Source organism: Aristolochia californica, unplaced genomic scaffold, assembly GCF_029961685.1.
Source record: "Aristolochia californica isolate CCGP_79_NKW_82.1479 unplaced genomic scaffold, dmAriCali1.0.hap1 SCAF_3, whole genome shotgun sequence".
NCBI classification, from domain to species: domain Eukaryota; kingdom Viridiplantae; phylum Streptophyta; class Magnoliopsida; order Piperales; family Aristolochiaceae; genus Aristolochia; species Aristolochia californica.
The window spans coordinates 47,441,592-47,699,937 of NW_027181992.1; the positions used below are offsets into that span (position 1 = coordinate 47,441,592).

The 258,346-nt window shown below is 37.7% G+C and overlaps 30 protein-coding genes, 1 long non-coding RNA gene, 2 other non-coding genes and 1 pseudogene across 60 annotated transcripts; 19 read left to right on the forward strand and 15 right to left on the reverse strand.

Annotated features, from left to right (window-relative positions):
• The first annotated feature begins 560 nt into the window (after window positions 1-560).
• LOC137959108 (peroxidase 5-like) lies at window positions 561-2,051 on the forward strand. Its single transcript, XM_068806410.1, has 2 exons — window positions 561-852; window positions 1,056-2,051. The coding sequence occupies exons 1-2, from the start codon at window positions 643-645 to the stop codon at window positions 1,863-1,865; spliced, it is 1,020 nt and encodes a 339-aa protein (XP_068662511.1). The 5' UTR covers window positions 561-642; the 3' UTR covers window positions 1,866-2,051.
• A 460-nt stretch (window positions 2,052-2,511) lies between these two features.
• Window positions 2,512-3,601, forward strand: LOC137959109 (peroxidase 5-like). Its single transcript, XM_068806411.1, has 2 exons — window positions 2,512-2,732; window positions 2,822-3,601. The coding sequence occupies exons 1-2, from the start codon at window positions 2,514-2,516 to the stop codon at window positions 3,599-3,601; spliced, it is 999 nt and encodes a 332-aa protein (XP_068662512.1). The 5' UTR covers window positions 2,512-2,513.
• Window positions 3,602-5,474: 1,873 nt separating this feature from the next.
• LOC137958806 (uncharacterized) lies at window positions 5,475-10,322 on the forward strand. Its single transcript, XM_068805949.1, has 9 exons — window positions 5,475-5,595; window positions 5,744-5,809; window positions 6,335-6,691; window positions 7,247-7,514; window positions 8,066-8,123; window positions 8,790-8,873; window positions 8,986-9,120; window positions 9,775-9,913; window positions 10,051-10,322. The coding sequence occupies exons 1-9, from the start codon at window positions 5,522-5,524 to the stop codon at window positions 10,280-10,282; spliced, it is 1,413 nt and encodes a 470-aa protein (XP_068662050.1). The 5' UTR covers window positions 5,475-5,521; the 3' UTR covers window positions 10,283-10,322.
• Window positions 10,323-10,536: 214 nt separating this feature from the next.
• Window positions 10,537-23,154, reverse strand: LOC137958804 (importin beta-like SAD2 homolog). 4 transcript variants are annotated; one of them, XM_068805946.1, is made up of 21 exons: window positions 22,878-23,154; window positions 21,652-21,824; window positions 20,922-21,089; window positions 20,584-20,694; window positions 20,429-20,506; window positions 19,714-19,901; window positions 19,578-19,638; window positions 18,582-18,656; window positions 18,127-18,204; window positions 17,128-17,190; window positions 16,942-17,025; window positions 16,694-16,863; window positions 16,400-16,439; window positions 16,131-16,274; window positions 15,648-15,767; window positions 14,545-14,763; window positions 14,126-14,302; window positions 13,307-13,991; window positions 13,015-13,217; window positions 12,726-12,858; window positions 10,537-10,995 (listed from the first exon to the last, which is right to left on the reverse strand). In XM_068805946.1, the coding sequence occupies exons 1-21, from the start codon at window positions 23,020-23,022 to the stop codon at window positions 10,841-10,843; spliced, it is 3,270 nt and encodes a 1,089-aa protein (XP_068662047.1). In that variant the 5' UTR covers window positions 23,023-23,154; the 3' UTR covers window positions 10,537-10,840. The 4 variants fall into 4 exon arrangements, with proteins under 4 accessions (XP_068662047.1, XP_068662046.1, XP_068662048.1 ...); XM_068805945.1 differs by having other exon boundaries at window positions 10,537-10,998; XM_068805947.1 differs by having other exon boundaries at window positions 10,906-10,995; window positions 12,726-12,851.
• An 837-nt stretch (window positions 23,155-23,991) lies between these two features.
• Window positions 23,992-29,286, reverse strand: LOC137959260 (telomere repeat-binding factor 1-like). Of its 2 annotated transcripts, none has more exons than XM_068806645.1 (7): window positions 29,064-29,286; window positions 27,674-27,853; window positions 27,033-27,253; window positions 26,640-26,724; window positions 25,618-25,701; window positions 24,930-25,283; window positions 23,992-24,537 (listed from the first exon to the last, which is right to left on the reverse strand). In XM_068806645.1, exons 2-7 carry the CDS (start codon window positions 27,821-27,823, stop codon window positions 24,523-24,525), a joined length of 909 nt encoding a protein of 302 aa, XP_068662746.1. In that variant the 5' UTR covers window positions 27,824-27,853; window positions 29,064-29,286; the 3' UTR covers window positions 23,992-24,522. The 2 variants fall into 2 exon arrangements, with proteins under 2 accessions (XP_068662746.1, XP_068662745.1); XM_068806644.1 differs by having other exon boundaries at window positions 24,927-25,283.
• Window positions 29,287-31,615: 2,329 nt separating this feature from the next.
• LOC137959679 (uncharacterized) lies at window positions 31,616-32,821 on the forward strand. The gene is made up of 2 exons (XM_068807012.1): window positions 31,616-32,365; window positions 32,486-32,821. Exons 1-2 carry the CDS (start codon window positions 31,616-31,618, stop codon window positions 32,819-32,821), a joined length of 1,086 nt encoding a protein of 361 aa, XP_068663113.1.
• Window positions 32,822-38,637: 5,816 nt separating this feature from the next.
• On the forward strand, window positions 38,638-45,051 carry LOC137959680 (uncharacterized; annotated as a pseudogene).
• Window positions 45,052-46,829: 1,778 nt separating this feature from the next.
• On the forward strand, window positions 46,830-48,050 carry LOC137960536 (uncharacterized). Of its 2 annotated transcripts, none has more exons than XM_068808182.1 (2): window positions 46,830-47,649; window positions 47,734-48,050. In XM_068808182.1, exons 1-2 carry the CDS (start codon window positions 46,854-46,856, stop codon window positions 47,826-47,828), a joined length of 891 nt encoding a protein of 296 aa, XP_068664283.1. In that variant the 5' UTR covers window positions 46,830-46,853; the 3' UTR covers window positions 47,829-48,050. The 2 variants fall into 2 exon arrangements, with proteins under 2 accessions (XP_068664283.1, XP_068664284.1); XM_068808183.1 differs by having other exon boundaries at window positions 47,737-48,050.
• A 1,467-nt stretch (window positions 48,051-49,517) lies between these two features.
• On the forward strand, window positions 49,518-68,324 carry LOC137958616 (kinesin-like protein KIN-12C). Of its 5 annotated transcripts, none has more exons than XM_068805691.1 (35): window positions 49,518-50,485; window positions 50,966-51,121; window positions 51,232-51,315; window positions 51,636-51,755; window positions 51,850-51,963; window positions 52,052-52,144; window positions 52,251-52,411; window positions 52,493-52,567; window positions 52,872-52,959; window positions 53,046-53,104; window positions 53,188-53,251; window positions 53,361-53,426; window positions 53,511-53,672; window positions 53,758-53,862; window positions 54,019-54,254; window positions 54,335-54,404; window positions 54,493-54,552; window positions 54,650-54,715; window positions 55,411-55,490; window positions 55,633-55,690; window positions 56,067-56,963; window positions 57,120-57,491; window positions 57,744-58,634; window positions 58,734-58,841; window positions 59,259-59,425; window positions 59,534-59,621; window positions 59,736-59,810; window positions 60,486-60,725; window positions 61,016-61,114; window positions 61,198-61,272; window positions 64,264-64,322; window positions 64,520-64,631; window positions 64,729-64,836; window positions 64,914-65,084; window positions 68,079-68,324. In XM_068805691.1, the coding sequence occupies exons 1-34, from the start codon at window positions 49,925-49,927 to the stop codon at window positions 65,052-65,054; spliced, it is 5,910 nt and encodes a 1,969-aa protein (XP_068661792.1). In that variant the 5' UTR covers window positions 49,518-49,924; the 3' UTR covers window positions 65,055-65,084; window positions 68,079-68,324. The 5 variants fall into 5 exon arrangements, with proteins under 5 accessions (XP_068661792.1, XP_068661791.1, XP_068661789.1 ...); XM_068805690.1 differs by having other exon boundaries at window positions 49,518-50,240; window positions 50,358-50,485; window positions 57,120-58,634; XM_068805688.1 differs by having other exon boundaries at window positions 49,518-49,742; window positions 49,918-50,485; window positions 57,120-58,634.
• A 411-nt stretch (window positions 68,325-68,735) lies between these two features.
• LOC137958749 (calmodulin-binding transcription activator 3-like) lies at window positions 68,736-79,404 on the reverse strand. Of its 2 annotated transcripts, XR_011114010.1 has the most exons (13): window positions 79,084-79,404; window positions 78,499-78,618; window positions 77,156-77,271; window positions 76,457-76,545; window positions 76,273-76,318; window positions 74,870-75,338; window positions 74,018-74,265; window positions 72,618-73,124; window positions 71,857-72,539; window positions 70,549-71,131; window positions 69,648-69,947; window positions 68,992-69,120; window positions 68,736-68,915 (listed from the first exon to the last, which is right to left on the reverse strand). XR_011114010.1 is itself a non-coding variant. In XM_068805856.1 (12 exons), the coding sequence occupies exons 1-12, from the start codon at window positions 79,121-79,123 to the stop codon at window positions 69,097-69,099; spliced, it is 3,225 nt and encodes a 1,074-aa protein (XP_068661957.1). In that variant the 5' UTR covers window positions 79,124-79,404; the 3' UTR covers window positions 68,736-69,096. The 2 variants fall into 2 exon arrangements, 1 of the variants encoding a protein (XP_068661957.1); XM_068805856.1 differs by having other exon boundaries at window positions 68,736-69,120.
• Window positions 79,405-82,782: 3,378 nt separating this feature from the next.
• LOC137959989 (uncharacterized) lies at window positions 82,783-89,080 on the reverse strand. 2 transcript variants are annotated; one of them, XM_068807427.1, is made up of 10 exons: window positions 88,782-89,080; window positions 86,318-86,431; window positions 86,148-86,216; window positions 85,487-85,506; window positions 85,352-85,404; window positions 85,221-85,251; window positions 85,062-85,140; window positions 83,563-83,696; window positions 83,077-83,146; window positions 82,783-82,832 (listed from the first exon to the last, which is right to left on the reverse strand). In XM_068807427.1, exons 1-9 carry the CDS (start codon window positions 88,954-88,956, stop codon window positions 83,111-83,113), a joined length of 711 nt encoding a protein of 236 aa, XP_068663528.1. In that variant the 5' UTR covers window positions 88,957-89,080; the 3' UTR covers window positions 82,783-82,832; window positions 83,077-83,110. The 2 variants fall into 2 exon arrangements, with proteins under 2 accessions (XP_068663528.1, XP_068663527.1); XM_068807426.1 differs by having other exon boundaries at window positions 82,783-83,146.
• A 2,016-nt stretch (window positions 89,081-91,096) lies between these two features.
• On the forward strand, window positions 91,097-95,286 carry LOC137959724 (ATP-citrate synthase alpha chain protein 3). Its single transcript, XM_068807059.1, has 12 exons — window positions 91,097-91,352; window positions 92,198-92,374; window positions 92,454-92,615; window positions 92,700-92,780; window positions 92,918-92,969; window positions 93,340-93,454; window positions 93,581-93,662; window positions 93,894-93,989; window positions 94,182-94,283; window positions 94,367-94,483; window positions 94,565-94,681; window positions 94,834-95,286. The coding sequence occupies exons 1-12, from the start codon at window positions 91,254-91,256 to the stop codon at window positions 94,903-94,905; spliced, it is 1,272 nt and encodes a 423-aa protein (XP_068663160.1). The 5' UTR covers window positions 91,097-91,253; the 3' UTR covers window positions 94,906-95,286.
• Window positions 95,287-95,985: 699 nt separating this feature from the next.
• On the forward strand, window positions 95,986-106,396 carry LOC137959192 (protein GFS12). 2 transcript variants are annotated; one of them, XR_011114046.1, is made up of 18 exons: window positions 95,986-96,222; window positions 97,148-97,179; window positions 97,487-97,558; window positions 97,636-99,789; window positions 99,927-100,254; window positions 100,399-100,614; window positions 100,723-100,795; window positions 100,926-101,131; window positions 101,230-101,292; window positions 101,383-101,591; window positions 101,839-101,950; window positions 102,782-103,303; window positions 103,490-103,791; window positions 103,880-104,123; window positions 105,051-105,124; window positions 105,316-105,451; window positions 105,534-105,855; window positions 106,065-106,396. XR_011114046.1 is itself a non-coding variant. In XM_068806551.1 (17 exons), exons 1-17 carry the CDS (start codon window positions 96,097-96,099, stop codon window positions 105,684-105,686), a joined length of 5,022 nt encoding a protein of 1,673 aa, XP_068662652.1. In that variant the 5' UTR covers window positions 95,986-96,096; the 3' UTR covers window positions 105,687-105,976. The 2 variants fall into 2 exon arrangements, 1 of the variants encoding a protein (XP_068662652.1); XM_068806551.1 differs by lacking the exon at window positions 106,065-106,396 and having other exon boundaries at window positions 105,534-105,976.
• A 1,708-nt stretch (window positions 106,397-108,104) lies between these two features.
• LOC137959238 (uncharacterized) lies at window positions 108,105-111,288 on the reverse strand. 2 transcript variants are annotated; one of them, XM_068806616.1, is made up of 6 exons: window positions 110,853-111,288; window positions 110,003-110,198; window positions 108,868-108,936; window positions 108,714-108,789; window positions 108,561-108,625; window positions 108,105-108,382 (listed from the first exon to the last, which is right to left on the reverse strand). In XM_068806616.1, exons 1-6 carry the CDS (start codon window positions 110,876-110,878, stop codon window positions 108,284-108,286), a joined length of 531 nt encoding a protein of 176 aa, XP_068662717.1. In that variant the 5' UTR covers window positions 110,879-111,288; the 3' UTR covers window positions 108,105-108,283. The 2 variants fall into 2 exon arrangements, with proteins under 2 accessions (XP_068662717.1, XP_068662716.1); XM_068806615.1 differs by having other exon boundaries at window positions 110,003-110,210.
• A 2,069-nt stretch (window positions 111,289-113,357) lies between these two features.
• On the forward strand, window positions 113,358-118,534 carry LOC137958779 (E3 ubiquitin-protein ligase hel2-like). Its single transcript, XM_068805908.1, has 7 exons — window positions 113,358-113,661; window positions 114,353-114,658; window positions 115,648-115,856; window positions 115,935-115,983; window positions 116,141-116,230; window positions 116,337-116,399; window positions 116,636-118,534. Exons 1-7 carry the CDS (start codon window positions 113,494-113,496, stop codon window positions 118,262-118,264), a joined length of 2,514 nt encoding a protein of 837 aa, XP_068662009.1. The 5' UTR covers window positions 113,358-113,493; the 3' UTR covers window positions 118,265-118,534.
• Window positions 118,535-119,580: 1,046 nt separating this feature from the next.
• LOC137958780 (autophagy-related protein 8i-like) lies at window positions 119,581-122,708 on the reverse strand. The gene is made up of 5 exons (XM_068805909.1): window positions 122,557-122,708; window positions 122,407-122,462; window positions 120,249-120,301; window positions 119,906-120,024; window positions 119,581-119,819 (listed from the first exon to the last, which is right to left on the reverse strand). The coding sequence occupies exons 1-5, from the start codon at window positions 122,594-122,596 to the stop codon at window positions 119,731-119,733; spliced, it is 357 nt and encodes a 118-aa protein (XP_068662010.1). The 5' UTR covers window positions 122,597-122,708; the 3' UTR covers window positions 119,581-119,730.
• A 2,404-nt stretch (window positions 122,709-125,112) lies between these two features.
• On the forward strand, window positions 125,113-125,784 carry LOC137958507 (uncharacterized). The gene is made up of 3 exons (XR_011113993.1): window positions 125,113-125,143; window positions 125,282-125,306; window positions 125,456-125,784. It is a non-coding gene; the product is annotated as an uncharacterized lncRNA (long non-coding RNA).
• A 6,881-nt stretch (window positions 125,785-132,665) lies between these two features.
• Window positions 132,666-136,501, forward strand: LOC137959308 (serine--tRNA ligase-like). Of its 2 annotated transcripts, none has more exons than XM_068806713.1 (10): window positions 132,666-132,861; window positions 132,938-133,008; window positions 133,124-133,285; window positions 133,368-133,473; window positions 134,265-134,458; window positions 135,002-135,105; window positions 135,212-135,395; window positions 135,527-135,706; window positions 135,834-136,040; window positions 136,135-136,501. In XM_068806713.1, the coding sequence occupies exons 1-10, from the start codon at window positions 132,729-132,731 to the stop codon at window positions 136,276-136,278; spliced, it is 1,485 nt and encodes a 494-aa protein (XP_068662814.1). In that variant the 5' UTR covers window positions 132,666-132,728; the 3' UTR covers window positions 136,279-136,501. The 2 variants fall into 2 exon arrangements, with proteins under 2 accessions (XP_068662814.1, XP_068662815.1); XM_068806714.1 differs by having other exon boundaries at window positions 136,140-136,270.
• A 2,967-nt stretch (window positions 136,502-139,468) lies between these two features.
• Window positions 139,469-141,053, forward strand: LOC137959309 (peroxidase 5-like). Its single transcript, XM_068806715.1, has 2 exons — window positions 139,469-139,683; window positions 140,115-141,053. Exons 1-2 carry the CDS (start codon window positions 139,471-139,473, stop codon window positions 140,955-140,957), a joined length of 1,056 nt encoding a protein of 351 aa, XP_068662816.1. The 5' UTR covers window positions 139,469-139,470; the 3' UTR covers window positions 140,958-141,053.
• A 348-nt stretch (window positions 141,054-141,401) lies between these two features.
• Window positions 141,402-141,474, reverse strand: TRNAF-GAA (transfer RNA phenylalanine (anticodon GAA)). Its single transcript has one exon. It is a non-coding gene; the product is annotated as a tRNA-Phe (tRNA).
• Window positions 141,475-147,237: 5,763 nt separating this feature from the next.
• On the forward strand, window positions 147,238-149,715 carry LOC137958470 (S-adenosylmethionine synthase 5-like). Its single transcript, XM_068805509.1, has 2 exons — window positions 147,238-147,343; window positions 148,323-149,715. Exon 2 carries the CDS (start codon window positions 148,337-148,339, stop codon window positions 149,516-149,518), a length of 1,182 nt encoding a protein of 393 aa, XP_068661610.1. The 5' UTR covers window positions 147,238-147,343; window positions 148,323-148,336; the 3' UTR covers window positions 149,519-149,715.
• Window positions 149,716-150,889: 1,174 nt separating this feature from the next.
• Window positions 150,890-152,654, forward strand: LOC137959797 (peroxidase 5-like). Its single transcript, XM_068807152.1, has 2 exons — window positions 150,890-151,159; window positions 151,609-152,654. The coding sequence occupies exons 1-2, from the start codon at window positions 150,947-150,949 to the stop codon at window positions 152,449-152,451; spliced, it is 1,056 nt and encodes a 351-aa protein (XP_068663253.1). The 5' UTR covers window positions 150,890-150,946; the 3' UTR covers window positions 152,452-152,654.
• Window positions 152,655-152,731: 77 nt separating this feature from the next.
• TRNAF-GAA (transfer RNA phenylalanine (anticodon GAA)) lies at window positions 152,732-152,804 on the reverse strand. The gene has a single exon. It is a non-coding gene; the product is annotated as a tRNA-Phe (tRNA).
• Window positions 152,805-154,379: 1,575 nt separating this feature from the next.
• LOC137959294 (CRS2-associated factor 2, chloroplastic) lies at window positions 154,380-158,475 on the reverse strand. Its single transcript, XM_068806696.1, has 7 exons — window positions 157,766-158,475; window positions 157,481-157,608; window positions 156,280-156,505; window positions 156,028-156,155; window positions 155,269-155,419; window positions 155,100-155,180; window positions 154,380-155,015 (listed from the first exon to the last, which is right to left on the reverse strand). The coding sequence occupies exons 1-7, from the start codon at window positions 158,394-158,396 to the stop codon at window positions 154,633-154,635; spliced, it is 1,728 nt and encodes a 575-aa protein (XP_068662797.1). The 5' UTR covers window positions 158,397-158,475; the 3' UTR covers window positions 154,380-154,632.
• A 936-nt stretch (window positions 158,476-159,411) lies between these two features.
• Window positions 159,412-172,906, reverse strand: LOC137959816 (pleiotropic drug resistance protein 3-like). 2 transcript variants are annotated; one of them, XM_068807182.1, is made up of 24 exons: window positions 172,469-172,906; window positions 169,026-169,149; window positions 168,404-168,489; window positions 167,382-167,466; window positions 166,876-167,035; window positions 166,693-166,769; window positions 166,411-166,464; window positions 166,205-166,295; window positions 165,805-166,106; window positions 165,276-165,557; window positions 164,845-165,158; window positions 164,572-164,732; window positions 164,388-164,491; window positions 164,107-164,260; window positions 163,861-164,001; window positions 163,692-163,765; window positions 163,273-163,605; window positions 162,894-163,184; window positions 162,476-162,559; window positions 162,147-162,280; window positions 161,710-161,937; window positions 161,351-161,522; window positions 160,978-161,232; window positions 159,412-159,930 (listed from the first exon to the last, which is right to left on the reverse strand). In XM_068807182.1, exons 1-24 carry the CDS (start codon window positions 172,801-172,803, stop codon window positions 159,664-159,666), a joined length of 4,308 nt encoding a protein of 1,435 aa, XP_068663283.1. In that variant the 5' UTR covers window positions 172,804-172,906; the 3' UTR covers window positions 159,412-159,663. The 2 variants fall into 2 exon arrangements, with proteins under 2 accessions (XP_068663283.1, XP_068663284.1); XM_068807183.1 differs by having other exon boundaries at window positions 159,760-159,930; window positions 161,153-161,232.
• Window positions 172,907-179,377: 6,471 nt separating this feature from the next.
• On the reverse strand, window positions 179,378-189,573 carry LOC137959681 (pleiotropic drug resistance protein 3-like). The gene is made up of 24 exons (XM_068807013.1): window positions 189,269-189,573; window positions 188,976-189,099; window positions 188,555-188,640; window positions 188,177-188,261; window positions 187,688-187,847; window positions 187,513-187,589; window positions 187,067-187,120; window positions 186,833-186,923; window positions 185,594-185,895; window positions 185,222-185,503; window positions 184,805-185,118; window positions 184,562-184,722; window positions 184,384-184,487; window positions 184,118-184,271; window positions 183,877-184,017; window positions 183,706-183,779; window positions 183,272-183,604; window positions 182,902-183,192; window positions 182,429-182,512; window positions 181,308-181,441; window positions 180,889-181,116; window positions 180,275-180,446; window positions 179,921-180,175; window positions 179,378-179,715 (listed from the first exon to the last, which is right to left on the reverse strand). Exons 1-24 carry the CDS (start codon window positions 189,571-189,573, stop codon window positions 179,449-179,451), a joined length of 4,278 nt encoding a protein of 1,425 aa, XP_068663114.1. The 3' UTR covers window positions 179,378-179,448.
• Window positions 189,574-191,751: 2,178 nt separating this feature from the next.
• Window positions 191,752-198,099, reverse strand: LOC137958784 (squamosa promoter-binding-like protein 1). Its single transcript, XM_068805915.1, has 10 exons — window positions 196,853-198,099; window positions 196,242-196,423; window positions 194,880-195,487; window positions 194,669-194,743; window positions 194,456-194,563; window positions 194,255-194,372; window positions 193,967-194,108; window positions 193,747-193,885; window positions 192,984-193,625; window positions 191,752-192,396 (listed from the first exon to the last, which is right to left on the reverse strand). Exons 1-10 carry the CDS (start codon window positions 197,419-197,421, stop codon window positions 191,950-191,952), a joined length of 3,030 nt encoding a protein of 1,009 aa, XP_068662016.1. The 5' UTR covers window positions 197,422-198,099; the 3' UTR covers window positions 191,752-191,949.
• A 3,334-nt stretch (window positions 198,100-201,433) lies between these two features.
• LOC137958949 (glutamine--fructose-6-phosphate aminotransferase [isomerizing] 1-like) lies at window positions 201,434-206,695 on the forward strand. Of its 4 annotated transcripts, none has more exons than XR_011114025.1 (12): window positions 201,434-201,889; window positions 202,507-202,679; window positions 202,925-203,036; window positions 203,223-203,368; window positions 203,484-203,651; window positions 204,220-204,580; window positions 204,658-204,908; window positions 205,160-205,274; window positions 205,382-205,637; window positions 205,720-205,888; window positions 205,992-206,242; window positions 206,420-206,695. XR_011114025.1 is itself a non-coding variant. In XM_068806172.1 (11 exons), the coding sequence occupies exons 1-11, from the start codon at window positions 201,667-201,669 to the stop codon at window positions 206,073-206,075; spliced, it is 2,058 nt and encodes a 685-aa protein (XP_068662273.1). In that variant the 5' UTR covers window positions 201,434-201,666; the 3' UTR covers window positions 206,076-206,350. The 4 variants fall into 4 exon arrangements, 1 of the variants encoding a protein (XP_068662273.1); XR_011114026.1 differs by having other exon boundaries at window positions 206,358-206,436; XR_011114027.1 differs by lacking the exon at window positions 206,420-206,695 and adding an exon at window positions 206,336-206,358.
• A 1,203-nt stretch (window positions 206,696-207,898) lies between these two features.
• Window positions 207,899-213,302, forward strand: LOC137958852 (pto-interacting protein 1-like). 4 transcript variants are annotated; one of them, XM_068806031.1, is made up of 9 exons: window positions 207,899-208,051; window positions 208,126-208,209; window positions 208,992-209,126; window positions 209,974-210,224; window positions 210,320-210,446; window positions 211,291-211,564; window positions 211,770-211,902; window positions 212,036-212,122; window positions 212,901-213,302. In XM_068806031.1, the coding sequence occupies exons 3-9, from the start codon at window positions 209,042-209,044 to the stop codon at window positions 213,030-213,032; spliced, it is 1,089 nt and encodes a 362-aa protein (XP_068662132.1). In that variant the 5' UTR covers window positions 207,899-208,051; window positions 208,126-208,209; window positions 208,992-209,041; the 3' UTR covers window positions 213,033-213,302. The 4 variants fall into 4 exon arrangements, with proteins under 4 accessions (XP_068662132.1, XP_068662131.1, XP_068662135.1 ...); XM_068806030.1 differs by lacking the exon at window positions 208,126-208,209 and having other exon boundaries at window positions 207,899-208,073; XM_068806034.1 differs by lacking the exon at window positions 208,126-208,209 and having other exon boundaries at window positions 207,899-208,061.
• A 1,340-nt stretch (window positions 213,303-214,642) lies between these two features.
• On the reverse strand, window positions 214,643-219,987 carry LOC137958756 (probable receptor-like protein kinase At5g18500). Of its 5 annotated transcripts, XM_068805872.1 has the most exons (10): window positions 219,354-219,987; window positions 219,111-219,254; window positions 218,978-219,030; window positions 217,623-218,309; window positions 217,399-217,503; window positions 217,141-217,263; window positions 216,810-216,980; window positions 216,539-216,668; window positions 215,678-215,890; window positions 214,643-215,095 (listed from the first exon to the last, which is right to left on the reverse strand). In XM_068805872.1, exons 3-10 carry the CDS (start codon window positions 219,025-219,027, stop codon window positions 214,961-214,963), a joined length of 1,614 nt encoding a protein of 537 aa, XP_068661973.1. In that variant the 5' UTR covers window positions 219,028-219,030; window positions 219,111-219,254; window positions 219,354-219,987; the 3' UTR covers window positions 214,643-214,960. The 5 variants fall into 5 exon arrangements, with proteins under 5 accessions (XP_068661973.1, XP_068661974.1, XP_068661975.1 ...); XM_068805873.1 differs by lacking the exon at window positions 219,111-219,254; XM_068805874.1 differs by lacking the exons at window positions 219,111-219,254; window positions 219,354-219,987 and adding an exon at window positions 219,320-219,334.
• Window positions 219,988-230,300: 10,313 nt separating this feature from the next.
• LOC137958359 (serine/threonine-protein kinase haspin homolog) lies at window positions 230,301-236,506 on the forward strand. Its single transcript, XM_068805328.1, has 16 exons — window positions 230,301-230,384; window positions 230,474-230,515; window positions 230,606-230,708; window positions 230,858-230,935; window positions 231,606-231,702; window positions 231,903-232,456; window positions 232,578-232,701; window positions 232,784-232,899; window positions 233,050-233,161; window positions 233,249-233,341; window positions 233,419-233,480; window positions 233,571-233,701; window positions 233,784-233,854; window positions 233,937-233,989; window positions 234,653-234,719; window positions 234,817-236,506. The coding sequence occupies exons 2-16, from the start codon at window positions 230,500-230,502 to the stop codon at window positions 234,940-234,942; spliced, it is 1,803 nt and encodes a 600-aa protein (XP_068661429.1). The 5' UTR covers window positions 230,301-230,384; window positions 230,474-230,499; the 3' UTR covers window positions 234,943-236,506.
• A 12-nt stretch (window positions 236,507-236,518) lies between these two features.
• LOC137958358 (glucan endo-1,3-beta-glucosidase 3-like) lies at window positions 236,519-239,550 on the forward strand. Its single transcript, XM_068805327.1, has 5 exons — window positions 236,519-236,692; window positions 236,899-238,398; window positions 238,860-238,890; window positions 238,974-239,214; window positions 239,465-239,550. Exons 1-4 carry the CDS (start codon window positions 236,626-236,628, stop codon window positions 239,170-239,172), a joined length of 1,797 nt encoding a protein of 598 aa, XP_068661428.1. The 5' UTR covers window positions 236,519-236,625; the 3' UTR covers window positions 239,173-239,214; window positions 239,465-239,550.
• A 155-nt stretch (window positions 239,551-239,705) lies between these two features.
• Window positions 239,706-244,411, reverse strand: LOC137958360 (nuclear envelope-associated protein 2-like). 3 transcript variants are annotated; one of them, XM_068805330.1, is made up of 6 exons: window positions 243,560-244,411; window positions 242,856-243,221; window positions 242,657-242,764; window positions 241,512-241,973; window positions 240,493-240,594; window positions 239,706-239,883 (listed from the first exon to the last, which is right to left on the reverse strand). In XM_068805330.1, exons 2-6 carry the CDS (start codon window positions 243,024-243,026, stop codon window positions 239,713-239,715), a joined length of 1,014 nt encoding a protein of 337 aa, XP_068661431.1. In that variant the 5' UTR covers window positions 243,027-243,221; window positions 243,560-244,411; the 3' UTR covers window positions 239,706-239,712. The 3 variants fall into 3 exon arrangements, with proteins under 3 accessions (XP_068661431.1, XP_068661432.1, XP_068661430.1); XM_068805331.1 differs by having other exon boundaries at window positions 241,512-241,892; window positions 242,856-243,305; XM_068805329.1 differs by having other exon boundaries at window positions 242,856-243,305.
• Window positions 244,412-247,008: 2,597 nt separating this feature from the next.
• LOC137958733 (novel plant SNARE 12-like) lies at window positions 247,009-253,932 on the reverse strand. Its single transcript, XM_068805831.1, has 10 exons — window positions 253,543-253,932; window positions 252,420-252,512; window positions 252,033-252,126; window positions 251,898-251,935; window positions 248,480-248,577; window positions 248,163-248,242; window positions 247,990-248,046; window positions 247,699-247,791; window positions 247,546-247,620; window positions 247,009-247,452 (listed from the first exon to the last, which is right to left on the reverse strand). Exons 1-10 carry the CDS (start codon window positions 253,617-253,619, stop codon window positions 247,345-247,347), a joined length of 813 nt encoding a protein of 270 aa, XP_068661932.1. The 5' UTR covers window positions 253,620-253,932; the 3' UTR covers window positions 247,009-247,344.
• Between the last annotated feature and the right edge of the window lie 4,414 nt (window positions 253,933-258,346).

A 258,346-nucleotide genomic window follows, 5' to 3' on the forward strand; every position in this document is an offset into this window, starting at 1 on the left:
CGATGATATGTTATGATGAGATGGTGTACACATGTCAGATGATGTAGTGATGTGATGATGTGTTGGGTGACATGACATTATTGTCGTTGACGTGGTGTAAAGATGTAAAGAGTCAAAGCTGACATGTCATCTTGGATTATACACATACGCAATTAACCTATCAAAGTTGGATATTTTTGTTAGTGTTTTGAAAAAAAAGGTAATTTAGTAAAATCCCATTTTAAAGGTATTCAAGTTTAACGGATGAACACCATGTCACCAACCAGGTAACATTGACAAATCACGAATTGCCACATCGATTACATGCCACATCAGCCCTAGTTAAACGTTTTGTAGTTTTGAGATTAGTAGGTCTAGGAGTGGCATCGAGTCGAAGATTCTTGTTGATGGAAAACAGCAACTTGCTCAAACAAGAAAAAGTCAATCGCCATTGATGATCGATAGTGTTGTACACGTTCTGGTTTAGGAATTAAACTCAACCGGCTATCATCATTTTCTCCAAGATTATAAATACCCATTCGGAGATGAAGCAGAGATGTGCAGCTCTTCTTTTTCGTACTAATCAGTAAACCAAGCAGCCATCTTCTCCTGCAGTTTGATAAGCTTTTTCTCTGATGACGACTGAAAAGCAGCAGAGCTCAAATGTTGAAGGGGGGATTTTGTGTGATCGTCCTTCTTTCAGTGTCCGCCTTTGCACCGGCCTCGGCGTCGCCGCTGAGAGTTGGTTTTTATAGATCAACGTGCCCGTCTGCAGAATATCTTGTCAGGCAAACAGTTAGCAAAGCGCTAGCTAAGAATCCTGGACTCGGAGCTGGTCTCATTAGGATGCATTTCCATGACTGTTTCGTTCGAGTAAGCTTCTTCTTCTTCTTCCCATTTTTTTCTTTTAATTGGCATTAATAACAGTTACAGAAGTCGAAAACCTGGAGCTGGAACAGTCATCTCTATGTTGTTTCTGGGTTGGGTGACTTATAGACAAATGATCGCAAATTATGTAGAAATGGTCGTGTTAGTCGAAATCTGCGGGTCTCATGCAGTCTTGAAATCTGTTTCAGGGATGTGACGCTTCGGTGCTGCTGGATACGGTTCCAGGACAACAGGGCGAGAAGGACCACCCGGCAAACAGCCCAAGCCTACGAGGCTTCGAGGTGATCGATGAAGCCAAGGCTCTCATCGAAGCTCGATGCCCAGAGAAAGTCTCCTGCGCGGACATCCTCACCTTCGCAGCTCGCGACAGCGCCTACATCCTTGGAGGCATCAACTTTGCCGTTCCCGCCGGGCGCCGTGACGGTAGAGTCTCCATCTTCAACGAGGTGACGCAGAACCTCCCTCCCCCTGGTTTCAACGCCCAGCAGCTCAGAGACAACTTCGCCAGAAAAGGGCTGTCTATCGACGAAATGGTGATACTCTCTGGAGCCCACTCCATCGGAGTCTCCCACTGCTCTTCTTTCTCCACCCGCCTCTACTCCTTCAACGCCACCCACCCTCAAGACCCTTCCATGGACAGATCCTTCGCTTCTTACCTGCAGAGAAGATGCCCCCCTCCCGGAAGCTCCCGCGATTCGACCGTCGCTCTCGACGTCGTCACTCCGAACTGTTTAGATAACAGGTACTACGAGAATCTGAAGAACCATAGAGGCTTGTTGACATCAGATCAGACACTGTACGACAGCCCCCTGACAGCTTCATTCGTCAAGAAAAACGCTAATTTTGGATCGAATTGGGCTGCAAAATTCGGGTACGCCACGCTGAAAATGGGATCAATCGAAGTGCTCACTGGTAACCAAGGCGAGATCAGGACGAACTGCAGGGTTGTGAAGAGGAACCGCCCTCTTCCTTCTCTACTTCCGGCAGTCAACGTCTGAAAATTCCGCTTTATTTGATTCTTTTCGTGTTCGTCTGCCGCTTTCTTCGATTTTTCTACCCAAGTGTGAATTACTGTACAGTGGGAGACGAGATTCAGATTAATAATCGTCACTCACGTCTTATAAAATTTTCGTTTGGAGATTGTGTTTGGCTTTAACAGTTCATTTCAATTACAATAAAGCAAATCAAAGGGAGGGACAAGCGAGTCTCTCCATTAAAAAAATTCAGTTTCTCTCCATGGGTTCCAGAGCACTGAAGTAGTAGACCACGCCAGCATCATCTTCTTCTACCTCACGTCAGATTGGTTCATATTTCTGTCGACGCTCATACACCCAAGCGAGGTTTCATGGATGCTTCTGCTGTCCCTTTTCATTGTAATTCATGGTTTTGTGTGGTTTGCTTACTTTCTCTGAATCCCACACTGGCTCCTCGACTGAAACTTGACGCGCAATGGACTTGAAAGAGTCAATTTGGTTTCGTGCGGCATTCGCTACCTTGTGAAAGTTACCCATCAACAAATCCAGAGTTTCTTTTTCGGTGGAGAAGATTATAAATGTCTGCGTTAACGCAAAAGATCCAAATCCAGCCTGAAACTCGAAATAAGTTCAAGCTCAGTTCGATTCTTCCCAGTCTCTGAGAAGAAAATCATGCAAGAGAAGATGAAATTGCATTTCTGGTTTTTCTTCTTCATCGCTGTCTTGGCTGTTATTCCTCAATCTTTAGCCTCCCTGAAAGTGGGTTTCTATCAATCCTCCTGCCCATCTGCGGAGACGATCGTCCGACGAACAGTGAACAAAGCAGTAACTAGAAATCCTGGATTAGCCGCTGGTTTGATCAGAATGCACTTTCATGACTGCTTCGTGCGGGTAATCAAATTTACACAGTTTCAATTCATCAATGGATTTACTGTCGTTTATTCTGAATTCTCATAGAGCTTCCACTGTTTATGTTTCAGGGCTGCGATGGGTCTGTGCTCCTCGATTCGACGGAGGGGAAGCGGGCAGAGAAGGATCACCGTGCAAACAACCCGAGCTTAAGAGGCTTCGAAGTGATCGACGAAGCAAAGACCATTCTCGAAGCTCGCTGTCCAAACAGAGTCTCCTGCTCCGACATTCTCGCCTTCGCCGCTCGCGACAGTTCTTTCAAGCTCGGCGGCATCGACTACGACGTTCCCGCCGGCCGTCGCGACGGAAGAGTCTCCATCGAAGACGAAGCCGGACAAAACCTCCCGCCGCCTTCGTTCAACGCCCAGCAACTCCAACAGAGTTTCCAGCGTAAAGGGCTATCCCTCGATGAAATGGTGACGCTCTCCGGAGCCCATTCCGTCGGCGTCTCGCACTGTTCTTCCTTCTCAGACCGTCTCTTCTCCTTCAACGAGACTCACAATCAGGACCCATGGATGCACTCGGGGCTTGCCTTTCACCTGAAAACCAAGTGCCCGCGAACTGAACAGGGAGGTGGAAGAACCAGAAACCCAACCGTGAATCTCGATGTTGTCACCCCCAATCGCCTGGATAACAGATATTACCAGAACTTGATGAAGCAGAAGGGAGTACTAACGTCCGATCAGACACTGTTCAACAGCCCTTCCACGGCGAAGCTCGTCAGGTACAACGCCAAGCACAAGTCGGCCTGGGCAGCAAAGTATGCGGCGGCCATGGTCCGTATGGGTTCCATCAATGTGCTTACAGGGAACCAAGGGGAGATCAGGAAGAACTGCAGAGCTGTTAATTGATCCATCTCTGATGAGTTTAAATTTCAATAAGAAATTTCGCTCGACTGTTCCTGACTTTCTTCCAATTTCCATCACTCTCTTCTTCTCCAGAAAGCTATCGATTAATCTTCAGTCAGTAGTACCAGTACAGGATGATCAAAACACGCAGATCAAGATCAAACAGACAAAACAAAAAAGCCATGAATCAAGTGATCTGGTTGCAGAAACTAGTTATAATCTACAATACCTGTTAATAATATTCAGAAATCATTGCTGAGACACGAGTAAAGAAGTTGAATTGAAATTATTATGGAATGTGAAAAAATAATATTAAAATCACAAACTATTGAGCAGTCAAATCATAAGCAACATGGAAATGAAAATTGAAGAGACATACCCAACCAAATATTTTTGTGGATTTGAGGGCAAGTGGTGTATACTTCAAGGCACGATAGAGAGGTTGATATCTACCAGTTAGGTTTTGAAAACAAAATGGGTCTCCACTCACGTTACCTGAATTAATATCATTTATAACATCATTTGTACTCTAGGGTTTTCTTGGCCACAAGTATTTAAATGAAATGAAGACATCTATTCATATAGAAGTTTCATCGATCGATCGATGAGTAGAATGATTTAGGGTTTATTAGTATGTACTTCTGAACTGGCTTGTCATTTTGGGATATACCATGGACTCAAATTTCATACTGAGATGTGGCTAAAAATATAAGGGGACATTCTTTGGAGGCTTAAAAAGTTTGTTGTGATCTCTTCCTCTCTCTAGTTCCATTTCTTATCATTCAAAACACGAGTTCTAGTAGCTTGTGTATCTTCATTAAGATATCAAGAGTATATTTCGTTCGTGTTTCACTATGAGAGAGAGACCCTTTTCTCTTTTGCTTGAATCGTATTATCATAAGCTCTGGTACTATGTGAAAATTTAATCTAAACAAATTGCTTTGTCACCTTAATTGAATCAATGACTGATATGTTACAATATTTATACAATATTTAGTTTCACTGGATTTTGTTAGTTAAATTTAATAATGATATAAAATAAAAAATTTGTTAAATGGAAAAAAAAAAAGTCATTTGTATGGTATATGACACATAGGGGCACAAATTCTAAGATTAATATTAAAAATTTTACATGACATTATAGGGTTGATATTATTTGAAACTAATCCTTTTGAAAAAAAATTAGTACATTTGGTAGATTCACTAAGGGACCGTTTGTGTCGTCTTAGAAAAATAAAGTGACAGGAAAATTCCTTTGAATAATTTTATTATGAAAAAAATTTCTATCAGAAAAGATTTTCTTTAACCGATTTTTTGGCATTTGTATCACCCTAGTATCTATGTTTACACTGGAAATAAATTAGTCCTATAAATAATAAAATAAATATAATAATAAATATAATATTTTTAATTTATTTTTCCTGTAATTACTGTAGGAAAATCATTTTTTCTATATTATTTTCATTTTTTAAAGGTAAAAGAAATTAAGAAAAATCAAACAAAAGTTTTCGACGTAAACACCGACCATGTAATTTTTCCATACTTTGGGATTTTCGCAAATGCACCTTTAAAACATGCAAGCAATTAGAATAGTTGAACGAAAACAATCAGTTTGACTTTTAATTCTAAATTTCTAAACTCCAATGATGGGCCTCGATGAGAGGCCCATCTGGTTGTCCCCACACCTTTGAAGCATGCAACTAGAATAGTTGAACGAAAAGAATGGGTTTGAATATTTAATTTTAAATATATAAACTTCAGTGATGGGCCTAGATGAGTGGCCCCTTTGGCTATCCTTTCAAATTATGAAATTCTTGGAGGCCCTGTGTTGAGGTCCGTATACTCTTTTTTTCCTTGCAGCAGTGGCGCCGCAGTCTGTCTGGACTCGGGAGTTCTGTACGGTGAAGCCCGCCGGTGACAGCTATGGAGAACCGGTGCAGGTTTTGGCTCCCGAAGAAGAAGCGCTTCTGTGCAAATGCGCCACTGCAAGGATCACAGTAATTTCTCTCTCTTTGTTTCTCAAGTGCTCGAAAATCTGATCCTGCTATGTGGTTTCTGATGCTCAAACCTCTACTTGTTTCTCATGAGGTCCTGTAAACATTGAATGGTCTCTGTTTGATATACGTACTGCTGTACTATGAACAGGTTTTGCGGAAACCACAGGCCTGAGTCTGAAGAAATCCGGGTGCCATGTCCAGTTGACCCTTCTCAGTGAGTTTTTAGCCCCTTGAGCTTGCAATCGTCTTAGTGAATTATCCTTTTTTTTTACTCGATTCGAAAGCGTATTTTTACTGATTTTAGTTTTCAGTTTCGAAAAAATAATTTCTTTGAGAAATCTCAGGTGAAGCTGCCCTTCACTGGGATGGTGTACCAATGTCGAATTGAATCTATTATCGAGTATCCATTAGTCAGATTTGTTGTAGCTATATGTTATCTAGTATTTAATCGAATTTACTATTGGTTATCTGTTATTCAGTTCAGTTTATTACTACATATGTTCTCACATTTGGAATTTACTATTTACTTGTCCAATGGTGAGTTATAATGTACTACTGGATACATATCCTTCCACTCAATTTACTAATACATGCGTTCTGACCCCTTAACAGTCTGTAAGGATGCAAACTCACCATACAAAGGCCATTTCTTTGGATTTTGGAGTTATTTTCGAATAAGAGTAGTTTTCAGCTGCTTAACTCTGTTATTGATATTTTCCCTGTTTTCTCTTATTCCAAGCTCTATATTGCAAGAAAATCTTGTAGCCCATGTCAGGAGATGCCCATTTGTAAAGCAAACCCAAGCACTGCAAACGCAACCATTCTACAAGAAGGGAGTTAATAGTGGTATGGATGAGGCTCGTGAAGTTAAAGAAAGACTTGCTGGGTCAAATATTTCTTTTAACAAGCCACTTTTGGAATCCTCTGATATGAGCTCCAGCGAAAAGAGGGATGCAATATATAAAATGAGTGTAGTGGAACTCTCCCAGCTATTTGGAAAGATTAAATCCATTCACAGCACATTTGCTTCTACTGTACTTGAATCTTATGCAATACCTGAAGCTTGTAGAAGATGGCTCAGCCAGCAAGTAGAGAGGTACTCAATTTACTCTTGTGATGAAATTGTCTCAAAAAACTATATTATGTCTCCATCAATTGCATTTGCTATTTTTAAGGGGCTCTGTGCATCATTAAAGAAAATGTTTTTTAATGTAACAGGGAATATGTGAAATTAGTCTGATGGCAATTAACTTCATTGGAGTTAATCATTTACTAGAAGTGCTTTATGTTTATCCATCTTGATAGTTTGTAGTGTAAAAAAAGCAAATCTTAATGTTTTTTTCTCTTGTATTTTTTGCAAATAATGTTTCAGATATATTCGCTGCATAGGTTCTCTCTAGACCTTCTACTCGAGACTCATCGGAGACTCCTTCCCCGTTGTAGATTAATCTTTTATTCTCTTGTAGTTTTGTGAAAGTAATAAAAATTTTCCACCATCTAAAACTAATAATAAAGCAAAGATTTGAACTATAGTGGAGAATACAAAACTTGATGTTGCTTTATCCTTTCATGAGTCTTTTATAGTTATTTTATATCCCCCAGGAGGAAAAGCACTGAGCTTCTTAGTGGTAATATCATTCTTTGTTTACAGGAAATTACCATTTCAAGAAAAACATGCCTTACAGCAAGCTTCCATTCTTGGTAACATGGAAGCAATAGGAATATTGCAGAAGCCTGTTAATTTGGATGACGTTGGAGCCTTCAAGACGTCATGCAGTGAAGGGTCATCTGATGACAAAATTAGTAGTCCCTCAGTGGTTGAATTTGGAGCTGGGAGAGGCTATTTAACTCATATGCTGACGAACTGTTATGGGATCAAGAAAGTAATTTTAGTAGAACGCAAGTCTTACAAGCTGAAGGTTTGTTTCATAAGATGTAATGGTTTCATTGACATGCTTTAGAAAAAAGATAGGGCTCTGTGTTCTCTCTTTTTCTAGCTCCATTCATCCTCTTACAGGGTATTAATTAGTTTGATTTACTTCCAACTGAACTTCTCCAGAACTACATTCTTTTGGTAGGGTAACAATGATAATGGGAAACTGCATATAATGCATCATATTTTTAGTTTTTTTTGTGCGGGTTGTAATATTCTGGAACCATTTGTGTATTCTCAGAGGACGACTGGGAAAAAGATCCTGTCATCAGTTTTTTTTTTTTTTTTTTTTTAGAGAAACCATATGGCTTGAAACTTAAGTTTTTCAGTGTAATATATCTGATTTTTTAAACCGATTCTTTTCATACAATGCTCTATTACTGAGGACATCATGGTGTTTCTTGTAACCAACTGTACATTGGGAGTATACAGCCTCTGGGGAAATGATTCTGTCAACAGACTTATTTCTTAGATTCTGTCAATTTGTTTAATCTGACTAGGTTTAATTGTTGTGTGATGTATTAATGCTATGCATAGGCTGATCGGAGCTTGCGGCAGGAAAAGGGGATGACAATTCAGCGATTGAGAATTGACAGTAAGGCAATCAGATTTGTCTCAATATGTTAAGATGATTTTCTGCTTCTTGCTCTCTTTGTTTCTTGCAATGTAAATAGAATCTTTTATAGCGATGTCTTGTTTAGGTTAGAATGGAAATCCATCTCTCTGTTGTAGGTCTTTTATGTTAATGTTATTTATAAATCGTTATTCCCATTATTTAAGTCCTAACAGATTGATCTCCTTATGTACATGCATCATAAGGTTATCTTAAATAAAAGCCATTTTCCAGTTTTAAATTTGTTAAGACATCTGAAGCTAGAAAGCATCCTTAAGTATTTCCTGACCTGTGTTTCCATGACACATGGAATCATTGATGTCTGAGTTTCTTTTTGAAAACTTAGTCAAGGTAACCCTGATGGTAGCTGACCACCCTTGGGTTGCTTTGTCGTTGTGTGTCTGTTGACATTGAAGTTGCCAGGCCTTCTGTTTTGTCATAAAGAAAGTCGAAATGCAAAATTGTAACTATTGAATATGCTTAAGATCCAATAAATGCAAAATCAAGCTGAATCTGTTAACATGGCAATATGAGCTGAAGATGTTGTCATACATCTTAACATTTTTGGTGCTTTGTCTTTTTCTTAGGCAAGTTTCCATCCCTGAATCCAGTTTAACGTTCTTAGTTAAAGATTTGTAATTGTTGCAGTTGAAGATTTAGACTTGCATGCCATTGAGTCCTTGAGGGGTCCTTACTTGGCAATTGGAAAACATCTTTGTGGACCTGCAACAGGTACTCCTGAGAGAATTAGTCACAAGTATTAGTAAAATTTGAATTCAGTTTCTAAATGCCTTTAGAATATACAAAGACTTGAAAGTCTCCTGTTGCCCAACTATGCCTACAGATTTGACTCTAAGGTGTTGTCTTTCTGAACAACATAGCCAGAATGGGGAAGCCCGTCAAGATCTTGATAGTAACATGAAAGGCCTTGCCCTTGCAACATGCTGCCATCATCTTTGCCAATGGAAGCACTACATAAGTAATTTCTTCTCCCCCTGGACCTTTCTGCTGAAGTTTGCTTTCAGATACTTTTTAAATATTGCAAATATTGATAACTTTTTTCTCAAAAATTAGCTTTGTATGTGATCTTCTGAACATTTATTGTTATCTAATTTGTAACCAAAAGCTTACCTCACTGTCAACAATCTTTATCAGCATTTGACCTAAGTCTTTCATGATAAATAAGTTTTTATGTAGCTCTTTGGGAAAAAAACTAATGTGCTGGATTATATTTCTTGAGAATAACTACAAGAAATAGTATAAGGTCAAGCTCCTCGTGGTACGAGGAGACCGCAGTTCTCTCTAGTTGCCCTTAACAAGGTAATGGACCAACCATGTATGAACATGACGCAAATATGCCTCTTATTTTGTAATTTGGAACCAGGAGATAGCTTGATCATTGCAAGGAAAAGTTGTACTCTTAGGATCAATGAGCTGCATTATCTGTCTCGGGTTGGAACAGCGGCAAAAAGTGTTACCCTTTTGTCTTTGCAGTCGCTCCCAGTTTGATGGTAGAATGAGAAACTGGAATTAGAGGCCTACGATTGGCTTATACCTCCATTATTTTGTAATTTTTACATTTTATGCTCATATTTTTTTGTGCACCAAATCTTTTATGATACCGTTACAACAGATAAAAAGTTTATGTCAAGCCTGGGGATCTATAAAGAAGAGTTCCATGCTATTACATGGTTCACCAGCTGGGCTGTAGATGCGGAGCATGGATCTGAACTTTTTGATGCTCTCTATCATGGGTTGCATTTGAACTCCATGTATGTATTCATTTTAGAAACCTGCAATGTTTTTTCTTCAATTATCAAACTAAGCATACCTTGAAGAAGACCAGGAACTGGATTGTGTTCAAGCCATTGTATCTTCTAACTGTGGTCGTTTGCCTGGTCTGAGACAGTAGTGAAGTGCAAGACTCTGCTGCTGGTATTGGAGGAGCGGAAGAGGTTATCAGGAATATGAAAGCACTGGACAGGGCTGTCCTGGGATTTATATGCAAAGAAATAATTGACATCGGGAGACTCATATGGATCAAAGAGAACGGCCTGGAAGCCAAACTTGTGAAATATGTGCCATACAGCATTTCCCCTGAAAACCATTTACTCGTTGCGAAGTGTAGTAATCACATCTGAATCTCGATCTCAAAGGAAGAGACGCACCCCATTTTTTTCATCCCCCGCCATGTTTCTTTTGCACGTATCCAGCTACTGAACAACTAGAGAATGTGCGGTCTATGACAATCCATGTGTCAGCTCTGTTTTAAAGCTGAGTGCCTGAGAAGCACTTACAAATTATATAAATTGAAAGAGGAACGCTCATCAATCCGACATCCAAGTAAGCCTACCACGGACGAGGGATCGGCATCAAATATTTTATCTGCCTCCATTCTATGTGCCTTACATCGAAGGCACTGGTTTTTGCTGTTTCAATTTGGAAAATGGGAGCTCAGTAGAACCGAAGAATTGTATCTGGTTTGTCATTTACAAATTGCCATAGTGCCAAGATGATGATACAAAACTTGAGAGTTTCTCTCTTATAGTGAACATGCTTTGCTCTGAAGTTACCTAAAAATTCAAGGCCATCATAGTTTACAACAAGACGCATGGATGCGTTCAGCAATAATTTGAATCAACTCGTTTACAAAATTTTGAAAGCCAATCGAGCACAGGAGCCACTTGCATTGAGCGATATCATGACATTGTCTGGAAGAATGAGGCGAATTGTGGGAAGGTGTCCACGAATGTTGCAACAAGCTGACGTGGTAATATCAGGGTTTGCAGAGCTTGGTGATATCTCTCCATCAAATAGAAAACAGCTCTTAGGTGGTCTACTTCACATAGGGCACCTGCTTTTCAGTATCAATAATAAAAATAAAGGTGATGACAGGTAATAAATTAAATACAGCAGCAAATAGAGAACTGATAATGGTAACACTTTAGTGTACAAAAAAGAAAATGGACCAGGATACGGTGAGACGCCACCTTACCTTGAGCTGGCAACTATAGGGTGGGTTTTACAAACTGACAACATCAGTGCCCCCCTAATTCGTTAGATACCTTAGTAAGGTAACAATCTCCTTTTAATTCCAAACAAATCTCTTCTGTAACTTGCTCTAAGTTAAAAATACTCGATATGTAATTGTCGATTGAGTTAATTAATAGAATCTCATTGGTCAACCAATATTTTTAACCACTGTCTCTAACGGTTAATTCAATTAACTATTGGATTATTATATGCAAGTTCACTTAATTGATGACAATCATCTACAAATTTAATGTTCATTAGTCAATTGAGTTAACATATAACGGTCATATTCATCTTTTTTTTTACTACGAGTCCGATGGTCATATTTGAATAACCTATTAAACTATTATCAAACAATTCGATAATTAATTGATAACACTATTTTTTAATTCACCTTTAATAGGTAACTAAGTTAACAAATAGAGTTCCAAAAGTCAATCACACATTATTTCCCTATTTGACTCTTATCAAACAGTTCGATTAATTGATTTCAGCGTATTTGTAAATTCACGTAAAAAAAGTATTTGATTTAACAGATGGAATCCTATTGAGCAATTACAGATAACTTGACTTCTGGGCGTCCAATCATCCGTTGAATTAACTAGTAACAAGTTTGGATTATCAGAATTACTTGATTAATAGCCTTATCAGTACAAAATTTTCACAAATGTACATATTTTTGGGCAAAAAAAACTTCATATGGTCCAATTGCAATTTTTTATATACTTTTGAATTATCAAAATACTCTTATTCAGTAAAATTACATTAAATAGCCTTATTCAGAATTACTTTTGAAATTTTCCTCCAATATATATGTTTTTTAACTAATAAATACTTCATATGGACCAATTGCAGAAACTACAAAAATAATCTTAAAAAGAGAACAAACCAAACTTTGGCCTATTACTATACTATCTATAGAAGAAATATCCAAGAAACACATCTATAATAAGCTCAAGCGGGACATTAGCATTTGGCATGAACAGAGCGACAAAGACAATTTCTGAAGTGGAGAAGAAACTCTTGTTCATCTGTGGCTAGAAACAATGATAGAGGAGAAACTCACAAGCTAAGGGTATATTCAGTAATAAAATACAAGTTGAAAGCCTCACAAAACCCGTTAATTTCTAACCTTTCTGAGTTTTCCATATTAGAGGGTGAAAAGGTGGGCTCACTCTGTTAATGTTTTCAGTTTTAGGTGCACTATATAGTAAAAAACCAAGATGCATGCTGCAGATGTTGCCTCCCATGTATATTCCTAGTTTTTTATTTTGAGACTAAAGTTACATGTCTTCATAATAGGCAAAAGCAGCAAAATTTGTGAAAGCGAGTGGCTATGAAACCATTAACATTTCAAGGGGTTCTCTAAGGGGAAAAGAAGGTCACCACGAGAGGTTTTCTTTCTGTAAATACTATTTGGCTATGGAATGGGAGGAGGGGGGTGGGTGGGGGTATTCGTGTGCTATTGATAAAACAACAGTGCAAAACTATCAAACCTAGAATGTAAACTATCAACAAAAAGACAAAGATCTCCAAAGATGGGTGACTTACCCAGTTCAAGCTGCTGCACTTGGTCTTCTAGATCCCCTTCTTCAGTAACCATCCCCTCCTCCAACTCAGCAGCAACTTTAGCATATCTCTGCAAGAACTCTTCCTCTGTTTCTTCATGCTCATCCTCTGAATCCTACATCGGACCTCAAAGGTTTCAAGTACTTTTCAGAATATTTCTTCTTTAAAAACAGAACATAAGAGGATGCCACTGGAGCATAGATGCTTACGGCAGGAAATGAACACAGAAACAACTGATTGTTGCACACTAAAAAGAGTAGCTCTTGATTACCTCATCCTCCTCGATTTCTTCATCTGCATCATCATCATTATCAAGGTCTTCTGGACCATCATCATCATCCTCCTCTTTGTCTTGAACTTCCTTCATATGTATGACTGCCTTCATTAGAGACACAAAGCAGTCATTCAGGGTCTCACCCATCTGTTGGAATGATGAGGTCACCATCCTTTCAACTACTTTGGTTAATGCCATTACTGCCAGACCAAGCACACCATAAAAATGACATCCTTCAAACAAGAAGAGTGCTGAAATGTAAAAAAATAGAACTAGTGGGGAAGCTCACCAGCTAACTTCACCTCTGACTCTGATGAGAAACCTGAACCAAATGAGTTGTTATAGATATATCCCAGCGCATGTGCCCAAACAGTAAAACCATTCTTCTCCTCCTTTTCCAATATCCTCTCAACAACATCAGGATAACACATATAACATGTCGAAATAACAAGCAGCAAAGGCTTCCACAATGCGACAGGCTTGCTTTCAATCATTTTGAAGCGAGAAAAAGCTGCCTTGCTAAAAGCTATTGCTAGCGACTGCTTAATTCCCTCTGTTTCAAATGAGAACTTTGGAGCATTAAGTAGCAAATGAGCACTTGAACAAGCCCTCCATGTTGCCGATTGATAAGTTGAAAGACCCCCAACAACAAATGCACCCATACCTTCGATAATGGAACGAGGTGTAACAGGAGCTGCAGGTGGGGGTGGGACCTGTCTTACCAAGAAATTCTTCAGCACATATTTACTGTGTAGATTGACCACATCAAGAATTAAATCAAAGATTGATAAGTCCTCCATTTCTTCCCAAGCATGCCAGTCTGCAATCAAGTCAGCCCAAACTACCAAGAGGTCTGAAATTCTCGAATCTAAAGCTGCAGCAGTTCGTACAGTATATCTTAAAACAGATCCAAGCAACACTGAAGCATCATCTATGCCTGATGGAGTAGGCAATGTAGCAGAACCTTGTCCTTCCTGGCCAATATAATGGTGACAAGAAATTGGATGAGCAAAGATATCTTTTTCCTTAGTAAGAAGAAAAAGCAATGAATCACAAGCACAATGGAAAAAATGTCATCTCAATTTGTATATGCTTAGCACAAGTGTACCACTGGCACCATTGTTGTAAACCAAGCTTGTTGCAAGAGTTCAGTAAAGATTTTAGTAATCATTTCCCAACTAGATCTCCAATCTTGGCTTGGATCATTCTCCTCCATTTCGTCTGGTAAAGACCCCTCCCAAGTTTTAGCCATCGTTGCCAACGCCCCAAACCCTTTCTCAACCACCTGATGTATCAAGAACTGTCAGTTTATCTTTAACCTATAATTGCAAAACTTTTTTTTTTTAGAGAACTATAATGGCAAAACATGCATGAATAAAAACCCAAAAAAAATTAAAAAATTCCTTTTTGAAATGTTATAGACTATTTAAAATCGCAGAGAAATGTGAAATTTAAAATGAATGGACCAACTGCGAACAAAAACTTTTAAGACTAAGCCACCACATATGTACTGAACACTAAGTATACCTGAGGCCAGGGCTCTGGTATAGGGGGTATATGCTTTGAAATTACACCTGCCAAATTCTCAACAATTGTAGGGATATGAACTACAAGGTTTTCACTGCCTGCTTCTACTGCATTAGTAAGAAGCTGAAATAGAAGAGCCGACTCATTTTCATCTTCACAGTCCATTCCTCTAACCAGGAGTTGCAAGAGAGGGAGCCATTCACTTGGCAGATAGTCATTCTGCAAAAGGAAAAAAGGGTTAAAACCAAAACATTTTGAAAGAGGACTTTTTTTTCAAATAAGTGAAGAATTTTGCATTAAAGACAATAATACAACATCCAAGGAGACAGATGGAAGATCCCCAGGAAATAAAAACAACTGTATTTTTAGCAATAATAGACTGACAAGAGACATCCTCTTTAGCTACATATCAGAGATGCTATTGGTAGACCTCAGAGTGCTGCAAAGAAACCTCAAGAGGGGAAATCCACTGAAATAAAATTCACTATTAAAATTCCATAATCAGATTTCCTTTTTTCTTTTTTGAATGATAAATAACTGACTGTCAATCTTCTTTTGATCATCTGTGAGAACAGTCAAATGATGAGGATATGCTGCTTATGATGATTGGTAAGTGTTGAGGTAAGTAACTTCCTCATTTTCTTTTCTTTTTTGCTAAAAATGTTGGTTGAGTTTTACAATGGAGAAATAACCCTCAAATTACAATTGGAAAGGAGGTATGTAATTTCCTCTTAAAGGGCTTTTTCTGTACTTGTATAGTTCATTACTTAAAACAGCATTGTATCAAGTATGGTCTGTATCTAGAGGAGTATTTTTGTCTTATAAATTATGTTACTTAAGTGAGTGGATGTCAGGGGGTCCTATGGTCAGTTTGTAATATTTTTACGAGGTATTTAATGAAAGAAGAGAAGAGGGGCCAAAGCTTGACCTATTCTCCCGCTCACACTTTCTGCAACAGACATATAGTTCTCTGTTTCTCTTAAACTCAATTATCTTCTTGATTACTGCTTATTCAGTAATTGTTATAGTACATTCCAAATAATAACGAATAATAATAATAGTTGCTAAGTAACAGTAACAACATCAAATGAGACCGGCCTTACTTCAAGAAGTGCTGCAATAGCTCCACCAGCAGAAGCACGGACAGGATAACAAGAATGAAGCCCTACATCATGCATGGTCAACGAATGCAGCAATGCAAAATATATATCTGCACTCATCTCCTGATAATAAAAATCATGAGCAATCAGATGAAAATTGACATAGTAAACTGTTAAAAATAGACAAAATGATGCTTCCTAAGCTTAAAGTGAAAAAGGTAAGTTGCCTAGACAACTGTAGTGTTAGGCACCCTTGGAGTCCTAGGGCAGTTCATGCAAGTTCTAAATCTCTTATACTTAATGTCAACTTTCTTAAGACAATTAATAGAGAGAAAAAAAACACAGAAAATTTAGAGAAAAAGGAAAAATACTGGTTTATTATGACTGGCACATGACCTGGTAGGAGACGCCAACCCTATTCTCTATCAAGCAGATGGAATTTTTTGGAAGAAAGGAACATCGAAAGGACAACACATGAGGTCTTACATCAGGGAGACACGGTGCAAGTTCACCAATTATCCAATTGGCTGTTGCAACCAGATAACGCAGAGATGAAGATGTTGTGTACAGGGGTAGCACCCGAGTCCGAACTAAAGTAGCTGTGAGTTCAGGATCCTTCTCCCTTAAGAACTGCATGAGCCAACATTCATGCAAAAAACAAGTCAACCTTCCTGGTATTACTCAAAGAATCTAAGTGAACAAAGAAAAAAAAAACTGTCCGCATTCCAAAAAAGAAAATTTTGTTGACTACTTACATCTTGGAGACTTCCATACGCCATCAGAACACCATAGTAACTGCCATGATTAAAGTATTACTGAGTAAAGCTAAAAACAATGAAAAATTCATACACCATAAGAATAATAAATAAATGGAAGAGCACATACAATAACTAAAAATAGAGGTTTTTTAGGGGAAAAAATGTCCAGATGAGCCAGAAGTTCCAGAATAAATGAACTTCAAAAGCATAAATATTAGTCTCAATTGATAACTAATTTTCAAGTCACAGTTCCAGTTAATTCTCATAGTTGACATTATCATGCACACTTACTTATTTGAAGTTTCAGACAGGGTGACAGCATCTGAAGGGATGGGGAATTTGGATAGGAATGGCATCACTAAAGCATCCCCAGCAGAAACGAATCGGTTTTTTAATTTATTTTTCTCTCCTTTTTTACGTTTGGCTGAAGAAGTACTACCAGACGTTACTGTTGGTGGGCCCTGCAAATTCCTGAAGAATTACTGAATGTATAAGTTCATGAGCTACTGATTGTTTTGATAATTGTACAAAAGGCTAACCTTGGACATTGAAATAATGCCAAGTAAGTTTATTGCACTTTTCCTTGCTGTAAACAAGTCCTCCTTCCATCCAGAAAATTCTTCCTGCAAGGGAAGATGACCTCTAAGAAGAGTATCAGAGAAGAACAAAATGCAAGCCCAAATGAGTAACTTATAGAATATTATTTAGGAAAGCATATTCCTCACAAGCTCGGACGGAAGATTCTTTCTTATGTACTCATCTGCATCCGTCTCCCATTCTAATATATCCTTTCAAAAAAGTGAAGAAAAAAGCACAGGTTAGTACATGAAGCAACTACACACCTACATCTGCAATCAGAGTGAAGTTTCAATTGTTCATAGGCTACCAAGTTATTGGCTTTCTAGGCTCTAGTTGCTGTCAAGCCTGTAATTTCATGGGACTGATCCTTGCACGTGCACCTGTTGTTATTTATCCCAGGGCTTTTTTCTTTTTCTGAAAAAGGTGGTAGGCTTTTATTGATTGGAAAACTGCATATAAGCTACAATAATAAGATACAACAAAGTACATAGATATCCAGGGCTTTGATGAGGATGACACTAACCCAGGGCTTTGATGCTCCTATTGAAAGTGTATTTTAGAGTTGAAGCATTTAATGCAAAAGAGATGTCATTCTCATGGAGGAATGAGATTCTAATTTATCCAACCAACTCCTTTGATGCCCCTTCGGAAAATGTATTCTAGAGTTGAGGCACAAATTCCTGTTCTTTTGGGATGTTTTCAAAAGAGAAGTCATTCTCATGGTAAAGTTCTGATCTCTAGATTGAAAAGTAAGAACTCGCATTCCAGTCAAAACAAGGTAAGCAACCAATACTTTTCAAAAGTGTTTCAAGTGCACAACTGGAAGAAAGCATCTATGGATGGTACTTCCTTACATGGAATGACATTCAGCCTGTCTAATTGTATGTTTATCCTCTCTGACTATTCCATAAGAACCACATATCAATGGAAAATACATAAGTTTAAATATATACACACACACACGTGTACCCAATGGCACAAGTAAGTCTAAATTTCTCTACTACCTTCCCTTTCTTCTCCTTCAAAGATAACAATTGCTTAAGAAACCAAAAAAAAAAAATGCTCATAGGTAATATTGATGCATTAGCTTCACCATCCTCATCAAACCATAAACAGAAAAGATAAAACTAAATAAAATAACTCACTTTTGGATTCATTACTAACGCAGGGAAGATCGCACACTCCAGCAGAAATGGAAAATGAGGTGATACTAATCGCCATCCCTGAAAGTATTTCAGATAAAAGAAATTTAAAAAAAGAAAAAGAAAGATGAATGAATTCTCAACAAAGATTGTAATGGGAGGCTGGACTTCAATGGCATCTGATTGAAATGAAAAATAATATAGCAATACATACAAGATTTTAGCTTACAGATTAAAAGGTTATTTGTCAATTAGACTATAACCATCATACATCTTAATTAAGGATATGTTTTGCCATCAAATACTGATGTGCTTACTGAGATGTTTCTCCATTTCCAAACAACAACAAAAAAGGCACAAGAATCAGTCTTGCAGCATAAGATTTGACAAGAAGAAATGAGATGTTCCTAAAGAGAACTCCATATATAGAAAATGACAAAAGAATAGTCTAAACTTACGGGTCCTGTCTCCAGAGTGTGTGAAATAAAATCAAAAGCCAGTGAAATGACCCTTTCTGACAAGAAATCCAGGTTCTGCAAGGATACCAATCACTTAAAATGTTAGCTTAGTCCCAAAACTTCATGATTGACACAAAAAAAAGGTGTAGAAAACTAAATATCGACATTAAAGATACAGAAATATGCAGTAATATCTTCATGTGAACAGGAATTAACATTGGTAAATGTGATCGTGGAAGGCATTCGCAATGCTTCTGCCTTAACTTCCATAATTGGCTGGGACAAGTAGATCCAAAGGATTCTATGAAAACTATTTCCATTGTAGGTATTTTAGGCCCTAGAATCATAGAGTGAATGAAGCAGGCAAGCGAGATTTGTTTTACAAAATCATTTGTTATCATCCTTACACGTGATCAGTTTAAAACCACTGAACCAAGATAGGAACGTCATATTGTTCAGAGTTTATAATGTAACCAAGTAAGGTAGAACACCAACTGAAAAGTAACAATCCACATTACAATTCCAAGTAGCATGCTATCAAACTACCATGGAGAGCTAAACTTGGCATTCAAAGAAACCCCAGACTACTGTAGACTGCTAATGCTACAAAGACTATTGTAGGCTGCAAGAAACATGTGGATGATACATCAGAAGAAGTTAAGAGCTAATAAGATTTCTAAACGAATTATTTTCAATGAAGTCAAGTGTTTCAGGTCCTAAAAAGACTCTAATAGTAATGAAAATTGATTATACATTGGTTCTGATATATGCAAAAAACATAACAATCAACAAACCTCCTTTGTTTTCATTATTTTTTTGAGAAATTCCTTTGTTTTCGTTATAAGCCTGCATATACATAATCTACGAACAAGTGTCTAAAGAACAAGCTCTTTCACATCAAAACTTCTACAGCCGCTTTCTAAACAGTATCATCAGAGAAGTTAATTCCCAAAATGCTAACCAGTAGGCTACAGAATAAGGATACCTAGCACTTACGGGGACATAAGGGCTTTGCTTGACTATTCTTAAAGCACAGTTGATTAGGTTTGGCATCAACCTGATTGATATAAAGAAGATCAGCTCGATACTCAAAAAGAAAAGGACTACAAAATACTGTTTGAACATGCAATACCTGTCAAGGTTCTTTCTGTGTCTAGTGACCAAAGCACAAAAAATGAGCAAGCTTCTCTTGCCTGCCTTTAACAAGATGCTGTCTTGTGGGCTTGGAGCTTCCAACTTCAAAGAGTCCAGAATTCTAATAAGATCCTGACAGAAGGGAATCAGAAGAGGGACCAGTGCAGAAGGCATGTGCGATCTCACCTACAAAAAGAAACTACTAATAAATTCTCAAAAGCCACTCTTAAAAGAACAGAGAAAGGGGTATAAAAATAACCAAGAAACATGCTCAAGCTATACTCTCTGCATATCATCTGCTCATTGAACTTGCTTCTAGAAAGATAAAACAGCACTATATGCACATTGGCAAGTAGTAACAGTATGTGCTCGCGAACTGTTTATGTAAAACTAATAGTTGACAGGCAAATAGACCAATATGTTTAAGAAACTAATGACTCATCTTTAGAAAAAAGAATGGATAGACATATGAAAGAACTATTTTAAGCATGTTCAGCAAGAGTAAAACAAATACAAGTTGGGGAAACACGGTGAGAAACTGTACAAACTTTGCAGTGAGCCGCAAATATTATGCAAGAGACGTTTTAAATTTATTAGCGTCACTAACATTGCAACCTAACACATGGCCTCTCATAGAATTAGCTATTGCACATTCAAGTAAAATCACCACTTCAGGAAAGCAATTCTCCAAGAGATAAGAAGCCAAAACTTACGGCAAAATAGATACACTTGCAAATGACATAGAGTGTTCTCTCAATTTCTGGGTCTGTTTTGCTTTGAGTAGATAAAGCCTGTCAAACTCATCAAAAGTAAGTGAAGAATGTCACCAAACCAATTAAAATTTTAAAAAGACCATGCTTAAGTTTACCTTGTCAACCAGATGACTGAATGCAGCTAATAATGGTACAAGAATGTCTTGTGCTATTAGATCCAACAGAGGTGGGACTGGCTCCTTTGCCACTTTTGGATTCAAAAAGTACTGAAAATGCTCAGAGGAACCAAGAGTATATCTATATCAGAGTAGACTAAAAACAATTGCAAGTACCATTTATTCAATACTATTTACTACAACTGCCAATAACAGATTGTTCATTACCTCTTCAAAAATAAATTATGAAATGAAGGTCATTCTTTTCATTCTAAATTATTTTCATAAGCTGACTCAATTAAATATGCATCACAAGCAACAGAAAAATGAACACATACCTGGAAAGGTTTAAGAACTGTCTGAAGAATTGTAAGGGCATTAACCGTTTTCCAATGATGTGCACTTTCACTGAAAATGTTACTATTTTGTATAGCCGACCGCAATTCTGGCACAAGTTCAGGCCATGAATTCTCCTTTACAAAATCACTAGCAACAACCATGCGGAACTGAACAAGTATAGATGCATACAAAAGGATTAGACAATTTAGCACAAGTACAGACACTACATCTTTATAACATCTGACCTGACATGATTGGGAGAAACTCCAATGATGATGATCATGAGAGTTACTTAAACAGTATCTACAAAATAGCATAAAAACATAACCAACTGCCCAAGAAAATAAAGCAACCACTGACCTTTTTGTCAAAAGGTAAAACCCTATACATGAATCCAATCTTTCCTTGGCATGTTATTTTTTATGGAAAGTGAAAATTAAGTTCAAATCACCAGCTCTCACTACAGAACAGAATTTTGGATGAAGCAAATGTCCTTTGGAAAATAATGAAGCAACGGTCAGTGTGCATCATACCAAAGGCCTCATTTTATAACAAATAAAATTGTGTCTAATAGAATCAAACAAGGAAATCACAGTAAACATTTGTCTGTTTGAAAACATGCTGGATTATCTAGCTTTCTAGTATCAAATTTCAAAATCTTTGAATCTAATTAAATGACATCTGATTTTTCATAAGGAAAAAGAAATAGAGACAAGATCCCAAACTTACAGCTTCAACTAAAATTTTGAGGACAGTGGGTTCAACTTCTAGTAAAGCTTGTGCAAGCTGATTCCTGTACGCACGATGAACTTTCAGGAAAGATAAGTCACCCTCATAATGGTGTTTAGTAAAATTCTTTAGATATGTAGCAGCAGCTATTTTTTCCCCTTGGTTATTGCCCCCTTCACAAGGAAAAAAAAAAAACAATGTTGAAATAGAAAAACTCCTAATAACATAACAAGTATCACAGAGAAGTCTGAGTAAATGAAGGAAGTCTAACAAATAACCAAGATTTTATCATGTGAATTGAAGGACCTGCAAAGAAGTAGATGAAAGCCAAACACAACACAGGCTGGAGTTTTTCTATAAAGATTGGAAAAAATGCTAAATTGAATCTGGGATATAATAAATAAATTGGAGGAAATGGATACATGTAGCTAACTCAAACACAGTTGAGATGGCTTACAAAATAATGATGATTGATGATGAATCTTGAAAGAAACGAACAAAAATTAAACTGATGATACAAGGAATGTGTGGAAGCCGTTGCATTACATCAAGAGACATCAATCACAAACTGGCAAGAATTTCTTATAGTTCCCGAAGCAGCCATTCGAGATGAACTGCTGTACCTTTAAGTTTCTAGACAATATCAACTGATCCAGTTCCGCTATCAACAACAGTAGCTAATTGAGACTTCTGAACAGAACTTGACAAGCCATCTCGCTCCTTTTCACGGCCAAATTATAAAACACGATCTCATAATAGAAACGCAAATGGCATCATCTATTTTTCAAGTTGAAGCCATCGATTGACTGGTAAGGATTCAGAATTTAAAAATAAAAATAATAATAATAATAATAGAAGAAGTAGTCATGAAAACAGCACGATAACCACCAACCAAAGATCCAAGATAGTCACGGATAATATAAGAAAAAATCTAAAAAAATCATTTAAAAAATACTGGATCGCTTAGTCAGACAGTGTTACAGAACACTTTTCAAGTCATTCAAAAATCCATAAACGCAAATGACGCAGAAAAGACCACACTAAGTGAGACAGTAACAATTGAAACCACCACGAAGAGAGCATCAACGTAAAATCAGCATTAGACAAACATCACCACCGAGAATCCTCCGCAAGTTTTTCAGGATAGCATTTCCAGAAGAACAAAGTGACACGAAATGAAGGAAGCACGAACTTAACAACCAGCATTTCGGCAGACAGGACCAAACCTTTGGCAATGAAGATAAGAGCAAGAGGGAAATCAGGGAGTCTCGACAGCCGATCGAGTTCTTCCGTTGCAGATGTCACGAGAGCTTTATCAGAGCTCAGTGTACAGTTCAACTGCCTTGCTATGTCCGGAATCAGCGCTTCCATCTCTCGTGTGCAGCGGCTCGTTACAAACCCTAACTCCTGATCCCAGTGAGTGCCGATGAGAAAAGAGGAGAAGAGAAAAATGGCGGGAGAAAACAAGAACTTGGGAAAGGGAAGGCGCCCCGGAATAAATTAGGAATTAGAACCCTCCAACGAAAATGTGGCGAGCCGAAGTATTGGGGTCAAAAGACGGATCGAGACTATAGTAAGTGGAGGAAGAGCCAAGGATTGCACGTGTGGTCGTATATTGCACTTCACTTAAATCAACATTAAATTAAAGATGTTTTCTGAATAGTTTTCATAATTTTATACCAATTGTCTTTCTATTGTCACATTATACATGATGTGCAACATATAATAATAGAGTGAAAATAGCTATTGGTATCGGGTTAGGTTTGGTTTTATGGGGAATCTAACCCGATTCAACACAAAAACCTCCGGTTTGGGTTGGGTTTCTTATTTGACCCTCAAGACGGGGATGGGATAAAAAAAAAAAATCGATAATAAAACAAGGATATAAAACAAAGTTTGATTCGGGTTTTTTTAATTCAAATTTCAGAGTCAGAAATCAAAGTCAGATTAGGGTTTTGGAAAACTCGACCCACCACAAAGGGTTTCAGAAAATAAGAATTAAATCATTATTATTTTCAAAAATAATTAGTGATAATCTCATTTTACTAACTATTTTTTAAAATAATAAAAATCCAATTCTTATTTTATTTTCTAAGGTTCCAAACAGACCTAAGTTTAAGTGAATTATAACAGATCGTTACACGTGTTAGAAGACCGCAGCAGGCCCGATGTGGCTACGCCCATGACACGCATTTCACGATATGAGAGCATCGCTTGGATTACACGTTCAGAAATCAAAACTTGTGCCAACGTGCTCTGAAGAGTCGGCCTGCAGACCAATCGTAAATGATACAGAAAGAATCAGCATTCGATATTTGCTCATCAAGATCAGTAAAATACTCTGCAACGAGAACAAGATTAGAAAACTATCAAGATGGGTAAACATACTGTGTTTCCGCCTTTTAACTCATCGGATTCCAAATTTATAACTCAAAACATAACAGATGGTGAAGAGGTGCAGCAAGGGCTGCACTAACAACTTCCCTAGGACACATACTCCATTTCTTTTCCCTTTCAACTTCAGAGGGATACAATTCAGAACACACCAGGTGGTGAAGAGGTGCAATGGATCACCAACCTAAAAAAAGCTACAATAACTCCGATAATCTGCGGTTGCTTCCTGGACAATATTGTAAACAATGAAAACCACTTGTTTCATAGAGAGATGACACCATATTCAGTGGCTTCTGCGATAAACTCTACAAAAAACTCCTTGTCATACTGAGTTTGGCGGAATCTAAACTGTTTTTGCGGTGGCTATACAAGGTTCCAATATCTACAGCCAAGATGAGGCAAAATCATAGCCTTTTACCTTCATTGAGCGTCAAGGAAATGGTCCAAATGGTACCACTTGACCGAAAATGAAGGTGCTCAACCTGGAACCATCTGCATCAGTGACCAAAAAAATCAGAAACCAACCAAAAATCAAGGAAGAAGAAAGAAAAAAACAGAATGCAGTACAGAGACCTTCTCATGACAACATGCCACCAAGCTCCAAGAATACCAAAACAATTATTTTTGTACCAGCAGAATATTCAAACATACCATAAAAAGCCATGCACAAGTCTAACATCTAAAGATTAAGTCACACTAGACCAAAATCACAACACACAACTTGTCATATAAATGTCATAATGAGTCAAAAAAGAGCTCTAATGTATCTTGTCACATATCTAAAGAAACAAGGATAAGGAGAGACATCCTGTGCGGAATATTTCAAAGATTGGTGCTATGATGGGAAGAGAGAAAAATAACAGCACACTGAAAGAACTTACTACCAGCTTCGAGGCAGCTCTGCTTTTCAAAGTCATCAATGCAGCTTCTGCAAATGCTTGGGCTGCATCTGCATCAGCCTCTGCTTCCTCTGCCTCCCTCATTGCTTCTTCAGCTGCTAACATGGCTGCTTCTGCCTCGGCAACAGCTTGAGCAGCAGATGCAGCAGCTTCTGCCGCTGTCATGTTTCTCAATTTTGCAAGGTCGGCATCAATCTGAGATTTAGTGAGAGGCCTGAACTCGTCTTTCTCGGTTGCTCTAGAAAGGTCTCTGTGCCTTCCTCCATCCATTAAGATACCAGAGCTTCTCGCTTCCAAAAATGTCGAAGGACTTGGAGCAATCCGATATTTACGCTTTACCTAAAAATTTCCTATCAAAATACTTCAGGATTTTGAAGGCCGGAAGAACATGCAGTCAAAAACTATTGTCAAGATGGTACCATGTACTTGAGTGGAGAAGAAGTAAACTACCATAAGATGTCTCTTTTGGTAAAAAGACAAAGGCATCACAGCAGGCAAAGAAGAAGATAGAAAACAACCAACGTCAACAACTAATATAAGCCTGATAAACACATATGCTTGTTCGCTACTTTCGCGTGCTTTCTTAATGAATCTCTTAGGAGTCCAGAAGCATCTACTTGTCCAACTGTACCAACCTAAAAGACTCACCATGTAAAATTTTAAGTAACATCACCTTAATTAATTTTCCACTTGCTGTCAAAGCTTTTAGTTTAGATGACAACAGGCTCTTGAAATTAGGAGGTGCGCCATACTGTTCCTGCAATAACCCAGGCATAGAAGATCTTAAACAACAACCTCTTACTAGGGGAAAGTGGAATCTCATGTATATTTTAGCTTGCTTTTGTGTAATTGGGAAGAGAGAGAAAGAGAGAGAGGCTTTAAAATAGTAGTTTCCACTTATAATAAATAAAAACAAGGTAAATTAGAGTCAACATTTTGCCTAAATATGTTTTGCCCTGATCAAATTCACAGAACTTTCAAACCAGTTGGATAAGTAGAGAATTGGGTATTTCTTTGAAAGATGTTATTAAGCTTTTCTTCTAAACTTTCATAAGTTGTTTTATACAACAAGGGGGAAGAGGCCAAGCCTCAGCCCACTGGTGGGAGGCAGAGAGATTCCCCCACTGACTGCATGCTGAGAGATGCACCCTTTTTTGCAACAGAGTCTGAAATGCTATTAACAGATTTAAATTTTTTTCCATTTGACCAGATCTTTTGTTTCCTGATTCAGCTTCCAATAAGACACAAAAATCACATTGATTCCCATAACTGGGAGGAAGGGAAAAGATAATTTTTCTTATTTCAACTATACAAAATAGTGAGAAAAAATAACTTCATTTTACCCTGACAAAAACCTTAGGGCATTAATTTACTTATCATTTTTTTCTGAAAAAAAATGAGAATTCCATTAAAGAAGTGGGAAATACAAGAAGATAAGATGAAAAAGTTTTCATTTTATGCTAAATATTTAAATATATATATATATTGTCCAATTCCACAATAAGAACAAAAAAGCAACTTTTACTTCCATAGGTCAAAGCACTAATTGCTAGAAAACCAGAAGAAGAGAAAAAAAAGAAACTTTTTGCAATAGAAAATTATGTCAAAAGTTATTTAGTTTACCAGAGAATAGTTTTTTCTCACTGTGGCATTAACTACTCTTAATGAGAAGGAAAACTAGAAAATAACAAATACCTCAATATACACTGCAATGGCAGTTTTATTAGATCCAGTGGGCTCCTTCAAACTGGTTATAGCTTCCAATATCAGATTGTCAAGCCTATAACATGAAAAGGAAATCCAATACAATACACAATAAATCAGTCATCTTAAATGCAAATGATGTAATTGACAGTAACAGTAAAAACAAGCACATTTCCGATTTTTATTGCCTTTTTAGAAAAAGAATAAAATAAAAACCAATGAACTGATACTAACGCCAGAATCCTAGCTTGATGGTAATCCTTGCTTTCCTTCACCAACTGATCTTATAACGTTTTGGAAAAAAACTAACAGAGAGAGAGAGAGAGAGAGAGAGACAGACAGACAGACAGAGGCTTATGGGTACTAGATAATATAACACTTAACCTTGAAATAGATTTCTTTGAGCCTGTGATTTGCAACATCCCACTGGAGACTGCCAGCGGCTTAGCATCAACAATGTCATCATCGTATCTCTCTACTGCAGTAATGATAGCCATTGGATTGTCATCATGATTGGGAATCTGCTGGCTCCTTTTCATTGCCAATCTAGCCCTCTCCCGAGATCCCCCTCCATTTGCAACAACAGTCATGTTCCGCCACTTGTCCTGAACAGAGAGGAATCTACTATATAATGCATATTCCAGCACCTAACATGGTTGAAACAAAATGGCTTCTGAAGTACTACGGATGGGTACAATCAAGTCCCATGATAAGATCAAATGCATCCTTCAATTAGTTCAACAGACCAACCATTGAAGGGCCCAAAATATGGATTACCTACTTACTAAAATATGAAATAAAAGCAACAAATAATTCAAATCCAACTTGCACATAACCTCTTATTAAGGAGCCTAGCTTTCCCGCAAGTGAATTATGAAAGAACCCAAATTTGAGGAGGAATCTAACATGTTCTAGATATTCATGTCATCTCACTATTTTGTTAAATTTTGTTCTTCAAGAGTATAATAACTTGCAACTACTGCAACGAAGAATTCAACCTACAAAATAGAGAGAGAAATGCATACCTTCAGATCCACATTCGAACGCAATGATAAGACATTACTGAACTCAGGATCTTTCAAGATAGTGCGCCACTTCCCTGGGCCATGCTTGACCACCCCAGCCTTCAGGGCAGCTTCTTCTTCTGCTGTCCACTTCTGCTTAGGAGCACCCATGAATTTGCAACCCAAGTACTTCCCAAAAACCTAAGCCAGCACAAGAATACTAAAAAACAAGTTACATAATGAAGATTTCTCCAAGAAGTACATGATTTAATGAGAACAGAGAAATTGTGCAAAAAATAGTGACTAAATCATTCAAAAATTACAGAAAATTATTGTCACCTGCATCAAGGATTACATAGAGACTCCCTCATACACTGAGAAACTAATTCTCCCATCTAGGAGGGCACTGAAATCCCAATAACATGAAAGACTACTAGTGAAACGATACATACTAACCCAATGAACCGATACAACTGTATCATTTGCAAAGAGAAAATCACTAGAAAGTTATTCTAGAAATCATAATTGACTTCCGGACTCCACTACTAGTATTTTCAAAGAGCACTCGAAAAGATGATGACCAGAAAAGACAGAGTAACCAGAAATGAGAATCCATGAGAAAATACCAAGAACAAAGTGTAAATCATCTCCTAATTTTTCAGAAATTCATAAAATACACCTGAAAGTGAAAGATAGCTCTCAAACGACATTGGCATGTCAGTCAACACTTTGTCAAATCTAGTTTCAGAAAAAAAAGTCACTCGATGAAAAGGGAAAACAAACAAAGAAAACGAAAACAAATTAGTTTGTTTCTTTACAAGTTAGGCTTAAATGAAATTCAAATTTGGCACAATATATTGACTAAAAAATATTACCATGGGTAACTGATATTTCAAAGCCTTGCGGGTCCATGAGAAGCATATATCGCCAAAATCTTCCATGTTATCGTAAGTTGATAAAAGGAAAAGAAAAACAAAAGCCGAAAAATGAAATATGCTTCAACAATAGCTAATAATTGAAAAAGCTAAAGAAACCCTAGTTCTCTAGAGAATCCGAAAACAACACTAAAACCAATAAATAATCCAAAATTTTGCGATAGGAGTAATTAAAACAAAAATGAATGAATGCCAATCAAACCGGTACAAGCAAAGACAACTTCCCCCTGAAAAACCCTAATTTTCGCATAGTCACGTTAACTCTAAAAAAACCCATCATTGACAACCATGACCGCACCAACACAATCCGAAATACAACTAAAAAAAAAATTAAAAAAAAAAATCATCAAACAAGATTGAAACAGAATTGATTTAACCACGCCAATCGACGAAATTTTCATAAGAAATAAATAAACAATCAGATAATCGACGTGGACTAATAAAGTCATATCCCAGGCAAGATCAAAATTATTTACCAAGCTTTCCGAGGAGAATTTTTAATTTGAAACCGTCTTTCTTCCTAATGCAGAGACGATACTGTTTCCGCTTTTTTATATGAACATGCTCACGTTCCCATTTTTTTCCAGTAATACGTAATTCCGAGTCACGGCTCTTATGTTCGCAGACAACGTGGGAACAGCGCAGAAAAAGGGGGGCTGTGCTGCCGCTTGTATGCGATTCTGAACTCTCTAAGCCAGAAGAAACCGCAGGGCTGAGAGGTCTGACGATGGATGTCTGAAGTCTATTGGAAATTTGATTCTGGGCCACGGTTTTCAGTATGTCCACTGAGTTCGGTGGATCAGCCAAATATGGGCCTAACTGTCTGGACAGAAATGAAAACAGAAAATTGGTTTTTTATTTTAATTTATTTAATATTTTTAAATTTTCTACTTCATTTATACTTCATGATTTAATATTTATTATATTAAATTATTTGGATTAAAATATTTTATCCCCCATAACTCCCACAAAAAATTGCCTATAATTTCTTCTTTCAAGGAGTAAATATAATATAGGTTTTTATTTTTTGTATTTTATCTATCTGAATTAATGATATTTAACTTTTGATAGTTGATAAATATAAGAATTAATAATTTAACATTAGGTTTTATAATGAATAAGTTGGTTTAGAGAGGAATATGAAGAGTTTCAGGCGAAAGATATAGTCTAAAATAAAATATTAAAATAAAATAACAAGTACCATGTGATCGCTTTATATCAAAGCCAGTAAAATAAGTAGGCCTAAAGCTTCTATGGAGAAAGATAATAACATTTGAATCTGAGTATATTGGTGCAACTTCTTCTGCCTGTCATGCAATTTGGTTTAGAAGACTATCAAAGTAACTCCATTTGGAACAAAGTGAAGCAACCAAAATTATCATAGACAACAAATCAACACTTGCTCTAACAAAGAATCCAGTGTTTCATGATCGATCCAAGTATATTGATACAAGATATCGTTTCATTCAAGATTGTGTTGAAAAAATGGAAGTTGATATGAAGTATGCAAAGTCACTTGATCAAACTCCTGAGAAATTCACAAAGTCTCCCAAATATAAAAGTTTTCAAAAGTTGAAAATGTTGATCGGTGTTCCAAATATATCAAGTGGGGTGTTAGATATTAAAATTGATTGAAATCAAATAATCAGTTGAGGGGGTTATTGTCATTTAAATGGTGCAAATAACATATCATTAGAAAGATATGCCTCTCTAGGTTCCAATTAATCAAACCATTCATTAATAGAATTTTTCTAAAATAAATTATTGCCAATTTACTACGGACAATATACTACCTATAGAGACATCTTTCAAATTTTGAAACATTTTAAACAAATTTTGCTAAGTGCAACGCTAGTACGTCTACTAACTGTATTATGAATCGTGGTATGCCGGTCTTATACTGAGCATAACTCTAATATGGCCCAAATTTCGGTGAACAGTTATTGCAAATATACTTATTACATATGTTACATAACATATTTGCGAGTGTCATAGACCGTATAACAAAGCATTATAGGTTTATAGGTGTTATATGATATAGAGGTATAAGTTTTTCGATACCTACAAACACCCTAAAATCCAATACAAAGTGACCATATCGATCGATACACGCTCCCTTATTGGCCGATACAATCTTTATATCTATAAAATCTAATACATACCACTTGTATATAATATGTATCGATGATATGCCCAGCCCTCTATATATAAAATGCATATTATTAAAAATCATGCCTATATATACTTTGAGACAAATTAAACCCTTGTGATACATATAAAATAATTTATGACTGAATTGTTAGAAGTTATAAAAAAATAAATTAATAGGTATATATCTAAAAATAAATATATTTTAATATCAGGAAATAATTTAAAATCAGATTAATTATTAATACGTAATTTGAACTTTGATTAAATGTGGAATATATTAAAAGCTATTTTTATTAGGTATTAATTGCACTTGATTTGGATCTCATGTTAACGCTTGGTCCACTTTTACAGATGTCGTCTTCCCCCACGGGCACGAGCAGCTCTTAGGAGCCTCTCATTCTCGTTAAGTCTCACAAGTAGCATTGAGGTGCCTATAAAATGCTCACAATCATAAGCATCTTTGATCCAAGACTTGAAACCTCGAATCACTATGGCACCCACTGGAACCGTCTTCTACTCCGCAGTTGGCCGCACCTGCTACGGCTTCGACATCTTTTCCGTCAACATCCCCGAGAAATTTGAAGGCGAACTGGAGAAATTCACCGAGCGGCGTCTTACCGACGGCGTCTCCGTGAACTTCAACAGTCAGTTCATCAACGAAGACGGGAGCCTCGTCTTCGTGTCTGAGCGAAGCGGCCGTGGGTTTGTGTACGTGTATCGCACGGAGAATCCCGAGCCTGAGCAGCTTCCTGCTATTCCCGGAAGTCTCTTCCATGACCGCCCTGTGCTGGGGAACGGTCGGCTGTACCTGGTGTCTAATCACGAACCGGCGGAGAATGTGCCTAGTTGCTGAACTGCTGTTTATTCTGCTGCTTTGATGGGGGAGAATAAGACGTTCCGGAGGTTGACACAGTACGGTACGGCCGATTTCAGTCCGGCGGTGTCGAGATCCGGCAAGTATATCGCCGTCGCGTCGTACTTTACGAAGAATTGGCAGCCATGGGACCCCAGGGATCAAAAAGAAAACCCTACGGATATTGTCGTTTACAGAGAATCTGATCCCTCACGACGCACTGTTATATGCGCTAACGGCGGTTGGCCATCGTGGTTGGGCGATTCAACGATCTTATTCCACCGGAAAGCGGAGGATGGGTGGTTTAGCGTCTTCAGAGTTGATTTGCCGGAGAAATTACCGGCCGACGGTGAATTCCTCGAACCAGAGAGAATCACTCCGCCGGGAGTCCATGCATTGACGCCTTCAGTGTCGCACAATGGCCAAAAGGTAACTCTTGTTACTCGGCGGCATGGGAGCTACTTAAGACACGTCGAGCTCTTCGACCCCGAAACCAAGTCGTTCCAGCAGGTGACGGAGCTGATCAATCCTACATCGAACCACTACAATCCCTTCTTCTCTCCCGACTCGGGAATCCTGGGTTACCACCGGTGCCGAGGCGACTGCGAGTCCGGCGAGCTAATAATACCGCATCTGGAGGAGATTGACTCCCCGGTGAAGGACCTTCGCATGATTCGAATCAACGGCGACTGCCCGTCTTTATCTCCGGACGACCGTTATGTCGCCACTAACCCCGACTTCGACATGGACTTCGATCGCGCTATGGGCATTCGGGTGATCAGAACATACGGGACGAAGAGATGATCGGTGCTGAACAACCAGATCGCGTTTTCTTTGGCGTGGAGCCCGACGGAGAAAGGGGTGTTGTACACATCCGTGGGGATGATCTTCCAGGGTTCAGATTACGGAGTCCACATAGCACGGGTGAAGTTCAACGAAGCTGATCTGACAGATGACAAAGTCGAGGTCCCTTCAGAGATGAATATCCTCACCGAAGAGAATACCAGCAATAACGCCTTTACCTCCGTCTCTCCGGACGGTAAATACGTGGTATTCCGGTCGGGAAGAACCGACAACAAGAACTTGTACATCATGGATGCCGTAGAAGGGGAGCACAACGGCGGCATCCGACAGCTGACTGACGGGGAATGGACCGACACGATGCCGAGCTGGTCGCCGGACGGAAAATACATAGCCTTCTCCACCAACCGGCACAACCCTTCGGAGTAGTTCTACAGCATTTATCTCATCCACCCCGACGGCACGGGGCTCCGCCGCGTCGAGACGCAGTGGCTACAGGGCTCCATCGACCGAACCATAGAGAAAGCCAACCACATGATCTTCGCTAACGATTCGCAGTGGGTAGTCTTCGCCGGCAACTACTGCGGAATATCGGCGGAGAACCTGTCGATGCCGTACCAGTTCCAGGCCTACGGCGACATCTACACCTGCAAGATCGACGGCACGGGACTCCAGAGGCTAACATGACAAATGTACGAGAATGGACCCTCCACTTGGCATCCACACGGCGAGAAGGAGTTGGGCTCCCTGTTGAAGAAGCCTGCCGATGGCGACAAGCTGGAAGGACAGTTCGAAGAAATCAAATGGCTGAACGTCGGCTTGCTGGAAAGATTCTAGAAGCCGAAAAGCTCCACTGGAACAGGGCTTCCCCCTGTGGATACTACAGGAAGTAGTAAAGCTTCCGCTTCTCCAAGACGCTATTGGGTATCTACCCATTGTGTGGCTCCATTTCTTTTAAATGTCACATTTATTTCCTCACTCATGGAGCTCGTCTTTCCCGTTCCTGCTTTGAAAAGATTTTTGTCTTTTTCTCTTCTGGCACTTGCTGGATGCTCTGTGGGTCTGGCCTCAGTAAAATCATCTCTAACTCTTGCTTTCATAACGACAAATCTTGTCATGCAATATCTATCAGCTGATGAGTCGTCTCGGTGTCCCTCTCACGACTTCTGATTTGTGTATCGTCGTTCCTGGGGGTTTAGTAAACAATAAACTCTGAGTTCACTCATATTATATAGTTCATTTTGATTAAGTTATAGTGGTGAATGACGCTCACGCTCGTTTCAAAGTAGCCGATCATCTACTCACGCGTATGTGCCTCCCCAGAAAAATATTTTCTGTTATTTACATTGTTCTCCCTCTTGGCATTCCTCTCATCGTCTTAAGTTAGAATTATGAGTGGTGAATTGTACCATACCAATACCCTTATGAAATGTGACATGAAACTTTCTAAAATGGAGGATGGAGTTAGAGTAGACCCGATTTTATTCAACAACCTTGTGGGAAGTTTGAGGTACTTGATTTGTACCAAGCCCGATATTTTGTTTTAAGTTAGAATTGTGAGTCGATTCATGGAAGATCCCTTTGGAATGTATAGGAAGGCAACGTGGAGGATTCTTCATTATCTTATAGGTACTTTTGACTATAAAATTTTTTATTCATCTTCAAATGAATTTGAATTGATGGAATATTGTGATAATTATTATGTTGGAGATATTGATGATAGAAAAAAACACTATTGGGTTTGTTTTTTGTTTGGAAAATAGAGTAATATTTTTGTGTTCCAATAAGCAATCCATAGTCACACTCTCAACATGTGAATCTGAATTTGAGTATGTTGATGCTGTCTAGAGGTTGGCCAATGCAACCTAAAAAATTAGTCGTTTAAGTACAGAAAGCCAACGTACTTAAGAGAGGTGGACTGAAATCTCCTCTGACACCCACCCCGCCCTTACCGCTCCCCACGGGATTCGAAGGAGGGACGTGGCGTGCCTAGCTCTGATACTATATCAAGAGGCTGACTAATACAACCTAAAAGACTAGTCGTTTAAGTGCGGAAAGTCAACCTACTCAAGAGAGGTGGACTGGAACCACCTTTGACAACTGCAACTTCTTTTGCATGTCATACAATTTGGTTAAGAACACAATTAAAGCAACTCCATTTAGAACAAAGTGAAACAACCAAGACTATGATAGACAACGAATCAACACTTACTCTTACAAAAAATCCAGTGTTTCGTGATCGATCAAGGCATATTGATACCAGATATCATTTCATTTGGGAGTGTGTTAAAAAAATGGAAGTTGAGATAAAATATGTAAAGTCATTTGATCAAACTGTTGGCAAATTCACAAAGCCTCTCAGATATGGAAGTTTTCAGAAGCTGAAAATGTTGATCGTTATTGCAAAGATATCAAGTTTTAGAGGGGGTGATGGATATTAAATTTGATTAGTATTAGAGAATCAATTGAAGAGGTTATTCTCATTTAAATGGTGGAAATAATATATCATTGGAAATATATGCATGTCTAGGTTCTAATGAATTAAACCATTTATGAATTGAAATATTTTAGAATAAGTTATTTCAAATTTACTATAGGTTGTTCAATAAAACCGAAAATGTATGCATCCATTGATTAATGTCTTTTGGTGTAATATGATGCATCTATTAATTAATTTTTTTTGTGTGATAAAATGCATCTATTGATTAGTGTATTTTGGTCTGATAAGATTCATATAGAAAAAATAATTTGTTACAAGTCATTAAATGTTGAAGTGTCTTTTGAGTAGTATAAATACCCATGTACTCAAGTTTTGAATAAGCAATCAATTGTAACAAGAGTTATTTTTATCTTTTGTATCTCCTTGTCTTTCTTTGAGTTGTTTGCCCACCTTTGTTTCCAATACTTCCTTTGTGAATATAAAGATACACGAAGTTTGAGGAGAGGCAAGTGAGAACAATGAAGTCCACACGGTGGGTTCTCTTCACAGTTCCTTCTGTTGGTCATTCAAATAGGAAAAAACAAAGAGGTCACTTCACATATTTACTCTTTATCGGAGCTGATCACCATACTTGACTCAGCAAGAGATCTAATTATGTGCTCGTCGATATTTGACACAGTAGAGCGATTCAAACTCTTTAGTTTAGTGGAAGAATCTCATTATCTACGAAGTTGGATAGTGACACATGGGTAATTTAATTTTCATTACTAATTATTGGTTAATCCATGGTAACTCGATATTGAAACAGTTGAGACTAAAGCATATAAAAAAATCTTTTTTGGGTTTCTTAATTTGATAAATATTCTTTAATTTTTTTAGTTCTTTGATTTAGTTTAGACTTTCGAGAATATTATCAAAACCAACGAGACCTGATGATTGACTTGGGTGAACTCGGAGGTGACTCGGTTCAATTACATAATTCAAATCTTAGATGAGTTTTTACTATATAAAGTTGAGTTGGGTCAATGCGAGTTCAGCTTAATCATTTGTATGGTCCCCGTTAGCTACCCATTTTTCCTTTGATCTTCGCTCTACTTTTCTCATTCTCCATGTTATCTTTTCTGCATGGGCCCGAGTCTTGTCTCGACGAAATCAGAAATCTTGGGTTTCATGTCTGCATCGAGCAAGAGTTTCTAGCTTTCAGGTCTCGGTGAAGCCACATCAGTTTAAGATCCAAAAAAAAAAAATCTTTCACGAGGAAAGAAATAAGTTAAAGAGGAAAAAGGAGAAGAGCCATAAATGCAGGAGCAATGGTTACGGTAACCAGCACGACTGCGAATTCGTGCATCTCGACTTGAAAAGTCACCACCGACGTTGGTGCTCTGAACTACGAGTTCAGCTCCATGGCCCATTCAGCTTAGATTTTGCAGCAGAGAAAGACCCATTAAACAGACGGATAACTAGAGCCTCCAGTTTGCTACAGTAAACAAGAGTCCCAGAGTCAAAGTGGGACGATGATGATTTAACATGAAAAGCCATCAAAATCTACATTCCCGCCACTCTACAGAGTATAAGCAGCACTTGTTATTTGAATGAAAATTCGAGAAAGGAAAATCTCACGGGAGAAGCCATTATTGATTCATGGGAAGTAACTTTAAAAAAAAAAAAGCAAAGAAAAGCAGTTTCTAAAAGAAATATCATGTACGTTTTCCTTTCCGATTAACGTAGCCATGGATAACTTACCGAAAAGTACTCTTTTCCTTCATCTTGATCAAGTATGCGCTCAAGGCTGAGATTAGAGTTGTCCGAGCTCTATTGCTCTTACCTCCTGCTCCAGAAATCAAGAACAATTAAACTAAAAAAAATAGACCAGATTTTTCAGTAGTAACAATAACTCTTTCAATCTATGAAAAGCTTACCTTCTGTCGGCGGAGAAGGTGGTGAAGGTTGACAAAAACGGTAAAGCTCGAACATCAAATTACAGCTCGATCGCAGAACCCTTCCTCCTTTCCCAAAACAACAGTAGAAGAGATCAGAAATAGTTCCATTGAGACGGCTATAACAGTTATCAAGCCATAGATCTCTGGTGCACTGTACAAGCACGTATAACTTGCCTGTTAAATGTGCCTAATTACCAATTTATACTTTCTCTTTTAAACTTCTAATTAAAGTAGACAAAGGAGTCAATAGGTGGGATCGAGCCAAGGTCTGTTAGAATCCGTAATAGTAAATTCTAATCCAGAATTTACAACATGTTAGAATATTAGGATTGAAAACATACCTGGATCCATTCCGTGACTTTGGTCTTCTAATGCGGAATTTACTGTGACGAACGATAAGAACGGATATTGATGTTGTGGTCTTCCTCAACTAAATCGCCTTATTCCTCAATGGGACCTTCGTCTCTCTTTCAGATAGGGAGAAGGGAAACTGTGTCTGATTTAGTATATTGGGGACCATAGCCATGTTGTGTCTCCTTATATAGGGTTTCCATAATTCCCTATGGTATCTACTCAATTGGCCCATATTCATGGCCCATTTCTTAATGGACTTAACAAAATTAGATCACTCAATTTCAACCCATTCCATTAAAAATAGAAAATATAATTGCATAATAAATATGTTATCCAAATTAGAATAGGAAATGTGAATTTCCTAACAAGGTCGAGATCAAGTTCCAGCCTGGTTCGACCGCTAAGACCTAGATTGGTGCTCGAGTTCAAGCCTCTACTATTCTCAAGCTCAATTTTAAACATTTTTTATGAACCTAAACCCCTCGTCGTTCCCTTCTAAGTAGAAGTTTGATGACGGTGGAGGACACCACACCCTTGTCTCTTAGTTTCACCTAAACCCCTCTTGATTCTCAGTACCATGCCCTTGTCTCTTAGTTCCACCTTAAAATACAAGGTTGATGATAGTGGAGGGCACCACTCCCTTGTCTCTTTGTTCCACCTAAACCCCTCTTCATTCCTTATCTCTTAGTTCCACCTTTAAACCTTGTCATTAACTTCTAAGTAGAAGGTTAATGACGACGGAGGCACCACACCATGTCTCTTAGTTCCACCTAAACCCCTCGTCATTCTCGACACCACACCCATGTCTCTTAGTGCCACCTTTCGTTTTAAATGACAAGGAGGGTAGGGGATTCTTCATGTTCCTCTCCCTTGGCCTGTTTAACTCTTTAATTACAGCTCACCCCACCCTAATTAAAATCAATCTATCGAGTAACTTGTACAACTTGTTCCATATATTAATTTGTTTTTTCTCTAGTATCCCTAAACCCTATTACAGTCAAAGAGTTGACAACTCCGCAAATTGAGGATCATAGCACGGAGTATTAGAGTAACCAATAAAATAATGCCACGTTATTTATAAATTATTTTTGAAATTTAAACACATTAATTTCATACGTTATATATAAACTACATGGCATAATTTTTTATTGGCCAGTCCTTGTTAATGAGAATCATGAACATGCATTCGGACTAGAATACTCACCCGATCGTGTCGCCTGGCACGCGGCTCATGTGCAGATTAAATATTTTATTAAAACTGGCCATTTTAATATTTATATTTATACTCAATCTTGAAAGTTCGTCTTATATCGATTATGAAGTTGGCTTTCCAGTAGTCTTCCTTTATTTAGTCTTCACCAACCCAATTTTCAGATCAGGAATGCGATCTCTGCAATAAAATAGCAATTTTTATACATTCTATATGACGCCAACTGGTTCCGGAGGGATTCTACAAAGCCAGTGCAAGGGAAACGGAGGTTGTCACTCCACTCAAATCTCTCATAAAGCCAATGGGTCTCACCGGAACTGTTGTCTTCTCCACCGTCGGCCGGCCTTTCTTCGGCTTTGACATATTTTCTGTAGAAATACCGTCAACGTTTGGTGCTCACACCACAGTGGAGCTTGTGGAACGTCGAATAACAGACGGGACGTCTGTAAACTTCAACGGTTACTTCGTTGATGAGAGGGGCACAGTGGTGTTCATTTCAGAACGCACTGGTTCGCCCCTGGTGTACGTGAGCCGGCCGGGAAGTCTGGTCCCCGAGCCGCTCCCCTCCATCGACGAAAGCTTCTTTCATGATCGCCCCGTGATGAAAAACGGACGTTTGTACTTGGTTTCTAATCACGAACGTCCGGAGGAGCTGCCGAATTGCTGGACGGCGGTTTACTCGACCAGTTTAGCTGATGGAAATACGAATTTCCGGCGGCTGACGCCATTCGGCGTAGCCGATTTCAGTCCGGCTGTCTCGAAATCAGGGGAGTTTGTTGCAGTTGCTTCTTATGGTTACAATCGGTGGAGTACTAGTGATTACACCGATCATAAGACTGATATTGTTGTGTTTGAGGAATCTGAACCTACTCGGAGGACGATAATTTGCAGAAAGGGCGGGTGGCCGACGTGGTTCGGAGATTCGACGATCTTCTTCCACCGCCAGGGCGACGATGGATGGTGGAGCATTTACAGAGTGGACCTGCCGGAGAACTTCCAAGATCTCGGCGATGTTTTGGAAGCACGTAGGGTTACACCTCCGGGAGTCCATGCATTCACTCCTTCAGTCTCGCACGACGGAAAGCGAATCGCTGTCGCCACTCGCCGGGCGGGCAGTAAGCATCGACACATCGAGATTTTCGACGTGGAAACGGAGTCGCTTCACCGTGTAACGGAGACCATAAACCCCACCATCAACCATTACAACCCGTTCTTCTCCCCCGAGTCAGGGTTACTGGGTTACCATCGTTTCAGAGGAGTGAGCGATTCCGGCGAGCGGACTATGGTTCCGCATCTTGAACAAGTAAAGTCGCCGGAGAAAAACCTTAGACTGCTACGAATTAATGGAAACTGCGCCTTGTTCTCTCCAGACGGCCACTTCATCGTATTCAATCCCGATTTCGATACCGGCTTCGATCGCAACTCCGGAATTCGTATAATAAAAACCGATGGATCGAAGCGTTGGACTGTTCTGAAGGACCGGATCGTGTTCTCCACGGCTTGGAGCCCGAGCGAGAAAGGAGTGATATTCACGTCAGCCGGAATGGTCTTCGACTCCATCAAATCCTCTGTTCAGATCGCTCGAATCGAGTTCAAGGAAGCAGACTTAACCGACGACAGGGACGAAGTCCCCGCCGTAGTGAAGATCCTTACCCGAGAAGAAACCGGGAACAACGCGTTCCCATCGGTGTCGCCAGACGGAAAGTACGTCGTCTTCCGCTCTGGCCGATCCGGCCACAAGAACCTGTACATCATGGACGCTGTGGATGGCGAATTTCACGATGGCGGAGTCCGACAACTGACGGACGGCGCGTGGACGGACACGATGCCCAGCTGGTCCGCGGACGGTGAACTCATAGTCTTCTCCTCGAACCGCCAAAACACCGCTGACGCGGAGTCTTACGCTATTTACCTCATCCGTCCGGACGGTACGGGCCTCAGGCGTGTATACGTGGCGGGTCCAGAGGGATCTGCCAAAGCCGACAACGAGAAAATCAATCACGTAGTGTTTTCGGCTGACGGCGAGTGGCTCATCTTCACGGCCAATCTCGCCGGAGTGTCAGCGGAGTCGGTATCGATGCCGCAGTTGTTTCAGCCATTTGGGGACATATTCGCGTGTAAGATAGACGGGACCCATTTGATGAGGCTGACGTGGACGGCATTTGAGAATGGGACCCCTGCTTATCATCCAATAGGAGAGAACGACGTGGGAAGCGTGGCGCCTTGGGCCGCCGACTTCGATGAGGTGGAAGGACAGTTCGAAGAGCTGAAATGGTTACAACATATCTAACCGTTAACTTTGTTAAACAAGGGCCAAAACGAGATCAGATATTTATGCTAAATTGCAATCGAATGATTAGCGTGCTTAATATCTTACCATGCTGCAATTTTACGACTTGTATGGATTTTTATCATTTTCATGTAGGGTCGGGGATCGGGATCAGGTTCGGGTTTACCATAACATCAGATATTTATATTAAATTACAATCAAATGACGAGTCTGCTTAATATCATATGATGCTGAAATTTTACAAATTATATGGATTTTTATCATTTTCATTCAGGGTGGGAACGGGTCTAGTTTACCACAATTCAAACTCGTACCCGATCCCCGAACCTAAAATCTGAACACAAAAAAACTCGATCTATCAAACCCAAACCTGACCCAATTACCATCCTTTTAACCATATCCCCTCTCTGTCCCCATAAAATCGACTTAAACCCAATCCATATCTTTGTCTCATATGTGGGTTGAGTTACAGTCGGGTGTGGGTCAGATTTGGAAAACCTGTCATTGACCTAAAACCCATAAGGTTTTCTTTTCCCTGCCCCACAAGTAAAATAACAAACTTGAACCGGGGTTTTTCAGGTCAGGTCAGGTCAAGTTTCCCATAAAACCTGACCTATTGCCGACCCTATTTTCATTGGATTTGAATCAAGTTCTATGGAGTTCCCCCCTCCCCCATCTGATATTGTAGGGATAGACATACCTCAAAATGAAAAAAAAAAAAAAGAGAGAGTTCCTAGAGGCTTCCTATGCAAGGGGATCCCATTCTTCTTCCGTGAAGAGCAGGGTCTACGCTTCCCATTGAGTAATAGAGAAAGGGAAAGAGGGCCCCTCCCTCTTTTCTTTCGACTAAAAGTTTGAGACATGGAGAATAGTTCAGCGTTCCCCCAACCCCAATTGCTCCATACTAAAAATAAGAAGGGGAATAGAAGACTACCTGAAATGGCTCCTAAAGTCAATGAAGTAGCTTCAACAAGAATTCATTTTGATCTAACTTAACTAGAAGAGTGTTGGATCATAAACTTGATCCAGAATTCAAACCCAACTTAATGAAACTTCAAGATTAAGAGATAAGTCTATAGCTAAGTCGGTGTTCAAAAGATAAGGTTGTAGTGCTGGCAAGAAACTTGGAGAAGATTCAAGATAAACAATAACGTGTGTGGCAATAAATTTGTCATATAATAGAGTTTTATGTGGTGATTATTCACCTTTGATATCTATAAATACTACTGTAAGCTATGTAAAATGATAAGAAGAAGATAGAAGAATACAAAAAGAGTTATAGTAACCCTTCTTTTCTTCTGTTTATGTTTCTAAAATTTCAGAATGTAACAAAGACATTAAAAAAAACCAGAGAGCAAAAATGTCATTTAATTTTCAACAGTGGTATCAGAGCCATAAACCTAGTTTCAAAGATTCCTGAGACGTGTCTCAGCATGGAGTGTAGTCAAGGTCGTCCATTTATGTCTAGCATACTTGAATGAACAACTATAATAACTCTAAATGTTATGGATTACTTCATATATTTGCCATTTTTCTCAACAAAGGAAACTTCTGAAATTTGTTTCAAAGTTTATACCTTATCAAATCGAATTTAAGTAACAAGAATACGAAATTTTTATTTCACACTAAGACTATGGAAAAGAAATCCTGAAAAAGTTTTAGATGGAGAATTGCAAGCCAACAAACACATCGATGGAATACGGAATTAAAATGTCCAAGCATGAAGAAGGAAAAAACGTAGATCCAACATTTTTTAAAAGTTCGGTTGGAAGTTTACGTTATCTAGCCTATACAAGGCCTGATATCCTTTAGCAGTTGGATTGGTCAGCCGTTACATGGAATTTTCAACATCCATCCATTTTAAAGCATCAAAGAGAATTCTTCGCTATTTGAAAGGTATTATTGACTTAGGCTTGTTCTATTCAGTTTCTAAAAATTACAAGTTTATTGGATATAGCGATAGCAATTGGGGTGGAGACATAGGTAACCGAAGTGTACTACTAGATTCGTATTTTTTATAGGAAATACTATTTTCACATGGATGTCAAAGAAATAACAGAATTTCACATTGTCCACCTGTGTAGCAGAATATGGTGCAACTATTTCATGTGTTTGTCATGTAATTTGGCTCAGAAATCTATTGAAAGAGAAAGGATTAACACAAGAAGAGCCGACCAAAATCTATATCGACAATAAGTCAGCCATTGCTCTAGAAAAGAATCCAGTATTCCATGACCGAAGCAAACACATCGATATTCGCTACCACTATATAAAAGAGTGCATTGCAAAAAAGGATGTGCAAGTTGAATATGTGAAGTCACAAGATCAAGTTGGTGATATTTTTACCAAACCACTGATAAGCGAAGACTTCACAAGATTAATAAATTTACTTAGAGTCACAGGATCAAGTTTAAGAGAGGGTGTTGGATCATAAATTTGATTCATGATCCATAATCCATAATCAGAACCCAATTTAAGAAAACTTCAAGATAAAGAGATAAGTCAATAGCTAAGTCGGTGCTCAAAAGATAAAATTGTTGTGATGGCAAGAAACTTGGAGAAAAATCAAGATAAACAATAATGTGTGTGGCAATAAATTTGTCATATAATAGAGATTTTTGTAGTGATTATTCACCCTTGATGTCTAAAAATACCACTGTAAGCTATATAAAATGAGAAAAAGAAGATAGAGAATAATACAGAGAGTTATAGTCACCCTTCTTTTTCCGTTTATGTTTTTGAAATTTCAAAATGTAACAGATATGTTAGGGAGAACTAGAAAGCAAAAGTGTCATTTTAATTTCCACCAGAGAGTTAGGTTTCAATAAACTAAACTCCAACACTCGCCTAACTTATTGTCATTCTTAGTGGAGAGTCGAGAGGAAGTAGAAGAAGAGAGCCCGTGTATTGAAGGTGGAGACAACCCATGGAAGAATCAAGCTGCACGATTTCGTTCGAAACTCTTGGATGATTGTCTTTTCCCATCCAAGTACTTGGAGTATTCTGTTTTCTATGCTCTCAGTGTGACAGATTTCCCTTCTGTGACTTCTAGGCAGATTTTTTCGCCATTTTTGGTTAGAGTGATCTTCTGGGTTTTTCTTGTTTGCTTTCTCATTCAATTTTGTATGCGATGGTGCAGGAAACTTCAGTCTTGTGTGCACGACGGGGTAGGGGAGAAAGGCGGCCTACGATCTATAATTCGAAGGACAGGAAGTGAAGCTTCTTGGTCTCTCTTGTGATGATGTTAATTCTCAGAAAGAGTGGATCAAGGATATTGAAGCTTATATTGTAAGAACAAACAACAGTTAGTTCTCTCTGTTTATGGGCTTTTAACCAAATTACCCATTTTAAAAAACTTATTTCGATAAATGACGTCACTTTGAACTTATTTTGAAAAATACCCAACTTTGACTGGTCTACTGTATGTACAGTCAAATGTGACACGGAAGCTCTATTTGATTACGTCTTGCCATGTCATAAGTACTGTGTAAGTAGATAGACACATTGACTACCACATCACCATTCCGACCTATTAGCAACCAAATAAGATGCCACATCATTAAATGACAAAAAAATTGAATAAAAATATTTTTTATTTTAAAAATCAAATTTATAAACACACATTTTTATGAATAAAAAAATTGATTTTAAAAATTTGGTAATAAAAAGTGTATTCATAAATTTGATTTTTAAAAACAACAAAATTTATTCAATTTTTTTGTCATTTAACGGCATGGCGTCTTACCTGGTAGATGATGTGTCGAAATAGTGATGTGGCATCGATGTGTCTATTTACTCACATAGTATTGATGACATGGCAACACGTAATCAGTCAAACCTTACGTGTCACATTTGACAATACACATGTACATTGGACCGGTCAAAATTGGGTATTTTTGAAAATAAATTCAAAGTATTTTTCAATAACTTCAAAGTTGGGTCTTTTTGAAAATACATTCAAAGTGACGTCTCTATAAATTTTTATAAATGGGTAATTTGGTAAAAAGCCCTTAATTCTTCCGTATTTGCTTCCTTCTAAACCACCTCTTCCTTTGCTTATTTCCGATTCGTGATGGTACTTTTGTCTTCAAATTTGATTACTGTATTTACTTGCGTGCAGCAGGGGAGCAAGCTGAGCTAACCCATCACAGCCGATCCCAACAGAGAGGTTATCAAGCAGCTGAACATGGTCGACCCGGACGAGAAAGATGCAGCGGGAACTCAGCTTCCCTCGCGCGCCCTTGACGTTGTCGGACCAGACAAGAAGATAAAGCTGAGTGTTCTTTACTCGGCGACGACTGGGAGAAACATGGATGAAGTGATGGGGGTTCTGGATTCACTCCAGAAGAATACCAAATACAAGGTCGCCAGTCCTAGAAATCCGGCGAGCCCGTCGTCATCTCTGTTATGAAACGAAGACAATAAAGAGAATAAAGAGACAGTAAATACGAAAGAGACAAGGATTTTACGTGGTTCGGCAAATTTCCTTTGTCCACGGGAGCTGCAGAGATTTTATTATAATGGAGGAATCACAATACAATGTGGGGGAAGAGTTCAGACTCTTCTCTCTTTTTTTCCGTAGCGACAAGTTCAGACCCGAGAACCTGCACTCTGCTGGCCACGGCGTCGAGCAGCAGCACCGTCCCGAGCCTCTGTTCTTCCGGCAGCAGCGTCGACAACGAGAGAGAGATGCCCTATTTTGTTTTCCACTATCATTCTGTAAGTCCCGAAGAAAGTGATAAATCAACGAAAAAATCAGTGTGAGGGAGATTTCATTTTCCCTTAGAGGGCTTCGAGACATCTAATCTGCGTTATCAGAAAGTATATCTGCGCTTCACTGATTCCGTCGCTCGTCTTCTCCGACTACGTACAGCTGAACTGCATGTTCATAGTCCATAGTCCATACTCTCCTCGTACTTTTTATATTTTGGGCTGCTATACTCTTCTCGTATTTTGTTCTTCTGGGCTGGAATATTTTGAGATTGAATATCTTCTTGGATGATTTGTTGTTTCTCCCCTCTTCAATTTCTGGCCGTGTTTACTGCGCATCGTGTCTGAATATTTTCCGCCGTGATCGACACAAAAGCAAATCCCAGCAATGAAGGGTTGACGCTAAAGCCTGAAAATTTTCCACCATGATCGAAACGTTGTGGAACTAAAAGCAAATTCCAGTAATAAAATGACGCTAAGGTCACCTCATGGTTAGTTAACATTGAAAAAGGCCCGCGGTAGAAGCCATTAAAAATGAGTACTATATTTTTCTGGTCATGGTCACGCCATCACATTCCACCAGCGAAATGTCAATTGGAAACGCTTCGCTGGTATAATTCACGATTTTATGGTTAAATGGATAAATTTTCCAGATGATCCGCGTTTTCCCCATTTCTTCTAGATGAGAACCGGATGATGAGATTCTGCAATCACGAACTGTGGAAATTCCTTTCCAGACGGGTGGGAGACAAAGAAGGGTAAGGAAGAGCTTTTGAGAAAGTGAAAGGAGAAAGAGAGGAAATATGAAACCAAATCTGCAAATATGGATTTCTGCTGGCGAAGAGGACGACGCATTGCTGGAATCTGGTCTCGCTGGGTCTGAAACTTTGACAATTGAAATTTCTTCGAGTTGATTTGTCGGATTTGTCTGATATGCAAGGAACAGTTTCGATTGTGTAACGAATAAGTGCAATTATTATAAATGACAAATAAGAAAAGTCATTTGATGCAAAACATGTAAAATGGTTATCTTAGTTGTTCGAATCATAATCAACAACCACCTTAGTTGTCCGATACATGGAAGTTTGAATAAAATGGTTGATCTAATAAGAAAAATCATTTGATGCGAAACTTGTAAAATGGTTCTCTCGATTATAATCAATAGTTACCTCAGTAGTTCGATCATGATCGAACTATTGAGATAACCTTTTTGTACTAAATGATTTTTCGTATTGGATTGATAGACATATATAAAGGGTGTAGATATCAAGATAACCGAGTTAATAGGTTTTAGTAGTAATTTTGAATGTTTTAGTGTAAAAATATATAGTTAAAAAAATATGATATTGATTTTATTTATTTATTTTTAATATTATTTATAATCTTATTATAATTTATTAATTTCCACCGAATCCTTTTTGGACAAACCTGTATTATTTCTGGACTCTTTTCTTAGTCACTCGTGTCGATTGTTCCATTTTACAGTTCACAGCCCGAGGAAGAAAGAAGGGAAGAGAATGGCGAATCCTTGCACCCTGCTTCTTCTCCTTCTGGTCTCGACGATGGCACTTAACCTCCTCGACGCCCTCCCTCTCTCCGTCTGCCGAAACACCTGCGGCGCCATCTCCATCAACTACCCCTTCGGCCTCGACGACGGCTGCGGCTCCCCGGAGTACCGCCGTATGCTTAACTGCTCTGCCAGCGACCTGCTCTTCGTCACCCCTTCCGGCTCCTACAAGGTCCGCTCCATCGATTACGACAAGCAGACCATGGTCATCTACGACCCCGGCATGTCCACCTGCAACGCGTTGCAGCCCCGCCACGACTTCGCCATGTCCGATCTCCAGTCTGTCGTCACCCCGCCTTCCCCTGACACCGTCTTCGCTCTCCTCAACTGCTCCATCGACTCTCCAGTACTCAACCACTACCGCTCCCTCTGCTTCAACTTTTCCGGACACTCCTGCGACGAGCTTTACCGCGCCTGCACCGCATTTCAGTTATTTAACGCCACGACGGGGACGGGGAGGTTCCCTCCGTGCTGTTTCACCGATTTCAACACCCTCAAGTTCATGAGCATGAATATTCTGGATTGTACCCATTATACGACTGTTTACAACATCGATGATCTCAAGGGCGTTGAACCGATGGATTGGTTGTACGGGATCCAGCTATCGTATACTGCGCCGAATACCGGGTGTGAGCACTGTGCGAAAACAGGGGGGACGTGCGGGTACAATACGGAGACGGAAGGGATGATCTGCCTTTGCTCCTCGTTCGTGAACTCCAGTCGAGAGTGCGCCGGCGGCAGCTCAGGTAACAACGGTTTAATGTTATGGGATTAGGCAGCTTCCATGAAATCAGAGATCAAGTTTTTTCTTTTTCTTTTATATTTTATAGCAGGTGAGTTAGCGACCGGAGGTGGAGACGCCATGGCGGTAGTAACCATTTTTTCGCTTCTGTTCTGGGTTCTGAGGTTGTTGTTGCTGGTGTAAACTGTGAAGTGTGAACGCCCTCCCTTTCCTGCATCGGATGCGCAATCACTGGATGTTCTTGACTTCCTGTCTGGCTCTCTGCAACTTTTTTTCATCTTCTTTTGTTTGAAAGGCGAATTAACAGTGGAAGGCGCGTTGTGGGATTCGAGCCAAAACACAATTGAGCGCTTGAAAATTGAAATTTGTGTTCTCAAAAGATGATTACTGTGATCATGCTGAACATTCTTGAGATTTTGATTTGTCGTTTAAAGTAGCTTTTTGCCGCGCCGTTTCATTAAGGGATGCACTATTACCGTGTGGCCTAGTTCTATTTAAATTCGATTAGAGGGTTCGGCCTTGCTTACTACAGTTGCCACCAATAGGTTAATTCATGTTCAATCATGAGTCTCATTAATACTATTTGGTATCATTAGAAAAAACTAACCAAATGCTAATAAATGTTTACCCTAAACCCTAAACCCTAAACCCAAAGAGTACTACTATCATGTGGCCTAGTTCTATTCAAATTCGATTAGGGGGTTCGGCCTTGCTTACTACATTTGCCACCAATAGGTTAATTCATGTTGAATAGTGAGTCTCCTCTGTCATTAGAAAGACTAACCAAATGCTAATAAATCTTAAACCCTAAACCCTAAACCCAAAGAGTATTAATAAAATCGACTAGGCTATTTGTAATGATTAAATGGCAAGGTCGGATTAGCTACTACATATATATTAACAATGGCTGATTACGTGAAGATAACAAATGAACTCAGTCAAATCGAACATGTGTCTCGTTTTATCCTCTCCTTATGATTGAATTCGATTGGACCACAGTCTAAACTAAAAAAATACGAGACTCACTGAACCCAACCCATTTATTTGATTCGAACCCATTTTATTCACTTGTTTTGATTAATAATAGCTAAAAATTTATATAAAAATATCTCATTAAATATATTTAATTGGACATATGCTTTTTCGCTACTAGAAAATTAAATCTAATAAAAATCAGTTATAATTTTGTTTACATTATATATTTTAAATAATTACATACATTGTGTATATTGTATATATTTATTTATTTATTTATTTAATGTTTAAGTGGTTTAACCGTACTCGAATGAGTTTAGTTTGGGTTTACATTTTACGCTTGTTTAATGAACAACGTGTAGGGTGCAAATCGGCCAATTCAACAACATATTTAAGTTGATTTGATCCATTATCGACCTAATTGAAGTTGATTTGATCCATTATCGACCTAATTGAGTTGTATGTCGACTTGTTTGGTTCATTGTTCATATGGTATTGCTTGCATTTTTTTTTTTCTCTCATGGGGTGTGAAATATAGTTTAGCACTTCAAATTAATATCACTAACACCATTTTATATCCAATAATTTTATCATGTCTTTCTAATTTTGAAACATTGGTGACTTAGACTCGGACTAGACTCGGAGCTAGTGAAATCCAAGTTGGGCCACTCGGATTGGATTAGGTCACACCAAGGTTGGGTTCGAGGAACAGGTTCACCGCCTCACCCGATTCGTTCTCTCCCAAATTTGAGTTAACCCAATTGAGTTATAAGTCGACTCGAAGAGTCGGAAAACGATGATAAAATCTTCTGGATATCTGCTTTAACCAGGTGATTGGCTGAAGGATACACTGACCAACTTTTATCTCTGTCATCTCGAGTGACCGGAAAGGGCGAAATTGCGATTTTTCAGTATACCCACAGTGGCAAAAGGGGTAATAGGCTCTGCAAATGGATTATTTATCCGTGCAAATTTGATTTGAAAATGAGCGGGCTCTATGCGCACTCTCCGCTTTCCAAAAGGCGTTGTGGTCTGAGAAGGAGCGAGAGGCGCTGGGCTGAGTCAGCTGACACTGCACGATAAAAGCATCCGAGAGCTTTGGTCCTTTGGTTATCTCTTTCAGTTAAATTCGCGTCGATTTCATCTTATAAGAGCGCGTTCAGTCTTTTCCTTTTTGATCGAGATTTTTCCTGTGTTATCGGTCTTCGATTTTCCTTTTTAAATTTTTTTTTCCGTTCATTTATATGGCATTATAATTCCAGGTCTGTGGTTTATTGTCAAATTAACCATTCCTCAGACCAAACATGTCAGGGCAAATTTCTTCTCTTCGATTTCTGAAAAAAAAGAGTTCGAGAAACACTCAATCGGAAGGAAACGAGAACGAATTCAACGACCCCGTCAATGCAGTTCCATGTTCCCTTCCAAGAACCCCACTGAACACTATTCAAGATCCGTTGCTTAGCCCAAGAGAATTTCCAGGGAGCGAACCGAATTCCGCGATTAAACTTGGTGGATATTTGGAAAAAAAATCAGAAGCTACAGATGTGGGCACACAGGTTTTGGATCTCAGAGGGGATGGAGGTGGTGGTTCGGAGTACGGAACTCCAAGGGGTGTTCCTGGTATGGCTTATTCTGAGTCAAATTCAGCTCAGAGTACACCGACTAGAATTGCCTCTAGGGTATCTAGCATTGGTTGTTCAGGAGCTCAAAGTGCCAGCCGGTCTATTCCTTACGCAGGACCAAGAGGAGGGGTCGTCTGTAAGGTTGCCAGAGGAGGAGCGGGCGCCACTCACTGCCCATCCGTTGAAGTTCCACATTTTGAGCTTGACGAAGATTCTTCGTTTTGGATGGACCACAACGTGCAGGTTAGCTGGGCTTACTTTTTCATTTGATAGCGATCAAACAGTTCAATAAACTTGGCTAATACACTGTTGCATATTATGAGACAACGGAAGCCGATGTACTTCAATTGCGATGCTTAACGGAGATAGCTCTGCGTTCCCTTTCAGTTGTTAACTGAAAATCCATAATATTACTTGAGCACATCGACCCTTCCATTATTATTATTTTTTTTTAAATTTTATGATAGTGGTTCAATACTATTATGGACGTCATATAATTTTTTGTTTGAATAATAGGGGAAATATATTCAATTTACTTAGCAAATTGTTCTGTATTGGAATTGAAGACTCTCTGCCTGTCTGCAGAACTAGAAAAGTACTTAGAGAGGTCCGCATCCATGTTCTTATCGTAGAAAGTAAAAATGGTCTGTATTGACTAGCTTACAGTACTTGAACTATGGTGATTCATGAGAGACACAAACTAAGATTTTTGGCCTTCTTTAGGTCTTGATAAGGATTCGACCAGTCAGTAGTTCTGAGAGGGCTTCACAAGGCTATATCCAATGTTTGAGACAGGAGAGTGCTCGGACTTTAACATGGTTGGGACCTCCAGAGACCAGATTTACCTTTGATCACATAGCTTGTGAAACCATTTCACAGGTATGGTTAATCAAATGCCTAAACAGTTTCTTGTTTTTCTTCTTCCTTTTTTTGGAAGCTATTAAAATGTTGTTTGAGTGGGCAAACATTTGAACTGCGGTGTTTTGTAGGAGAAACTCTTCAGAGTGGCAGGTGTACCTATGGTGGATAATTGCATGTCTGGCTATAATAGTTGTATGTTTGCCTACGGTCAGGTAGTTCCTTCCCCGGCTTCCTGTTGCCTAAATGGGAATTTACAGCAAGCGGTGGGTGTGTCGGAACTTCAATATGTATGGGATTGCTCAAAACCCACTACGTCTTGGATGTTGCATGTTATGTCTCCGAGACACCCTACCATAACTCTTGTTACATGCATGTATTAAACATTATATGTAATATTATCAATTGTCATGTTAAGAGGAACATTACAGGGGGGGATATTGTTATATCTCCCCAGAAATCTGAGACATCTTGTGCGAGATGTGAGACTTCCTCCACTGTATAGAACTCTAATGTTTTGGTCATTTTGTTGCAGACAGGAAGTGGGAAGACATATACAATGATGGGTGAGATAAATGAGATTAAAGATCAGTTTAATAATGATTGTGGGATAACCCCACGTATTTTTCAGTACCTATTTACACGGATAAGATTGGTAGGGTACTCGTACCTCTTATTTATAACTATTTTAAGATGCTTTCTTGGACATTCATGTTCTCCTTCTCCACTCAAGAGTTTCATTTGGACAGGAGGAAGAGAAGCGGAGGGAAGAAAAACTAAAATACAGCTGCAAGTGTTCTTTTTTGGAGATATATAATGAGCAGATCACCGATCTTCTGGAGCCTTCCTCAACTAATCTGCAAGTATTGTAAAACTATGTCCTTCAGCAATTCAAAAGCTATTCTACATCTCCAATTTGATATTATGACCGACTTTTTTTCTGTCTTGTAGCTGAGAGAAGACCTAAAGAAAGGTGTGCATGTTGAAAACCTCAAGGAATTTGAAGTAACTACTGTCCAGGAAGTTGTTAAACTTCTTCTACAGGTACTTAGTTTCTGTAGCATGCCCATGACAGACTCGACCAAAGCTTGACATTGTTTAATGCCCATAAAAACTGTCGTATTAATTATTAATGAGCATTGTATCGCAGGGTGCTGCAAACAGAAAAATGGCAGCGACATGTATGAACAGCGAGAGCAGTCGTTCCCACAGTGTCTTCACTTGTGTCATTGAGAGTCAATGGGAGAAAGATTCCATGATGCACTTCCGCTTTGGAAGGTTAAATCTAGTAGATCTTGCTGGTTCAGAGAGGTGAATACAATGCCTAATGCTCTGTTAATTGGTTATGGTAGAATGCTTTTTAATGTTTAACTTTCCTTTTGACTGAATTAGGCAGAAAAGCTCTGGTGCGGAAGGGGAGCGACTGAAAGAAGCTGCAAATATCAACAAATCTTTATCAACTCTTGGGTAGCTTCACCTACAGAATTTTTTAAGTTGATTCTTTTTCCAACTGCTTGGACTGTCAGTCCATCACTTTTTCATGTGTTCTTTGTCCATATATAATCTGTTTTTCCAAATAAAGAAAGTCTTTGTCCTCGTGAATGTGCTTTCTTTACCTTGCCAAATCATCTGCTGTTCTTACATTTCAAGCAGACAATGCATGACGTATTACATCTTTAGTGTGGCAGTTCTGATTAAGAGAGTTGTTTTTTTTACTACCCAAAATGCATATTGTTGTCTACTCTCTGACATTACTTTCTGGGGCTTTTAGCTTGGTGATCATGACTTTGGTAGATGTGGCACACGGTAGACACCGGCATGTTCCCTACAGAGATTCAAGGCTGACCTTTCTCCTTCAGGTTGAAACTTGAAGTGATCTGGTATTTGCTTTACACTCTAACACTAAATATTCAGTTTCAGCTCAGTAGTATGCATTTGCTTGCAGGATTCCTTGGGTGGAAATTCTAAAACCACAATTATTGCAAATATCAGTCCTTCTATCTGGTCTGTCTTCTTACTGGTCTCCCTTATTTTTCTAATCGTCACATATGCGAAATTCTTAACTGTGTTGACTTTCTGTCATGCAGTAGTGCTAGTGAGACATTAAGCACTCTGAAGTTTGCCCAGCGTGCCAAACTCATTCAGAACAATGTACTAACATGATGTGTTTGTGTCTAACCTACATATTTTATTCTCATTCTTATTATAATGATATAGGGAATCACAAAGGATTTCATTTTACCTGTTTTGGTTTTGCAAGGCCAAGGTGAATGAAGATGCTTCAGGTGATGTCATGGCATTACAACGACAAATACAACAGTTAAAGGTCTGAAATAGTTGTTTTTATCTGCATAGCTCTCAGTAAAAACTTAATAATGGTATACTTGACTGAATATGCTGTATCTCACAGGATGAGGTTAAGTTTCTCCTCACACATCAAAATACTGTGAACCCTCGATCATTGGATGTGCCATCTTGTGATCCAAGTGGTGACATCTGTGAGGCCCGTGAGTCTTCCCAGGTAGGAGCTGTCCTCAATGCTAAGAACTGTAAGAGTGGAGTATATAAAAAGGTATTGTCCAGACACAATGGGAGGTATCTTTTTCTTCTTGTAATTTTATTGAAAGGCCATCAATCACCAGTGAGTCAATATTCAGATGAAATGTCTGGAAGCTACACTATTTGGTGCCCTGAGGAGGGAGAAAATGGCAGAAACTGTTGTGAAAAAGCTAGAAGCTGAAATTGAACACTTGAACCGTTTGGTATGGCTAGTCTCTTAACATTGCCATTAATATTTGACATTAATGTTCTTTTGGAGGCAATAACACAATGATAATGGTTTAGTTTGATATTATGAAGCTTGAGAGTTTTCTGGACAACTTTTAGACTAAAATTTGTATAACTATTACTGATCATAGGTTCGCCAAAGAGAAGAGGATGCCCAGCGAAATAAAATGATGCTGAGATTCCAAGAAGCAAAACTTAGAAGACAGGAGCTAATTCAAGATGGATTTTTGTCTGCTGACGAGTACATTATGGAAGAAAATACAGTTTTATCTGAAGAGATTGAGCTGCTCAAATCAAGACTGGATAAAAACCCTGAACTAACTCAATTTGCACTTGAGAATGTAAGACTACTGGAGCAGCTTAGAATGTAAGTATTATGTCAGTCACAAATTTCATGTTCAATTGGGTCAAAAAAGGTCCATTCCTTACATGTCTTCCATATGTTAGGTTTCAGGATTTCTATCAGCAAGGGGAGCGAGAAGCATTGTTAGCTGAAGTTTCAGACCTACGCAATCAGGTTCTCTCAGATGCATCTTTTGTAATGGAAAATTTTGCATAGTCCATTCATTGATACTTTTCTGCTATCTGGAGCGTTGCACTTGCAGCTTTTGGAAGTCTTCAAGGGGAATTATCAGCAGTCTGAATCGCCATCAACACCTTCCCAGGTTTTGGTCAAAATGTGCAGTTCAAATCAGTAATTCAACCCAGTAGATTCAACAGATTGGAAGTTTTATAATCAACTTTGCCATGTCTCTTATACAGAGGGAACAGGAAGCAAGCCAATGTTTATCTTCTAATGTTCAAAGCAAAAATTTACTGCATAGTGAGGTGAATCCTCATATAACATGTTATTTATTTTTAATCTATATAAGGAACGGAAATAAACACACAAGTTAGTTTTCCTATTGTTCTTAGAATTTGTCTAAACTTTTACCATATTGACCAGGGCTGCCCAAATCAGTATTGGGTATTTTAGAAAGAGGTTTTTGTCCCATATTCTCCACATTACATTTTTCTCTTATAGTGTGGCTATTAGATAGAGATTGTCTTCTTTTATCTCTAGTTAAATTTCATTCAACTTAGATATGTATTTTAAGAGATATGTAATTTTGAGTATTAAGGGGCATTTTTTTGTAATTTTCACTTGAACCCTGATTATAAAGGACAAACCTTTCTGGCCCATATCCCAAGGCAGCAAAACTGCTCCTCTTCCAAAACCCTTTTTCCTCTTCTATTTTCTCCCCAAATCACATATTTTTCAGCCTTACACTGATATGTTTCATGTATTGGTGGTGTATCTAGCCTCCCTTGGGTAAAAAGATAATAAAAGAAAGCTGATGCATAACTGTATTGGCTATTGTGTTGCTCATCTTCGAGTCCAATTATGTGTTGTATGATATTTGACGTGTGTCAGGGAGCTGGGCAACGCTGATGTCTTTGTCCCGTCAATACATTATCAAGTGTATTTCTTGTTGCTTTCTGGTTTTATTTAAATTTTAACCACAAATTTATATTCACACAAGGTTGACAGCATTTGGAGAGATTTGGAAGCTTGCAGAAAGAAGCTTAGGGATTGCATGGCAACCAATGCAAGACTGACTAGGTCAGATTGTAGCTTCTTTTATGTGTCCTTTATTTCTTCTGGCTCTATTAGGGATCTTGTGGCTTCTGCCACTGCTCTAGTTTTTTAACCTTACAGGAGAATTTCTCTCAGAAATCTGTATTTTACTTCATTAATTGTGCAGGGAAACTGATCATTTACGTTACCAAATGAAAGAGTATGCTGTTTACAGTGGATCGGCAGTAAGTATGGAGCTAAACTACCGGAAGTATGACCTTTGGATGTTCAAATGTGTTAGAGGCATTAATTTTTAGGTTTAACCAGATTTAGCATTTATAAGTTCAGTCTATGAATCCTAAACAAACTTTTCTTTCCATAACAGTTTAGTATCAGATTGCCAAACTCTTTATTGCATTTTTGGCATCGTTTTGATGGGAATTGATGTTCTTTTTTGTTTTCTTGGGGAACTCCTGTAAATAAACCAACTGGTTAGGTATCCGGCTAGAACAGAAGGCAATACTAGATTGTGCTTATAGATGTTTCAATGCTATGTTGGCATTACAATAGCTCCTATCTTTTTTCTTTCTGAATTGGTATTAATCAGTTCTTCTGGCTCAGGGATATTTATCAGAGAATGTAGTCAGACCAAAAGAAAGAAGTGAAGAATGTGATGATAACCAATTTCCACATCAACTTGAATCTCATCATGAACTGTCAAATGTTGAAAAGGTGTGCGAGGAGGTTGACGAGGAAATGGCTAACAGAATTGTATTCTTACAAGGGGAGCTTTCCACACTTCAGCAAGAGGCAGAGACCATGACCGCAAGTGAATCATCAGCTACAAAACAGTTTCTGCTATTAAGAACTGAGAATCAACAGCTTAAGGAGATGTTATATGCTATAGAGCAGGAAAATATCAGACTCGAAAATGCTTTAGCTGCTAGAGACAGTGACATAAATGCATTAAGTAAAGAGTGGGAGAAGGCAACTTTGGATCTAACAAACTTCCTCTCAGATGGATCTAAATCTCTTGAAAATGCATTTGACCAGGTTGACAGTATTGTGACTTCATTTGCTCAACAAAATTTTTTGATAGGTGAACAAGCTGAGACAGCAGTAAAGGTCTTCCTTGAGAAGGAAAAGTTAATTGGCCACCTACAAAAGAGGTTAGAAGAAACACAAAATTTGGTAGTAGAAATGGAAGAAAAGTTGAGCACCTTGAAGGGAGCAACACTTGCTATAACAGAAGTTCATGAGCTCGAAAATACTGAAAATCTCAATGAAATAATCCAATTGAGAAAAATGCTGAATGAAAAGATATCTGAGATAGGAGAGCTGGAGAGTAGATTAAGTGATAAGGATGAGCACATTATTAGAGCAGAAAAATGTGCTAGTGCTGCATTGATATCCATTAAAAGGTTATGTCAGATGAATTGTGCAGTACCAACATGTACAAGGCTTTTTGAATCACAGGAAAATGAATTCTGCTGCAACCACCAAGGAATTGAGGAGCAGGTGACAGCAAAAATTTTCGATCATTTAGATATGTTATAAAGTTATATATGTTAGTTTGTATAACTTAGCATGTGTTTTTTCTTTGAAATGTGTATGAGTAGCATGGATCACCATTCCCAAGGATAAAAACTAAAGCTCTGTATATAATTCTTTCAGATATTTGATTGCGATCCCCATTTACTAGCAGAAGAGAAGTTGAGGCAAGCAAATCATTTGCTTGTGAAATTTGAGGAGGCTCAAGAAACCATGAAAGAGGCTGATGTTATGTTAAATGCACTGCTGAAGGTAAATGAAGATGTGAAGCAGGAAGCTGAGGGATGGAAACAGACAAGTGAAGTGTTGAGGACAGAGAGACTTGCTTTGGTTAAAGAAAATGAACAGCTTGAGGCTTCTATTATTTTGAATGAAGAACAATATCTATCATACCAGGAACAAATTAATGCGGATTTGACAGATGTTATGGAGTCCATTTCCTCACTTCAAACCTATTTTCTGCAAACGCAGAGGAGTTTTAGTGATGAATTTGAGGTAATGTACGCTGATATCTTGTCATTCATGCAAGAGTTGAGGAATTGTGCAAGAACAGCAAGATCAGTCCTGGAGGATATATGGTCTAACATAATGGAGAGTAGTTTTGTCTCATTTGTTTCATACCAATGTCACTTGCAAACCCTTCATGAGAAACTTTTGCACATTCATGTTGATACTTGTTTTCCTGCTAGTTTTAGATCATTTTCTGAAACAGATAATGTAAATTATAAGAGCTTGGGTTTACTCCAGGAGTTCAGAAGCTCTGTCGACCAAGTAGCAAATTTGGAGAATAACAAGTTGAACCTCGAATTGGACTCTCAATCCATTAAAGAAGCCAATGCCTACCACCCTACTTATCTGAGACAATCCTCTATTGACGTTCCAGTTGATGTCATTTTGGGGCCATTGTTTCAAGATAAGGACTCTTTATCACCTGATACCTCTCCTTCTAGAATCTCCAGGGAGCTTGGCCTGTTATCATGCAAAATTGAGAATCATATATCTTCAAAAAAAGAGATGGGATCAGCTGTATCAATTTCTGAGAATCTGTCACTTCAGAGGGAGTTGGCTCGGAAAAATGTTCTTTTGGAAGGGCTTCTCTTTGATCTGAGATTGTTACAGGAGTCCACTTCCGAAACCAGGGACATAAGAGAGGAAGCTGAAATGACTGTGGCTTCTCTAAACCAAGTCCAGCGCGACTTAGATATTAAAACAAATCTGCTTGATCATACCTTGGTTCAACTCAGTGAGCTCAAATCTCATCTTTCTGAAAGTCAAGCTGCTTTGTCTATTTCAAAATCTGAACTCAAACAAGCAAATGAAGCAATAGAAGTGCTTTTGAGTGAAAATGCTGATTTGAGAGGCCGGTTGGATGATATGAATACAAAAAAGACATACACTCAGGAGCAATTAGAAGAAAAACAGAAGGTCATTGAAGGTTTGGAGAGGGAAGTTTTAGAAATGGGTACTTCAGCTAAGGAGAGGATTCTAACATCAGTTGAAGATATTGAGAATGAACTGAGAACTGTCAGAAATGAGAGAGATCAGCTCCATGTAGAGGTTGCTTCCTTGAGTGATAAGCTTGAAATGTCAAATGCTTTAGCTGATGAAAATGAAGCTATTGCCATTGAAGCTCGTCAGGTTATATTTATGATGGACACCCTTTTATTTGTTAACTTAGGAAATTCTGGTTGCACTCACTTGAACATGAATCTGGGCATTTTTATTTTATTTTTTCAGTTGTCAGATGCAAGCAACGTCTATGCTGAACAGAAGGAAGAGGAGGTTAAAATTCTAGAACATTCAGTTGAGGAGCTTGAATTTACCATAAATGTGCTAGAGAAAAAGGTACTTAAATAACAAACTTGATTTTCTTATACTGTGATCCTCGGTTCCTTTCTCTGTGCTGCAAATAACAGTTTGGATGTATAGGCTAAGGAAGGTGTTTCCAGGCCTTCCTTACTGGTCGGGGATTCCTTCCCCCTAGTACCCTAGTTTTCTCTTCCTTTTTTTTTTTTTAAATAAAAGCTCTCCATCACTTACAAAAAAATCTAAGTGCCTGTCTCAGTGAAAGTAAGTGTTGTCCCTTGCTATGAAAATTTAGCTTTATATCAAATCAAATAGTCATGTTTTGAAGGGATTAAAGTATCTATTTGCGGTGTAGCTTAGTTTGGCCAGGCCCAGTTTGACCAGTCCAATTTGCTTGAAGCAAGACCCTGTTACCTATTTAAACCACCATCTTAAATTTTTGTACTTTCCTATCAGGTGTATGAGATGGGACGGGAGGTAGAGCAAAATCGCATATTAAGAGAAGCTATGGAAGTGGAAGTCCAAGCTCTGAGACACAGACTGTTGGCAGTCAATAAAGAAACAAAGAATTTGAACCAGGAATATTCCAGTACTGAAGATAGAAGAGAGCATGCATTGTTCAGGTAAGATATGTATGCTTCTCAAGGTTATATCGTCTTTATGAATCTTCTGGTATTTAGAGCAACTTACTCAGCAATGAAGAACTTCACATATTTGTGTCCTATATGCAGACAACTTGATGATAGAATAATGGAACTTTGTGAGGCAAAAAGACGTGTAATGGTTCTGGAAAAGGAAAGAGCCAATCAGGCAAAAGAGGTGGAGAATGGATTGTGTTTCTCTATAATTCTATTTTTGTCTTTATTCTCCTAGTTGTTCTTACTAAAAGAATCCAACTTTTATCTTCGATGATGCAATGGATGTGGAGTGAAGATCAAACAATGTAAAGAGTACATCTCAGAGCTGGTTTTGCACGCTGAGGCTCAAGCATCACAGTATCAAGAAAAGGTATGAATATACCTTTTTTTTGGAGTGAAAAGGTATGAATATACCTTATTAGAGGAGCTTATCACAATTTTCTATGGTTTGAATGGCCTATACCTGATCTTGGCCTACCCAAATTAGAATTTACTGAAATCTTATAAAGATGTCTGCATCACATCTAAGGTAGTAGTAAGATTAAAGGAAATAATAAGCTTTTACAAAACAAAGATGGAGTAAGAGTGCATTTTCTCACATAATGATTAATAGGTTGTTTTTTACACTTTCAAACACTCAATTGTCCAACTAAGCACAAAAGGAGCCAATTCTGGGCTCTGAGCAGGGTCAATCTAAATGAAATGTTTCACTGGTTTGACCAATCAATGAGCATATGTAAGCGCAGACTTCAACATTCAAGTTGTGAACCAAATGCAATAGGTCAAGTAGAGGATGATTATTCCTACCAACCGGCAGCAGGAACCACCATGATCATACTGAAGAAATTCACCCTTTTCAGTGTCCATGACCTTTGCATAGCATTTGTCATGGATGTATCTCCCATGCTTGCAATACTCAAGCTGGTGGCCAAAGCATTAACAGAATTAAGCTTATCATATGAAATGAGTACTTTGAAACTATGCTTTCCTAGAAATGTAGGTACAAGATTTACTTTTCTTTTTTTATTTCTCATCTTTGAAACAGTACAAGATGCTGGAAGCCATGGTTCATGAAGTGAAAACGGATACAGTTACGACAAAAACTACATCATCAGCAGTAAATAAGACAGATAGAAGTTCAATAAGGACCAGGGGGTCAAGCTCCCCATTTAGGTGTATTGCAGGTCTGGTTCAACAGATGAACACTGAAAAGGATCAGGAACTCTCAATTGCCAGGCTTAGGGTAGAAGAACTAGAGGATCTTACGGTTAGTTTGCAGAGAGAGGTAAACATCTTCTCATGCGTATCTTTCTAAAATTTTTTGCTATTTCACTGTTCTAATACTATTGGCATTCCATTTCTTCTAGTTAATTATAATACTTATTATTTCTTAAATGCAAGGGCTGGCAGCATTTGGTATATTCTGTTGTAGTGAATTTCATGTTTTGGTGCTTGTTATTTTATGCATTTGCCAATAATATTCACATGCTTCAGATTTGGTAAGAATATTTGGTTGTTTCTATTCATACATAATAATTTTCATGCTACTAATTCAGTAATGCAAAACGCTCCTAGGTTTGTATGCTAAGAGCAAGACTTGCAGCAGCAGAAAGCATGGCCCATGATGTGATCAGGGATTTACTAGGAGTAAAATTGGACATCTCTAACTATGTGGTAAGTTGTTATCAGCACTAATGAGATCCGAATGGTCTTGGATATATTTTTATTTCTAAATTATTGTGTGCTTCTTTGGCAAGACCTTGGTGGATCAGCAACAGATTCTGAAATTAGCAGAGAAAGTTCAGCTGCAAATGGAGGAGCTAAGCTCAAAAGTATATCTCTTGACTTACTGATTTTATTTTTGAAAAAGCATCACTTGACATATTCTTTGTTGAATTTTTGAAAAGGAGAAATAATTCCTTGACTTATTGTAATTTGAGTATACTGGGCCTCTATTTATAATATAGGACATACATAGAATCATAATGAAATTAAACTACCTAAGTCACAATTACATTCATAATATAATTACCTAATCATTATCAAAGTAAACAATTACTTAAAGATAAATCCTAGAACAATTAAATATCTCTTAACAAAGTAAAATTTTTGAAAATACTAAACTTCCTCTTTGGTTACAGCTCTTTCCTGTGAGACACCTTTCCATGAGAGTCATGTATGTTAAGTTGTGGAGCCTAATTAATGCCTTATGCTGAGTTGGTCGAGGATTGACCTTCGCAGTAAGGTCGTCGTGGGGGTTGGAAGGCTTCCTCCCGGGGGTGTGGGGGCAGAGCCCTTGTTCGATCCATGATATATTGACTGTTGTTTCATTAAGGGTAGTTTGGAAATTTCACTCTTGCAATGCAGTTGCCCTAACTATCTCTTTAAATTGGGGGCGCCGTTATTTGTGTTTTATGATCTTAATCAGAAGAGCATCTCGAGTTGCAGTCCAAGAGTTTAGAGAGAAACACCTGTAAGTGTGTGATTTTTCTTGTAAACTATTTCATCTTTATGGTGGATTACTACAGTGGCGGAAGACAGGATGTAGTCTCACCTTGAGGCGAACCTCTATAAATCTCGTTGTGCTTTTCTGTGCTTGCTTTTCCTTTCTTCCACTTTTATTATTATTGCTCTCGTTAGTTTGGAATTAGGCCGTCTAATTCCTAACAATGGAAGACTTTTCCATATTTATTCTTTAACACTCCTTCAAGTTGGAGTTTGTAACTTTAGCTTGCAAAGAAAAATGATCTTGGTCTTCAATCTTTATTGGTTGATTTTTTTTTCATAGATGCCAATCCTTCATCTTTTGTTCTCTCTCTTACTTAGATATTCTACTTCCATAAAATTTGATAACTAAGGCATATGAAATTCTTCATTGTAGGTTGCCTCTTACTTGTACTTCTTCTTCGACTTCTCCCCTCAAGTTGTGATCACTCTTTTCTTTGTCAAGAGGCCTGGTTTGCACAAAATAAATGTGGGAGAAGAAAAATCACCCTTAACCTAACGACAAGCCTCCAAACACCAATCTGAAAAGGCAATTCAAATTTTAAGGCGGACTAACCCAATTTTAGGGCAATAAAAAGAGTATACTCACTTTGCAAGGGTAACTCAAAAATATATACTCACTTTGCAAGGGTAACTCAAAAATATCACTTGGGTAAAAAAATAAAAGAATCGATTTAAGTTGGATGTTGTGCGCAATCCTGTTCTTTGTAGGTAACGGATCTATATGCATTGCTTTGAAATTATTAAAATAAAAGATGATAAATAGAAGAAACCCTACAAAAACACAAAGAGAGTAGCATTTATACTTCAAATGGAAGGAGGTAGCAATACAACATTCATATATCCAAAAAGGAGGCACCCATTAAATCAACAAATTAATGAAAGTGACTAGTTTTGACAAAAAAAAAAAAGATTTCTATCATTTTTATTTTTTTTAAAGGAATGAAGTAACATTAAGTGGAGCAAAAAGATTACCACAATTGAACAAAAAAACAGAAACTTTTGAAAAAAACCCAATGATGCATAAAGGCAATAAAGGGAGTTGAGTAAGAGAACTTTCTTAGTCTAAGAATCAATGACAACAAGTAAAATAAAATAGCAATCTCTAATAAAAAAACATGACAAATGTACCCTTCTTCTCCCTTGTTTCTCTTTTGAGACAACCTTAAACCCTAAATCTAATTTAGGGTTTCATGTGGTAGACAAGTTAATGGCATAGAAATTGAAGGTAATGGCTGGAGAGAAAAAAAGAGAATTTTGGTGATCATTGTAGCTAATGGTACATGTAAAACAAAATTTTGATAGAGAAAAAATGACTATGATGTGGATGTTTGTAAACTAATGAAGCATCTTAAAAAAACAAACTTTAGAGCCCAAAATTTATGTACTCAAAAGGAAAAAAAACAAGAATTAAAAGACAAACTTATCTTTGAGTTAGGAGCTTAAAATTCTGATTTTCGCATGTAACATACTTCCAACATAACCTTTGAGTTGAGAAGTGGTTTGTTGGGTTAGAAACTAGATTTACAGAGCTTTCTTTTGAGATATAACTTTTCATATAAGATATCATTCTTGATAGAATAAAACGTCTCATAAAATGAAGTCCTTTGCTGTCACTCGAAACTTTTTTTCAGACTTACTTTTGCTGTTTCAGATGCTGATTTCCCTTTGTAGAAAACTTTGATTGCCAAAATTCATTTTGGTTAGAAAAGAGACTCAAAAACCTTTTTGTTAATATATAATTTGTACTATGGAAAGTGAATTATGGAGGTATGAACTCTACAAGAAAAAATGGGTACTAGGTCAGGAAAACATGAATAAGGAAGAAAAAATAAGACACAAAGCTAAACCAAACAAGATAAAAGATAAGAAAATGATCACATTGTCTTTGTGGATTGACCAAATCAACTCACAGGACTTGCTCTGATACCATGTTGAATTTGTAGAAAAGAGAATTTATTCATTGATTCATTGTAATTTGAGTACATTGAGCCTCTATTTATAATAAAGAAAATACATAGAATTGTAGTCAAATTAAACTATCCAAGTCCTAGTTACACCCATTGAATTCTTAATTATAATCAAAGTAAACAACTACTTAAAAATAAATCCTAAAACAATTAAACAACTCTTGACACCAAGTAGAAATTTGAAAATACTAAACTTCCTCCTTGACTGCAACTCTTTTGTATGAGACACCTTTCTATGAGAGCCATCCATATCAGACCCTTTTATATTTATTCTTCAACATTTTTGAAAACATCAGTAGGAGACTTTTGATGATATTACATTTCCCATTTTTTGACCATGTTAAGCAGGATCAGGAAATACTTGGGTTGAGAAAACATGTTGATGGTTTCAATCAAGAAAGAAAGAGGTAATTGCATCAAACATTTTTGTTTCATGCTCAGATTCTTGGACTTGGCAAGCCATCTGTTTAAAATTATATCAAATATCTTGCAAGATTTCCCTTGGAACTTACTTGTTCAATCCCTCATAAATACTTTATGTATCTTGTTCTTTCGATCCTTTAAAATATTAGTTTTGATTCATATGTGCTTTCTGTTTCTATAGCCTGTTTGACGATATCAACCATCAGGAAGCACATATACTGCATTCCCAAGTCATGTTTGAACAACTCCAGCAAAGAGATCAATTGCTAACAGCACAAAATGAGATGTTGAAGGTAAGGAATTTTTTTAGATTCATTATCCTGTAGTAAAGTGTTCCTTGACTTTTAATCTTCAAGTGATTATTGTTTTTTGGTGCCGTCTACTGAATAGATGGATAAAAGCAACCTCAAGAGAAAGCTAGGAGAACTGGAGGTGATTATAGAGAATCTTTTGGGATCACAAAGTAACCGGCAAGTTCATCAGCCCATGAAGACCAAGGCATGTTCCCAAATGAATCAACTTTTCCCTGTTGATTATCCTATCTCCTATATTTCAACTTCTTATCTGCTGTGCAGGAGAATGATTTATTGGGCATTGGTAATGAACAATTCCGCAAAAGGTTGGCACATTCAGAGAAGCTCCTTTCTCGTGTCAACAGTGAGCTTGCACACTACTGCAAATCCAAGGACAAGGATCCTTGTATTGATCTCAATTAAGAAGTGATGACTAAAAAACGTAACTGACAGGCAAGTTCTCAAAGATGCTTAACCTTACAATATTATTTTGAGATTTTTTTTTTTAATTTTTAATTTTTATTATTTGTGCTGGTGAAGGAAATTTTATATTAAGCAGCAAAGCAAAAAAGGTTAAAAAACGGTTACATGTTCGACCCTGTCAGTCTTAATACAGTTCATAAAGTAGACAATTAACCACACAAAATCTGTTGTCCATTAAACCAAACCTTAACTTGAAGGGTCATATATAAATATGCTTAATTTAAAAAAACTCGAGGCCCCTGAGCAAAGAGGCACAATTAAAATTTTCATTTCTGATTTTCCAAGGGGTGGCATCATTCCTCCTGGCACACTCAACAATCACCTGAGAGTTCCCCTGAATTTCCACCCTGCAGCTGCATGTAGTGAATCAAATAGCATTGTTGAAAAACAAGAAGATGCACATTTTGGTCATTTTATTTTGTTGTTATTTATATTTCTTGTTGTAATCTTATTCTACGTGTCAAACTATGTCTATGGACCAAATTTCATGTAAAAGGGACATATAAAATAGGAGATATAGATAATTAGGGTTTTTCACTTAAAGTAGGGGCAATGTTGTAAATTGCACTCAACCTACTCAACCCTAAGCTATAAATAGAGGCTGGGGGATGTCCAGGTCCCCATCTCAGTTTCATTTCTCAATTGCTCTTCTCCACGTTCTCTCCCTCTCATTCTCTCTCTTCAACCTTTCTTCTTCTTACTTTTTCAAGCATAGATGTTTTAGTGCTAGGACCTCAGCAGCAGTGTTAGAAACAGACAAAAAGAGGCAGAGAGGCAGCAGGTGATGTGGTCATCTGGTGTGATAATACACCCTCCCCAACCACCAAAAGAATAAGAAGCTAGAGCAATCCTGTCAGTATAGCACTCATGCTCACTAGTCTCCCAGAAGGGTTCATCATGCTTTGGTGCCACATGAGTTATGTGCGCATGAATGAGATGCTTCACAGAAATTCTTGCACTGTGGGATTAGTAACAGCATTTGGGATAGTTGTAACAAAGGTCCCTGGCTAAAGAAAAAAACTGTGAAAAAGCATAAAGTTGAAGTAATAAAGAAGAGAATAGATAAAAGAGAAAGAGAGAAGAAGGGAGAATTAAAGCAGCATAATGGAGGCCGCTCATTAGGGGAGAGAAGAAGGGAGAATTAAAGCAGCATAAGGGAGGCAGCTCATTAGGGGTTGGACTCACCCTTAATATCTCTTATATCACTTTAAGTTAAAAAAAACAGAGAAAAGGACAAAATGCCCCTATAAAAAGAAAAAAACTACATATTTGACTTAGTAACTGACTTCCTAACACGTTGTCTGACCACTATGATAATAACACATAGGTAGAATTACCAAAATATTCCTAAAACATATTTTCTAACAAAATACTCCTTACAATAGAGGACATGCTACCAAAGATCTGAGTATTTCTTTCCCCCCATATTGCTCTTATAGGAAAAGCAAATAAAGCAAGCCAAAACATATAGACGCTTTTAGTTGAACTTTTCCGATTGAGCCAGCAGGTAAATAGACTGAAATGAATGGAAAGGAGGCAGGAGAACTGACACATGGACAATAACATTTGAACAGATCTGTTTAGAGAAGGCAGTAAAGAGACAAGGACATGATTGATAGTTTAAGGATGGGCACTACAAAGGAACAGCTGACCACAGGAATTGGGATTACCTATTTGAGAAGCTGAAACCTGTTTCTACTTTTTTCTACATGCAACCAATATGGTGCAGAACAGATAGTATTTACGAAGCCAAATACTTTTGTATGGAAAGGAAGCTGAAGGTTAAGCAAATTGTGTAAGTGTTGATTGGCTGCTGCATTATTTGCTTTCAAACAAAACAAGCATTGGTAACTCCGATTACAAGTAAAATATTTTAATCTCATTAACACCTTATTTGTTGGAAGGCACATTAGCTTAAGTAGAAATAGAAGAGAGTAATGTAATATGAGAAAATCAAAGAGAGAAATAACATCTAATCGTAGGTTTAGACATCCTTCAAATAATAAAATTTATTTTTGAAGGTACTCTTAGAGTGGGGCATGTTTTTCCTAAGATAATTGGCTGAAATTACAAGATTTTCTTCCACTAATAATTATCGAAAATTTTCAATCCAAACTAATCCTTTCTCCTAACAATTCTCATTCTCAGATAACAACCCTCAAACTAACTCTTTCCCCTAACTTAGGTTTGTTTACCCTCTGTTGTATCCAAGCCTGTACACTAGCTTAACTCATAGTGAACATATACACCCAAGTCATAGAAAGCAATTACAAAAGCCACACAGGATACAAACTTGGGATTGGGGTTCATGTGGAGTACAAACATGGGATGGTATTGGCTCTACCATATACAACTTTGAGGCAAAAAAAGCCCTCCACGTAGTTTGCTTATTAGTTTGGTTAGTTCCTTCCAAATGATTAACTGAAGTTGAGATACTAAACATAAAATCTTTCCAAGTGCGAATTAGTATGAGTTTTTCTCTCATATACTACAAATCTTACTCTTAAACAGCATATATAAACTGGAGGATTTTTTACACACCAGTAGCTACAAATAGAATTTGCATTTTCCTGGTGATTTTGCTCATGAATCTCTTGAAACTCCTTGAGTTATCCAGAGTAAGTATGGTGTACAGCTTGAAAACTATGTCTAATTTATGATCAGCTCAGGAACAGAAGCTTTCACTTATTTTTTCCCTTTACAATTTAGAGGCAAAAAATGTCCTTCATTAAGCAGTTTTTGTTAAATTTGAGAGGGTCATATTTAACATTGGACTACATATGGTAATATTCTATCTACTTGATCATATTCAGAAATATGGCATCTAAAAGGGTCAGAATGCAGGACCAGAAGTAGTTCGTTTTGTCATCTTATAACTCTATCACAGCTAGTAATTTGGGAATGTTACATCTGTTAAAAATTGTTTCACTCAGGCATTCTCTCAAATCCAACTAATTGCTGCAGGTAAGCATTTCCCAAGGAGGGCCAAAAAGGGCTCGGTTTATGATTTTGGAGAATTTCCTGTACAATATTGATGATCTTCGTGTGCGCCCACCGCTGTCCATACTCGAGACGGTGCTGCCGATATTGTGATCTTCGTGGAAATTATTGTTTTTTTTTTCTAATTGTGGTTTTCCAATTCTGTATAGGCCCAGACCATATGTACTGCAACAAGTGATTTTATTATGGATCTAGTAGAACATCTGCCTACCCTGATTGTCCTATTACCTTCACTATGCACCAACTCAAGAGATCATTTGATTTTAGACAGTTTACTTTATTATCTACTCGTTAAAGACCCCCTAACTCCATAGAACAGTCGTATTAAGCCAAAGTGCAGTTATAATGTCACATCTGCTCATCACAAAATGGCCATATGTGATTAAACGAGAGACCTGAGCTTTAACATTATGGATTAAGCGAAAGGGTAGGCCAAAAAACCCCCAGAAAAGTAAGGGCCTGTTTAGAACTCCTAAAAAAGAGAATTTGACCATTATTGTTCTAAAAAACAATAAATAAAGATCAAATTCTTATTTTTATTAATTATTTTCGAAATAATAACTTATTTTCTTTTCTTTTCCGTAGGGTTCCAAACAGACCCTAATGGACACTTGGAAAATCTTGTGAAAACAGTCGGTCATCTGCCATTTACAACGTCACCTCTAACCGTTGTAAGTGCTGTTTTTACAATTTTAATAAAAGTAAAAAAGAACGTCTGTTTTTACAAGGAAACTGATGCCACAAATTTATTATACATATATTTGATCTTTCCTTTTTCACATCTAACAAAACCAGTTACATCTACAGAATGGTAAAACAAAACCCGTCAGTTAGACTAGCAGCTACAATAAAATAATGTGAAAGCTGAGGACCATACCAAAAGATAATCAGTCCTCGACCGTATGATTGTTAATACTCTAACCCGTCATAGGTGCATGGTGATGTTTAACACTTAAGAAACCTGCAGAGCTGAAGGTCCACTTTACGCAGCAGCTCCCTCCCTCGTCTGAAATTAATTAGACAATAGTTATTACTCAACAAATCTTCATAAAAACAGTTTTACAAGTATCTTAACAAAGCACATCTGAAACAGAGAGAGAGAGAGTGGTTTTAAAGGTTTTCTGTGAATGATGTATGCATTCAAAACACAAATAAACAAATAATGAGGATTCTTGTTCAACCTTTTGAACTGATTGCATGTACAGCAAATGACCAAAACAAGGTGTCTTGAAATTTATACTGATGACCAAGTGGACTCACTGAAATCCAGTTGGCCAGGAAATAGTAAACAGAAAAAAAAAAGAAAAATTAACATCGCCTTAAGAAAACAGATCATGCTGGAATTAATTCCACTTTCCATTTGGCAGTAACTCTCCACAATGATAACTTGACAAGGCCCATTAAATAAAGTTTGGCAAGGGATAAAATAGGAACTAAAGTAAAACTTCTTCCATAGCCTTTCACCAGCAAACAGATATCAGTCTCACAAAACATACCTAGCCAGAACAGGAAATTAGAGGAGTTGCAAATCACCTTAGCTTTCTGAACCAGCCTCATATACTGGTCACGTGCCTCAGGGTACCGAACCATTGATTGAACTCTTGCAAGAGCTTTCTCCACACCAGCCTCTTTCTTTTTCCGGCCAGCCCGCAGAAAATCATATTCGTCAGTTTTACCTGACTCGGGACCCAAGTGGCCAATTGCTTTGTCAACCCGAAAGCCACGCAACCCCGTTCCTTTCCGTCTCCAACGAAGTATTGCCTTTTCAACAATGCTGACAGACCATACAACTTTCTTATACTGCTTACGAACTTGATGCCCCCTTACATGTGCCTAAAACAAGCATCATCACAGAAATATCACCACAAAAGTAAAATAACATTCACACAATAATTGTCATAGTGAGTATGTCTACTGTATTAAACTATCCTACAGTAAGAATAACCACCACAGATGGGAATCGATTCCCACCAAATAACATTCACCAGGTGAGTACCAACCTGGGAGTACAATCAATGTCATAAGAGAAGTATAGATAACTATGTTCACACCTCCAAGAGGAAATCCAACTAAAAAGCATAATAGTTAAGCAAATTGAAACTACATTCACATACATACTGAAAACTATCGTACAAAAGGACCAAATAATAGAATTTCTCAGAAAGAAAACTGGTAATCTATCAGTAGTTTAAAAACTTATGATTCTTTATAATAACACAACAATTCAAATCCCATCCATTCAAGTTCCAAGAGGAAGCAATTGCAATAATCATAGTATGCCACATTCAACTTATGACGCAACAAATGGCCAGAACAGGAAATATAGAAGTCCAACTCAATCTGGAAAATCTTGAGATAAACATTTAGACTGTTACATGCTACCCAGTAATTCAGAATGAGAAAATGGAACACAAAAACCATATGTTACACATACCTGAATTTTCACTATACGATGGCGAATCTTTAAAAACTCCTTTCTTCCTTTCCAACCACGAAACTTCTGTTGGATTCTCACAGCAGCAGCATGCAAAGAATCACTAAAGTGACCAACCTTCTGGGACTTGTTCCAATAAGCAAGTGCAATTAATTCATTTGAAACTTCAGAATGCTCATCGCTAGCCTGTGTTGACTGCCTCTGAATGAAAGAATGAACCCGGAAGGCAGCTTGAATTCGAGCTGCAGCTTGAGCAGAATTCCTCACAGCTGCAAGGGATTCTCTTAGAGATAATTGCTGCTCTTTGATTCCTTCAAAAGGAGAAATTCTTTGCTCCTCAGTCTGAATAGAATCCTCAGACAGATCAGGATTGCCAGAAACACTATTCAAGCCACTCTGCTTAAGTGTCAATGCAGAAAGGTGACTAGTTAGATCAGCTTCTGCCAAATACCCAGCAATTCCTTTGTGTCCCCTACTTGAAGATAGATCAGCAGCTGTCTGTCCTTCAGGAAATTTTGATGTTGGATCCTCCACTGCACCAGGAGCAGCACCCAGTCCAACAAGTGTAACCACCGTCTCCTCCCTATACAACAACATGATTAACACCGTGTTAATGCATTCAAACAGAACCGTATGAAAGAATGCATTCAATGGTAAAATTGGATGGCCAGCTGTTGAACTGGAAATCTGGAACAAGTTAGCATGTTCTAACGTTTTCTTTTTAAATGTTGATTATACACATCCACTAACCTTCATACCCCTGTGAAACTTATACCCAAGACACCCTTGTTACCCCCCATGTGGCCATTGAACCAATGACCCAATCCACATGGCCTTATGGTTTCAACCAAAACAAAGGTTTAAATCCACAAAATGAACCAGCTAGTTTAGACTGTTCAATTTAGTCAGACGGCTTTTAAAATTTCCTTTTGAGGATGGTTCCACTGGCTTTTATTGAAAGTTATAGTTCCATTTTTTTTCTTTTTTTATAGGAATGTCCTATGTTGTCTTTTTTTTTTTTTTTTTTAACATATTGGTTGGCTTTATTGCTTTAATATCAAATGCAAGAGGGAACTAGCCCTCAAATTACAGAAAGGTTTACTGGTGAAAAAGGAGACAATAACTTTACATAAATTTAGAATTTGCACGGTAGCAACCATTTTTCCATATATTTGATACACTATAAACTTTTTTTTATTTTTTTACTACTTTTCACCAGTATATATGAATTTATTATGTTTTATCTTATAGAAAACATGTCATATAGGATACAAATAACCAGTTTGATGGATAGTCCAGCTAGCTAACCTTCCAAAATATGCAGCCCAATGAAGGCCTGTCCTCCCACGAGCATCTCTGAAGCTAGGACTGACACCAGCCGCTACTATGGGCCGCATTGCCCACTCGTAACCAAGAGCAGCAGCTAAATGGATAACCCCTTGGCCTCTTTCATCCAAAACATTTGGCCCTTTTCCTTCTTCATGAATTTTGTGAAGCAACCAGTCAAACAATCTGTCCTTCAGAAGTCTCTGGATCAGTGCTTCTCTAGGATTTTGTTGAGATGCTCTGCCAATCTGATGCCACTCATTTTCAGGATTTTCTGAAAACATATTTACCATCAGCAAGCATGTATTACATTTCCCCTTAGAGCAACCAATCTGTTGCATTCTGTCCACTCCTAGAAACAACATCTTTGCAAAACGTATTTGAAGTTGCAACTCCTCTTCAGACTCTATTTTGACAGCATTTGACAGGCCCAGCCCAGATGCCTTTTCCCGGAACTCAAATTCCCGAACTTCACTGCAGGCCAACCTATTACTACAGGTGATGTATAATGGAACCAAGCCTGGAACATGAGCTGGAGCCCGACACCGAAGGGCATTAGTAGTCAAAACTTCTGCTGGGACCTCCACTTCACCAAACATGCAACTCCACTTCATATTGGGAGGATATTGCTTCAAATTTTTCATAAATGTACCAGAGATTAAAACCTGATATGTTAAAGAAAATCAGTATTTTTCACCAAAAATCCAGAGTTGCGTATAGAGCTGTATGAAACTGTTGCATACCTTTGTTTCTTCACCAGAAAAAGCCCAATCTGGTGAGAAATCGATAATGCTGAAAAGCTGATCTTTAGAAAGAGACGGACCCAGGGAATCAACATCCAATTGCATGTGACTAGATAAGCTGGACACATCTTTGTTACTTTCGGAATCAAGAGAACACCAGTACAGCGGTGAGTTGGACGTCATCAAAGAGTCATCACAATCCCTACCAATTTCACGATTCATCCATCTCCCAAAGCTGTCAAGCTTCTTGAGCTCCTCCTGCCGCTCACCATTGCACACACCACTTTTTGGGTCATTCTTTTGAGCCTGGCCATCTTCAGTTAATAAATCCAATGATGAATCATTTGCAGCGACATTCATCGGGGACCCAATGTTATTTTCTTTTAATAAATTCACTGAATAGAAATTTTGCTTCTGTGTAGACTCATAAATCTTGGGCAAATCATTGATCGTAGAATTGTCGCTAGGAAAACCTGCAGTTACAGCATTTACCTCTGTTCTTCGCTCCTGTATATAATTAAACAACAGCAACAAAAATAAGTATGCTGATCAGCTGTTTGACAACTACGCATAATTCTGATAGTTGACACTTTCCTTCTAAAATAGTCTGATTCCAATAGTTTGATATTCACTTTAAGATGGCACATTAAAATCTTTATGCTCTCTCACGTTAAAACTTTCTTCCACCATATCTAATGTTTATTCATATTCCCAAGAACAACCTAGTGTTTTGCAACACAACAAACCTGTTAGTGTTGTTATTTTGTTGTGTTGCCCATTTTCTTCTTCAACAACATTCTAGTGAAGCCTTGTCTCCATCATGCAGATTGACAACCAAAAGAGAATCCTTTCATTTGCTACGTACCATCACCAAAAGAAGAAATATAGAAAGATGAAATTATGCCTGCCGGCCCGTGGAATGAAATTTTGCCTGCAGGCCCTTGGAATGAAATTTTGCTTTCCTCAAGAAATAAGAGATAAAGGAGGAACCTTTTTTTTTATATATAATGAGAATGTAACCAGGGGTGAGGGATACAGCTGATATGTGGGATACATATCGTCGATACTTATCGTATTTTGTCCTCGAGGATAGAGCAAATATGGGGGAGTGTATCAGCGTATTTCAGGGAGTCCTATATGTATTAGAAAACAAACAAATACACCCGCCCCTGGATGTAACTATTTGGAAAAATGACTGGTGACCAAAGATGCATTCAAACAAATGATGAAACAATCTCTGAATTAGCAGTCAGACTAGATATGTTATATCCTACATAATATTACACAACAATATAAAAGATCAGAATAGACTCAAAGAACTCATGTTAAAACAGTACCAAAGGCATGGGACAACTGAAATTAAAACAACTAATTTCAAGCAGTATTCAGTGCAAACTTACCTCAATTGATTCATGAGTATTTGTTCTTAATAATTTTAAATGAGCATCAGAAAATGCTCCACACTCCCCATCTAATCCGTGCTTGTTAATACTGTAAGGATCTAATGTCAATTCGGGTGATTTTTCATATACAGGAGCATGGCCAATTCTTTGCACGCATATAGTGGTCCTGTCTTTGTTCGAGCTGTGAGCCTCTGGCCAAGTGGATGAACTAGTAGCAAGTCCACAACTTATTCCACCTAAAAGCCCTGCATCAAAGATGTCACCACTACTAACCAAAACAAAAGAGAAGTACATTCTGCTATACCCAAAGAATACTAGAATTTTTTTTTATGACAATGAGAAGAGACGATTCATTTAAGAAAGAAGCTCCCGAAAGAGAAACTAAAAAGCAAACCTTGCATGCAAGGTAAAGAAAGCTCCAAAATACATAAAAGTAAAGACTAAATGAGGAAGGAGGTGCCGACGACAAGGTGTTGCTCAGTGACTCCTAAAAGTTTTACCGTGTAAGTTTCAACTTATTATCCAGATACTGTTGTTTTTGCAAAACTTTTAAATGCAAAACAAGGAATAAATTTTAACAAACAGTTACAGGATCTAACAGTTATATGCCACAATTATGACACTAAAGTCTGCATATCACAAAAGCAACTCAGTTCTCTTCCTTTTTTCCCAACATTCCAAAATACAAGCAGCTATTCCTTTTTTTTTTTTTTTCCTTTTTTGAATGAACACATACCCTGGTAAGACTTGACACCAATACCTCACACTAGAAACACCCCATGTTGCCACTAAGAGAAAGGCCCTATCCACTACCATGTTCAACATACATAACTATTAATTTGTACATACCAGCTTCCCTTGAGACTCCATAATCTGTTTGAAGAACACTGTCTGAAATTAGATTTGAATGGTCCACTTGGTTCATATAGAAAGGATTACTTGGTCCATCTTTCAACCCTATGAGGTCATTCAACCCCCTACTCTCATAAGGAAGGTGCACAGGACCTGTACCCACTGTGTTCTTTTCTGCAGTATCAGTAGGGTGCAAAGTGCCAACCCCAAAGCCAGCTGTGGTGGGTTCTCCAAGGGAAGAGACTCCAAAATCATCTCCAGAATCCCCATCATCAAACTCTGAAGATGGTGCCTGTCCATTCCAATGGGCTGTACTAGGACTTGATGCGTATGAAGCATGAGCGGCAAGAACAGGAGAATTCACTTGTGCAGAAGAAGTGTGAACCAAACTAGTAGAAGCACTACCACTGTCATTCTGCATTCCCCCATCTGCATTTAACAAGCGAGGGATACCCGACCTGCTCCCCTGGAGATTAGTCAGTTAGTCTATAATACACAACAAGTAGTCAATCCAAGAAAAAAAAAATTGCAAGAAAACTAGCAAGATAAATTTCCTTATTCATGACCAATATCTGAACAGAGAAAAGGCCATGGGGAATTGGACAAACAAGATCTCATCAAGAAGATATTGAAGTTCAGTAACCTTCCAATGGTATAGATCAAAACACCTCTGATACTATCTCAGTGGAGGGTTGATTTTTATTACTGACAGATACAAGAATAGCCGCAATGATTAAAAAACTAGCAGCAAAGAGAGCACCATAGGTCATTCTCATAACTTTTTCATCATCAGAAGATGTAAAGGATCTCACTTATTTTTTTATGAAAATGAGAAAAAACACTTCAATAAGAAAGATTTCAAAGGGGAAAAATAAAAATCGCAGGGGAGAAGAATACCAAATATGTATATAAAAAATTATCAGTGGAAGGTCAATGAAAAAAAGGACTTCCAGATCGTAAGTAGAAGCTAACTCCCTAGCTCACACTTCCAGACTTACAACATCAAGTAAACATTAATGAGTTATAAATGTCCTCAGTTTCTTCAAAGTACAGAAACAAAACAACCAGATTAGGGAAGAGGCATTTTCCCCAAGGGACATATTTAGGAACATGAATCCTCAAATTTTCCGCACACTTGAGCCATATAAAATACTTAAAGTCAAAATAAAAAAAATAAAAATAAAGAATCTCTTTTCTGCTACAAATATATCATGAGAAGTTGGTGAGAAGCTGAATTGGGAAGGTTCTGGATTACACTTCTACTTATTCTCTTATGAGAAGCTGAATTGAGGAGGTTCTGGATTACCCATCTACTTATTCTCATTGGATTCAGTAAATGATAGTTTATTAATTTGAAAAGCAAAGAGGATAAATTAAGAAAATCAAGCGCAAATTTTTACCTCATTCACCTCCCTATAATGCACAAGTACAATATGCTGCAACTGCCTGGAAACAAGACCAAGAGAAAAAGATGAAGATAACTAAATACAAATACATGAGTTTAAGCAATGAATGTCAATATCAAGTTGATAAAAATTGTGTGATTTCAGAGGAAATGAATCTATAGATAAATTAAGCACTTACCCATCAAGCATCCAGTAACTTCGTCTTTGAAAATTCTCATTTTCTTCACCATGAGCATAGTAGCAATGGAGAACATCCACACTCCCAGCCTGGAGAAAGGAGCAGAGGGTAAATTTTTTGCACATATGCTAAATTTGGTTACGAGGTGGGAAGTACTTTGAGTAACAGCATGCTAAGTGTTTGGACCAAAATGGAATGATAAGGCGAGCCTACTCAGGTCCTGCTAGCCATTACGATTCAGTAAAAGGCGAGCTATCATCAGTCCTAACTAGAATAAAATTGTTCATGTAGGGGTGCTCAGCTCAGGAGATCATAGAAGGGGACTCATCCTTTATTTTATATGTGGGACCCATGCATTTTCATCAGTTAGTAATAAAAGCTTGCTCTGCTTCCTTGGAGATTAAGACATATCTTTAATGAAATTGTAACAGTGAGATCTATTTTGTAAGTAGTTTAGCAGCAAACTTTGAGGACTGCAAATAGTGTATCAGATCCTCTTGCAAAGCAGGCATGTCATGTAATAAAGTGTCAGTGAATTCATCTTTCCCACTCCCTACTGTGAGCCTGGCCTTTCTTCCTTGCCGTAATACTCTTTTATCTTTTTCAATGGAAAACTCAATAAGTAAAAACTAGCAAGCTAAAGTAGTCAAATACCACTATAATCTATGACACTCTAGAATATGAGAAATCATAATGCACCTTTAGTTTTTCATGAGCCTCTCTGACTGTTTTACCGTCTTTCTTCTTTCTCCAATTATGCCCATCCTTGCGGAAATACCGAAGTGTCTTGCGATCAAATAAGAAGAGAGAACCCCCTAAAAATAATTGAAGTTAATTCCTAGTGGCAGAATTAATAGGTAAAGAAAAGCTCTCTATCGAACAAAAGAGAAATAACACCAGCACTGAGTAGCATTCAGCTTCAACCAAAACATCTGCAGTTTCCATAGTAGTAAATCCCACATGAAGGACAACTTGACACCTAAAAACTTTTTCCATAGGCAGAATCAACTTTAGTGGTTTTTTCTACAAGCAAAATCACAGTGATGATAATGATGATGCCAATGATAATTAATAGAAAACAAAACAATACAGACATCTCTGTGTATAAAAAAGAAGAAGAAGAAGAAGAAGAAGAAAAATAAAAGTTGATAAAAAAAGAACAAAAAATGATACATATATACATGCAAAATTTTGTGGTGGGAAACTCCTCTCCTATTGTTATTTTTTAAGGATTATTCCCTTTTTAATTTGTAATTCTGTTAGCCTTAAGGAATAAATCAAATAAAAATTTAATTTCTCTCTCTCTCTCTCTCTCTCTCTCTCTCTCTCTCTCTCTCTCTCTCTCTCTCTCTCTCTCTCTATATATATATATATATATATATATATATATATATATATATACAAACATGCAAAATTACTTCAGAATTCCTTTATTTTCCAAAGGCGTATGTTACTAAACACCCTTTTCCATTCTCATCAGTATGTTAGTAAACATGTTCTATTCAAAGATAGTGGCTATAGAAGAGCAAAAGAAAAAACACTGGGGCTAATCCTTTGGCAGAGAATATCCCACAATAAGATATCAACAGGGGTCATCTACTATTAGCAAGGAGTCAGCAAGCTAATAAAAACTTCTCTTAGGGTATGACTTCTAGAGATAGCTAGAAGCGTGCATAAATCCCTTGATCTAGTCATGACCCTAAAGGAAGCATCTAATGGAAGTTGCATTCCTTGACCCAGTGATTACGAGTGCTGAATCACTGTCGATGCCAAAGGCTCAGTGAAATGGTCATTGCCAGATGCTCTTTCCACCTTGGTAGAATCTGTTTTATGTTGGATTCTTGGGTAAAAACTTGCATTAGTAACAATGAATAAAACACCCTCTTCCCATGTGTTTCGTTGATATTGGATCTAGTTAATATTGCTTAAAAGGTTAAGTGGTGATCTAACTAAAATTTTACAATAATTAAACAATCAACTGAGAAATTTGAAGTATAAAAACTAACCACTTTAATTGTGCAAGAGACTATGCATATACATACCAAGAGGCTTATAAGGTGGATCCGATGTCAAACGAAACCTTTGGTGGTTACGAAGAATTTCACAAATTTCACCTGGCCGGAGCCAACGATGTTGTGCTTCTGCTAAAATTTGGCCAATGGCTGTTTACAAAAGTCAATCAACATGGTTAAAAATATGGGAAGTACCTTCTAGTAGAATCTGAAAAAAAAGGAACTCAAAAGCACGCCATTTAGTGAAATCAGACCCATTAAGCATAAGTTACAGGATATGATGGGTTTTTAAAACAATATATTGCTAAGGTCTCAATTTTGTTTATCAACAATGTCAAATCCGTTAGTGTATAAAGTTCAAACAGACAAACCATCCCGCGTGAAGTTACCAGCAAAAGTCATAAACCAATAGAGCATTCGCTGTTCCCTCAGAAGTACCTTGTCGGTCATCATACGTTCACAGTCGTTCAACAAACAATCGAAAGACAGCGCAACCCATACCGAAACGTGATAATTCCCACCCACAGCCGGTTTCAAAAACTAAAAAAACAAATTCTGCACGCACCAGCTCAAAACAGAACCACTAACGACCCAGAAAAAAAACGATGAACATACCTATCGGCTGATTTAATCCATATCTCCGGCTATCTGCCATCCGCGACCAAAGCTGCAACCCTATCACCTATTCTCATCAGCGAACACCCGAATTCCCGTCAACAAATGACACTACCAAGGAGCTTCAATTCCCTAAGCTCGATATCAAACGCGTAAGCCAGAATCCGAGGCGAGTAAGACGCGTAAAGCGGAAGATGATGTCCGAAAACGACGACAGATTAATACAAGAGGATTCCGGTATTTCCGCATTATCAAAACCCTAGAGTACGTTCATGTGATGCGGCCCGAAGAGAGAGAAAAAAAGCACGAAAGCGAGAGGGAGAGAAGTGAGCAGTTTTCTAATTTCCAACGAAGACAAGCAAAACCACTAAATATTAAGACGAAAAAAAAAAAAAAAAAGGTTCAGGGAGAGAGAGAAAGTCAAAGGTCTCGGTTCAGTTTTCACACCATGTGCTTATTCTCCATTGGGTTAGGCCTGTGACTTCCGCCGTTTCGGCTTTTTACAGTATCTTTTTCGCCGCTGAAGCTGATGGCTTACGTCACAAACTACGCGCACTTCTGATCTGGGGCTTAATTGGATGGCCAGGATTCGAGCATCCCGGTAGCTTCGTTTCTTCCTAGTAGGCTCCACATGTACGAATTTTTTTAATCGATGTACGGCATCCTTAGTTGAAGCAGGATTTGACAGTGTTGAAAGTTGATCCACGGAAAAGAGAGGGCTTGTGCAGTTCTTCTTTCTCTGCTATTGACAAATTGCAGGAGCTGGGGCAGTAACCCAACAAAAAATATATCTGGTTTTCTTATCAATTCCGAAAATAGATTTTTGAGTTTAGGGTTTAAGGTTTAAGAATTCGGAATGCTTAATGGTTGTAGCTTTTAAGAAATGGATTTGGTCGTCGTGGCTGTTGTTGTTGTTTTTGTTTGTAGTGAGGCAGGGTAAGTAAAAGCTGGATTGCTTGGAAATGGAAAATTACTACTCCGTTTGGGATAAGAAGACTTGAGGTATGAAGCATGAAATATATAGTCTGAGATTGAATTATTGAGGGAAGTAACGACAATAATTGAGTAAATATTGTACTACCACCAATAATTGAGCAAAAAAGGTATCAAGACACAATATGAAGATCCAACTCGGCCACAATAATATCCAAGTCGGATTTGCCTATGTTAAATTAGTCTTTTTTTCTAAATTAAGTGAGTATGAACACAAAGCAAGCGAAGGAAAACTGGCAAAAAAAAATAAAAAAAAATAGAATCGACAAATTTAATCCCCTAAAATGACCATCCCCTCCGAGTCGAGGTTTGAACTTGACCACAATGATATCTAAATCGGATTTGCCCAAACCCAATTTAAACTAGTTTTTCCAAATATTTAAGTCGGATTTGCCTAAGTTAAACTAGTTTTTCCAAATATCTAAGTCGGGTTTGCCCAAATTAAATTGGTTTTTTCAAATATCCAAGTCGGGTTTGCCCAAGTTAAACTAGTTTTTCCAAATATCTAAGTCGGGTTTGCCCAAATTAAATTGGTTTTTTCAATTATCCAAGTCGGGTTTGCCCAAATTAAATTGGTTTTTTCAAATATCCAAGTCGGGTTTGCCAAGGTTAAACTAGTTTTTCCAAATATCTTAGTCAAGTTTGCCGAGTTAAACTAGTTTTTACAAATATCTAAGTCGGGTTTACCGAGTTAAATTGGTTTTTCCACATATCTAAGTAGGGTTTGCCCAAGTTAAACTAGTGTTTCCAAATATCTAAGTCAGGTTTGCCGGAGAGAACTTGGTTTTTCTAAATCAAGAGTCTGAACCCAGGTCAAGTCAAGGAAAACTTGAAAAAAAATAGAATAAACAAATTTAAACCTTGACCTGAACCGTGCCCTTAGCTTATCTAAACCATCAGATACAAATGTGAGATCGACGGTGAATTGCTAAACACTGCCATGAGTTGTCTCCTCTTTTCTTTTTTCTTTTATGGCAAAGGGTACACCATTCAAATAGGAGATAACATCTCATTGAGCACTATCCCTTTCAATGGGTGGGTAATGATGAGTAATGACCATAAGCTGACATCTTTCATCAAGCACGTCTCCTTAGAAATGTTTACAAGAAAGACATTAACTTTTCTATACAAGAACCGTTCAAATAGGAGATAACAACTCCTTGGCCCTTTTACCTCAACTCATGCAACGCATTTAAAAAATGCAAACTTGGTAGAGTAGACTCTAATGATAACCCTTCTTCAGACCAACCACCGGAATTTATAAAAAAACAAAGGGACTTCCTTTCTGCTTTTAAGATAAGCTCAAGAAGCAAGAAAAGCTTATAATAAATGCTATAAAGCTTCAGTGGTTCTCCTGCTGATAGCGAGAGATGGGTCCTTCAACTCGCATATTCAATTTGCCAACAGCTCTAGAAGACTAAAATGAAGAAATGTTTGAAGAGAAGACACAGACAAGTGATAAGGTGGGCCAAGCAGCCCCACGACCAAGTGTTAAGGCTGCTTTGCTTCAAAGATGCCCTTTCATTTATTCGGTTGACTACATACCTGTCAACATATTTGACCAGTGCCAGAGGAGTAAATTTTGTATGCTCTCTTGTTTTTGGTCCCGCTACCTGCCATCTGCACAACAGCGACATAGGTCACGTCCTCCCAGGGTGAGTGGGGATTAAGATAAAACTTGAAATTTTTTTACAGAAGAAAATCAGAATGCTAACGATCCTACAAATAGACCTCCTTTAATGGGACTACAATACAAGTATTTGAGTAGAGACCAATACCTCAGAGCTGGGTTTGAGCGGAGGTCACTGAGACTGTTATATGCCGGGGTCGATGGGATTTTGCTGGGTAGAACTCCCCAGGCAACTCATTCTGGAACGAAATAGAGCTTTTCTGTGTATCTTGAAGCATGATTCCATTTACATAAACCATAAATGAAATTCTATAGGAAAAAATTGCAGAGAAGTTTCTGCAATTTAATTCAAGAGTCACTAGTTTGAAGGATTAGTTCAGGTCAGAGTGCGCCAACGTAAAGACTTGCCATCTTTAACTATTGACATATATGCTTAAATCATGTCTGCTAGACATGGGATGATGCTAGTAAATGATGTCTGGAACCATATAAACTTAATGCAAGCCTCAGTATATGGAAGTGGTTTAGAATTGGATCACCAGTAGCTGCCAGAGGTCCAAAACCTCATTGACAACATGATTTTAATGGAGTTAAAACTTCAAACAGGTTGGACTTTAAGGTCCAATTGGAACTGAAATTCTAAAGAAACCCTGTCTATAATACAATCTGTGATCGGAGCTAGATATAGTATGCAAATACAAATGATAATGAAAGTTTGCACGATAGCAATAAAAAAATAACAATAATAAAAGTTAATTAGTAGCATACCCCTAAAATATGATGAGGTCACTGACTTTCGAACCAATACTTAATAGTGGTGCAAATTTCCTGGTGAATTTCATATGTTATTGATGGTCCACATTGATGCATGATACGGCAAGTTCACATTTTATGCATCATTTCCTATAAAGAAACATAATTTTCCTTCATTTACAATGAAAGTTTACAAACAGAATGTAACTTGTGGACGTGTAAGTATTCTTACAACATTGCAAGTTTAAGTAATGAACCCAAGAAATTGCCTCATCCAAAAAGATAAGCATCTAGTGCTTGGCAAGAATGTGTACAATCATCAATAAATACCACCATATCGCCATGGCACACAAATTGACATCACGAATAGCAGCTACACGCTCCAACAACGGTTCATTATGCGGGAACAAATTGCCCATAGCAGAAGAACAGGGGCCAAAAGACACACAGACAGAATCATCAGTAAAACATAAAGAAGAGAATAAGAAGCAGATGTTCACCCATTATCCCTGACTAATAATTTTTCAATGCCAGATTGAATCAAATTCTGAGAGGATGAATGTTCTCCATGGAAATTTCATATTCTGTGTATTTGTGCAACTGGGATTAGAACTCACAGGAGGGATATTCGGGATTCTTCTTTATCAGTGTTCAAGCTTCTTTTGATTCCAGTCTTAAAGATTCATCCTGCAAATATCCAACAACCATTTCACAATGCAACAAGGCCCCCTGTCACAGATGGTCCAGAAAGATGATGAACAGACCTCAACTAATGTAGCTTCAGGACTTCAAGAAGGTGAATATGCAAACTTCCTAATGCTTAAGAAAAAGTAATGCACATATTTAAAGGTGAAAATTACAACCCAGAAAATATTGTAACAACAAATGCAAGGACAAGTCTCAACAGGAAGAAAATGAAGGAAAAGAAACAGTATGTTTAACTGCAGAAATAAGGCTTTCTACTCTTTTGAAGCCCTTTGTCAATTTTCTCACTTATTCTGCACTAATAATCAAAGAGAAGTAAACAGGCTGAAGAATTTTTCGTCCCTTCTGCATCTCTTTCCATAAGAATTTTTTGGGGAAAAGAAGTGCCCAATACTAACCTTGATGCAAACATATATGTAGTGAACGTCAGGATTTTCTCCCAGAATTGCAGTGACAGAACTACTGTCCTCATTTAGTGGGATAGGAACTGTCAGCTCCCATTTTTGAGGCTCCATCTGCGAACCCAGCTTTCCTGCATGAAAAACAAGTTAGCCAATCACAACCTATGTAACTAAGCACAAGCTTTTCAATCTTCCTTTGTAGTTCACAGTCAACAGGGCAATCTTATACATAAAAGGGGAGGGTCATCAAGATCTCAATTATAAGGTTTTGCTAAATAAAAATGCGTCTGACAGATCACAGGTGAAATATACTTGTAGCATATCATCATCATAATAAAGTAATGCAAGTCACTAGATGGTGGGTGTTAATGTCGGGTCCACGTCCATCCAAATGACTAGCTGAAAGTAATAAGCATAAGACCTTTTTAACTTTCTGCCGTAAGTGTGGCCCCACTTTTTATGGCTTTAAACATGGACATATTTGGGTGGAAGCCCACATACATGAATCAGCCCTGATACAATATTAAAGTTGAGTCCAAGTACGAGCCAAAATGACTAATCAAAATCACGAGGTCTTTTCCCAGCCAAAAACCACTGAAGTTTTCATGGACAATGGATCTAAGATATGAACAACATTAGGGAGGTAGGAACTAAAATGGGCACGAATTGGGACAAATAGAACAGACACTTTGCTCTGATGTCATGTTAAAGTTGAATCCAAAGTCCGTCCCAAAATGAGTAATTGAAGTTAAGAAACCTCTTCCGAGTAATAAGCACAGACTCTTTTTAATCATGGGACTATTGTACCAACAGGCATTAGCATCATGGTGTTTCAATTTCTGAGAAGATCACTTCTTCATTTGAAAGAAGATTTACTGGCTATACAACTCTAGTTCCATTGGGTACAAGACCTTTGATATAGACAACTTGAAATTGTCTAACCATGAAAAATACAACAAAGATAACAAATAAGTATTGTCTGCCTCAATATGCAAGAAGTTTCACTCTCTTCTTGTATGCAGCTGCTTGAAACCATAACAAGAACACAGTGATTATGCACAGTTGGGCCAGCAATAAGATACACTTTCAAAGGTTCAAAAATGAACTCCAATAGCATAACTAGCAAATAAAGCAGGTAAGCTTTAATTTTTTTACGCAAATTTTCTTTTCAGAATCCAAAAAAGCTTTCTAGAACAACTTTAACTTGTGTCAACCTTAAGGGTAAGGCAAGAATAAAAGCAACATCACATAAGCCATCAGTATTGGCAATAGATTGACAATTGAAAAGGAGGCAAACATAAATTACAGGAACCAAAAAAAATGATTGGTCCCAAATGCTGTTTCAGTGTAAAACAAGAATTCCTTTACTGCAAAGGATGCATACGGGCAGCCATTAGACTAATCTCTTCACAGAAAATTGAAACATTAAGTAAATGAAGACAATTACTACGTAAAAAAATCAACACAAATTATTAAGTAAACCAAGACCCACTAACCAACTACATGAAGCTTAATTTCCCATAGGCATGGTTCCCTCAATAAAGAAAGCCGATAATTTGGAGCTCCATATGAGATCTGTATTAGGTAAAACCAGTAGCGGAATGTCTCAAGAACTTCAGTTAAAGAAAACAATGACCAGAATGAGGAAATGGTACCAGCATGAATATTCCTCCACTCCTGAGTATCCTGATAGTTTGTTTAAACTGGTTCAATATATCATTTAACAAATCAAAAACAAAATCATAAGTGAATAGTTATTCATAGGGGCACTAAAAATTTCTTGTACCTCCCTATCTCCTCAAGCATTTTGTTGGCATTTTGACTGGCATTAGGTCCACACTACAATTCAGGAACTGCTATGAGTAAATATCTTTTTGGCAAAGGATGATAAGTGGCTAGGTGCTCAAGTACACACACTCACCATGAGAGAGTCAAGAGTTCCTGAGTAAAAAGTAACACCCACAAAAAAAAAAAAAAAAAAAAAAGATAATTCAGTGTCTGGTTTCAAAGAATATTACCCTACAACATGCACTGGAGCGCATATTTCAATATAAAATTTCTCAAAGAAAAATATAAAGTCGAATTATAGTTGACTGGGTCATCATTAACAATAGCAATCAATCTCAAACTTTGTTTTGTAATAAATAATCTATCAGGATGATCAGTGTTTCACACATTGGGCAACATATTTCGGAACCAACGGATATATCTAAGATTTTTGGGAACCTGGTACCAGTTTATATCCCTTGAATACCCCAATAATTATCTCTAAAACCAAATATTTCTCTGATGTTTGTGCACTCAGTACAATACCAGATACTGGTATGAGAAACCCTTAGCCAGAAACCAAAGATACCAAGAGAGTGAAACTCCAGTCTGATCAGTGAATAATTCATTGGAGTATGATAAGTCTGATCAGTGAATAAGTCTGATGTTGGCTACTTGACCCATTAAGTCAACTCAACAAGTATGGCACAATTTTCATCCAGTTGCAAGTTCTAATAGCTACAGTTGAACATCTGCAACAAAAAGCATTTAAAATACACAAATACAGAAGCATGTTCCTTTATGAAACCAAGTACCTTTATCAATTACAGCATCAAAGGAATCAGATTCAAAGGCACTCATATCTCGAACATCCATTTCAATATCTATGAAATATTAAGGAGATGACACAAGGAGCAAGGAAACTCAGATCTTGGTGCAAGCAGATTAAGGATGGATCTGAAACTCACAGACAACATTAGGATACATTTCAATTGTGGATAATCCTTGTATTTCTTCCCCATGGCCTCAATCACCACAGAGGAAATGTCAATGTTAACAACATCTTGGTAACCATCCTTGACCATGTCTTCCCCAAGAGCTGTCAAAAAATATAAGTCAGCCTTGAAACAGAAGCCCAAATGTGATGATTTGTTTATAGTCAAGATAAAGAAACATGTTAAGCAGCGACATCTTTCTTCTTAAATATAAAATAAATACAGATTGGAACAAGAGATATGTCAGAAAGAAAAGCAAGATACATGAAAGAAGAAACAAATCAAAGTGGGAGGGCAGTGCCGACAGTGAGTTGCTACCGAAGCACACCTTCCCTTGCCAATGCATCGGTTATGCTATAGGTACTGCAAGAGGTATGAAAACAAATGACATTTTAAGCTTTTACAAGTGTTTTCGTTTTCATAAAAAAAGACTAAGAAATGTCCAGGAGGGCATTTTCCCCTCTTGATTCAACAAATAAACCATTGCAGTGTCCCCTTCCACAATAATTGGGGCCTGGAAAAACCAACTGTAGAGCTGCAAACCCCGGAAGAGGGCTACCATGCCACCACAGCATCACACTAACCAAAGGGCACAAAGTAAATAAAAAAGATCATACCTAATGAGTCCTAATGGCTCTGCCACCTCGAGCTGGGCCAAGGTCACCTATTTGCTGTCATTAAAGTTAAACTTTAACCAACCCACAAGAGGAGGCGACCAAACTACAAGGTCAGGAATGGTGTGATCAATTGAGTAGATGGCATCCTTCCTGCCCTCCTTATAATTGAACTAGGGAGATGGGATGCCCCTTGAAGTTTGAATGCCCAAAACAAAGCACAATGGATTGTTGCTTCAATAATGCCCATAATGGACTTCTGTTTACCCTCAAAAGTCCATCAGTTTTTTTCCTTTCCAGATATTCCAAATTATGGCCTCGAAAGATAGCATCTAAAAGTTCTTTCCAATTGTTTTCCAAAAGCATTGAAATTATTTGTTCAAGGAGGCCAGACAAGGAGGAGGGAAAACATGATAGCAAACAAAACTTGAGATGAAAAACACTCCAAATTTGCCCTAAGAGTCGAAAATGGAGAAAGAGATGGTCTACACTCTTAGTGTGCATTGGTTTGTGCTAAACTCAGTTCTCTAGGGAGGGGAAGGAGTGACTTAGTAAGTCATGCAGAAGTTACAAAAATTTCTTCTAATAAAAGTAGTAGAGTGCATAAACCTCTGATTTTCTTGGTCTAACTACTTCAAACAGGTTTCACAATTTATGACAATAGATATAACTGTCACAGATTCACCAGTCATAAACTATAGGTATTTTTCATTTGGAACTGTTCGGATGAGAAGTCACCAGAAATATTGCATTTTATTGCAAATTCAAATCAATGAGAATGAGTTGAGAGTCATTATATAGGACCTTAGGTTGCATAAGGACCCCTTCTCCTCCCCTCTGATTGTGGAAGGCGATTTAAAGGTTGTCATCTCGTGGGCCTCGGGAAAGAAATCCCCCTCTCGCCAGGGAGATTTATTATGTATTTGATGAGATAGAAGATACATGTAGACAGTTGAGTATCTCCTGACAGCACATGCCTGGGTCTGCCAATAGTGTCACTGACACTCTAGCGAGAGATGGAGCAGCTAAAGAACACCTCCCTTTCAACAGCTCATTCCTATTGTGATATTTGTATTAGCTACCTTGTTTTTCTGTTGGCTTTTGGCTTTAATTTCACATATTTTATGTATTCTCAAACCCCTTCCTCTTTCTTGAGCCTTCTTAATGAATTCTTTTACTAATACCTCTCAGTATATATATATGTTGAGAGAGAGAAAAGAGGGAGAGCAGAACAACTTTCAAAATCACTGACCATGTCCATAAAAGACACGAATAACAAGATACAGCTCTTAACTTTTTCTTTACCTTTTGAACAACATTGGTAAGATTGGAAAACTATTTTAACTATTTAAAAACATTCCCAGTACAGTGGTCAACCTTCCTTTTAAATATCTTCAACTATTCTACAAACGTTGACAAATGAATACGTTTCTGCCTTCATTTTTTCTTTAAGGCTATTTATCGAATACGCCTTTTTAAGAACACAGACATGCACCAGAATATCCAAAATGCACTTACAAGAAACGCAACACACAGAGTAAAGCGCTACTCCAATCTACTTCTTTCAACAGTTGTCGTTTTAAGTCGTTTCTTCACTACAAGCCTAGTTTTATGAGTAAACATCAGCTACGTAAACAGTAATTAGCTCGAACTTGAACATTACCAGTCAGACTGCGAACAAAAATCCTAACCAGACAAAAAAGACACTAGTACCTTATCTTCCAATCTAATCCAGACAGATCCAGCAGAAGGTAATGAAGAGATCCTCATCGAACGAATAAACATAACAAGTCTTTGAGATGACAAGCATGTGACATTGATATTAAAAAAGATAACCTACTCGAATTGCCACAACCAACAAGCAGGACGCGGTGGCGGTGGAGGAGATAGAGCTGGAAAAGTGGAGCAAGGGCAGGATACTTCTGGTACCAATCGAAGGGTGTCGAGTCTTTGCTGTACCTCTTGTCCCAGTAAGACGGTTCCCCATACGCTTGTGTCGACGTCCCGAGAGTCATCTCTAAGATTCGTCTAGCAAATCTGAGCTGAGAAGTAAGATCGTATCGCCCAGGGTCCGGGAAGAAAGTGGTGTTGACTAGTCGTGGGCGAGGAAGAAGGCTAGAAATGGTAAGGATATTCTGGTCATTTAACTTAAACAGCTCGAGGATATGAGCAGGTAAAAGAGGTTGCTTGTCGAAAAGGGAAGAGCAGTTGAAAAGGAGTGGAGTTGGGCCTTAGTTGGGCGATTCATGGGCCCTATTGGGCTGAACCTCTTTCCAGATTTTGTTCTAATTCGATTGGAATTTGAACTCCCCATATGCAACTTCATTTTGGTCAGGTTTCGACGTCTATCGGAGCACCTTGTCTTCCACAATTTAATCAGGCAGGCTCGAATTCGATCTCTCCATTAGTCAGTAAAAGCATGATTACCAGAAAGAAAAGCAAAGCAACAATCACCCAGAAATGCTTGCAGAACACCCTTCCAATAAGTCAGGCAGAATGCACTTCGAAGTTGGAGCTTCGACCCCTTGTCAAGGTCTCCAGTGGAGAACGACGACAAGCTCTGCGAGATGCATGCATTCTCCAGCTTAACATATTTTCATTTCGCCATTACAGTTTCAGCTTCCTCGGGTCGCAGCCATCTATTAAAAAAAAAAAATCCGCCGTCTCCGATGTTTCAGCTTTCTAGTTTGAAGCCGCCGGGAATTTTGAAGAAGACGTGCCGAGATCCGGAAATATACACCGTAAACCCGGAAATATAGACCATTTGGTTCAGGTAGAACCCGATGGGTAGGTTAAATGCATGGTTCTCTGTTTCGGATTAAGGGTTGGTGGGTATGGATCGAGCTAAACCGGTAATTTGACCCAACTTGACCCGATTTTAATGGTGCGAGATAAAAAAAAAACATGCAGGTAAGAGGCAAGGAGCATCTAACCCGTATTGATATAAAATGTCATATGTAATGTGTAATTTTATAATTTAATATATTATCTTTATTTAATAAATTTAACCTAAAATCTGTCGAAAACCCGTGAGAGGTAGGGATACAATTAGAATTTCAACCTTGTGACTAATTTTCATAAGGACAAATTTTAGGTCAGATTTACAAGGTGGGGATAGATTTTTAAAAACCCGACCTGTATCTACTCCTAATTCTAATTGGAGAACTAATTAAGGCATCTAAAGATTAGAATAAAAGGTATGAAAATGTAAGTACAACCTCCAACCCCATTCACAAACCTGTCCCGATCTCAAATTTGAGTCATCATGGTTCAACTAGTTCAATGTAGGGATAGGTCAGCCCTTGTCCTTGACTCACTCGAGACAAACCCAACCCAGGTTTCTACTCTTACCCTTACCCTTACCTAACCGGTTCTCAGTTTCTCATGTAAAGACTTACAGCTAACTAGGAGGGTGGTGAACCGGTGGTTGCACCGAGTGCCCAGCGCGCCGCGATCATCCTGCGTTAAGCACGTGCGGCAACTCGCTTGAACCATTTTGGTACTGCCCACCAAACAACAAATAGTGTGCCCCTGGAACCCAAAGATTGGTACAAGGTCAAAATATATAGTTTTGTTTTACCACTCCAAGCTCATCAAACTGAACTAATAAAATTGCCAAAGGAAATATTTGATCAATTAAAGGGTCCCACCAAATAGTAATTAGATATTGGCCTACTTGTACTAAACCTTACACAATAAGTCTGATTATCAATGATAATCGTGTATGTGACGTGACAAAGGTTAAATATGGCATAAGTGTATTACTGTCACGTCTAGACCACCCACTAAATTTTAATAATTTAGTTTTGTCACGTGAAATTTATAAACCCTTATGTAACAAAAAAAAGCTATAATTATTTAATATAAATATGATTTACATAATATACATCCGAAGAGTAATTTAAACTAATAATACCATTAACATATAATACCATTAGGAGACATTCGTAATTAACTTACAAAAATTACCATAAAAGTAATTCCATTCGGTAGCGGCCCCATGCTTCCCCTGCTGTCAAGTCCGGCTGTTTCGTTTGAGAGGCTTTGGTGACCTGTACATTTCCGCTCCCATTTTCTCTCTCCTCCCGCTCGGAATTTCAATACATGCTTTTTTAATCAAAACAAGCGGACTGGCAGCTAATCTTACCGAACTCGGCTCCCCAGTCTTTCTCACTCGAACCACTCCCCAACGGTGTTGGTTGGCCCGATCCTCTGCAATAAAAGCCGTCTCGTCATCTGGGATTTCTGTCCGTGTTCTCGTCTCTGGAGCTCTCCTCCCGACAGAGCTTGATCGAGATCTGGTGTGAGGAAAATGGCGAGGAAGAAGATCAGAGAGTATGACTCAAAGCGGCTCTTGAAGGAGCATTTGAAGAGGGTCGCTGGGATCAATCTGGAGATTTGTTCTGCGCAGGTGTTTTTCTGGTTTATTGGTTTGAGTGAAGGAATGTTTGTCGTGGATCATTGGACTTTTTGTTGTTTGGTTGGGACAAAGATGGGTTGCTCGTGGAGGTGTTTTAGTCTGTAAAATTTGTTGTTTTGGCATTTGTTTACTTGGTTTTGCTTTTTTGCATCAGTCCGTGCTTCAGTTCTTTGCTAGACAATTGGGTTTTCTGATAGAAATTTTGATCGATGTGTGGTTTGCTGCATTTATCACTTGCTCTTTTATTTTGTTTAAGTTTCTTGCCTCCGGAGATTAGTTACTCAAGAGATAGATTGCAATTGTTAATTTCAACAGTGGGCTTCTGTTTCACCGTTCAGGAACTTTGTTTAAGTTAGCCAATCTAATCGTCGTTGTTTTGGAATGCGGTTGGAGCTTAATTGCTTCAGGAAAATTGTAATCGATTCCATTTTTTCTCTGAAAAAATGGCCGACTTTTTAGATCCATTATCCAAGTTTGTGATTCGCATTTGCTTCGATTCCTTATTTTGTGCTCCTTGTAGTCTTGTGGGTGTATTGCTATTCAGAAGAATTGATATGAGTAACTTTGTTTTGAGTTAGCCAATCTAATCGTCGTTGTTTTAGAATGCAGTTGAAGCTTAATTGTTTCAGGAAAATTGTAAATGATTCCATTTTTTCTCTGGAAAAATGGCCCACTTTTTAGATCCAATATCCAAGTTTGTGATTCACATTTGCTTTGATTCCTTCTTTTGTGCTTCTTGTAGTCATGTGGTTGTATTGTTATTCAGAAGAATTGATAGCTGTGTTGCTCATTTCGAGAAGCTGATGAATTTTGTTGAATTGTTTCTATCAACTTAGGTGACGGAATCAACAGACTTCACTGAATTAGCAAACCAAGAACCATGGCTTTCTTCCAACAGATTGGTGATCAAGCCGGACATGTTGTTTGGTAAGCGTGGGAAGAGTGGCTTGGTTGCTCTGAATCTGGATCTAGCACAGGTTGCTCAGTTTGTGAAAGAAAGGCTTGGTGTAGAGGTAACTTGTCACCCTCTATTATCGTTACTAATTCTTCAACAAATTCTTTCACGTGGCTGATGGACGTTGATCTTTTCAGGTTGAGATGGGTGGTTGCAAGGCACCTATTACCACTTTCATCATTGAGCCATTTGTCCCTCATGACCAAGAATATTACCTTTCAATTGTCTCCGAGAGGCTGGGTTCCACCATAAGCTTTTCCGAATGTGGTGGCATTGAGATAGAAGAGAACTGGGACAAGGTATGATAGTTGTTAGTCTGCACGTTTAAATAATTTTTTCCCTGTTCAATTGCGTGGGCATTTATTTTATCCTTTATCATGCAGGTTAAAACTATCTTTCTGCCAACTGAGAAGTCTATGACTTCTGAGGCATGTGCTCCTCTGATTGCTACACTCCCCTTAGAGGTAAATCCTCTTTGTTAGATTGTCATTTTTTTTCTTTTTTATTCTGCCAAAATAAGCATTCTTCTACTTTTTTCTTTACAATAATGTGGACTATTTGGTGCTTCCTTATGTGCTTATTATAAATTCTATCTGTTTAGGTGAGAGAAAAAATTGGCGACTTCATCAAAGGAGTTTTTTCTGTATTTCAAGGTACGTCTATGTTTGAAGAAAAAGAATAATGTTTTCATGTTACTAAAACATGTTATAAGGAGTTTTTTTCTTTATTTCAAGGTACGTCTATGTTTGAAGTAAAAGAATAATGTTTTCTTGTTACTAAAACATGTTATATCTCACTAAAAATTCAAGCATGACCATGTCTAGCTTAGTCTTGTGTACTTATAAACCTAAAAATTTGTATGATTAAATAAACCTAAAAATTTGTAAGAGCTATTTCTTTTCATTGTTTGATGTTACATTGCTGTAACGTATGGGAAACACAGCCTAGCATGCACTTCTTGAGTACTCTCCTCTCTTGTTCTTGAACTTGATTATTTGAACTAACTTAGTTTCTCCACCATAGACCTTGATTTCTCTTTCCTAGAGATGAATCCTTTTACATTGGTGAAAGGGGAACCATACCCATTGGACATGCGAGCAGAGTTGGATGACACTGCTGCATTTAAAAACTTCAAGAAGTAAGCACCTACATCCATTAGTTACAATGTCTTGTGAAAGATGATTCTTTTCATGATCGCATATTTTGGATTTTCTTTTAAAAATATTAAAAAAACTGGGGTTAATGTTCTCTTTGCAATGTTCAGTTGGGGGAATATCGAGTTTCCATTGCCTTTTGGAAGAGTCCTGAGCCCTTCAGAAAACTTCATTCATACCTTGGATGAAAAGGTAAGCTACCTCATTTGCTGACTAGTTATGGATAGGAAGAGCAAAAGGAAATTGTTCTTACACAGATTATTTGCATCGTTTGCTGACCATTTAGTTAGCTGCAAGAATACTGTTTAAGTTAATGTAATATGCCATTCAAGGAGATGGTCTCAGATGCCTGTTTTAATATCTTTTAAACATGAAACCGCTATAGGTATTTGAGGTATGCTGATTCTTTCATCTTCACTGCAGACTAGTGCCTCATTGAAATTCACTGTTCTAAATCCTAAAGGGCGCATCTGGACTATGGTTGCTGGAGGCGGTGCTAGTGTCATTTATGCTGACACTGTAAGTGTAACTTTACTATTGTACACGTCCTGAGTTGATCATACATTATAATGTTGGGAATAAACGTCAACTCTCTGTTGACCTTTTCAAAACAAACAAACAAAAAAATGTAAACTCTTAAAGGGGACTGATATCCAATTTAATGGACGTTTCATTAACTGATTACTGATACAAGTGGTTTTTTTATTTTAGGTTGGGGACTTGGGATATGCCTCAGAGCTTGGGAATTATGCTGAATACAGTGGAGCTCCAAATGAGGAGGAAGTTTTGCAGTATGCCAGAGTTGTTATTGACGTAAGAGCTCATCTAATTCGTCGGTTGAACACTATCAGTATTTTTCTTGGAGTTCTGTTTTTCTCATAATTATTCTGTTGCAGTGTGCTACTGCTAATCCTGATGGCCGTAAGAGAGGCCTCCTTATTGGAGGAGGAATAGCTAACTTCACTGATGTGGCTGCCACTTTTAATGGTATTATTCGGGCTCTAAGGGAGAAGGTGAGCTTCACTTAAACTTATTTAGAAGCATTTACTCTTCTCTCAAGAATCCATTATATCAAAGGTTACCTGATTTTACAGGAGTCCAAGCTGAAGGCTGCAAGAATGCACATTTACGTTCGTCGAGGTGGTCCAAACTATCAAACCGGTTTGGCTAAAATGAGGGCTCTCGGAGATGAACTCAGGGTTCCCTTGGAGGTGAGAATGAATAACTCCTACCACCCTACTATTAGATTTATTTTTGCTGATTTCTGAACCTTACTGGTGAAATTCATCAAAATGGATTTGATTTTTCTTTGCTCCCATTTTTTATCTGTCAGATTACCAACTGCCTTTTCCTCAATTTACAGGTTTATGGACCGGAGGCCACAATGACTGGCATTTGCAAGCAAGCTATTGATTGCATCATTTCTGCTGACTAAATCTATTCTGTTGCATTCCTTTTTGTTCTGTCCCTCAATCCCCAAATCAAAAGTTTCATGGGAGACATTGACAGAAGAATGTAGGCAAGAGATCTTGTAGAGACTGCAGCATGTATTGTCATTTGTGTGTGCCCTTCATATTCCCTTATTACTATTATTCTTTCTTGTCATAGAACATTAAGGAGGTCCAATTGATCCTCTTGATTCCATGCAGGCTTCTATAAACTTCCTATATTTTACTTCAAATCCATAAACCCTATTAACAAAGCACTGGAGCCATTAGTAAACCAGTTCCACCTACCCTTCATGTAATGCTATCAATTCTGTAAATGTTTAAAAATTCAGATCCTTGTTGCAATGGCAGATCTTAAATTTGATACATATCAAGTGTATCGACTTATTTGTTACCCTTGTATCGGATAAGAAAAAATCTGATACATATCGGACTGATACACAGAACACCAATTTTTTGTTTCTAGAGATAATGCATTTTGGAACTGGAATTGGTAAAAAAATATAATTATAAATAATTATAATTTACAACATTTTTTTTCTTATAGTTTTGGAAATGAATTTTTATTTATATTATTTTTCTTTTTTTTATAGTGAAAAATAATTTAATAGGTTATTTCATTTTCTTCTTTTATGATTATTTAAAATGATATAAATGTTTTTGTAATTTACATTTTTAACCTTATTTTATAAAATGTTGAAAATATCTTTAAAGCCTTTTTTCATTTTTTGATAGCGAGTATTTTTTTCATTTGTTCATTTTCTTATTTTATTTAATGAATAAAATTATATTATATCAGATTATATTTCTTTCTAAAATATCTATTTCAATAATAAAAATGAAAATCCAATAATATATATAGAGATGGGACAATGTTTGGGTAGCGGTTGGGCCACCAATTTGCATGGGCCTTTTTCAGCAACTCGTGTGGACATATTAAGACCCAAGCAGTTCGAGAGGAGCGAAGTCCAGTTATAACAGCTGTCCCTTGGATTCCCAGAGCCTGAATTTCGCGGCAGTTTTTATGCTTTTTGTTTGCGAAGAGTCGCCGAGATCCTGTTGAGAGGTTCTTCTCGATCTGCTTTTTCAGTGATCGAAGACTCCTCCGTTGCCTTCTTTTGACTACGGAGACAGTCCCGCGGGAATGAAGCGAGATTGAAACCTGAAATTCTTCCGGAATGGAGGAGAGGATCTGCTTCGGTTGTCTGCAAAAACTCGTTCAGGAGGATTTCTCGGAGAAGCTTGTTTTCTGCTACGGAATCTCCGATTCGGCTATTCCTTTCGGTTCTCGGGCAGTGATTCAGGTATAAAGGTCAAATGGCTTTGGCCTCCTGTTTCCATTCTGTTTTACGTTTTTGAAGTCTTTTGGTTGGATTTTACTGTGGAGTGGTTGGAGCAAGGTTTGTCTGAGTATTGATGGATGGAAAAGAGGTCTGATTGTCCATCGTGTTTTGGTGAATTGAAATTTAGAGTTCCTTTCTTCATTTGTGAACAAGTACCTGTTTCGCAAGGCAGTGACTGTAGTTTTTAAGGTATTTACTGCCGCAAAATAAGGTGGAAGGCGTGTGGCTGCATGCGAGACGATGGAGAGAGTGGAAATTTTATTGTTGAGAAGTAGGCAATTTACTTTTGCGAATCTTCTCTACCTCAAACAGCAGAAAGTGCCGAAATCCTGAGAGTTGAGAACATCAATGTAATCGGAGAGTATAAATAAGTTGTCTCATCAGTAGACATCGTGGAAGCAATTAAGAATGGCGAAATTTTTAGAGCACGTAATTGTCTTTTTAGTGGTTCTAAATATTCACCTACTTAAAACAGTCGGGAAAGGATCGAAAGAGCATTCGAGCTACTAGCTTTTAGCTGACTTCTGAAAAAAATTAGTTACTTTTCAGCTGCGTCGTCATTACTTACGGAGGGTCTGTGAAACTGATTTCCACATTGTATCTGGATTTTTGCTTCCATGCAACTGTAGTAACCTTTATTTTTCAGATCTTCATAATCTAGTTCTATACATCTGTGCTGGACTTCTAAAGTTCCCCCTCCCTTTCTTCATCTTGTTCTTTTATCCAAACCTGTCTAATTATATATAAAACAGAAGATTATCTTCATGCTTGTTTTGCTTTCAATTGCTATCCTTCTGTTTGTGATGCAGTTTACTTTTGTCAATTAAATTTTTTATAGTGAATTTGTTAATTGATTACATCATCTTTTTGCTCTTCTGCATTGCAGGTTGACTTGGCTGGAACAGACAAAGCAGTCTGGTAATGGCCCTTTGTTATTATTATTAAGGTGGATAAAAAAATATTGAAGCAGATCCTTTTGATTATGGTTTCATTTTTTGGTTCTCTGTTAATGCTCTTTGTTATTATTATTGATGCGAATAACAAAAATATAAGGAGCAGATCCTTCTGATTATGTTTTCATTTCTTTTTGGTACCGGTTACTGTGTCTTTGTGAAAGAGAAGTTGAAATAAGAAAGTGTACCATGTAATCACTTGTTATTTGAAACTGTTTTCTTATGTAACTTTTTTTTCTGTTTCTCCTTTCCAAATTTATGATGAATTTCAGTGAGGAAGTTTCGCCCCAGTTTATATTGGCTGCTGTTGCAAAATCCCAAGATGAGTGCCTATCAAGATATATGTAAGTTGGTGGCTGTCTGTCATGAACTGCTTGTATTAAGAATAAAATGAGTTTTATATGCTGCTTGTTACTTGCAGAGATGGGTACTTGGATGAAAAGGATTCTGAGGGTGGCAAAATACATGACAAGGAGAAAGCTTCTTCATCTGACACGGGGCAATGTCTTCATGATGGGAGTGTCTCACCTGCTTCAAAAAATGGGTGTCACTATTTCATGGTTGGCAGTGGAAAAAAATTGGGAGAGGTATCCTCTGGAAGTTTTTGCCTTAACTACAGCAGCAGATTCTTGTGCTCAAGAACCATAACAGCATTAGCTCCTATTGCTTTTGTTGGCACTGGCTCCTTCACTGTTATCAAGGACCTTGTGCATAACTTCATATTAGGTACATTGGAAGATCACTTAATGTCATCTATTAATCTCCTTGTTGAAGGAAAACCCACATGTAGAGATGGGACCAATTTTCTCAGCTTAGTGGGAATGCCAAAATTTTCGGAGAATTATATACCTGGCTGTGTGAGGCATCCTAACCTTGTACCTGTTATAGGTATGCTAAAGACTAAGGGATATACTTATTTGTTGTATCCGAAGAACCCTTATACTCTGGAAAACATTCTGTTATATAGCCCCAAGGTCTTGAACTCAGATTGGTGTATTAAATTTTTAATCTACCAAATACTTTCTGCCTTAGCTTACATCCATGGTTTAAGGGTTTCTCATGGTAATGTATGCCCTGCCAGTGTAATGCTAACAGATTCTTGTTGGGCTTTGTTAATATTGTTTAACAAGCCTCAAGCAAATAGAAAGATGACAACAATGAGTGAAGACCAGCTGCCTACTGCTCCTCCAAGTGTAAGTTGCTGCAGGGATACTTGTTCTAGTCATAGCCTTTATGTTGATTTGAAGCTATCAACAACTATGGATTGGCGATCTGATTTTAAGCGTTGGTGGAAAGGTGAATTGAGTAATTATGAGTACCTCCTTGTCCTAAACAGATTAGCTGGTAGAAGGTGGGGTGACCATACTTTTCATACTGTTATGCCTTGGGTTATAGATTTTAGTGCAAAACCTGATGAAAATTCTGATGCTGGTTGGCGGGACCTCCAAAAGAGCAAATGGAGACTGGCCAAAGGAGATGAACAGTTGGATTTTACTTATTCAACTTCAGAGATTCCCCACCATGTTTCTGATGAGTGCTTGTCTGAATTGGCAGTTTGCAGTTATAAAGCAAGAAGATTACCTCTAAGCGTGTTGCGTTCTGCTGTGCGTTCAGTTTATGAGCCCAATGAGTACCCATCAAACATGCAAAGGCTTTACCAGTGGACCCCTGATGAATGCATTCCTGAATTTTACAGTGATCCTCAGGTTTTTGTTTCTCTTCATTCTGGGATGACTGATCTGGCTATCCCTGCTTGGGCTACCAGTCCTGAGGAGTTTATTTCCATGCACCGGGCTGCTCTAGAAAGCCCTCGTGTATCACGTGAAATTCATAATTGGATCGATATAACTTTTGGGTATAAAATGTCAGGTAAGTCAGCAATCGCAGCTAAAAATGTGATGCTTCCTACCTCTGACCACATGATGCCTAAGTCAATGGGTCGTCACCAACTCTTTACCCGACCACATCCAGTGAGGCGAGGCTGTACACAAGATTTTAATAATTGTTCAAAAAAACATACAAGTGGTAGCAATATAAAACCCGGTGCTTTTACAAATGATGCTTCAGGTTCCACCCAGGTTGGTCGGGAGGAAATTGCTTTTTTGAAAATTTCTGAATTGGAAGAATTGGAAGGAGCTATTTCTTTCTCTGAATATGGTCGGGATTTGGATCCCCTTTATGCATTCCATCCACAAGATTCTGTTGAAAGCATTTCAGTATTGAAAGAGCAAGCAAAGGAGCATATAGGTGACTCAGGGGAATCCTTGGAGTCATCAAATGCAGATTTAGGCACCCTGCTTGAATATTTGGAGAATGATGACAGTGCTTTTATGGGCTTTCAAGAGCTACTGCTTTGGAGACAGAGATCATCTATCCAGCTCTGTTCAGAATATGTGGCTGCAGATATATTTTCTATTGGCTGCATTCTTGCAGAATTGTATTTAAAAAGGCCACTTTTCAATCCAATTTCATTAGCTGCGTATAAGGAGAGTGGCATCTTACCTGTGTTGGTCCATGAACTTCCTCCTCAAGCTCAGCTACTTGTTGAAGCTTGCATTCAGAAGGACTGGAGGAGGTGAGCACATTCTTGCATTTTTTTCTATTTGTCGCTGTCTTTTGTTTCATTTGGAACTAAGTTATTTGATCTCATTTTCTATTCAGCTTTATTCATGTTTCTCATTGCATTTATCAAACTTTTCATTTCCTTATCAGGCGGCCATCAGCAAAATCACTCCTAGAATCACCGTATTTTTTGCCAACAATCAGATCTGCATATTTGTTTCTTGCTCCAATTCAACTTCTTGTGAGCAGTGGTTCTCGTCTCCATTATGCCTCAAAGCTAGCAAGGGCGGGGGCCCTGAGATCAATGGGACAGTTTGCTGCAGAAATGTGTGCTCCCTACTGTCTGCCTCTCATCACTATGTCTTTGACTGAGATTGAGGCTGAGTCAGCTTTATACCTACTGATGGAGTTCTTGAAGTGCTTGAAATCTCGAGCAGTTCAGACCCTGATCTTACCCGTCATACAGAAGATTTTACAGGCTAGTCATGAAATCAATGGAATAAGTTAGAATACTGTAAACCTCCCTTTTGATTTCTCTCTTGTGGTTTGATCTTTTGATGTTTAAACATTGAGGGCAATAGGATCTACAGCTTTCTTAACGTTGCAAATAAATTTATTACAGGCAACCGATTATTCTCATCTGAAGGTTTTGCTCCTTCAAAACTCATTTGTACGTGAGATCTGGAGGCAATTGGGTAAACAAGTATATCTGGAAAAGATACATCCATTGGTCATTGCAAATTTGTATATTTCTCCTCATAAGAATTCGGCAACTGCTGCTTCTGTGCTACTAATAGGTTCCTGTGAGGAGCTTGGGGTACCTGTGACAGTTCATCAGGTTAAATTCGGACCATGGTGTTCAGAATTTTTGTGTATGTTATTGTTTTCGTTGCAAATTGGTTTGATGTCATTTATTGTTTTAACCATTGTTTTTATCTTCTCTCAGACGATCTTGCCCCTTATCCAGTGTTTTGGGAAAGGATTATGTACAGATGGAATTGATTGCCTGGTTAGAATTGGTATCTTCTGGTCACTGGTTTGTGCTATTTTTATTTGTTGCAAATAACAGTTTTTTTTTAATCTTTCTTCTATTTATTTTTTTGTCTGTTTTGGTAGCTGCTAAAAAGACTGCTCTTATGATCTTTCCAGGGGGTCTTTTTGGAGTAACTTTCATTGTGCAGCAACTTCTACCTTTGCTAAGGAATGTCATTCTGTCTTGCATTGATGTCTTATGTTTGGATAAGCCAGAGCCATTGCAGAGTTGGAATGCTTTAGCTTTGACTGATGCTCTTGTTACTTTAGATGGTCTGGTTTTAATCCTGTCAATTGAGGTGATTGTTAAAGAGCTGATTCAGGTATGGTTTTTAAGCTTTGTTTTTCAATCTGAGCATGGATTTAGAAGGAAACGAAAATTAACTCCTGTTTGTACTGGCAAATTGCATGACTTTTACAGGATCAAATCTGCCTCCATGTTAAAGTTCTTTTGCAGACAAATCTGGACCTTCCGGTGCTTCAGGTAATTTGCCTTGTCATTTCAGCAAAGTCTGCCTGGTTAGGAAACCTGTATGTTGTTTTAAGTTAAAAAATAAATTGCTTGTTCTGCTAGATTGCTGCAACAGCCCTCCTTTCAGTCTGTCAGAGGATTGGACCTGAGTTTACTGCCTTGCATGTCCTTCCACAACTCAAAGAGCTATTTGATGAACTTGCCTTCTCTCCAGAGAAGAGCACAGAGACTGGCTCCTCGGGTAGAATTGGAAGGGCCCCAAAGTCAAAAACAGCTGAAGGGACTCAATTTCAAAGTCGTATGGATCTAGTGTAGGTGCCATTTTTAATTAAAACATGTCACAATTAATTGTTTTTCCCTCTTTATTGATCTCTTTAAGTGCCTTTTTAAAAAAAAACTTGCAAACTTTTATTAAACAAATAAAGTATTTAGCATTTGATCAGAGGAAAAGGGAAGATCAACCCTTATTGAAGTCCCTGTTTTACTGTAGAATGAATGAGAAAAAAAGATTATATGGTCTGTGATTTAAAATCTTTGGGTCTCATTGGATTTTTGCAGGCTTATATTATATCCATCATTTGCGTCACTTCTTGGCATTGAGAAACTTCGTCAGGGTTGCGCCACATGGTTGCTTCTTGAACAGTATCTTCAACGGTTTTACAACTGGAAGGTATTTTATATTAATCGATATGGATGAACTAAAGAGTGTTAATATCGTCTCTAGGTTGTATGATTTTTATTTTGCAGTTAATGAATGTTAGACATGTGATAATGCAAACTACCTGTTTGGAAGTCCCAAAGTTTATAGCCTATATTCAAGAATCTCATGTGATGGACCAGTCTAGCTGTTATGGCACTGGAATATAGATGACTACAAAGTTAATTGTGAAGTTGGGTCTAAGGCCCATCCCAAAATAACTAGCCAACTTAGGGAGCCTCTTTTCCAACTAATAAACTCAAGATTTTTTTACTCACTAATCTATGTGGGACTATTCCTTAACACTCCCCCTCATATGTAGGCCCTCTTTTTGTGGCTCGACAAGTACATAATTTGGGTAGAGGCCCACATATGAATACCTGCTTTTGATACCATGTGAAGTTGGGTCCAAGGCCCATTCCAAAATGACTAGCCAACTTAGGAAACCTCTTTCCCAACTAATAAACTCAAGATTTTTGTACTCATTAATCTATATGAGACTGTTCCATAACATTAATAAAGACAATGCCTGTGCTTCACATTCAATAAATAGAAATTAAGATGGATGGCAAACAGTATTCATTTGAGGTTTTCGTTAGTTGAGAAACAAGTCCTAGTTGTAGCCCTATTTCTCCTGTATGTGCCAATTGTGGCTGTAAGCAAGTCAAAGTTACTGAAATTATGTTACACCGGATTTTTTTATTAATGATCCATTCACTTTACTTATGTTGTTCTTATTTATTTATTTATTATTTATTTCTTTTTTTCTGTGAGGTCTTTCTTTCTAAGTCTATCGTGGTTCAGTGGGACTGTACAGGTGAAACATCCAGGGTAGGGGCTGATGCTATCAATAATAATAGATCCCTTATCACCAAGCTTCCAACCTCTGAATACAATCCAGCTAAGCTCTTGCTTAATGGGGTTGGGTGGTCAGTACCACAGACACAAGGTATCAGAGGAGGCAAGAGCTTAGTGAGTCAGAAGCAGTTTGTTGATCTCGAGCAGAACCCAGCTGTCAAATATGCAACAGCGAAAACTCCAGAGAGACATGAGCCCTGGTTCTGGTTCCATGGCCCTGCAACTAGTTGGGATGGGCCCGACTTTCTTTCTCGAGCTGGCAACGTGAAAGATGAACTTCCTTGGAAGATTAAAGCAGCGGTTTTGCACTCGGTTCGTGCTCATCCTGGTTCCTTGAGAACCTTAGCTGTTGGAAATGATGAATGTACAGTTTTCACTGGAGGAGCTGGTCCTAGTTTTAGGGGCACTGTTCAGAAGTGGGAATTATCCAAAATGGACTGCTTATTTGGTTATTATGGTCATGAGGAGGTTTGTATCTTAAATTTTTCAATGCCCAATTCATTAATACACTTTCTTGCCTTTCTTGGTGGAATTTCTTTTTCGGGCTTGGGTTTCTTGTGTTACTAAAGTAATTCCTTTTGTACTAGCACAAAAGATGCTGACTGTATGTTATTTCATCCTATCAATTTTTTGAAATGCTCTTTGTGATTTCAGGTAGTGAATGACATATGCATTTTATCTTCTAGCGGAAGGGTTGCTTCTTGTGATGGGACCATACATGTGTGGAATGGTGGCACTGGAAAGCTGATTTCTGCCTATTCTGAACCATCAACAAACTCATCGCATTCTCTGCTGACTGCATCAAAGGTGCATGCTGACCAGTCCAGTATGCTGAATCCTGGTGCTTTGTCAGGGGGTATATTGTCTGCCCCTTTCAGTGGTGGCTTGTATACGTGCATGCATCACATAGAATTTCAAGATAAGCTTGTAGCTGGCATTGGAAATGGGTCGCTTAGGTAAACTGCACTTTTATCCTGTCACTTCCTCTGCTTTATACTTCCCTATAGAATTTACTTAAGATTTGAATATTATCATCTTTTGCAGATTCGTAGATGTTGCTGAAGAGCGCCAGTTGCATCTATGGAAGAGTGACCCACTTGATTATAATTTTTCTTCTCTTGTCTCCACCATTTGTTCTTGTGGCTCTGGGAAGCTGAAGATGGACAGAGGCATAGCTTCTTCTGCTTGGATTGCGGTTGGGCTAAGCTCAGGTCATTGTAGGCTGCTTGATGCAAGGAGTGGGAATGTTATTGCTTTTTGGCGAGCCCATGATGGTTTTATTACTAAGGTATGATTAACAATCGTATGACTTTCGGATTATCCCAGCATCTCACATCTTAGCTGGGTTATCTCGGATATGACCTCTGAGATAATTCAGGGGATTTTACTCAGATGTAAGGCAACTTGCTCTCAACATAGAACTGGAGTTTGTACTTAAGGTGAAACTCATATTAAACACTTAGTATTTGGAATTTTGTGCATTTTAAACAACTTGAGAAATTAAATGATGCTGTCAGGAATTTTTCTTACCCAAGTGAACTAAAACTAAGGTACTTGTGTGCTTCTGACTATAAGCATATGTATTCATAAACCCTCTTTTTTTTTAAATGATATTCATAAACCCTCTTATAACGTAAGATTACAAAAAGCATCAATAATTCCATTGAAAGGATGCTCTCAAGTAATCTGAACTATTAACATCCATGAACTTATCTGCAATTAGATGATCCAAGGTTTGGATATCAGAATAATTTAACACTTCTAAGCTAAGGGCCAAAACAATTAATATTGATGACCAAAAGTGATCCATTAAGTAATCATAGCTGGTAGCTTATTTTGTTACTATCTAAATCAGACAGTAAAGTGTTTTTGGATTGAAGAATGAAATTGATTCAATAAAAAAACTATGTGTTTCTTAACTTGTCAAGTATTTGTGTTTTACATGTTATTAGAATGCCACTAGAATATTAGATTAAAGTAGGACAACTTTATAACAAAAATCAATTTTTTTCCCCAAAGATCTTACAATGTTTAAAGATATTTTGGATCAGATGAGACATCCATTTTTGTTTTGGCCAAAACATAGCATCTCAGCCAAGATGTCTTAATTTCTGGTATCCCCAATCTGTTACCTGAGACTGGTTCGTTAGACTGAATATTATGTATCTTTTAAGTTTTCGATGTTCTCTCTCTCTATTGATTCTTTCTGTTCCAGTTGGCTTCACCACAGGATCATTTACTCATCTCCAGCTCTCTTGATAAAACTTTGCGAGTTTGGGACCTGAGGAGGTACTGACATAAATCTAAATGTCCTGTCAATTTTTTTCTAGAAAATAATAACCTGTCAAATTTACGTTACTAATGTTTTATCATCTTGAGGAACTTTATGGATTCTGGTTTTCATCACCAGTTCTGGCTGTCGTATTGTCCAGAAGTTATTAAAGGTTTTCTGGTTCTAATGGAAGTGTGGGTGTCAACAGGGATTATCCATCTCAACCAATTGTTTTTAGGGGTCATTCAGACAGCATAAGTGGTTTCTCTTTCTGGGGTCAGGACATAATTTCAGTTTCGAGGAACAAGATTGGCCTATGCTCTCTTTCTAGATCCGTTGATGAGGTAAGAAAAACAACCTTTTTCTTTGATCCTGGAAGCACATCTGTCTTTAGGAAGATTTTTTAAATATTTGGCCTTTGTGCAGCATGATGGACAACAGATGCTTTCACCTCAAAAACTTTATTCAGCTGATCGTGGGGCTAGAAATCTGTCTATTTTATCAAGCATAAGTATTTTGCCCTTTTCACGATTATTTTTGGTTGGAACCGAAGATGGTTATTTGAAGATTTGCTGCTAATCTCTCGTTTCATGGTGGCCTTCATCTTTGCCTTTATCTGAGGATGTGGTGATATAAAAGGCGGTGGTTATAGTTTGCAATCTGGGAAAGCTATTTTGACTGCCACTTCGCCAATTCCATGGTTGAAACCTGATACTGCCCACGTAAATATTTCCAAAGAAGACCACGTGTAAGATTTTCACTGGGCAATGCTTCTCATTGTTCGTTAAACACTTATTGTTATTCTTTATGCATGAACATAATGTTGTTAATTCTCCAAATGATAACTAAATGCATCTTGAGTAATCTTAGGATCTTGTGGCCATGGAATTTTTTTTTGAGAGAGTGCCAGTATGTTGTTTTGAGCAGCTGAAGTGCTGATACATGTATTTCATTCAGTGATACAAGACCCAGATAGAGGCTTGGCTTTTCGTCTCATGTAATCTAAAGCCATATTTTTGTCAAAGAAACGGAGAGCGGCCATGTCAAGTACGTTTTCCGGTTTTCACCGACCTGCTGAGATGATTGATTTGGATTTTATTATTATTTTGTTTTATGTTACTTATTTATTTTGAGAGATGATCTGAACTTGCTCTCATTAGTACGTAAAATACTTGTACACTCTCTAGTCCCTTAACTTGTTAGGTGGTTATCGATTTGAGGCCATTCTGTCGAAACCAAGTCGAGGAGAAATAGGATCTGCTACATCGTTTGGTTTAGTAAAATCATGGACCCAGTTCATTATAGGAGTAATGAATTCCTTTGCCCAAGAGCGGGTTTGAGTTGACCTTGTGATTTGTCTGTTGCCTGGTTTTGTTAGACCAACTAGGCCAACAAATCCGAACTCAGTTTATGATTAGGTTAAGTTGCCACATGTAATTCCATGTCTGAGCCACTTATGTAAAGTCTAAAAGACCTTCAGAACCGAGCTTAACAAATACTAGGGATTTGTCTGCTTTGTCTCCTTTGTAAAAAAAATGTTTTATTCATTTTTTCTTAATGATTGGACGAGTTTACACTTGTAGTAGCTTGGGGGAGGGAGGGGATACAAGTAGGTTGGAGGTGGGGGAGTGACGGTGGGACAGCGCCACCCACGCTTAGGCAACGCAGGCTTCTCACCACTTTTTCCCTCGAAAGGAAGAATTCCGCCACCAATTACACATTCAGTTGATTTTTTACCATGCCCCTTGTTTCTTCCTTCCTGCTACTAAACGGGCCTATCCAGTATCCACAACACTCTTGGGCTTTTGGTTCTAGCCTAGCCCAGTCCCAACATCTCTCTTTACTTTTGGTAGATCGAGTCACTGAAGTGTAGTTGTCATGGTGGTCACCCGCTAGTTACGAAACCATGTTAAACTTCTTGGCCGCGTCAGCAACGGCAACTCCGGCTCCGGCTCATTGCCGTGGAAATCTTCCGCATCGAAGGGATTCTGAAGTCTTCGAGTTCTGCAACAGCCCTGCGTTACTCCCAAGCTTCATGCTCCTATCAGTCTCTCTTCATCGAGTGATTGGATGTGCGATTTTATCATTAAAAACCGCTCAAACGGCTCCAAGCCTGAGGAGGTTCCTCATCCTATTACTATTTTCACCCAAATTCGCTTGACTTTAAAATTTTGAGTTAGATACTTAACCAATACAATCCAAAAGACCAAACTTGCTTAACTTCAGAGTTTTGAGTTAAACTCATAACTAATATAATCCAAAAGACCGATCTGTTAGGTACGAAAAACAGAGACTCTAATAAGAGTGGACAGATCCACTCTGATTTTGGGCAAACCTATTTTCGTTAATAGGGTTTGGATTCTTTTGTACGCAGAACTGGGCAAATGTGAGGACGCGTCAAGAATTTTTCATCGCCATGCCCAGCTACACATTGTTTCAAAGAATGATATAATCAGTGGAACGTGAAAAGTGGAGAGCTGGAATTTGCGAAACTGGTTTTTCATGTAATGGTTGAAAAGAATGTGATGGTGGATGCAAATGTTAAACATGGGCAGGTGGAGATTGCTCGAGATGTGTTTGATGAAATGCCAGAAAGGAATGCCTTTTAATGCAATGCTATGTTTATCTGGGTTTATGAAATGTGCGCTAGTATTAGAAGCTCAGAAGCTTTTCAATTGGCGATCTCAGGCTACGCCCAGAATTGCTTGTTTAAGGAAGCTATGGAAATGTTTCTGTTATTGAGAAGTACAAGAGTTGAACCAAATGTAGTAACTCATGGGAAGTGGGTTCATGCTTATGTTGAAACAGAAGGAATGGACGTGGATGGAGTTTTAAGTTCAGCTCTTGTGGATATGTACCGTAAATGTGGATGTGTGTAGGATGCACTCGGGGTTTTCAACAAACTCCATAATCAGGAGTTATCAGCCTGGAATTCAGTTATTTCAGGCCTTGCATCTCATGGGCTTGAGAAAAAAGCCTTTCACATTTTCACTATCATGAAAGAGGAATCTTCTGTTGAGAGAATTCATTGAAAAGATGCCTATCGAACCCAATATTGTTATAAGGAAGACTTTACTCGGTCCTGTAGGACGCATAGGATTTTGTGCTTGTGATTTCAAGTCACCGGAGGAAATGTTTCTCTACTTCATATTCCAATTCGTATATAAACTGGACCTTCAATTTACTTGAGAAGAAGGATGTGACGGCCCATCACAAACGGTTCCGATGTATCCTAGAGTCCTTAGCTTTCCCATCAGAATTTTTTCTGCTCGTACCTAAGAGAGACCAACATTGTAGCACTAAATTTTAGATGATCATACAAAAGCAAGATGAGATGAAAAAGTCCATAAGAAGTATGGAGTTACTCCGAAAAGTAACCTGTAAGTAGGAAATAATCAAAGCTCCATATGTACTACGAATAATAAACAGAAACAGATGTGTCGAAGAGATCACCTCAAGCGAGGGAGCATTTTTGGGAAGATTGCATGCCAGTATTATACTGAGACCTGTCTTCTTAACTGCAAAGATGGTAAGTGCAACAGCAGCGGAATCAAGGAATTGGCTTACATCCATGCATCTTTAGATCAGTTTTGTGGCATTACTTACCTAAGCGACCAGCCATGGTTGAACCAGTATTATCAGCAGAACCTCCTCGTAAGGAGGTAACAGTTGGGGCATTGTTCTGACAATCATGATATTTATTGTTAACAAGAGAAAGAGAAAATCCAACAGTTTTTATAGCCAAAATTTTGAAGCTTACAGGTCGAGTTGTTGTAGCTGCATACAAGTGGCCAAGCTTTGCCGAATTGCAACCAATCCACACATAAATCTGCATACAAGTTAGTACAAAGAACATGTGTCACTTGTTTTGAAAAGCATTTGAAACATAAACTAGTTGACCCATCAAGCAACCAATGGTAGTTATAGATGATATCATCAATAGAATTATTCCATTTTTTTATTTTAATTACACATGCACATTACTCCTAATACCCCGGTAAGACTTGAGCCTAAGGCCCTACACTAGAACCCTACCCCGTGGATATTAAGCCAATGCCTTAATCAACAATGGAATTAATCTAAAACTCGTTGCAATTAATTTTACTGGACTACAATGCACAGAAAGATTGATGCTTTATATGAAACATGGCATGCAATTACAGAAGCTACTCCATATGCTAAAACAAAATTATGCTTCTTACAGTTTTATAAACTAGATCTCATAGCAACCCTCAATCTTCCCTGTCATATATCTATCATACTCCTGTCAAGAATTCCTGTGCCGTTGACTCCATTGAGACTTTCGATGATGTTTCTGCCACTGGTCACTATTGCATTCTCAGCACAAAGAGATAAAGACCCTAGGTTCCCAGAAGAGTCTGTAATATCTACAAGGATAGCAAAGAACCAACTAAAGTGGGGAATTTGCATTCAACAGGCCACTTCCACAGGACAGCTTAAGATTAGTCCAAGCAGGTTACAGTCAAAATTAAGGAAATCCTCACAATATTTCCTATTGAAAAAAGCTCATATTTTTCCTTTTCGTTTTTTCTTCTGAACAACCTCATAGAAAACTTAATAAAAGGTCTGAAGCAACTTGGCTAATATTTTATTTCCTGACCATCAAGAAGTTTCCTGTGTGGGAACTTTTACTTTCAAACTTTTCCCAGAATAAGCTTAGCAGTACTTTGCAAGCACCAAATGCAGTGAATCGGATCGGAGAAAGTATCCAAGACAATCATCATCAGAACCTTACAACTATTGCATATATTAACAGTCCATTCCGCTCTATCACAGGCTAGCTCCATTCTTGCTCTATCTAAACAGTATATGTTACAAAACCAGAGAAAAAGCACATAGCATTATTTATTAAAAAAAATAAGGATAAAAGTCACCTGTTTCGGGAGGCGTATGATCTGATAATTAAGGACACCATCATGTATATCCTCTGAGAAACAGGTGATCTCCATGTCACCATCAACTACAGGATTACTTGTCATAGTGCTTGGTAGAGTTGTTTCAAAAGGCTGGAGATGATTGCCCTGCATGCAGCTATCAGCTTCCCCAGACACCATTCCTTGGGGTTGATCTCTGATGGGTTTTCTGAATACTATATTAGAAAGACCAATGCAAACAAATGCTTCCACATAGCAATAGAGAAGGTATAATTTGAAGAAACTACTTAGACACTTATTTCTTTGTATCTTTAGGAATGAGACACCCAGGAAGCAACCCAAAATTTTGGCATTAATATGATGTCCCAGCCTTGCTTCACAAAGGCATGCAAAAGGAAAAAGGTCTTCTTGCGTTTCTTCAGATGAGTGAAATTTTAATTCTTATGAAGTTCTACTATCAAGTGTGTGGCTGCATAAAAGAGAGCAAAATGGGTAAAATTTCAGTCCCATTTAGCTATTCAGTGCAAGAATTCCAGTAAAAGTTCAACTACCCAGTTCACTGTAGTGAAAAGTGGCATTAACTAGAGTCCATTCATATAAAACCAAGTTCCACAATTTAATGCCCTTAGCTTCACCAATTCAGAAGTTAATCCCAACGAAGCAATAGAAAACAACAAAAAGGAATCAACAACCCTCTTTCTCCATATCCATCTATTCCAGGAATTAACTACTTTAATCCAACTCAGGTCACTAATTTCATCAATCATAGAAAACGAATAGAAAGGTAAATCGAGTAAATCAACGGAAAAAAAAAGAGAAATCCGGAAGGTGATTTCGGATTCGAACTTACCCTTCCTCTTTTCCTCCCTTCCTCATTCCTCGTCGCTTCCTCTTCCTCCGCTTTTCTTCCTCCTTGCCGTCTCCTCTTCCTTTCTTCCTTCTTGTCGCCTCCTCTTCCTTTCCCTCTCTCCTCTTCTTCTTCCCTCTTTTCTTCCCCTCCGACGTCTCTCCCCTCTGTTTTTTTTTTTTTTTTTTTCTCTCGAAACTTCTTCCTCTCCTCTATTCGTTTAGTTTTTTTACTAAAACACCCCTATTCATTTTATCTACTCCTGCTGTATCCTATGAGTTATAACAACTAGAAGAAATAGGGGGAAATAGAGAGCTGGAAACGGAGGGTCTCGCAGATCTCGACGATGGGAGGAAGGTTTTGCAAAGGAGACTGTTTCGCACGGCGAAGCACGAGGTTTCACAGAAAAACAAAAATGAAGATGAGGGTTCAGAATTTAGAAAGGGATGGGTTAGCGAAACCGGAGAGAGGAGAGGGTGGGTATAGAGGAAACGATATTTTCGTAAAAATATAAGAATGACATTAAGGTAAAACTAATCTGTCAAAAAATTTATCATTTTAGTTCTCTTACAGCCATAGTCATTTAAATTATATTTTTTATTTTATTTTAATTTTAATGAATTTTAATTTTTAGTAGTTATTTGTAGTTCTTTAAGTTATATTTATTTTATTTTATTTCTAATTTCTATTTTTTCTCTTCTTATCTTCTCTTTTGTCTTTTAATTATTTAACTATCTAAATTAATAATAATGTATTCTTAAATATTTTCTTATTAAATATAATTTACATTTATTTTATATACTTCTTAATTTTTTTTAATCTTTTTTCCTTTTTTTATTAATGTCCACTTCTTATTTTCTGTTTTTATGTAATTTTTGTTTAATATATATTTTATGTTTGTCCTTTCTTTTATCTTTATTTTTTCAAAACAATACTAATTTAATTTTACCACAATCTTAATAGTAAGATAGTAAGTTTTGGATATGAAACCCTTCAAATCCTTATTTGGATATTTGAATCCGAAATAAAAGGTTTCTGCCTTTCAAATTTCCTCCTTTCCTGGCCCACCCTATTTCATTTCAATTTTCCTTAAATACTTGGTTTTATGTATTTAATAGATTGATTTTTTGGGTTGTCTTGACTAGGCGTCTGACTCAGAACTCTCAAGTTAAACGTGTTTGGGTAAGAATAGTACTAAGATGGGTTCACTCCTAGGAAGTCCTATTGGTTAGGCGTTTAAATGATATCAAAGCTAGGCATGGGTTGTATTGGTTAGGCATTTGACACAAACCCTAGCATGTGATCTCGACTCTCCTTAGCCTTGATCACTCCACCCCTTTTTTTCTCATTCAATTACCCCTTTCCATGGGAGGGGGGTTTCTTCTTGGTGGTGTCTAAGAAGACAACTATACCTATTTGAAATTATTGATTTATTAATAAAATATAATTATAAAAATTAACCGCTTTAAGATTTATAATATTTATGTTATAAATCATATTTTCAAATATATTATATACACTATAAAAAATCCTCATAATTATTTATTATTTATTTTATATTTTTGTTTATATATATTATAATAAAATTTGTATTGTACTAAAATGCATACAGTTTATAAAACATATAATTTTATAATATAATTCTTATTTTAAAAGGTAAATTATTATATTTTATATGGTTATACTATATCATATTATAAGTTCAAACAAGAATTTACCCTTATTGTTGCCATCCAACATTAGAATTTAAAATTTCCTATTGTGTAAGCAAAAAAAAATCGATTAACCTGGCTAGGGTTTAGGGTATAAGGTTTAATGTTTAATATTTATCTTATCCCACACATTAAAAAAAAATCAAAATTGATGTAGATAATTACAATTTAGATGGATAAGATAAGATTAATATAAAATTAAAAAATTATAAGTAATTTAAATACATAACTTATAAATAAAATTCACATTTTAAATTGTTTAAAATATAAAATAATAAAATGAAGAGATATATGTATTTGAAATTCTCATCTCTTAAGTGGGTACTTATAAGTTATTGTGACATATAAAAAAGAAAAATATCATATTACAACGAAATTATTCGATAATTAGGATTCCCAAGCCTACTCATCCATGTTACACTTTTTTTGGTGTGGGAGACCACTAACCCATAGCCCAAGTCTCATGCCCTTAGTTGGAAGAGATCACCGATCCAAAGCCCAAGTATTTTCCCAATATTATATAATCGATTTTGTTATCAATCGTAAACACCAGCCAACTAATTTTGACCATCGATTGACTTATTAGGACCTCATCATGATGTCAAATAACAAAAAATAAAGACGGGGCAAGCTTTTATTCTTCCCATGGCCCATGGTGGGGGTCCCTTATTCTGGCTACAAAGGAGGGCAGGGGAAGGCCCCCCTACCCTCCTTTCTCGATCGATGTACTCCCTCACGTCGGTTGACACTACATTTCCTGTATTCTGATATAATCTAAAAATCCCTTTCGCCTGTCGGAAACTCGGTCTTCCATCTTGTCTCCTTCCTTTCCCGTTGCTGCACCTCCGCACCCTTTCGCAACCCTAGATCTCTTCAGATCTCATCATCGTCTCCTTCGTTGAACTTTTTCGGATCTTTTTCATCGAATTCTCATGGAGGATTGTTGTGCCGTCTGTGCTGAGCCGCTTGAGTGGGTCGCCTACGGACCGTGTGGTCACCGTGAGGTGTGTTCCACCTGCGTTGTCCGGTTGAGGTTTGTTCTCGATGATCGGCGTTGTTGCCTGTGCAAGACCGAATCGGCCGTCGTCTTTGTGACGAAGGTAGGGTATCTTTGGAAATTTGGATGTTTAGAGATTAGTGAACGTGTTGTTTGTTTCTCGACAGGTTTCTTACGCGGTGGCGACGTGTTATTTGTAATTGTTGTTTTTTTTTTTTTTTTTTCTGATGGTTTGATTGTATGCGCCAATCTGTTGCTGCGTTTCTGAACCGTGTTGTTATGGATTTATCTTTGTTGCTACGGTTTCTGAATTGGGAGTTTTGTTTTTTATGATTGTTGCATTTTCAGCGGTAAAGAGGATTTGGTTATAAGATTTTCTGGGATATTTGTCTCCTGTAATCTCTTTGTTATGTTTCCTGGGTTTTGCATTTCTCTTGGATCTTTTTTTTCCTCGTTCCTGCATTAATTATGGCATTGCATTTCTTACGAAGTTGTCTTGTCGCTTTATCTTTTGATTGTCCGAAAAGGTAGGTGCTGTTTGTTTAAAATTGTTAATATCATCTTTCTTATAAAGCTTGTTAGATTTTGTTGCTGGTGATAGTTTAGTTGATTTATTGGGCAAAAACCAGGTGATTTAGAAACTTGAGCTTCATGAGTTCTGTTCATTTTTCTAAATGCTCTCATGCAGTACAATTAGCTTTTTGCTTATCCAAGATTGGCTTGGAATAGTTGGGGTACTAATGTTCCATTATCTTATATAACATTATATTGATTTATTTTGTTCGATTTTGCAGGCATTAGGAGATTATACAACGCCAATAAGTGACTTCTCCATTTTTAGGACTGATGCTGCTGAGGGTCGAGTTGGAAAGTATTGGTACCATGAGGATACTCAATCATTTTTTGACGACACTGATCACTACCAGATGATCAAAGCAATGTGCAGATTGTCCTGTAGAGTCTGTGACAAATTGGCAGAGGAAGAAGGAAATGAAGGCTTGAAAAGAAGGGCCAAGTATAGGAATATTGAACAATTGAAAGGCCACTTATTCCATAAGCACAAATTGTTCATGTGCAGCTTGTGTCTGGAGGGAAGGAAGGTGAGTTTCTAATCATCTGAAGTTTTTATTTGACGCAGATAAATCTAAGAGCCTTTATTTAGATGCAAAAGGCTCATTGAGAATAAAAAAGGTTTAAGGACAAGAAGCTGATAGTACTACTATATTTGATTATCTTTTTTTAGTTTTTATCTAATGTTTTAGAATCTGTTTATACAAAATTTAATAATTTAGGTTTGGACACCACCATTTCAGAAGAAATAAAAAGGGATGAGAAGGAATTGAAAATGAGAGCTGAAGTTGAAGCAGAACCACCTTAATCTTCATTGTTATCATATCTTTGTTGCCATTATAGTGTGAAAGTGAAATTCGTCAATGATCATTTGATAAAGAGTTGAAGCATTGATACTTCTTTAGCTGATTGTTGGATCTAATTATATTTAGTTGAACACTCTCAAATTGTTTTGGCTTGAAACATGTCTCTAATGAATGAGAAATATTATTGGCTGTCTGGTGTATTGCTGAAGAAAGAGGATTCCTCATTGGGTTATTTATGCCTAGAAAACTTTGTTTGATGAAACTATTAGATGTTTATGAGTGTGGTATATCCATGACCAGGCTTTGACTGTATTCGGTCAGTATCGATAGCTACTGGAGCTTTTGCTGTCTATTTGCTCAAAGAGTAGTCATGTGACAGTCTTTATCTCAACCAACTCTTTTATTGCACTTGTCATGTCTTAAAATGCATCTGTTTGATACAATTGTAAACTTAGGATATTGCACCATCAATGTGGTTTACTGAAATGGTTTATGAAGGACAACATGCTTTCCAACTCATGCATAACTTGTGATTCTTCCAGAACACTTGTGCTACTTTTCCTCTTTAGCAAATGTAATAAGTTATTCTCATAAGAAGCTTAGAAACCGGCAACAAAGACATGTTTTCTCTCCCCACCACCACAACCACAACACACACACACACTCATGCAGCAGCAATCATTCAAGTGACTTTTCTCATGGTGTTGGAGCAGGTATTTATTTGTGAGCAGAAGCTTTATACAAGGGCACAATTAAGTCAACATATTAGCACAGGTGATTCTGTGGTGGATGGCAGTGAGGAGGATCGGGGTGGTTTCATGGGGCATCCAATGTGCGAGTTCTGCCGAAATCCGTTTTATGGGGATAATGAGCTGTATATGCACATGTCTACCGAACATTATACTTGTCACATATGCCAAAGGTACAGCAATATTCTTTAATAAGATGGCTTTGTTTTGGTTTTGATGTCATGGTGACTCACTTGTTTTGGCATTAACAGGCAGAATCCTGGACAGTATGAGTACTACAAAAATTATAATGATCTAGAGGTGAGTTATTTCTTTTGGTGTAACATATTTGTTTACACTTCAACATTCAAGAAAAAATAAAAAAGTTTACACTTATATGCAATCAGAGAATAACTTTTATTGTACAACCTGCTCAGGTTTGAGATCCAATTATATGTTGTGTTAATTTCCTGTACAGATTCATTTCCGCAATGAGCATTTTCTGTGTGAGAATGAGGCCTGTCTTGCAAAAAAGTTTCTTGTGTTCCAATCCGAAGCTGAAATGAAGGTAACTGCTTGATCGCATTGACTTTGTTTCCTTCATGTTGATTTTCTCAAATATCTTATTTTCTTTGTGTTGTAAGAAACTTATTTGTTTGTTTCTCGTTGTTTAGAGGCATACTGCTTTAGAGCATGGAGGGCACATGTCACGATCTAAGCGCAATGCTGCACTTCAGGTGTGTATGACCTATGTATCTGATTCCTCCTCTTAGAAACATGGGTAGCCATCAATGGACTTCGTTATGCGAGAGTGAGAAGTAATTCAACCTTCGAGGAAATTTTTCTTGATTAGCAAATTGAATGGATAATACCTCTACATTTCATAATCAAGCTTCAAGAACATGTTCTGCATCAGAGTGTAGTATTATGATCTTACCCCTAAGACCATCTTTCTGTGGTTTTGTTTGTTTAGATACCAATTAGCTTCAGATGTCGGCGTAGTAATGAACAAGATCAGCGCCGCAGTCGAGGACGGGGTATTCGTCGTGACTCAGCTGATAACCAGCTCTCATTGGCAATTCAATCAAGTTTGGAGACTGCAAATGCAGAGGATGCAGCTCGTGATTCTTCATCAAATGCTCAGATAGGTTCCATTCCTGGAGTTCCAACTGATGTTGATGATGTCTTGAACCCCTTTGAGTTGTTAACTGTTACCTCTGATGTGGAGCCTTCTGCAAGGTATCTTCAAGCAGTTAGCCAAAGCTCAAGAAACTCACGCCTTGAAGAATCATCATTTCCTCCACTACCCATGGTCCCAAGCAGCGGTACACCCAAACCTGCACCAGATTCGGAAGCACCAGGAAAGGATACAATGGCTGCTCGACTCCGTCAACGCAACAAGGGAACTGTAAGAGTCCTCAATTCTGCTCAATCAAGTCCATGGTCAAACAATGTCTCATCGAGCAATTATCCCCCAATAGGGTGTTCACAAAATCCTGGACTTGTTTCATCTAGTTCAGCTAGTCCAACTATATCTTGGCCAGCAATAAATCAACTCTCATCCTCTTCCAGTTCCCAGGCTAAGCCTGTTTATGAGCAGGGCCATTTGGGATCAAATTTGGTGAGCTTGTCAAGGAAATCAAAGAGCATGAAAAAGGGAGTTAGTCATTCCTTTTCAGCTCCTAACCTTGTTGAAAGAGGAGGATCTTCAAGCAATCAAAGTAGTGAGCCTTCTCTGAAGGTGGAAGAAATTCATTCTGCAAACAGATCTTTGGTAGAGAGGATCCGTGCTGGTTTGGGAATGGATGAGAACAAGTACACAGCTTTCAAAGAAATGTCGGCTGAGTTTCGTCGTGGTGAAATTGGTACCTTTGAGTATCTTGCATATGTTGAGCAGTTTGGTCTCTCACACCTGGTTCTTGAGCTTGCTCGACTCTGCCCTGATCCTCATAAACAAAGGGAGCTCATTGAGACCTATAATGCTAATTTTCTAATTCTTGAGAATGGCAGCGGTAGTAACTCGAGAGAAATAATCAAGTTTTCTAAGAGTAAAGGCAAGGCAGTTGAGAACAATGCAGGGAGTGGGAAAGGTAAAACTGAGAATGGTCCTAGCAAAGACAAAGGTAATTCTGATAGTGGTGCAAACAGTTCCAAGGACACGTTGGCAGACACTTTCCTGGATTCAATAAGGAAACTGCAGTCAAATTATAAGCCAACAGAGGAGGTTGAGGTACTGCCGAAAGATGGTTATCGAACAGCTAAAGGAAAGCTGAAGGCGCGAGATCAAGCCGAAGTTAATTCTTTAAACAGACAGCTGGTCGAGTCTGGTAATGATAACAAGTTGAGTTCCAATAAGGAGCACCTAAGCCAAAATTTGGGTGATGGTGTCAACAGTAAACAGCGGCGGAAGACGTCGAAGTTTCACAGGGTCCGATTAGGTGATGGCTCACCTGCAGCTCTTTTTGATCTGGGACAATCAGATATGAGCCCTGAGCATGAAGAACCCACAAGCGGGACGCCTCCTGATGGTTTGCCAGTTCGTGGGGTTTGGCGGAATGGTGGTGGGCAGAAATTAAAGGCAATACAACAAAGGGATTCTTGATATGGAGGTGTTGGTGCGAGTGGCTACTTTTTTGAATCTAAAGTTCATCTGGCAGATGGCTAATTTTGCGTCCGATCATCACTGCTCCATATTTCCCTCGTGTCATCTGTTGGATTGAAGAAAAGGTAACGTTTCATGCTTTATTTTGGGTTGACTCAGAAGGTAGGTAGATATAATTGATAAGGTTGGGTATATATATGGCACGCATGCGGACCCGGACTAATATTTCGGGAGACCTTAAAAAAGAAAAGGAGAGCGTCTCTTCATTTTTTTGCACGTCGCTTCTCTTTTTACTCTTTTTCGCTTGTGTCATTCATAGAAATCTTGTACGTATTAAAGCTTGGTGTTGTATAGAAAATACCATGGGCAGAAATTTCTTTTTGAAAATGTGATTAATTGGCACCAAGTTTACCCTGTGCCAAAGATTGTGTTACTGCAGATTTGTGAATTATGATCGTTTTGTAATTGCCTCGCGAACCCTTTCGTCTCTAGAAGAAATCATGCTCTTAACTTGCCGAAGGATTTGGATTCAGGATACAATTTCCTTGTGTAGGTTCGTTCTATTTGGAAGTTTGAGCGTCTGTTCCTGCCCAGCAATTTTTCACTCCCGTAAACGCTTTGGTTAATAAAGTAGTGATTTTTCAAAGTTGCTTCGAAGAGACCGGAACAAAATAGTGAACTCGTCCGCTGGTGTCATGGTGAATTCGAACAGGTCCCGCTCATGGTGCTCCTGGGAAGAATTGGCAGAAAGGATGCACCCATGAAACGCTACGACTGAGGTTGAGGTCTTAGGTCGTAAGAGTTGATAGCACATGATTATCACATATAAGAGATGGTGAAAAGGACTCAAAGCAGGGATCCAACGTGGTAGAACTCATGTTAGAACAATTTGGCTTGATGGGAATATGCATTATAGAATCAGAGTGATGGGCATATATAGTTTTGCAAGCAAAGGCTGGTATAGCAAACCATGTACTTGAAAAATTTTCTATGAGAATTTCAGTCATTTATTTGATAAGGTTTCCGATTTCTTCCTGAGACATACCCTATAGGCAAAAGAATAAATGAACTCCCTGTGCTGCTTCTACAGAATCAATGTGCATCTCATGGTCGGCTGTCTGGAACTACATCATTCATTGCTTATCATGGAATAATTGTTTCTCCCAAAGGCGTCGCAGGTGTTGTAGCAGTAGGATGCTTAACCTCACGTTTTTCCTTTTATTTGTTTTTGGGTTAAACAGATGCATGAATTAAACAAGTACCGATGCTGTGCAGGAAGAATATAAAAGGTCTATCTTAACTCTTACGATATCTACTATAAGAATACAGAATTTAGTTAAGTTTATCATATCTCCTATAAGAATACAGAATTTAGTTAAGTTTATCATATCTACATTCACAGAGAAATCACAATTTACATTGAGACATATATACCAGACACTTGCAAGACAACCAGGAAAAATAACTTACCCAAACGTTTTCTCACTACTGTAACACATGTATAAAAACCCATCATCATCTTTGAAAGATTCGTAGATAGTATCCATGAGACTGGCTGCAGTTCATAAACAAGAGCAGAATATAATTAGTTTCTGCTCCACCACTGTTTTATCAAAGGAGATTTGAATGTGAAATACGTACATGTTTGAGGTAAGGTGTTTTTCACAAAAACGAATAGAGCTTTCCCAGGAGCAAGATGCAGCCTGTTGCTTAAGATGTGGATAAATTGCCCCACAGACATGTCACGTGGAACCAAGTACCTGCATAAAATACGTGAACACTATGACAGTCATACAGAAATCAGTGATGGTTATCCGCCCGAACATTCAGAGGGTAGAAAAAACAAGCACAATGTTACTTAAACTTGCATTTAAGTTTAAAAAGCAAGAATTTATGTAGCAGAAAGGAGGACTATTTCAGTACATATTTGATGAGAATTGTTCACGATGCAAAAACATTATGGTAACAGAAAATTTGGGCTTACTTTTTCTTTTCCATCACAGGAAGGTCAGTCTTTGAGAATCTTTCAACGACCACCTAGTAGCACAAACACAGAAGTGAGTATTAAAAAATGAAGGGTCCAGTATTCATAAAAGAAAAAACAAGTGTTCATTTTTATGCGATTTTTGCAATTATTAGGGTTTATTAGCAACTTTTTTTGTATTATGGAGGGGATGGCCCAATCTCTGATGGTGTCACAAACTGTTTCTACACCTTTTCTTTTCTGATATAAGTTTGCTTACCTAGTCATAAAACCAAAGGACTCCGACAAGTCATCAAGAAGGTCAACAGGTTAAATGTACAGCAATTAGGAGAAAACATAACCATAATTTGACAAATTCAGCATGTAATGGGCCTTATGAGTAAGAGGTTCAACTTGGAACAATCTTTTAGGCGCACAGCGTGGAGCTACAATATTCAAGGTTGTTTGAAAATACAAAACAAAAAGAGTAGGAAATTTGTTGGCAGCTAATCAATGAAAGCACTTAGATAAATACATGTCCTCTTCAGGATGGTTTTCATGACATAATACTCATCATGAAGACATTTTGCAAGGCTCTCGGGCTGCAGCAGGAGCTTTCATGATGCCTTATCCATTGGCCTCCTCCACTGATTTTTTAGAAGCTATTTCTTTAGCTTTGCTTGTTTCAAAATCTTCATGTATTGTATTGATTTCAATCCCTTGGTCTCAGCTGAAAGAAACATTACTATCTAGTGCATCTAAGCTCCAAATAAGCATCAGCCAACATAAACTAAAAACACCACAATCTATTAATACTGTATCGTAGCACAAAGACCTCCAGTTACTGATATGAACATTATCTCACATACTTTATGTTGCCTGAGGAGGGTGCCCCACAGGGAGATCTATAAAGTCCTCCAGATGCCTTCTCAACTAGATCTGTGTGGTAGAAAAGCTTCAAATGGCCCACATCAAATAGGAGATGCATAGGTATACAGTCAAGGATTTATGACTTTCAAAGAGTTGGCTGAAATATCATCTTGTTTGGAAGAAGTTAATGTTGATTTCCTCAAATGTCTATTTATAAAACCTTTAATCAACAGAAAAACATGATGAAGACATTTAGCTCTTCCAAATGAGGTTTCCACAAGTAAATTTTGCATGGACAGTTGAATATCTACATACCCTGCTTCTATATGGAACTCTTGGTTTCAGCTTCATAAAAGTTAAGATACGTGGGATGTCTCATAAGCATATGAAAATAATTTGTGCACATAGAGAAATGTCAATGTGCTGGATACCAGTTCAACTAAATTGGATCCCACCTTCAATAATCAGGTGTGGTTACACTTGGGTATCTGGATTGGTTAGTCAGAGTTATGCTCCATGCTATTCTGATAAGAACGTCTATATGGGAGTGGGTGCAGTGACCAACTAAATCTAGATGTATAAGTGGTTCATAACAAATGTTGAGTGTACCGAAAAATGATATTTCTCCTGCTGCAAACTAATAGCCGTCAATCTTATGCAAGTTACCAATGTCAAAGCAAGGCATCATAGCTTTGGATTATGATAGAAGGGCTAGGATAACCAGATACTGAGCAACATAAGAACTGCATTACTAAATTATTGTAATACGTGCAGAGCCTTGTATTACTAAATTATGCAAGAAAGAAAGAACCTACTTTTGCTGTCTACCTTGCAAAAGTTTTCATCAAACACATGAACTGATTCCTATTGTCATAACTCCGGTAAATATTTTAAGATCATAATCAGATCTCATCTGAAAAATAAAACCTAGAAACTCAGACGCCACTACGACTCCTGTTCATTATTTCCAAGTACAACTGTAACAGTGTTGCCAAATGAAGGTAGGTGCTGAAACGCACCGACAGATTGAGATTGAGATTGAAGAACCGTAAGCTGATGTTATTTATAGCATAAAATTCAGAAAATATATAACTGTTGGTCAAACATCACTGAACGTAAATATTCTTAAATCACACGCAAAGTTTCCAGAGCTGATCCTGTTCCTCAATTTCAAGCTCAAATTCAACAAATCATGCGAAAGATAAACCAGATAATGAAATACAAGGAGACGACACTTCATCACGACAAAGTCAGCAACTCGCTCAGAAAGAATGAGATCGGACAAACCGAGGTTGCTCGGGAATCTTACCGGCACCCGATCGGGGTATTTGGAGCGTATATCTCGCGATTCATCCAATCGCTCCTCTGAAACAACCATGCAGCGAAATCACGATCGGGTAACAAAAAAAAAGAAAAGACTATTATCATAGAGTCAGAAGAAAAATAGATAATGACATACCGAAGGAGAATTCCTCTTTGAAAGAAGTCACAGCCTTCATGGTAGGTGCAGATTGCAGAGAGATCGAAGTTAGGTTTAAGGGAAGGAGGAGCAGTCGTCAAATGTTCTTCTTTTTTCTTTCTTTCCTACTACGCTGGAAAGGATAGAAAAGCAATTCCGTAGGCATCACCTTCTCCTACGGAATCAAAAGGGTGTGGGGCTGAGGCCCTTGTCTATCATGCGCCCTATGCACTGTTAGTATACTCAGCGAGCCCACTTCTGTTGGCCATTAGAACGAATATGCGTACACTGGTTGTACACTGGCAGTCTCTCCATGAATAGAAATCAGGCTCGGGTCAGGTTTGGAATTAGTGAAGTCCGACTCCGTCCCAAACACCCATGTCACGTCCATATCTACCATGGAGGTATAAATGGTAGGGAATTTTACCAAAATACCTATTTAAATTAACTTATTTATAATAATAACGAAGACCAGAAAATATTTACAAAACTACCGAACTTTGACCGGTCCACTGTATATGTGGACAGTCAAAGTCGACACGTAAGCAGTCAAAGCTTACGTGTCGCCCCGTCATCAAAGTAAAAATTCAGAGTCTGCCACATCATCATTATTGACACATAATCTGCCACGTAGTTTACCAAGTCATTTTTATTATTTTCTTTTAGCCATGTCATCAATGGCCACGTAAGCATGCGCCACGTCAGCCCTCAAAATTTTTCATTCTAAACTCTTCCGCGCTGTCTCCTCGCCTATCGTCTCGGCTGCTCTGCTGCCGCTCGCTCCCCTGCTGCTGCTGCTGCCTCGGCCTTGCCCTCGACGACGCCCCCCTCTCAACCGCTCTCTCTTCGCCTCAACCTAGACTCTCATTCTTCTTCTCCGTTCCCCTTTGTTCATCCTCTCACCACCCCTCTCTCAAAACCGAAAACTATCATTTCTATATCTTCGTCGCCCCCTCTCTCAAAACCGAAAACTATCATTTCATCTCTTCGTCGCCCCCTCTCTCAAAACCGAACCCTATAATTTCCTCTCTGCGTCCCCTCTCTTAATACCCTATTATTTCACTCTCTCGCCACCCCTTCTCTCGAGACCGAAGACCCGAATTTGAATTTCAGAAGCCGAATCAGGGTGATTTTTTAGGGCGTTTTTTAATTGAATCTAATTACTGTGTTTAATTATAATGTTGATTTGAATTTAGGTGTTTAATTACAATATTTTTTTTTGTGATTTATTGTTTAATTTTTGATTTTATATTAATGAAATTTCTGTCAATTGCAGATAAATTAAAATTATTGCAAACTTTAATTTTAGTTTATGGATTTTCTGTATAATTTGTTGTATTTTTTGAAGTTGCTAGTTTAATTTTAGTTAATTTCATTTAATTTTCTAATTTATGAAGTTGCATTTTACTCTATTGAGATAAGATTTGCAGGATTTTTAGTTGCTAGTTGTTAAATAAATTTGAAGTGTCATGGAATGATCATACCATGTGGTGAGGAGCTTTGGGTGTTATAAATATCCACCACATGGGTTTTTTTATTTTGTTTTTGTTTTATTATGTTTGCCCTAGTTACTAGGATGGGTAATGGAAAGTGGGTTGTCTATGTTTTATTGAGTTTCCATGTGTTCCTAGGGATGGGTAGAGAATCTAAGTAAGAGTAGGTTGGGTCCAGTTCAAACTAGGCTGAGTTGCCTGCACGGGCGTCCATTAGCCAACGAAGCCCGACCCCCATCACTGACGAGGTACGGTTCGTAGTGACTGCGAAGTCATATGGGGCTCTACCAGGGGTGTTCAGTGAATTTGGACTTAGGTGTGTTTTTGCATTGTTAGGACTAGTCATCTGTTATAGAATTAGTTCGATTGATTTTTAAATGTTGTAGAATGTTGTTGAATAATTTTGAAGTGTTATGGAATGATTTTGCCATGTGGTGAGGAGATTCGGGTGTTATACATAACCACCACATGGTATTTTTTTTGTCTATGTTTTATTTAGTTTCCACGTGTCCCTAGGGATGGGTAGAGAATCTGATTAAGAGTAGGTTGGGTCCAGTTCAAACTAGGCTGAGTTGCTTGCATGGGAATCCATTAGCCAACGAAGCTCGACCCCCATCACTGACGAGGTACGGTTCGTAGTGACTGCGAAGTCATATGGGGTTCTACCAGGGGTGGCAATCCAAGGTGAACATTTACATTACTCATGAAATTTAAGTATTACTATTGATAACTGTCGTTTATATTGTGGTATTCTATATGTATTAATCAGTCATTTTAAAATTTTATATTTTGTAGCCATTCTTAGTGTGTGGAAGTTGTGGTTAGTGCCCATTTGGTAACCCTCGTTTGAAGATGAGGGCACGTCAGTGGTTGAGTTTCTTGATGATTCACCATTCGTGTAAAGACTGGTAATAATTCTATCGTTTCCATTGTATTTTTTGTTTCATTTCAATATATAGAGTACTTAGTTGAATGCATTAAGGTTTATTTTTCCTCGTTTTATGTAGGTTCAAGATTTGATCTTCCCATCTAGAAATAATCAATCAAAAACTTGGATGGGTCCTCCGGATTTGTTTGTAGAACTTGTCCAGCAGGTAAGAACTTGTCAACTTTTGAGATAATTCACTTTTAAACAGCTACATCCAATGTCTTTTCAAATCAGGTCAAACTGTTTCTTGAAATGCTTATAAAGAAATGTGGTCTTAATGCTTGTAAGGTTTGTCTTGTTTCAGGAAATGTGGTCTTAATGCTTGAAAGGTTTGTCTTTTAAACAACTACATCCAATGTCTTTTCAACCCTTTTGGTTTCTATTGTAATTATAGGTCCAAATTATTTAATTCTCCATGTTGGAACTAACTTGTCCTTTTATCCTTGTTTGTGTCTTTTGGCTTTTATTATTTACATAGGCATCCATTTGATTTCACGAAATGGGGTCGCATATGTCAATTTCTCATGGAATATGGTGTCTTCGACAAGAAGAAGATAGTGGAACTAGTAGAAGCTTTAGAGGAGGAGGATCTTCTAGTGGTAACTACAATACGTACTGACCTTTTGGGCCACTGGGTGTAGGATTGCACATGTTATGGTTGTGAATATTATTCCCTTGATCTGTAAAGTACTTTTGAATAATGCTAGCTTTTGTACCTTTTGTTTTAATTTTGGTGAATATGCCATGAATGATCTGAGAGAAGGTTACTAGAATAGGTTTGTAGATATAAGAGACTAGGATTACTATTTGGAAGCTTGATCAGATGACTTAGAACTCTTTTAATATTATTTAACAAGCTCAGTTTGTTGTTGAGTTGTGTAAAATCATTTCATCCTTGCTCTTGTTGAATGCTGATCCATTTTTCTATGGCTGCCCACATAGGAACGTGGGCAGCCATAAATGCTGGTGGAGGGTTTCATCTCTTCTCTGCAGAAAGGGGAGGATTCTGTGTATGCAGATGTCTCACTTTGTTCGCCAAATTGTTTTTGCTGTATATGAATTATGCAGGGTGTTGATGCTCATCAAGGAGATGGGCATGAAAGGAATTTCTCAAATGACAATTAAGTCTCAACATGCCGATGAGTTTCATTGCGATAACACTGTAAAAGGTGAGTACTCTCTCTCCCTCTTTAACTTTTTTTGTAATGAAAGTCGCGCTAGTTTCATGGTCCATCACTTTCATGCCTCAATGTGCTTTTCTTTGTTCAGAACAGAGAAGGAAGTTGTTTTGACAAAGACCGATATGTTTATCTAAATGAAGAAATTTCAGGCAAGGCCCTTTCAGGCAAGGCCCTCTTATTGATGAAACTACTTGGCAGAAGGATGACTCTGATGATGAGGAAAAGGAGCATTATGATGATGAATGAACAGCTTGAGTCTATTTAGTTCGTCCTCTATGAAGTTTGTTAGAAAAATTGGGTGTATTATAACTTGGTTCAAGAAATGTAATTTGAGTCTTTTGAAACTATGTCAAATATGTTGGGACGCCATGGCTCCCATTAACAATCTCTTATACCTTGACCACAATTTAACATTTTTTGTTTCAATGTTTCTATCATATTTTTAAATATTCATATTTTTTTAGTTAATAAATATTTTAAATTAATAATAAAAGGTGTTGTAAAATTTTTAATTAACTAATGTATTTTTTAATAATTTATTATTTAGTAAATAAGGTCATAAAAAGTATACAAATTAATTGTATTTTTAAACTTTAAAATATATTTTTTGTAAGTTTTTTTATTTTTAAATATTTTAAATCCAGTGGATAAGAGTTAGATTTTTTCTATTTATAAATATTTTAAATTTCTAAATATTATTATTTTTAAATAAGGTGATAAAAGTATACAAATAAATTGTATTTGTTAACTCTAAAATAATTTTTTTGTATATTTTTTTAGTTTATAAATATTTTAAATCGATAATATATGGGTAAAACTTAAGAGTAAGATTTTTTAAATTTATAAATATTTTAAATCCATAATAAATGGGTAAGAGGTAGATTTTTTCTATTTATAAATATTTAAATTTATAAATATTGTTATTTTTTAAATAAGGTAATAAAAGTATACAAATAAATTGTATTTTTAAACTCTAAAATAATTTTTTTGTATATTTTTTTAGTTTATAAATATTTTAAATCGATAATATATGGGTAAAACTTAAGAGTAAGATTTTTTAAATTTATAAATATTTTAAATCCATAATAAATGGGTAAGAGGTAGATTTTTTCTATTTATAAATATTTAAATTTATAAATATTATTATTTTTTAAATAAGGTAATAAAAGTATACAAATAAATTGTATTTTTTAACTCTAAAATAATTTTTTTGTATATTTTTTTTAATTTATAAATATTTTAAATCGATAATATATGGGTAAAACTTCAGAGTAATATTTTTTAAATTTATAAATATTTTAAATTCATAATAAATGGGTAAGAGCTAGATTTTTTCTATTTATAAATATTTAAATTTGTAAACATTATTATTTTTTAAATAAGGTGATAAAAAGTATACAAATAAATTGTATTTTTAAACTCTAAAATAACTTTTTGTATATTTTTTTAATTTATAAATATTTTATATCAATAATATGTGGTAAGACTTAAGAGTAAGATTTTTTTCTTTATAAATATTTTAAATCTAATATTTTACTTATTTTATTTTATTTTTTAAAATATAAAGTAATAAAAAGTATAACGATAATTTTTTTAATTAATAAATATTTTTATTGATATTAAATGGTGTTAAATAAGTAAGAGTTATTTTTTTAATTGTTTATTTAAAAAATTAATTTTTTATTTCAGATATTAGGTAATAAAAAGTGTATTTGATTTTTTAATTTTTTTAAAATTTATTCAAAATTTTATCATGACGTTGCGGATGACATGTCAATAATAATGACGTGGCAGCCTATGTGTTCATGTATGTTGCCGCTCTGATGACGGGGCGACTCGTAAGCAATCAAAGCTTACGTGTCGACTTTGACTGTCCACATATACAGTGGACCGGTCAAAGTTCGGTAGTTTTGTAAATATTTTCTGGTCTTCGTTATTATTATAAATAAGTTCATTTAAATAGGTATTTTGGTAAAATTCCCTAAATGGTATATAAACAAAATAAAATTAACTATTTCTTATATCGTTCTATTTATTTCTGTCTATATATTATTTATTTATCTAAAAACTGAAAATTAAAATTAATAAATCCAAAAAATTTATAATAAGATTAATAAAATAAAAAAATAATTTAAAATTTTATAATTTATAAAAAAATATTACAAATTATGAGAAGTCTACGAATAATGCCATTTCAATATAAATATTTATTTGATTATTTTTTATCTTTATAAAAAGGGATAATTGATTAATTGGGTTTAGAATAATTTCTAAACAGTTTTTAAATTTAATAAATAATAAATAGGTAATTAGTTAAATTTACTCAGATATCTCATCCTCTAGAAATATTTATTTTATTTTCTCTCTATTTAATAAATATTAAAAAAATTGGTAAACGGATAAAAAAAATTACCCCTAATTTATGAACCCCTTAAAAGTCCTCGGGAACCCCACCGTATTATTTACGTTATAATGTCATTTAAGTAAATTGAAAGGTATTTATAGGAAAATATCTATTTTTATCAATGAAAAAAACAGTATTTCCTTCACTCAGGCGATGTCGGAACTCGGCAACCAGTTTCGAATAGTTACATACAGGGCAACGAGTCTTGAGTCGACGGGATTAGTTGCCGTAAAAGAAAACCACTATAGCCGCGCCAATAGATCGATTCAACTAATTCTCGGGTTAGTTATGTTAAAGAGGCTGACAGGTACGGAGCGGGTCCACTCGGCTGAAATAGTATTGACCGGGTCAGCTCAATCTTCACTCGGATAGATTAGTTACCACTACGAAGGGAAAACCCGTTACATTTCTGTTACAAATAGTTTGTAACGGCCGGAATGACGTTATAAATGGTTTGTAACGGCCGATATTAGAGTCGTAACTGCAACTTTACTGCCGATGAAGGCCGAAACGAACGTTTATTTTATCTGATATATCGGAGAAAATAAATGTCGTGTATCGTATTATATCGCTTATCGTGTCATATCGTCCGGTATATCGGATTAATTGTTTTTTGACATTTTTCCTTCATTTTTGCCCGAAACTCTCGCGTTCGTCAACTCCAATCCTAGTTTCCGGTCACCTGCAACCGCATAATGTTCTCCGTTTCGAGGATTACGGCTAGAAAATCACATTCTGATGTTTCTTCAATCGAAAATCGTGATTGAAAAACGTTGAGGTGAAGTTTTCGCGTAATTCTGGTGACGAATCGGTATATTTGGTCCCCTCTTCTGAATAGCGGGCGGCATCGGCAAGAAGACGACGGGTATACGAAATTATTAGAATGTTTTTAAAGTTGAACTTTGTGGTTGGAAGCCGTTACGGTCGAGATGTAGTCATCTTCTTCTAGAGTAGTTGGCAATGTGTGCAGCAAGACGATGCGTATGCAAAATCATTCTCTTTCATTTGGGTATCTAACTATTTTTCTGGTTTCGTCTAGAGACCGACTCGTCGATCTCTTCTTTGTCACTAGCAGTTAAGCACTAAAGCGAGAGTACGCCAGATGTTCGATGATATGCTGGGTGACGAGGAAATTTGCAATACGGAAATGATGCAGGAGACAAGTGATAAATTTGATGGGTCTTCGCCATTATGATTTAATCAAGCAGCAAAGTTCAGATAAACGCATCAAGCAGCTGTAGATTACAGGATTCTAAGGTGAGAAAAGAAGAACTAAATGATAAAGAATTTAAGATGAAGAGAAGAAGATGGAGAAGTTTGTTGCACCTAATGTCTGAAGTAGTGGTTAAACAACTCGAACACCAGTTGGTTTCATGAAATGCTTTGGTAACTTTGTCATTTTGGGTTTAGAGAAATGCACCAAGCAGAAGTAGCATTGGGGAAATTGAAGGTGAGGAAAGAAGCACATGATGATAATCGATAAAGAAATCAAGATGATAGAGAAATGCACCAGTCACTCCAAATCTCCTCAAAGCACTAAAATCAAACTTTGGAGTTTTCCTTTAATAAGATTATTATGCAAGATCTGATTAACGGAACCCTTTGTTAGTGAGATCACAAATCGGGCTTGACCTGGCCGCATCAAAGAGAGACACAAGCAAGATCTAACGTGAAAACACGAGAAATTAATCACCTGGTTTTATTTCTTACAAAGAAGAGGGGACGGAACGGAGGCGAACAAAGAAGATTGAACAGAAAGGCTAATCTTCAGAGTGGAGCAGCTTACACTGGGATTTTAAACAAACTATGAAACAAACCCATGAAATCGTTCGCGGCATGGAAGCGATTCACGAGCATTTTGGGGCTGGAGTGATGTTGCACTTTTCGGGAAGTTGCAGGGCCAGGGTGGGATCTATACCCATGAAAGGCAGCAGGAAGGAGCTTTTGTAAGTGCAGAGGCAGGGGAAGTCCGCATTTTCGAGGGCCGAACAGCACTTGGGCGAGGGTGGATCCACCAGATTGCTACCACTAACCGACGGCTTGCAGGCCATCAGATCCTCTTCGGTCATGTTGCATATCTCTGAGCTCCCAAGCACTGCCAGCGCCAACAACATCATCAAGACCGCCGTTACTACTGCTCTTCTCTCCATCTTCCTCCCACCCTGCTACCTTCTTCTGCTTTTGCTGCTGCTGGAATGATTCTGCGTTATTTCCTTCTGAGTTCAGGACTTTTTATAATGGAAAGAGAGGAAGAGGGAGAAAGGGACATTCATTCATTGTAAATAATGGTACACCGCCTCTACAGGAAACAGACAGAGCTTGGAGCATCAGCCACGGATTATACTGTTAATGGGCAACAGTTTCTGACGAATTTGAATGAGTTGGGTGCTCGTGAGTGTCAATTGACAGCATTGTGTTTCTGTACACAGGCGTGGAAATGGCAACGGAGGCACAGAAAAATGAAGGGGTGTGCGGACAGGATGACATTTTAGTCTTGATCCAGCTTCCTCTAAACACGTAAGCAGATTCTGAAAACTCCATTATGACAGAATTCATTAATGAAGATGCAGATTCAGGATGGTCGCTGTCTCTTGATATCTATGAAGAATGAAATGTTACGACAGGAGGAGATTTGTTCAGGGATCGGATTATTCGAGTACATGGTATGTTGTCTCGTGGATTGGAACCGTTTACTGGAAAACAGATTTCTCGCACTTTTCATCCAATGCCGAATACACGACCAATGGATAAAAGAAGATAAATTTTTTGATCTGTTGAAACAGAAGAAAAAAAAAACGTCTTTAAAAGAGAAACGACTAATCGGTAATGTGAATCAAGCCTATTCGCCTGAAGCAAGTTTTCATTTTTCCTCAAAATACTGGGATTACTTGACAGAGAATGAACTGAAACCTTTTTATATGCATTAAGGCTTCAGAACTCAGAAGTAGAAAGATCCCCTCCTGTCTTTACTTCATGACATTTCTTTTTTTCTGTTAAAATGGCTTCATCCCCGAAGAGGAAAGCTTTTCAAGGAGATTGTCTGTATTGGTCACGAAGGAGATGTTTCTAGAGTCAAGTGGTGATCGCCTTAGCTGTTGTCGATCGGCCGGCGTTCACGGCTGTTTTTATATAAGCGAACGGGGTAGGAAAGAGGTCACGCCGCGACCGCCTCGAAGTCTATAGAGGAGGGAGACGGTGGCTGTAGTCAAGAGCGCAATGAAGATCGCCGTATTCGAGTCGCAGATATTACCGTCGCCTCTCTCTCCTTCTCTCCGGCAATGTCTGAACTCGGCAATCAGTTTCGAATCGTTCCTTACCGGGTCAACGCACTCCTGACTCGATAGGGTTAGTTGCCCCAAAAGAAAGCCACTTGCCGAGTCGACTCGGCTCAAATAGGCATAGATCAATTATTTCACAGAGGAAGTAAATTCGTTAAAAAATAAAATAAAACCTTAAAAAACATTTTGGATTGATCGTTCAAATAGAGAATATTCATAATGGGAAAAGTGTTCTATTCAGTTCAGGGTTGGGTTTCAGGTCAGGATTGGGTCAGAAATAAGTTGGGGGTGGGTGGGGTGGAGGATTGGGTTGAGGTGGTGTTTTTTTTAGGTTTGGGTTTTGGGTTTAGGGATCGGGATCAAATTTGGATTTTGAGAAACCTGACTCGAACCGACCCATGTCCCTCTAATTCAGTTTTTTTAAAAGGTTTAATCAATTTAGGGTTTAGGGTCATGTTCAAATTAGGGTTTAGAGTTCAGGGTTTAGGGTTTAGGGTCATAATTATTTTACCATGTTTTTTTGTTTCAACAAATTTCACCTGGTGTTATGACTGAAAATCAATCTCTAAATATATGAACTGAGTTTTGAGAAGACTCAGTGTGGGTAAGAGGATTTGGCCGGATTAGGAAGAGCAAGTCCAACCACCCTTTTCTTAAAACTCAGTTAACCGAGTCATCGATCCGACTCTCCACCACGCTTCGAACCCGCTCCATTTCATCAATTATCTCTATCATGCGCCGTATGCACTGTTCGCTCAATCAGAAGGAGCATACTTTTGGTAGGCTTTTGGGCCGATCTCCATAGGGTTTTTGTCGATTTTCTTTCGCAGGATTATTTCCATTTTCCTCGCTTTCTTTCCTTCCCCCGCAGAACGCCGGCAGCTCAAGATGCTAGACATCAATCTCTTCAGGGTGGACAAGGACAATGATCCGGAACGCGTACGGGAGTCTCAGCGCCGCCGGTTCGCCGACCTCCAAGTCGTCGACGATATCATTCGCCTGGACAAGGAATGGCGCGAACGTAAGAATCTCATTCACTTACTCTCACTTTAAATAACTGCCCCTAACTCTTCCATGTCTCCTCCTGCTTTCTCCAGGTCAATTCGAGCTCGACAATCTCCGCAAAGATTTCAATCGCATCAACAAGGAAATTGCTCGACTCAAAATCGTGAGTTATGCAACATTCTTTTATGTCGATTTTTTTTTATCTGGTATCTGTTTCAATATGTCTTTTTCTAAAATATTATGCATTGCGGTGCTGTTCGTGCATATGCTATGGTTAGTCTGGCAGCGATGCTTCGGAGATGGTAAAGAGCACTGAAGAGAACAAGCAACTGATTGCTAACAAAGAAGCGGAAGTGAATGAGGCAAGGCTTGCATTGTATGCGAAGTTGGAGATTGTCGGAAATCTTGTTAATGATACTGTTCCTATCAGTAACGATGAGGTGATTTCTCTATGTGCTCTCTTTGGTTGTTGAAATTATGAGTTAAAGTGTTCACCAACGAATGCAATTTCTTTCACATCAGGCAAACAACGAAGTGGTTCGTTCTTGGGGGAGTAGAAGGACAGGAGAACAGCTCAGGAATCATGTTGAGCTGGTTCAGCTTCTTGGAATTGCAGATCTTGTGAAAGGTAAAGTACTGCTGTGGCAGCGTTATCACGATTTTGTTGTTTCTACAAATGCATCATTCTTAGAATCCTATATACAGAGTAAAATTTGGAACTTTGAGTATCTAGCACGGGAAAGGATTTTTTGGAACTCCCATCCATAGGATTCAGCAGATCTTGGTACCCTGATCATTGCATGTCTGAAATTAATGTTTTCCATTATTTTCCGCACCAGTTGATCTAAGTCATATCCACTTAGAGATAGATCAACTAGACTCAACTAGACTAGGAACCAGTGCGTGTTTACTGAAAAATATATTGAGAATATAACTAGAGTTGCTTGGAGCTGCAGAAGATAAAAAGTATATAATTTTATGATGCTTCCCATCTTTATTTCAAGCATTATAGTCCAGTTACATTTTCATTTATTTGAAAGCAAAAAGAGACTCCAGTTACATCTTTATGTTTTTTACTGAAAGCAAAAAGAGACTCCAGTTACATCTTCATGTTTTATACTGAAAGCAAAAAGAGACTCCAGTTACATCTTAATGTTAAGCGAAGATTCTAGCCCTTGTGGCTTGTGCTGTGATTCCTGAAACTTCTTCTTATTTTAAATTATGCCCTTTTGTATCATATTCCTGTTTGCTCTAAAAGCTGCGGAACAGAAATCTCTATTGTTATTGTATTGTGGTTGTGACTGGGCAGTCCTATTTTGTTGCTCTCAGCCGCCAGTCCTGAATTAACTTGTCTGCTTTGCTCCTTGACTTTTTGGGCATGGGCTTTGCTTATACTGAATAATTTATTGTTATGTACAGGTGCTGATGTTGCTGGAGGAAGGGGTTTTTATTTGAAGGGTGCTGGGGTGCTTCTTAATCAAGCTTTAATAAACTTTGGGCTTGCATTTTTGGCAAAACGAGGCTATGAACCATTGCAGACTCCATTCTTCATGAGAAAAGATATCATGGCGAAATGTGCCCAACTTGCTCAATTTGATGAAGAACTTTACAAGGTTGTTTTCTTATTTGTTGACCACTTCTTAACCATACCAGATACATAACTTCCTAAAGGATTTCATAGTCTCAAGTTTGGCATGCACCCTGCATCTATTAGTAAAGATGTTGTACTTTATGAGTAGGCATGGCCTTGTGAGGCTTTTTTATTTGAGATTTTATCGAATCTTTGTCTAATGTCAGCCAACCAGTAGGTAGACTTTCTCATGAGGAATGGGGCTCTTCAACGGCGGTTTGCTGTTGGAGTTTGCTTTCTTCTTTATCATGCAATGTGATGCTCTTGCTTTTATTTATTTTGTGCTTTCTTTTCTCTTTTCTGATTAGTTTCTCTAGGGGGTCCATTGTGCTCTACTTTCTTAATTTTGTCACTTCTTACTGTTTTATAAGAAAAACAAAACAATATATGCACAATGTATGAGGGTTATGGAATTAAGAGTTCCAATTACAAGTTTAAGGTTCAAAGAGAGTGCTTGTTTTATTTGATGGAGATTAAGTCAAGGAGGAAACAGGCTCTGCCGTTATTAATGGGGAAGCTCAAACAGGTTACTGGCGAGGGGGATGACAAATATCTAATTGCCACAGCTGAACAGCCCTTATGTGCTTATCATCTTGGAGAATGGATACATCCTTCACAATTGCCAATGAGGTTTGTATTTTTCTGCTGCTCTCATCTCTCTTTCTCTAGTGTCAGGAGAGACGGAGTGGTTTATTCAGATGCAAGATGATAAATTGGTAACATGAAATTTATACAGGTACGCTGGGTATTCGACCTGTTTCCGCAAAGAAGCTGGTTCCCACGGTAGAGATACTCTGGGAATTTTCAGAGTTCATCAATTTGAAAAAGTAGAACAGTTCTGCATAACCAGTCCAAATGGTAATGACTCCTGGGATATGCACGAGGAAATGATAAAGAACTCAGAGGATTTCTACAAGGAGGTCATTCTCTTCCCTTAAGCTTACACTTACATGTTTCTATGTTATGATGCCTATAATGTTTATAACCTTTATCACTGTCAAAACTAATATGTTTTTGTTATTGACATTTGATGTAAGCTTTGTTATTACAGCTGAACATTCCTTATCAACTCGTATCTATTGTCTCTGGAGCACTGAATGATGCTGCTGCAAAGAAGTACGATTTGGAAGGATGGTTTCCTGCATCTAAGACATTTAGGGAGCTCGTTTCATGCTCAAATTGTACAGACTATCAGGCGAGAAGACTTGAAATACGATATGGACAAAAAAAGGTAAAATGATTTCAGTATTTATTTTGTTCTTGCTACAAAATCTTCAAATAATTGGATAAACTGGGTGTTGGATTCTTCCAATGTCAATTGTTGTATTTTCACACATTGTTGGCTGCTTAATTTACAGGGAAACGAGCAAGTGAAGCAGTATGTGCACCTCTTGAACTCTACCCTCACGGCAACTGAGAGGACAATCTGCTGTATACTTGAGAATTACCAGAAGGAGGATGGTGTAGAGGTTCCACCACCGCTGCAACCCTTCATGGGCACCTACTTTCTTCCTTTCCAAAACAAACCAGTAGCTGAAGCAAAGGGCAAAAAGTCTAAAGCTAAGGTCTAGATCATCCCTTTCCTCTGTTGATGTAATGCTTCTTTTGCTGTAAGCTTAATTAACTAAACTTAGAAAGGTCAAATTTTCTTCTGACTAGGACAGGCAACGACCACCACAGGAGGGATTGGAAATGGGCAAACGTGAGATTTCCTATCCAACAGAGATGTTCCGAAGATCATTATGCCGGAATCTTACACAAGCAAAGAACATTTTTGGTAAATTATTGTTGAGAAGGGGTTGAAATACACCTATGCAGTGCGAAGAGTTGATTAAATTATCTATAAATCTCTTTTAAAGAAGTTTTCTTGCAGCTATTTAAAAAAAAAAAATCCTGTAAGATCATGGACACGTTCTTTGTTGAGGAACGGGAATTTTTTTCTTTGTTCTTTGCTTATGCTAGCAGAGTTCTCTGTCTGAACGAAAGAGTATTATTACCTTGAGAAGGAACTTATTCCTACCTGCTAGCTGTTTTTCTGTCTAACAAGAAACCAAGACTATAAGTTCGGTCGCTCAATGCACAAAAGTCAGACAAAACTAAAGCTTGTACATACAAGAGTGGAGTCAAAAGGACGTGAGCAGCGTAATAGTTAAATTTTCTGATCCTTTTTCTTTTGCATTACCTGACGGGAGCTATTAGCATCAGGTATTATGATGAATGAAGTTCTCATTAAAGTTGGATTGAATGGATCTCATTAGAGTTATGATGAATGGATCTTTGCCATTGAGTTTGATTGAATGGATCTCATTAACATAATTGATGAGAATATTTTATTTCAGAGGCTCTCATTAGAGTTTTGATTAGCCAGAAACAAAAAAGATCCATGCACAATTTGGAGAGGAAATCAAATCATGTCGACCCACCAATATAAGTTGTATTTTTTGTTTGTGGTTGATCTGACTATTAAATAATAGTCTTACATGGATTAACAAAAAAAAAATATGTTGAGTTTATTAATTGGAATTTTTTTTTTTAGATAATTAATCATTTTGGGATAGGTTTTGGACCTAATTTTACATGGTATTAGAGCATGTGTTTGTATGTGGGTTTTCACCCAAATTATTAGTCTCACATGAATTAGTAAATACAAAGATCTTGATCATTTTGGGATAGGTTCTGGACCGAAATTGACACTGACACTATTTATTGTACTGATTAGCAGCAGCCATATTTGAAACTTCCGTTACTCGAATGCAATTTTTCTTCCAGCAAATACTTGCAAGTAAGATCGTTGATGCCACACGCAGCTGCATAGTCACATCTAATATCTTTCCGAGGAAGCTCACCTACTCTTTTTGAAAAAATTAACAATGACAGCAGAAAAGCTTACAGATAACCAACATGGCAGCTTCTCCAAACTGCAAAAAAGGTTAGTAATTCCGCAAGTAGCAGCAAGTCCATTTATCAACTCACAGGTCCCTTTCTTCTTTTCTGGGTCTCTGTAAAATCGGTGGCTTCGGTCAATAGATCTAACTGCAGTACATGATTTGGCTTCCTAGTGTTCAGACAGTTGCTCAGTTTTTCTTTAAATTAAGCTTCATCATCCATTGAATTAGGGTTTAGGAAGCGTTGCTTGAACGGTAGTAGAAATGTGCTTCATGCATGGTTTTCCCGATAAGAAAGTCTACTGCATGGGTGGGTATTTAAAAATCAGAGATAGTTCGATCACAAGATGCACACTCTGTGATCAAGTTGGATCCACGTTCCAACTTCTAAGTTTAGTAAACATAAAATGATTTTTTATAGTATTATAAAATTCATAAATGGAATTTAACGAAACCGTGAATGAACGCTTGTTTTCAGCCATGACGATCAAATTCCAATTAAATTCCAATTGCAGAAGATAGTTTCGTCTATTAAAAAACTCTTGGATAGAGAGGTCACAAACTACATCTGTTAGACTGGATCCGTAGTTCATAAAACCTTCATTTTCCAAGAGGAGTGAGTTGTTATAACTGCCCTCTATTTCCATTGTTAATGGACTTGAGCTTCTTGAGCAGTGTCTCAGAGTGAAACAAAATCGAGAATATTAGTCATAATTCCTTCTCATGCTAAGATTCAACTTAAGAAATCTCAAGAACTGCATCAAACTCGTTAAACTCCTATATTCAGCAGATCCCAGCTTCAGAATAAGAAATCATGAAAGGTCCAAGACGCGGCTCAAGAAATCTCAGCCTGCAGCAACCGATCCAGTCTGCTCAACGCGTCTAAAACCAGTTTCAGCAGACCGATCCGAGCTTCAACAATAAAGCAATCGTGGAAGATATTAAAAACCGGGATTTGTTGGAGATGTTATCTCAGCAAAGATTTCTTCCATTCTCGACTGCCATTACGTGCAGTGGCTTTTCTGTTCTTCCGTCACGACTTAGCTTCTTCCCTAATTGATTTTTCACAAAATCACAAGCTGTTCTTGCAGGATATAATTATTTACTAGGAACGTTTTCGTCAGAGACGATTATTTTTCTCCATTAACAATTAGCACGTTAGAAGAGAACAGATTGCACCTACTTGATGTTTAACAGTCATTCTTATCAACCAAGCCAAGAACTGTTAAGTCTCGTATATTTACATTAAAATATGGCAATTCAAGAGTACTCTCTACTTGTTGAAATTCACGCTCAGCCCGGTCTTAGGTCCATGTTACGCCCTCACTAACGCCTCGAGGTTTTGGCGCACATGGTTCAACATTGTATCAGAACTGGGTTTGCCCCTCGTTCGAATCCTCCTGAGCACGGGGTGGTGTTGGTCCCCGCGCCCGCGCCTCTCGTGATGGGGCGTGTTGAGATTCACGCTTAGCCTGGTCTTAGGTCCATGTTGCTCCCTCACTAACGCCTCAAGGTTTTGGCGCACATGGTTCAACACCACTTAGAATATAGTCTATATCCTGGTCTATAACCTGAATCAAAGATGGGCGTATCGCTTATACGTAACATGTACCACCTGATATTTGACCGATAATTAATTTCTATTGATCGATAGATTCCATATGGACTGATATAAATTGATGTAACGAGAATGTATCTACCGATATGTCGAATATGTATCAGATTTTGAAGTCCCTAATATGTATCGAGAATCTGATACGCCCATTAGGGTTAATAGAAGTCTAAGATTATGTATAGGGCACATTGGCCAGGTTTAGTAATTTAGGGAGTTGAGCAGTCAGAACGATCTTACCGTTTTAATTGAGCTAATTTCCCAAATCATTGAAGTAGGTATGAACAGACCACCTTAATTCCACTTTCATGTGAATGGAAAATCTCAAAGGACATAAAGATTAAGATTCTTCAGTGAAGATTTCAAGTAATGACTCAAAAACGCTTTTTTTCAAAGGGGTGAACTATTCAACTCTTAACATCTTCTTCCCTCCCTTCTCCTATAAATTAATCATCCCTGCTCGCAACATTTCACCACACTTCTTCTGTTTAAATCGCCATGGCCAATCCCCAGAAGCAAATGCTCTTGCTGCCCCTCGTCATATTGTCCATGGCTGTTGCTGTCTCTTCCCAGCTCAGTGTTGGTTTCTACGCCCAGTCATGTCCCAATGCCGAGCAGATTGTGCTGAACGCTGTAGTCAATGCTTATAGCAACAATTCAGGCATTGCGCCAGGGCTCATTCGCATGCATTTCCATGATTGTTTCGTCAGAGTAAGCCTCCGTTTCTTCTCTTACGATCGATTATTCTTTCAGGGTTTCACTGAATTTCGCTCAGTTTTCATATTTAGAGAAATTTTCTCTCTTTCTGCACTCCGGTGGCATTGGGTTGAGATGGGTGTGTTTGTAGTTTTCTTCATTCTTTAGCTTCTGGGTTTCATTTAAATTGGATTGCTACAGTAGGGAGTATTTTTTCTTCCTGGATTTAGGAAATATTTTCTTTCTGTCTCTGCATTCCAGTGCTGGGTTGAGATGGGTTTGTTTGTATTTTCCCCATTCTTTCTTCTTACTTGAGTTTCTCTTCCTCGGTTTAACTGAATATTGCTCGGTGTTCATATTAAGAAAAGGCCTTCATCAAGAAATAAGAATAAATATTTTTGTAATCGAATATACTCAACAACTGTTTTTCTTCACTATCTTTGCAGGGTTGTGAGGGATCAGTGTTGCTGGACTCCACAACCGGCAACCGATCAGAAAAGGAAGCGATCCCCAATAACCCCAGCCTCCGGGGATTCGAGGTGATCGATGCAGCCAAGGCCGCGCTGGAAGCCGCTTGCCCGCGAACAGTCTCCTGCGCAGACGTCCTGGCATTCGCCGCCAGGGACAGTGCAACCGTCTCAGGCGGCATATTCTACCCTGTCCCAGCCGGTCGGCGAGACGGCCGAGTCTCCATCGAGAACGAAGCCCTCACCCAACTACCCGCCCCGAACTTCAACGCCACCCAACTCGTCAACAACTTTGCCCTCAAGAACCTTACCGCCGAAGACATGGTCACCCTCTCCGGCGCCCACTCCCTCGGAAGATCCCACTGCGGTGCCTTTGTCACTAGACTCTACAACTTCAACAACGTTACCAACGCCACCGATCCCACCCTCGACCCCGCCTACGCCGCCCTGCTGAAAACCAAGTGCCCCGCCAACAGCACCCTGAGCGATCCCTTCGTCGTCCCGCTCGACGCGCTGACGCCCAACGTGCTCGACAATATGTACTACGCGGGGCTCAAGAGCAACCTGGGGCTCCTCACCTCGGACCACGCGCTCGTGACGAACTCCACTCTGGCCGGCATGGTGGACAGCAACGTCCTCTTCCCGAGCCCCTGGCCGGGTAAGTTCGCAGCGGCGATGGTGAAGATGGGGGGCATCCAGGTTCTGACCGGGACGCAAGGGGAGATCAGGACCAACTGCAGGGTTGTGAATCCGACGTCGACCAGCAGCATCAAAAAGTCCATCCGCGAGACCATGTTCATCTCTGAGCTGGCCATCTTTTGAGCTTCTGCTGATGAGGGAGAACGCCGATCGATCATGGAGATGAAGTAGTACTGTGAGGAGGTAAAAAATATAAAAGATTGCACGTAGATTGTGTAGTTGGAAACGAAAATCAGAATCAACACAAAATAAGACTCCCCAGTCGGTATTTTATCTTCGTAGTATATTACTAATTGCCATGTAACCTATACGTGGACTTTTGTACACGTGTCCACATAAAATAAAATTTTCTTATTGTTGAAGTCAACGGTCAATCATTTTAATTATTTGACTTTTCAATCAATAGTAAAAATAAAAATAAATAAATTTTATCCTCTTTAAAATAATTATATTAAAATTATTTCAGTTAAAAGGGAATCGGTCAAAACGGAAGAGTTAAGTCTCGCCGATTCTAAATCTGATCTGACTCGGTGAATCCGAAATATGAACAAAAGTGAAAATCGATGTTGCAGTGAGCGTGGATCGAACACGCGACCTTCAGATCTTCAGTCTGACGCTCTCCCAACTGAGCTATCCCCGCTATTTCTATAACATGAGTTAACAAAATAAATAGATAATTAATTAATAAAATGTTCTGAAACTTAAGACGAGATAATCATAATTTGTGTTAATTTAACTCTAATACCGTTAAATCGTGTTGAGATCATGAATGAGGCTTCAGAATAGGTTTGTCCACGTTCGTTCTCTGTATGTGATTGAAAAATACCAACTGAATGCTTATTCAATTCAATTAACAATCAATTAAAGCTTATGTTATTTGATTTTACTTCGAGTTTTTTTAAGATGGTATTGGATAAAGCCTGATTTCAACTAATTTTTTTTAATTCAAACAATGTCCACTTAATCTGCTTGAATTCATTAGGCCAGCTTTCGTCCTGTTTTTTAATTCCGGAGTGAGCTCCATTTGACATCTGCAGATGGGTTAGTCTCCATTCAGTCTCGTCTTCGTTTGCTTTTGTCGAGTGGGAGTCACTTTGTTTCTTGTGGTGATCGGTTTTCTTGTGATGATGAGCTCTGAAATTGTTGATTTGGGTTCTTGAGCTCCCATGATCAGTTGCAGGTTCGTGGTTTTCTATCTTGGTTAGTTTGGATGAGAAATGATGATGCAGGCCTTACTGGGCGGAAGATCATTATTGACACCCACTATGGCGGCATGAATTTCTCAGTAATCTTCCGATGGCTTCTCGTGTCCCAGCTTTGTTCTTCATTTTTTTTCGTGGTAATCGTCCGTGTCGCTCTGCGATTTTGAGAGAACAGACATTGTTGCAGGTTTTGAACCAGAACCAGTTTCTCAGTGTACCGGACGAGCGAAATGAGCAGCAGATTATTATCGGCTAAAATAATGGCAAATGAAGTTTTGAACAAGTGATAACAAAATCCAAACAAATAGAAAAAAAATTTCCCAGCGAAACTTGTTACAAATTTAATTCAACATCGGCGAGGAGATGTTCTGTAGTTCAGTCGAAATCATTTCTAACATAAATAATTCACATTGAAATTGAAATTGAAATTGAGCAAAGGTAAAACAAAAGTAACAGAAATATTTAATTTGATTCAGTAAAATCTTCATCGCAAGAGATCTGTTTTACAAGAGCTAATTCGACTTTTATATAGATAAATATGCCAAATCCACCATTAATGCCAATCACCTAAGATTGATTTGAAAGAATCAAACTCATTCTATGAATTCTTCAACCAGCCAAAGATCGGAACCGCATTCGAATTGTACATAAAGCACACAGAGAAGATAATAAATAGAAAAGCGGCTTACGACATCAAAACGGGCTCCTCCGCTTCGGCGCTTCCAAAACACTCAGAAGAAAATCAAGCATCACAGAGTCGATAATCGAAAGCTCCTCCACCCGTACGATTAATCTCTTTGCACTCGTTGAATTCAAGAACTTGGTTCGTCGCTCTCGTCTTAAGTCAAGACGGATAAGTGACAAGTGACGACCCTCTGCAGCACGTCTTCGCGGCGGCGCCGGCAACTCCGGTCCTCGAAACTACAGTGAGTGGATGCTCACCTCACGCACGTTGTCGACCGGAGAGTCTTCTTCACCGAGAAACCCGACGCACTTCTTGACCTCAATTGAGCGTTTGAGACGAAGAGTCCCCACGTGAGACACGGCCTGGTAACTCATTTCAGCCGCCGATCCCACGCGAAGGTAGTCTTCCTGTCCGATGCACGTCTGTTACGTGTACGTGGAGGCATGATTCATTTCATCTAATGAAATTCGTCTCATAAAAAATCTGCCCTTCTGCTAACAGGCTATTTAGTTTTTAACATATCTAAGCCTGAAATTAGACTTAAAACAAAAAAAATTCAAATTAGATGGAGTTGTCAAAAATCTTGATTAGGGTGGAAGGTTGAAAGTTTTGCTTTCTTCGAATATTCAATTCGATTAAATAATTATTTTTATTTATTAAATACTTTTATTAGTTTCCGATCGATAATCTAGTCCTTATCATGGATTCACCACATGAGACGATATAACTTAAACTTTGAATCTATCATATATCATAAATGAGAGTTATTCACGTTCAATATGTATTATAAATGAGATATATTCACATATTTAGATTTACGTATTTTAATCACTTGTATAAACTTTTTAACTAAAATTTAATGTCTTTTTTATAAAATTTATATTTTTTTTATTAAAAATTATTGGGCTCTTATTTCAGAAGGTTTTCCAAGTAAGATGGTGACGGTATATTAAATCGTATATGACTCCGGTTTTCTTGAGCTATGTCATATTATAAGATAGAATCAAAGTCATCGATTTGAATGTGTTATTTTATCTTGAATGAAGGTCATGATAGAGATAAAGATAACAATAACTAGTGATTGAATTAGAGATAGACTCAAATTGTAGAGTCCTAATCACCTACAATTTATCTGTGTAATTTTTTAAATAGTTTACACCTGATCAATAATAATTACGACAATATTATTCATCTTTTCTAAATTCTATATTATATTTAAGTTGAGTTTTCTTGAGCTATATCACATTATAAGATAGAACCCAAGTCATCCGTTTGAATATGTTATTTTATCTAATGCTAAAATATGTCTTAAAAATCTAAAAAAATCCATAATCTTAAAGATCAAAGTCGATAACTTCCACTAATTAATAATTAATTAACATTAATGACTTTGGTAGATAGTGGTATAAAGTTGTTGAATCCGCCACGAAGCCTAAAGCTTTTTAGAACAAATAAATAAATAAATAAATAAATAAAAAGATTCTTGACGGTCCTTGAATCACCAACCCACGAAGTAGTTCGGATTGAATTGAACCGGTCCTCCGGTCACCAACCCAACTCGATCGGCACGTGGGCGGTCCCCAACTTTTTCGGAGTTGATCGCATAAACCTCGTCGAAACCACACACCCCCGCGAGCCCACCGAAGAAGCAACTGCCGCACTACCAAATCTGCCAATGGTTGTCCGCCACGTCTGAACAGAACACGGCTCGTTGGTCTCGGCTCAGCGCCATAGCGGCGAGTCGGCGACGCAGGAAGGGAAAGAAGTGGACGTTGACCGGCCATCAAGCTGATGTTGCTCTTGTCGCAAGACGTGTATAGCATTTGTTCGTTAAAAAATATTTTTTTATTAATTATGAAAAATAATTTCAGAAAATAGGGTATATCTATAATTTATTAAAATATATTTATAATAAATTAGATATAATAAAATATAAATATTATTATTAAAAGAGATAGATTGTCGATGTTAGATAAAGTTTCAATTGTTTTATTTTTAATTTAAAATTAAATTAATATTATTAAACAATTATACAAATTTAACACGTAAATTATGGTTAAACTGTGGATAAGATTTAGTAAGGGGGGTAAATTGGACACAAAAAATTTCATGATAAAACCGCCTATATGAACATTTCTAAGGTTCATCAGATATTAAAATAAATAAATAATATATGACCATTAAATCTCTTTTACATTCTCTACTCCTCAACTTGCCCAAAACCAGAACAATGGCAGCAGGGAGGGCAGTCCCAGCCCTCAATTGGATAATCAGAAAATTTCCAGAAGCTTTACTGGAAGCACAGATAGGCGTCTGGGAACTCCAGTTTCTCTTCTCGGTTTGGTGCCAGAAATGAACCTGGGAACTCAGATTCTCCTCAAATTAAATCAAATCAATCTCCACTTGTGCCGACATCCAATCAACATACTTGCGAAGAGAAATTTTCGAATACAGCGGCAAGCTTCAACTGTTGAATCAAATTCAGCGACGAAGCAGCTCCAATTTCAGCACAGATCTGGTGAAGAGAGTAAGTTTTTTAGCTTTAAATCTCAGCCCGAAATGTGCAGGAAAAGACTAAAACCAAACGCGTTCGCCGACGACATTGCACATGGCCAGATCCAACCAACCATCTTGTGAAGAAATATTTTCTAATACCAGCGGTAAGCTTCAACTGTTGAGTCAAATTCGGGGACGAAGCAGCTCCAATTCCTGCAAAGATCGGGGAAAGAGATTAAGTTTTTTAACATTAAATCTCCGCCCGAAATGTGCAGGAAAAGACTGAAACCAAACGCGTCTGCCGACGAAATTGCAGACGGCCAGATCTGGGACGGCACGGCAGCCTCTGGTGAACTGTGAACGGATTGGCCGCCTCGGTGTGACCTCATGCGCCTCTTTTCTTAAGCGCTCATTATAATACATACCTAAAAAAGTTAGTGTCTTCCAAAGTTTATTATTTATTTTTAAATATTTATTTAATATTTAATATTTAATATTTATTCTTTAACTATCAAATCAAGCCTTTTTTCAATTAATTTTGTGTTCCATCAGACTTCCAGAATTTTTGTTTGATTATTTTTTATTCCTTTTACCTTTAATTAATTTATTTATAGTATAAACTAAAATTTTACATTCCTAGACCCCGAGTTTGTCTAATGTGGGTTGATTGGTCAAGTCAAGCAAGCTTAGTACGAGTGGAGGATTTGGACAGGCGTAGGTCCAAGGAGACTTGTACAAAATAGAAGAGCAAGTTTGACCTCTAACTTGTTTGGACCGGTAAAAATCTGAGTCAACCTGGAGAGTTATGGATTTAAGCTCGTGAGATTCGTTTACTCGTGACAAGGGAGAAAAATTAAAAACTTTGTCCAATGTGATTTGCAATTAAATTTAGGTAAAAGGCCCTATACCAAAATTATTAGCCATTTAAGAATTTTTTTTTTGCAGTTAATAAATATAAGATTTTTATACTCACTAATGTATGTGGGACTATCCTTTTAATACTCTTTCTCCCGTGTAGGTACGTGGATAATTTAGATAGAGACCCTTACGTGGTGGTACGTGGATAATTTGGGTGAATGTTCACATATGAGAATCTTGGTATGATACCATGTTAAATTTGGGTCAAAGGCCCTATCCCAAAATGACTAGCCACTTAAGAAACTTTCTTCCCAGCTAATAAATACAAGATCTTTATACTCACTAATATATGTGGGACTATCATTTTAACAATTGCGACCTAATTAGTGACATAAATTCGTTAAATTGTATCTTGAAATGAATAATACAAGCAATAATATGATTTTGGTGGTATCCTAATTTGGAAAGTGTACACATACATATTAGTCTGATGGTATTATCTTAATATTTATATTTTTCATAAATTTGAAAAAACATCATTGCTTCGAAACCGGGTCAGCTCTCTCACTTGGCCACAAACACGGTCGGATACATTCAACAGCTAATTAATACACGCGACGCTTCCTCCGTATTTAATGTTTAATCTGGAAATTTACCGTTTTACCATCACAAATTCCTACGTGACTTTTCATTTTATTTATTCAGATTTTTCTTTCCTGTTTTAAACTTCGAGGTCCCTGTCAGGGTGCGTCATAAAAGATATCATTGGAAAAGACTGAAACGCCATTGATTTGTAAAGGATTGTGGTCTCCATTTATTAGGGTAATTAAGTCATTTTAGTTGAAGCCGATGAGAGAGTCCGGCTTAGCTGAAGGGAGGGGATCAGCGGAGCCGGTGACCGGTCGGGGTTGGTGGACGATCGCTGACAGCCGGTGCTCCTTTCTCTCCCGCATCGAGCGCGGTCGTTCGAAGACGGTCGCTCTCCTCCACCGACTCCTGATGATCATGGCCGCACAAAAGTTTGTTTCATCGGACGGCTGGCGTTTGACGGTGAAGACGATTGAAGCCGTTGAATCTGGGACGCAGGCATGCGATTCCAAGTCGCCTCTTTAGGACATTTGGTGGGCCGAGGTCTGTCTATAAATAGAGGCGCTGGAAATGAGGTCGAACTCGAAGTGAACAGCCAGAGGGAAGCAGCAGAGACTCGAGAGGCCTCGCTTTCTTACACTTTGGTACCAGATCTGCTGCGGCGGCGGCCAGTTTTCTAGGTTCGATTTTTTCTGCCTCGTGGAAGCTCTTTTGTTGGTTTTGTATCGCTTTTTGTAGATCTTGTGTGGATCTTTGCGCAAATGTGAGGGATTAGTTAGCTTCTGTAGGGGTTAGGAAGGTGTTGTGAGGTATTTTGCTTTGGATCTGGGTGGATTTGTTCGTTTTTTGTGGTTCTTTGTGGAAGTATTAGCGAGATTTGCTTTTCATTTTTCGTGTTAGGATTGTGAAGTTGCTCTGCTCTTGTAGGATTTTGGCTTGCGGTTTTGAAGTTAATGTTTTTGGTATATCTATGTTTCGAGGTAATTGAAGCTTTGGAACGGGTTTTCGCGTGAGAAAGCTTGGAAACGCTTAGATCTATGTGCTTAAGGGAGTTCCACAGCTATAGAGAGATTTCTTTCTACTTGTTTTCAGCATATATTTAATGAGCTTTGAATCTAGTCTAGTTTGATCTGTTTTTGCTTGATATGTTACGGATTTGTTTGAAAAATTATCGAGCTTTCATGTAGTATTGCTATCTTCTAAGCGGAGTTGTAAGTTTGTTTTATTTAGTTTCTTTTATCTGTATTATTTTTATGGATGTCATCGGGTTACTTTGGATTCCAAGGATCTGTTTATGCCCTATTCGCTCGAGTTTGATCGGGTTGTATCTGTTTACTTTGTGCTGTTTGTCCCTATTCGCTCGTTCGCCCTCTTTTTTATTTGATCGATTATGAAGTAAAAAGCAGAATATGCACAATGTTTATATTTTATTCACTCATCGTGGCTGTCCTCTTTAATGATTGGCTTATATTAATCTTATTCTTGTGCATCCTGTTATCCACCAGATTGTTCAGCTCGTTACTGTTGGGTGATTATACTGTTTTATTTGCAATTTTGAAATGATATGTACTATTAGGGATGCTGTTTAATCGCTCTACTTGCAGTTGGATTCTGTGGTGATTGCGTCTCATTAATTTTGGTATAATTTTTTGACTGCAGCTTGAGTAAGAGAAATGGAGAGCTTCCTATTCACATCTGAATCCGTGAACGAGGGTCACCCCGACAAGCTCTGCGACCAGATCTCTGATGCAGTCCTCGACGCCTGTCTCGCCCAGGACCCAGACAGTAAGGTCGCTTGTGAGACCTGCACCAAGACCAACATGGTCATGGTCTTCGGTGAGATCACCACAAAGGCTAATGTTGATTACGAGAAGATAGTCCGTGACACCTGCCGCACCATTGGTTTCGTTTCCGATGATGTTGGCCTCGACGCTGATAAGTGCAAGGTCCTCGTTAACATCGAGCAACAGAGTCCTGACATTGCCCAGGGTGTTCACGGCCACTTCACTAAGCGCCCCGAGGACATTGGTGCTGGTGATCAAGGACACATGTTTGGGTACGCTACCGATGAGACCCCTGAACTGATGCCCCTCAGCCACGTCCTTGCCACCAAGCTTGGTGCTCGCTTGACGGATGTCCGCAAGAACGGTACCTGCTCCTGGCTTCGTCCCGATGGCAAGACCCAGGTGACTGTGGAATACCACAACGACAAAGGGGCCATGGTACCCATCAGAGTCCACACTGTCCTAATCTCCACCCAGCATGATGAAACTGTCACAAACGACGAGATTGCTGCTGACCTCAAGGAGCACGTTATCAAGCCCGTCATCCCGGAGAAATATTTGGACGAGAAGACCATCTTCCACCTTAACCCGTCTGGCAGATTCGTCATCGGTGGACCTCACGGTGATGCCGGTCTCACTGGACGCAAGATCATCATTGACACCTACGGTGGGTGGGGCGCCCACGGAGGTGGTGCCTTCTCCGGAAAGGACCCAACCAAGGTGGACAGAAGTGGTGCTTATATCGTGAGGCAGGCTGCCAAGAGCATTGTTGCCAACGGGTTGGCTCGCCGCTGCATTGTGCAGGTCTCCTACGCCATTGGGGTGCCAGAACCCCTCTCCGTCTTCGTCGATACCTACGGCACCGGTAAAATTTCAGACAAGGAGATTTTGAAGATCGTGAAGGAGCACTTCGACTTCAGGCCGGGAATGATCACCATCAACCTGGACCTCAAGAGAGGCGGCAACGGCAGGTTCTTGAAGACCGCAGCCTATGGCCACTTTGGCAGAGACGACCCCGACTTCACATGGGAAGTAGTGAAGCCCCTCAAGTGGGAGAAGCCTGTTGCTTAGAGATAGCTGCGGGGATGGTTTTGGCGTCTTTCCATCATTTCGAATCTCGCTCTTCCTATGCGGTATTTTTTCTCTTTTATGTTTTATCATTTCCGTTCTATGTTCGTTGTCTTGTGCGTAGTGGCATTAGAAAAAGTCGATATTCTTAAACAGAAGAAAATAAAAAGAAAGTTGTACGATGCGAGATTTTTAGTATGCTTGAGGTATGTCTGTGTGAAACAAGTGGGAAAAAAAGGGTGCTGTTATGCTGCTTCTCTTCGGGAATATGTCTGCCTGTAGCATATCGCATCATATGCTTTAGTAAGATTAAAAAAAAAAAAAAAGGTTTTTTATTGTCTTTACAGCAATAAAAATCATGGCATCCATGTTGTATACACCTTGTGACAAATTCGATCTGTTCTTACTTTTTAGTGACAGAATGATCTGAAAAGTACCCGGCGAAATAGTAGATCTACGTGACCAAATTTTCCTGCTCAAAAGACTTCTCTCTTTTCTTCTTCATTCTCAACAGGAATGCATCAATAAAACTGCCTTTCCATATAGATCGTCGTGGCATGAACTTTCTCCTCTTCCTATTAATCTTGATCCGCGTTGTTTTGTTGAGAGTTATCTTTCTGGACCGGACCTGTTTTCGTCTCCTGAAAGACCTGCGTACGCGTACGCCCCCAAACAAAGGGAACTCATCAGTTGTCACTAGCAACATCACCCGTTCGATCAATAAATAAATAAACGGTAAATAAAATAACTTATTTATACCGAATAAAAAGAGAACTAGCTTATTGACTGACTGGTAAGACGTATGAGTCTGATACGTATATCCCTGCCGACACTTGGTGGCTGTTGGCGCCTGATAATCATCTCCCTGACCGACATCGAAACGAATGGTAATGGCGAAAACAGGAATCTCATTCTCAGTGATCGCGCGCGGGGTCCTTAGTTGTAAGACGACAGCTGGTCGACTGATACGTGATGCAACATTGTCTGGTTGCCGGTTTACATCCTGGCTTTGACGCCTTAAATAATGCATCATCTGGTGTTCGGTCTGAATGAGACATGTCTTGATCGAGTGTGGGTTCGGCAAAAGCCGGGTGAAGTGGGCCATTTGCTGTTACGTCTTCGACCTTGACTCCGAAGTGCTTGTGCCATGACCAGTAGCTTGTATCAGTGTTAATGGTGGGTGTGATTCTGGGCAAACCTCACATAGAAGCCACATATGTATCTGAATCTGATAATTTGAAATCATTGAACTAGGTATGAACAGACCACCTTAAGTCCACGTGAATGGAAAATCTGAAAGGACATAAACATTAAGTTTCTTCAGCTAAGATTTCAAATAATGACTCTGTTTTTTCAAAGGGTTGAACTATTCAACTCTTAACTCTCTTCTCCTATAAATTAATTATCCACACCTCTTCTGTTCAAATCGCCATGGCCAATCCCCAGAAGCAAGTGCTCTTGCTGCCCTTCGTCATTTTGTCCATGGCCGTTGCTGTCTCTTCCCAGCTCAGTGTTGGTTTCTACGCCCAGTCATGTCCCAATGCCGAGCAGATTGTGCTGAACGCCGTAGTCAATGCTTATAGCAACGATTCAGGCATTGCGCCAGGGCTCATTCGCATGCATTTCCATGATTGTTTCGTCAGAGTAAGCCTCCGTTTCTTCTCTTACGATCGATTATTTTTTCAGGGTTTCACTGAATTTTGCTCTGTTTTCATATTAAGAGAAATTTTCACTCTTTCTGCACTCCGGTAGCACTGGGTTGAGATGGGTGTGTTTGTAGTTTTCTTCATTCTTTAGCTTCTGGGTTTTATTAAAATTGGATTGCTACAGTAGGGAGTATTTTTTCTTCCTGGATTTAGGAAATATTTTCTTTCTGTCTCTGCATTCCAGTGCTGGGTTGAGAAGGGTTTGTTTGTATTTTCCTCATTCTTTCTTCTTCTTGAGTCTTGGTTTGCCTGAATATTTCTCGGTGTTCAAATTAAGCAAATCTCTCTGTTGTTCAAACTTTATAAAAGGCCTTCATCAAGAAATAAGAATAAATATTTTTGTAATCGAATATCCTCAACAACTGTTTTTCTTCACTGTCTTTGCAGGGTTGTGAGGGATCAGTGTTGCTGGACTCCACAACCGGCAACCGATCAGAAAAGGAAGCGATCCCCAATAACCCCAGCCTCCGGGGATTCGAGGTGATCGATGCAGCCAAGGCCGCGCTGGAAGCCGCTTGCCCGCGAACAGTCTCCTGCGCAGACGTCCTGGCATTCGCCGCCAGGGACAGTGCAACCGTCTCAGGCGGCATATTCTATCCTGTCCCAGCCGGCCGGCGAGACGGCCGAGTCTCCATCGAGAACGAAGCCCTCACCCAACTACCCGCCCCGAACTTCAACGCCACCCAACTCGTCAACAACTTTGCCCTCAAGAACCTTACCGCCGAAGACATGGTCACCCTCTCCGGCGCCCACTCCCTCGGAAGATCCCACTGCGGTGCCTTTGTCACCAGACTCTACAACTTCAACAACGTTACCAACGCCACCGATCCCACCCTCGACCCCGCCTACGCAGCCCTGCTGAAAACCAGGTGCCCCGCCAACAGCACCCTGAGCGATCCCTTCGTCGTCGCGCTCGACGCGCTGACGCCCAACGTGCTCGACAATATGTACTACGCGGGGCTCAAGAGCAACCTAGGGCTCCTCACCTCGGACCACGCGCTCGTGACGAACTCCACTCTGGCCGGCATGGTGGACAGCAACATCTTCTTCCCGAGCCCCTGGCCAGGTAAGTTCGCGGCGGCGATGGTGAAGATGGGGGGCATCCAGGTTCTGACCGGGACGCAAGGGGAGATCAGGACCAACTGCAGGGTTGTGAATCCGACGTCATCCAACAGCATAAAAAAGTCCGTCCGCGAGACCATGTTCATCCCTGAACTGGCCATCATCTGAGTTTCTGCTGCTGAGGGAGAACGCCGATCGATCATGGTGACGAAGTAGTACTCTGGGGAGGTTAAAAATATAAAAGACTGCACGTAGATTGTAAAGTAGGAAACGAAAATCAGAATCAACAAAATAAGATTCACCAGTCGGTCTTTTATCTTCGTAGTATATTGCTAATTGTTATGTAACCTACTTTAATTAAAATAAAAATGTTATTTTCTTATTGTTGAAGTCAACGGTCAATTCCTTTTAATTCTTTGACTTTTCAATCAATAGTTAAAATCGATGATGCGGTGAGCGTGGATCGAACACGCGACCTTCAGATCTTCAGTCTGACGCTCTCCCAACTGAGCTATCCCCGCTTGCTTTATACAACGAGTTAAAATACTAAATAAAGAAGGTATTACGAAAATGTTCTGAACTTTTCTCCTTCTAATGCGAGATAATCATAATTTGTGTTGATTCAATTCTAATACCATTAAATCATGTTGAAATCATGAATGAGGGTTCAGATATTACTTCCCTCATTTGTCTTAAACCTTCGGTAGTTTTATTTGATTGGAAAAGACGAGTTCAATGCTTATGCAATTTAAATAACAATCAAATAAAGCTTATATTATTTGATTTTACTTAAAGAATGTTTTTAGATGGTATTGGATAAAGCCTGATTACAGCAAATCATTTGGTCTCGTCTTCGTTTGATTTGGTCGAGTGGGAGTCACTTTGTTTCTAGTGGAGATCGTTTTTCTTGTGATGATGATCTCTGAAATTGTTTAGGGTTTAGGGTCTTGAGCTCCCATGATCAGTTGCAGGTTCGCCACCTCAACCCATCTGGTCGTTTTGTGATCGGTGGACCAGACGATGATTCAGGCCTCACTGCGCGGAAGATCATTATTGACACCCACTATGGCGGCATGAATTTCTTCCGACGGCTTCTCGTGTCCCTGCTTTGTTCTTCTTTGTTTCCGTGTAATCGTCCGTGTCGCTCTGCGATTTTGAGAGAACCGCATTCGAATTGTACAGAAAGTCCACATAGAAGACAATAAATAGAAAAAGGGGCTTACGACATCAAAACGGGCTCGTCCACTTCGCTGCTTATCTTCCAATACACTCAGAAGAAAATCAAGCATCACAGAGTCGATAACCGAAAGCTCCTCCACCCGTACGATTAATCTCTTTCCACACGTTGAATTCAAGTTGAATTCAAGAACTTGGTTCGTCGCTCTCGTCTTAAGTCAAGACGGATAAGTGACGACCCTCTGCGGCGGCGCCGGCAACTTCGGTCCGTGAAACTACAGTGAGTCAGTGCTCACCTGACGCACGTTTTCGACCGGAGAGTCTTCTGCACCGAGAAACCCGACGCGCTTCTTGACCTCGTTTGAGCGTTTGAGACTAAGAGTCCCCGCGTGACACACGGCCTGGTAATTCATTTCAGCCGCAGATCCCACGCGAAGGTAGTCCTTCCTGTCCGAGAAATTTGCAGAAACATTCGATAAAGAACTGTTACGTGGAGGCATGTTTCATGAAATTCGTCTCATTTATTACAAAAATCTGCCCTTTTGCAAAAAGACTATTTAATTTTAACATATCTAAGCATATCCGTAGTGATCCAACTCATGGTGGCCTGTGTCATGTCCAGTAGCTTGTATCAGTGTTAATGGTGGGTGTGATTCTGGGCAAACCTCACATAGAAGCCACATATGTCAAAAGCCAGTGAGACATATCGGAGATGATCTCTCTTGTTCAGACGTCGCTAGTTTGGTATTCAATCAGAGAAGAGTCAGTTCGGGTTTAGACAAAGACACCCTCGAAGGTTTGAAGTTTCAAGTAGACCATTTACTGCTACGTGTTGGCGTTGGTTCAGAAACTGTGTCAAAGTGTCATGGCCTACACCTCGTCGGGTTGCTTGACAATGAACCAACAGAACAAGCAAAGCATCAGAAATCTCTTCTTCCCATTTATTCACCCTTTTGGCGACAACAGACTAGCCAATCTTTCATTTCCATATGAGAAAAAAAATCTTTAATCATCCTGTAGAAATACATTTTTTACAGATGTTCTTCCTCAACATGTACCAACAAACCACGGAAAATATTGCATATGATTCACCTTGTAGTTGCAGAAACAATGAGGGTTAGTGGAGGTTATGGAATGACTGAGGGGGATTGCGAGCAATTGCTGTCAATAGATTCATTCCAGATAGAGGTGCTTCACTACAGAATCCAAGGGTAAGGAGCCTGGAGGAGCAGAAGTGTCTAGCACATCGTGGATGTCAGCATCGCCAAATTCATCAAATTCATCATCATCCTCAAACGCAGATTCATCTTTTTGTTCTTCCAGTTCTGTAGAATCAATCCCACTTGGTACAAGTAATGCTGGATAAGAGTGCTCGGTTGCTTGTGACAGACCTTCAAACGCCTCGACCTTTTCTAGGAGAGCATCTGGACCGAGATTCATCTCTTCCAGCAACAATGCTTTGTTGGAGTCTATGGCACGTTGCCACAATGCTGTCATTTTAGGGCTGGAGAGTGATGTTTTGGTGATTGGTTTTATACATGGCTCACTTGATTGACCTGTTGGAGCATGCAACAGAAGGTGTTTTTGTAGTTGGTCCATGTTGATACTAACGCAATTGTGCAAAAAAACGCAATTCGCACCTGAATCTGGTTTCTGAGAAAGGTCGCTCTGATGCAATAAAGTTGCAGCTTCCCCAGCAGAAGCTACAATGCTTTCTGAATCTGTAATATCAAGGTCCAGATAGGGTTTTAGCTGTCGATCATTTGTAATTGCTAACAACACAAACACCGGCTATGCACTAATGAATACCTGAAGTGGTGGTAGGCAGCGAGATGCCACTGTCAGCGGAAAAGGGGGACACCAAAGAGAGAGGTTCTTCATGCATGGATTTCCAACTTCTTCCTCTCCACAGTAGTATCTGCTCCTGCTCAAAAGAGAGTAGAACACAAGGAACCAGTTCCTGCAAATGAAAAAGATACATAAATACGGGGAAGTTAATTGATCGGTAACAGAGGTGATTTCTTGTTACATGCGTCTCACGAAAAAGAGATTCTGTTTCACAGTTTGAGAAAATAGCATAGTGTACAAAAACTGACAAGATTCCATATGAGAATATACATCTGTGCATGGATAAGAAAAAAATGAAAGATGAGACACAATATGAAGTGAAACGATACAAACAACAGTTACGAAAAAAGAGGCATTAGCTTGTCAAGTGAAACCTTCAATTTTGGCAACGGTCACAACATGAGATTGACACAAAAGGAAGGAGAAAATTTTGCAGTCCATTGTCTCTAGAACTAACATTGAGTTGAGAACCACGACACCCGATTAAGGAGGCACCATCTCTTCAATCTCAAAAAAGTTGTTACCCCTATTTCTGCTGTTCTTTTTGTTAAACAAGCTAATAGCTGTATTAGTGGAGAAACTTGCCTTGACAATCATGTTTCATAATCTCTTACTGCCAGAATTAGTTTTTCTTCATTTAGCTTAGCCCCTATTTTTTTGTAGTCAGTAAGTTTCCAGAAATCAATAGTTTTTATGTAATGGAAATAAAGCTATACAAACCTTTAGCTTAGCCCCTAGTTTTTTGTAGTCACTGGGTTCCAATCCTTGGCAATTAATCTTCACCAAAGGACTTCCTTCAAAAGCATCTTTAACATCCTTCACAAGGGTAATGTATATGCCATTTTTTGCTGCATAGAATACATTATATGAGTGATAAAAACACTCTAAAAGACTTTAAAAGGATGGTGCATCGAAAATACAAAATAAAGACTAAGACGAAAAAAGAAAAAGAAAAAAGAAAACGAGATTTACCTAATTTACAAATTGGCAGTAGATTTTGTCCTTTCCTTCTTAATTCATCTGCTTCTTCTTTTGTCAATCCTTCAGGAGCTTCTTGAATGAGTTTTGGATAAACAGGAGCTGCTGGCTTCCATAACATCAGTGGGTACTGAGGACGAGTTCTATAGTTATAGTTTCTTCCACGGAACAGATAAATCACACCGCCAACTCTATAGATGATTTTGCCCCCTGTTTTTTCCTGATAAATTTGTGACAAAAAATGTGAAACAAAGCAGAGATGATGTCTTCTGTAGTCTTGCATAACAGCAATTACTTCTTTGTATTTAAAACCTATCTATAACTGGAAAGTCAGCAAGACAAAGCCTAAAAATATGAACTTAACTATGACAAGTAAGAGGCCATGAACAATCCAAAACAGTACAAATCACCCAAAAATAAATAAATAAATAAATAAAACCTTGGACACCTTTATCAACTTATTCGAGCACAAAAAAGGAATCGTAAGAAAATTTTATACAAGATAAAGTAATATTTGCTCGTTAAACTTATTCACAGTCAAATGAAGGTCATAGCCATGCAACTTGATAAAACTACCCAGGAACAAAAAGAAATTTTTTAGAGGCAAGGAATCTTTCACTTTCTAAAATAATTTTGACATAAAGCCTCTCTGTGCTAGCTTCAATTCTTTGTAAGGCCTCCAAAAAAATTCGTGGCTAACATATCATTCACTGACCCATATTTTTTACGACGCTTGACAGTCCCTTAGTGGCAGTAATACACCAAAACTTGACACCAACAAATGCAGCAGCATTTTGAGATAATGTGATTAAGTTCAACCATACTACAGATTTTACATGATAATATGATCCACCATTTTGATCTTGCATCACTATTGCAAATTAGCAAGCAAATCAGAACAAACTCTGTTCAAACAACTCCCACATTTTCTCATTTGAATACCAAGATGAAGATATGGAGACCATGGAATAAAACAGCAAATATCTCAAGAATCTATCATTACCACTTTAGAAAATTTTGAAGTAAATGAACATGCAGGAACCTAGGCGAAATTACATTCTAATAAAAAAAAGAAGCAATTTGGGTACAGTTAGAAATAACAGCGCATTTTAGTAAAAATGAATTTCAACTTCTGTACAGCAAGAAATATCAGCTGCCAAAGCTGCAGGCGAGTAAGAAGAACCAAAATTACAACCTCGAGATGATGACAGACATTCTTCATATCAACCGTTGGAAGACCTCTGCATCGGACCTTACAGATCCTTCGTCGCTTCCAATGCTGATGGATCATCTCCAACATGTTGTGAGTCAATCCATCCCTCCCTACCCATTTAAGCCAAAACAAATCTGAGGGTAATTTGCAAGACAAAAAGAGTCTTTACACTGAAAACAGCATTTTCTTAATCTCAGTCCTTCGAACAACGTCGGCCAAACGAGAACAGAAACGTAAACTGTAATATTCACTATCAGCAGCACTTACCGAGATTAACCTGACGATTAGACGACAAATGAGGCTTCACGAGCTCCCTTATCTCCTTCCTGGTAAGCGGCTCTCCCAGTATCTCCTCCCTCGTCTTCCCTTCCTTGGGAAACTTCCCGAACGGTAAGGGTCCAGGCATCTCGACTCGTTTCACTCCCTTCATCCCCGGTGGCGGCGGATTGAACGAATCGAACAAAGGGATTTTCTTCTTCGACTTCTTCAAGGGAGCCTTCCCCGTCCACGGCCTCGGCAATGTCGGCGGCGCAAAGGGCAAGTACGCGGGCTCTCGAATTGCAATGGGTTTAACATTAGGGGTCTCCGAGTAACTGAACTGGAATTCGAAGGGGGCCTCGGGAAGGAGATAAGAGACACCATTCTCGCCCAGTATGACTGACCGGCCGTCCGCTTCGGATGATATCACGCCGTCAGAGATGCGTTTGTGATACTTCGTCCGGTTGTGGAAAGACTTGAGAGCCGGCGGCTTTGGAGGTGACTTGGGAGGTTTTGGCGGGTACTTCGGAATGGGAATTGGCGGGGGAAGAGGCTTCTTTGGGGGGAAATCGTTGATTTTCGGGGTTGGAGGAGCAGAAGTAAAGAGATTGGGTTTTGGTAGTGTTGCCAGAATTGGCATATTGAAGCAAGAGGAAGAGTGTCTTCTTTCTTCAACTCGACCCTGGCAGTAGTAATCTGCTCATCCTCGTCTCCGGCTCTTGTTCAGTTACACTCGCTGTCTTGAGTCGCTCTTTCGGTGTCTTCTGTAAGATATTTTAAAGTGGGCCGGGCTACTATTGTAATGGGCGTATTTGACTGAAGAGCCCGTATCTGCTATAAATAAAATTTATATTCTAAATATTTTAAAATATAAATAAAATAAAAAACCAAATTCCATCGATGTCCATCTTGAATCCCTTATGGCCTGATTTGAACTTTTAGAGAGACAGAGAGGCATCAGCAAGAACCTGAAGCTACTGCCTAACAGAAGACAATGGCCAAGGCCAGAAAAACAGAAGCTAAGCTCAGCCTTGCCATGGCTTTTTTTTTTTTTTCCGATCAAAGAGGTGGGTTTCAGAGCTCGAACGTGGCAACATTTGCAGAATATTAAACTTTTATAGTTTTTCTTCTTTGAATCTGATTTGCTTTCAGGAATCCTTTTTCATTCCAGTTTTTTAACATCTAAAGTCCTCAGAGGCTGAGCTTGGGTTTCAGAAAAGCTCTCATAGTTGCCTGAAAAGAAAAAAAGGGGAAAAAAACAAGAACGAAAATGGTGAACCCAACTAGTAGTGTGAGACAATAATTAAGACCGTCCATTCATGTGAGACAAGGGGGTCCCAAGTTCAAGTTAGGACTCCCATGTTTTTTGTAACACAGAGGGTTGGCATAGTAGAAAGGAGTTCATTTGCCCAATTTGAGTGGTTCACTTTGTTTGAGATAATAACCAGAATGCCCCTGAGGGCTGCGTGCATCTGATAAAGAGTGGTATGTTCATAATTATAAACAAAGACAATAGAATAACAGAGGACACATCTCATTCTCTGGAGAGTACTCATTCCTTGTGGAAGTAGGGTTTTATACCCAAACCATGTAAAGTTTTCAAGTCATTTTTAGTTCTTTTTTTCGCGTTCCATTTGTCCAACATTCATCACACTCTTCTGATGAACACCCATCAATATTTTCTTTTCTGTGGCAGAGTAGAAAATCTTGGCAGCTGGTTGAATAATTCATTGCCCAGAAATCAGTTCAGTCTGGAGAAAAGATAAGCTTGTAAATACTTCTTCACCAGTATTACACTTCAAATCTTCTAACACTTTCTTGGTACATTTATCTCTGGTTAAATTAAACTTGCTGAATCATATTTTATTTTATTTTATTGTTTTGGCATGAAAGACATGTAAACAAGCCTACCTTCTTTGGAAATTTAGTTTGCCTATACAGTATGCAAACAGGAAACAAATGAGCAAGGGGTAGACAGCAAGAACAACGGCCACAATGGCCAAGCGGTCATGATGGAACCCGTAGTATTCCTGCAAGAATGCTGTAACCGACTTTGTTTCTCCGAATACAATTATTTTGTCCTTTATGTCCCCATATTGTGATGAAAAAAAGCCATCCAAGGTCCATGACACAGGACTGATCCAATACATCCAAACCCACCACTTTGGAATTCTCTGAGAGTAAAAACACAATGGTTTGGTTAGTTTTCAGCTCAAATCTCCACAAGCAAAAGATTGAAAGACTATCTTAATTCTTCAGGTAGATATATGAACGTGAGAATACAAGAATATGATGCATGTGTACCTCTTGTTCGGTTGAATTATTCAGGGTATTGATTTTTTTAACATATAAGTAGCAAGTGATCGTTAAGATAAGATTTTGATTGATTATTGTTGAATGGGAAAGTCCCACATTGATAAGTGCTAAGAAATGGTATTGAATTATAAGGTTGAACAATAGGTCTTTTTAAGTAACTAGTCGTTTTTGGGACAAAACCAAGTTCAATCCAAAAGTGGTACTAAAATAGGATGTGTCGTTAGGTTGAGGCCCAGCTTCTCCTCTGTTGGGAGTTTGAGTGTTGTATGATCTGTTGGGTCAGAGTCTGTGTGTTGTGTGCTCTGTTGGATTGGAGTTAGTGGGTTGTGTGCTCCACTGAGTGGGAGTTTGTGTGTTGTGTATTCTGTTGTGAGTTTGTGCCCACATATCAGGCCTGTTATATGTAAGCTTGGATGTAAGGGGTTAGAGTGAAAAAAAATCCCACATTGATAAGTAAATGATATTGGGTTATAACATTGAGCATTAAGCCTCCTAAGTAGCTAGTTATTTTGGGATGGAACTGGGCTAGTCATTTTTTGGCTAAGATAGTTAGGGTGTGTTTGTGCCAATAGAAAACCATAGAAAAAAGTGTAAATGAAAATTTCCCATTTGACTTGAATTTCTAGTAATGTGCCAGATTTAGGGGATGCAAGAATTTTCACCCCAATTCTTCTTGTCCCACAAAATGTTAAAGGGGATACGAAAATCAGTTTCCTGCTGCTCCAATAGACAACAATGGAAACAAATAAATTGAGAAGGTAAAAAAATAAAAATAAAAAAGGTCAAAAAAAAATTTTCCCAATTGAAATTTTTTTCTTTGAAAACGTTAGTCAAAGAATTTTTTTTATTTTTTTTTATCAATTTTGTTTTCCTATCATTTTACAAACAGTCCCTTAGGTACTTACTGGTTGAGGAATGAGGAAGCCTGAGAACAAATTCTGCATGGTTAAGGAGGCTGAAGCCAGGATAGTAGCGAATTGAATGCTCGGAGTCAAAGCAACAAGCAACATGCCGAGGTAAACAAAGTAGATCTGGGAGCAGAACATGGCATAGAAGTACCATAATATCTTGTCTGCTGACCTGTAGTACCGCATTGATGGATATGTTATGGCTGTGAACAGGAGTGCTTGGAGAAAAGTGTAAGGTAGTTCAATGACCACCTGCAAGAGAAAATAAGAATCTGAGTATGTTTAAAGTTTAATATTGTCCAGAAGACAAAAACTAAAACAAACTTTCTGAAATGGAATGATTGGAAAACTCTAAAGAAGATGAAGAGACCTGGGCCAAAGAGTAGGCTGATGAAGAGTACATTCCGGCAAACATTTCCCGGTACAGGACTGTACGCTCAACTGAAATGAAGGGCATAACTGCTAGACAGTTAAATATGCCTAAGAGGATAACTGCAGTGTATATTGATCCAAATACAGTAAACAAATCCTGCTGGTTTTGTCTGCAGAGATGGAGAAGAATTACAACGTCAGTTGTAAGAAAGTAGTCTGTACCTTGAAGAACTGAACAATAATTGAATCCAGATAGTCTAATCAGTAATCAAATTTAGTTCTCATTAAGCCCGTGGAGGTCCATGAAAAGTAAATGTATGTCACATATGTATGCATTATGCTATTTTCAGGACTTACATATTGGTACCACGATTCCAAAATAATACTCCAAGACACACAGAGGTGGCTATCATGAATAATATGCGCACTAAGTTGTATGATGGACTTCTCCAATATGACAAATGCTGCTTCCATAGGCAAGCTTTGAACTGATCCCATCCATTTTGTGGAAATCGACTAGGAAAATGCAAATCCTCTGAGCCTGTGGCAGGTGCACTTAGTTGCTTAACCATCTCTTTGTTGTTCCTGAAATGCAGTTAATAGGCTTCTATGAATATATTGCAAAAAATGACTACTACATATCCAGATGCCTTTTTATATGAAATTTTTTGTCTCAATTATGCAGCTCTTCCATTGTGATCTTTAACATACTGGTATTCATCACACATCAGTCACTGCCAGGAAAGCAATGCCTCTCAAAATTGAAATCCAGACTGCTAAAGTGTTAAGCTCACTTGTAGAGAGAAGATTCTCTGTAAATCTTCGCGAAATCTACACCGAGCTGATCTTCAACAGAGGAGGAGGTGACTTCTAACATCCAGGTTGCAGGGTTATAGTTGTCTTTGATCTTTGGTATCTCAGGAATTCTCTGTGAGAAGAAAACAAGACCAAAGAAAAGTCACTGCAGAGTTAAACTTATTGTCTAGTGACTGGCGTCCAGAAGAGGAAGGCACAGCCAGCAACCTCTATATTTGCATCATCAGTTACATCTTCAGAATCAATTGGTTCTTGCATGCCTAAATAATTTATAAAACAATTCGTAAGTCAAATATTGGCAGCTTACCTCAAAATACTGGATGACTTCACTTGAATGCTGACCTAGTGGTCCTGAATAGATTATTTTCCCTCCCCTTTTCATCAGAAACAACTGCAAAAGTGTAATTTTCACATTAGAAGTAGTTTATCTTCAAATATCTGCATGTTAAAGTCTATCAAGATTTAATTTCTTTCCAGAAAAGAATACCCCCTTAATGATGTTTCCTTTATGTAAATTAGTTTTAGCAGTAGAAATCAATTAGCAGAGCAACCAGGCAAATTACAAATTAATGCCTCCATGACGTATGTGTATGTGTGTAATCTACAAATTAGAAAAATGATATACTCAACCGATGCCTAGAGACAACGTTAAAAGTACTTACGGATAGAGTTATTGATAGATGTCATCCTTTCTTCATATTTATGCATACTAGTTGCCAAATTACCTCATCAAATGCCTCAAATATGTCAATACTGGGCTGGTGGATGGTGCAAACCACTGTCCTTCCTGTGTCAGCAACATTTCTTACTGCCCGCATTACAATTGCTGCTGCTCTTGCATCCAAACCAGATGTTGGTTCATCCATGAAAATTATGGAAGGGTTGGCAACAAGCTCCACGCCTATCGTTAGCCTTTTTCTTTGCTCAGTTGACAGACCATTGACTCCAGGAATACCCACCAGCGTATCCTTTATTGAGTCAAGTTCAATCGTTTCCAAGACTTCGTTTACAAACTCCTGAGGAAAAGAAAACCCCCACCAATATTAATATGAGATCACTTTGTTCCTGTATCACTAAACTATAAACTTGTATATACTAACTCACAGCTTTGGTTTTTTGGTCAATTTGAGGTGACAGCCTTAACCATGCTGAGTATATGATTGATTCTTCGACAGTGATTTGTGGGGAGTGGATGTCGATCTGCTCACAGTAGCCTGATATTCTAGCAAATGTTTCTTGGACTTTTGGGTACCCTCCAATTGTTATTAAGCCTTCAATTGTCCCACCAGTCTTTCTTCCAGAAAGAACATCCAGAAAAGTTGTTTTCCCAGCACCACTTACACCCATTAAGGCTGTAAGAATACCTGGCCTGAAGGCACCTGTAATGTCTTGAAGTAGTTGGAGCCTTTTCTCCGGGATACCTTGTGCTCTCATTTCCTGAAACAAAAACATTGAGAGAATTAATCTTTTTATGACATCTCTGTTACTGACTTTGGACAATCCATGGAGTGCAACTCTGGTACCTGAGGGGTGTCTATGTAATACTGCAAATCTTGGAATGCAATTGGCAGTGGCTCGAAAGGCATGATTATTCTCTCTGCCAAAAAACAAAGAGATTTTAGGATCAGTAAGATTCGTACTATAATTTCTTCCACATACCCAGATCATAATCTAATAGGAACTAAACTTTACCAGCATTTCTGTTTTCTGAAACAGTATTTGGAGGATAAGAATTTGGTTTTGTCTCTAGATGTGTATCATATTTCTTATCTTGTTTCCCTTTCATCTCAGAGAGCTTGTCTCGGGAAAGGATGGCACGAGCTCTACCAGGAGCTGAATCAAATATTGTTTATCAATGAGTAAAAGGAAAGATTCAGTATACACTCATGGCCAATACAATACAGTAAATGAGCTTGACTGAAAGCCACATGAAATTACATTTCAAGAATGTCAAAGCGACAGTGAATCCAATATTAAATAGTATTGAGAACCCAAACAGGGCACCCACTGATACCCAGTAAAAATGGTCACTGAAATTAAGTCCTCGACTTGTCAATGTCTGAATTCCGTAAGTGGTCTTTCCAGGTGTACTCTGCAAATTGTCAATAAAGAAATAGATTTTTACGCACTTGGTAAACTTCCAGTGTGCACATAAACCAGAAGCAATAGAAGCAAAAAGTTTTTTGAAGAAAAAGGAAAATAAGCAATTTAGAACTCACTTGTTGCCAACGAGGAGAGCGGAATTCATTTACTGAAATGCCAATCTCACAGTATGTCCATGGAGACACCCAAAATCCCCATTTCAACCAGGCCGGCATTGATGCTGCAGTTCAATGAAACAATTGGAAATTCCATTCAGAGATATGAGTGAATTCTCGACAGGTGAGAAGTTATATGACTTACGCTGGGGTAGAATGAAACCGCCAAACAGTAAGATTATCATCAAGGCTACACTACCACCCATTGTAGATGCAACAACTGTTCTGAAAATTGAGGCCATGAACCGGAAAAGGGACGTTGCCATTTGATGCACAGCAAACAGTAGGAGAATATGTCGGAAAAATCTGATGATAGTAGCAAATGAAATTCGAAAGAGTAAGATAAAAAGAAAAACCAATGGGTTAAAAAAATTTAATTTCCTGTCAATTAACTGTAGATTTGGCATTTTTAGCTCACCTCTCAGCTTCAGGACTGTACCCAATGACATAGTAAGTAAGACTAGTCCAAACTGTTGCTTGTACCAGTGATATTGGGATTTTCAGAGTTGATGCAGGAATAGCATATGCCCAGGCTGGATAGAAATATAAGTCTCTTTGCTTGAAAAAAACTGGAAGTCTAGCAACAGTCATGGACAACTCTGGGAACCCATCAAACATGAGCACTAGGATTGCATAAAACAGAGCTCCCATATAATAGTTTGCATGCTCCAAATCAACAGACATCCTTGTACGTATGAAAGTGGTCATTGTAATTGTTGCGACAATTATCAGCTGCAACGAAATAAAAAAAATAAAAAAGAGAATTCATAACATTTTACAGTTTCATACAGACTTGTAGGCTCATAATCAAAGAAGTAAATTGAGTATACACCCAGAGAGCTCAGTCACCTGAAATGATTTGAATATGTAAACGAAGGAGTTTCTTTTCGTCAGAAGCCACTCTCTAGTCATGCAAGCCTTAAACAGTTCCCATTTGCTCAAAGGATAAACACTGAAAGACAAAGCGTCTTTATGACATTTTGATTTATCAAAAGGTTTCAGAATTTCATCATGCATCCTCTGCCCAAGTTGAGATGCCTTGAATCTCTCACAGAACTCATCAACAGTTACATAACTGTAAGGCCTGTCTGTATGATGCCAGTACTGTTCTTGATCCTTTCTTGACATAACCTGAATAATGTTGAAATTATTTAGCATTTCTGTGCCTCTAGAACAAGAAAAAAACAGTTAAGAAAAGAAAAAACAAGAAAAGAATAATGACAGCGCACTTCATTTTCTCCTGGATTTAAGAGGATCGATTATTGCCATTCATTCACTGCAGCAGAGTGTGTGTGGTCCACTGTTTTGCAGTGTTCATTCCGGTCATACCAGATAAAACTTCAAATAAGAGGAAAATGTTAGTGAAATGTTCTTCTACCTCCTGGAGGAAATCAGCTGTTCCTTTTCTCTCAGGACACCTGAACCCACAATCATAAAAAAACTGGACAATTTCACTCCTGGGTCCTTGGTACACGATCTTTCCCTCACCCATCAAAATGATATCATCAAATAGTTCATAAGTCTCTGGTGCTGGCTGGAGCAGTGATATCAAGGCAGCAGCATCTGTGATATGCACCAACTGCCGCAGACATTCTACAATTTGAAAAGTAGTAGAACTGTCCAACCCAGTTGATATTTCATCCATGAGAAGAGCTTTTGTTGGCCCAACAATCATTTCTCCTACAAAATCAAACCAACAAATGGAAGAATGTTCATTGAGATCCTCTGACTGCACTACTACGTGAGTTAGCCAAATGCATTCACAATTTTCAGTTAACCTGTTGTTAGTCTTTTCTTCTGACCACCTGAGATGCCTCTTCTCATTGCATCACCAACCATCGTGTCAGCACAGATGTCCAATCCAAGAATCTAAGCACCCAAAGACACGGTAAAACAGTAAACATATAAAAGAATGCCGAACAAGATCATGATTGTCATTTTTTTTTAAGTCTTCTTTGAGCATCTTATCTGTGAGAAGAAGTACCTTAAGTATATAATCTGTTTGAAGAGATCTTGCCAATCCTTTGACAGAAGTTGCCTGATAACAAAATCCAACTTTCAGATCCCATAATCAATACCTAAATAAATCCATAGAAGACAAAGTAAAGAAGCTACTTATTTGCGTACTCACTTTGAATTAGATATATTTGAAAAACATGCTCTGCTTATTTTGACACTTGATCAAAAGCTCAAGTACTTGGAATCGGGTTAAGCAGGAATTTACCCCAGGATCAAGATAAAGGAGGAAAATTGCAGGTAATGTTACCTTCATGTAAGTATCAATATCTGGTTCAGGAACAATTCCTTCAAGCTTTTCCCTTCGACTGACTTCCTTCATAATTTCTTCATAGATGAAATAGAAAATTCGCCAAACATTTTATATTTCATGGCTCTCGATTATAATCAACTAAAAAGTCACTAAGTTAAATGAACACCAAGATCTGCTAACCTGCTCTGCTCCCAACTCCCTGACATCGTGCTGAAAAATCTAGCGTTTCCCTTACTGTCATCTCGGGAATGTGTAGGTCATGTTGGCTAATGTAAGCCGACGTTTTCTGAGGAACAAACTCATCCAGTCTGTAACCATTGTAGAAGATTTCTCCGGCAGCCTGAAAAAGAAAACACTTGTCATCAAATACCAAAATGAATAAAACATGCTTCCCACTTCACAGTTTCAGAAGAGAAACTGGAAATCCAAGGAATCTATGTCCTTAATCCATTGTGGTCGTGATGAATTTTTCATATTAAGTCTTGTAATGTACTACGCCACTTCAATCTTCAAGCTCATTTTCTGCCTAAAATGCAGCGCAGTTCTGCTATTCACACCAAACGCGTCATTCCCTGTTCCTCACTATGTTCAATTTGTAACCATGCTCGGCTACTCACCTTTCTCAACCTTCTCAGAAACAAAATTTCTTCACAAATTTGTGGTTTATTCTGATAAAAAAGAGCTACCTTGAGAGATGGGTTCAGCTTGCCTGAAAGTGCCAACAACAAGGTGGTTTTCCCACATCCTGGAGGGCCAAGCAATAGAGTCAACCTGCATGACGAATTGTCTGTGAGCGACCTCAAAGAGTCGATGATATCATGCAAAAGCAGCAGTCGTTTTTTACATTTATCAACATGAATGGATGAATAGTAAATAAATATAAAACAATTTTTAAGTCGCTCAAATTAAATTAAATTTAAAATTAAGTGCATTTTACGACTTAGGTTCATATGCTTTTTTTCCTTATTAACGTCTAGGTCAAGAAATTTTTGCCAAAATTTTTATTCCTAGAAAACCCTAAAAATGGTTACAAAAATTATTGCATTATATAATGAAATTTTAACTGATTTTTAGTAAATTAATTATGTAAAATATTTAATTTAATTACATAAAATATATATTTTTAACGAAGAGAGATATTTTAAGCAAAACAATTCGTACAAGTCGATAATAATGAAAGTTGGTTTGATACTACGGCTATGTTTCATCACTCTGTATAAATTGAGTATATTAGACGTTTAATTGATACTTTGATCATATTCCTCTTTACTTTTGTTTAATTATACGAAATGATTTAGCTCTTGTGCCACATATATCATTTTATTAAAATAATGTAAAAAAAAATATTTAATCTTTGATGCATTTAACGACTTGAGAAAACTATTATTCTTCGTAAAACTAAAATTTTTGTTTCAAAGAAAGTAAATTAGCGGAAAAAATTATAAATTTAATACGACTAGAGAAAATTATTATCCTTTGTAAAACTAAATTTTCCATTCCAAATAAAATATGTTAGTAACATAATTTACAAAATTTAGATAAAGAAATAAATCTTCTAAATAATTAATTAATAGATATTTAAGTTTATGAATATTATTTTAGCTAATATTATCTATAAATATTATACAATAAATGTAATATTTAAGACGAAATTTTGTAGGGGATGACAATACCACAAGCATACGAGCGTTTGTAAATTAGTTTTTACCTTGAGGGCTTGATGATCCCACTAGCATTGTTGATGATACTTATTTTGGCCTCTTGATATGTGATACCAGAAAGCTTTGCCAATCCCTGTATCACCCAAAATTAAACAATAAAAAAAAAATTGGATATATAAAAATGCGATCTTTTTAACAAATCATATTATAGTCTTATACCGGTATTGGGCATTATATTGTAACTCTCTAAAATCCTATACCATATGCCAATACATTTCATGTATCGATCTTGTATTGGGTTCATGTCAATTATGTATTAGGAAATGTGTCATCCTCTTCAATCTACAATCTACTATGTATAATCTAATACATGTCAAGAGTCAAAGATACAGGCAATACTTAATAGCTCATGAGTCTAAGGTTTGGTATCATGCAATCAAGCTTGAAATAGACATATCGTTAAAAATATAAGAACAATTTGTTCCAAAATGGAGCTTTCAAATCTTCAAGTAAAGGAAATGTGATTTACTCAACCGATTAGTCAAAAATTCATGCGGTGAGACGTGAATAAATCTATCTTCTTTTTTATTTGGATTGATAATTCACACATATGATACAACTGATTGGTGTAATAAATTCGAAAACTCTAGTAATTATAGGCCAACTTACAAAAATCCAGCTTGTGATGGTGTTCCATAGAGTTGGTAGATGTTTTCCATCAACTATTTCACATGGAGTTTCCACACTTAGGTTTTTGAATTTTACTTCCACAGTTGGCAATTGCACCCCAACCCTGCAAAAAAGGCACAATGGAAACTTATAAGAACAAAACTAGTGTGAATTACATGGATACAAGGATGTGCATGAAGAACACGAGAGCTAACTTGATTGGGTTTTTATATAGTTTTATATTATCAGAGTACTTATTTGTAACTAAGGGTCAAAGGGATAATTTGGATATATTTAAAAAATGCATTAGAGTTGTAATTTGATATGCACTTATGGACATGATGATAGGAAATTCTACTTGTGACTCATCAAGTTGACTTAGTTTTCGAAAAAGCGGGTCCAATCAAGGATTAGATACACCCCTTCTATTTTAGGCGAGTCCCTCCCCTACGACATACACATGCACATATGTACAGTTAACTCAATCTACCCTGAGTTCGTCCATATCCTAATCTAACTTAGAATTTCAGAAACCCGAGTCAAATCTCGATTCAGAGTCATATCACATTGCTTAAAAGGAAAGGAGTGAATGGGTATGTAGAATCACTAAGTAGATATAATTTTTGAAATAGGTGAGAAAATTCTATTTAAAGGAAAGAGAAAAAACAAACAAACCAAGTTTAATCAAAATTGATTGCCCATAAATCAATGTAGTTATCTCTATTTTACTATTAAAAATACAAATAAAAAATCCTAAATGGAGATTTATGACAAATTGGAACATTGAAAACACATAATTTTTTTGTTACCGATGATAACTATAGCACATTATCTAAATGACTAACACAAGGGACACATGCATTCCATAATTGGCGTGACATTGTACGTATTATCATAGTATAAAAAATCGAATCTCAAAATTGTAAAAAAAGAAAATAAAAAACTAACTACTAAATCTCCATCTAGTGTTCATAATCTTTATACCTTGTTATAAACTCAACTCTTTATACCTTGAGCAAGTGACATATTCTATTTACTAACATCTCAAATTTTTATTTTTAGATTTTTATCTTTCATATTTTATTTTTCTAGTTTTAGTATTTCTGCATGAGTTCCATCCAATGATCCAACTGCAACAAGAGGTAGCAATACTCTTTTAATTTTTCGCATTAAGCTACAAAGAAAAAAAATGAGTTTCTCTAAAATACATATATGATCATTTTTCTAGTGAACAAAATTGACTTTAGCGCTTTTAAGTCAAGAAAATTTGACCAAGATATTTTAATTAGTATAAATTTTATAGAAAATAAATAATAATTACTAGATTATATATATTACATACTATTCTTCTTATTTTTCGCGTTCTAAAAAAATTATTTCCCAAGTCAATTTCTCATTATAATAGAACTTTAAAACTCTAAAATACTAAAATATGTATCCCCGATATCCTAAATTTCTAAGAAATAAAAAATCAATTTTATTTGAGCCAAAGTCATGGTTTTCCAACTTGAGATCGAGAGCCAATTGGGTCCTGCAGTTCCTTAAGACTGTGTTTGGAATACAGAAAGTGGAAAGAAAAGAAAAAGGAAGAGAAAATAAAGAGAAAGAAAAAAGTTATTTGGATGCCTATGGAAAATGATAGAGAAAATGAAAGAGAAATATAATTTCTCTTGTTTGGATACATGTGAAAAAAAAAATAGTAATATTTTAAAATTTTGAAGATTAATTTTTTTTTCAAGTTTCTATTTCTTTTCTTTCTACCCAAATCACATCATTTTGTGAGATAAAATTTATTAACTAAGAGAGAAAGTGATTCTCTCAATTGTTTTATTTCTCTCAATGATTATTTTTTGCAAAACAAAAGGATTAACTAAGTACTCAGTTGCCTGAATAGAAAGGATTAACTGGACTCAGACTTTAGCGAGTCACGAATGAACTCAACAAGTTGTCAACCACAGGTGAAGAAACTGTACGTATCTAACCAATACAACCCCAAAGGTGCGGAAAGTCAAATACTTAACACAGATCACCAAACCCCCGGGTTAAACCTGGGACAAATTCCAAATACAAATACAAATGCAAAGTCCCCAGGCGCGCTGGGATTCAAAGGTGGGACAGGCGAAACTTGCTCTGATACCATATAAATACCATATAAATACCTAACCAATACAACCCCAAACGACTAGTCGATTATGGTGCAGAAAGTCAAATACTTAACAGAGATCACCAACATATTCCAACAGAAACTACCCCGATCACCTAAATTAAAAAAAAAAAAAAAAAAAACTTCGACCTTATGTTGCATAGCAGCGTTACCCAGCTTGATATGGTTCTCTCTGTACCGTACGCTTGAACCAGACGCTCACTCATACGTGAGACTGAAATTCTACTCTCGCAAAGAGTTCTGGGTTGAGGGACGGAAATCTTCACTAGAAAGCTTGACGGTTGATCCCGTTCAGCTACTAGGCAACAAAGCTGTGCTGGAGCGAGCCCATTCCCTCTTCGTTTTATCGTCTGGAGATGTACACCAGCTTACGGCTTCGACAAAATTAAATTCATGTACAGCAGCCATGTCCGACAAGAATGATCAGACATGCTCGACATCGATAGCAGTAAGATGGATGAAAAGGGGGAAAAAATGAGAAGCTTATTTTGATTCACGTTCCTATGTCTTTTCTGTAGAATATGCTGAAGCACCTCACATGCCGCAGTAAAATATCTCTGGTATCGACTACTTTTAAGTAGGTCTGAGCTTCTGGATTCTGAATCCGATCGATCGATCGATCAGTTGAGCTTTCGAGCTTCGCCTCTTTTATACTTTTTCGACTCTTTTTTGGATCAGAGAGGGCGGATGCTGCGGTGCTCATATCCGATATTTCTGGACTGGCGCATCTCCGCCTCCTTTTTTCGTTTCTGTGATTTTTTTGTTTTTTTTTTTGGTGGCTCAAGTTGCTATATTGTTGGATAAAGCTAATGAACGGCATTGCAATTAGCAGTGGTCCTGCTCTCTGATTCCACTTTACGAACGAGAAGAAATTATGGCGAACACAGCTTTGAGTTTTTGCAGTAGTGAGGATCCTTTTTGCATCCGCAATCTGCACGCGCTCATCCATTCCTCGCGAAAACATCATTTTTCTGGAAATCTTGCTTTTGTCTTTATTGCGTTCAAGCACGGGATCATCATTGAACTTGACAAACAAAAGCCCTAGTTTTTCATGCAAAAACCCGAAATTTTGGTATGTTTTCATGGTACTTATACGCTGATAATTGATACGTGTTCAGTATGTCTGTTTAATGCGTTTCAAAACCATTGATGCAGAAGTTGCAGAAGATGCGGAAGATCATGAAGAAGATGGGGAGGAAGAATGACTAGAAGCTTTTACCAGGAAGTAAGGAACTCAGAACTCAGCATTTAAAGAAAGAAGAGAGATTTGAATCCTTACCTGTCTATTCTTTCTCTTTGCTTCTGCAACAACCGGAGATTGTCGTCCTGAATGTGTCTGATAAGTTTCTCAATGAAACCAGTCCTTTCCTGAGCACGAAGCTTCGTCACATCGATGACTCTCATCCCGTTCCCGTCTCCATCCCCGCTACTGCCTTGATCTTCCACATGTTCCAACAGGGAGAACCTGGTTCGTTTGTAAGTGGGCAGCCTCTCGATCACAGCCCACTGCAACTCGATTTCGTCGTCGTCGTACTCCCTCATCGAGCTCGTTTCTCCACTGAACTGAATACCAGAAGAAGTGCTTCTCAGAAGCGAACCCAGAGTTCTTCCCATGGCAGCCGTCTCGATTTATACAGACGAGGGCTCCCACGTGGTCTCTTCCTAGCCTGGAGAGGAAAGAGACGAAGAACTTGGCTGGTAACTTGGGTGTGAACGATTCGTGATGAAGCACTGGGAAGGCGAGAGAAGTAAAGGCAAAAATCACTGTCATGTCTCTGTTTTTTTGCTAATTTATTATTTTCTTGAACTTTTTCTGTTTCGGCTTTCACGGAAGTCGATCTAAATCAGACGGGGACCTGAATCCTCCGACCCGTTTCCATAACCAACAAAATTACTACGGATGACCGATTATTATTTTTAATGTAAAAACGGAATGTTTGACTGTAAAAGGTGAAATCAAGCTAATAAACTATAACAAAGGTGGACAGAATTATATTTAATCTGTAATCAAGCTCCCAGATGTTTGATCAGCTACGAATCATGATGAGAGTAGCAAGCTTGAGCTCGGTTGGAAAACCCATGTTTAAAAATTCTAGCTAGCTGATCCGGTAATTTTGAATCGAGTTGCAGGAGGGTCCAGGGTGAAAATCCAAGCCCAAAAGAACCAGAGATTGAGAAAGTTGAGACGACGCGTAACGGATTCATGGTGAGAGGTTGAGAGAAAATGAAAGAAAACTATTTTTCGGTTTCAGATCCCTGAAAAACGTAACTTGGAAGTAAAATTTCAATCACTATTTCTTGAATCTCACATAAAGCCAAAACTTAAATTACAAAAATAAAAAATAAAAAAGCAAAAAAGCGAGCTTCTCGTAAGAAAAACGAGGCCAGAAAAAAGAAGAAAACCATGCACGGGAATTATGGAGAGAATCGTCGAACACGGTGACATTTATAGAGAGTGGACGCCATTAAAATGGTAGTTGAGTCTATTTCCACGCTCCTTGCTCATACACATAAAACCACACTGATTAATCAAATTTTTTTCCCGTGATTTCTACACGATCAGTTCAGTTAAGAAATTTTAACTTATGGAGCAGTTGGGTTATTTCAAGTACGATAACTGTTATTTATTTGCCCGAATCTTTACCTGTTTGTCACTGCAGCATTATCTCAATGTAAAACCCAGAAGAATCCCTCCAATTCTTCGTTTCAACTTACTAAAATCAGGTTGAACCTCGACCAAATTCTCACTGCAAGCAGCGTAAATCATGAATCCGGGACGAAGTTTTTATCCCGAACCTGCTGGAAACCAGAGATCAGTAAACACTGCCATAAAGCTTAAACAATGGCTCCTGTAATCGATGTCAGGTAGACTCCCGCTTGTCGCGACTTCCGTGATACTGCGCTTACAGCGGAGCGGCATCACTGCTTCCAGAAGCTGTCTATACATCATCCTCTTCTCCTTTGTTAGGACACTTGCGCCTCTGGGTGCGTCAACGTCATCAATCACAACGCCTCCAAGGACCGGCAATGGCGTCTAGCTTTCGCCAGGCTGAGGTGACGTTTCGGGCAAGTACTTCTAAAAGTGACCCAAACCTAGGTAATTACCTGCAAAATTGATTCTCACTCATAAAAAAAATTACTCCCTAACGGTACCGAATTCACTTAAATTAAGTATTTTTTAATATTTTATTTAAAATAATTTATTAAATTTTAATTAATTAATTAATTTAAACAAGATAAAATTTATCTTAGTTTATTAACAGAATAGTTAAATAATTTATATTATAAAAACTAAATCTATCAAATTATATAATAAAATACCTTTTTTTATTTATATAAATTTATAATTTTGATTTTATATTTGATTTCTAATTTAAGAGTGAGAATTTAGATATTACAAAAGTAACAATTTGATTAAGTATTTGGATATTATAAATGTAAGTATTTGCTTAATTATTATATTTTTATATTTAATTAAATATATAATCTTAATTTGTTTTTAAAAATTATTTATTAATTTAAAAATATTTGGATTTTATTATAATTTAGTCAAATAAAACTATCTAAAATATAATTTAAATCTATTAAAGTAATTTTATATAATAAAAATATTATTTTATATTTATATACATTCCGTAATTTTAATATTAAATTTAATGACTATTTTAGGAGTGAGAATATAGACATTATAAAAGTAAATTTTATTAACATTAGATACTTTAAAATTAAGGATTTGTTTAATCATTTTATTTTCATTTATTTAAATACACAAATAATATTAATTTATTTATATAAAACGAGTTAAAATCTATTTTTGTTTATTTAAATAAAACTAATAGAATACCCTCTTTTTTATTTATCTAAATTATTATTTTAATAATATATGTAATTACTATTTTAATAGTGTGAATAAGCATTTGGATATTATAAAATTAAAAAAAATTAAGTATCTAATTTTTGTATATTAATTTAAATAAATAATTTAAATTTTAATTTTAATAATTTATTAATTAAAAAAGTTAAAATCTATCTTAACTTAGTAATAGAAAAGTTAAATAAAATTATCTTATAAAAGTTAAAATATTTTAGATTTAAATATTTTATTAATAATTTTTTCGTACTTTCCACTAAAGTTAAATAAAAATATCTTATAAAAAATTAAAATATTTTAGATTTAAATATTTTATTAATAATTTTCTTTTGTACTTTCCACTATACTTTTCACTATACACTAACACAAAAAATTATTTTACACTATATTATTCATTGTACATATTAATACAAAAAAGTAATTTACTTTCGCTTTCATTAGTTAACTCACTTTCAAAGTTAACTAACCCCTCCATTGCTTTCCACCATTTTAGTCACTTTTTTTGGCTTCGAATCAAAAGAAAGAAGCTACACCCTTGGGGTGCTACCACGTGGTACTCATATCCAATGACATTGAAGTGCACTAATGTCACTCCGATGGTGGTTACTCGCCCTAATGCAATATTATGTGAAATAATTTGATTCTAATAATGAATTTTCAATTTGTCGAGTTAATTGATGACTTGGCTAAGTCGGATCAGAATAGGGCTCTTTTTGGTTCCAGTCAAAGTCCTTCTAACTTGCCTCAAGTTGATCATCAACGAGTCTTGCTCTGACTCAATTGATTTGAATTAGATTTTCATGTATTCGAGTCAGGTCCCAATTAAAGGGTGGATAAGTGCAATGTGATTAGGGTTTGTCTCCCAAGTTGTGTTTATTTTATTTTTATCTTATTTTACTTTTGATTTAAAGAGAGGATGGTACGTGAGTTGTTTGAGCCCTATCTATTAGGGACTATGACAAAATTAGAGTCATCCATTTATGTGAATCATATCCCTCTCACTATACTAAATGATTAGGGTTTTTTTTATTATGGTACACATATGAGTACTATGTGACACAACTATAGTGGCCCATTCATAAGGGTCTTCAAATTAAAGGAAGCTAGGTTTAATGCAATCTACTTATACTAGTTGGTTTGGTTCACTTCTCATATAACACTATTAATATCTAATGAGATTCGATTAAAAATCTTAGCATAAATTATGTAAACAATTTATGAAAAATAAGTTTGGATTAAGTACGAATTTATACTAAAAAATGTGGCGAGTCGTCACGTTTGCCTTCATGAGAGGTGGTGCAGAGTAGTGTGACTACATATCAACTGTAAAATTATAGTAGTTTCTATTATTGTTGTTCATGTGGTTTGGTAAGAGTTTTTTTTTGTATCTACTGATCATCAAACCAGACGCGATTAAATCGGTCATTTAAAGTAAATCTAAGTTTTACTTAAATAAGAACTGAAAAAATCAAGTTAACCCAATTGAACCAACTGGTTAAACCCGGTTCAACAACATTGGCAAGAACCATTCCTTTCTATTTTATCCTTTCAATGTGTGGGTCCAAGACCCATCCCAAAATGACTAGTTAACTTAGGAAATTTATTTCTCAACTAATAAACTCGAAATCTTTTTACTCACTAATCTATTCTTTAACACTCCCTCACATGTGTAGATCATCTTTTATGGTTTTACAAGTGAATAATTTAAAAATAGGCAGTTTAGATATATGCCCTCTTTTTATAGTTCTGCAAGTGGACAGTCTTTAACCTTCTCTATCCATGTCTGTTTTCGTAAACAATAATAAAGAAAATAAATAGATTTTTTCTCGATACGAAGAGAAACAGAAAAGTGTTTTTTGCTCACGAGCTTCACGCCAGCGATCTATCAGAGAAAGGGTTTGTTTTTTTCTGAAATAACTCTGAATTTCCTGCGATTACACACGTCCATGTCCGTTTCTCCGTTAAATATAAATCTCTGATCAGTTTCGTATCACGTAAGCAATAAATGAGGGTTCACGGAAGAACCAATTGAAGCCGTGAAAGCAATCGGATTCTCTCAGGTAATCAATCTTCTCAATCGTTTCGTTTTCTCCTCCTGAAGAGAAATTGGATTGAAGCTTTCATCAATTCAAAGCCTAAATTGGGGCAAAAAACGGATCGATCCAGTTCTTCTTCTTCTTCTGTTTTTTTATTTGAAAAAACAACTCTCTTCCAATAATCGAACCCAGAAACTTCCAATAATCGAACCCAGAAACGATGCACGATGAAGATAAATTGGTATAAACACGAGGATACCCAACCATGTTCTCGCTGTCCTCTTTCTGCTGCTCTTGCTTGTCGTCTCCGGACATCATTGGTCTGGGAATCGGTCTCAGAAGAGCTGTCGGCCGGTAGGTGACAACGGCGACAGCGGCCAGTAGGTAAATGTACTGGAATCCATTCGTGTATTTCACAAAGTGATCATTATCAGATTAAAAAAAAAAAAAACTGGTATTGATAGATCGGTGAGTAGATATTGACTGAGAGAATTCCTGAAAGGAGCTTGACAAGACAAGAAGTTCCGGTTTTGAGCGATCTCTGCCTAGAATCAATTTTTTCGGCATGATTACGCTTATTTATTGACTGAGAAAGTTCCAGAGATATTCAAGGGAGTAGAATATATTTGATTTGATTTTTATTTTTGTCAACTTATGTTGATTTAATGGGGTTTTTTCAATTAATATTTTGAAGAAATTTAGAGCAATGATATAAATTATTAACAATAATAATAATAATAATAATAGTAACATGGTTAGTAATAGAATAATTGTGTTTAAGAGGATTTACATCTAATAATTTTTATTTTATTTTTGCCTTTTCATTTTCGTTAAAGGACCTAATAGATTCAAGTTCCAATTTTAACTTAAATTTGACCCAATTATTAATTAAATCACTTTAATATTTTGTATTTGATAAATTATTTTACTAAATATTTATCGGATAAATATGGTAATATATGAAATTGATTATTAATTTTTATTTATTGTTGAAACCAGTGCGCTAAAAGGCTCGAACCTTTTAGTAAAGCAACCGCACGGATCTTATACAAGGGCTAGCCCAATTTATACAAATAAATATTTCAACACAGGGATAACCTGTGGACAAACTCATTGGAAAAACCCGTGATAAATTCGGTGGGAGGGGGGCTCAAACACGAGACCAACCTACTCTAGTACTATGTTGAAACATTTTAGTAAAGCAACCACACGGATCTTATACAAGGACTGACCCGGATGATACAAACAAATATTTCAACATTTATTTCCTTGAAAAAATACACTAATAGGTCCATTTAATTTTTCTTGAAAATTTCTATAAAAAGTTCATATAATTCTCTAATAAGGCACTAATAGGATTTTATGCGAAGGTTTTTTGGAAATATGTATCCTAGGAAAAATATTTCTAGCTTTGCTCGAATATAAATTTTTAACCATAGGGTCTTAGTCTTTATTTTTACTCGATTTTTCAGGAATTATGTAAAATCTATTAGATCTCAAGGATCGGTGGAATGAAACATAAATTCGACCAATGGGTTGAAGTGTTGTCATCCAGTTTGGATTCGTTTCCTGTTCTGGGCTCACCATCATGAAGCCCATGCCAACATACTTGTACTGTGTTATAATTTAAACTTTTAATGGAGGTATTTGCAATTTTTGTTTCGAGTTTAAAAGAGTTTGAAATATGAATTATGTACCACTCAAGTGCGTAATGCAAGTGGTTTCCCCTATTGTCCCGCGAAAACGAGGGCAGTGCTTCGGTGCCTCGTGGCGATTATCAAGAGGATTCAGACTGGCGATCCGACTAAACATCTTCTTATTTTTCATCGAAAATGGTACGTGAATGTGGGATTATTTATTTCTGCACTTTTGATCTATCTCTGAATGTTATCTCATATGTGTTTTTTTCCGAGTTTCTTGAACGATCCGTTTTCGGAAGTGAAAAAACGGGGGTAATATTCATTTCCTGAAGCACTATTTAAATCTGATATGGCTTGAGTATCTTGTTGTATTTTGGATCACTTACTTACAGTTGACATTTATGTGGATTGTTCATTTGCGGTTTGTACGTCGCCGTGCTCTTTATTTATAACACATCTATAAAAGGAGATTTAAATGTAATTTCAGGAATTTTGGATTTGGACATATGAAATATGAAATACTTTGCTTCCTTTTCCCGTTTAAAATTGTTCAGCTTATTAAGATTTTCGTTCTTCATGCTTGAAGACGTTCATCTTGCTTGAAATTTCACTAGATGAACTGATACTTTATTTATCCTGTAGTAGTTGCTGAAAGTAGGTATAGATACATAACTGTGCATGGACATGCATAAACATATTCAAGAAAATTGATTCACCTCCTTTGGAAATTTAGTTTCCCTATAGAAAAGGTAAAAAGTGAAGCAAAGATTAGAGGGTATATGCCGAGAGCTACAGCGACGATGCCCAATTGATTATGGTGGTAACCAAAGTAGTCGTTCAAGAATGTAGCTACTGGCTTGTTTTCTCCGAACACTGGTATTTCCTTTTCTACATCCCAGTATTGTGAAGCGATGTAGCCTTTCAGAGTCCAGGATGTTGGGCAAATCCAATACAACCAAACCCACCATTTGGGTATTTGCTGCAAAAGAGCAAAACAGTATTCTGTGTTATGAAACAAAACCGAGTCACTTTTGCAGCATGAAATGTATGGAGTATTGAACGAGAAAATGACTTTTTTTTTTTTTTTCCGAAGCAGAAGAAACGTCTCAGATTCAAGTGTTTTGAGTATTTGAAATTCTATCCTAAATATATTTGCATTTATAGGATGAAAAATACTTGCTTACCGGTTGAGGTATAAGGAAGCCGGAGAAAAGATTGAGTATTGTGTATGAGGCAGAGGCCAAGATTGAATCTACTTGAATGTTTGGAGTCATTGACATTAGCAGCATTCCAAGGTAATTGTAGTAGAGAAGCGTACAAAAGGTAATGTAGAAGTACCACAATATCTTGTTAACCGATTCATCATATCCAATTGTAGGATATGTTATGACCAGAAATAGAAGTGCCAGGACAATTGCATAAGGAAGTTCAACAGCCACCTACAGATAACATAATTGATCTGCCAAAGTCAAATAATCATTTTTTCATCGAGTGAAAGAATATGAAACATTCCTGGAAACTCTTGAAAGTTTATGAACCTGTGCAAAAGAATAGACCATGGGAGAGTACATTCCAGCAAATTTTTCTCGGTACAACACTGATCTTTCAGTTGCGATGAGTGGTAAAACTGATGAGCAATTGTTTACACCAACAAAAACAATGGCAGTGAACATACCACCTACTATGTTGAACAAATCCTGCTGTGTGTTGCTACAAATTCAAAAAAGAGGGACAAAAATGAATTTGTTAGTTTCGAGAATTTTGTGCAAAGAAGCAAAACAGAACAAGGCCTGAATCTGAACTTGTTAAGCTCTACTTCCTACTATACGATTTGGCAAAAGAGTGTATTGTGACTTCTAGTCAACTGTGTATTTTGCTTCTCATTGTTTCCATAATAGGAAATCAAGTCCTTGTTATTGTTGTTGTTGGGTGGGTATCAGACGGGGGTGGGGTGGGCTGGGGTGGATTTCTGTCTTTTACAAGACAAAAGTACTATTTTGTGGAGGGCCACAATTTTCCATGTTTCTTTTTCAATTTGATCAATTGGTTGAGATGTTCTTTTTTATTAAAAAAGTAAAAACTTATTGAGAAGTTCATGTCACTTTTTACTGTTTGTGGTGCACTTATAATTCAAATTTCACGATAAACTTACATCTTCTTCCCTTGCTTCCAAAATACTGCTCCAAGACACATAGATGCAGCACTCAGGAATGTTAATCGTGCCAAGTTGTATGAAGGACGTCTCCAGTAGGAAAGGCTTTGCTTCCAGAGGCAAGCTTTGAACTGCTCCCAACCATTCTGGGGGAAAGGAGTAGGAAAACACAATTCTTCTGTACGAGGGGGTGGCATGGTTAGTTGATTGACCATCTCTCCGTTGTCCCTGTGATAGAATTGACAATGCCTTTGTAAACAAATACTGACCTTCATTCCTTGTTTCTGGGTAAAGTGGAAGTAATCTACATTCTAGTATGGATGATCTATTTTCCTGATGTAGCTATTATTAGATAGTGTTTTTATAGGATTCACTGCCACAAATAAAGAAATCAAATATCCTACTGAGTTGTTACTCACTTGAAGAGAGAAGATGCTCTATAAACACCAGCAAAATCAATACCAAGTTGGTTTTCCATAGATATGGTAGTCACTTCTAACATCCAGGCACCTGGATTATAGTTATCTTTAATTTTTGGTATCCCTGGGATTTTCTGCAAAACGATGTAGAAGCAAAAAACTGAACCAAATTGACCAATCATTTACCATATTTCAGTTGGGAATCTAGAAAGGAAGGTTATCAAATGTTTAGTAACCTGATTATTAAAAATCATGAAACTTATGGAAGTAAATAACAATCAAAGTTGAAATATATTTTGGCTCTTACTAATTTTCATAAGTATATTGGTACTAAAATATTTTAATTTCAGTAGTATAAGGGTCAGGAAGCTTCTACCTAATGAATAATCTCTCAATGTAATGCACTATCTCATACGAGTCTCTTAGGTGCAATACAAGTAAGATTTTGAATTACATTTCTTTTCTCCTTGCCTTGCTTCTATGGTCATAGAGTGGATGGGTTGTCTCTTATATGTTGTTACTCTTTTGTTTTCAAAAATGTTTGGGTTGAGCTTGGTTCCATCCCAAAATGACTAGCCGCTTATGAGGCCTATTACTCAACCTTGTAACACATTGATTTTTCTTAACATTTCTTAATGTGAGACTTCTTTCCACTCAATATTCCGCCTCACGTCCAGGCTTACACCTAACAGGCCTGAGACGTGGGTATAAACTCTTAATGGAGACCATAACACATAGACTCCCACATCATGGAACCCACAACACAAATTCCCACTTTATGGAACCTACAACACACCCATAACCTGGGGAGCACAAACTGGGCCTCGGCCCATGAACATATCCTCCTCTAATAGCACTATTAGATTGAGCATTTTTCCATCCCAAAATAATTAGCCACTTAGGAGGCTTTTTGCTCAACCTTATAACCCATTAACTTTTCTTAATATTTCTCACTTTGGGACTTTTTCCTACTTATCACGACAAATTACTTAGTTATAGTTGCAATCAAGAAAGAAGTTGTATTAAATATACAAGTTTAATTAAGATGGTGAATAAGTAAAATACTAAATTTCTTTAGCAAGAGTAAAAAACTATATCAATTGCTATCTCATTGTACTTACCTCAAAATATTCAATCACCCTACTTGAATGCTGACCTAGTGGACCTGAGTAGATTATCTGTCCCCCCTTTTTCATCAGAAACAGCTGCACAAGAAGAAAATGCATGAAAAAGTAGGCACTTGTTTTATCACATTCCGAGCACAAAATGAGGTAATACCAACTAAATATTGTGGGGATGTAAGAAAAAAGTGATACCACATTTTCCTAATGAAATAAAAAATTGTAACCAGCACATATTAGACTGTTTACCCCAATCAACTGAAAGCATGATGTGATCGTAAGGCATTTATTTCAAAAAGCAATCAAATGATAATTCACCATCCTCTTGGTGCATTTTTAATTTTGTGATTTCAAGAAAAGGCCTTACATGGATTTTTCACATCATATATCTTGTTCACCAAAGGACTTGTGAAGATACTGAATGCATTATTAAAATGTGCATTCTTAATTTTTTTATGAAAACTAGTTGTCACCTCATCAAAGGACTCAAAAATATCTATGCTGGGTTGATGGATTGTGCAAACGACTGTTCTTCCTGTATGTGCCTCATTTTTCACTGCTCTCATCACAATGGCAGCTGCTCGTGCATCCAGTCCAGATGTTGGTTCATCCATGAATATTACCGAAGGGTTAGCCACAAACTCTACCGCAATTGTCAGCCTCTTTCTCTGCTCAATTGAGAGGCCACTCGTACTAGGAATGCCCACTAAGGCATCCTTTATTCCATCAAGCTCAATTGTTTCAAGGACTTCATCTACAAATGCCTGCAACAGATGGATTTAGTCATTTAGTACACAGTCCTCGAGTAGGATCCACATTACTGCTTTCTGAATATCATCTTACAGCTTTAGTTCTTTTATCAATTTCGGGTGGCAGCCTTAACCAAGCAGAGAATACCACAGATTCTTCAACAGTGATTTGTGGAGAGTGGATGTCGGTCTGCTCACAGTATCCAGATATCCTAGCAAATGTTTCTTGGACCTTAGGGTACCCTCCTATAGTTATTACTCCTTCAATGCTCCCATTTGTTTTTCTCCCAGAGAGGACATCCATGAGAGTAGTTTTCCCAGCTCCACTTACACCCATTAATGCTGTAAGGATGCCGGGTCTAAAAGCACCTGTAATATCTTGCAGAAGTAAAAGCTTTTTTTGTTCAATACCTTGCTCTTTCATTTCCTGGTCAGCCAAAACAAATCAGCATATCTTTGTTAAATGGCTTGTTTTTCAAGGGAAAAAGTAAAAAGTTGTGATGCATGATATCTGTTTGATGTCATTACCTTGGGGGTGTCTATATAGTACTGAACATCCTTAAATGCTACTGTCAAGGGCTGAAAGGGGAAAACCATTTTCACTGCATTGGCGACCAATTGGACCACAAATGAAGTGAATGGACTTGACATCCTTTACCTTTATAAGTAGAGTATAAGTGAACAGTTTTCTAGTCTTACCAGAACTTCTGGGATTCTTGGCAGTTTTGGGAGAAGAAGATGTAGATTTCTTTTCGACATGTTTCTTATCTCCATCTTCTTCTTTTCCTTCAAGATGGAAAAGCTTCTCTCGAGAGATAATAGCATCAGACCTTCCAGGAGCTGAGTTTTATTATTTTTGTTTTGCAGTGGGAATAGAGAAGTTAGTTACTGCATGCTTATGTCTCAACTGTCACCATAATATCCCACACCGAAGACTTACTCTGAAGAAATGCCAATGCTGCAATGAATCCAATGTTATATAATATGGAGAATCCAAACAAGGCACCCAATGATATCCAATAAAAGTGATCACCAAAATCAAGTCCTCGGCTTTTTAAAGTTTGGAGGCCTAAGGTTGTGTTTCCAGATGAAATCTGCATGACAAATAGGAGTTTAATTTGCTCAGATGTTGGGAATTACTAGTTTTGGTTTGCTCAACAGAATACCGTAAATTGAAATTGACAATTGTGAACTTTTCAAGCACACCTTTTGCCATCGAGGGGCAAGGAATTCATTCACAGCAATGCCAATTTGACAGTATGTCATTGGAGAGACCCAAAAGCCCCACCTCAACCAAGCTGGCATAGATGCTGCAGACACAGATTGATATAGGTATGACAAGTTGAATTAATGCAAAATGAAATGGGATGTTTTGAATTCTTACTCCGGGGGAGAATAAAACCGCCAAATAAAAAGACTATAAACATTATGACGCCACCACCAAAGGTGGAAGCAACAACAGTTTGAAAAACTGAGGCAGTGAACCGAAACATGGATGTCGCCATGTGATGCACTGCAAATAGTAGAAGGAACTGCCTGAAAAACCTGTCACGGTGAAAGCTGTCATTAAAGATTCTCATATCACCATCCATTTTACCGAAAGAATTTGCATCTCAATTTATATTACCTCCAAGCTTCTGGGCTGTACCCAATAACATAGTAAGTAAGAACAGTCCACACAAGTGCTTGCAGAATAGATATTGGAATCTTCACAATGAATGCTGGAATAGCATATGCCCAAGAAGGATAGAGGTAAAAGTCCCTTTGCTTGAAGAAAATTGGAAGTCTGGAAATGGTCATGGACACCTCTGGGAACCCATCAAACATAATAATCATTATTGCATAAAACAGAGAACCCATGTAGTAATTGGCATGAACCAAGTTGACTTGCAGCTGAGTACGAAGGAAAACAGTCATTGTGATTGAAGCAAGAATAACCATCTGCAAAGCAAAGTGAGCTATGAATACTTTACAAGTCCATACAAATAGATGAATAACTATTCAAGCATAAATAGAGTCAAGAAGGTTGTTTGAAATGCCGTACCTGTGTAGATTTAAATATGTAAACAAAGGAATTTCTTCTCGTGAGTAGTAATTCTCTTGCCATGCAAGCCTTAAATAGTTCCCACTTACTTAGAGATGTAGCTTTTAAGGACATAGCATTGTTATGGCATTGGGATTTATCAAATGGACTTGATAGCTCCTCATGTAGTTTTTGTCCAAGAGCAGACCCCTTGAAGTATTCTGAGAACTCATCTACAGAAACATAAGCATAAGGTTTGTCTGTATGGCACCAATACTGTGGTTGATCCTTTTGAGAGAGAACCTGTGAAATCTTGATACTATTACCAATACTGGCCAAAAAGAAGCCCAAATCCTGTTAGAGTTTGGAGTGAGGTAGAGAGACACAATTTACCTCCTGTAGAAAGTCAGCTGCTGCTTTTCTCTCGGGACAGCTAAATCCACAATTTTTGAAGAACTCAAGGATGCAACTGCGAGGCCCATGGTACACAATCTTTCCTTCTGCCATCAGTAAAATGTCATCAAAGAGGTCGTATGTTTCAGGTGCAGGCTGAAGGAGGGATATTAAGGCAGTAACATCTGTGATGTGCACCAACTGCTGAAGATATGCTACAATTTGGAAGGTTGTGGAACTGTCTAAGCCTGTCGATATTTCATCCATTAGAAGAGCTTTTATTGGGCCAACAATCATTTCTCCTGAAAGAGGTATATCAAATTGCATCAACTTTTGGAATTTACCTTCTAATTATTTCATCAGTAAAGTAAACGAAACATGCAAGTTTATGTGTGTGTACATATTCAAGAATAACATATATTGTAATTCAGCTGATCAACTATATACCAGAACATGTATCGTTATCATTAAGAATTGGTGGGATGGCTGATAGGAAAGCAAGCGGGCTATAAATAAAAGCTTTTGATGACTTTTCATATGCTAGAAGAAATAAAAAACGCCATTGCAGTTTATTAGTGGAAATAATCTCACATAAGTTAATGTCAAGAAAAATCCTATAACTAAGTTGGGAAGGTCTCTTAAGTTTGGCTAATATTTTGAGAATGGACTTGGCCCAGCTCTAACAAGGTATTAGATCGAAGAGTTTGTTTTATTGGGCTTGGTTTTTTGCCTTTTTAATTTGTTCATTTTGTCCACATTTTATGTCTATTGTTCAATTTTTTAGGCTTAGACGCAAGAAAGAGGGTTAGTAGGGATTGATTCTAAATAAGTTAAGGTCAAGAAAAAGTCTTGTAGTTATTAGCTGGGAAAAAAACATCTTAACTTTAGCAAATCATTTTGGCATGGACCTAATTTTAATAGAGTCTAAAACTGACACATTGGCTAGTATGCAAATAACATTAATAGAGAAAAATGTATGTTTCCTTCAAACTTCTCTCCCCTACCACATACATTACCAAATTTAAAATGCTACTGCTGTTAGATTTAGTAAGAGAGTGAGAGATGTTTTCACTTTTCACAAATCTGATATGCAAGTGCTGCTAGATGTAGGTAGAGAGAGAGATGTTTTCACTTTTCATGGATCTAATATGCAAGTGCTACTAGACATGTGAGTGCTGCTAGGTGTAATTGGAGAGAGAGAGAGAGAGAGAAAGAGCTTGTTTTGACTTTTCTCATTACCTGTTGTCAATCTTTTCTTTTGACCACCTGAGATGCCTCTTCTCATGGCATCGCCAACCAATATGTCAGCACAGATATCCAATCCGAGGATCTTAGCTTGTAAGAAAATCAAACAAAATTTCATCTTATTTATGTACAAAGTAAATCTTGTATATATCAATTGAAATCGGACCCGTGTCTGCTTTTTATTTTCCTTACGCTAAGACAAAGTTTTGGCACATCCCAAGGAATTACCTTCAAGATATAGTCTGTCTGAAGATTTCTTTTAAGTCCATGAATTGAAGTTGCCTGCTAGATTAGTCAATTCTAAGATCCAATGTCGACATAGAGAACTGCCTCAAATACAAAAAAATGAATAACTGAAGACAGAGCTTGAAGTTCAACCAATCCAAAAGAACAAAGAAAAGAAACAGCTAGAAGCCAAAATCATTTCCTTGGGTAATCTTAGGCACCCCAGCAAACTTGCCTTCTTCAACCCTTGGAATGGCCTTGAGATCTTCAATTGAGGAATTACTCAAATTCTTGACTGATTCCTTTTCTTATTTCTTAAATAGTTGGCTGATTGGTATTTACACGAATATATAATTCCAAGAATGGTCCTTATTTCTGTTCATGCACTTGTCTCCTGTACACAAACTAATGCATCACTCTTCTAGAAAATGAAACATCTAAGGCTTTACCTTCATATAAGTATCAATATCTGCTTCAGGGACAATGCCAGCCTGCTTTTCCCTTCTGCTGACTTCCATCATAATTTCTTTACATGGAGAAAAATTAAGGAACAGAATTAGATATTTATATACTACTGTTTCACAACCAAGCAAATGTAACTGCAGAGGACAATGCAGAAGTAACCAGCTCTGCTCCCAACACCCTGACAACGTGCGGAAAAATCTACTATTTCTCTGACAGTCATCTCAGGAATATGTAGATCATATTGACTTATGTAAGCTGATGTTTTTTGAGGGACAGACTCGTCCAATCTGTAGCCATTGTATGAAATTTCTCCCTGTACCTGAAATTATGTATTGTAAATACCATGGTCAAGGAGTAGAATTCAAATACATGGCAAAGGATTTTGTTGTAGAAAATCACTATTCTAGTCAATTTCTAAGTATGTTTCTCATTTCCATGTGGTTATTTTTGTCTCAAATATTCACTTTGTTCATTTATCGTGACAATGAATGTGCAAGAATCCTGCAATAGCAAAGGTGCCTTGTTGCTTTATTCCCTTATTCATTTCCTCAACCTTTTAATCGTCCACTGAACATTATTTGTTAGAGACCATGTCGGGACTCTGCTCCTGCATATATTCAGATTTTTTATTAGGGGTCAAGCACCCACCTTGAGAGATTGGTCCAGTTTCCCTGCAAGTGCTAGTAACAAGGTAGTTTTTCCGCATCCTGGAGGACCAAGCAATAGAGTCATCCTGGACAAAATCAAGAATCATTGTTTATTTCCCACATATTCCAAACAAAAACAGGGTTAGTTTGGTAGCTATGTCATTTACCCACCCCCCCCCCCCCCCCCCCCCCCCCGATAAACAATCTCATAATTTCTGTTTCATGAGCACATTTTCGATATTCTCCAGCTTGACAATAGCAGCCAGGTTTTTATTTTCATATGCTAATGCATTCAAGTTACTATAGGAACCCATGGGCACATGTTCAAGTACATTATAGGCTGCATGGTGTTTGCAGAAACACAAGGAGAGATGAGTACCTTGAAGGCTTGATGATCCCACTAATACTTTTTATGATGCTAATCTTTGCTTCTTGATCCTTAGCACCTAACAGCCTTGTCAGGCCCTGTCCAGTGAGAATCCGTTACTCAGGTAGAGAGAGAAAAAAAAGGTTAAACCACCTTTAATCAGGACTAGGTTAAAGGGGGGTTTTGGAGAAGCTTTCTGGATTGGTTAGACTATTTTAGCCCATCCATTCAGACATTCAGAATTAAAACTTATATGGTTTTGACTATAAAAATTCAACTAATTTTGTTTTATCTTATGCATCAATAACTCGAATAAATCTGAAATCACCATTATGCAGTAGAGATGCTAATAGACAACTTAAAAAGATGATCAAATTATTTAAATCAGTAATGGGTTAACAAGCACTATTGACTTTGAAAGTTTTTTTCTTACAAAAAGAAAGCTTTTGAAGGTGTTCCACAGAGTAGGCAAGGACTTTCCATCAACCACTTTGCAGACAGCTTCTACTCTGAGATCCCGGTACCTCACCTCCACTGTAGGCAGCTTTACACCAACTCTACAAATGACACCTATGTACATTAGTATCTTATTTTCTTCTTCTTACATGCTGCTATTTGATTCAGAAACATTCAGCTATGGAACTAAATCAAGATCAACATAAGGCTGAAAGTAGATTATTTTTCTCTCAAAACTTGAAATGTGGAGCTGAGAGAGGTTGCACATACCTATCTATTCTCTTCCTAAGTCTCTGCAATAGTCGAAGATTATCATTCTCAATCTGTTTGATAAGTTTCTCGATGAACATTTGTCTGTCTACACGTCCAAGCTTGGTAACATCAACTGGCCTCTTGCCTTTACTATCTCCAGTACCACCATTGGCTTGATCTTCAAAATGGTCGAACAGCGATGTCCTCAGCCGTTCAAAAGTTGGGAGCCTCTCTATTGCTGCCCACTGCAATTCAATCTCATCATCATTGTTGTCTCTTACAGAATTCATACTCGTGCTTCTCCATGTCTCCTCCAGCTCCATGCCTCCAGAGGGAGAAAGAGAGAGAGAGAGAGAGAGAGAGAGAGAGAGAGAGAGAGAGAGAGAGAGAGCAGAAGTCAGTTCTTGGAGGTGGGTAGGAGCAATAATATAGGGGAGCTTAAGAGAAGAAAACCAGAGGGAGAAAACTTGGGTGTGTCTGAGATCCCATTCTGATTTTCCCATTCTCTCTACTACCTTCTTTTGCCGGGCTTTCTCTTGGATTTTTTAGTTTAAAAATCTTTCATTTTTCCTAACTGAGAACGAATTTTCAAAAGTCTAAACCTTTCAGTGGCTTGCACGATATCACCAGAAACAAGTCAATGAGAACATTGATTAATAAATGATAATTCTGATGGCATATCTATGTCATGATTTTACTGTATTAAATTTTTTGCTATTCTAAGCATGTGATCCGTCCGGATCTTGCAGATTTTCTTGGTTAAATAACGTAATCAATCCTCTTGGTTAAAATACGAGTGGATCATTTACAGTGAGCCCATACAGTGGCATATGACCAACTTTTGTTCTTTTTCCTTAATAAGTTCAGGATGAAATCACAGCATCCTAAGGAAGATACCTGAAGTCTCTTGATGTAAGACCTACCAAATGAATCAGAGATCAAATTTAAAATTTCTTCCCAAACCACTGCAGCAGTTACCCTTTCTGAACATTTCAAAAGAAAAGAAGAAACATCTTAGGTAGATCAGTCTCCACATCCTCTCATTACAGAAAGGAATCGGGAGAGTTTCCTCCAAAACTACAGCTTGGATTTCTAGATTATTCGACAAATTTCGGCAAGCTCTGTAACAGCCTCATCAGTAACTAATCTGAAAGCATCAATGGTGAGACCAGAAATGGTAATTTAACTCGTAAAAAGCTATTTTCCTCCGTGTCCTCAAATTAAACTTAGAGAATATTTTCCTTTCAGACCCTTTAGCCACCTGAGAAACAAGCAGAAACCAGGTTCTCTCTCTCCTGCTCCAAATCACAAATCTTACCCCTCCATAACTTCCTCAATCATAATAGAAAAAAGTATCAGAATTTGGGATGATGAGCCTTTTCTTCATCCGCCTGAAGACTTCTCTTCATCTCCATAAAATCTTCAATAAAATCTTCAACCTTTGCACATTTTTTAATAATAAAATAGAGATAATAACATTATTATAAATATAAAGAAGAAAAAATTGAGGATAACCAAAGTTGATCTGACTTAAGTTCAATCGCCATTTTAGCAATTTTAAAACTAGTTTTGTGGCTCCGTGATGTATGTCAAGAGGTTGGCCAATACAACTTAAAAAACTAGTCGTTTAAGTGCGGAAAACCAACCTACTCAAGAGAAGTGGACCGGAACCACATCTGACACCCACCCCGCCCCTTACTGCTCCCCGTGGGATTCGAAGGCGGGACGTGGCGTACCTAACTCTGATACCATGTCAAGAGGTTGGCCAATACAAGCTAAAAGACTAGTCATTTAAGTGCGAAAAGCCAACCTAATCAAGAGAAGTGAACCGGAACCACCTCTGATAATGTACAACTAACTTTTTTTTTTTACTTCAAACTTAAAAAATTATTCCAAACCTAAAACTAATCAGGACAATACAAAGATAGATTTCTTACGGTATAATTTTTTTAGGCTTTGTTTAGAACACATAAAGTGGATAGAAAGTGAAAAGAAAAAAAAATTATTTTCTCTTGTTTGGATACCTATGAAAATTGAGAGAGAAAACGGATGAGAAATATATTTTCTCTTGTTTAAATACACATGGAAAATAAAAAATAAAAAAATTAATAAATTTTAAATTTTGTTGATTAAAATTCTTTCAAGTTTTTATTTCTTTTCTTTTCTTCCTAAATTCAATTATTTTGAGAGAGAAAATTTATTAACTTGATTTTCCTCCTCTCAATAAGTCTCTACTACCAAATAACAGAAAATACATTTCTCTCATTTTTTCTTTTCTTTTATGTGGATTCCAAATATGCCCTTAGTGAAAATATTAATACAAATTTCCAATATTATTTAACAATTGACCTTAAATATCATCTACTGATAATAAATAATGATGGACTCATTTGGTTCCCACCAAAGAGAAGTGGGGGATTGCTTTGAGGAAATAATGAATGCCTACGAATTCTTTTGAAAATTTTGCCACAACAATGAAAGTGTTTCCATCTGGCTTTGGGTTTTTGTTCTTGGGGAATTTCCTACTGATAACTTAAAAGAAGCAACACATATACACTGTCAGTGCATCCCACTCAAAGCCATGTATCTAAAATACAAGTTGTCAAATGGAAACACATGTGAATCACTGATTTACATCCTCTAAATAGCTAATACAACAACCAACACCAAACGATCTATCAATTGCCATCGAATCACCCTCACATGTATCCGAACTCCAGCTGCTCCCATCTGAAGGGAGGGAACACAAACAGAACTTCCGGCGGACCCTTGAACAGCAGCCCTACACAAACACAGACGGCAGCGATGGCAACGAGAGAGAGCACCGCGGTCCTATATGCCAAGGATCGCGGCATGTTTCCATTGCGAATCTGCTGTTGACTGCATAGCTTGCAGTATGGCTGAATTGCTGTGACCTCGCCCTTCACAAGCTCAAAGCTGGTCAGTTTACTGAAGTTATTCCTGTCAGGTTGCTTCTCCGATTGTGAGCTGCCGGATATGTCAAGAACTACATGTCCTGATTCGGTTTTCTTGTTAGTCTTACGTTGGACGAGATGGATGTAAGAATAGTAGCCTCTCAGGCGTGCGTAATCTTGCGGACCAAAACCTGAGTTATCACAAGCAGTTTTCCATGCTTGGATTCCCACCTAAATCACAGACACAATCAGCATGTTGCAGCGATGAGCAAAAGAGAAAGAGTTCCAGTATCCCCTGATTTGGAAAAATAAAAAGATGAAACACTTCCAAAGAAGACATGCTCTATGAAATGTTCCTACATGGTTATGCTTTTCTTTGGTTTCTCATTATACAAGGCGACTTGAAAGTGCCTCCTCCTGATATAAAATTACCAGATATTAGCATGCAAATCTACCCATTTAAATTCCAGGGAAAAAGAAAGCCACACATGTCACTTCCCAAGCTCAAACTGAAACCAGTATTTTTTCTTTTCCTTTTCTTTTTCTTTTTGAAAGAATGATGAGATGATTTTGTTAAAAGCAACAATATGAATCACACCTGCATTGCATATGCACTTTCACATATTTGCTCAATGAAATAAACAATTTCTAAACATGAATATGCCTAATTCTAGGTCAAAACTTTGACCGAATTTATAAATTTTAATAGCTAAAAAGGCAGGCAATCTACAATGCAACCTTCAGAATATTGCAGCAACACATGTTTCCCAGTATCAATTCCATCAGAAAAGGAGGATTACACACAGATCAGGATATACCTGTCCAGGATCATCAGTTAATGCATCCAGTACCATCTCAGCATCGTCTCTGCTGGCTGCAATGTGAAGAGGAGTCACACCTGCAGGGCCTTGCATGTCAGGCCTAAACAAATAGCAGACAGAACCCTTCCCAGCCCGTTGGCTGTGGTGGTTTCCTCTTTCATCCATTGTCTTATCTGGCACATAGCTCAGTAGAAACTCCACCATGGACCTAGAGTTTCTCCTGACAGCTCTGTGGAGAAGGCCCAGATCAGACAAAGTGAGTTCCAGAGAAGAGTGCTCGCTCACATCAACAGTCCCTTCAGTCAGAACATCAAGAAGTTTCTTTACCACAGCACACCAGTCGCGGTCCATGGAGAACTCCATGAGCCACTTGAACCGTTGTAGAGGAAAGGCTTTAGCATGATTATCTACTTGACCCTCTCTAGAATTCATCAAGTGACTCCGCCTAAGAAGCCAACCCATTTCATGCACAAATTCAAGGGCTTGGTTCTTCTTGTGCATTATGTCATTCCTAATCTCAACATCTATCTCTGAATCGTTCAACTCAATCTCACCCTCCAGCAGACGGATTTCTGAGCAAATATCTTCTTCAGCAACTATGAATGGAAAGAAACCACAACTGAGACCATGGTCTTCAACCTGGGGACCCAACCCAAATGCAACAAGATTTAGAGAGAGAGAGAGAGAGAGAGAGAGAGAGAGAGAGAGGGAGGGAGGGAGAGACTTTAAGGTTAGGAAGAGGGAAGGGGCGTAGCACCACCTCAACAAATCCTCGGCCAACTACACCAGGCATAGAACAAGAGAAGCTGAGGCACTGAGATTCATCATGTTCTCCCGAGGCATTGACAACTAGTGAGGTTTCCTGAGCTAGATATTTTCCTTCAAATGCACAAAGAAACCTGAAACCACGTATTAGGCTCAAAAGTATGTCCTGGATTACAAACCTAAAAGAGTGAAGGGTGACCATATTCATAAACTACCTTGTGGTGGACCTAGAAAGATTGCTGCCTTTGACCATGAAGTCAGCTCCGCTAGAAACAGAAATGGCAATTGGAGTGATACTCAAGATCCTGCAATGATCATTACTTTTGAGAAGCAAACATGTGTCAAGGACAACCTGACCTGCACAAGCAAAGTGAGCAATCAGAAAATGATCTCTCTTTTTGCCTCTAGATAACAGCCTCTTTTGACTTCTAAAAGGGTGGATATTCATTAAGAAACCAACGAAAAAAAATCGCCAAATAGAGTACAAGAAAAAGAGAACAGACCATTGTAAATAAATGCAATCTGATGCTGTACCCTGGCATATATCCATCCGGTATGCCAAAAAGCATCACTGGATAGACCCAGCAGCCTATACAAACTGGTGGTGAAGTTGCAATATAACTGTAGAACAAGGGTAACTAGTTTAAAAACGAGCATGCCAAAAAAAGAAGGTCCATATTCCTCACATCAAGATGGGAATATACCTCATCCCATGTGGAATCTGGCAGACGCAGGTAAATGGTTAGTATGATACAACCAGGTCGAATATAGCTCTCAATGTCTGTAGGACTGTGGGATAACCAATCAAGTATCTGGACATTTACAAGCATGGTTGGGAGCCATCAGACAACCAATTAGAGAGAAAAGAAAAAACTTTGACTAAAAGAGCAAATGGTACTCTTGTAAGCTGACAATACCTGAGATCGAAGAACAAGAGGGAAGTCACCAGGATCTTTCCCAAAGAGCTTAAAAACAATCCGATCTGTTCGACTCTGGTAAACAGAAACTCATAGAATAACCAGCATAGACATGGAAAAAAGTACGATGTTCAATATTAACACATGTAATCATGCCACATTTCTTGCAGTTCAATGTGTAAGTTCATCTCTAAATCAAATATGACTTTACCTGGGCATCTCCATTGGAACTAGATAGTGATTGAGCAGATGCAGAATCAGAATTAGCACTTGTCTGAGGTGGACTTGACTGGTGTGCGTCTTGAGGAACCCATGCAGTGCTGTATGCTCCCTTAGTTACATCTATGCAGTCTTGTGAGTCATCGTAGATATGGTTCAAATCAATAACACTTCGCTTCACTGTCTCCCTGTTAGAAGGTTCAGCTTGTTCATGTCCACTATGACTCAATGTCAAAGAACTTGCAGATTTTGGATTGGGCACTGCTTGCAAGATCTGTGAGCCAGATACAGAAGCTACGGTGACTGATGCAGCCCGATCAACCAAGCCCACTTTCAAACCTTGGTTGGTAGTTCCAGAATTCATATTAGAGCTTGGGCAAGCAGGCCGTGAGGGTTCTTGAGCTGCGGTAACAACAGGAAGAGCATTTGAAAGCAAACCTTCAGAAGCTGTACCAGTAAATTTCACAATTTTTTCCGCATCCTGAGCTGCTGGGAGAAGGCCTGATAAGTTTCTTCCATCAAGTGAACCAGCAACACTGGCAAGGTTTCTCAGAAGATGAGACAAAAGATCCTGATCATTCACCTGGTCTGAGCTATTAGCTGCAATTCAAGGAATCGACATTTCACTTAACCAAATCACAAAAGATTTATCAAGAAAAGGGTATTAAATTCTTTCTAAAAATAAGATGATATCAAATTCTCAATAGGAATAGAAAGTAATAAACAAAGAAAACCTCCAGACTTTCAGGAAAAAACAAAAAAATCTCTTCAACCAACACATGTGACTCATTCAATTCACTGATTAGTGTGACTCAATCAATCTTAGGCCTAGCAAGACTCAACTGTATCTCATTATCTCATTAATTTCTTCTTTTCAAGAAGGGCTGACGATTTCTTAATCTCTTTATCTGGGTCCAGGCAACTAGCGAACAACTATAAATTGCACAGAGGAACAGATTATACAATTAGCAGAAAATATTGACAAGTAATGACGGGTATCCATAAGAAGAGAACAACTTTAAGCATAAATATTTCGGTCACATGACAAAGACAAGAATCTTCTATTTATCTGACCACAGCCTAAATGTCAAATACAAATTATCTATCTCCACTGCATCAGTAATAGAGTAGCAAAATTTTTACCTTACATTCATGAGTTATAGCTGGAATTGTACTTCTAAAACACTTAGTGGTTGAATTTTAACTTTTACATTAAGTAACAAAGAAGTACAGTAATAAAGTAACATATTGCAGATATATCTTGAATCATATGCAACAAGAAGTAAAACTTGAACGAGTAGCAGAACCAACAAAAAAGATTTGTCTGTGTGATAAGAAAGAAAAGGGTAATTACAATGCAAGCTTGATAGAATTCTCAATAAACTTATCAACAGGTAGCTGCTAGCCCGCTCATCACTCAAGGCACCCCCTCCAATAAGAGCATCAGGATGTGTTTTTCTTCTTCGTCTATTATGGCCTGCCAAACGTCTACGACAGCTTCTCTTCCCTTCATCAAACTCTTGAAGAAGATGAAATCTACCGACACATTAAAAATTTAAAAATCACTATCTTCTCCAACAAGAGGATATTTAAATAAAAGCATAAAAAATTTATAATGCAAAATACCTGAAAAACATTATCGTTTCTCAGATTAACTAGACAACTAAAACATTGTCAAGCTAACAAGGTGAGTCAATTACTTGCTGCTTACTAACAACAGACAAACGAAATACCAAAAACTGTATAGTCCTCAAACCACTCATACATCCGCAATGTTGTAAAATAAGATAAACCAAACAACTTGCTGGTCGCAAAAACAAAGTTATAAGGAAAAGTTAACATTGAAGATTTACCAAATAAGCACGAGTTGATGTTAGATATACAGGTCAACTTTTAGGTTTTAGGTTACTCAACTAGGAAAAAGCAAAACTAAAAAGTAAAAATAACACAAAACCAATTAATCACCTGCTACATTGTTGGCAAAATCTCTGCACAACATTCCCAACAATAGCATTACTAGCCTTGGCATGCATTTCACACACCTTATGTCGTCTATGGTAGTCCTTGGCGTTGCTCAAATCAGTGGAACAGTTTTCCACCTGACAATTTGAACGGCTAGAATGTGAACCCTGTAATTTCGTCTTCTTCCCATTCCTTGCATCCCAATTGCCATGGTCAGTTCCTGCCACACAGTAAACTTGTCCTCCGAGCTTCAAAGAGAGAGATCCTGCTTCATCGTTTGACTCGTCTTCTTCAGCTATAGCTGCCCTCCTTCGCTTATCCAATCCAACTTTTCCTTTTTTCGAGTTATTCTCATCGGAGCAAGAAGATGAGCTGTTGGATGAACCCCCAGCAGCTGCCGGTGCCGTGGGAAACAACTCTTTCCCTTGACAATCGGAAGGAACTGCATTTAAAGGGCTGGCAACAAAAAGATCACCATCCCACTTCCAGTCATTCAAGTCCCACTCTAGACTCCTTTTCGGAGCCGTGGGGCCGTAAAAATGCCGGTTCTCACTACTAACCCTTGCTTCCATTGATAGAAAAAGCCAAAAGTATCTTCGATTATAACCACTTCAAAACCCAACAAATTCAACAGAGCAAGACTGCTGAATCTACAACTCTGAACCTTCCGAAATAATTACGAAAAAAGATAACCGCTACTTCCAACTAATCAGCCTCGCTACGGCCCCAGAAATCCAGAAAATGTACGCCGACGCATCCATGGATCCAAATAACAGCGACCCACATACCGAAAAACCCTAATTGCCTCAATTTCCAAGGGGAATCCAGTATTCCACCCACGTGTCCTTATGTTCCACGACAATTTCAACAACAAGCACAACGGTAGAAAAGCTCCAACCACTCCAAAGGACCGATAAGATCCCAGCAGGAAACTGCACAATACATAGAATTCGAGGAGGATAAACTTATCAGGAAGCGGCGAAGCGGCTGGGGGATTGGATCGAGGTCCTGTCAAACTTTAAAAACAGAAACACACGGAAATTTGCGAAGAGCAAAGCGCAGCAAAGAAGAGCGGCCCTGCTACGAGAAGATTTAGGAATTTTTTACAAGGCGACTGGAGCAAATAGGCATTAACAGACGGATTGAGTTTCAGGTCGATATAAATGCTGAATTGTCATGGAAAAGACACTTTATTTATTTACGATGGTCTGCCTCTGCAAAAGATGGAATCCCAGACGCTACGGTTGTCTGTGCTCACTTAGTCAGTGCTCTCTCTCTCTCCTCCGGTTAACAATGAAAGATGCCCTCTTCTTTTCCCATTTGACTGAACCCTCTGCTGCCACTGATCACTTTTTTAACTTTTAACTGCACTGTCTTAACCAGACGTAACCTACTGTTAAACGCTTAATATACTGGTGGAGCGCGTAATTTCCTCGCTTCTGATCTGGCGCCTCCTTCGAATGATTAAAGACGATCACAAAACAAACAAACAAATACGCAAGTCGCAATCCAGACACCATACCGCACTCCGCAGATGACTACAATGACCGGCGGCGACAAACAGTAACCAATCGCATCACTGGGCACTTCACCTCAGCCGAAACGCGCTCTGGTTTTCCAAATTCGAACTGAATGATCCAAAATTGCTGTAGCTTCGGTTAACTGATCACCGTAAACGAATCCGTAACGGAAAGTAGAATCGATACGTAAACTATTTTCTCTAATTCTTACACGTATTTACGGTATCAGGCCAACACCAACCGTCACTTTGACTAAAGTATTTTATGATATATTCTTGAACAAACTTAAACTTCCTTGTAGTCTACTATATTACCTCTATTAGGGTACTAGTTTTGGGTAGGCATACAACCGATATGTATGGTGTATCGGCCGATATATATATCAGATTTTGGCTAATCTGATACATCTCATACATATAATATAAGGGTGATATCTCCTATATATATGTATCAAAAAATGCCATACGCCCATCACTATGTAACCATCATTACTTAATGCATAATATTCGATATATCTCGGATTTTGAATGTGTTAACACGTGTTGTATAATGCATTTTGTAAATCTTAACAAATATTAAGAGAATACATATATATATATATATATATTGGAAATTTGATATGTCAATCATTACTTAATGTATAATATTTGATATCTTAACATATGAAATTCGAATCTCATGAGAGGCAATCAAGAATGGGTCGGGTAGGTGTTAGAGTGGTTCTGTCCACTCTTGTAGGCGGTAGCTTTCCGTATTTAACAGATCGGTCTCTTGAGCGTATTGGCTAACCGTTGTCAGAATGCCCCACTAAAAGCGAAAAAAAAAAGACTATTTATTTTTTTATGTACTTAATATTAAATATTTCATTATTATTTCGATTCGATCATGTACTTAATATGTGATTTTTAAAAAAAATAAATAAATAAAATGATTAAGAGATGAGAGAAAAAACAAAATCTTCGTTACCATCATAGTGGTCCTTCCTCCCATAGTTAGATTTAGGGACCACCACACACTCCTATTGTAGTCACTTATAAATATTTATTGAGACAGAAAAAAGTATTCATGTGAATAAATCTCATTCATCTCGGGAATATATAGAGGTACGCACTTTTACTATTTTTGGAGATCTCCGGGCTTACAAAAGTGCGACATTCGTCCTGCTATTTGCTTGAAGTTGCTCGTTTGTTAGAACACTATCTAATACATATTATGTATTGGCTCATATACTAATTAAATATTAGATTTTTTACTAATATTATAAAAATTAACCAGATTATTAATATAAAAATAATTGTACGAATACCATGAATAATGTTTGCATGATAAATTTCACAAAAATTAATATAAAAACTATATAATTATTAAAATTAAATTAAAAAATAATAATTAATTGATTTTTTATGAACTTTGTTCCAACGAGTCTGCGCCGGTCAAGAAGAAGAACGAGATGAGAGGGACAAAGAGACACGACCTAGCAACGGTGCGCCCATCGCACATGTTAGCATGGGGTGCACGTAACTCATGGTCCCCCGATCTACGGTTAAAGTGGAGACGTCATAATTGTACTGTTGGAAGAGAAAAAAGATGGAAGTGTACAGAGAGGTGGAACACCAAAGTGGGTGGACCCTCGTGTAATTATTGTGTGCAACTTGAAGTCTTATCTGTGCCATCATAGGTCGTGGGTGGATGAATGGTCCAAATGAGGCCACCCGAGCCACTAGTGGTGGAACCATTTGGATGATTGAGTTTGATCTAACTTTTGTTATGCCACGCCATAGACTTAAACTTAGAAGTTATAATGAAGAGATGAAGTGATCATAGTCAATGATCTCTGTCTTACCTCATCATAAGAAAAGATTTTGCTACTCTTAGTCAAATTTGTGTTCTCTAGTGTTGTTTCGTCTTATTAACATGTGACATTTATCGATGAAATTACGTATTTGGGTTAATATTTTTTGTTATTTATGTTCCTCTATGTTATTTGATACATGACATTTTGCGACTGGGTTTTAACTGGATCTAGCTTCTCTAGTATGTATGAGGAAATAAGTCGAATCTAATTGACCAACCGACTCGCATAGGGTTTATCTTGCTCAAATGGCCCTTACATAGAAAAATACAATCTATGGGAAACTAGGAAGATAATCCAACCATCAAAATCTTACATCTTATCTCTATTGAAAATATATAAAATGAAAACAAAATAAAAAAATAAAAAATTGATTACCAACATGAAGAAAAATATGAAAATATAAGAAATTAATTTGAGAATAAGAAATCGAGGAGATTCAAATAGAGCGATAATGGAAAAGTATTTAAATATTAGTAATAGTGCGAATAATATACTTCAATTCTAGGTAAAAATGTAATTAATCGGAGGTCATCAAACTTCACATCATTTGTAGTGATTTGAAACCAAAAACTACTAAAACTGGTCCAAAGTCCACAAGACATTTCACCATGTTTATTCAACTGGTAGTTAAAATTAAAATAATAAAAACTCGTAACTGATAGTGGCTAGCCAATACACTTAACAAATCGATCTGTTAGGTGCGGAAAACACCCGCTTACAAGAGTGGACGGAACCACTTGGACACCCACCCCGCCCATTAATCAGAGTTCATTCAAGGGAACGATTTGTTGAAAATGGTCCGTGTTTATATTAATTATTTTTTGTTAAATTAGCATAAATAGACTGATTTTCTTGCCTTTGTGCCACCATAGAAAATAACAGAAAAAATAGTCATAATATTTATATTTACATAAAAAATATTATTTATAAATAATAAAATAAAATTAAAAATAAGAGAGATTAAGAATTAATTTAGTGCTTTTAGGTTTATTTTTCTAATAGAGCAATATTTTTTTATTTTAATCGTTTTAATATTTCTTAAACGCAAGAAGAATCGTAATAAAAAAAGAGAAAATATTTTCATCTAAATGTCACAATTATCTGATCTTTCCACATGAAACAAATACACGTTAATTCTATATTTTATTTATGGAAGCTTGGTTAATTGGGAAGGGAAGGGGGCGCAATGGTTGCGCCAGGCGGGCCAGGATTTACTTTTAAAATTTTAAATCCTCGTGAGAATTGGGATTGAAATTCGACAGGCCTGATAGCGGCTCTCCCCTGGCGTCTCGTTGAAACCGGAAACGCGGATTCAAAGTTGAATCCTTTTGGCTCTCTGCAACTGCTTCAGTTGTTTATTAAAAATCCTTGCTTCTTTGTTCGATTCAGTTCCATAGAGATAACGAAACAACGGAGGAGAGTCGGAGAAGGGGAGAAGGGAAATGTGTGGGATATTCGCGTACTTGAATTACAATGTGCAGAGGGAGAGACGGTACATTCTGGAGGTTTTGTTCAATGGGTTGCGCAGGCTGGAGTATAGAGGGTACGATTCTGCTGGGATTTCTATAGATTCCCAAGTCGCTGATCAGAGCGAGGGTTCTCGCACGCTTATGGTTTTCCGCCAGAAAGGGAAGATCGAGTCGCTTGTCAAGGCTGTTTATGAAGGTTTGATGTCCTTGCTATGAGCGACTTTGAATATTTTTATATTTTGCATGGTTAATTCGATGCGTGTTTGGTGGAGACTTTTGGTTGATCTCTGATCTATGTTCCGGATCATTCCACTACAGCCGTTTTAAGTCATCTTTTTATTTGTTCTATACTTATTTTCTTGGTAGCGGAATTAGTTTGTTAGGATTAATTGTCTTTTTTAGTTTTGTTCGCTTGGGTTTTTAATTTAATGGCTTTTGATTTTTTGGTTCTGCTGTTGTGAGTTTTGGAGGACCAATGGAACTTTTGTTTTTCTAATATTTGAGATTTTATTTTTCTGGGGATTTCATACTTCTGTTTTTGTTTATGGTTCCCTGTGTTTCTTGTTTTACTTCCTCCTCTCTGACCGGAGGAAACAATAGAGATGAAACAAGTTCCAAACTAAAATATTTTCTATTAAATTCTTCTTTCGGCATTTTGTAAGTGTCTTCTTTTTCTACTTGATATGAAAGATCTTGTGTGGAAACCATCAATTTTTGGTTTTCATTTCTGATCTGGTTAATTTGGGCTAATTTTTTTTATCTATTTTACTTCTCGTAATGTTTGTAATATCTAACGAGCTTCCACGTGGACAGAAGCGGATTTAGTTGATTTGAATTTGGAGGAGTCTTTCTCCGTCCATGCCGGGATTGCCCATACTCGATGGGCTACTCATGGAGTGCCTTCTCCCAGGAACAGTCATCCGCAATCATCTGGTCCAGGGAACGATTTTTTGGTTGTTCACAATGGCATTGTCACCAATTATGAGGTTTGTTTTTTGATCTTCTGGAACATTTAACCTAAACAAAATCATTGTGTGTTTTCTTTGAGTGGTACAGGGATTCAGGTTTAACCTGATTTCACCCTCGCAACTCATTTTTTGCATATGTGCTTCATGTTTGACTTCACTTTGTGAGGACATGACTCTTGCTCCCTGGAGTTGAGTTCTATGGTTGGTACATGCCACATGATGGTTTGGACTAACTGCCGTTTCATTTCTTTAACTATCACCAGGTATTGAAGGAGACATTATTACGGCATGGATTCACCTTTGAGTCTGATACAGACACAGAAGTGATTCCAAAGCTGGCAAAATTTGTCTTTGACAAGGCAAATGATGGAGAAGGTAACAACTGTTCTCTAATTAATAGTCTTCTTGAGTTCTATTTAACAATAAAGTGAAATACTGCTGAACCATTGCAAAGCTGACAAGTTTTTTCTCAATGAAAGAGCTACAATCATATTTGCAGTTGATAGCTAATTTGTAATTCATTTCCTCACTTATGTTTCATCTGAAGTATTCATATTTCAGGCAGTCAGACTGTGACTTTCAGTCAAGTTGTCTTAGAAGTTATGAGGCATCTTGAAGGGGCGTATGCACTCATATTCAAAAGTCCGCATTATCCGAATGAGTTGGTTGCATGCAGACGTGGAAGTCCACTGCTTCTGGGTGTTAAAGTAAGTTTGAACTCCCTTTTTCTGTTCTATCCCTAGCTCATGATTCTAAGATAACTGTGTGACCATAAAAAACATGCAGCATGTATTTATTGGCTCTGTTATTTTGCTGATACAGCAAGAGTTGACTGATGATTCAACTACTGCAACTTCATTTCATGATGCAAAGTTTCCCTCAAACAATGGCCTTCCCAAAGAACTTTTTTTCTCTAGTGACGCTAATGCATTGATTGAACACACAAAGAAAGTGTTATTGATCGAGGATGATGAAGTTGTACATCTTAAGGTACTTTTTTTATTCTCTTCTTTAATTTAGTTGGTCTTAACCCTCACCAAACTTCTGATCCCTATCTCTGTTGCATTATGTTGGTTGGCAAGGTCTGACTTTGTTCTCCAAGCATGTCTTGCAGTTAATTTATTGATAATCATTGTATCGGTGTTTGATATAGTTGAGTGAAATAAAATGTTCATCTGTTTTTTTTAATGGTTGCCCTTTAGTTTGTAACAAGCAAGTCTTCTCAGGACTGATAAAATGGCAAACCCAAAGGCCAACCGACCAACCTACAAGATGGAAGAAAGAACACACGAAGGAAATTGAAGCACCAAACTTTGAGGGTTTATGTTTTTGTGATGAAAATGGCATTAGAAATTTGTAGTACAGTGACAAAGGCCAAATGTTTATAGAAATGTCATACTGAACTGTATGTCCAATGAATTCAGCTTTTCTTAGTACTTGATCATCATAAAACACCTAATAAGTTAATCTGCTCCTTGAACTTAATCGAAGTATTGAAATTGATTATTATAAGAAGCAAAAACAACAATTACCATTCTCACTTGCAATGACATTGCAGGATGGGGGTGTATCAATTCTCAAGTTGGACCATAACAATGCAAGAAGCCATGGAGGTCTTCCAAGACCTGCTTCAGTACAACGTGCATTATCTGTTCTTGAGATGGAAGTTGAGCAAATAAAGAAAGGTAAATATGAGCATTTCATGCAGAAGGAGATTCATGAACAACCTGAATCTCTGACAACAACAATGAGAGGCAGACTCATATATGGGGGTTCTAGCGAGGTTAAAAGTGTACTTCTGGGTGGGCTTAAGGACCACTTGAAAACAATCAGGAGAAGTAGACGGATTGTATTCATCGGATGTGGAACTAGCTATAATGCAGCACTGGCTGCCAGGCCTTTTATTGAGGAGCTTTCGGGTAAGTACATTAGTGTATGAAGAATTTGGAGGTCAGCTATTTTTTGTTATTTTGCTAACTTTGATTTGGAACTATAGGTGTCCCAGTCACCATGGAAATTGCCAGTGATTTATTGGACAGGCAGGGGCCCATATACAGAGAAGATACAGCTGTTTTTGTGAGCCAGTCTGGTGAAACTGCAGATACTCTACTTGCTCTACAATATGCCATGGAAAATGGGGCCCTATGTGTTGGCATAACAAATACAGTTGGTAGTGCTACTGCAAGAAATACGCACTGTGGGGTTCATATAAATGCTGGGTGCGAGATAGGTGTGGCAAGTACAAAGGTAATATTTGGTATTTAGATACTCAAGTGGTTTAATATTTGTTTTTGCATGATAAGACTTCAGCATATTTCAGCTTTTCTTGCTCTTTAAACCAAATAACTTAGTGTTTTATTTTTCCTGGCCAAAAGGTTGGGGGGAAGTGGGGGGCAATCTTTTGCCGCACAGAAGTTTGCCCATGCAGCACATTAACTAATTGAATAGATGTTTTGTTGAGCTAGGTTAATAATTTGGTGTTCTATTCATTTTCCCAGGCCTATACAAGTCAGATAGTGGTGATGACCATGATGGCATTGGCTGTGGGTGCTGATACCATATCCAGCCAAGCAAGGAGAGAGGCAGTCATAGATGGTCTCTTTGACTTGCCAAGTATGTTTAAGATATTTGGACACATCTGTTCACATATTGGTAGTTCTTGTAACTAGAAAGATTCTTAGCAAAAATTGCTGATATGTTTGTCCTGATTCTTTTGGCAGACAAGGTCAGGGAAGTACTGAAACTTGATGAGGAAATGAAAGATCTTGCCAAACTGCTGGTGGAGGAAGAGTCTCTTCTCATGTTTGGCAGAGGATACAACTATGCAACAGCTCTTGAGGGTGCTCTTAAAGTGAAGGAAGTGGCACTAATGCATAGTGAAGGGATACTTGCAGGAGAAATGAAACATGGGCCACTGGCATTAGTTGATGAGACTCTTCCTATAATTGTCATTGCAACTCACGATGCTTGCTTCAGGTTTATTTTCTTGATGTTCTTTGTTACTGTTCTGCTGTGAGTGATGATAGTTATTGATGATGTCTTTGTCCTGTGTTCACAGCAAGCAACAGTCGGTGATACAGCAGCTTCATGCACGAAAAGGTCGATTGATAGTTATGTGTACTAAAGGTTATGCACCTTTAGTATGCCCTGGTGGGTCCTGCCGAGTAATTGAAGTTCCTGAGGTGGAGGATTGTCTTCAGCCTGTTGTAAATATTGTACCATTGCAGGTATTTTACTTTCAATTTCCAGTTATGAATCTGTTGTTTTACTTTGTATTTTTTGGAGTACTCTTTGTTTATCCTTTTTGTTCATTTGCTATCCTTGTCACAGTTGTTGGCATATCATCTCACAGTTTTACGAGGATATAATGTCGACCAGCCTCGGAACCTTGCCAAGAGTGTCACAACTCAGTGACCTAGGTGCTGAGAATTTCTTGCATATTTCCTCCCCTTCTGTTGACTTCTAGATGAGAGGTAGTCTGCTGACATAGTAGCACAGGCAGTTGTTTACTGATCTGAATTGCTGGCAAGTTTGTGTACAAACACTACATAGGGTGAAGAAGGACACTTGGCATTTCTAGGGTATGATTTGTGATCTGTTCTTGGCTGTTAATATGTATTTATTCATTGTTTTATCTATGACTGAGAATCTCACCTAGCTCGTATTCAACTCAGAGTTTCCTGTGTTCTGTTACAGAGGCTTCTTATTTGCGTTTCATTGTGAAAGTTCATGGTCTAACTGGGTTCACCAATGATCAGGATACTCAACAGACTTGAAAAACACAGAAAGGACTGCAGATTTTCAAGCCAAAGGATGTGTTTGTGCTTGTGAGAAACTATATGAAAACAAGAGCACAGGACAATTTTCCCTGGAGGCTCTAACCAAAACTTGCTCTAATCATTTTGATTCTCATCAGCTTACAATGAGCACAAGTAAACCTTAATTTTGATTCTATTTGCAGTTAATCAATCAAAACAAAACATTTTATTTCCTGAAACGTTTTAACGATGGAAAAATAGAAGCTGGTTTGAGTTTGAAACATGGTTCTCATCTGCTTATTGAATGTTTGGTGAACAAGCTAGAAAAAGTTCGATTTTTTTGTATAGTTTACTTCTCCATTTGTGGACAGTTTGGTCTTCTCTGGTTGGTGAACCGACTGAAATACTATAAAAAACTTGTCTTGGTCAGTTAAGTGATTGGGTTAACCCAAAAAACACTTAAACCTGGTTCAGTAAACTGATTTGTCAATGGCGGGCGGGGATGAGTTTCGTTTTTCGGGTATAAGGACAAGTCAGTCGATTGAACGGAACAAAGTCAACCTTACATGTTGGCAATCTTCTATTTTGTAAATATTAAATTGTCATAACTACCCCCGAAGAACATCGAAATGACTCGTTGGAAGGCACTATAAATTCGTCCAAATTCAAAGCACCATAATTTGCACAAAATGGAAATCTAATGACCATTATTCTCGCGCCTGAACTGATTTAGCCCCATTTAGGTGTATTTAGATTTAAAAATATATTTTTTTAAAAAAAAACTCTTTACTATATCATAATAAAAAAATAAAAAAATAAAATAAGATGGATATAAAAAATAGATAAAATAAGCATAGTAAGTTTATGCAAGTGTACCGAGAGTTCGGATCCGGTCCTCTTTGTCGATCACAAACGACTCGTTCATAGATGGGATACCTATATGTATTTTTGTTATTGGTAATTATGTTATTCTAATTATTAACCAATCTACTTTAAAATGGGTCACGAGTCAAAGATATTTAAAATAATGTTTTAATTTTATTATTATTAAAATTTTTTATATATCAATATTAATTCATACATGTTAGAACGGTCGATTAATTAAAAAAATTATTTAAAAAATAATAATTCTTAGTTAATTATTATGCACATGCTAGGGCCCACATTTGATAATTACGTAATTATTAGCAACCACATGGTTACCAATCAATTACATATTATGGTAGGAAATATATCAAATTTCAAACATTTGAATTAAGAAAGCAAGGTTGTCACTTGTCACGCAAATGCCAGATAATTTGCTTCCAAACCAAGCTAGATTAATAAAACTAATCTAACCAAGGACATTTAAGTCTTTTTATGTATATGACAAATCATCCTGGTCATTCCATGTCCGCCGCCGCGTCCAGAAAAGCCGCCACGTGATCCAACTACAGAGTCCAATAAAATCCAGCAGTGGTTAACTCAGCAAAAATCGTAACGAAGGTAAGAAAGAGGAAAAATACTCAAAATTGCGGCAGTTTTCGCTGCGATAAAGCAAGCGAGGTTCCGACAGAGTTTCGTTTTATTATTCGCGGTCGCGGCTGATTTGTCCGGTGGGACTCCTCCTAGGGCTTTTGTTGAAGTTTACAGGTTTAGATCCGTGAGTTTTGAGGTTGTTGATTTTTTCTTCTTCTACGTTTATGTATTGGTTCCATTCTGTACAGTCGTTTGCCCTAGAATTTCGGTCCCGTTCTTTGATGAGATTCCATGAGGAGATCGTTTTGGATCAGTTCAGTTTGTATCTGCAGGTGAGTTGGGTAGAGGTGTTCCGAATTGAGCGATCGAGTGTACTGATCATTTGTCTTGTCTAGTACTGGAATACGGCCTGTTTCTGCTTTTGCATTATTGTTGACATCTTTTAGTTTATAATGTTAAAATGGTGAAAAATTGATTGTTGTTTAATCGGAAGAATTTTTTTCGTTATGGTGCTCGCAATTTTATTTATTTATGGTCAGATGCAGTGTTTATATATTAACTCTCTTGGTTCTCCTCCTGTTCCTAGTTTGTGGTGTGGCTGGTATTTGAACCGTTGAACGTAGTTCTGTTTATTAGTGAGTATAGCTTGTGAGTGGACGAATACGTAAGGATTCTCGGTGATTGCCAACTGTTGTATGCCAAGATGAATCGGTTGTGGCCCTTGTGGGAATAATGTATGGTGCTGATCAAAACAGTGGAGATTGGTTGTTTAGTGTGGTCTCTGTGGTGACAAACTGCTAATTGTTTGTTACTTAAATGGTGTGGTGGACTCTGGTAATGAATTTATTTTTGAGGTAGAAAGTACTACACGATAATGTATTTTACTCGTTGCATTTCTATTTTTGTATTTGGTCTCGCGTAGCTGTATCACAACCTATAGATGATTTTTCCCATGTATAAGAAAGATGAGCTTTCATTTATTTGAATTGAGGCTACAGCAACCAATGATTCTTTTCGCTAAACATTTTTCTGTCATATATGGATTGTGATGTTGCTTGGAGCTTAAGAAAGCAACTGAGCTTCATTTCACTAATGGAGTAATCACTAATTGCAGGTGAAATAATATATTGCCTCCAGAAGAATTTCCTTAAGAGGCAGACAACCATGGGTTGTTTTAGTTGCTGTGTTGAAGATGATTTCCATAAGGCAGCTGAAAGTGGGGGTTCATATATGGCAAACAATTCAGCAGGTAAAATTATTGTGTGGAAATTGATATCTTCAATGGTTAATGTAGTCATCAGAGAAGTCTGAATAATGATAGTTCATGTTTCATCTTGGGAATTGCTCATTGTTATTTGCTACCTCTCATGATAGATGATGAATATAGCTAGTTGTGGCTAATAGAAATCCAATCTCAAAGCAACTGAGACTTGTCCTACTAGATTGTACTTGTGAATTAAGTGTATTTCTAAATGGAATCTCGCATGTGTGAATTGAAGTGTGAATTTAGTCTTGTGTTGGTCGTAAGACTTGTATTTCGAGTCTCTTGTTTGTAGCAAGGAATGAAGATGCGTTTATAAGTCCGTTTGGTTTTTGATGCGTAAAAAAAAAAAAAATGGCTTTTAAAAGACTGTTGGGGCCTTACTATAGTTTGAATGGACTATCTCATACTAAGGAGGTACAGGATTCAATTGGTACATTTTATTGGAAGGCAATGACTTGAGGACCAAATACTAGCCATACTGCTAAGTGGTGGATTAAGAAAATTTTCTGGCTAATAAATATTCTGCAAGATTAATTTTATTTATTTTTAGGGATTGTTGTTCTTTATATCAACCACATAATATCTTTCAAGAAAAATTCAACCCCATTATGTACTTATTTTCTTGGATTACAGAAGAGCCTTGAATGGCAGTCCTTGTTAGTAGGGAATGTAAATTATAGGCTTCTTTTCCGTTTGATATTTTCCCCTTTTATGTTTTCCTTTCTACTTGTGCTTATATTTTCTTGCTTCAACTCTGGCCGATTCTCTAGACTAAGTGGGTATCTATGTGTGCACTGATGCAACTTTTGTCATATTTTTGTTATGTTTTCAGGCAATGCGGGATCTTATCATGCCTCAGATCCTGTGCCCAAGGGTCCTCAGGCAATAAAGGCACAGCCTCCAGCAGTTCCTGCGATTCCAGTTGATGAACTCAAAGAAGTGACAGACAGCTTTGGTCAGAAGGCTTTAATAGGAGAGGGTTCATATGGACGAGTGTATCATGGAGTTCTTAAAAATGGACAAACTGCTGCCATAAAAAAGTTAGATGCTAGTAAACAACCAGACCAAGAATTTCTAGCACAGGTGATAATGTGTATTACTTTGCTGTTAAGTTCTTTGCAGCTTAATTATAACATCATAAATTGTGTTTATTTGGAGCTGATGGAAGAGCTTTGCAGGTTTCCATGGTTTCGAGACTAAAACATGAAAATCTTGTCGAGCTGATCGGATATTGTGTGGATGGGAATCTACGCGTTCTTGCTTATGAGTTTGCTACTATGGGCTCCCTTCATGATATTCTGCATGGTTGGTCTCTACATTACCGATATATGTCATTGTGTGTTATATCAAAGAGCTTAACTAAGTAGAGAATAGTGTTGCTAAATGTTACAACTTCTATTTCTCTATGTTCCCTGCTTTGGCATTTTGCTTATTGCTATCTAATGCCATTATCTTTATCTCTATTATTGACCTTAAAATTATCAGAAATTTTAAATTTTTTTTGAGGAAAAGAAGAAAGATTTATTTGGTAATTTTAGTCTGGACAACTTCAGCTTTTTTATTTGAAGGCAGGTGAGGAAATCACCTAGTTCTTGGAATGATTTGAGAGAAGCGTTGTATGAATTAATGGCTGCACTTTAAATTGTACTAAGCAGAGCTTTGGTTCAATTGTTCTGTGGAATGCATGAATGAAGCAAGTAAAAGATTAGATGATACCTCTGTTATAGTTAAACATAATCTAAGGAGTGGTAACATAGGCTGTGAATGAGTTGCTATGAAGCAAGTAAAAGATTAGATGATACCTCTGTTATAGTTAAACATGATCTAAGGAGTGGTAACATAGGCTGTGAATGAGTTGCTATGAAGCAAGTAAAAGATTAGATGATACCTCTGTTATAGTTAAACATGATCTAAGGAGTGGTAACATAGGCTGTGAATGAGTTGCTATGAAGCAAGTAAAAGATTAGATGATACCTCTGTTATAGTTAAACATGATCTAAGGAGTGGTAACATAGGCTGTGAATGAGTTACTTATGCAAACACCTGAGATTTCAATGTACTAGGCAGATTGGCTAACAAGTGTCATTTATTATATTTTTGTTTGTGTCTCTGGTTGGGAAGTGAAGCGACATGTGATTTGTTGATATAGGTCGAAAAGGAGTGAAAGGAGCACAGCCTGGTCCTGTTCTTTCATGGGCTCAACGAGTAAAAATAGCTGTAGGAGCAGCAAGAGGGCTTGAGTACTTGCATGAGAAGGCGCAGCCTCACATAATCCATCGTGATATTAAATCAAGCAATGTTTTGTTGTTTGATGATGATGTGGCAAAAATAGCTGATTTTGATTTGTCAAATCAAGCGCCAGACAATGCTGCTCGACTGCATTCAACCCGTGTTCTTGGAACCTTTGGTTATCATGCTCCAGAGTAAGCTCTTTTGGGTTTGTTCAATAGCTAATGGTTTTAAAGAACCAAATATGAAAGAAACAGTCAAAATTGAGGAATTTTTTCCTTTACTGTTTGTTTGATATACCTTGTTATCTGGATATTATGTCTCATAGTGTATACCAACTTCTTGGGATCCAAAAAATATATTGCACATTGACCTAGGTGTTGTCTTTCTGTGGGTCAGATATGCGATGACTGGACAGCTAAGTGCAAAAAGTGATGTTTACAGCTTTGGTGTTGTCCTTTTAGAGCTCTTGACTGGCAGGAAGCCGGTTGATCACACATTACCCCGGGGGCAGCAAAGTCTTGTGACTTGGGTAATTAAATTTCTATTTGATATGTTCACTTCTTTCTCAACTTTCTTTGTCTTCATAAATGCATCTTTTTCTTTGCCTATATTGATCTCATCTTCTTTGCCTATATTGTTCTCATGTCTTCATTATATTTCAGGCCACACCAAGACTTAGTGAAGACAAAGTGAGGCAATGTGTTGACACACGGCTTGGAGGAGAATATCCTCCTAAGGCAGTTGCAAAGGTAACTAGTTCAAATTTTATGTCCAATGCTAAATTTGTAAATCTCTGCTGATGTGCCACTGTTTTTAAGTTTTAGCTCTTGGCTTTTAACTCTTACTCCCGCTTGTGCTTCTCATTTATGTTCCAGCCTATTTGTAGAAACCATCACTTTTAATAGCTAACTGTTGGTCTTAAACCCAAAGAAAATGGGAATCGTTGCATCAGTTTGAAAGCAATGTAAAATCTTTGGCTAGAATTTAGACATGTATGCAAATCCGATCTTATGTGAGCATCCTGAGTTCACATGTTTTATGGACTGGTATAGCTAGTTAGAAGCTTTATGGCAGATGGTCTTTGGACCAAACAAGTGGGAGAGTGTTAAATTATGAAGTCTAATTAATGCCTTAAGAGTCAGCACGCGGTTGCATTTGGGGGCCGCCGTTATTCGGGTGATTGATGACCATGATGAGTTGAGAGAGAGAGAGGTTAGAGAAAAACACAGAGTTTAAGTATGTGTGATTTCTCTGGTAAACTTCTTCTTCATCATCATAGTGAATTATTGTTGCAGCGGAAGAACATGACGTAGTCTTACCTATATAAATTTTGTGTGTTCATGTTTGATTATTTCTTCTTCTGCGATAACATTGAATTAGTGTCTAATTCCTAACAGAGAGCAAGGTGGAAGATTGATATGGACCACACAATGTAATACAAGATTTTGAAAATATGGTGATGGTGATGTGAAAATCTTAACCGCTGACGTTCTTTTTCAACTTTCTCTGGCAATGTATGATGAACAGATGGCTGCTGTAGCTGCTTTATGTGTGCAATATGAAGCTGATTTCAGGCCAAACATGAGCATCGTAGTTAAAGCTCTCCAACCTCTTCTGAACACCCGGTCAGGACCTCATGGTGAGGCCTCAAATTTGTGAATTCCCTTCCGTTCTTTGCAAACTGGGGCAATCGGCTTGGTTTGTTTCTGAGTGATTGTAGATTGTATACCATCTTTTGTTTAAAAACAATTATTTGAGAACAAACAATATTCAAGGCAGCAAAAGGATTTCGGCTTGTCACTATGCTGCAGCAACTTTACTTTCACTCATGTTTTAGCAGCGGCAGAAGTATTTTATTTTGGTGCATAGAATTAAAAGTTCTGCATTCAATGCCTGTATTCGATTCTTCGTGTGATTAGCCCAGGATAATCTTTTGTTCCAGTTGTCGAAATCCTAGCTTCATTCAATTTGTTGTTGTGCCAATTATTTTTTAACCTTTCCGTATCAAAATAAGTTAAATATCTGTTGTATACGATTTGACTTGCATACAATTGCATAGAAAGTGACCATGGAAAATGTTAAATGCGGCAGTTATCCACTCGTATGCGTGTTGATCTCCATTAATCTTTCCTCTCTGAAGTGGAAGACAGATGGAATCATCACATCGAGAAGAGACTCCGGTTAGCCTTAGCTATATAAAAAACGGACTACACTGCAATGCACCAGGGCGAGAGATTTCTAAAATCATCTTCAGCTATCTGTAAGAGACGATTTACAACCGTGAAGAGGAAGAAGAAGACAACGAAATGTAAGAGACGATTTACAACCGTGAAGAGGAAGAAAGAAGACAACGAAAGCTTTCACAAACCTGCCAAGGAATTGTAACAGACTATTTTTATTCTAGACTTTGAATTGGTCCAATCTAATCATGCAGTTGTTATGGTCCTGGGTTAAGTACCTATGTCTTCCGCTCCTGACAGGCCGGTTTTTTAAGTAGTATTGGCTAAGTGTTTAACATTTGGTATCAGAGCTAACGCTACGTCGCGGGTTCGATTCCCGTGTGCTGTAAGCGGCGTGTGGAGGTGTGTAGCCCTGGGCGGGGGCGACCTAGCGAAAAGGGCGACCAAAGTGTGTTCCTGCACCATGGGTCATCGCTATAACCGGAATGGGCGACTTGAGTATGTTCCCGCACCTTAGGGCCGTCGCTAGAGTGGGCCGTCTCCAATGTAGGCCGTCGTGGGCGTCGGCCTCGCGACGATAGGTGTGATATTATAGTCCTGGGTTAAGTACTTACGTCTTCCGCTCCTGACAGGCAATAAAATTTAAGATTGTCGATTATAACTTGAAGCAATGTAAACTTATCTTAGTGATAATAACTATCTTGTAAAATCTTTACCTCTTTGTAACATACAAATAAATGAATTAATTAATGTAAAACATTGAAAATTATTCATTCTTCTTCTATACATATCATCATCAACCGGGTGAGCTTCAATTTGGAGATGGTAGCCAGAGTTGCTTATTCACGACCAATCGTTGATTAATGTTATCTAATTGCATTATGAAGTGTTAGTCTATTGCAACACTTTTCCAATTAAAGGGCAAGCGTATAAAATTTTAAACAAGATGTAACCAAGGAATTAAGGCAATTGTGAGTGATTCCATAGTTGTGATCAGAACTTTGGCTAATCAATTTTAGGATAAGATTGAACCTAAACTTAAAATATTTTAAACAACAAAGGAAATAGAACAGGAGCACTTCGTCTTCTCAAAGACACTAAAACATCACCAAAAATCACCCTTTTCGTAGAACATTTCAATCAGCAATTGTTACAGACCTGTACACACAACATATTTTTTTCTTTTCTTCGTAACACCAAACATGAACATAAACAATCCCCTCCCCCAGATCTACAAAAATAACAAGGAAAAAGGCTAAAAAGACAAATGTAGTAGTCCCTTCCTCTTTGATTTGTTCCAGTTTATACCCAAAGTTGCTCTAGTGAGCGGCATACTCACTTGCAGACCCTAAACAAGCATAAGGTCGAAAGAATGTATTCCCTTCATTGTTATAACCCTCAAATTTGTTACTTGCGTGATGATCTTTTCTCCCTTCTATTCTCAGATCTCGAGTCTGGATTGTCGCTTCGGTCGGTATCAGAGTTTTCCCTTTGAGATTCGATCTCCATACTGTCGGCCTGAGACCGTCTATGCCTTCTGTCCTGTAAAAAGGAATTTACAACATAAGTGCCAACCCTTATACTTGTTGCTAAACCTCAAACAATTTGAACAGTTGGACTGACTCTCACCTGGTAAAGCCCTAGAGACACAACCTAGTTGCCCAAATCAACTAGGTTTAGCAGACAGATACGGATTTAAAAAGTTGGAAAATCCACTTAAGCCTAGTACAGCCCCAGAGACACAACCTAGTTGCCTAATCACAGGCTTTCAAATGATTTAAGATTAAAAATCCACTTGAGCAGACTGAAAGAGGACAGTTTTAAGGACATTCTTACTGGTATATTGCACATTTAAAGGCAAGAACCTCCAAAGTCAGTACAACTCATGGAAAACGCAAGGATACACTTGGAAGAAGATAGCCCATTATTTGAATAAACAAATAATTAAGTTGGATGAGTGATCAACTAGGTTACTCTGTTGACCAGAAAATGGACTTTTCTACAGTATAATTCATCAAATACCATCGAACATAGTAAGTTACATGACACATGTCTTGGGGTTCTCAGACGAAGTAGTCATTGCTAGAAATGTTAAATTTACTCTGCTAAGGATTGGAACCTCACCTCACGAGGTATGGGGTATTCTTCAGATTCAAGCATACGGACAACTTGGCCCATCTTCGGTCTCTTGTCAGAATCAGGATCCACACACCTCAATGCAGTCAAGAGGGCTCGCTTGAGGGCTCTTGTCGAAGGCCTTCTCTCAATGTTTGGGTCAACCACTTCCTCAGAGCGTCTGCCGCCGACCATCATTTTAAGCCAATCAACAAGATTAACCTGCAACCATCACCATTAATTATTATAAACAACAAGGCAAAGAATAATAGGGAACAAAATTTTACCCAAGATGAGGATTGCAAGCAAGAACTCTGATTAGCTGCCTAGATTGAACTAGTGTACCAGGTCTTCTAATTAAAATAGAAATAAATTTTAAAAAAAAAACTTGGCTTATCCATGGTTATGTCTCTTCCAAAAATATGCAAAAGGCTGTAATTTTAATTTTCCTCTCTTTTTTTTTTTTTTTTTTTGAATGTTGCTTACAAGCACAGAGTGCTTGTCCAACCCAAACAAGATTTGAACCCAAGATCTTAAAAACTGGCCCTACCAAGTCAAAGGCCGAATTTCACATGGCTTCAATATTTTAGCAACCATACCTCCAGTTCCAAGACTTGATTACATTTACTCGTTCTTTTCTGTTCTGAAACTATGGAAGGTAACTTTATGAAAGTATGAAAAAGAAAACAAGAAAGGAAACTAGGGAGCAGAAGGAAGCTAATAGAAGTAGGTTATCATGAGATGACAGGGTTTGAAGGTGGTGACAAAGTGTGACACAGAAAAGACCATATATCTGCAGTTAAATCACAGAAAATACTTGCATCACTATCTCTTAGCGAATGTTATTTAACAAAATTTGTTAATCAATACCTCCTGAGAAGGGCGACTATAGTCCACAGGATCTCTCCCCGTGATTGCCTCCAACAAAACAACCCCAAAGCTGTAGATATCACTCTTTTCATTCAAAAGGCCAGTGTTTGCATATTCTGGTGCCACGTATCTATTTAGCAAACAGAAAATATGACAAAAGTAAGCTTATTGCTCATTAAAAAGCGGTAATAAGTAGGTTATAATTTTTTTTTCTGACAATGCAGATTTTCAGACGAGTGCCAATAGGCAGGTAAAAGGTTAAGAGAATTACCCAAAAGTGCCCATAACTCGTGTTGTAATATGGCTTTTCCCAGCACCAAGCAGCTTGGCTAGTCCGAAATCAGATACCTTGGAATTGAAGTCATCATCAATTAATATGTTGCTGGATTTGATGTCTCTATGAACTACCTTTGGTTCAATTGCCTCATGCAAATAGGCAAGGCTGCAGGATATACACCACTACTTTAGATGCATTTGGAAAAGGAGCAGGTTAAAACATAATAAAAAAGAGAACTGCAGGAAACTGAAACAGAACAATATCACAACTGTTTCTTTAACTGTTCCTAAAGGTCTGCGAGAGAGAGAGAATGAAAAAGACATACGCCTTTGCAGTCCCAAGAAGAATCTTCATACGAGCTTCCCAGGTAAGATATCCCTGCTGCCTCATAGCCCCATGCAGCCATTGTTCTAGATTGCCATTGTTGACATACTCATAAACAAGCATCCTGAAAATGTAAAAAAAGGACTTGAACCATGTTATTTGCTCTGGCTTTTATATCAGCAGTAACAGGAAAGAAACTAACAAAGAGAACTAGTAAGGATTTCAAGATAACATGATGAAGGGCACATGGGTGTTTGACCTGTGGGTGCCTTCCACACAGTATCCAAGGAGCCGGACTAAATTTTTGTGGCGGACGTGCCCAATTGCCTCAACTTCCACTCTAAATTCCTTCTCTGCCTGACCTCTGCAGACAATCAATCAGATGATGGGTAAAATGATAGAAAATGACAAAAGTGCAAGAAAGGAAAAACAAAAAACAGCATATTGCAAACGAAAAGACAAAAGTAACCTGTCCAAACTTACAAATTGTTAAGAAGCTTTTTAACAGCCACTGGGGTTCCATTGATCAGATGGCCACGATAGACTACCCCATAACCACCTTCTCCAATGATATTTTCCTTTGAAAAGCGACTGGTTGCAAGCTCCAGGTCACGTAATGTAAACCAATGGCCCCAACCAAGGTGAGAAAATTCTGGCAAGCCTGTTAGGGGCGATGGTGCAGTCATAGGATGTGCTGCAGCAGGTCTGTAGACCGGAACTGCCCCCGAGCTCCCTTCTTCACCCGATTGGGATCCACCATCTTTATCAACTTGATGAAATGAGCCAGAATGACTACTATTTTCCCGATTTTTATTTCCACCCATGCCAAGATGTACCAAAACCTTGTCAGATTCTCCTTGACTTGATTTCTCATGAATAGTGAGGAGAATCCCATCACGAGGGACGAAGTTGTTAGATGAGATCTGATCAACTCTTACTTCTTTTATTTCTTTTGAAACCAATGGAATACGGGCTACAGAGAGTTTCTCTAGACCTCTTCTTGATTTCCTCCTTGATATAAGGCATATCCACAGCACAGAAAGGATTACGACAATGAAGATTCCAACACCTATGCAAATTAAAACCCACACCTTAAGACCAAATATGGCTGTCTTCTTGGATAGTTCAGTATTAAGAGAGCTTCCAGCCATTTTGATGACACCAAGGTGCCTGCAATGGAAAGAGAAACAAAATCAGAAAAGGTAAAATGATACCGATGAGACTCAGTTCAAAACTACGTGAGAGAAAAAACAACATTTTTAAAGAAAACCATAAGCAAACAACAAGCTCTTTCAAGCTAATCCTTCAGTTCTTCATTCACTTTCTATTTTTATCATTTTCTTAATATTAGTATTATGGATTTTCTAATTCTCATCAACTTTAAGATTAGCATATGTACGCTCTATAAATTACAAGATCACCATTTTACTGCCACTCTGCGTAAATTTTAGAAATTGATCGCAATATTGCTAAAATTAGCAAAATATTCCACAATACAAGTGCAGAAATGACAAAAGTCATAAAGTTGAAGAAACAAAACCGTGGCTTCACCAACATAAGAACAAAAGAGCCAGGTGAAAAAGGAATTCAAAGTAGTGAATGTGTAACCACTGACATCCTCTTTGAAATTAAATGGTTTTTGATATTGTGTGAAAGAACACTAAAGCAGTACAAAGACAAATATAAAATTCTTTTTAAAAAAAGTTCAACTGATTATACAAAACCAATTTGCTGGAAGACAGACAGTCACTGTCAATGAAAAATCCATTTCTACTACCAATCTTGACACGAGATTGAAGAACCAAGAAAACAGCAGAAAAACAAAAACCAGTGCGTACCGTTCTCCAAATTCGTCCGAATCATCAAGTGAAAGAGAAGACCATATCATATCCTAATATTGCCGGCAATAACTTTGAAAAATTAGTATAAAATTTGATAAAATGATAAACGAAGCAGAGAGGAAGAAAATACGAATCATAAGAGTTGCTCCGAGTTCTCTTGCCAAATCGGTCTTAAGAAAAAAAAAAGACGCCTGTGTAAGAGAAATTGAAGAAAACAAAGCTGCATTTCTCTCAACTTCTTTCTCCAAACCAACAAACGCAATTGGGCCCGTTTCTGAAGCCAACATCACCGTAAGACAACAAAAAGACAAACAAGAAACAAAGCAAAAATGCACTAACCAAATAAAATGCTCCACCAGTTGTTCCGAATTACCTGCTCTACGGCCTCCAGATCTCCAAATCCTTCGCAATGATCAGAAAAGAAACCCACGACCCCAGATCTCTGATCAAGCCGAGCCAAACTCTGCAGAAACCACCACAACCCAACAAGCCAAAATCAACCCCATTGCGAAAATCCACAGGCGGGTGGTTGATTTCGGTAGGATGGGTCCTTAAATCTAAGCTCAGACTGACCTTTCTCGGAAACACAAACCCTAGAAAATCCTCTTTTGTAGAGTAATGGGACATGGAATTCTGGGGCAAGGAAGAGGAGAATAACAAGAAGGAATGGAGTTATCAGTGGTAGGTGATGAGATGGCTCAGAAACAGTAAAAGGGAAGCATGGAAATGGAAGGTTTCTTGGGTTTTTCTGTATTTTTTTAAACGGCTTTTGAAGACGACTGTTTATCAGAAAATTTGCCGAATTACTCACCCATTTATCGATTATTCAATCCCCCTTTTTCTCTCTCCCTCCCCCTCTCCCCCCTTTTTTTAATCTGGTCAAACACCCAAGAAAAAAAACCGATTGATGATGATGAGCACGATGAAGGGCAGTAATCAGTGAATTCAGGAGAACATAATCTGATCAGTTCGAGAGTCAAAGAAACCAGACTGGATTCCAGAAGAGTTGCTCCGAAACTACCCAAATGCCCCCGCTGATTCATCTACATCAAGGCGCATTCATTTCATAACGGTAAAATTGAGGGTGGATCATAATAGGGTGGTTGATGGTCATTTGTGAGAGTAGGAGGAGGAGCAGTTAATTGAAAAAGGCCTCTGGTAGGGTAACGGATACGTCAGTGCGTCATCCATGAAAATTGACAAAAGCAGCTCAGCCGGTTGGGTTGGTTTTGGATTTTCTCAGTCGTCCTCTGCAATCGTACGTTTCCTCAGACTGCATTTCCTTGGCTTCTTTTTCCTCTTAAAGATTTTCTCTTAATTTTGCAGTTTGAATGATTGAATAGGGATAGAAATTTCTTCATCAGAGCTCTACTGATCCAGCCATAATTTTTCATGTTATAGTAATTTGTATTAAATTTTAATTCTTATTATTTTAATAAAATGGATTTTTATTTTTATTTTCACTTTTTGCTCTGTTATCTTCGAAAATGGAGAGAGCATTTTTCCAGCTAGCAGCTCTTCTCTTCACTCCGGAGTCAAGCAACACCTCCATTGGGTCCCGCATCAGATTAGCCAGCCGATTGGTTGGAGGATTCTGTGTGGGCCATGGCTCGCAATCGAATGCCAGACCAGCGAAAGGGATGCCGCCCGGGTCAACAGGCAAGCCGCGGTTGCGGACTACTGCTCGAGTATAGAATTAGACACGGTGGGCCTACTGTAGGGTGAAAAAGACGTGTGAAACGAGAGACCATACAGTGCCCGTATACGGCCCGTGACTGGTCGGCGCCGACTCCTAAATTGCCGGCTTATAAGACAAATGGCCGAGCCAGCGACAGGATCTGCCGAGAATTTATACGTGGGGACAGTGTTAGGGTTGGTGACGCAGGGCTGCCGGCTCGACTAGGCCTTATTCGGCTCACCACTACCTGGTTTTGGTCATTTTAGTAATTATCCCAACATTGATGGGGTTTTTCAAGTAAATAACTATTGTTGCGGAGGTTATTAATTAATGTTTTTTAGTTTAATTTTTATACTACCTTATAAAATTTACTCTTTGTGGGGCCCAATATAAGTGATGAAAACACAAAAGAAAAAAAGTACTTGGTTTAAACAAAATTGAGATGGAATTATGAGTATATGATTATTTTAATAATTATTTTGGAAAATTATCCAATTTAAGAAAAATGATAATAGGATTAATTCGAATTATTTAATTATAATTTTTTTATTTCATATTTCATAATTATTATTTTTATTTTTTAGTGGATTTTAGTACTCTCTATATTTGATTTAAATTTTGAGTTGAAATTCTTAAATAAATAATTTGAAATAGGGTTTTAATGGATATGCATGAGATATCTATACAAATAAAAATTAATGAATTTCGAATCCAATTAGTGTGAAACTTCAATCGACTATATGTATATCCAATTATATGTACTGGGTGAAATTTTGAAATTACCCTAACCTTAAACATGTCCATCGAGCATCCCCCTTTAAATTTCCTCGACCGATCGAGAGTCCAATGCCCGAATCTCAATAAGAAATATTATAGAATTATATAAAATACAAAGATAAATAAATAAATAACTGCAAGTAAACCTAACAAAGTTGGATTTCCAATTTTAAAATATACGAAAATTTCCATGCTTAGAAAAATAAAATCATTTTAAAAATCATAAAAAAATAAAAATATATAGTCCTTTTCTTAGAAAAGGGCTACAAACCTTATCAATGGGGCAGCCAATTGCCACATTTTGTCCCTTTCTACTCTTCACATATAACCATCAATCCAGTTATGCAAGCTTCACATGTATTCATCAGACATTTAAAGGGACCACACCACATTCTCCACATTATAACAAGGCAAATATTCCCTATGTGAGAACAAACATTAGCAAGTAAATATTTGTATTCATCAAAATGGCAAATTCCAATGGCCACTTGCTTCCATTTAAGCTGAAAAAGTTTATGCCCATAGACTTAGCTGCATAAAAGATGATTTGAACCATAAAAGCATGAAAATGTGCCAAATGAGAAGACTAATTTAAAAGGGAAATGTATTTGCATTATTCCCAAGGAATTAGCCAATAAAAGCAGGTTTAGGTGGCAGATTACAACATTAAACCTCTCTTTTTTCTAACATTACTAAAGTGAGGTGAAAGAGTTGTAGAAGATTTGGATTGCAGTTGATTTGAGACATTATTTTCAAAAGTTAATGCATATGGCTTAAGAGGGGATGCAATTGTTGGGAATTATTGGATAGTAAGTTAGGATTTGATTGAATTGATTTAAAAAGGTTATTTCTTTTTCCATTTGCTTGTGCATTTTAATTTTTTTATATAAATAATGGTTTTTTATTATCTAATTAAATATTTTACGACAATACAAAACCAGGGTAGAGAAAATAAAGGTCGAAAATTTTACCTGTCTATGATAATTGGGCATGAAAAATGAATCCTTACACATATAAAGATTCAGACAAGAAAAACCTTTTTTATTGTTTATTGTTTAATTTATCTGCAATTATTTTATAATTTTATTTTTACTCTTTTTACTATTTATTTAAATATTTTCTTGTATGTAATTGGATCCATAAAAAGGTTAAATTAATATATATATATATAATATACATATATTAAAATTTCAAACCCTTTTCTATGTAAATACAAGATATGCTTATTGTTTATAGTTTAATTTATCTGCAATCATTTTATAATTTTATTTTTACCCTTTTTACTATTTATTTAGCTATTTTCTTGTATGTAATTGGATCATAAAAAGGATTAAATTAAAAATAAATAAATAAATAAACATATAAATATATATTTTTAATATCTAAACATTGAAGCCTCTTCAGAGAATTTATCAGGACTAGGGGTGTAAACAAAATAAGAACCAGACGGAGTAGGCTACTCTATATATTGTTGTGATTATCATTCCCGTATTTCGTATTTGTTAGTTTGATTATTTTTTAAGACATTCCAATTCCGTTTATTTAATGGGTTAATAAACGATTAAGAGGGTAAATAAATAAAAATAGTAAAAATAATATATATATATATATATGATAATACATTTTAAAATATGAATTGGATTAGAAGGAGTTTATTTTATGACATTATTGCTGACATAAATATAAGATAATACAAGGCCTTGACACATATTCGCTTCCAACATGAATTGACAAAAGGAAATTAAAGCTTAATTAAGAACTTTAATTCGGTTGGTTAGCAGCCATGTGGGTCAGGGAATCACGAGAAGAATATCCACAAACAGACCAAGGACAAGTCAGATGAAGACACTACCAGTATTTAATTTGCAAAATGAGGATTAAACAAATAAACCCATTATTAACAATCCAATTACTTCCAATGGCTCTATGTATTTGACTAATCAATTTGTTAGTTTCTTTAATGGCTCCAGCAGAGAAACTGCTGATCTCTTTCCTTCATTTTCTTCCCCTGTTTTTTATGAATTTCAGACTCTGCTCGCATATATCTTATTCTTCAGGATTGAACTGGAAATCTTTTTTATTCACAGAACATAGTTCTCTGTCCTCTGCAAAACCCCTTTTAAAAGTTGCAGACGAGGCAGAAATCAGAAACCCGTTTCTGATTCCAGAGTGGATCCCCACCATTTTCCGTTTCTGAAATTCTGAAACACCCACTATTTTTTAAATGATTCATTCTCCCTGTCCAGTCTGATCGGCTCTAAAATACACCCAGATTACCAGCAACGAAATCCATTCCATTTCTGGGATTAAACAAATTTCCAACGACAGCAAACAGGACGTCAATCTCAAAGCCAGAATGTGTTTCAGACGGAAAATTTTCGCACACGAATTCGATTGTCGCTGAAGAATCGCGGTCTCCGGTTAGGAGAAACGAACCCTTTACCTTCCATGGATTCCTCTTCACCGCTTCAAAAGAAAGACTGGCAGGTGATTTCTTTGAAGCTACAGAACAGAAATGGGTTGTTACTTGTTAGAATCCCCTGCATTTGACTCTTCGAAATGAAATCTGAAAGAGATTGGGCGGCTGTTCTATATGAAAATTCTAATCAATCCGGACTATTTGAAGCGTAGGGCTCACATAAATTATGATTTAAGTTGAGATAAGACTCCATGGTTTGGTTTTGATGTCACTCTCTCAGTTGGGGAGAGACAAGAGATATCAAACACAAGTGTCAATTGATAAGCTTTGGATAATATAGGTTTATTTGGAGAATAATTGATGTTTTGTAGGGGAGGGGGAGAAAGAGAAAGAAGTTGGGTTCTTTTTGTCGATTTTCTGGTGGGGGCCCCACTACACCCACTGATTAGGAGAGTGATTAAGGGGTTAAATGAATACCCACTTTGATGGATGATAGGTGAAGGATGTGGTTTCTTGACATGCCAACCTATTGTCACCTGTCTTGCTTATATTATCCATACACATTTAAATGTGAACTTATGTGTATTAAATTATCATGGCCATCTTTTTCTTCCTTAAATTTATATACAAGAATGCCATTATTTTATTATATTTATAATAATATTATTTATAATAAAATAAGAAAATATATCGACGATAATAAATAAATAGAGACTAAGAATATATCATGTTTTGAAGTCATTCAATTCAAATTTAATGATTAAATTGAAGACTAGGTACATGTTCAATATGACCTGACACATGAAACATACTAAATCTTAAGGGTCTCAATGTAATGGCGATATCGATATGAGCACCCCTATTTTTCCTGTCTAATTCAAGAACTATAATTTAGTTTAATTAAAATTTTGTTTAAATTTAAGTATTTCTGTTATGATCGATGTTACGATGAGTAGGATTGGAATCAGTTGGGTAAAATGGGTAATTGGTTAGATAAATGAAATAAAAAATATTATTTTAAATTTTATATATCATTCAAATTATAAAAAAAAGCATATAGTCATATGCAAAGCTTTGAATAATGTTTAATTTGATGTATAATAAAATTATAATAAGATATTATAAAGTCACTAGAATCATATAATAATTCTCATACATATATAAAATCAAACAAATTTTTTTTATTTTTATTTTTATTTTTATTATATTTTTATTATTTTTTTTAAAAAATAGGCTGAAGCATATGGTTAATAAAATTGAAAGTTTACACTTGATTCCATTTAAAATTCACATTATTTTTTATTTTTTTACTTTTTTTTGAATTCGCATTGGAGATCGTCAACTCAGGCCATTGGGCCGGCCCACGCTACATATTCTAAACGGGCCGCAGCTTCTCAAACATTTTTGAAATGATTACTGTGCCCTTCAATTACAGGGATTCTCCGTTTGTCACGTTACGAAAGGGTAATTAAGAGTCCGATCTAAGCCTTATTTCCTGGTAGTGGTTTCGCTCCCTGTTTCATCTCCCTCCGAGGGTTCAATTCTCAAGTTTGAGCGCAAGCTTTCTCTCCTATCTGAAGGTTTGTTTCTTTGTTCTTCGTATCGGTAATGCTGGTCTAGGTTGGGGAAGGCATCTATGGAGAAGCTTGCAAAATAGTTCCTATTGATGGGGATTTACGAGTGAATGGGGAAGTCCAAAAGGTATTTTACCCGCTTATATTTTTGTCACAGCGTTATTTGTTAATTCTTTAAACACGAATAGCATCTGCTGAAGTCGTAGGGGAGTTTTTTCTCTCTTGGACTCTAAATAGCTTAAGAGGACAAGACGACCATTCTGGCCGCCAAAACACATGCACCAACTTCTTTGAGACCAAAGAGTATGTAGTTCATGGTTTTTCACATTATTATCTTGTGGTTTGATTTTGGTTTCTTGGTTATAATCTCTCTCTTTCTCTCTCTCCTTCGCGTTTTCCTTTTAAAGTGTATGAGTACCTTTAATCCTGTCCTTGTCACAGCATGGGGGGATTGGAAGCAGAAGCATGGGTCTGAAAATGACCTTCCGATGCAATTTTCAGAGAAACAGGTGATTTATCGAATTTAATCTGGTATGAAGTCTGTAAGATTATAGTTATACTTAGTATTTAAAAGCAAGTGAAACTCTTTTCTGTACTTCGGTGACTTGGTTATTTGCTTATTCATCAGTTTACTGTTGCATTAGCTGTTGCTGAAGCGGCCTATGAATTCACTGGCCTAGCTGCATATGTATCTGAAACCATTACATTAAATTTCTGGTTGTTAAGTTGATCATTTCACTTGAGGTTGTTTTGGACATCCATGCCAAGGGAAGCATTCTATTAACTCGTAATGAACCTGCAGAGATAAGACAAATGCTAGCCAAAACATTTGGAATATCAAGTAAAAATTCTCATGTACTGCAAGTAACCTTAGACCATGTCCTCATGTCAAGAAGAAAAAATTTCATGTCGTTTCTGCAGGAGAAGATATATTGTTTCTGGATCGTTTCTGCAGATCCAGAATTTTTTGAAGGCCCAAAAGGAGATAAGCAAGTAAAAAATTACAAAAACTAGATATTTTCAAAGCATTTAAATATCATCTATATTACTCCTGATCATTTAAGTTCTGTTGCAGTCTGAAACATACAGAGAGATGAAAGAGGTAACTGAAGGATGTTGGGAGAACAGGAGTATTAGTTGCATTTTGTTTGTCTTTGGCTTTGAAGAATGATACTTAAGAGCTCAAGTTTTGTTTGGATAGACCTAATCCTAGTTCTTAGAAAAGTGTCAGAGGTACTCTCCTACACAGGTGGGACTGACTTTCCCTCATGTGTGCTTCCAAATATAAGGATAAATTTGGTTTGAGGCCCATTATCAGTGCTGTCTATGAGATTTTGTTTTGATACCATGATCATAATCATTCATCTAAAAAAGTCTCAAGTTTAGAGTAAAGAGAAACAAAACCCTAGTTTTACTTTTCACTTAAGGCTCTGACTGCTACCTATCTGAGAACTTCTCAATGGGCTTCTTTTTGGAAGACCAGCATTATCTGAGTCAGAAAGTTTCAATAGGGGGGGGGGGGGGGGGGGGGGGGTTCAAATTTTGAATGAAGGAGGTGCAATCTTGTAAAGAAGAAGTAAAATAGGCATGAACCCAAATTTTTAGGGGCCGGTTCCCCTCTTGTGTGCATTTATAGGAACAATTTGCTTTCATTATGATTGTGATCTATCAGGAGTTTGAGACTTTTCTTTTCTCATTTTGACTCCTTTTTGGCCTAGGGCATGGTTTCAACAGCTTAAGGGTTTAGTTGTGTTGATTTCTAGGGATAATACATACATGCAAGAGATCTTAAGGGAAGGAGAGAAAAGAGGAATTCTAGCTCTTGGGAGAGAGGGGAGAAGAAACCAAGAGAGAGAAGGAAGAGGGAAAAAAAGAGACGAATTTGAGCAAAGAGGAAGATGCTTGAATACTCTACCCCATGCCTTATATTTATAATTATGTTAAAGTGTTTATACAATGACTACAATACCTTTATGGCTACTTGTTTCAAAAGAAAAAAAAGGTAAGAGGATATACACTATCTTTTATAATTACAATTCTATGCCATCTCTTAAAAATCTGCATTCATTATGATTGTGATCTGCTAGGAGTTTGAGACTTTTCTCGTCTCATTTTGACTCCTTTTTGGCCTAGGGAATGGATTCAACAGCTTAAGGATCTAGTTGTAAACTCATCTCGCTTTTTTTTTTGTTTTAAACCTGGGCCTGTGTCTCAAGGTTTTCTTGACTTGACAGCTACCCCAAGCCAAATGTACTCTGGTTACAGTATTGAGTGGATACTTAATTGCTCAAGAAAACACTTGTAAGACCAATGACGAACTACACGTTATTTCCCTTTAAACCTCTCTATTGTTTATCTCCTTTAATTCCCCCTTTTGAGATCACATTAACGTCTTGTTAGCATCCAAAAGAGAACAGCAACAGAAGAAAGAGGTCTTCCCTCCCAGGAACATTTTTCCTCGTGATTAGACTCTCGTGCCAGTTCTCTATGATCCATATACATACCTGTTGAGCAACGATAACAAACTCCCAGAGTACTCACAGATTGTAAACATCAGAAAAGTAGAACAGCTTTGCCGAGCTAATGGCAGACCAGTTTTGATTCAAACAAATAGTTACAAGTGCTTATTTTGCTTATCTTGGTCATCGTCTCCTCTGCGAAGTCGTAACATATCAGTTTCATGCCTATCCGGATATGGATTATCTGATGCTCCTCGCAGAAAGCTTCAGCGGACATGGCAGTACTGACGAAGTCAGGAACGTGGCCAGAAATCTTCAACTTGAGTGTGTCCATGGGGACGCAGTATGTTTTGCGCCACCAATTATTATCGAGGACCCAGATGCATGAGTCCTTGGTTTGGATGGATTAGACTGTACTTGAGGCGTCCTTCCGACTCCCACAGCAGTCCATCGTGCGACGGGAGAATCGGAGTTTCCGGCAGCTTGATCAACCGAAAGGTATAAGTCCTTTGTCATCCATGCGGAAGAAATTTGCAACGTTAACCAAAGCGGGGTGGAATATTGGAACGATAACAGCGGAGTCGGTCAATTTCAATCAGTTGTTGCGAGATAATTCTAAAATCAAATGTAACCATCTTTTTGCAACACACTTGCATCTGCAACTTGATTTCTTGGGAAGCTGACGAAGAATCTTCATCAACAGATCATCCAATTGAGCCTCCATCGCCTCTACTTTGTTCGTCTGAGGAAAGAATTAAGGACGTATTCTTATGAAGAAACCCGTCTCGGTTGCCGACTGCCGAGTCGTCGCTTAGCGCAAGTTTACTGTTTTCGAAGGCTCTTGTAAATTTCTTGTAACAAACACACAAGGATTTCAGTTTGCTTTAAATTGAAGATAAGGGATCAACTGATTTCAATTTCCATCTTTACCTGGGACTCTTCAACGGCTCCATCTGGTTTTGCCACGAAACCATTACTCCTCTTTCGTGCTTCTCCCAACGGTTGGTTAAACCCGATTGAATTGGACCTGGTTAACTCATTGAGTTGGTGACCAAGTCGATTTTTATAACATTGATTGTTTTCTTAGATAATAAAAACTAGATAAGAAAAGGAGTTCCAAGGATAGTAAGCGAAATAACATGTCACCAAATAGTTCCCTAATAAGAATGGACAAAGAAATTGTAACTCTCCTTTTACCCATCTATATAACATTTCTTAAAATAGATTTATATTGAGAAGTATTAAAAACTAAAAAACCTAAAGCAATTAAGAGTGTTCTCTCTTATCATCATTCATCTATAATTGTAAAATAGAGAATTAAGAATTTTTTATTTTATTTGTAAACCCATAAGAAACAAAAATTAATATGTGGTTTCTTCGGTCAACATGAACTGATTAATTATGGTGATAGTTAGCGCAAGGCGACTAATGTTGCTTGTATTATCGATATATGTTAAACTCTTCGAGTTCAAGATTTCTTCTGGACCCGTTAGCTCAACAATCGTTCTTTTAACAAAAAAACTCAAAAAAATCATTTTTTATTCATATAAAAGTATATTAGAGCAACAAGAGCTTGAAACATTTAAGATTTTCGACGAAGGAGGGAGGGAGTTATATAGATGTATGGGTTTAAAGATTAGAGAAACACCACCCCTCAGCTTGATCAAGTTAAATTTCAAACTTCCATTGAATACGATTTTATTATTATTATTAGCCTTTTCTTGTCATCCCTACATTCTTAAAAATTTTAAATAAAAAATGAATAAATTTGACAAAAAAAATCTTTAAAATCATCACAATTACATAGAACCTTTTTAAATTAACAACATTTTATATTAAAATAAAATGACAATACTAAATTATAAATTATTAGAATGGTTCCGTCCACTCTTGTAGGCACAAGCTTTCCGCACCTAGCAGATCGATCTATTGGGTGTATTGGTTAGCCATTGTCATAGTATCAGAGCTGGGCATGCCACGTCTCGTGTTCAAATCACGTAAAAGGCGATCAAGAATGGGTAGGGTGGGTGTCAGAGTGATTTCGTCCACTCTGGTAAGTGATAGTTTTACACACCTAAAAGATCGATTTGTTGGATGTATTGACTAACTGCTGTCATTGTATCAGAGTTGGACACGCCATATCTCGCGTTTGAATCACCGTGAGAAGAAGTAGAAAATGGGCGGAGTAGATATCAAAGTGTTTCCGTTTACTCATGTGGGTTAACTTGTTTGAGTCACCGTCCAATAGTAGGCCATGAGCCGGATCGGCACGAATAATTCGAAATGGGCGGCAAATCTTGTAGAAAGTTTGAAATGACTATTTTATTCTTCTGCAATAGAATTCTGCGTTTTTCAAGTTACAGAAAACGGTAATTAAGTTCCGATCTATGTCTTATTTCCTATTTGAGGTTTTGTTCTCTGTTTTCTGTCCCTCCAAGAGTTCAAATTCTACTTCGAGCACGCGAAAGGAATCTCCGTTCTTTTGTTCATTGGAAAGGTAACGAGTTCCGATCTAAGCCTGATTTCCTTTTTGCGATTATTTGTGTTTAGCCACTCTGCTAAACACTCCGTCTTCTCTTCGTCTAGGGGATCAGTTTTGAATAGATCTTTTGATGGCTTCTCAAAGTGGTAAAGATTTGGAACTCTATTATTTGTGATTTCCGCTTTTTCTTTTCGTTTCGTTTTTTTTTTTTTTTTAATTTCTGGTTCCTTCTTCAGATGATCTTTGGTCAGAAATTATTGCTCACGAAGAGGAACAACTGCCTGTTGCAGTGGTTTACAGACGAAGGAGGCCGGAAAATTGCAACCATGTTGTTCCAATGTAAGCGTTAATAGGCATTTTAGAAAGGAATTTTACTTATATCTTTTCCTAAATCTAGTTTTTGTTCTTTTGAGCGTCATTTTCTGAAATTTTATTTCTGCTGTTTTCCAAAGCTAACTTTATCTTTTTGCTTATTTATTTCTTTACAGAAGACACTCAAATGGAAGCAGTCGGTTGAGTATAGTACTGAACCGGAAAATCAGCTGGAAGAGATCTTTATCTACCAGGTTTGCATTCAACATACACAATCAAATGTTAAAATTAAAAAAATCACTAATTTAATAGATCCTTGCACGTTTTTGTACGTCTCACTTGATGATGTGATTATGTCCATCACTAATTTATCCTCCTAGAGATGATGCTTCTGGCCCAAAGATAAGAGAAGGTTCACTGAGGGCTTTTCAAACTTTCCAGAATAGTTATTCCAAATTTTACATTAAGCACTTGTTTCTTATGTAGGTACTGCATACTCATCTCGTTGGCTTGCTTTTTAGCTCCCTAACAGACATAATAACGAACCTGTCAAAAGCCTTTAGTTATAAAACTTCTACTCTGCCTGTAAAAAAATTGGTGAAAAGGTGGTTGATTCTTTTTTATGGCAAGCAGTCGTTGGTCTACTTTAATACCTCTGATTTGGCCTCTTGTGTTGATGGTGAGTGTATATGCATAGATGTCAATTCTGGTAAACTTTGCACCAAACGGTTATGTGCTTCTCATATCTAAGCAAAAATAGCCCCTAAAATGTTCTCAGAAATTATGCACACAATGAGACGACATAGTTCTGTGAATTGAAAACATTCATTTGCATCTAACTTGGTTGCAAAATTTTCAAGTTCTCCATTATGTTTATTACTAACCCCAGACTCTAATCTAATGGTTGTATATTTACCATATTAGGGGAAGGTGTAGTGTAGTTATTTCAGCCGGAACAGAATATAGACCTCTACCAATGCCGAAGGAAGTGAAAAGAAAGCCAAGGCAAGCTTTTCCAAATGTGTGACCAATGACTCCTATACTATTTTTTCTTTCTCTTCATTTTGAATGGTTACTTAGGGATCTTTTGTGGCATGTGGTCTTACCTTAACTTTCTGGGGAATATTTTATGAGTAACTGAGCAATACCTTCTTGTGTTACAACGATGATGATATTTAATCTGAGATGTTTGTCTTGCTTTTACTGATTGGTACTTCACAGAAAAGATTTGGAGTCTATGCTCCTGATTTTAGCAAGGAGCGAGCATATTTTCAGGATGTTGACTCTTATGAATTAATGGAGGAGAGCCCCTCACCAAAGAAATATGGTGATACATGGGCCACAGGCTTGCAACAAAATACACAGTTTATTCAGGACATGCCTTCTATTTTGTGTTGGTTGATAGAAAAGAAGCTCACGTACAGTACTGCTTCTGCTGGTCTCCAAGCTAGGATATCACATACACCCATAAGAATGGCAATGGAACCTATCCCAGAAAATGTTCCTAGCATTTTAAATGAGCAGACCCCTGTGAGATCTTCTACCTTAAAGACCTGTGAGATGCTCCCATTTGATGGAAACAGCATCAGCTTATGTCCTCAAACTCATGAAGGTTGCAAAATCCTGGGGGATGCTGTTTCTAGTGGTTGGGATCTAGAAGAGGTCATCCACAAGCTCTCTTTGGGTGGAGATGAGCAGGACCCATTTAGGAATCTACTAATGGCTTGTGGGCAATCAGTTCCTGCACGCCTCTCTGAAGTGTTCTCTCAGCATTGGTTGGTCCTACATCACCCAGTTATTTTCAACTGTTTTTTATCTTTTATTTTTTTGTTTTTTCCAACTCTGGTAGAACAAGGCTTATTGGAAAGTGGATCTTTTCTTTAATATTTTTAACAGTGACTTAAGTAGTATCGTCAAGATTGGGGAAGGCACATATGGAGAAGCTTTTAAGGCTGGTGGTTGTGTTTGCAAAATAGTCCCTATTGATGGTGATTTACGAGTGAATGGGGAAGTCCAAAAGGTAATTTACCTACTCATAAATCATCTTTGTCACAGCATTATTTGTTAATTCTTTAAACATGAATAGCATCTGTGCCTCTCAGAGATCTGCTGAAGTTGTAGAGGAAGTTTTACTTTCTTGGACTCTAAATAGCTTAAGAGGACAAGAAGGCCATTCTGGCGGGCAAAACACATGCGCTAACTTCATAGAGACCAAGGAGTACGTAGTTTTGTCAAGAACATAGCTAATTGGTGTTTCACTTTCTTATCTTGTAGTTAATTGGACTCCTCGTGCATTTCGTGGTTTGATTTGTTTTCTTTAGTAACAATCTCTCTCTCTCTCTCTCTCTCTCTCTCTTTTCTTCTACAGTGTACGGGTATGTCAAGGTGCTTATGATCCTGTCCTCATCAATGCATGGGAAGATTGGGATCAGAAGCATGGGTCTGAAAATGATCATCCGAAGGAATTTTCAGAGAAACAGGTAATGTTCTCATAAGTAGTTTTGGTATGCGTTTTGTAAGATTATGTGTTATTTTCATTACTTAAAATCAAGTGAAACTTCTTTCAGTGTTACATAGTATTTGTCCTGGCGGATGGTGGCACAGACCTTGAAAACTTTGTACTCCTAAACTTTGATGAGGCTCAAAGTCTATTGCTGCAGGTAAGCAATTTAATGCTTTTCTGTTCAAACTTAATGGCTGTTAGCTTCTGTGACCAAGTAATTTGCTTATTCCTCAGGTTACTGGTGCGTTAGCTGTTGCTGAAGCAGCCTATGAATTTGAACATAGAGACCTACACTGGTCTAGCTGCATCTCTGAAACTATTACATTAAATTGCTGGCTGTTAAGTTGCTAATTTCATGTGAGCCTATTTTTGTATATCCATGACAGGGGAAACATTCTATTAACTCGTAATGGGCTTGCAACAACAAGGTTTGGTGTTCAGGGAAGAGAAATGCTAGCCAATGCATATGGGATATCAGTGTCAATAATTGATTTTACCCTTTCCCGGATTAACACTGGTAAAAAGTGGCTCCTCCATTGCAAGTAACCTTAGGTTATGTTCTTATCTCAAGATGAAAAACTTTCACGTGGTTTCTACAGGAGAAGCTATTTTGTTTCTGGACTTATCAGCTGATCCAGAATTATTTGAAGGCCCTAAAGGAGATAAGCAAGTAAGAATGAACTAAAACTAGAAGTGCTCAAAGCATTTAAATCTTGTTTATATTCTTCCTGATCATTTAATTTCTGTTGCAGTCTGAAACGTATAGGAAGATGAAAGAGATAACTGAAGAATGTTGGGAGGAAAGGTATATTAATTGCATTTGTTTATCTTTGGTTTTGAAGAAACACATTCAACTTAAAAGCTCAAGCTCGGATTGCAGTCCCAACCCTAGTTCTTAGAAAAGGTGTGAGTCACTTTACTACAGATGTGGGACCAACCTCCCAATCATGTTTTCCAAACATATGGATAATAATTTCAGGTGGAGGACTATCAAACCTACTTTGAACCATGAAGGTAAGAAAGCTCAAGTTTAGAGGGACTAGAAACTCTAGTAATTATAGAAGATTGTGCACCACTAGGTCCACTACTACCATTGTGAGGCATTCTCCACAGGTTCATATTTTTGGGACTAGGGAGAACAAAGAACTGATTTTCCTGTGCATGTAGGAACAATATGTCTGATAATATAGGAGCTTTCATGGTGGGTATTTTGTAATTTGAGTAAACTTTAAACCCTTTACTTACTTACACCCATTTGACTAGTTTATTCTACATACCTAAATTACCAAACTATCATGATCTGCCATAAATGTGGACCTAATCAAAGTTGAGTTTGAGGCTTGTTTTATCTCATTTTTCGTTCTTTTTGGTTAAAGGCATGGGTTCAACAACGCCTGTTCTTTTCAGTTTTTTATCTTTCCATTTTTAATGCGGGCATAGGTGTGAAGGTTATCTTTGACTTTGACAGCTATCCCAAGACAAATGTGCTCTGGCTACAGTATTTATTGGATATTTTGCTGCTCAAAAAGACTTTCGTAAGTCCCATGATGAACTACATGTTACTTCCTCTAACGTTAATTGTCGATGCCATTTTTTGACATGAGCTAATATTAACATCTTGGTGGTATCCAGAAGCGAACTGCAAAAGACGAAAAAGATCTTCGCTCATTTAGGAAGAGTCTGAATTCATGCAATTCAGCCAAGGATGCGCTTTTAGATCCTTTCTTCAGCAATTTATGGGTCAATTGTGACATATGAATGGGTTACATTGAAAGAGTAACGTAACTCGACTGGTCTTTCTCATGTAAATTTGTACCTTAATGTATTTAATTATGGCATCTTCCATGTTGGCATTATAATTTTCTGAAAAATAGTTCTCAAATCTTTTTCAGTTATCTTACTAATGGTATACCTGAAGAGGATTTAACTTAGGTTTTATGTCATTTATACATGGAAGTTTCATCTAAAACAGCCCGTGCAGGGTGAAGTCGAGAACACTCCATGCAAGCCACAGCTCGGTTAAGATGTTTTCCTCGTACTGAGCTGTTCAAAGAACCTGCCAGAAGCTATTTATTTTCTCGGAGTGCTATTAGAAAACAATTCACAGAGATTAGCAAGTGTGTAAAGTGTAAGGAAAGGTGCCTCAACCCATACAAAAACTAAGTCTTCGTTGGTTCCAATCACACTTCCCAATTAGGATATAGACACATTTCCCTATTCTAATTTTATCTTAAAAGTATATGTGCTGCATGTCTTAAGAATATCGCATGCATTACGAAAAGCTACATGTGCTATGGATTTCAACAGCTTTCCGCAGGGAGGCGGGTCCTCAAACATTTCTGAAAGGAAGGGAAGAATCTGGCAAATTTTCAAGATCAAGTTACTCGAATTCAGCGCACGTTGCATGAACAATGTGCATGCTCGGCTGAAGCAAACATTGTTCACAAGCAACGCTTCGTCTTCGAGGAGGGCCACAGATTTGTCTTTTACACGCGGCGCCGGACCAATATATTTTTTAAGGGAAGAATCTGGAGACTGCTAAGGTAAGCAATTCAAATGCAGTGCGCAATGTGGGGTGAGATCAGAAAGATGGTAACGTAAAGAAGTTGGTTGCTTAGACATATCCATTTATCTTCTTCATCTCTTTGCTTTTTGTGGGGTTTCTTAGTAGACCCTTTTTATCTCCTCCCACAATGATCTCAGTTATCACAGGCAACAGCGCCCCTTCTTACCGGCTCTCTCTAGCTTTCGGTGGTTAAGCCTTGCTTGGTCAGAGCATCTTTTGCTTGAATGTAGACAGGTCAGGATCTTTTCAAACACGAGCAAGGGGCCCTCAACAGGAGTCAGGGATGGAGCCCCTGAAAAAAGGACAGGAAAGGTGGGTCAATCAATAGCAATTTTCTGTCAATAACGAGAAAGTTGTCGGGGAGGAAGATGGAGACCCGGCAGTATTTACAGAACTGCGGAGTGCAGTAGCTTTCGTGGCTTGACATGGTCTTCTGATAAATGGGTTTGTTTGTGGGCGGCAGTGCATGTCACTGGCACATGGACACTCATCTTTGTCTGCAGTATAGCCAGCCAAGTCTCTCAGAGCTCCTGTTCGGGGCATGGAGAAAGTGGGAGGAGAAAGGGCTTTAATGTTGTGTGACTGGACCTGGCTTTCATACTTCGTCACAAAGTAATCTCCTTTTCATCTCCAGCAATTCAACTGATCTTTATCTTTCCGCTTTTCATTTTTTGCTCCTTTCCTTTTCTTTTCTTTTGTTATCTAATTCCTCCTTTAAGCTTTACTAGTATATACTCCTTCGTTCTTTCTACGCACTCTAGGACCTCTGCTTTCTGCAGTAATCCACTCAACAAGCACTGTCCCTGTGTCCATTGCATAAAAAATCAAGTTCAGTTGGGTCTTCTCCACAACCCACAAAAGATCCTATCGTTTTAATGGCTACCAAGGCAGCTAAAATTCTCTTCTTCTTCACCATTGCACTGTTCATAATATACTGTTCAGGTAAGTATAGCTCAAGACCGCTGCTCTGTTCTACAAATGTTTGAGAATGAGTAGGAGTATTGGACGTCAGATTCATTTTTCTTATTTGGATCTTTTGAAAACGTATAGAAGCTGGAACAGAGAATCTCTCTCCCTTCTCAAAGGATTTTTTCCATTGTTTTGCTCGAATCTGCTCTTGAAATGTTTTCGTTTCTTCTGTTTTCCAGGAACTCATGTCGGATTCTCATACTATGCAAGGAAAAACAGGGGATCTTCATCACTTGCTGAAACCATCTCTTTTCTAAGGAAAAACCAGGTTCCTTCTTCTCAGATGAAAATATCAACTGCAGGTCGAAGTGTTCTACTTTCACTCGCAAACACTGGCATTGAAGTCCATCTCTACGTGAATGAAACCACTGTCAATCTGTCAGCATTAAAAGATGAAACCTCAGCTATTACATGGCTCAACACCAACCTCGTCACCTACCTTCCTCGCATAAACATCACCACCATCGTTTTCAACATAGGTAAATCTGTTCCTGGCTGCCCACCATCCCTTCTATCCGCTTTAACTTCGATCGACTCGGCCCTGAAAACCCTCAATCTAGACAACCGAATAAGCATCTCCATTTCAGTCTCCTTGTCGAACTTAGAAAATTCAGACAAAAAGCAAAAGAAGTATTTACAAAGTGCTATATACTGTACTAAAAAATGGGGGTCCTTCGTGTCAGTAGAGACTGAAATTAAAGGACAACTTAGCTTGGGCGATCACTTCGTCGGATTGGTGATGGAAAAAGTTATATCAGCAGCTACCCTTCTTCCACTCAGAGACGTTCCCTTGGTTTTGAATGTGAGAAGCTCCGTCTACCCGAGCGCGGAAGAATTTGCAGGTTTCAGTAAGAAAATGAAGAATGCTCTGACAGTGGACAGGATTTCTCGATTATTCGTAGAGATCTCTCCGATGGAAGAGTTCGAACTTAATGAGCTCAACAGGGAGAAAGAACAGATATTCCCTTCTTTACGCAGACAACTCGTCCAATCATCCAAGACTTTCGTCCATGAAATCATCAACCCACCAACAACATTCGTGCCTGCAACACCTCTTACAAATCCGGTGACGACTCCGGGTACAGTCCCCACCGGCCCGTTCGTCTCTGTTCCTTCTAATAGCCCTGTCACCGTTCTGCCCACTAACCCCGTCACGACACCGATCACGATTCCACCGACTGTTCTGGTCCCTCCTCCGGCTGCCATCCCGGTAACAAATCCGGCAACTTCCCCGCCGGTAACAAATCCAGTCACTGCTCCGCCGGTGACAAATCCTGTAACTACGCCAGTGACAGTGCCTGAGACTCCACCGATGACGAACCCGGTGACGACATACCCTTTTCCTCCGCCGGGAGGCACTCCAGTGGAGACACCGGTCACGACACCGGTGACGTTTCCGGGCCCGCCACCGGGAACTACTTTGTCGCCGGTAGTATCGGGGCAGAGCTGGTGTGTAGCGAAAATGGGGGCAATGGACACTGCGCTTCAGATGGCGCTGGATTATGCGTGTGGGATTGGCGGGGCCGACTGCTCTGCTATTCAACAAGGTGGCCCGTGTTATACTCCGAATAGTTTTCATGATCACGCTTCTTACGCGTTTAACAACTACTATCAGAAGAATCCTACTCCGACGAGCTGCGATTTCGGAGGAGCCGCTATGCTGACCAATATTAATCCAAGTAAGTTCTAATGTCAGAGCTTTGTCTGTTCTCTAATTTTGTTATAGACACGGCTGCCACTGGTCCAGTGATTGGACCAATTACTTCATACGGTGTGATAGAACCAGACTCCACATTGCATACAGCTTATTTAGTCTTGAGTTTAGGGATTTCTTGGATCAGCTATTAACCAAACTGGTTCAAGATAAGGTCTTCTGGACCGTTTGATCTAGAAAATTGTACATCCAATCAAATAACCCAGTCGAGCATAAGTAGAACCAGATCACAAGTTGTTGGGTAATACAGGGATAAGAGGCAGATCAGGCTCGTTGTTGACAATTGAGATCAACCAGTAACTTTTCTTACAGTTAATAGCCATTGATCGGTGTCTCGAACAGTACAAAAGGTTAAAGGCGTAATTTCCTAAACTACCCATCTCTATCTTCTTGGAAACTGTCTGACGGTCTTTCACTTTTCTCCAGGCTCTGGATCGTGTGTCTACCCGTCATCAAGGTGAGATCCCCTTCTGAGACTCCACAAATTGATTCTGCTGAGGGAAAACTTTTCTTCGTGACATGACAAATTCTTTGTTGCAGTGGTAGTTCCGGCTCGCCGTCTTCAGTGTTGAATACAAACAACTTCACTACCACTACTTCGATATTTGGTTCCACGCCTCCAGGAGTGACAACAAGCAATTCAGCATCTTCATCTCTCAGCTCCATGTTGGTGATTGCATTAGGATCACTAGTTTCGTTATTGATGAACGAACAGCACTTCACATGTTCTATATTCTAATAGGAAGAGTTAAAAGAGCTAATCAACCGAACAATCCCACAGGTAGAGTTACGAATATTTTGCTTGTATATTTGTAGAACAAGGACGACTGAATTTTATGTTTTTTAGTGAACTAATTGACTTTACACAAAAGTGACATACAGCCAGATTTCCCTGAGACATTAGCACATTCATGATCTGCTAGGAACTGTTATTAGAAAAAATATATGGACAATACACGGAAATTATGACATTATATCACTATACAGAGACCATATCGTTGCAGTAGCTAACCGCTATCATAAATTTCCAGTTGCTACGAATTGCAGGTCGAGTATTTCTACTTGAATATTGAGGTCATGGCAAGGAAGTACCTGACATATGGCATTACAACAACCTAAGCAGACTGCATCAGCTCAAGAATTTACAAAGCAGCTACCAGTAATTTGGGCAGGTATATCTGAAACCAGCAAAAATGACTGATGCCAACACCAGTTTTCATTGTGATGTCAAACAAAAGGTTTCTGCTACATCTAATTACCTTCTATACAGATATCTAATTTACCGCTTTGCAAAAACCACCAAGACCAACATAGACATGGACACTACGATCTTAAAACCAGATCTGTCCCAAAAGTTCTGCTTGTTTGGATCCTCTGAGCCTCCGTTATGTTGTATCATGGTTAGCTGATCTCTCAATTCCTTCAGAGCTTTATCTCTTCGTTCTCCCATCTGCATTGAACAAGAGAAAATATTTCCTCAATATAAATGTTTTAGTAAACCACTTTCCAACTGCGTTCATTTTCCAATCTTTCAGACATGATTCTACCAAAAGTTGTCACCACCAATTTTGAAGCAATAAGCATACATAGATTGCAAAGAAGGAAAATACGTTTTGACTTTTTAATGCATAGATTATACCATCACTGACATATTCTTCCATGCATAAAGGGATAAAGAGAAAAACATTTTTCTTTGCTGTGGAATTTTTCGTTCTCTAAAAGAAATGGGATTCTGCCAGGATGGAAAACACCGGTGTCAAATGTCAACTGCTACAACAATTGCAGTGTTATCATTATTCTATCCCCACCAGCACTAGTTTACTGTTTAGAGATTTTTAAAGAGATATCTGAAAGATTATTTCTGGGTTAGTGCCATCAAGAGGAAAATTTTCTACTGAAACGAATTTCTCTAGAAAACTTTGTTTTCATTTGACTAGTCTTCAAGTATTAGGTGCTTCCACTGGAAAAGAAATCATATTGAGGGTATTACGATAGAATATGATATTTATTTCTTTACTTGCTTTATGCTGATAAATAGGATGCAAGAAATAAAGAATACCCTTTGTAATTTTCGTGTTTGTGAACGAGCTTCCTGCAGGCAAAACTCCAACTTCAACACTCGCTTCTTCAGCTCCTGATCAGCTCTTCGATGTTTTTCCAACTGTTTACAATGTAATAAAAGTACTAACATAAATGACAAAATCAAGACAGGATACTCCAGAACTTGTCAGTTCCAAAAAACTGGAATAAGACACTGGCTTAATATTAAGCCTTCCATTAATGGCAAGTTTGTCATACAACGATAAAGCAAAAACAAAAATAGAAACATAATAGAAATCACAAGCAAGTTATTGGAGATTTTTTTGAGAAATAGTTATCAAGTTGCAAAAAAATGAAACGTCTTATGCATTAACAATAGGATAAAAATCCGGTGCTTTTCTTTTACAATGAATATAAGATTTGTACCAAGCAACTTTTTTTTTTTTTTTAGTGTTAGTGCATAGTGGAAGTTATCAATATTCAACTTTCAAAAGTGAAAAAATAGTTGCAAAAGCAAAACTAGATTTGCTTAAAAGTCATCTCTCAGAGTTTAACTGAGATACCAGGAAAGTGATAGAAAGATCTTTGCAAGCAGAAAAAGAGCCTCAGAGCAGCAAAGGAAGCAGAAATTACTATAACAGATGTGTTCTTAATGACCATTGAGTTTGGACTTCCTGCTCCACATGGAGAAGCAAACCTGTGCTCCAGATCACCACATGTTGTTTTGGGTGGGTGGGGGTTGGGGGATGGAAGGCAGTACCAGTAGTTGATTTGGAGAATTGAGTTTGACCCAGCTCTGAGGACATCTAGACCAGTACAAAATATGAACAATTGTTTGAAGATTTGTGCTCATATTCTGAAGCAAATCTGACAGTAGATATCAAGGAGGCTACACTAATCCAATGCTTAAAATTCATGTTATTTTACTTGATTTAATCCAAGTCATAAGGTTGAAGAATTAATCCAAGACTAGATACTACAAGCAGAGTTTGGAATAGATCGAAAACACACCAAAAGACAATTTGAATCCAAACATACCTGTGATTCCAATTCTTTGGTCTTGATTTTCCAGTTTGCAGACATAATCCTGATTTCATCTCGCAATCTTGCTATCTCTTCATCCTTGGCTCTTAAATGTTTATTAATCTTCTCAAAGTTTTTGGGGGATACTTCCTCCAAAATTTTTCTTAATTCACAGTCCTTATTATATCCAGCTTTTGAAACTGCAGTCATGATTTCTTGCTCAATTCTCAAAACTTCATCCTTCAATTGTTTCTGAGAATCTTCCCTTGCTTGAAGATCCTTTTGCAGAATATCTAACTGCTCTCCCAGCTTGTTGACACGATCCTCATGCTGTTTCAGTGAAGTGTTTTTTTCATCTAGTTCTCTCAGCAAGGCAGAGCACTGCTGCTGTGCTGACTGCGCGGAAGCCGCACTTGTATCAGCAGTTGCTTGAGCAGCTGAAAGCTGATTCCTTACATTATCCAATTCCTTGACATACTAAGACAGAGATAAAGAGAAAAGAACAATTCATCATTCTCAGAAACTGAAAAGAGCATTTACAAACAAAAACGGAAAATGTGTAGACAGGGCGTATGTAAGTACACATAATGATTTAGAATTAATAGAAAAAAGATGGTTGAGAAAAGTACTCCAACACGTTTATGGAATGAATTAAAAAAACATACAAGTACCTTTTCTAATTAATTGAACAATATGTCCTCGTAAAGCTCTCTAGGGTACTTTTTTTTTAAATGTTTTATTATTATTATTATTATTATTATTATTATTTTGAAATGCTCTCTAGGGTTCTTACAACGTTAAAAAGACTAAAGAAGAAAGACATACAATTCCAACGCTTTCATTGATAGCAAAACCCAGCTAACATAAAACAAAAAAGAAATAGAATCGAAGTAATACTTTATAACGAGACCACGGAAATCCCTTAAATCCCATAATGGACTAGAAGACTACTTCCGATCAAACAAAGCAGCAGATAAAGTACGCACCATGGAGATCTTATTATCAAAATCTAGAAAAACACAAAAAGTTAAGGCATATAAAGGAAAACGATAAAAAGTTGAGGAATTTCCCCACCATCTTGTTACTCAAATGATTCCCAGTCAAGAAAGATACAGAAACGAGAGAGAAAAGCTGACCACGCGGCCCCACATATTCCATACCTGCTCCGTAGTAGTTGAGGAGGCCTGCAACTGCTCTTCCTTCTCTTCCAATCTATTTTGCAATCTGCAAAACTCAGCATCCATGCTCTTCAACTTCGTCTCTGCCACCTAAACTTCCAGAAAACCCAAATCTAAGCTTCCAAGCAAAAAAACAAACAGAAAAGGATTTTCACAATGACAATCCGGCACGGATACATGCCTGCCTTGTTAGGGTTTCTTGAGCAAAAGATTCTTCTCGCATGGCCAGTCGACTACGCACGTCCTTCAGCTCGGCTGCCAAAGAGACCACGTTCCGCCTAAAACTCTGCTTCTTTTCGGAGAGATCCTTCAGTAGTGGATCTATTTCCAGGCTATATGAAGGTCCCGACATCACCGAACCAAAAACACCTCTAAAGCTCGTAAATCCTAAAGAGAAAAAAATTTGGATATCCTGTTCTCTTCGGTTCTAAACCGATACACAGCTTTTCCGGCAACTTTTCCTCCACAAACCAGTGCGAGCATTAGACGAAGCTTCATAGAAAACGCTCCTCCAGCGGGCGATCCACTTGCATGACGGTCCTCGCCTCTGCATTTATTTCAAGGCGTGGCTAAAAATTAAGAAATGAGCTCTTATTTTTTGCAGTAATATCTGGTAGGTACCCATCCATAACTGCAAATTGAAAATCAGAAAAACTACGTTTTATTTGTACAGGAAAACTTCAGGAAATCAAATAAAAGATGACTGATCGACAGAAAAGGAGCGACGTCGCCACGTTTTCTAACAAATGTTAACAGCAAACATAACAAAGGGACCAGACTGCAGCCACATGTTCTAGCTTCTGCGCGCGCTCTGACGAAAGGATAGACGCAAGAACATCTAAATAGAATCAGCATAGTAAAGTCATCGGGAAAAGAGTATCTTACCCAACAGAAGGCCAGAGACCAAAGAAACCTTGTAAAGTTGGAAAAATCTCTTCTGTTAATTTATAAATTACTTTCCACAGGAGAAGCCTTCTGCTTCAAACGTTCTTCCAGAGTTTGCTATGAAAAGGATAATAAAAAACAGAGCAGATTACAGCTTTAGTTCCCGATGGATTATCAACAACACTCTTGCATAATCGCAACATACGAGCGAGATTCCGGCTCGCCTACGCTTCAGAATTAAAGAACTTCTAGTCAAAACAGTAATCCCTGCCTGAGATAAGCACTATAGCCCAACTCTGCAAACTCACTATCCACATCCTTTCAGAATCGTGACTTTCCGAACTCTTCCGACACTGTAAATAACAAACACCAGACCTGAAAATTGCCTTCAAACTCTCTCAAAGCGCAAAAACCGTCGGACTGTTCAATAGCTCCGAGCACCGTATCGGCCTATTTCCTCTAAACCTAACCACCGCAGGATCACATAACCAAGACCAAAACCCGTGAATCAGAAAAAAAAAATACCAGCAGATCCGTAAATCAATCAAGATAAATAAAACCACCGCCTCTTTGAGTTCATATCGACGAATTCAGCAAAAGAAAAGAAAAGTAGTACTCGCTAGAAGATCAAAGAACACCGTCCGATCACCTCTTAGCTGACATACACCAAACCAACCAAGTCAAATCAAGATCCAATATACAAAAAATCCTACAGAAGATTAATAAATAATTTTCAACAGCAAAACCTCGCACTTCACATTCACAAAAAACCCAGGGTTTCCAGGGCGTCTCACGTCTCTTTCATTTTGAGATGAAGAATTCTTTATTTTACTTCCGGAGTTCCATTACTCAAGGTGGCGGACAGATGAGAGCAGAGCGTCACGTCTGGACACGCAGCTTATATAGCGTCACGCGGCTCGGGAGAGGCTTGGAAGCTGTAGGAGGTAATCCGAAGCTGAGGTTCAGATTAAATTAGGGAAAGCGTACCTCCCGCTCTATTTGACCACAGCGCGGCAAATCCAAATTTCGTAGTCAGTACAGCAAAACAGTATAAACTACCTAAACTACCCCTATTGTCTTACAAAAGATTCCAAATCTTACAAGGGTATTGTTGTCAATTGGACTGGGTGAAGCGGTAAACGACGAACGGAAGGTATCGAAAGAGAGGATATATACAAAGACAGAAGTCACAGAATCACATCGGGGCGAGAGACAAAAAATGCGAACGCGAAGGGATAATTTCTTTGTTATGGAGAGACGGAATCATCGTGTCTGCTTCCAGCTTTCTCTATTATTGATTTGTCTGAATCCCTGAATCTAGGGTTTCCCACAGCCGCTCGATGCAAAAATACAAGAACCAGAGATGTCAGGTGTCCCACCTCCATCATCGCCAATTTGCTGAGGAAGTCCGAGTGCGTGGAGACTGGAAATGTGAATCAGATTCCAGTAGCGAGTTAAAGTCGTTATCCATCATCGCCAATTTGTACAAGACATGTCGATTGGAAATTCATCCGGCGGCGAGATCGCTTTTTTTTTTCTTTCTTTCTAAGAAAAGACAAATGCTGTAGCGTTTGAGTTTTAACGCTTTCTCCATCTCAGGTCCACATAAAGGTGCGTAGGTAGATGATCTGCGTTTCTACGTCAAATTTGTTTGTTACTCTTACTTGAACTGATAAGATGGATACTGAGTATGTCATGGCCAGATTGACGTGAAATGGGCGAATGTACCCTCCTTTATATTAGAGAGAGTCAAACCTGTGAGAAAAGACAAGTGCTGGCGCTTTGATTTTTAAGGTTTTCTACATCTCAGATCCAAACAGAGGTGCGTAGCTCGATACGTATTGCTGCATCAAATTTGCTGCTTCTCTCTTTGTTACTCTTGCTTGAACTCGTAACGTGGACATTGTATTATGGCGACCTTAGATTGATCTGCATGACTATGTCAAATTTCTTGTTACTGTCATTGTTACTCTTGCTTGAACTGATATCGTGGACAGGAAGGACATCATGGCGAGATTGACAGGAAAGGAAAGCAACCATAGAAAGTCCTCAATTGAAGCTGCGTAGCGTGATTTGCGAACAGGTATTCAATTATTTTTGAACTATTAAAGGTCATGCAGATCGAAATCCCACATCTGAAAGTCTTTGTTCGTTTATATTTATTAATATGTGCATAGTTGAGTACAAAAGGATCGTGAAATAAATAAATAAAACCTAGATTAAATTTAAAGAATTCGCATTCATGTGAACGTAACTGCTGACCCACTTTAGTCATGCAGATCATAGGCACAAGAGGCTATGTGCATTAAAAATGCCGTTCAGTTCGTTTAGGAAAAACAAATACAAAGGTAACCTTAATTAAGTCTTCTGTCGGTGAATACATTGCAATTGTACTAATTTCTTCTTTCTTTAACAATACTTGTCTGCGAAATGACTTGTATTATGAGTTTGGTGGGTAGCATGTGGCCAGGACTGCTGGGTTACGATTTTCGAAGGATTTAAATGTAAATATCAACAGGATTAAGGAAGACTTTACGATCATGCAATAAAAAACAACAGAATAGTTTTATCTTCAAATAATCGCCAACCAAATTGCTGCCGACGGCAGTAGGATGGGATGAAAAATTGCTTATGAAAATCTATTGACTGAGAAAAATCGTTTTCTCCCAATCGGGACGAATACATTCAGATCCGATCTGTTTTTAAGTATTTGGATAATCTGAAACATTCATAAACTATTTGAATATTTGATTTTGGTTCCATTTGTAGAGATCCAGTTTTTAATCCTGCCCAAAACTAATGACAGAACAAAAATTAAATATCAAAAGCTAAAATTATCCACAGATACATCAAAGAATACAGCATTCGGGCATTTAGCTTTTATTTTAATGCGTAAAAAACCAATAGAGAAGTAATTGTAGATAATAGATACCTCAAAAGAGTAGTTAGTTTAAATTAACCTTACCTTGTCCCATCCCCTTAAACTTGATCTCTCTCAACTCCAATTTATATCTCTATCTCAAATATGATGTTGTAGTTCATGGAATAAGATGGGCAGCCCCAACCCCAAAAAGAATGTGAATAAAATTTATCCACATAAGACACTATTCACCATTCTCATTTGAATGACATGGTTCTGCTCCAATATTAATTCAATAGACTATGACTTATCTGAACAAATGCTCAAACTAAAATGCGAAACAACTTCAAATTTTCTCTCGGACAGCTCAACTATGTCACATGCGCATTAAAATTTAACGCTTAAATAAAAAAGCGACCGTTATCTGGGGCTACTTCAAGGAATTTATATTTTCTTCCTCATATTTTGGCCATCACGCAGTAAAGACCAGAACCAACCGCTGTCACTTATTCACTAACCCGGAATTAGAAGAAATTGAGGTCTCTTTCGGTTCCGTTCTTTTAAAAATGTCTGGGCTCTGATGCAGGAATTTGCAACTGATTCAAATACGGCCAATAAAAGGAGAAGAAAAACTGAGAAACGAGTTCAACAAATACAGAGTCCACAACGCATGAAGTGGGCTGCCTCCCAACTGCATATACAACTCTCTATGCACAACGTACTGGTGTGAAGCATACAGTAATACAAAAAACAGCGAAGGGTAAAGAATAATTACCAGAATATGCACAACTCAGCAACAAAGCTGTCAAACAATCAGAACACCGATGATACAAGTAAAACCCCCCATCAAACCGTGCTGTATATGAACTTCACATCTCTGCCCTCAAGCGAGGAATACAGAATAGTTGGCTTAATCAGGACAGGATCATTGAAAATGTCCGGGTAGTTTTACAGACAACAACTTCCTGGAGGTTGGTGCTGGTGGGGCCAAGCCAGGGATGTCTCGAATGTCTTTGTTGTTTGGATTGACAATCTAAAAATTTAAGCAGTGGTGTTAGCATGAAACTATTAGGCAAAAAGTTTTCCATGAGGGAAGATAAAGGATGTTTTCAGATAGAAACAGTACCTTGACGACAATGATGGCTATAACACCACAGACAATAAGCAACAGAAAGAGCATGATACACTTGTCAGTAGCAACCTGGGTAACAACACTGAGGGTCAGCTCCAGAAAAATAGGTAGGATATAAAAATGACGAATGCTGATAAGAGTCTGAACCTGTCTGCCGATCTCCTTCACCAGCTTGGAAGCCTTCTTGATGGAAAACTGTATGGTATCCAGCTCATTCACTATACGACCCATTTGTTCAGTCTGCATCATTTTGGAGTAAATTACCCAACGAGATCTCTATTAAACTTATTGGAATGCATATGGTGTATGATAAATTATTGGTAGCTACTTGTTTGGCCAGATCAACACAGGAAAAAGACAAGATGGCCTCTGAGGGACACTTTGCCTTTCTGCACACCAGCGCAACAACCCATCCATGGAAAGGAAAATAAACCTTACCTGGCCCTTTAGAGTTACTGCTGTTTGGGTTCCAACTTCAATTGTTTCTTCCACAACCTAGCAAAATCGGTCTTGAAGGTGAGAAACACAAGCAGAAGTGATTTTTATCACGAATTAAAACAAATATACATTATATAAATCAAATTAAAACATAATGAATCCATATATATCACCTTCTTTGAACGCTCTATTGCCTGGTCAGTTTCATCCATAGTCTTCGTCCCAGCATCAATAAGTTCTTGATTAGTCATATCTGCATGATAAAATTGTTAAACAACATCCTAACATGAAAAAAGAGAAACAAGCACATGCCCAAATTCTCTCACATAAAGAAACACAGAAAAACTCAGACATAAACGGAGAAACAACAAGCAAAAATAGTGGCTTCACCAAAGAGCATGGAGAGATAAACTTAATAAAAGTCCAAAGGAGAATCTAGAAGCTTAAGAATGGTACTCTTCATCACAGAGGGTAAAGAGAAAGACTATACTTGAAGCCATTTGAACATTATCCTCTGGTATTGGGTCACTACTTCCAGCTCCTCCATCAAAGAGCTCAACTCTTTTGTTTCCAAGGCTGCTTGTGTACCTGAAATTCCAGACAATTGAATGAGATTAATGAGAAAAGGTAAAAGAGGATCAAATTCTCAAACTTTATAAGGTAAAGACTAGCTTCAATGAGTTAACTTTAAACAGTAATCATATCTAGTCAAGGACATGTTTAACCAAAAATGAAGTCCATGAAAAAGAGTTAAACAGTAATGACAAAATCTCGTACTTATTTCAAATGAAACCATGACAAAAAAAACTTCATTTGGTAGCAACATAGCAATGAACTCCATACACCAGCATACATGAGAGAGGATATACACAAACTGCAACCTCTTTGATTTGTTTTTCTTTTGTTTCATTTGGAGAGAAAGCAGTACTTCAATTACTACAAACCAGGGTTTCACCTCAATCAGAAGATCATATTTGGCCACATCTGAATGATTTTTTATTTTTTTTATGTAGAGAGGGGGGAGGTTCAGGCCCTCTCAGATTGTGTCTCTTCTTTTTCTAATAAAGTGTACTCATGTAAGACACTTTACTATTTGTATCTTCTTCATATTAATATATTAAATAACTTGATAAAACTTTATCTAATGCTCATCAACATTTTGTATATCATTCACTGAGAATGAGGCCTTTATGTATTTCTGATATTAAGCACACATCTTTGCTAAAAGATCTTCTATAATACAGTTTACAACTATTAAAATGAATGTATTCAACCGATCCAAACCACCATTTAGCTTTCTTCAATAAGATGACACAAGGTTCAGGTTTAATAAAATCTCTACTGCAATGAGTCAATTCAGGTATAATACTATATAATCCATATTCAGTGCCACAACCTAATCTTTCACGTAATCACACTAGTAGATTATATAATTATAGCTTCAAATAGATAGCAAAATGTTTATATGTTATATTGAATTTGTTAAGGAATAGTCCCACATAGATTAGTGAGTACAAACATCTTGAGTTTATTAGTTGGTAAAGAGGTTTCCTAAGTTGGCTAGTCATTTTGGGATAGGGCCTTGGATCCAATTTAACATGGTATCAGAGCAGGTACTCATATGTGGGCCTATACCTAAACTATCTACTTGTAGAGCCATAAAAAAAGGGCCTACACCTAAAACTATTCACTTGTAGAGCCACAAAAGAGGGCCTACACCTAAATTGCCTACTACTACTAAATTATCCACTTGTAGAGCCACAAAAGAGGGTCTACACATGAGGGGGAGTGTCAAGGAATAGTCCCACATAGATTAGTGAGTACAAAAATCTTGAGTTTATTAGTTGGTAAAGAGGTTTTCTAAGTTGGCTAGTCATTTTGGGATAGGGCCTTGCACCCAATTTAACAGAATCTTTGGCACAATGGCCACTTGAGGATAGAACCACCCACTAGGATGAAAGTGCACAACAAACTCTCCAGAGAATGGCATACCTAAACTACACCTCTTCTTCATGACCCGTCTTAGATGGTAATCTTCATATCGTTCAAAACTCCACAGAGCATATTTATAGCCTTAGCCAACATTCCTCTACAGGAGATGCCTTTTTCTTTAAAATAAACAAAAAAATTATCAGTTACATATGCACTCCAAAAATACCCCAGAAACCCATCATACTTGGACCCAAGACTCCATGTCAGGAAGCTTCCCAATATTTACCATTGTGCCAAAGGCTCCATTCACGAACAACCTTATACATAAATTTGAGTGACTTGCATGAAACCAACTCTTGATGAAATCAAAACAAACTATGCTCGTTGATCCAGCTTTTCACTAAACTAACAAACAAACTTTACCTAAATCAATGGCCCACAAAGTACCAAATCTTCCCAATCCAAATTTTTAAAATACTAACACCACTAGGCAAAATGGCTAGACAAAAAATTTAGATTCCTCATCTGACACCAAATATTAAGCACCTATTTGGGTACCTAAATCCCGAGATATCTTGATTGAGACAAACCAATTACAAATATGAAGTAATATTAAAAATTAATAAAATCTGAAAATGATTAAAAAATAAACTGAATTGTTGATATAATATGCATACTTTTCTCAAATATCAGTAAATATTTTAAAAACAAAAAAGGAAAACCCAAAATTGTTACAAGTTCAAAAGCATGTAACCATTTGATTTGTTGATTTCTTTCTTCCATCTAAATATATTAACCGTTTGATCTACTTGATTTCTTTCTTTCATCTAAATATTTGACTACCCACATGAAGCACAACTAGATGGTCTACTGGCTTTAATTATATAAAGTACATGTTTTTGTCATTGTTTATCATATAGTATTAATTGTATGGTCCCTAAGACTTTTAAAAAAAATTATGGTACCTAAGATTAAAATTTTGAAAGTTTTAAACAGATGCAGACTTGGTTCTCATGGTTTGAATCAACTGAAAACATAATTAAATGATTTTAATGACATTTTTGTAATATTGCATGTTGCACTATAAGAGATGGTTAAGGGAATACATATGCATGAAGTGAGAAGTCAGTAAGAAACCTCAGTTTTAATTTATTTAGGTAGGAACAATTCAAGATAGCATCATATAATATTTCACTAGTTTAAGCAAATTACTTGACATCAAAATTACACCAAATAGAAGAGTGCCTAATATGGGTCAAAGTGCAAGTACAAACAATTGTATTATGCTTAAGACAGGGTAGTTTCAATTCCTAATAAAAAACTTTTACTCAACTTGGACCTGATTAAATATGAGACAGATCACCCAAGACACAAATCAACTGTGGATGGAACTGACTTAAAGATAGCATTGAATTAACATGATTCTGGAAGATGAAAAAGTAAATGGCTTATGCAGCCTAAAGAGTGTCTCAGAATAAAGTAGGAAGAGGTAAGCATTTCTATGTGATGTTTATATTGTTGGGTATTTCTTCATCAGGGCTGTGAACTGTGCCAGAAAAATTTACTGCCTTCTCCACCCTTCCCACCCTCTCCATTTATGCTTTTTCATCTCACTCAATCCTTCTTCCTCACATACCCTACTCTTAGTATTCACAATGACAAACACAGTATTCTAGGATTATAAGCAGAAAACAGACGTTTTCCCAAGCAATAGAGTTTCACATTCTTCACCAATGCAGTCTGATTTGGAAAGTGGACAACACAGGGGTATGTCTCGGCTTGAAGTCCTCATATCCATGCAAGCCTCAACTAAAAATTCAAATGATTATGGTGTAAATGAATAGTTGCATTTGATAAGAGCATATATGCTTAAACCTATTATACAAGTATACAAGCATCACTAGACCATGCAGATAACCCCAAGGAAATGCACCATGTACAAATTTTAGGGAATGAAACTGAAATAGATAACTTACGTTTTTCTCAAGGCCACATAAGAATTTAACTCCTTAATCTGCATCAAATATATTGAATGAGTCCAAAAAAGTATGAAAGAAGCTAAAATGAACAAAATATTAACAGAATAAGAAAAGAAAAGTTCAATGACAGACCAGAGATTGCTTCTTCTCATTGAGTTGCTTATTAACCTCAGGAGGATAGCCATTCTCCCCCTCTTTAATTTCACGATCAAACTCTTTGATTAAACTGAAGGATAGCCAATTCGCATTTAATAGGTAAAAACATTAGATGTATAAAAGAAGAATTAACAAAAAAGAGTTCAATAGATTTTCATTAGATTAAAAACTAAACATAAGTGATTCTGCAACTATCCATACAAAATAATCATCAACTCAAGATTTGCAAGGTATTAGTTCATTCTCCTAGAAAATGTCAGCTAGATGTACTCGACATATTGACAACTGAGCTAGTTAGTTATGTAATGATTTACATACCTAAAAGAGATGCAAAGCAAAAACTGTTCAAGAATTGAAACCTACCGCTTACACTCCCTCATCTTTCCAGTCAAGTCTTCCAATTGTTTGCTTTGTCTATTGGGATCCTTAATCTTGTCCAGCTTCTGGAAGCCATTTCTGCAATTACAGATGCCCTAAATCACCCTCACATGATGTTACAGAAGCAATCTTAACAGGTAGGGAAATGATGATCAGAGCTGTCCTTAAAAGGGAAAGAAAAACATTTTCTTTTTGTGCTAGGAAAGATAGAAATATGAAACCAATGTAATCAGGTCCAGACTTAACCATTTATTAAACTCCCTATTTCATCCTTTGACAAACAAAAAAAAACAGACTAAAGGGCATGATACCCTGCAAAGCTTTAGTTACTTATGTGACAACTTGAAAAAGATATAGACAGATAAAACACGTGTAGAAATGAGTAAAAAAGGAAAAGTCCAAAACCTTTTTTTCCTGCCTTCAGAAAAGAACTCAACAATTACTTATAACAGCAGATAATAGATAAAACTTCAGGACAAACATGCAGCACAGTAAGGAATAGACAACTGCTAGTAATGCTACAAAAGAGAAATTTCACAGACTCTGCCACAAGTGGTACCAGTTAAGTCTGCAACCAGCACTAGATAGGAAGGAGATTATACAAATGATACAACATCCACAAACCAGAAACTTATACCCACTCTAACCCTCATGTATAGCAATTCGTAGGAAAGGTGCCCAAAGAAGTAAAGTAACTAGAGATCTATCTTCCTGACCTAGTAGCACGAAGTCGACAGGTGATTCCTTCATAACATGATATTTTGACTGCGTTGATATGCTTTTCAAAGATAGCTACCAATATGTTTCCATAAAAGCAAGTGGAACTACCCAAACATACAAACCGTTCCACAGCCGATGACATTACAAAGGATCTCGCGGTCCACAACAAATAGGCATATAATCTTAAAATCCTTGCATTTCTTGTCTCTTAAATTCCAACGTAAGCATCTACCTGACCAATCTGGTAGTGTCCAATTACAAGCAGATTGCAAGAGCAGAGAAAAACCTACATATAATTCTAAAGTCCTCTGCTACTACAATGATGAACGGAGACAAATTGCCCAGCAGAAAAATAGAAAGACAGAGAAATTCAAAGCTAGAGAAGTACGCAAGTGCTCGGAAATGATCCCGGATTTCGCCTTCGATCTGCTCCAGCTGCGGACTCATCTCCAATTCGGACGTCATTGTCGCAAAAAAATCTTCAAACAACGAAATACTCACAAATAATAAGAATCCACAGCCCTCCGATCTCAGACAACCGTCCTCGACCCGGAAATCTCTGACAGAACCGAATCACGGTAATCTACAAACTCCATTGAAGAGGAAACAAAAAAAAAAAAAGGATAAAATCATAACACTAAAAAACTAGACCTAAGAAGAGAGAGAAGACGGGAGGAGAAAAAAGGTCTCTGATGAGATTTGCTGGATTTTAGGGTTTTGAAATAACGGTGAACAGTTGGGATGCAATGTGCGGGCTCGTCAGGTCTACCTGTCTGAAAGCTTAGGTGGAAGGAATATTAAAATGTCAGTGTTTTCTCCTGCAGTTGCTACAATGAGCGCAGCGTGTTGAGCACCCACCTGCTAAATAATCGAGCGGATAACTCTACTGGTCGTACATTTCCCTTCTCGATAAAATGTTGAAATCGACTCGGTCTCTTTATTCTCAGGTTTAAATATTTAAATTATTAATTAACCACATACTAATATGTTATATTGTTTATTTAATAAATATAAATTATTCTATTACATATATTCATAATTATATCTCTCCCAAAATTTTCAGAATTCTTTATTTAGTTAGTTATAAAATATTTAGTGTCAATTACTTTAACTCACAATATGTAAATAATTCAAAATTTTAAATTAATTAAAATATTAATTAATTTAACTCACTCTATGTAAAAAAATAAATATATATATATATATGTATTTAAATTATAATAAATAATAATATAATATAAAATAAATTATATTCTATTTTTCTCTTATGTCCTCATAGGGACATCATGATTTGTATATATATATATATATAATAATTATCCCATCTCCTAATAAAGTTTTTATTTTTTAAAAATCTATAAGCTTTGGAACCAATTATTTTCAAAATCTAATTTTATTTAAAATTATTAAACTTTTCCTTATGTGTAGAAAAATTATTTGGTTTTGTATTCTTTTGTAACTCAATAATTACAATCAATAATGGATTCTTATATTCAATATATATTCAAATTTAAAATATAATAATTAAATAAATATAATACATGATACATGATACAAGATATATATATATCAGAGCTAGGTGGTCTGTCCACTACTGATGGGTTAGGTACTTGGGTTTCCACACTTAATAAATTGATCTTTTGGATTATATTGGCTAGGCGTTTGACATGATATTAAAGTTCGGCTCAAATCCAGACAGAAGCGATAGAGAACGGGAATGGTGGGTTTTAGAGCTAAGTGGTTCTGGTCCACCTGGGTTAGGTTCCGTCCACCCCTGGTCAACTGATAGGTTAGGTACTTGGCTTTTCGCACTTAATAGACCGGTCTGTTAAGTTGTATTGGGTGAGCATTTGACAATATATATATATATATACACATTCCACTTCCAATGATTTTTTTATAATCTTTTGATTTTTCAACTATAGAAGTTTTAGGTTCACTTGTTTCAATAACACTTCATCTAAATCAATCACAAGATATTTTAACTATTTATATTCCTATTTTTAAAATTATAAACTTGAATTTTTCTTTGAGAGTTTATTTTTTTGTAAAACTCTTAAATTTTTTATCTTTTAGCAACTAGAAAATTATTATCCATTATTGATTTGTATATTTATTTTTATTATAAATAACAATTTATAACACATAAAAAATTAAATTTATTATTAATTTTCTCTCCAATCCCTAGGTCAAAGTTTATATAATAAAATCATTAATTAAAGTTTAAAAAAAATTCTCGATTTCAATATTGGAGGAGATTGGATTTGGAAAATTGATTCTTTTTGGACTAATTTTAATTTTTATTAAATTTAATAAAATTGGCTAGGGTGATCATTTTTTCCCATCCCTTATATTTTTTTCACTTTCAAATAGGAACATGGGGGCGAGTTGGAGTCTGATTTAGTTCTTTGGTTCGGGTTCAGTGAAACTATAAATAATAAAAGTACTGTACTGGCCCGGTTCCTGCACGAAACGATAAATTGAATCTCATATCATACGTCCATTGTTTCGGCGCCCGGAGCGCAACGAAGCATGAAGCGTACGGTAGCAGGCTTCATTCTCTATTTCGAGAAATTGAAAAACAATGATTGGCATCGGAGGTAGAGCCTTTCCCGTTTCTTCACCCGACAGCCACGTGAAGGAACAAGCGGTATTTTCCGAATTATGAAAGGACAAAACTACCCTCATCTTTTTTTTAAATTTCAAGTTTCAGCCGCAAAGAAAGGGCTTTAATTTGAACATTTGGGGGCTTTTCTTGGAGCAAAGTGATTAGTTTAAGCAGCGAAGGTGGACTGCGTGAAGGGGATGTTCCACCAACATCGTAGCCCACACCCGTTTGGGCGGGAGATGATTTTCATGGCCAACAACTTCGCTTCCCGGCGACGACAGACATTCGCCGCCCAGGCTATGAGAGATGAACGATCGATCCCGGACAGGTTACCCGTACCGGATTTCCGATACGTATCCAATGAAGAAATTGTTTTTATCCTATCTTATCTTTGGTTTAGAAGATAAGCTTTTTGTTGTATTTGTCTTTCTATTATAATTATCCCTTCGATTTCGGAGATAAGTTTATCATTTTAAATTATATATCAATGCAAATATATGGCTCAGTTCAGTCTTTGTATACAATACCTTAAAACCTAATTCGAATCGGATATATTGATCAATATGTAAGACGGTTCACGAACTGTCACTTAAGTGACCCATCCGTTAGACGATTTTCCACTGATGGTGGTCACCAGTTACGGTTTCCTGTTGTTTGGTGGTTTCCTTTTATGGAGATGAACCTATAAAAGGGGGTCTATTCTAGTAGAGGTATGCCTAAACGTTTTTATCGACAAATCTCTGTGATAGACGAGACGTTCTATTCGTCGGAGACGATAGCCGAGAAGCTCTGTTCGTCGGAAGTTGATGCCATGTCGGGAGATACGATTTTGGTTTATGAATTTCATATATGCTTCCGAAATTATATTCAAAGTAATCCAACACAATATACTCCCTATATGAGCCCATATTGGGTAACATGGGTGTATTAGATAGCTTATAATTTGATATGTATCATTGACTAGTATTCATGGGAACCCTGATCCTACATATGATATATATTATTGATACGTCCTTGTATATTGGTATGTATCTATTGGTTCTCAATTTATATCGATGATATGCCCATCCTTTGGATACTTGAAAACTAAAATGTATCATTTTATACGTTATTGGGTATTTGTTGATACATCCCCTAGACTATATGGATCACTTGTATTAATTGGTAGATCCTTGTATCATTCTTACGATTCATATCGATAGGGCACAATCTGATAGGGTATTGATTGATATATAATGTAAATAGGGTCGTAGATAATATATAAATGAAAGGGAATACATTATATAAGTATATTGATATATAGAATAAATCGTTTTATATATCATTTATTTACCGATTTATCGATCGATAAATCATAAAATGAAAACAAAAGTTACTTATAAAATTATAAAAGTGATAGAAATACATAATCATTTACACAAAATCCTAAGAACAATATGGTTCTAATACATTAAAATTTATTAAAATAATATTATAAATTATTAAAAATATTTGAATCATGTCTTATTCCAAATTAGATCGGCTCAGTTTTTAAGGGGTGGGTTAGGTGGAGCGTTTGAACTTCTAATGCATCCAACCCCTGAGGATAAGAAAAACTCTTTTTACCTTACAATATACAAATGCTTCAAATATCGGTAATTTTGGGTAATATTGAGATTGTATTTTATTAATTTTAAACAACACGTGAATACATCTCTTTCATGTATTGGCCGATATGAAATTAGTATCGGCAATATGTCTATCTTAGTTTGGTTATAGATTTATTGTTCCAATCATACTAAACCTATTATCTGGTCCAACATAGTTAAAACCGATGATCGTTAGGGTTATTTTGACCATGGTTTGTTATCGTAGATATATAAAGCTACAAACCAATGTACTATATGGGTTCATTGTTTTTGCATTTGTTTCTATATAAAGTAACATTGAAATTGGTCCATTTGAAACACAAAAAATATGAACAAAATGCATTCAAAAGGGGTAGACAAGTTTCCTTTCACTTACTCAAGCATATTGGCTTTAATTCCCACCAATCATATCTAAACATGAATAAAACCACATAGTTACACCAATTGCCCTAATTCGCCAACTAGATGTCAATATGGTATATAATAAGTAACACAGCTGATCCAATACAAAAAACTATTTGGTGTGAAACATGTAAAACATTTATCTCAACTATCCCATCATGATTGGACCGTTGAGATAGTCAACTCACGATTAGCTTTATCGGTTTCAAGCAATGTGTTTTGACTCAGCGAGTCAACTCACCATTCAGTGTAGTGATAACTCGATTTTGGGAAAGATTCAGACTTTCCTCTTCTATTATGGTTGAGTCTCCCTTAACTCACCCCAAGTCTACCCGAGTTATAATACAACTCAAATTTAAGAGTGTAACGGTCCCATTGTTGAGTCATAGCGTCATCGTGACATGATGGTATCTAATACCAAGAGGTAAGCGTATCATTAATGTCTAGTATATATATATATCCGATTTCAGAGTGGATCAGCGTCACAATCCGAGCAGCAAAGTCCAACTTTCTGGCTAAGGAGCTGGAACCAATCACAAGGAGCACTAGCGCTC

What these genes read in the sequence shown, in the direction of transcription:
- LOC137959108 (XM_068806410.1), top strand. Translation starts at nt 643, where the DNA reads ATGTTGAAGGGGGGATTTTGTGTGATCGTCCTTCTTTCAGTGTCCGCC. An exon ending in TCCATGACTGTTTCGTTCGA is followed by an intron (nt 853 to 1,055) that starts GTAAGCTTCTTC and finishes AATCTGTTTCAG; the next exon opens with GGATGTGACGCTTCGGTGCT.
- LOC137959109 (XM_068806411.1), top strand. Translation starts at nt 2,514, where the DNA reads ATGCAAGAGAAGATGAAATTGCATTTCTGGTTTTTCTTCTTCATCGCT. An exon ending in TTCATGACTGCTTCGTGCGG is followed by an intron (nt 2,733 to 2,821) that starts GTAATCAAATTT and finishes TTTATGTTTCAG; the next exon opens with GGCTGCGATGGGTCTGTGCT.
- LOC137958806 (XM_068805949.1), top strand. Translation starts at nt 5,522, where the DNA reads ATGGAGAACCGGTGCAGGTTTTGGCTCCCGAAGAAGAAGCGCTTCTGT. An exon ending in GCGCCACTGCAAGGATCACA is followed by an intron (nt 5,596 to 5,743) that starts GTAATTTCTCTC and finishes TACTATGAACAG; the next exon opens with GTTTTGCGGAAACCACAGGC. An exon ending in TCTTTGTGGACCTGCAACAG is followed by an intron (nt 8,874 to 8,985) that starts GTACTCCTGAGA and finishes CTATGCCTACAG; the next exon opens with ATTTGACTCTAAGGTGTTGT.
- LOC137958804 (XM_068805945.1), bottom strand. Translation starts at nt 23,022, where the DNA reads ATGGAAGCGCTGATTCCGGACATAGCAAGGCAGTTGAACTGTACACTG. An exon ending in GCAAGTGTATCTATTTTGCC is followed by an intron (nt 19,902 to 20,428) that starts GTAAGTTTTGGC and finishes TTCTTTTTGTAG; the next exon opens with GTGAGATCGCACATGCCTTC. An exon ending in TTACAACAATGGTGCCAGTG is followed by an intron (nt 13,992 to 14,125) that starts GTACACTTGTGC and finishes TATATTGGCCAG; the next exon opens with GAAGGACAAGGTTCTGCTAC.
- LOC137959260 (XM_068806644.1), bottom strand. Translation starts at nt 27,823, where the DNA reads ATGGGTGCTCCTAAGCAGAAGTGGACAGCAGAAGAAGAAGCTGCCCTG. An exon ending in GTTCGAATGTGGATCTGAAG is followed by an intron (nt 27,254 to 27,673) that starts GTATGCATTTCT and finishes CTCTCTGTTCAG; the next exon opens with GACAAGTGGCGGAACATGAC. An exon ending in CAAGTGGAAAATTAATTAAG is followed by an intron (nt 25,284 to 25,617) that starts GTGATGTTACTT and finishes GGAAATTTTTAG; the next exon opens with GTAAAGCGTAAATATCGGAT.
- LOC137959679 (XM_068807012.1), top strand. Translation starts at nt 31,616, where the DNA reads ATGGGGGAGAATAAGACGTTCCGGAGGTTGACACAGTACGGTACGGCC. An exon ending in ATCGCGCTATGGGCATTCGG is followed by an intron (nt 32,366 to 32,485) that starts GTGATCAGAACA and finishes ATGATCTTCCAG; the next exon opens with GGTTCAGATTACGGAGTCCA.
- LOC137960536 (XM_068808182.1), top strand. Translation starts at nt 46,854, where the DNA reads ATGGCGAATCCTTGCACCCTGCTTCTTCTCCTTCTGGTCTCGACGATG. An exon ending in GTGCGCCGGCGGCAGCTCAG is followed by an intron (nt 47,650 to 47,733) that starts GTAACAACGGTT and finishes TATATTTTATAG; the next exon opens with CAGGTGAGTTAGCGACCGGA.
- LOC137958616 (XM_068805687.1), top strand. Translation starts at nt 49,925, where the DNA reads ATGTCAGGGCAAATTTCTTCTCTTCGATTTCTGAAAAAAAAGAGTTCG. An exon ending in TAAATGTGCTAGAGAAAAAG is followed by an intron (nt 58,842 to 59,258) that starts GTACTTAAATAA and finishes CTTTCCTATCAG; the next exon opens with GTGTATGAGATGGGACGGGA. An exon ending in TGGACATCTCTAACTATGTG is followed by an intron (nt 61,115 to 61,197) that starts GTAAGTTGTTAT and finishes TTCTTTGGCAAG; the next exon opens with ACCTTGGTGGATCAGCAACA.
- LOC137958749 (XM_068805856.1), bottom strand. Translation starts at nt 79,123, where the DNA reads ATGGCAGATAGCCGGAGATATGGATTAAATCAGCCGATAG. An exon ending in ATACTCATGAATCAATTGAG is followed by an intron (nt 73,125 to 74,017) that starts GTAAGTTTGCAC and finishes AATTATATACAG; the next exon opens with GAGCGAAGAACAGAGGTAAA. An exon ending in TGGGCTGCATATTTTGGAAG is followed by an intron (nt 71,132 to 71,856) that starts GTTAGCTAGCTG and finishes GTTGTTGTATAG; the next exon opens with GGAGGAGACGGTGGTTACAC.
- LOC137959989 (XM_068807427.1), bottom strand. Translation starts at nt 88,956, where the DNA reads ATGACTCTCGGGACGTCGACACAAGCGTATGGGGAACCGTCTTACTGG. An exon ending in ATGCTTGAGGAGATAGGGAG is followed by an intron (nt 85,252 to 85,351) that starts GTACAAGAAATT and finishes ACAAACTATCAG; the next exon opens with GATACTCAGGAGTGGAGGAA. An exon ending in ACATATATGTTTGCATCAAG is followed by an intron (nt 83,147 to 83,562) that starts GTTAGTATTGGG and finishes GGATATTTGCAG; the next exon opens with GATGAATCTTTAAGACTGGA.
- LOC137959724 (XM_068807059.1), top strand. Translation starts at nt 91,254, where the DNA reads ATGGCGAGGAAGAAGATCAGAGAGTATGACTCAAAGCGGCTCTTGAAG. An exon ending in AGTTTTTTCTGTATTTCAAG is followed by an intron (nt 92,970 to 93,339) that starts GTACGTCTATGT and finishes TCTCCACCATAG; the next exon opens with ACCTTGATTTCTCTTTCCTA. An exon ending in GCATTTAAAAACTTCAAGAA is followed by an intron (nt 93,455 to 93,580) that starts GTAAGCACCTAC and finishes TGCAATGTTCAG; the next exon opens with TTGGGGGAATATCGAGTTTC.
- LOC137959192 (XM_068806551.1), top strand. Translation starts at nt 96,097, where the DNA reads ATGGAGGAGAGGATCTGCTTCGGTTGTCTGCAAAAACTCGTTCAGGAG. An exon ending in GTTATTATGGTCATGAGGAG is followed by an intron (nt 103,304 to 103,489) that starts GTTTGTATCTTA and finishes TTGTGATTTCAG; the next exon opens with GTAGTGAATGACATATGCAT. An exon ending in ATTGGAAATGGGTCGCTTAG is followed by an intron (nt 103,792 to 103,879) that starts GTAAACTGCACT and finishes CATCTTTTGCAG; the next exon opens with ATTCGTAGATGTTGCTGAAG.
- LOC137959238 (XM_068806615.1), bottom strand. Translation starts at nt 110,878, where the DNA reads ATGAGGAAGGGAGGAAAAGAGGAAGG. An exon ending in TCATACGCCTCCCGAAACAG is followed by an intron (nt 108,937 to 110,002) that starts GTGACTTTTATC and finishes ACTTGTATGCAG; the next exon opens with ATTTATGTGTGGATTGGTTG. An exon ending in AACCATGGCTGGTCGCTTAG is followed by an intron (nt 108,626 to 108,713) that starts GTAAGTAATGCC and finishes CCATCTTTGCAG; the next exon opens with TTAAGAAGACAGGTCTCAGT.
- LOC137958779 (XM_068805908.1), top strand. Translation starts at nt 113,494, where the DNA reads ATGGAGGATTGTTGTGCCGTCTGTGCTGAGCCGCTTGAGTGGGTCGCC. An exon ending in TGTGTCTGGAGGGAAGGAAG is followed by an intron (nt 114,659 to 115,647) that starts GTGAGTTTCTAA and finishes GTGTTGGAGCAG; the next exon opens with GTATTTATTTGTGAGCAGAA. An exon ending in ACTTGTCACATATGCCAAAG is followed by an intron (nt 115,857 to 115,934) that starts GTACAGCAATAT and finishes TGGCATTAACAG; the next exon opens with GCAGAATCCTGGACAGTATG.
- LOC137958780 (XM_068805909.1), bottom strand. Translation starts at nt 122,596, where the DNA reads ATGAAGGCTGTGACTTCTTTCAAAGAGGAATTCTCCTTCG. An exon ending in CAAAGAGGAATTCTCCTTCG is followed by an intron (nt 122,463 to 122,556) that starts GTATGTCATTAT and finishes TGGTTGTTTCAG; the next exon opens with AGGAGCGATTGGATGAATCG. An exon ending in AAACACCTTACCTCAAACAT is followed by an intron (nt 119,820 to 119,905) that starts GTACGTATTTCA and finishes TATGAACTGCAG; the next exon opens with CCAGTCTCATGGATACTATC.
- LOC137959308 (XM_068806713.1), top strand. Translation starts at nt 132,729, where the DNA reads ATGCTAGACATCAATCTCTTCAGGGTGGACAAGGACAATGATCCGGAA. An exon ending in CAGAGGATTTCTACAAGGAG is followed by an intron (nt 135,396 to 135,526) that starts GTCATTCTCTTC and finishes TTGTTATTACAG; the next exon opens with CTGAACATTCCTTATCAACT. An exon ending in GCAAAAAGTCTAAAGCTAAG is followed by an intron (nt 136,041 to 136,134) that starts GTCTAGATCATC and finishes TCTTCTGACTAG; the next exon opens with GACAGGCAACGACCACCACA.
- LOC137959309 (XM_068806715.1), top strand. Translation starts at nt 139,471, where the DNA reads ATGGCCAATCCCCAGAAGCAAATGCTCTTGCTGCCCCTCGTCATATTG. An exon ending in TCCATGATTGTTTCGTCAGA is followed by an intron (nt 139,684 to 140,114) that starts GTAAGCCTCCGT and finishes CTATCTTTGCAG; the next exon opens with GGTTGTGAGGGATCAGTGTT.
- LOC137958470 (XM_068805509.1), top strand. Translation starts at nt 148,337, where the DNA reads ATGGAGAGCTTCCTATTCACATCTGAATCCGTGAACGAGGGTCACCCC.
- LOC137959797 (XM_068807152.1), top strand. Translation starts at nt 150,947, where the DNA reads ATGGCCAATCCCCAGAAGCAAGTGCTCTTGCTGCCCTTCGTCATTTTG. An exon ending in TCCATGATTGTTTCGTCAGA is followed by an intron (nt 151,160 to 151,608) that starts GTAAGCCTCCGT and finishes CTGTCTTTGCAG; the next exon opens with GGTTGTGAGGGATCAGTGTT.
- LOC137959294 (XM_068806696.1), bottom strand. Translation starts at nt 158,396, where the DNA reads ATGCCAATTCTGGCAACACTACCAAAACCCAATCTCTTTACTTCTGCT. An exon ending in ACTGCCAATTTGTAAATTAG is followed by an intron (nt 156,156 to 156,279) that starts GTAAATCTCGTT and finishes TATTCTATGCAG; the next exon opens with CAAAAAATGGCATATACATT. An exon ending in TTCTCAGAAACCAGATTCAG is followed by an intron (nt 155,016 to 155,099) that starts GTGCGAATTGCG and finishes ATGCTCCAACAG; the next exon opens with GTCAATCAAGTGAGCCATGT.
- LOC137959816 (XM_068807182.1), bottom strand. Translation starts at nt 172,803, where the DNA reads ATGGGAAGAACTCTGGGTTCGCTTCTGAGAAGCACTTCTTCTGGTATT. An exon ending in GGGAGTTGGGAGCAGAGCAG is followed by an intron (nt 166,770 to 166,875) that starts GTTAGCAGATCT and finishes TCATCTATGAAG; the next exon opens with AAATTATGAAGGAAGTCAGT. An exon ending in ACATATTCAAATCATTTCAG is followed by an intron (nt 165,159 to 165,275) that starts GTGACTGAGCTC and finishes ATTTCGTTGCAG; the next exon opens with CTGATAATTGTCGCAACAAT.
- LOC137959681 (XM_068807013.1), bottom strand. Translation starts at nt 189,573, where the DNA reads ATGGAGCTGGAGGAGACATGGAGAAGCACGAGTATGAATTCTGTAAGA. An exon ending in AACTGGACCAATCTCTCAAG is followed by an intron (nt 187,848 to 188,176) that starts GTGGGTGCTTGA and finishes ACATAATTTCAG; the next exon opens with GTACAGGGAGAAATTTCATA. An exon ending in ACATATTTAAATCTACACAG is followed by an intron (nt 185,119 to 185,221) that starts GTACGGCATTTC and finishes TTTGCTTTGCAG; the next exon opens with ATGGTTATTCTTGCTTCAAT.
- LOC137958784 (XM_068805915.1), bottom strand. Translation starts at nt 197,421, where the DNA reads ATGGAAGCAAGGGTTAGTAGTGAGAACCGGCATTTTTACGGCCCCACG. An exon ending in AATTCTATCAAGCTTGCATT is followed by an intron (nt 195,488 to 196,241) that starts GTAATTACCCTT and finishes CTTGAATTGCAG; the next exon opens with CTAATAGCTCAGACCAGGTG. An exon ending in CAGATTCCACATGGGATGAG is followed by an intron (nt 194,373 to 194,455) that starts GTATATTCCCAT and finishes CTTGTTCTACAG; the next exon opens with TTATATTGCAACTTCACCAC.
- LOC137958949 (XM_068806172.1), top strand. Translation starts at nt 201,667, where the DNA reads ATGTGTGGGATATTCGCGTACTTGAATTACAATGTGCAGAGGGAGAGA. An exon ending in GCATTGTCACCAATTATGAG is followed by an intron (nt 202,680 to 202,924) that starts GTTTGTTTTTTG and finishes AACTATCACCAG; the next exon opens with GTATTGAAGGAGACATTATT. An exon ending in CACTGCTTCTGGGTGTTAAA is followed by an intron (nt 203,369 to 203,483) that starts GTAAGTTTGAAC and finishes TTGCTGATACAG; the next exon opens with CAAGAGTTGACTGATGATTC.
- LOC137958852 (XM_068806030.1), top strand. Translation starts at nt 209,042, where the DNA reads ATGGGTTGTTTTAGTTGCTGTGTTGAAGATGATTTCCATAAGGCAGCT. An exon ending in CCTTCATGATATTCTGCATG is followed by an intron (nt 210,447 to 211,290) that starts GTTGGTCTCTAC and finishes TTGTTGATATAG; the next exon opens with GTCGAAAAGGAGTGAAAGGA. An exon ending in AGCAAAGTCTTGTGACTTGG is followed by an intron (nt 211,903 to 212,035) that starts GTAATTAAATTT and finishes ATTATATTTCAG; the next exon opens with GCCACACCAAGACTTAGTGA.
- LOC137958756 (XM_068805873.1), bottom strand. Translation starts at nt 219,027, where the DNA reads ATGATATGGTCTTCTCTTTCACTTGATGATTCGGACGAATTTGGAGAA. An exon ending in AAAAAGCTTCTTAACAATTT is followed by an intron (nt 217,504 to 217,622) that starts GTAAGTTTGGAC and finishes GATTGTCTGCAG; the next exon opens with AGGTCAGGCAGAGAAGGAAT. An exon ending in CTTCTTGGGACTGCAAAGGC is followed by an intron (nt 216,981 to 217,140) that starts GTATGTCTTTTT and finishes TATATCCTGCAG; the next exon opens with CCTTGCCTATTTGCATGAGG.
- LOC137958359 (XM_068805328.1), top strand. An exon ending in AGGAATTTTCAGAGAAACAG is followed by an intron (nt 233,162 to 233,248) that starts GTAATGTTCTCA and finishes AACTTCTTTCAG; the next exon opens with TGTTACATAGTATTTGTCCT. An exon ending in CTCAAAGTCTATTGCTGCAG is followed by an intron (nt 233,342 to 233,418) that starts GTAAGCAATTTA and finishes CTTATTCCTCAG; the next exon opens with GTTACTGGTGCGTTAGCTGT.
- LOC137958358 (XM_068805327.1), top strand. Translation starts at nt 236,626, where the DNA reads ATGGCTACCAAGGCAGCTAAAATTCTCTTCTTCTTCACCATTGCACTG. An exon ending in GTTCATAATATACTGTTCAG is followed by an intron (nt 236,693 to 236,898) that starts GTAAGTATAGCT and finishes TCTGTTTTCCAG; the next exon opens with GAACTCATGTCGGATTCTCA. An exon ending in TGTGTCTACCCGTCATCAAG is followed by an intron (nt 238,891 to 238,973) that starts GTGAGATCCCCT and finishes TCTTTGTTGCAG; the next exon opens with TGGTAGTTCCGGCTCGCCGT.
- LOC137958360 (XM_068805330.1), bottom strand. Translation starts at nt 243,026, where the DNA reads ATGTCGGGACCTTCATATAGCCTGGAAATAGATCCACTACTGAAGGAT. An exon ending in AAGAAACCCTAACAAGGCAG is followed by an intron (nt 242,765 to 242,855) that starts GCATGTATCCGT and finishes CTGGAAGTTTAG; the next exon opens with GTGGCAGAGACGAAGTTGAA. An exon ending in CCAAAGAATTGGAATCACAG is followed by an intron (nt 240,595 to 241,511) that starts GTATGTTTGGAT and finishes CATTGTAAACAG; the next exon opens with TTGGAAAAACATCGAAGAGC.
- LOC137958733 (XM_068805831.1), bottom strand. Translation starts at nt 253,619, where the DNA reads ATGACGTCCGAATTGGAGATGAGTCCGCAGCTGGAGCAGATCGAAGGC. An exon ending in GATCATTTCCGAGCACTTGC is followed by an intron (nt 252,513 to 253,542) that starts GTACTTCTCTAG and finishes CTGTAATTGCAG; the next exon opens with AAATGGCTTCCAGAAGCTGG. An exon ending in AAGATGAGGGAGTGTAAGCG is followed by an intron (nt 252,127 to 252,419) that starts GTAGGTTTCAAT and finishes GCTATCCTTCAG; the next exon opens with TTTAATCAAAGAGTTTGATC.